At 37.4% G+C, this 259,551-nt stretch overlaps 4 protein-coding genes and 1 long non-coding RNA gene across 17 annotated transcripts; 3 read left to right on the forward strand and 2 right to left on the reverse strand.

Moving 5' to 3' along the window:
• Positions 1-4,076: 4,076 nt before the first annotated feature.
• Positions 4,077-97,339, forward strand: LOC127969870 (RAC-gamma serine/threonine-protein kinase). Of its 2 annotated transcripts, XM_052571998.1 has the most exons (15): positions 4,077-4,282; positions 4,375-4,491; positions 11,912-12,267; positions 69,391-69,516; positions 72,719-72,830; positions 75,402-75,546; positions 76,663-76,794; positions 77,574-77,639; positions 78,110-78,178; positions 82,170-82,292; positions 83,001-83,129; positions 87,903-88,117; positions 88,295-88,382; positions 90,048-90,150; positions 92,982-97,339. In XM_052571998.1, exons 3-15 carry the CDS (start codon positions 12,222-12,224, stop codon positions 93,065-93,067), a joined length of 1,440 nt encoding a protein of 479 aa, XP_052427958.1. In that variant the 5' UTR covers positions 4,077-4,282; positions 4,375-4,491; positions 11,912-12,221; the 3' UTR covers positions 93,068-97,339. The 2 variants fall into 2 exon arrangements, with proteins under 2 accessions (XP_052427958.1, XP_052427959.1); XM_052571999.1 differs by lacking the exons at positions 4,077-4,282; positions 4,375-4,491; positions 11,912-12,267 and adding an exon at positions 65,127-65,346.
• Positions 97,340-97,750: 411 nt separating this feature from the next.
• Positions 97,751-144,942, reverse strand: LOC127969869 (serologically defined colon cancer antigen 8 homolog). 3 transcript variants are annotated; one of them, XM_052571995.1, is made up of 18 exons: positions 144,736-144,941; positions 144,263-144,409; positions 143,995-144,083; positions 140,715-140,831; positions 140,387-140,512; positions 140,190-140,279; positions 140,033-140,097; positions 139,457-139,648; positions 138,234-138,372; positions 137,978-138,130; positions 137,043-137,177; positions 136,492-136,608; positions 136,103-136,245; positions 118,456-118,583; positions 117,095-117,203; positions 113,869-114,000; positions 100,552-100,678; positions 97,751-98,045 (listed from the first exon to the last, which is right to left on the reverse strand). In XM_052571995.1, exons 1-18 carry the CDS (start codon positions 144,797-144,799, stop codon positions 98,007-98,009), a joined length of 2,112 nt encoding a protein of 703 aa, XP_052427955.1. In that variant the 5' UTR covers positions 144,800-144,941; the 3' UTR covers positions 97,751-98,006. The 3 variants fall into 3 exon arrangements, with proteins under 3 accessions (XP_052427955.1, XP_052427956.1, XP_052427957.1); XM_052571996.1 differs by lacking the exon at positions 97,751-98,045 and adding an exon at positions 98,054-98,604; XM_052571997.1 differs by lacking the exons at positions 97,751-98,045; positions 100,552-100,678 and adding an exon at positions 100,692-102,038 and having other exon boundaries at positions 144,736-144,942.
• On the forward strand, positions 113,996-117,071 carry LOC127969872 (uncharacterized). Its single transcript, XR_008156381.1, has 2 exons — positions 113,996-114,652; positions 116,230-117,071. It is a non-coding gene; the product is annotated as an uncharacterized LOC127969872 (long non-coding RNA).
• A 275-nt stretch (positions 144,943-145,217) lies between the features above and the next one.
• Positions 145,218-181,752, forward strand: LOC127970285 (centrosomal protein of 170 kDa). 10 transcript variants are annotated; one of them, XM_052572756.1, is made up of 21 exons: positions 145,218-145,379; positions 152,190-152,331; positions 155,488-155,577; positions 157,272-157,350; positions 157,622-157,680; positions 157,849-158,020; positions 159,563-159,700; positions 162,025-162,483; positions 166,773-166,912; positions 166,991-167,314; positions 169,764-169,865; positions 170,683-170,818; positions 172,423-173,916; positions 175,296-175,343; positions 176,443-176,683; positions 178,200-178,380; positions 178,482-178,658; positions 178,916-179,004; positions 179,641-179,734; positions 179,818-179,869; positions 180,060-181,752. In XM_052572756.1, exons 2-21 carry the CDS (start codon positions 152,227-152,229, stop codon positions 180,305-180,307), a joined length of 4,428 nt encoding a protein of 1,475 aa, XP_052428716.1. In that variant the 5' UTR covers positions 145,218-145,379; positions 152,190-152,226; the 3' UTR covers positions 180,308-181,752. The 10 variants fall into 10 exon arrangements, with proteins under 10 accessions (XP_052428716.1, XP_052428709.1, XP_052428710.1 ...); XM_052572749.1 differs by having other exon boundaries at positions 166,773-167,314; XM_052572750.1 differs by having other exon boundaries at positions 166,773-167,314; positions 178,482-178,649.
• A 10,932-nt stretch (positions 181,753-192,684) lies between these two features.
• On the reverse strand, positions 192,685-239,642 carry LOC127970174 (leucine-rich PPR motif-containing protein, mitochondrial). The gene is made up of 38 exons (XM_052572484.1): positions 239,409-239,642; positions 236,892-237,115; positions 236,676-236,798; positions 236,472-236,593; positions 236,120-236,178; positions 235,920-236,006; positions 235,713-235,839; positions 235,372-235,516; positions 234,914-235,071; positions 234,413-234,518; positions 233,942-234,049; positions 230,513-230,631; positions 230,337-230,430; positions 229,639-229,708; positions 227,188-227,215; positions 227,042-227,099; positions 225,426-225,532; positions 224,964-225,041; positions 224,539-224,601; positions 224,340-224,453; positions 223,868-223,998; positions 222,999-223,084; positions 216,802-217,009; positions 210,863-210,987; positions 209,962-210,068; positions 204,610-204,678; positions 204,430-204,520; positions 204,200-204,342; positions 203,790-203,967; positions 203,379-203,505; positions 201,887-201,975; positions 201,579-201,780; positions 199,176-199,306; positions 198,595-198,710; positions 196,436-196,510; positions 196,246-196,330; positions 195,662-195,804; positions 192,685-193,176 (listed from the first exon to the last, which is right to left on the reverse strand). The coding sequence occupies exons 1-38, from the start codon at positions 239,582-239,584 to the stop codon at positions 193,105-193,107; spliced, it is 4,344 nt and encodes a 1,447-aa protein (XP_052428444.1). The 5' UTR covers positions 239,585-239,642; the 3' UTR covers positions 192,685-193,104.
• Between the last annotated feature and the right edge of the window lie 19,909 nt (positions 239,643-259,551).

Below are 259,551 nucleotides of genomic sequence, written 5' to 3' on the forward strand. Positions count from 1 at the left end.
ATTCTACTGCTTATTGCACTTCCGGTTAGATGCTAACTGCATTTCGTTGCCTTGTACCTTACATGTGCAATGACAATAAAATTGAATCTAATCTAATCTAATCATGAACCGGCATGCAAATAGCTCTTGGGCCTAAAAAAACAGGTCTGACTTAATACAAATAAAATAAAATGATTAAACAAATAAAGGGAAAGTAAGCATTTTGTTCACATTAACATTTTAACTGTGCTATCCTGCTGACTTTTCAAATCAGAGTCATAATCACTTTGACTTTCTGAACAAATTTAAATCATGCTGTTTGTTCCATTAGCTCATATAAGAATAAATAGCACACTGAAATATAGCACTAATAAGTGTATAAAATGTGTATTGTTAATACTCTTTTCCCTAATCACAATTACATTATAATAATTTCCCCAAATTTAAACAAGCTGTAGTTAAAGTTTTTTTCTTAAACCTTATTTGTTGATAACCGGGAGCTCAGAAATGATTTAAAATTATGAATAGAATATTAGTTCTATTAATAGTAACAGAATTAGTTTGAAGTACTGGAATTTATCGTAGTCACAATCCATCAATAGCTACAATAAAAACAACCAGACAAGTCACATAAAATATATGACACTAATTAAAATCCACTATTTAAAAATAATTTGCTATTTATTTTTTTATACAGTATTTATATAATGTTTCTATTTTAGCTTGCTTTAATTTCAGTTGTTACGGTTTGTATTTCTCATGAAAATACTTTAGCATGTAAAGGTTGGGAGAATTGACTGTAAGGTCAGTGGTCCTCTCACAGCTAACTGCCTAGATACTTTTAGATAAAGATGGTATGTTTTTGCCAGATAATATTTACCAGATCACTTGACCTGACTGACACTGAGATTCAAAGGATTCCTTCTTTTCAAAGTTTTTTTTTTCTTCAGAAATCAGGCTCGCTCACACAGTGTTACCTTCTGCTGTCTCTCAAAGACCCCTTAGGACAGAGCAGCTATTTAAGGGTTAAGACTATGCTAAGAATCAATCATTCTTTATATTTTACAAGGATAACAGTTAAGAACATATTCAAATATACAGAACTTTTCAAATCTATTGAAGCTGTGCCATTGTACAATCATCTGTCAAGCTCACACACATAAAAACACACATGTCCCATATGGCTCCATCTGACCAGGGGAAGGTAATGGGGATCTCATTCGAAATCCTCTTTTCTCACATACACAGATACACATTTGCATTCCCCCTGTTCCAGACGGACAGCACAGACGCACAACCCTTCCCCCATCCTTAGGGATAAGACTGAGGTAGAAGACCTCCAACAGCACTTTTACCTTACCTAATCGCTCCCCCTTCCCAGACCCTCTCAGTCCCACCTCACACTGACCTTCCCAATAGACGAGAGGGCACTTTGCCAGCTGAACCCTGAGAAGGTTTTAGGACGCAACAGAAGCTCAGGAGAGTTGTCCATGGACGCTTTCATGTGTGTCCACGTCAGTGGTCGCCGGAGCTCCTCGTATGGGGCCCTGGATGGAGAGAGGGACAGCTGTAGGCAGAGAGGACACACGAGAGCAGGCAGAGCAGCTGTAGCCACAGTCAAAGGTGTGCAGGACAGCTTTATCTGTTTCAGATGGGGAAACATACGGCCAGAAATGCCCATTCTGGCTCACCTAACAGCATTCAAGTGGCTAATGTGGTCCCAGACTGATAGATGACAAGAAAAGCAGGATCCACCTAGATTAGTGTTGACCTACATCGGTTGTCCATCCATCCATCCAATCTATATCTATTGATCAATCAATCAATCAATCAATCAATCAATCAATCAATCAATCAATCAATCAATCAATCTATCTATCTATCTATCTATCTATATGTTACAATGTAAAATAATAGTAATTTAATTCACTCAATAATTAAATGTCACACGAGTAAAGGAATATTTATCTGCCCATTTTCAGGTATGCTGACACAAAATATACTATTATTAAATATCGCGGTCACTACACAAGTTTTTCAGCTAGTTTCTTGTTGTAGCAGAGTTTTTTCGAGCAAACCCATGTGTATGCAGTGTCCCAAGTGCAGCGTGGAAACTGTGGTCTCTCTCTGTAGGCATGGACAGCTGATAGAAGGACAAGGGGGCGTCTGCCAGGCCTGCTTTCCTGTGGGTTTAAACAGGCCATTCCCCACCTGTGTCACAGCACAGGACTGTGGCCTTACCTCTGCTGTACCTCCCTTCGCCATCTGGAACAGTCTGTGTGGACAGGGGGCCGAACTGAGGCCACAGCTTAGGATCAACGACTCCGAAAAAAAGCTTTATACAGAAATGCTGTGCACTTTGTCCAGTGGGATCAAGAAATAGCCCATTTCAGTGACACTCAGGTGATACCTGGCCTAACACTGAGGTCCACAGCAGCTGTGGTTAACATGCTATGCTTTGAAAAGCTCAGAGGTCTGATGTGAGAATTACCCCGGGCCCTTATGTACTTAATGAAGAGAAAGGGAAATGGGACAGAAAAATAACCTGAATATAAATAAAAACTTTTTTAAATGATCAAAATCTATATTTTTTAATGATTTAAAATACACAAGACTGTACTTTTCCTGTATGGCATCTATTAATTCCAACAGTACAATGGTACACATTACTATATGTGTGATATTGATTGGAAAGGATTCACATTTATGCTTTCACTTTTGGTCTCTCAAAAAAGTGCTGTAAACATAATTGTGCTACATAAAAATAAATATACAAGACTATTTCACAGCACAAAGGGAAAAAAATACAAAATTAGAAAAGTAAATGTGGGGCAAATAGGGTAAACCCACTTAGGCAGACCTGTTCATGCAGCACTGTTTGGGGAATTATAGTGTATCCTTTTTACACCTCCTGATTTCCCATTAGGCCACAGATTCACATCCATAGCTTCCTCTGCAGTGCATTGCAAAAATAATTGACAGAAACTTTATCAATTCAGGACACATTTACATGGAAAGTAGAAATGTATGGAAAATAATATGAGTTAGTCACTGTTTATGACAACTTATTGAACCATTTTGCATTTTGATGTTGTGCTATCATTTAGTGCTATTACAGATTGTCACTTTAATATCGCAAAAAGCTTTATTTTACAAACATATAAGGAGAATAAAAAAATGTAATGAATAAATACATAAAATAAATGCAAAAATAGAAACTTGCCCTTATAGCAATTTTTTTTCTCTCTACAACTGCTCTGTTAAAATATTGCAATTGACCACTCAAATATTTGGCGCTGTTTCCCCAAGACAACAGTGGGAATTATTTTGTTGAAAAGAGACATTTGTTGCAAGATGTTCAGACACATTCAGCTGTGATTTAATCAGATTTTAGCTCTGCATATTTCAGCATAACAATAAAAGTCAGTTAAGAGTTATTAAATAGTTATTGAAATGACAATCATAATTTTCCTTGGTATCAGATTTCTGGCTCCCCATAATTTTTACACACAACTAAAAAACAAGCACAACATACAACAACATACATATTCATACCAAGCAGGCCACGTGCACGTGGGTTAATGTAACAAAGCACCTTCAAAATCATTGTTGCATTATATATGTATAATTCAGGATGATTTCTTAATTTCTTAACAGGCTAAAATAAATCATCGATCACATTTACTTATGAATAATTGTTCTGATTTAGGCCCATCAGTGCTGTGTTGTTATTATTAATAGTATTTATTAATACTAATACTACTTATTAATTAATACTATTTTTATATTCTTATTTTTTATATCATATATAGCAAAATAAATGTTTTATAATTTATAATTTATGCAACCAGGATAATCCGCATTATCTCTACCTTTCCCAAAGCTCCGTATCTACCCTATTACATACTTTACAAATTAGAGCATAACTAGAAATGTATAGGCCTACACAAAAACATTCCATTGTTTCATTATCTGATTGATTGTTTTACTTTCCACGACCTTTTCAGTTAAATTCCTGCTATTTCTAGGTTTCCCCTGACCGTGGGAATCCTGCTAATTCCAAGAGAATTCCCCTCCACGCAGAGAGCCACAGAAGAGGCGCATCTCTTGTAAACACAGCGGCTCTCGCGAGAGTTCCTCGCGCCGCGCAGCACACGCAGGAGCGAGCGTCTATGGAGCAGTGAAGCAGGCGGGAGACCGAGCAACCGACCCCGGCGCGGACTGGAGCAGGAGACGCGGGGTGAGAGAGGGTAACCTGCCTGTGACGTCGCTGCTGTGGTGTGTCTGAGCAGCGGCTTCCGTGGTAAGGAACTACCGCAGCCTTCCCATCATACAACCCCTCCTTTCGCGACAACACTCTAGTAGTGACCACTTGAGTCTGTGCTCTCTCTGTAGGCGTGCTTCTCCGATTATCCCGTCCATCCATGCTTCATTAGAGCCTGTAAGGAGGACGCGCACATACTCAGGGAGGCGAGGGAAGCCCATTGGTCTCCCAACCGACGCCAGCGCCAGGTAAAAAAACCGCTACATTACTGTTATAGCAATTGTCCCATTTGACGGAGCGCTTGGCTGGCTGTGACGCAGCTTCGGTTCATTTCAGCCTGCGATCATTCAGCGCATATAAACTGTTGATGCTGTGAAGCAGGGGAATGAGCTCTTCTTATGGCCTGGTCTGTTTTTTTTTTTTTTTTTTTTGCATAATTCCCACTTTTGGCTATCGAGACAGCTCCACCTAATATATGCAGATTAATTTTAGTCATGCAAAAGCTTCGAAAAAACAGAATCTCTGTTTAAATAACTGTAAGTCACGATTGGGGGCGGAAGACGTACTCTCATTCTCTTTAGACAGCTTGTTCATTGCATTTGAGGTAACAGATTCGCAGCTGACAGATCAAGACAGTTGGCCAGAAGGTCGCTGGTGTTACACGAACTTCCACGAAATGGAAATCCAATTTCCCGCATTGGCTTTTAATGCTGATGTTTGTAGGTGTCACGCCCTCTTGTTTACATTATATTGACACCTCCCTCAGACTCTTGCAAGTCTGTGAAGTACCATCTGCATCTGGGACTGTGAGGATGCTTAACATCAGAGTCAATGACAAGTAAGGATGTCTGGAATGTAGTAAGGAGAAAGGTCTTTGTAAGGAGAAAGGTCTTTGTAAAGTCGATTTAGAAATTTCCCCGTCTGTTTTATCAATGCACGTTATTGATCGTATTGAAAACAATTAATCCATCTATGTTCAGTGTTAAATTTTTCTCACAGTTTTTTTTTCTCTCTTTGTAATGATTAATCAGAATGTCTTAACTGGATTTTCCTTTGAAGCATCAGACTTTCTCTGGTGAGGTCTGCAGGAAATCTCCACACTTTTAGTTCAGTTAAACCTGGTAATGTTCATCTGTCTGTCTCCACTTTTGAGTCCACCACCCACATCTATAAATCCGGTAAACATCTAAAGGATAGAACCAAGATCTTTCCTTAAAGTACATATCTATCGCTACTTCTGTTTTATCATTACATTAAGAAAGCTTTTTAAAGAACAATTGGCCATTTTTTTGGAAATTTAAGCTTTTCATTCATGTTGATTACAATTTTTTTTTCAACAAACAGTTTGTTTTAATGATTAAAATTGCCAAGTGGTTTACTAATACTTTCATTGCGCCTTAAATAGACGTGAATGAGCATTCATTACTTTCTAACATATTTACAAGGTAAATAATATTTTTACTATAATCTACTACTTGTATCATACTTTTTGAGTTTGTAAATACCAATAATGTTGAGGATACTCAGTTTTGAACAAAACATGCCTTTTCATAAAAAGGTCAAAATATGTGACATTTGTTATAAGACCTTGACACACAGTGATGCCACAAGTTTGAATGTTTTATAATGTTTTTGCAAGTAAGTAAAAAAAATAAGTAATACATGATAAAACTAGAATTTTCAAGTTAAGTTTAAAAAATGTCAGACTTTTAATATTTTTTTTCTCCCAGATTCCCCAGTTACACAGCCTTGACCGGTTTAAACTTCATAGAGATATCAAAATACAGAAATTAAAATCCATCATAGAAGAGATGTTTTAAAAGCCATTTTCTGTAAGACAACCATTCTGCATGTAGTTTTAAATAGTTTAGTTCTGGATCATACACCGTAGTCTTATGTCTTTGACCCATGAACATAATGCTCTTTATGCGTGTATATATCAGTGCTCTATTTCAAAGCTGTTGTAAATTGCACTACAAACATACACCTTTGTTTACTTCTCTGTGTTGCTTGTCATCCGCTTTGTTTGAACCACAACTGTTTCTGAGGAACTACATGGTTTGGTAGAAGAACATGTTTTTATTCATATCATTACACTTTATTTACTTTGTTTTATTTTGTGAAACCTTCCTACGTATATGGAATAACTGATTTATAAAAGCAATAATCCCTGTTAAGCCATGGTTTACAGTGAATTTATAGCAGCTAAGGGGTGCTGTAAGGCATGATGCAAAGCTTATTATTGCTAAGCTTATTGCTTTATTTTGTGCCTAAACAGTCTGTTTCAGTTAAAGCTATGTGGTTACAGCTTTTTGCCACATCAATAGTGTCAGTTGGCCTTACTGATCTTATTATTTGGCTGTAAACTGATGCATCAGCTATAGATTTAAAACTTCAGCAGGAAATGGTGCAACAGATGAAATCTATTTAGGTGCACATTGAGAAAAAAATGACTGGTTACAAACAAAGCTTGGCAGCAGTGCTTCCGGATTCTTCAGACACCCTGAAAAGAGCTGTTTTAGATTAGCCCTTCACTCAAATTGAGTTAAATATAAAGAAATGTGCCGTTTTAACACTGGTGCATATCACACATCTGCCAGTTGTTATTTTTCACTTTATATGACACATTTCTCTTGATGTGGAAGTGTTGTGTTGTATACATTCTTGACAAATTCAAATGTTGAATAAAGTTAAAACTGATCTTGGCATTTTTTCACAAAGAAACAAATTCATATTTCATAATTATAACTATATAAGTCACTGTAGAATTTAATTCTGAACATATAATTTGGTCCAAAGTTTGCTTTGCATAAAAAACCCAAAAGTGTTTCTTGTTGTCACACAGCATCTTCATCTACTGTACAGTCCTGCTTGACTGAATATTTGGAACATCCCGCCAGTATTATTAATAGGAAGAATTATTTTTTAAGAAAGTCTTTAAGTAGACTATATAAAACAATGGCAAAAGACATTTTTTAATTGACCTCACATGAAGTGCTCTCCAGCTCTGTGGAGAGAAAGAGTAAGAGCACTCCTGAATAATGACTGCAGCAGATTAGCAAAGGGCCTCCGAGTCCTCAGACATCCACATCCGCCAGTATTCATTCACAAATTTCTCATTTCCTCTTCTTAGGTTTTAGATAGACCACAGCATCTTCTCAGTTTCTGTTACAGTGTTTGCGGCTGCCTGCAGAGAAATCTTTCATTATTCACGGCTCTTTCATATTACATACAAACAAATCCTCATGGAGATGCTGAAGCTCTGTTAAAGCAAATGTGTCTTGTCTGTTGAATCCTTGAATTGGGTGGAGGCATGCTCCATATCATTTAAAGTTATTAAATTCAAAAACATTTTTAGATTAGGATATTGATGTCTTGTTTTGAATATAACAGTGTAGTACACTGCTTTACATGTGAGCATGTGCTTAATTATTCTTGTGGTGCATTACAGTCTTTGCATGCTAAAGTGCTGACAGGGCAAACCAGAGCCACATTAAGAATTTGCTCTTTGCTGCCAAAAGAAGATTCATGAAAAACAATACTGGAAGGGCTTTGTAAACAGCTTATTCTGAATGAGTCTTGTTGTAGGGGACTTGTGATGGGAGCTCATGGATTTCCTGTGCTTCAGGGTAACATTAGCAGCGATTAGAGAAATGGAAAGTGTTGCTGGGAAAGGGCTGGTTTTCACCTTCAGCGATTCTTCTCTGATTACTTGAAGAGAAAAAATCCATCAGTTGAAAACTCTTTCAGGGGACGTAAGAAACTTTTGATGGTGTCAGTTTGTATTCGCAGTAGATATCTGTCTTATCACAGGAATAATTTAAAGATGCAGTGCCTGGAGTTCTTGTGACTTTTCATGAGTTGCAGTTTGAGGTTTATAAGAGATTTTTCTTATGCTGCCCAAGGCTGCATTTCTTTGATTAAAAAATACAGTAAAAACAGTATTGTGAAATATTATTATTTTAACTAACACTTTTTATTTAAGTATATTTAAAAATCGGATGCCAAAGCTGAATTTTCAGCATTATTACTTTTTCTGTGTCACAATTTCCTTCAGAAATCATTGTTATGCTAAATTTGGTGCTCAAGAAACATTTCCTATTATTATCAATAATTTTTTTAATTCTTTGATCAATAGAAAGTTAAAAGTTAAGAGCTGCATTTATATAAAATAGAACTATTTTGTAAAATTATAAATGCATTTGTTGTCACTAATAGTCAATTTAATGCATCCTTGGTGAATAAAAAAATAAATCAATAAAAATTCATGCTGACACCATTTTTAAATGGGGTGCTGTGATTTTCATCTCTATTACCATACGCAGAATGATACTACCATGAAAATGTGGGCTTGTTTGCATCACCCAGTTTTTGTTCATTAAGCTAATCAAAACATTTGAGAATAGTTCAATGTAAATATTATATGTACATTCTGCATTGAAGGCTTGTGGGGGATGTTTAGACGTTGCTCTGTGGCACGCTGAGAATGATTGATGCTGCGTGTCTGTGTTTGTCTGGGCTCACCAGGAGAGCCCCTCCTTCCCAGGCCAGCTCAGGAATTAAATGATTATCTCAAGGGTGCTCCCCTCATTTGTATGGAAAAATTGTATTTGGTGTGGCAGCTTCAGGACATCCCCAGATAGTGCTGCAGCGATAGGCTTACAGATGCTTGACTGCGACAGTGACGCAGTGGAATTGTGTCTCCTGTCACTCAAAGGGAGCGAGAGGAACAGAGAGCCTGTACTGCTGCCAGAATATAGATGATGTTGGGGCTTGGTTGGTATAGTAGAATAGCTTAATAACCTTATTGATAAAAACCATTTAATGGGGCTGAAACACAATGTTCCTCTTCTTCAGTGTCTTGTGTCTTTTGATTTATCGAAACTTCTGAGGCAGCTTGGTCCAACTCAGACTTGTGGGTTCTCGGTTCCTATACATACATATATACATACATAGTTTTTTTTTTAAGATTTCTCAGTTTTTCATTGTGGAATTTCAGGTTAATGTGCATCTTTCTTTAAATACTATATATCAGACTTTAGCTTTATATTTGATATGTTTGCATGAAATATTTATCACCCCCATAGAGGCCAAACAATATACATTTCCTTTGGCCCAATCAATCAGAGACTTTCTATTCTTTACCAAAAATACTTTTAATTTCTTTAAGTTAAAAAAGACTCTGGGAACCATAATAAATCCAATAGAGAGCAACAATTTTTTCAGCAGCCTTGGTCTGTCTTGAAGTATTTTTCCTCTTCATTTTTGAATCAGAACCAAAATTTTACATTGAGGCGATTTTTGTTTTATGATTCAATGATCTCATCTAACTAGGCATTATATTATGTTGCATGCAATATTACACACACACACACATATATATATATGTATAATATTATTCTAAACATGCAGATTACACGTAGTTTGTAAATAGAGATTTGGGCAGCTGGCTGTACTTTAGCAGTCAGCATGTCAAAAACCTGTCTGAGAGATGTAGTCTTTTAATTCACTTTATTTACAGCTTCAAAACAGTGCTTGTGTACAAATATTTACAAATAGATTTATTGGTAAGGTTTTAAAGTGAGGTTAAAGCACAGTGTTATCTGAAGTCTGTTGTTGATCAGACAGATGACTGCTTCAAGGAATTGTAGAAAAAGATCCCAAATGCTGGATTCAGTGAGCTAAGTGTTTTTATTAAACACAGTGACTTATGGTCATTACGTAACCTCCTCAGAATTTAAGGTAGGTCTGTCTTGAAAGGTTTATTCATTAACGTTAAAAATCGATTTCTCTATGGATAAAATGAAGGGGATTCTTTCTTGCTTTAGTGACAAGCAGGGTCTTCCAAGGTTGTGAGTCATGTTCAGGGCTTCATGCTTGCGTTAAATGATTAAGGGCTTTACTGATATCTCTTTGGACCTTGAATCACACATGTACTTTCCTTACCATGAAAACAGCAGATTAAGGTTGCAGCTAAATGCACACAACCAGAAATGATCAGTTTCTACTGTGTATTCTCTGGCCTCAAGAGGCCCTTCATTTGCCGTTACAGAATGACTGAAGGATGCTAAATATTCCTTGTCTGACACACAAGTGATTTGCTGTAAAAAAAAAAAAGAAAAGAAAAAATGTCATTTTCTTTACTATGATATTGAGGGAGCTGCATTGGTTTTTGTATCTGTACGAGCTGCAGTCTACTCAGTAGCTGTCATGTTTTCTGTCACAATCTCCAAAAGTCTGCAACAAACATCATTTGTTAATTATCTCGGAAGGGAAAAAAGGAGCCTTTCAGTCATTTGTCTTTCTGTTATAGAGGACGCAACACTGCATCGCCATTGTGCATTCAAATTTCTGTTTATCATGATTCATTCTTCACTGGTAACAAATATATTTTGTGATTTCTTAATTTATGGTTGAGCATGGTTGTTGAGTTCAGGTAAATACTCATGGTTTCACTCTTTCATTCCGTTTAGCAGGATTTATTTACCCTGTTTGTGATCGTAACATGCTGACTTCCCTTTTCTCTGCTCACACACATTTGAATGCTTGGATTTGACACGACTGCTTCTGCAAAAACAAAACATTCTGATTAACATCCTTTCAAATGTCCTTTAGCATTTTAAAGGTTAAGAAATGCAGGCAAATATCTCCTCAAACATCTCACATTTCTGACAGTATATTTATTTTATTGCTTGACTTCTCTGTCAGAGGGATATATTTTGCTTTGTGTTATAATGCTTCAGATTTATGTACATGCTGTGCTATCTGCCATTTTTGAGACTGCTTTAAGACTTTTTAGGACTCATTAGTAGTATTCACATGATAGTTATCTTAGTCTTACTCTTGGATGATAATAAGTGTTGGCATTCTGCCACATTTATGAGTAAGTCCTTTTCCTCATTCTAAAAATCATTCAGCTTTCACAGTTTTTTTCAGTCTGATATCTTATTACTCATTAACAACTTCTTAAAATTATAGTCCACTCAAGAATGAAAGATTTGCCATCATACCATGTTGTTCTAACCTTGTATTGATTTTAAAAAGAATTGTATGAAAGGTGATTTAGCTCTAAAAAGCACAATATTACGTCATCCTAAGTCAAAAAAGTTTTGTGTGAGGAACCTAATTTGTAATTGTGAACACCAGAATTTCAGCCATTATTTACTGATAGTATTGCCCTTCACCTCAAATCTCATTTGTTCAATTGCATAAGTCTTATTTTACTCATGCAATTCCATATGTAAAGTTATTTTGTAAGTTATGTTAGCATTACATATGTGTTAGCATGCGATATGCTTATCTATATTTCTTTATCCGAGTACAGACACAATATATTTTGTTGAGATTTTTTATTTAATCAATGAATGAAATGCTCTACTTCAGACACCATTGCATTAACCATGAGACTACACATTTGCTTACTTATTGTCACAGTCGTCCTCATCAGACTTTGTTGCAAGTGTCTGTGTTGCTGGTAAGTGTTAAACAGTTGTGCATGTTGAGAGTGAGAATGAGAGAAAAACAGACAGATAGGGAAATCAGAGAGGCGACGGGGCTTGTACGTCTGCTTTTACAATGGCTGTCTGTCAGATCGTGTAAGAAGAAGGGGGAGTAAAGAAGAAGAGAAGAGTGAAAAATCCACACACTCCTTTTTTATGTTTCTTTCAGGCTGAGTCACTGTCGAGGAGTGGGAAGATCTAAAGAGAGAGGGAGACAACATCACGGAGAAAGCGCGCGAGAGAAAAGCAGCGGAAGGAGGGGAAAACTGCTACACAACGCCTTTGAGAGCGAAGCAAGAGAGAGAGAGAGGCAGCCAGCGAGAACTACAGAAAGAGAGAGACGGAGCGCAGCAGTGAGGGAGGGAGAGAGACGCTGAGGCTGGGAGAGCTGACCCCCTCCCCTCTCCTCTCCCCCCCCCCCACTCACTCCTTCAGGAGCTGGTGTGTAGGAGCGGCGAGTGCAGTGTGACTGAGGCAACATGAGCGATGTCACCATCGTTAAGGAAGGCTGGGTCCAGAAGAGAGGTGAGTAGCTTGTATCTGCCTGCGTGTGGGTCAGCTCGGCGGGTCGTGTGTCTCTAGAGACAGCTTTCTCCGTCATGGGCGGGCCATGGCGTGGCTTCGGTCTGTGTCTGTGGATGCCGGCATGTGGGTGTGCCTCTTAACACGCGTGTTCATGAGCCGTGTTGGATGCTGCACGTTGATTTCACAGAACGTGCGTCTGCTGGAGAAGCAGCTGCATTCAGAGTGGTATCTCACTGCACTGCTGTGACGTGCCGGACTGCTACGTTTGATGGGGTTTTCTGCACATGCTTGCACCCATCCTGATGCGTAATGCTCTGTTTGAGTAGATTATGGGGATGTTTTTATTTATTCGATCAGTACATTTGAAAAGCATGTTGTTTTTTCGCTTTTTTGTGGACTGCAAGTGCTTCTGTGTACAAATAAACACTCACTCAACTCAAGTTAAAGTTAATGTGACATCCATGTGAGAAGCTGCTCTAGGTGTTCTTTATAGGATCTGGGGTACTTCAATCAGGTTGTCCTGCTTTCTTTCAGTTTCGCTTTTACTTTCAGTCTTGTTGTTGTTTGCTAAGGCATACGAGTGAGTGCCTTTATGGTTTCCCAATATATGTATCCATAAGTATCCATGCTGACAGAGACGTGAAGCAGCCAAAAGTCACTCGTTTGTAATGAAAGTTGGTGATTTGGTGGTTCAAGCAACAGTGGCTGTTGGTGATACGATTGTTTAGTAAAGTTTGACTTTATTCAAAATGAGCAGCACTATTTTGGTGACTAGCAACGCAAGGGCAGACATGATAATTTATAATATGTATTTTAAAAGTTTTATTTCAATCAGACTAAAGCAATAATTTGTCACCTTACAATGCCATTTAAATGTTTTTTTTAGTCTAATGGAGCTTGGATGCGTTCATCATGGATATGCTTTAATTGAACTACAATTGGCCTGGGAGATGTACTTAGACTGAAATAAAGATGAGACGTCCAACGTGTCTAAGCCTTCAAATATTTAATTTATTTATTCGTTATGCCATGCATAAACTTAGACAAACTGGTGAGTTCTGTGGCAAAATCCCACTCAAACATAACTGCGCAAGTAAATGTGAAGTTCATGGGGTCTGACATCTGGTACAGCAGTCACGCAGATCTAGTACAAGGACTAGTTCAGTTTGCATGGCCTTAACTCTGAATGTTTATGCTACATTGGGCTTCGATTGGATGAGCAGCCGTTGGTCTTACTTGCTTGAGCTTACAGTATTTAGATGTGTCCAACAGATGTTTATAAAAAAAAAATAGCATTCACCAGTTCATTTCAGGACTCACATAGTCATAAAAACCTTAGAAAGAAAAGTCAGATCTTTGAAAGTCATGGAAAAGCATCTGTAAGAAAGTTTTTTTTTTGCTCTGAAATACTGCATTGGTTGGATATAGTGTAATACTTGCCCCCAAACCATTGTCATATAACATGGATCTGTTTGTCGGGGGTCTTGTTTCTGACATTTGTAAGCTAACAAATGTAATTGTTTGAAGCGCACTTAATACTCTTGTATTTATGTTGTTCTGGTTAATATGAATGAACATGGTGTGTATAGAAATAACCTGTTTACATTTATTTTTATGCCTTTGTCATTTTCATTTAGTTTATATTTTTTTGAATGTTTCTGTTTAGCTTTAATTGATTCATTTCAGCTTTAGTAATTTTAGCATTTCAACTTCTGGTTGTGGAAAATAAATGAACAATTAACGGAAATTATTTTTAATAGTTAACAATAATAACACTGTGTAATACAAAAGTTTTTTTGTCTTGCATACAATTGTAGAGCAGCTTCTTTTTTCCTCCTATATATATCAGCAAACATAAACAACTTCAAAGGTCATTGGTCAAAGGTAAATCGGTCAAAAACTTCTGGAACTCTTTTAACTGATGGTGAGTGTTGTGCTTGTGAGCTCGTGTGTGCAGCATCCATGTTGAGTCAGATTTGAAATTCCCTCCAGTGTGTGCAGTCTGGGCTGGGCTTGAGGATGGAGAGGTTAGTGTTTGGGATTGTGTGTGTGTGTGTGTGTAGTGGGAGAGTTTGGTGTAGCCCTGGGCTGGGAAACTGGCTTCATTCTGTTTGCTTTGGCTGCCGACCAGGACGACCCCAATCACCCTCTTCTTTTTCCACTTTGTCTCCGCCACTTTCTGTTTCCATGATAGCTTTTACTGTCTCTCTGTCTCTGTCTGTGTCCTGTTGTACTTTTACTTTTCCATTTTGCTGCTGTCTTTAATTTGATGCCTTTTTGTTTTCCAGATCGCTGGTCCGTGGTAAATTAGCACTGATTGCAAGCAGACCTGTGATGAAAATGCTTTTGATGTCTGCGCTGTGTGTGTGTGTGTGTGTGTGTGGAGGTTAGCTGTCAGGCTCCATAGCCGAAGAGCAGCGCAGAGCAGTCACATGGTACGCTGCTCTCTCCCGCAGGACCACTGGAACACTCTGTTCTGAGGAAAGGATACAGGCACATGAATGAAGCTAGCTCGCTCGCTCTCACCCGCACGATCACATGACCAGCGATGCGCTCATTCATTCATTGCTCGTACAGTACTAGCATATGGATTACATAGACACACACACACCGAACTCTGACCTTGATGACTGTCATATCCTTCACTTCCTGTTCCTTTTCTCATACCCAGCCATCTCTTGTCTCAGATGACCACTGCGGCCATCTCCTCATTATCTCCATCCTGCCCCCCCCCCCCCCCACCACCCCTCTCTCCCCAGTATGTAAAGCTCGGACTGCAGTGGAAGTACAGATACAGGAGCATCCTCACGCAGGTCAACACAAACAAACAGAGACTCTTTCTTGTGGGATGTATCTGCTGTTGGTTAATCTAGATATATCTCAGTCCAGTCAAGCTGTGTCCTGACAACCATGACCCAAACAAGTGTCAGGACATTTTGATGGTCGTTTGTTTTGTTTTGCAACATTACTCTGATATACCTGCCCACAATGATTTTTGAATAGAATATCCCTCTCCTTAAAAACCCTATGTTAAACATTAGATATATTCTGCTTGTAATTTTGTTTCATTACACAGCATTTTGGATTGGACATGATGAGGCCACAACTATGAGTAAATTAACATGATTAATTATTATGTTTATTATTATGATTATTATTATAATTATTATGTAATTATTAATTAATATGATCATGCAGATATGCATGATATGCATGATAACCCTGAATCAACAAACAGAACTAACAAATATTGCTGCAAGTGTGACTGCATCATATAATAATTATTCATTATTAATAATATTAATAATGTTCATCGTCTGGGTGACTACGTCTTGTATTAAGTTTTCTACAAATCCTGTCATATGCGCACAAACTGACAGTCACCACTTATAAGCTATTACTAAATATTGTAGAATCATAATTTTCTGTAAAGTTGCTTTGTAACTATTTGTATTGTAAAAAGCGCTATACAAATAAACTTGAATTGAATTGAATTAATAATAAACAAATATAAGGAGACGTGTCAAGCTGTATACGCTTACATTTTGTATCGTATAGGAGTTTCGTCCACATGGATCTGGCATTTTGGGAGAGTGAAACCGGTACACAGAGTGGATAAATCTGAAAACGCCGCCATTGCATTTTCGTTTAGACAGCGATTCCATATATTTTCTCATTTTATCATCCCTCGTTTCGCCGCTAGTCAGACACCGCTGCGTCACGTAACGGCAACTAAAACAAAAACAAACACTGAATGATTGTGTTTTTATTAACTAACATTAACACCGATTAATAAATGTATTGTTTCACTATTTGTATACCGCACGCAAGGTTTATACGCATAGTCCAAGTCTTCTTCTCCATTATTAGTGTATCTCTGTGGCAGAATTACAGCGCCACATACTGGTCTGGCATGCATACTACATAGTTTTGTGTCAGATATTTCTTGAGACAAGGTAAAAAAAAAAGATTGGATAGGGAAAGCTCTGGCTTCGTGTGGACGTAGCCTAAGATTCAACCAAGAGAATGTGTCATTCATCAATTAGGATCCAACCAATTATGAAGCACAACAGGGAACAGGTCAATCAGTGTTGCACCCATTAAAAAGTCGTGATGGATCCAAAAAGACAACAGAAAAAATCATTCAATTACAATTTTGTAATAATAAAAAAAAAAAAAACTCATGCAAAAATAAAAATGTAGTAGAATAACAAAGAAACTATTTCATGAAGGATATTTTGACTTTACAAGAAAACGTTGGATGTTATTTACTCTGTAAATAATTCAGCTTTAAAATGGCTATTTACTTGTGTATACAGTCTAGTAGCAGAGTTGAGGGTAATTTTTATGAAATGTGCCTCGCTTCAAGCTTTGTATTCAAACGAGAGCCAAATAGAGAATGAGAGCTGTGGAGGCTCACGAGCCGCTCCTGTATCATCCCGATGCTTTTAATTTCACATCAGCTTTTCACAGTCATCCGTCTTAAGTCCTCCCACTTCCCTCTCAGTAGTGAGGGGAAAAGCCTCCACAGATCTGCTGTCTCCTTTAAAGGAGGCGCACCTGCACAGTCTCTAACACACGCTCTCCTGCCAGTGTGCCTTTCAGATTAGCGTCAGCACGTATGAAGAAAATACTGCGGCCCCCTTAGTCACGACTCAGTGGCTTTTGTGTGTGCTTGTTTTTCTGGTTATTGTACAAATGTGTGTGTGTGTGTTTGAGAACAAGGGCAAGATGACGTGCTCAGATAGGGGATGATGGCTCTGGGGGTCAGGCAGTGTTGTAGCAGCAGGTTCACTGCGTGCCTCCAACTGACTGACTGACTGCAGAGTTAGTCATCTCTCTGAATCGTGCAGAGACCCAGCCCAGAGAGAAAGAACGAGACCTTGAGGAAAGGAAAGGCAGATAGAGAACAAAAACAGAGAAAATGATAAAGTACTTAAAGTTAGACACAGTTTTAAAGAGATGGTTGGTTTACCCAAAATAAAAATTAAATACTTTTTGCATTTACTCACCTTGATTTCGTTTTTTTTTTTTTTTTTTTTGAAGCAGCTCCTTTCTGTACAGTGAAAATAAATCTATTCAAAAATTAATGTTTAAATATTAATTATTTTTTCAAAAAAAGAAAAAAAAAATATTTAAATTTGTATATAAATTATATACATGCAAATATTATACACTACCTTTAAAGGTTTGGGGTCAGTAAATTCTAATATTTTTCCTAAATAAGTCTCTTAGTCTTTGTTGATAAAAAAAATTAAATAAAAATACAGTACAGTGAAATATATTTATGATTTAACTGAGCATTTAGCTTCAGAATAACTGTTTTCTATTTTTAAAATTTCTAAATATGTGATGGCAAAGTAGAATTTTAAGTGACACATGATAGCAGTGTACTGTAATATTCTGATTTGGTGCTCAATATTTCTTGTTAATATCAATGTTGTAAACTAAATATTTTTGTGGATATATTTTCATGATTCTTAGATGAATAAATAGCTTAAAATAATGGCATTTATTTAAAATAATAATCTTGTAACGATGTAAATGTCTTTGCTGTCCCTTTTTTCAATCATCAGTTTTACTGCATTCTTGCTGAATAATACAAAAAAAAAAAATATATATATATATATATATATATATTTTTATATATATAGAACATATTGACTCCAAACTTTTAATGGTAGTGAGATTTAGTCACTGAAAATATTCATTTTTGCTGAAGAACTTAAATCTTGTACACTTTCATATAAAATACTATGGCATGTAAAGATGTGTTACATTAGTATATATTATGTTTGTTTATTATATATATTAGGTTTGACATCTCATAACAAAATGTGATTGTCCCAATTGAATACGTTTTACAGTTTCAGCAGAGGGCAAGATTTTCAGTGAATAATGACCGATTCTTTCTCTCATATTGTCTGACTTTAGGAGATATGGAGTTGATCACAAACTGTATGGAAACTTTGATTGTGCTTTTGTAATTTTTGGAGTCTCACACCCTCTGATTCATTCAATTACAATCAATGGAAAAGAGCAGCACAGACATCCTGCTTTCAGTTGGTCACTTCTCCCTTTGTGCTCCACTGAAGAATGCAAGTCATTCAGGTTTCTGTCATTCTGGAACGACACGATGACAGATTTGTCTTTTTTAGGTAAAGTCTTTCTTTAGCGCATAACTAAGGATACTAGAGGACTATATTTGTAGTCCTGATAGGGTTCCTCTAAAGCAGAGATAAAATTGCGAACTGTGTTTGTTAACGTTTTCCAAGCCCTGCGGTGATCTATCTGACTGTCTTACATCTCGCATGTTTTAGTGATGAGGCAGCGATACGCGGGGCGTGTGAATGTGTGCTTGCCTCTGAGAATTTAAGAGTGCCTGCGGAATATGTGTATGTTTAGGCAGGAGCTATCTGGACCAACCACTGATCAGAATTCCAGCAGAACATCTGCATTCCAAGAATGTATGATGGATGGAGATGAAGCTCATTACCAGGCTGTGTCTCCAACAAACCTTGGATCCAAGCATTGTTGTGTCATAATGGAGATCAGCTGGATTGAGATTTAGACATGGTCTATCTCCATTATGTGCCAAATATGGGAGTGATCCTCCATCTCCTCCTTTTTTGTTCAAAAGGACAATGAACAAATTGTGTTCCTATTGCAGTGTACAGTGAATGTGCTGTGTTCAGTTGGATAACTGCACATTTAGTTATTTATTGCAAGTTTATGTCAAAATCAAGGCCCAGAAAGGTAGTAAAGACATCATTATAATAGTCCATTTTCATGAGAGTACATTAAATTAGATGTATCTTTAAAACTGATTTACATCAGATGCACAACTGCTAAAAATATTAAGTAAGACTTTAATATATTTATCTTGAATTAAGTTTATTACCCTTTTAAACATTTGCAAATTGTTGTTTTTCTTTTTTTATGCATAAATGTTAAAGAATTGTGAGATGATGCATAAAATAAGTAAAAAAAAGTTTTAAGAGTGTTTAGGTTTTTCTTTTATTGGAAAACAAGACGAAAACACAGATTAAGAAAATGAAATTTTGTATAGCATAATGTCCTGTCATCTCTGTACTCTCCTCTCAAGAAAAATGTCAGAAGAAGGAAGACAAGCAGATGCAAGACTATAGGCATCACATATACATTGAATGTTGGGTGCTTTGGCATCTGTCTGAAGACTGATGCAACAAATATTTGTAAAGGCATCAGTAAATATGTGTTTGTGTGCTGTGCTCACATAAGTGGGTGTTTGTCTTAAATTTCTTCTGTCCACTTGTATGGGGCTTTCTCCTTTGCTGTTAATCGGAGGGTAGTGTTTCTCATAACTCTGTAATGAGCCCAAGCCCATTAGGAAAATTGGGAAAGCATGACAGAGCTGCTCATTGGTGATGCCAGTCGCATACTCTCACACACATGCCCTTTGGCTGCAAGCGATCATCTTACCCCCTGCAACGGATCCCTAGCCAGTCGACCAGTCACCCCAGTGTTGACAAGTGGCTGTACTGAACTCTGGAGCATCTTCCTGGCTTCCCTTCTCTGTATTTAGGGTTTGATCAATATTTTATGTGAAATTGTACACAGACTCAGGATGCATGTGGAGGGTTGTCCAGATCATATTTGGAATTTACTTGACTTTCATGTGGCAGGTTTCAGCATGGATCAGCATGAATTGTGAATTTAACCACTAGAAAGCACACAGTCTAGGGTGGTTAAACTTGGGTAATGTCATGTTGCAGGCAATACTTCTGACTTTGCTCTTTAAAAAATTAAAAAAAAAAAAAATGCATTTCCCATGGATGTCGCCTTGTCCCATAGGCTTACTGTAAATGCAATTTTTGAATTGAAAATTTCTGGGCTAATTAGCAACATGCAGATGTCTAGTTTAGAACACAGAATATTTTTTAAAACCTTTTAGACTCTGTGTTGGCGTATATGTGTATGGACATTATGTTGTTGTCTGGTGCTGATACATTAGATGGCCATTTCGGATGGATGACGTAGGGCGTATGCGTAGCTCATGTGACGGAGGTTAGTAACAAACACAGAAGCACAGAGGAGAGACAGCAAAACAAAATGCCGGTCACAAATTAGTAGCACAAAATGACGATTTGAAAAGAAAATTGTCAGAGAAGGTAGATATAAGCCAAAAGGAGAATTTTTTAGATCCGACATCATCTGCCAGTACGGTTTCCACGTGAGACAGTTAGCGGAAGTGAGAGAAAAGTGTTTATAATGTTTTAAATATGTAGATTTTTCTTACATAAACGCATGAATTCACTACAGGCCTTTATTCATCCCCCGGAGCCATGAGAGTCATGTTTTATTATGGATAGATATGCTTCATTTTCGGGCTGTTGAAAAAAAATAAACACCCACCAAGTGCCATTATAAAGTTTGGAAGAGCAAGGACAATTTTTAATATAACGCCGATTGTATTCGTCTGAAAGAGGAAAGTCATATACACCTATGATGCCTTGAGGGTGAGTAAAACATGGTCTAATTTTCATGTTTGGGTGAACTAACTCTTAATCAGAGACTTCAGAAGAAATACAATCGCTAAATAGATTTCATGATCAATGCTCATACATAGAGCTCACCAAATATGGTGCATTGGAGCCCAAGTGTTCTTGTTTGATAAGAACCAGTGAGGTTCTCCCCAATCAAGAAGGTACTTTTGAGATTCTGTACAAACCAGTGAGGATGGATTGTTCTCATGCATTAAGCAAGTACAGTTAAGCTTTTGTGTTTACTATATTTGATGAGCGTTATCTATGTGTGTTGATTAATGTTTATGAGATTGTAATCAAAGAAAAAGTGTATACCTAATGCTTTTAAGTAAATGCATAGGTCATATAAAAAAATAAAATAAAATAAAAAATTACATTCAAAATTGACATTTTCTGTTTTGAGGACCATTTAGAGTTTTTCTGTTGTGGCAATATTTTCATGTCCATCAAGCACTTTTTCTCCCAAAATTTTGCATTGTAAACAAAGCACTGCCTGTAATTCATGCTCATTAAAATGGATGAAATTGTTGCATATTTTAAAACCAGTACATTTGGCAATTTGTTTTTGCTTCTGGACATATTATATCATCATGATTTCATATTTTGGGGTAAAAAATAAATAAAAAAAAAGACAGGTTCTTGACAGGTATTGTGACATTAAGCCTTTTCATGAGATCTACAGTAGCTGTCTCATAAGAGTACTTGACATCAGTCATCCATCGTATTTTCACAGAATTCATAAAAACATGAAACGTTTTTTTTTGGCGAGCATTTCTAAGATTGCCTCAGTATAAACAAACAAAACCCCGAAAGCTGGAGGATGGGACTTTATTGCGCATAATTACACGTATCAGTGGTTGCTTGTGAATGCTGCTGTGTGTGTGAGTGCAGGCATCCATTGACTCCGGTCTGGGCCGCAGAGAGTTCAGTGGGTTTAGTTGTGCTGCTGTCGGAGTCAGCGCCGGCGCCGATCAGGTGTCCGTGCTAGAGCACTGCGATATCAATCACCCCTCCACTGTTTCTCTGTCACCCTCTCCTCTCTTCTCAGCAGCATCACCTGTCAAAACACCTCTCCTTTCTTCTGTTCTCTTTGCACTTATTCTTTTATGCATTCTCATTTCTGCTCTTCTTCATCTATGTCTGGTAGCTTGCAATCACACAGAAACATGAAGTGCAGCTTGTACATAGGCTGAGACATGTGAGCCCACCGCACACACACAGCCTGTGCCAAGGCTGCAGACACTGGGGGTTTTGTAGTCAACAGCACACACACATAGCATCGCTATACACACTCACATCCGGAGGAAAGGATTCAGTGCAGTGTTTTACTAACTACAGCCATTGTTGAAAGGGTGACTCATTTTCAACTGTGGAGACAGTCACCACTTGTTCAGTACTTTTCTATTCTTTCTTTAGTGAATGATCAGAGGCCGTTCAGTCAAAAGCATGGCATAAAGATTACAGCTGGTCACCTTTACATTTAAAAGAACTTGATTTAACTGTTTGGATGCTGATCTGTGCTCAGTCATATAGGTTATCAGGTAGAGACATTTAGTTGGGTCTGCTTGGCGGATCGGATCCAGTGTGTTGTGAAATAAATGCCTTTAAAAATGTCTTTAAACAGAGATAAAACTGTTCTGAGCAGCTACGCTCTCAAATTCTGATTTAATATGCAAAGCAAATGATATGAAGCATCAGTACAGCCTTTAAAGGGGGGGTGAAATGGTCGTTTTCACTCAATATCCTGTTAATCTTGAGTACCTATAGAGTAGTACTGCATCCTTCATAACTCCAAAAAGTCTTTAGTTTTATTATATTCATAAGAGAAAGATAGTCTGTACCGATTTTTCCCGGAAAAACATGACCGGCTGGAGGCGTGACGTGTGGGCGGAGCTAAAGAATCACGAGCGCGAATAGGCTTTTGCGTTGAGAGCATGTGGAAGCTGTGACATTACCGTGAGGGAAAAACCATCATCCAAAACAAACCATGGCTAACAGTCAGATTCAGCCGTTTATTTATGATCCAGAATCAGATCCAGAGGCTGAAACTGAACGAGAGCAGCAGCAGCAACGACTCGCTCCGAGCGGGGCTCGAACCCGGGTCTCTGGCATGGGAGGGGACGCACTAACAAGGAGGCAGAGATATTTGAAGCAGTTTTACTCACCGCCTGCGTTTCCAACACACGATCGTGACCCTTTTTTCTTGGGATTGCATCATCCTTAAGAAATAAACGATACGCAAATCCGTCGTCAAACTGTATGGAAGCATATGGGTAGCATTATTCAATTTGGGATGTAATATGCAAAATGACAATGCAATATGTAAAATGGCAATGCATTTCTGTATTTACATTTACATTTTCCAATACATTTGTGCAACGTTTGGTGCAAAATGAAAATGAAAATTAAATTACATAATTTTCATTTGCCCTTTACTACACCAGTTTTAAAATGTAAAATGAATATTAATTTTAAAGCTTTATAAGTTGCAAAATTAAAATGAAAATGTATTACAGAAATGATTAGATATGTCTAACATGTTAAAGCAAAAACTGTGGCAAAATGATCATTTAAATGCTATTTTTCTTAATTGCATTAACACTCACAGTCAAGACACTTACGATTGCATTTTCATTCGGTGTCCCGCAATGAATGTAGCAAAATTCAATGTGCACATTGAAAATGCATTCCGAGCCGATCACGTGTCCCCGCCCTCGCGCCACGTCAATCATTGTGTGAACAAGGCGGGGCTTACAGAAGGTCAGAGACTCAAGTCTCAAGAAGAGGATTCAATCAAGTGAGACAACATGGACAAGACAGTTGGTCCGTGTATGTTTTGATCATTTCGGTTTATGGCTTCAATATTTCATTCGGATTTGTGGGCGGAGCGGAAACGCTGCTTTCATCTGATTGGTCGAATCGGATCGGTTTTCATCTGACAGCCTTCAGCTGAAATGTCTGAAACTACGCTCACTGTTAATTAGCATAATATTTGAATCAGATGTATCTGGGCACATAATTCGTGCTGCTGAGACCTGCAAATTATTTCTAGGTTGTAGTATTGTATGAATATTGTCCCACTGATAAAAACAGTGCAAATAGTTCTGTCCCTTTGGATAACAGTAAAGTGGAAATAAATATAGTTAAATTTATGAAATAAAATTAAATAGGATTTTTTGGGAAGGTAAGTCTGGCCAGTTATACAAGCAACACTAGTCAGACGAGTCTGAAGATCTGAGCTGAATTGGGTGAAACATTAAAGTTCTAGTCTGTGTCAATTACTCTCATAATAAATAATAATAATAATGTTAACTGTATTTTTCGGTATAAGTTGTATCAGTCCAAAAATACGTCATGACGAGGAAAAAAACATATATAAGTCGCACTGGACTATATGTCACATTTATTCAAGACCAAGAGAAAACATTACCGTCTACAGCCGCGAGAGGGCGCTCTGGGGTAGGCTACAGGAGCACTGAGCAGCATAGAGCTAATTTTACTATTTTTATTTAGAAATGTAACTATATTCATTTTTACAATTATTTATTAATGTCACACACACACATACCTAGTGCATTATGACATAAAAGATGAGAGTGGTAAATGTTACAGACATGGAACTGTTCAGTCTATTATTGATTTTAATTTCCACTTCACTGTTATCCAAAGGGACAGAACTATTTGCACTGTTTTTATCAGTGGGACAATATTCATATAATACTACAACCTAGAAATAATTTGCAGGTCTCAGCAGCACGAATTATGTTCCCAGCTACATCTGATTCAAATATTATGCTAATTAACAGTGAGCGTAGTTTCAGACATTTCAGTGCTTCACTCGCACTGACTCTTATTTTGCCTGAAAGAATGACAAGACCGAGCTGAAGGCTGTCAAATGAAAACCGATCCGATTCGACCAATCAGATGAAAGCAGCGTTTCCGCTCCGCCCACAAATCCGAATGAAATATTGAAGCCATAAACCGAAATGATCAAAACATACACGGACCAACTGTCTTGTCCATGTTGTCTCACTTGATTGAATCCTCTTCTTGAGACTTGAGTCTCTGACCTTCTGTAAGCCCCGCCTTGTTCACACAATGATTGACGTGGCGCGAGGGCGGGGACACGTGATCGGCTCGGAATGCATTTTCAATGTGCACATTGAATTTTGCTACATTCATTGCGGGACACCGAATGAAAATGCAATCGTAAGTGTCTTGACTGTGAGTGTTAATGCAATTAAGAAAAATAGCATTTAAATGATCATTTTGCCACAGTTTTTGCTTTAACATGTTAAACATATCTAATCATTTCTGTAATACATTTTCATTTTAATTTTGCAACTTATAAAGCTTTAAAATTAATATTCATTTTACATTTTAAAACTGGTGTAGTAAATGGCAAATGAAAATTATGTAATTTAATTTTCATTTTCATTTTGCACCAAACGTTGCACAAATGGTATTGGAAAATGTAAATGTAAATACAGAAATGCATTGCCATTTTACATATTGCATTGTCATTTTGCATATTACATCCCAAATTGAATAATGCTACCCATATGCTTCCATAAAACTGGGCCTTGTGAACAAGCATCTTCGAAATGCAGGGAACAAACAAAAACACTTGCACAACTCCGTTAATGCTCTGTAAAAATAAACTCCGTCCACTGGTCCCTTAATGCTGTTTTTTTTTTGGTAATCTGTGCAGGGTTGTCTTGCCCTGGCAACCAAAAACACACTTCTTTTGTGACTTTTCGCAACGCTCTCGCTCTGATCAGTGAAATGTCTGTGCTCTCAGTGCTCTGCTATACTGGAGCGCGTGCTCTTCCGGCAGAAGTGCCCTTAGGACCCATATAAGGAAATTCCGCTCCATCTAACGTCGCACAGAGCCATACTCGAAAAAAACTTTCCGAAACTTGTGACAAACCGGAAGGAGTATTTTGGGACCAAAAATACTCCTTCAACCGTACAACTTAATTTTTGAAACTTTGTCCATGTTTAGCATGGGAACCCAACTCTTTAACATTGTAAAAAACTCAGTATGCATAAAATAGCATTTCACCCCCCCTTTAACTTTATAATAGTCATGAGAAAGTGTATAATTTTTTTTAAAATTTAAATTTCATTTAAAAAAAATGTATTAATTAAAAACATATAATAAAATCAATTTTAATTGCATATAATATGATCATAATATATAATAGAATAATTCCTGCATAGATTTTTGTGGGATATACACATTCAAAATTTTGGGATTGGTAATATTTTATAATATTTTACAATATAATGCTTTTTGCATTGTGGTCATGCTATTAAAATGGCAAGTGTTGTAGATATATGTATTGACCACACAGTCTGAATAGATCTGATTTCTTGCACAATGACAGGGTGGACTGTCAGTCCTAAAGGTCAGATTAAAAAAAGTGAATTGCAGTTAGATGTAGTGTAAACACCGCTCAGCCTTCTCAGCATGTGCTTTCCATCTTGAAGCATTCACTGCCAGCACTGGCTCTTCAGCAGCAGCATGCAAGCTTCTTAGTCTGATCTCTTTGTTTTTTACACACCTCTCTGGGTCAGCCCTCTGTCAAGGGTTTGTGCTTCGTTTGAAGTATATCTGTGTCCTGCAAGGGAAGGAATCCCTCATTACCATTAAAGACTGCAGAGGTCTCAGAGAGCAAAAGGCTAATAGTGTTAGGAGCTCACAACTAGTAAGCAGATGACAGATTCCCAGAATTCTTGACCACTGTTTGTCCTGCTGAATACTTTAGTCTTCATAGGCTCATGACGGTTCATGTGCGTGGAGATGAATGCTGTCTCTCCTTGTTTTGGGCTACCATTGCTCACAATTTATGACATTTATGATTGAGTTTGAATATATGACTGTGCTCTTCAGATAGATGAATGAGAGTACCTGTCACATGTAAAGACTAGATGCAGAGGGGTTATCTGGCCTCTAAATAGGAAACTCTGACTGTAATCAAGCAGTTTTGTTTTGCATTGACTTCTATTGTATGGGTAATAAAAAAAGATAAATTTCTCAAAATATTTTTACAATAATAACATTTTTTATGTTCTACAGGATAAGACTGACAGGTTTGGAACAACACGAGGGGAAGAAATGATGACGGAATTTTAATTTTGTAATTTTTGTGTGACTGTCAATTTAATCATTGGCAAAGGGGAAATTTATTCATCAAAGGTTTTGTAAGTTAATCATGTTTAGCTGAACTCTCCTTAAATTTTGTGACAAAGACATCACTTACTTATTATTATTATTTAGTGCTGGGCAACGACACATTTTTTAAAATCGTGATTAAAAACATTGTTACGCACAAAACTGATAATGAAAAAAAAAAAGTGTAGCCTGAATGCACTTTAAGTCACTTTGGATAGAAGCATCTGCTAAATGTAAATGAAGTGTATTGTGCCCTTTTATAAAATGTAAAATAGGCCTACTGCTATATGAACAAAAGTGTAATAACATTTGGTTTACAAACACTTTAAACAAATAAGGTGCTTTTTACAGCAGTGTTCATTTTACATAGTAGCAGTTCAAATATTTATTGTAGCCTAAATCTCAACTTATATCAATAATGTAATTAAATGAAATATAAAACAAGCTACGTGTCACTACCAGGACGTTAACGTTTTTACAGAAAATATTTTATAGTTTGTTGTAGAAAAACAGTAATGCTCAGGATTCCAGAGCCTCGATCATAACATTATAACAGGCACCTTCCTATTAGAGACCTGCACGATCACGGGATCACGGGACCCATCGCAGCAGAGAGGCAACACTTAATGTGTGGGTAGAGACTCGTGTGTGCGCGATGCGAGAGAATAATTAGGGTGTGCTCACACTAGGCAATCCTTGCCGGAGCGCGTTTGACCCCCAAAGCCTGTTCCTTTGACTCGTGTGATCGTTCTGTTTAGCAGTCCCTGGCTCATTTGGAAGAAGTGGAAGAGCCCGGATTCAGTTATAGATCAGTGAGTGTGAGCGCTTACCACACTGGGTATTCAGAGCCAGGGAGCAGCGGACTTTCATAATAATAAAAAAACTGTGTTAACGTGCAATAAAATAATTGTTGCCTTTAATTAATTAATGCGTTTACGTGATAACGTGTTAACTTGCCCATACCTGTTGTTGTTATTATTTTTTGTTACAAACAATAATCACAATATTTCCTAAAAATAAAGCACAATGATTTTTCAACCAGATGTTACAGACCTAGTGTGTGTTTGTCTTTTCAGCTTGTCCTTTGTCTGACATCTTGTGCTCACACACACTCACACAAATAAATAAACATCATCTCAGCCACAGCCTTCAGTCGCCTGGGTGGCTGCTGTGACCATCACCATTAACCTCACATTAAATCACCTTCATCTCTTCTCACCCACAGTGCAATTTCTATTCCAGTCCTGGCCAGCAAACAGAATTTAGATAGCACAAGAAGAGCTGAAAGCATCTGGTATAAAATATGTTGGATCTGATCACCATCACTCCTCACTTCTCCGGATCTCACTTTAAATTGCAATCGCCAGAGCACTAAAAGTTTACTAGCCTAGTACTGTGGTGGGCATGCGGGGACTGTCCGGACCTCATATCAGCATGCAGACGGCAAGGGCCTCATCGATCGATAGGGTTGCTGCTGCTATCCGGAAGGACGGAATCAGCTGCCGGTGTTGCTGTTGGTGTGTGTGTGTGTTTCAGCAGGGCATGGGTGTCCAGCATGGCCCACTGGCCATGCCTGTCAGCTTGTTTACGCACCAGCTGAAGTGATGACTAGAGGTACAAGGACAGGCCCTGCTAGCAGGCTTTAGCCACTGCAGGCAGCCCGACTCAAAACAAGAGCTCAGGCCGCACACACATCCATCACGACGCTGGCCTGGTGGCTGCTGTTTGGGAGCACTCATACAGGGTCATTAGAGATTGAGGGACCTGTCAAATTTATGACCCTTGCTGTTCTGCAGATTCATGTTACAAGTTGATAACCTTAGCACCAATCTAGAGGGACGTGTTTGGACAGGTGGCCAGGTTTCTCTCTGTCTCTGGTAGGTTGGTGCGCTTTACAACTGGTTTGATTGGTCTTTGTAAGATGATGCAGTTTGAGGAAAAAATTTTGTAATTTTTTTATTTTATTTCTGTCCTTTTTGCATTTTAAGGATGGAAGTGGAGTAAGATGATAGGGGAACGAGGAGGAAGTGGGATCATGAAATTTATGTGAAATGTCACAGCACACACATTACCCATCGGACCAAGTCTCTGCTAACATTATTATTTTCTTTTTTTTATTAATAGTGACCAATTACTTTTACTGCAACTTGAACTTCAGGTCAGTTGTTTTGGCCTGAGTTTAAACATGAACATTTGAACACAGTTTCACATTTTCAGTCATTTGCTTAATTTGAGTGAATTTTCGGAACTTGCTTTTCGCAGCTTTAGAAACATTTCCACAGTGAAAGATGGATTGTACGTAAAGAATATAGTGGAGAATATAAAGATTTATAGTGGCCATGTGAAAATCCTCGGATTAAAATGGAAGAAGTTCAAGTCATAGATATGTACAGTCAGATGGCACGTTTAACAGTGCCAGACATGCCAACGGATCCGCCATCTTGGAAAAGTCAACATTCCGGCATTCACAGGAAAAATTATGTTTTTAACCAAGGTAACTTTTGATGTCGTGTTAGCTAACACCTGCTGATCTTAATACATGCGTTACTCAACATCATCCATCAATGGTGGACAGGTTATGTATAACAGCTGCTGTATTCCAGGGGGAAGAGTGTGGCATCTATGTATACAGTATATATGTCTGGGGTTCAAGCCACACAGCTTTGTGATACCGTTTGTGAATGTTTGTTGGAACTGGAGTTTTATAAAAATGCTGATTCATTGAACTATGTTGTTACTGAACCATTGTTGTTACTATATGGCTTACTATATTTATGGGAGATCCTTGTATGGCAAAAAAAACAACAACAACAACACTTGAAACTCAATGATACTCTTATTACTCAACACTTTAGTGTCATTTCGCCAAACTTTGCATAAGCAAGAAATTGACATGTTTCTTTAAATAAAGAAAGGTCCAATTTGATCAAATAGTGTCCCCTTACTGCCTAATATTACTGTAATAAATCTTTGAAGCTTAATGTAAGTGTTGGGTTAGTCTTGCTTTGAATAATGAAAATAGTTGATTGATTAGGCAAAACAGCTTTTAAATGTGAGTGTGTGTGTGGGAAGCCTTATGGGGTTTATCATCAGATCTCTTGCTGAGATTACTCAGTACAGTGGGTCAGCAAGCTCTATTTTTCATATACATCTCTCTCCCATGCCTACTGCACATATACATACATAAATATGCTTGGATGTCTTTAAAAAAAACGAAGTGTGGCGTATTCTTCAGCTTTGCATTGAACTGGGGGGACGCTCCAGCTGTGATGTCTCAGGTTAATGAGCGCTGCAGTTCTGTAGTTTCTAGTCTTACACAAACACTCAACAACATGCTATTGTCTTCACACTGCAGTCACTGAAAGGTCCCGTGGACTCCGGCTAATGCTGAATTCCCTGTGCCCCTCCATTTGCGTCAGTAGCTGTCCTGCTCTGATTTAGAGGGCAGCGAATGTTCAGCCTGTTCCTTATTGACCCCTGGCAACCGTGGCACCACACGCTCAATATAGAGCACCGGGACTCTGAACAGCTCCTCTTACTGAGCCAAATACATTTTTATCATGTAGTCACTTTAATGCCTTACTGCAAGAATGCATAAATATTAGAAGCCAAACACTTTAGGGTTTCACTTTAACCATTTAAAAGATTTTAAAACAAAGTTATGTGATAGAAATTTAATTTGTCAGCTATTGTAGAATTCTCTGCAAATGAGGCATACACGTATTACTGTTTGCTCAACAATAGGATTAATTGTGCTGGTAATTTTTTTTTTACATTTTGGTTTTTTGGTATTATAATCAACATAAAACCTTACATGCATAAGACCACGTTTCTGTCTTGTATGGCAGCTGGAAAACTCTGGGCACAGTTCACGTTGGAGTCCCTTCCATGGACATACCCTCATGTGAGGATGAGGCATGTGATGGAGAAGTGTTGACCCCGGTCAACCTGCAGCTCAGGATCTGTTTACTTACTCTGCTCACCTTACCTGCTTGAGCTCTTGAGTGCTTTCCAATGTGAACTCACAACTATCATCTCCCAGCTTCATTTGTGCATCTCTGAGTCTTCAGTATCATGATTGTCTATCATGTAAAGCTTACTTATTGGCAGTTACATGTGATACAGCAGCATAACATTACAGAGGGACAACAAAAAAAGTTCGACCTGTTGATTCTGGTTCTATTCATAAAAATCTTAAAATTTGGTTCCGAGTCCTGTAAGTTTCAAGGAGACACTTAGAATGTAACGTGGTTGTCTTTTTATAACGAAATTGTGTATTATCAACCATATTCTGCCGCTGTATGAATGCAGCATCAGCATGCTTTTGAACATCTGAAATTATGAGCCACATGCATTGTGTTCATCTTAAAATGAGGTTCCTGAACGTTAATATTTAAACACTTCATTTGAAGTTAGGAACATCTCAGGTCTTTGTTCACACCGATTATTTGCATTTAGCAAGATTAAAACTGCTGACAGGTGCAAGACGACTCATGTCCTTTCTTCACCTTCTCACTGCTCCAGCAGATGCAGTCTCTCTTGGAAAGCTTTCTTGGGAAATCCCTCTTTCCAGAAATGTGGAGTCATTTGAGGTAAGGCAGAAGTAAGAGAGTCCATTAAGCTGTGAATCCTCAGTATCCCATGGGGCAATGCTTGAGGGAGCCACGCCTCCTCCTTAACTGATCTAATTAGCTTGGCAGGAAGGAAAATGCACAAGAGAGAGTGAGATTATGAAGAGAGAAAAAAGGCCAGAGGAAATGCACTTATCATGAAAGCCATCAGGAAGCTGTATTTTTTTGCTTTTTTTTTTACGGAGCTGGGTAATGTAGGAAGCACACAGATTAGGAATGTGTGATATTGCTTATTTTCTTGTCAATCTGACAGCGAATGTTTGCAAAACCTCGCAATGATCCTATAGACTGAGCGACCATATTGGCTTGCGCAAAAAACTTTAAAGTTCTTAAAAAACTTTTTGTCTTGGCTTGGGGTACCTTTTTAGATATCTGAAGAACCTTTTTCAGTATAAAAAAATACAATTCTTTCCAGCTGATGAACGATAAAAATATTGACAGCCAATCAGAATCAATCTTCCTATCACAAGCTCGAGAATTTCAAGTGGTAAACGAGTATGACACTGATAATGTTATCTTTATATTTATCATTCTTCATGTGAACAGCTTAAGCATAGTTTAAATTTATTAACATATTTACCGACATATCTCTCAAGACATACTGATATAAATTTTATAATTTATTTGGAGTAGTACTTGTGCACAATGCACATTTCTTAACATTAATTAAGCCTATTATGTGTTTTAATTTCCCTATATTGATGAGGATTGCATGTAAGATATTTAGGTATTTTTGAAAGATATTTAAAGTGTACCTGAAGTACAGTTTACTTGCAATAGTTCTACTTTAGCACAATCCAATATACTTCAGTATATCTTTAGCTGGACTTCAGCAAAATGCATTAAGTATGAAATGAGTTGTTCCAATTTAGCAGACTTAAAATAAAAAAAATTGTAGTATGCTAAAAGAATAATTGCAGGGTCTTTTGATTATGTACATAAATTTGTAAATGTATTTGTTGTATACTTAGCAAGAAATAAATATATTTCAAAAACATTTTGGTACTTTTATTTTTCACTGGGTTGATGGATAATGTGTAAAATATTTTCCCTTTATTACTGCTGCGTGAGTTTAATAACTTAATAACATTATAGTAAGATATAATCATTAAGATGCCATTTTGATTAATGAGCAGATTGTAGCAGTAAAATTCTACTTTCCTGACTGCATCTCAGTGTCTTCCCATAGGATTGAAGTGTTAGCTACAGGACTTTCAGGTCACTTGACCCTGCAACATGTGTCCATCCCAGCATGCTGCAGCGGCTGTGCGCGGTGATGTGTCACTCCTCTCACAGTCACAGCGTGGTATGATCCACTGTCACTTTCTATCACGCGTCTCGTGCCGCTGAAGGTTATTCACCAGATGTGCCTTTATTCTGACTCATGTTCATTACTTCCCTGCTAGCATCAGGTTGTCATCAAGGTTAATATTGTTATTTAAACCTAAAACTAAATATATAAAATGAAAACTGAATAGTTCTAGTTATAGGTCATGTCACACATTACTGTTTGACTCCTTTTTTTTTAAAGCATACTATATGAGGCCTGATCCCTGTCGTTTCCAGTGGCCTGGAGGCTTTCTAAATACTTAAGGCTCTACTGTAAAAGTCTAGAGTGCTCTGAGAAAGCCTGCCAGATGTGTGTATCTGAAACACATCACAGTACATCGGAACATCGAGCTCAGCATTCTTAGACATCAGGTAGTATTTTGAGGAGCACTCATGAAATATTAACCAATATATGCCGCTGATGTTCTCCTAGAAGGACTTGAATGGCAAAATAAAGTTACAGCATATCTCTTCTGAAAAAGTTTTTTATTTTTTTATTTTAATTAATTCACACTTGTGTTAAGGTTAAAGTCATGATGAAATTGAAGTGGTGACAGATCTTTTCTTCTATATTGTGACATATGTCTGCGTGAAACAGATTATTGAAAAATAAAAAAAATGTGGCGGGGACTTGCTTCAAATTATTGTTTGTTGATTGGATAGAATATAGATGTGCAAAATTGAAATCAATTGTAATAAAGGATTAAATGATTGGAGAAGTCCTGCATAGAGAAGTTTTGTGTTTCATTGAAGGGTTGAGATATGGGATTTTGATTAAACATTAAACATTACAAGGTCATAAAAACAAAAACAAAAAAACTAAAAAAGTACAGGGATGAACTGATGACAATAAGATCAGCATCAGAATTTTCATAAAATGCAGATGTTATGAAAATTAAGAATAATCAAACCTCTCCACAGCAGTACAATGAAATGAAAAAAATTATGTACAATATAGAAAAATATGTCGTATTGGCCTTAATTTTATTTATTTTCTATAATATTTGAAGGAACTTTGCATTAGTGTGTTTAAGATATATATATATATATTTTTTTTTTTATCAGTGGCCTTTGTGCATTGTTATGCAAGTTCAATGACAGGAACTCAACTTGAAAGTGAAAAGTGAAGTTAGCATGCATTTGTGGGGCTTTTCTGCATTGTAGTACACCAATTTTCAGCCTGCACTAGGTCACCATTCCAACTTGATGCTGCTTTCGAAGAAATCAGATTACGTACAGCATGAAATCACACTTGCTCTTATTTTTCTATTTTTTTTTTTTTTTTTAGTAGAGTAGAGTAGCAAAGGATTTTGACACGGTGTTTTCATCAAGCGCACTAAGCTAGCTCTTTTGATATGAGCTGCTGACTGTGGGGGGGCTATTTTAGCCAGGATTATTATTGCTGTATACTGTGCTGGAGTGCTCACTCCACACTGGAAGATTGAAGTCTACATTTATGGAGTCCCAGGAAAAGCATACAATATGCCGAATGTTTTTGTCTACTTTGGAGTCATTTTGTTCCTCTTAAAATTCTTCCTAGGTCGCTCTGCTACAATACCATATTAATTTCTTGCCATGCAAATCAGACTCTGGCCGCTCTGATCAGAAATCCCCATTAACTGCACAGGATATTCAGTTTAACCCTGCTGTTCTATTCAGGAGTGCCGACTTCATTTACATCAACTGTTCCTGTCATAAGGATAAACAGGCACAGGCTCTAACACCCAATACCCCATGAGGAGCACCCTGCTTCTAATGGCTGACCCAGCTGCATCATTTAGGCAGGTTGGGCCCCCCTGTCATGTCACCTTGTCCCGGTCCCGGCTTTGGAGCAGTGTGGCAGCTGCCGGGCTGTTGTGGCCTCACGACGGACGGAGTCTGGAGAGGGTGGGTAAGCCCCCAGAGAGACGAGATGGGACAGCTCCCCTTAGCGCCGAAAGGGCCGACCTGCTTCTTGCATGCGGACCCCTTTTGTATAACAGCTCCTCAAGGAACAAAGCGGGCAGCCGGATGTATAAAGCCCACAGATGGCACTAAGCGAAAGGGCCATATCAATAATAATGGACAGCAGACAAAAAGCTGGGCCTCTGTACGGATTAAGCACACTTGGGCCTCCTTCACTCCTGTACAGTGTGTCTGGGATGGGGTTAACCCCTTTCGAAGGGCGCCGCGGCGCATCTGCTCTCAGCCAAATCTTGTGCCAAAAGTGTGCGTTAAGTGCCCGGAATTCTGCTGCATTATGCACCGCATGACGTTGCCAAGGAGATGCTTAGTCTTCTAGAGTTCGCCTCTATTGTTCCCATCAAGTGTCTGAATGCACAACACAAACAGTTTCACTTCTGCATTGTCTGGGGTTGCTAGACGTCCCATGTTTCCATCGTTCTGTGTTGACGTTGATGTCTAAATATTCCTTCGTTGTTGTAAATACAGATTCTTCAGGTTCATTTTTATTTATTTTTGTTCACTCCATCAAGTCCTCTAAAGGTCCCGCAGGCTTTAAATCACTGGAGCTATTAGCTAAAGTGAATGGTGCCGCTGAAAAACAGATGCATTGAAATGAACAGTCTTTGTGGTTTCCTAGTGTCCCTTGTAAGGGTGCCAGACGCCGCTTTCGCCAGCACACTACAGAGGAAAGCACAAAAGCAGTTTTGAGGAAAGAATGCTGGCCAGGTGGCAGCTGAGCATCTCTGGTGAAATGGAGATGGTCTGGTGATCTGTAGTAGTTTTATGAACTTTATTTCAACTTGTTTTTATCCATAATAATTTTTACTGGGACCGTTAGAGGTGTTTTGTTTGTAATGTAAAGAGTGAGCATGTTTATGGTACCGTTTGTTTTTATAACTGTTAATGACCCCTAGAATAGTATGTTTCCTGGAAGATGCAATTCCCTCTACAGTCCAGGCGGTTAAAGATTAGCACCTGCGACGCACATGCTGTCACTTTACCTATTGTTTCCAGACATTGCCAAGGAAACATCATGTTGTTTGAGGTACTGTTGCTTCCACTGATTAACCTGTAAGTCACAAGTGACCTGCTGTCAAGGGGATGGCTGCTTTAGTAGATCTATGTTTGGACTACAAAGGTGTTTGTTAGGTTCTTGAAAACCTCAGGTCGGTCAACACATGGCATGTTTAAATCCATTGTGTAAAAGTTGCTTCATAAAAACACTCTTCACCACTTTGTTTGTCACTTCCTGCTAGTCGGGCTGCTCTGTTTTGGACTAGCTGTTGTCCTACTCTCAGAAACTGTCACTGTCTCAATGACAGGAAGTGTAACTGCCGTTAGAAGCTTTCAAGGTCTCTATGAAGGAAGTGTGGCCAACAATAATAACAAGTAACAACAATAAAGCCACCAGCCTTGTCTTTTCAGCATGATGTGCCTAATTCAGAAATCATTTCTATATGCTGATTTGGTGAACGAATTTGGAAAACCAAAATTTTTTTTGGAAAAGGTGACACTGTTTTGTCAGGATCCTTTACTGCCAATTTTAATCAATTTATTGCTTTCTTGTTTTAAAAAAATATTACTAAGAAAAATTACATTTTAAATAGTAGCAATAGTAGTATTCTTTTTAGAAAGTGTTTCATCATGCCTCTGTACAGTTCAGTACATTCAGATATATTGGGACTGAAGGGCTACACTATACATTTTGTGTTTCGTGTAATTCATTTCAGGTAAAGAAATCTGTTTTCAGATATATGATAATAATGTAATCTAAATATAGACTGCACCTGCACTGACAAGATTCTCCAAAGTCTCTACCTATACTAAACTGTCCTGTATGGAAAGTTGCATAAGCTACACCTGGGAGTGCAATGGCATATAATAATGATCTACTGACTAAGATAAGGTATTATTTAGCAAGAAACAGACTCAACTAGCAAAAATACAATATGAGTTGTTCATTTCTCTTGACAGGACATATTTTATGATGTGCAAAGCGGGGTACCACTTGTGGTTATGCTGATTATTCTGAATGACAAGCAGCGAGCATCAAAGAGGAAACAGACATTTCGCTGCTGAAACAACTGAATGAGAAGTGGTTATTTTGGCCTTACTCAGTTTTGGGCTCAACCCAGGTGTTCAATGGTTGGGGCAGACTTGACAAAGAGTTAGATTTTTAGTTCAAAAACAGAAGTGTTTCTTGTATGACACCCCAACCTACCATTTTCAAAATATACCATTAAACTCCACCCCTTTCAAAAAACACAACTTACTCTGTGGTCACAAGAGGGTTTTTTTCATTGCAATGCAAATGAGGAAGTCTGTGGTGCCAGTCTAACTCAACAAAACAAACGTTTCTTTTATACGCCTCTATCACAATTTCCTGTTTTCAATGGGAATCCACTATTAGGCGACTGACTATAAGGAAGGGGACAACAGAAAAACATCATGAACAATAACCCAGTGTTTCATTGTTACGGTCACAGGGCACTCCACATTTTATATGCCTTGGTTCAATACGGCTTCCAAAAGCAGGCTAAACGAGCTCCTTGGCTAGTGAAGAGATCCCTCTTATCAGCAGCTCGTGTTACAAGAGTGAGGATTTACGTGTGTAAGTTGCTCAAACAGAAGGTTCTTGTTTGCTCGTGACCTTCAGTGAGCACCAACGTCAAACCTCAGTCTCAAACTCAAAGCCCTTGAGGACTCTGTAATTTGCTAGTATGGAAAGTTATGAAATCAGCAGACATTGAGCAGCAAAGCAACAAAAAGGTCATAATTTATTCAGACACAAATCGTATTACATGTATTTATTTTGCAGAATTTATCACATTATTTATTACTTCATCATATTATTTTTTGAAAGCATCTTTTATCCTCCAAAGATAAAAAAATAAAGTCACACAAATGTGAAATGAGTAAAGAAGTAAAGAAGGATGAGTAAAGAAGATATAGAAAAGTGCTAGAAAGGACTTTTCATGAAATACTACTCAACATTAACATTATCATAAGTGCAAGTAACCCTTTATTACTCAGTTATTTGATGGCATGATAGTATTTTTCTGTGTGCAAAGTCCACACTTCAGTGCATGACCTCTGCATGACCTCACATCCACAACTAAAAGGAGGTAGACTCATTATAGCCAACACGGTGAGAGTAATGCATGGCGCCACCATCAGCCCAGGAAGGAAAAAAGCTGCCTACTTTGATTTTGCAAGAATAACTCTAGCAATATGGGTTGTACATAAGTGGTGATTAATAAGACAAGCAGCATTATAACTGTTGCTCACTTAAATCCAATAGGGTTTAAATAGAGTTCAACTCAGATATGAGTGTCTTGTTCCACATTATATGACTTTTTCAACTGAAGTGTCATTGTTTACTCATTGTCATGTTGTTTTGGAACTTAGTTTAGTGAATTCAGTAATAATGCAGGAGAGCAATGGTAGCTGCCACAATTTTACAGTAAAATTTCTTAAATATATATATATTTTTTTACCAAAACTAATAGGATACTTTTATTAGCCCCTTCCAAACATGCAATTTTTACTGGTAAATTACCATTAGGAGATGATGTATTAACAATACTGATAAATTTGTTCTGCCAGTTTAACAGTATGAGAAGCTGTAACATTACCAGTAAATTTCTGGTAATGTGCTCTGTGTGAACGCAGAATGAGATTACCGGTATGAACATGTACAAGCTCAGAACACACTGATGCAAGACGTCTACTCTGGACCAGTCTTAACATTCTGATGCAGATGATGCATTTACTTTGCGCTGTTTGCAGATGTAAAAGAAATATCTGAAGTCATCTAATGCATGTTTCTGGGCCAAAAGCAGCTGTATGAATGTGAACATTTGACACAAAAATGAAAGCATCAACAAAAACACTGACCGCATAAATCCCTCCATGTTTACAATCATAAAACTGGGAGGCGCAGCTGATTATAGGTCTTTTCCAATTAGTGATCTCAAACAATTTATTGGTATTTTAAAAGTGATGTGTGAATTGTGCTTTAAAGATAAAATGATGGAATGCCATTGCCTGTGTGAACAAAGCATTTTTGTATATACCTGTAAAGTCGTTCTTGAAATTTTACAGCAATTTACTGGTATTGCTGTGTGAAAGGGGCTATTTAGTAGGGATGATACCATGCATCCTGAGCTGGTTGAAAATCTATAAAATTCTGTGATGATTCAAGTCGGTTGAGATGTTAAATGAATCGCGATACAATTGTAGGTGGGTTGTTATATGGATGTATTTCTAAGGGGAGCTGTCTTCAGGAATTTTAAATGGTATTTTCTTCTCATATTGCCTGTGTATAATGCATATTAAAGTACTATTTATAAGCACAGCACTGCATTGTTTACAGCTGTAACCAAGGAAATGCTACATTGCCACTTTTCCATAAGCGCCACCTACTGTCAGAGAGTGAAATAAGAGTCTCATTCAGCCCGTCTGCAGTTTTTTGTTTTTTGCAGATGTTTAATGTAGTGTAATTTCACAAAGCTAAAGTCAGACCATTCTTTTTTTTTTTTTGCTTTAAATGCATTTTCTGCTGTAAAATGTGGACATGGAGATATTTCTTTAAAAAATTTATATTTCTATTAATTGTACAATTTATTTATTTATTGAATTTGTTTTTTAAATCAATTTAATTGTCAATTTATTTATTTACATATATTTTAATTTCACACAAAAAATGTGCAAAAATTTGTCTGAGAAATAACAAAATCGTAAATTGTTAATGTCAAAATCGCTGAATTGTATTGGATTTACCAAACTGGATATTCATTAAATATTTAATTATCTTCTTTTGTGCTTGACCTTCAGAATATTAATTAAGAATGTTTGCAACAGGGAGGAAATGATAATAGAATTTAAAAAATATATATCATAGACATAAATATGTGATAGTACTTGAGCTACATCTAGAGACTAGAATTTGGACCACTCAGATACACAACTATTTGTTATATTTAACAAATTATCCCTAACACCCCCTCACCCAAACACCAAGCCAACTATGAGGGTCTATGGATGCTTCCCCCGAACCAATCCAGTTACATATGCGAATTACCATGTTTGGAGACAAAGAGTCGTAAACTTTTACTCCAAAAGTTCGTTACCAGTGGCTCTTTGACCCTCGAGAAGTATGAACTCCACAGAACTTAAAAGGCTTCACTTCAGTGGCCCGCCTGGCTTTTTAGTCTCTTCACTCGTCTCTCATCACCTTTCCATCTTCTGGTTGCTAAGTCTGAGAGCCGGCGCTACTGCGCCTGGCAGGCCTTGAGCTCAGTCTAAGGTTCTTTAGATTCTGAGAAGATGAGGATGCTTAGCTAGAAGTTTTCTTCTGGACCCCAAAGTTTTGTGCCAGGCTGCGGCCACGTCTTTTCATTCACCAAAAATCCTTGGATTCCAGCTCTCCAGCTCTGTGCTCTTCTCTTATCACCTTCATCTAGGAGAAAACCCTCTCAATCACCACAGAGTCAGAATAACATCTTTCGGATGTTCATCTCCCTTCAAACCCCTGAAGAATGTGAAGAACTCCAACACCACCAAACCTTTAAACAATGAAAACTTTTATCCAAGACTGCATCCGGACACTCATTCAACAAACAAGGCAATACAAGTATCATACATTTAACTAAACGAAACAGAGGTTTAGTACAGTGCCTCCCACTAATATTGGCACCCTTGGTCAATATGTGCAAAGGCGGCTGTGAAAATAAATACCGTATCTTTCGGACTATAAGTCGCACCTGAGTATAAGTCGCGTCAGTCCAAAAATAGGCCATGATGAGGAAAAAAACATAAATAAGTCGCACTGGACTATAAGTCACATTTATTTATACCCAAGAACCAAGAGAAAACATTACCGTCTACAGCCGCAAGAGGGCGCTCTATGCTGCTCAGTGTAGACTACAGGAGCAATGAGCAGCTTGGTTCATTTCTCTTGGTTCATGTCAAATAAATTTTGATAAATAAGTCGCACCTGACTATAAGTCGCAGGACCAGCAAAACTATGAACAAAAGTATGATTTATAGTCCGGAAAATACGGTATGCATCATTTTATCTTTTTGTTCTTTCATTCCAAAAATTCACAAAATTCTAAACTTTCGTTGAAATAAAATAATTGAAAGTGGGGGAAACTCACATTATGAAATAAATGTTTTTCTCAGATCTGTGTTGGCTACCATTATTCGCACCCCTAGAAATTCTCATGAGTAAAATATCTCTGAAGTGTATTCCTATTCATATTTACATTTTCTAGAACACCAGGGTGATTATGAACATGAAGTTGTCCAGCCATGACTTCCTGTTCCACAGGATTATAAATATGAGGAACACAATAACCAAACTCCCTTAATCATCCACCACAAGGAGTAAATCCAAAGAATATAGTTCTGATTTACAAAACAAGATTGTTGACCTTCACAAAATAGAAGGTGTCTGTAAGAAAATAGCTTAAAGATTGAAAATCACCATTTCCACCATCCGAGCAATAATTAAGAAGTTCCAATCAACTAAAGATGTTATAAATCTGCCTGGAAGAGGACATGTGTCTACAGTATATTGTCCTAATGCACACTGAGGAGGAGAGTTTGAGTGGCCAAAGACTCTCCAAGGATCACAGCTGGAGAATTGCAGAGATCAGCTGAATCTTGGGGTCAGAAAGACAAAACAAAAACAAAAAAAAAACAGCCCATTACAGCCCCTTCATAACCACATGGGTCTCAAGAACAAAACTCCTGGCTCATCCAATAACATATTCAGTTGTCAGACATGACTGGAACTTCAAATTGGACTGGCTTCTATGGTCAGATGAAACATAAAAAATAGCTTTTTTGCAGCAAATCGACCAGATGGGTTTGGTACAAACGGATAAAAAGTACCCCATGCCCACGGCTAAATATACTGCTTGTTGTGGGCCTGTTTTTCTGCTGGAGGTCCTGGATGTCTTGTTCAGATGCATGGCATCATGGATTCTATCAAATACCAACAGATAAAAGATCTAAACCTGACTGAATTACATGAGTTTCTGTTTCTGTCACTGCTTGTGAATAATGTCCCTTTACGATTCTGATCCAGCTACTTCCTCCAATGCATTAATACTGTAGGAAACATATCATCTGTGGCCACGAAAATATCCTTTCTTAGAGTTGATATGAACTTACACTGAATGTTCGCTGGACGAACAGATTAGTTGATGGCAATTTAATTCTGCTACAGTTACTACTGGCAGCTGATATAGATAATTATAATTAATCATAATGAATTGTAATTATTTATATTCCTTCCCCTTTTGAGCTAATTTGCTACAAGACTAAAGGCTTATTGGTGGCCTTTATTTGACCTGGGCCAGTTTGCAATTGCAACCACCCAGAACACCCTTGAAACCACCTAACAACATGGTGAAAATGGTTTAGAACACATTAGCAACCACATCTACAAACCCCTCAGCACTGTGACTTTTCAGCAGATGAAACTTCTTAAATTGTTTATATATTGTGTAGATTATTCATTTCAATCAGAGAAAGAATGGGTACAATACTGGACATATGTAACATAACTGTGCCAAAGTGCTAGTCACATAGATGAGCATTTCCAAAGAATTAATGTCAAATATTGGAAGCACTTCTTGTATTAGTCAGGAAAAAGTTTTCGGTTTGATTTACAACATGGTCTGTTTGACAGCATGTGGAGGAATGAGAGGCCTTTTCATTGAGCGTGTAAGAGAGGGGATGTGGTGACGTGGGTAAACACACCCGTCCTGACTTCAACCCTGGCCCACGCCTGCTTGGGCAGCCATTGATGCTGCACGCGTTCCTCCGTCCACACACAGGGGTCAATGTGCTTTTAATGACGGTTAAGTGTGCACAGACAAGCAGGCTTTTGCAGAGGGGGGTGAAACAACAGCCCTCTTTTATCACCCCTGCTTTGTCCAAGCTGTTGAAAGGACTGAAGGGGACACACTGCGTTTTGCTTTATGACTGACAGTCAAGTGTGCAAGCTTGTCAGATGCTTGGAGAAATTTCTTTTCAGTTGTTTATATAGTACACATACCCTGTCATAATTCTGTGCAAAAAAATTTAAGAAGTATGCGAAATATAATTTCACGTTCTGTAAATTGTCAGGTGTGACAAAATAATATATTTTTTTAACCCTGGATGTAATTATATAACAACTATTCTAGTCATTTTAACCAAAACCACTTTTTATGCACATATTCCTCTCTTGCCATCCTGGGAAATGTCAAATATCCTGCAGGACGTTGAGATCTGTACATTGATGGGTGATGCTGTATCTAATGGCCCTTTAAGCTCTGGACTTCATTCATTGGTACAGTGTTTATAGGCCTGCTGATTCATGTCATGCTGTATAGAACTGGCTGTACTGTTTAACAGCGTTTAAAATGATGAGGTACAAAAGCTGGAACAGAAGGTACTGTTCCTGCAAAGCTATTGCCCAGACAAGGTGACCACGAAAAGTTTGACATAATGAGAAAGAATTCAGCCATTTTCTTCACATATGGTTACTGTCCATCCCATGTTACCCTCACTTACATTTATAGGTGTACAGTAGCAGGACTGTTGGACTGTTATTTTTGCTCTTTGCATATCTGTATCTGGGTCTTTGACAGCAGTTTGAAAATGAGGTAATATTCAAGTTAAAGGACATATTAGAGTTTTTCTTAATACAACTTAAATGTAAGTTGAATAATTGAAATAATATATATATTCAGATATCAAATATCTTATTTATTTATTTATTTGTTTTATTTTTTAGATTGATTATTAATTCATAAATATCTAATTTTTGTTTGGTCACATGACATGACTTGTGATTTGGCAGATTTGGCATATATATATAAAGCAATGAAGTAGTTTTTTTTTATCATAAGTAATATTACAGGTAATATTTCTATACCTGTTAACATAATAATGCAATATTATATATTTTATAATAATAAATTAAATCATGAGCTAAAATACATATTTAAATAAATTATTAAAAATGCAGTTTCATGGTTAGGTAGGTAAATGTACTGTATGCCCTGTAGCGGCCAAAGTGTCAAAACTAATTTTAATTTAGAAAAAAACTAATCAGCCCTGAAAGTAATCTAAATGGCTTTTATTGTTAATTTTCTGTAAATTTGCCACATTAATTTGCTAACTTGCTTTGAAACCATAGGAATTCAAATTTAAATTATTTAAATGTATGCATTTAGCAGACGCTTTTATCCAAAGTGATCTACAGTGCATTCAGGCTTACAGTTTTTACCTAACATGTGTTCCCTGGGAATCGAACCCACAACCTTGCGTTGCTAACGCAATGCTCTACCACTTCAGCCACATGGAACACTAAAAAAAAAAAAAGGTTGCAAAGAGGTTGACAAGTAACAATGCCTATTAAATGTTTTATAGTTTACCTCTAAGTGTTATTGCTATTTTGGGAAGAGCTGTATCATAAAACATTCAGACTCATTTAAACTTAGAGTGTGACATTGTTTATGAATTGCATGCAAGATACACATTATTCACAGTCTAAATTGGTTTTAGTGGGAAATAAAAGTCAGTACAGGTATTTTAATGAACTTTTTTCATCCTGGTGCTCATAAAGTTGTGTTGGGTATGTTCACTTTGTTTCCCAGACTGCTGTTCTTCCTTTCACGAGCTATCAATAATTCACTTCCCGTTTTTCTTGAAATCTTTTAACCCAACTTTTACACAAAGACTCCAGCAGCCACTGCTCTCTTGGTAGTTAATGCAGCAGCTGCTTATGGAGTGGCCTCCCTAACAGCTTTCTCTATGGGTTGTGAGTGTGTGTGTGTGTGTGTGTGAAATGGAACACCTGTTTGTTGTGGGGTCTCCAGATGACTGTTGTTGTCAAAGCCCACAGATGGGGGAAAGCGAGAGGACTCGGCTCCCACCCCTTCACTATTCTAGCGCAGGTTCCCTGCTGATCCGTCTCGCGACCGCTCGGAGAGAAGAATGAGACGGTCAGCTGGCTAACCCCAGAAATACCGCAGCAGACTCTGCTTTTCTCGACTTTTCCCTCCTCCCTCACTTTTTTCTGGCTGCGTCCCATACTGTAAATCCAAAAGACAATGATTGTACCCGTGAGATTATGCTAACACATTTTGCTTATTCTTTTTGCAATTTTGCCATGTTTTGATGGGGAATGGTAGGGGAAAGCAGGTTGAACTGAATCAGGAAAAGATGTTAGAATGAGTTACCCACATGAGCGCCACTGACTGGATTGTCAAAAGCAAACTAGTAAACTGTCAAAGCTCTGTCTGTACAGGAGGTTGCATTTCTAATAATCATCATCCGTCACTTTGACAGACTTAGTTGTACATTTTCTGCTATATTCTATTCTTATCCGTCAGTGAATATTGTACCACTTGTTATTTTTAATGTGACAATTATACTTCAGGAGCCTCCGGACAAGGACCAGCAGACTCAGGAACAGCTTTTTCTGAATTCTGCCCTCTGACAATCCCATACCCCCCCACCACACACACCAAACACACACACTTCTGGATAGGGCTGTAGCTATTGAATATTTTAGTAATCAAGTATTCTTCCAAAAATTCCATCAATTAATCGATTAATCTGATAAAATGTGTTTTTGCTTAATTAAAGTGCAATATTAATTATGCAAGAGAAAATAAGACTCCTGGGTCTCTTAAATTTAACAACTAAGCTTCCTTTTTTTTATTATTAGAATGCAATGCATACATAAAAAAACATTTAATTATTACCCATTGTTTCTCTTGTCTGTAATTGTACTGTGAACAATGACAATAAAGTTGACAGATAAATTGAGTGCATTTAAGTGCCATTCAGTTGGGGTTTTAAATAAAGCATTTTCTGAGATGCACATTAAACACATAAAACATCTAATTTATCTTTTAATTATTGAAAATTTACTTAACTTTTTTGGTAAACAAAGGGTATTTTACTATAAAAAAATAAAACATGGAAGAAATGTTGTGTGATTAAAAATTTAAAAGAAAAATTTAGATTTTTTTTTTAGTAGTAGGCTATGTACATTCTGCTGAACAACTGTCTTTAACCGGACTTTTATTTTGACTGGTTGGCGTACCTTTCGTTGGCGTACAGTTCTGTGTATGTGATGTGACGCTAGTTTTACTCAAATCAAACGGTCAAATGCTCATGAAGTGTCTGTCAGAGCAGTTCTGGAGATGTTTTTCATGTGTTCACGTCCTTATTTAGTGAGACAGCAGACGCTGAAATCACCGCGAGCATCATGCGTGCTTCAGTGTGGTAATAAAGGAAGACTGCTCCATTCATTAACAGAGACACACAGAACATGCAGGATTCATATTTAAATAGACTGTTCCAGCTTAATATTTACAGATATTAGTCCATATCGTGATTTGATGTAAGTGCAATGACCTATTTTTGATGAATTCATTCAAAATTTGGCAAATTCCTTGCCATTCCGCGTTAAACTGTAAATTCCGTTTTTTGACTGGATTCCGCGATTCCCTCCGTGTTTTCTGCATCGCGGAAATCATAGGGCCCTAGTTGTGGTATGCCAGCTTTATCTTGCAATGGACACACACCACAGCGTTCTCTTTGAGTGAGATCGGCATCTCTCTGTAGTTTCAGCTTGTCAAGAAGCTCTCTCTATCTTGGAAATGCAACTCCAATATTTACCTGTGTCTTGATGCTTCTCTTGTCCCAAAACCATCTCGGGTCATTTATTTCACCCGTACGTTTGTGCTTCACAGAAAGTGTAGGCAAAGCATAATCATGATCCATAACTAAGATATTGATTGAGGTTTAAATACGAATATAAACAATATAAATATAAAATATAATAGTCTCGATCAAGGCTAGCTACTACTTTTTCCTCTTTGTCTCGTCCTTGCTTCTGTTCATCTTTGTATTTGGCGGTTCCGCAGGAAATTAGGTAAACTAGACGGGTCAAAGTTTATATGACGCCATAGATGGGCGACAAAACGGAAATAAAGAAACATGCCGTGTCTTCTAATTAAACTATAATTTTCTCCAGATTTGAAAGTTCGTGGAAACTGTCAGGATGATGTAAGTACACAACAGAAAAATATATATAACATAGATATAGCGATTTCTGCTATTTTTAAAGCAGAAAAATTACATATTGCGCCTTTAAAAACTTTAACTTTTAACGTCCTATAATAGAGGAATGTCTCTAAAGCAGGGGAACACGAATCATATTTCTTTCTAGTTCAGAGGGGTCACTGTGAGAAAGGCTGCCCTTTTTTTAGGGAGGCTTGTAAATATTCCTGAAGATGGTTATGCATTCATCTATGCATGCTATTTTGTTATGCTATAGAACATACTATATACTGTAAAACATTCATTTTTGGAAATATATGGGTTAAATTGATCACATATGACATTTCATACTGACTTTAAATTGACTAAGGGCAAAGTATGCAATTTTTAGCACCTTTCAATTTAAAGTTTTTTTTTTTTTTTGGTTGGTAAGACTTTTTCATAAGAAGTATCTTATGCTCAACAAGGCTAAATTTATTTGATCAAAAATGAAAAATTTATACTATTTAAATGTTTTAATTAATGTTTTTTATTATTATTATTTTGTTTTCCTGTCAATGTCAGACATGTTTGTTGACAAAGCTGAATTTTCAGCTTTACTCCATTCTTTAGTGTCAAATGATAATTCAGAAATCATTCTAATATGCTTATTTGCTGCTCAAGAAACATTTCTTCTTATTATCAGTTGAAACACTATTGTGCTGCTTAATATTTTTTGATGAAACTATGAAGCTTTTTTCAGGATTCTTTTTAAAAAATAGAACGCTTGAAAGAACAGTGTTTATTTAAAATAGAAATGAACAAATTTATATTCTGTCAAACATCAATTTTAAATTTCCTTGCTGAATACAAAGTGTTAATTTCTATTTTTATTATTGTTAATAAGTGAATAAATACTAAACCTGGTTCACATTCACATTTAAAGGACATATTTCACATCGTTTGATCTGACAATGCAGCTGGATTGATTCCTTGTCTATATTGCAGTTCTCAAACCCTGCTTTACACTACTTTTTTTATTTTGTTTGTACTTTTGCATGTTTTTCTGTCCCTCTTCCTCACTAGGTTGAAGTCTTCAATGAGCAGCACTGTATAGCACGACTGAAGAGGAAAAGCTTGACTAATCCTGGGATTAAAAGGCTACAGTTTGTGTGGGCTAGATTAAGAGAGTGGAATCTGTTTTTAACCTTCTAAAAAGTGGCCACTGCAAAGACTACAGAGAGTTTAGTAATCCAGGATGTTTGAGCAGGCTAATTTCAGCGGCAGAATAAAGGGCAGCGGCCAATCCTGCCTTCTGCGGGGTGGGCAGGTTTGTGGGTGGGCGCTGGGATTAGTATCAAGCAGGGGCTTCAGAGAAGCTTTACTCTAGTGTGTGCTATACAGTCTGCACGTTCACCTCAGGCTTAATGCCGTCCGGCTGCTCCATGTTGGATGCAAAGCATGTTTAGAGGTGGAGGAGGATGATGGAAATTTCTCATCAGTACTAAATCCAGTTTTCAGTTTGCTGGCTGTGGGTGCATATGTAATTACATTTAACATACACCCCCTCAGTGCAACACAGCAGAGCATTAGTGATAGATTAGCACTGCCCAGTCCTGACATAAATTAATTTAATTAATTCTGTCATAGCAAAATTTGACCCTGTCACTCATGTGTGTTGATGTTAATTTGATTTGAGGTGTGGTGGTCCATGTGGGTCCAGACTAAGGTGCAAGTAATTAGGCCAAAGGTAAGGGGACTTAGTAGCTGATAACCAGATAAAATATGGTTAAGCATAGTGTACAGTATGTCTAATTTTTTACTTGCATAGTGAAGCATTGTAGTATTTAAAGTGATAGTTCACCCAAATCTAATTCTGTCATCATTTACTCACCCTTATATATTTTGAGAAATGTATTTTTTTCTCAATGCAAAACTGTTTGGTTACCAATATTCTTGGTTGTTTCGAAGTCAGTCCCATGGGTTTGGATAAAGTACTGTAATAACGACAGAAGCGAACCCTTTAAAAGTTTACTGTTTTGACTATAAGGGCCCTGTTTTAACGATCTAAACGCAAAGTGTAAAGTGCACGGCCCAGGTGCACTCAGGGTGTGTACAAATCCACTTTTTCTATTTTAATGACGGAAAAACGGTTGGCGCGCAGGGGCGCATTTCTGGAATGCTCCTTAAAATAGCAATGCCCCAGCAATGTGCCTGAACACACCTCTTTTTTAGACCAGCATGCCCATTGGCTGAAGAAATGGGTGCAAATGCATTTGCTAATTAAACGACGTGGTGCTGGACGGGGAAATGCGAACAGCGCCAGACTTAAATTAGAAAACACTTTCGTTGCATTGCGCCGGGTGTATGATAGGGTCCTAAGTGTGCACAGATATTTGTAATATATACACACTGCAGCTTCCTTGTGATGTTGCACAGAAGTTCTATAATATCTTGTCTAAAAGAATAAGAATAAAAAAAAACTAAACTAAAATCACTCTTTTTAAATGCTTAAAGTGAGTTTATGCAACAAAGCATTAAGTTGAGGTCACAAAAAAAGACTATTATTAGTGTAGTGATGTATTGAAGCAGAGCTCTCACACAGGGCACTTTTTAAAACCAAACACTACTGTATGTGACCGATGCGAAATCTGGGAAATGAAGTGACAAAAATTCCCAGCCTTGTGGATTTAACATGATAATTTGCTGAACACAATAAATGCGACCACATCTTTATCATCCGATTGGCTGAAGATGACTTTCAACAGTTTTATTAAATCATTGCTTTTAAAGATTACATTTAGGTGAGCATTAGATGATGGCAAAGTTAATCTAAATGTAAAAACAGGAGAAGTGGGCCATGACCGAATGAAATGTTCAGTATCAATGTGAATTTCTCTTAATAGCATTTGAACATGTTGACCCACACCAACCAGATTTTTCAGATCTTTTGCTTTGGCCCAGCTGTCTCTCTTCTTCTGTCTTCAGTCTTTCACTACCTGTCATTCACCGAATACCTTTCTTTTCTTGTCAGGTCACTCTGATCTGTCCAACACAGTAGTGGTGGTCACTGTGACACTTTCACATAGTAACATTTATTACCTAACCCTGCACACAATCTCTGCCTTTTTATTTCCCTTCCTTTCTACCATTTCATTTCTGCTGTGAAGTGTCTTTTTGGTGGGTCTCGGTGACTGTGCTCTTTTCAGTGACAGAATTGCTCTGCCAGAGGCTATTCCGATGGAATATTCATGAGCAGAACCTTCTTCCTAGACTTTTATTGCATTTACCAAGTCTAAGTTTGTACATTACAAGATAACACTGTCCAAATTGATTGTCTAATGTTAAAAGTGCTCTGCTTTACTCGTTTACTTGCTTACTGAGGCAGCAAATTACTCTTGTATGAGAGGAATTCACTCACCCTTTACTGATGCCCAGCTAGAAATGATTGTAACTCAAATTGTACAGTTCAGGTTTACAAGCAGACAAACAGAGAATGAAAAACTCTTAGATTCTCACTTTCTGGCTTAGTTTGTATGTTTGCATTTAGAGATGGTTGTAGGTTGGACAAAGTGAGTGTTGTGTGCCGTATATTGTAGCAACTTACATTACTGTAAATACTTTGCATAAGAGGCGTTGCGCTCCACTTACACTCACCTAGAGGATTATTAGGATCACCTGTTCAATTTCTCATTAATGCAATTATCTAATCAACCAATCACATGGCAGTTGCTTCAATGCATTTAGGGGTGTGGTCCTGGTCAAAACAATCTCCTGAACTCCAAACTGAATGTCAGAATGGGAAAGAAAGGTGGTTTTAAGCGATTTTGAGCGTGGCATGGTTGTTGGTTCCAGACGGGCCGGTCTGAGTATTTCACAATCTGCTCAGTTACAGGGATTTTCACGCACAACCATTTCTAGGGTTTACAAAGAATGGTGTGAAAAGGGAAAAACACCCAGTATGCGGCAGTCCTGTGGGCGAAAATGCCTTGTTGATGCTAGAGGTCAGAGGAGAATGAGCCGACTGATTCAAGCTGATAGAAGAGCAACTTTGACTGAAATAACCACTCGTTACAGCCGAGGTATGAAGCAAAGCATTTGTGAAGCCACAACACGCACAACCTTGAGGCGGATGGGCTACAACAGCAGAAGACCCCACCGGGTACCACTCATCTCCACTACAAATAAGAAAAAGAGGCTACAATTTGCACAAGCTCACCAAAATTGGACAGTTGAAGAATGGAAAAATGTTGCCTGGTCTGATGAGTCTCGATTTCTGTTGAGACATTCGGATGGTAGAGTCAGAATTTGGCGTGAACAGAATGAGAACATGGATCCATCATGCCTTGCTACCACTGTGCAGGCTGGTGGTGGTGGTGTAATTGTGTGGGGGATGTTTTCTTGGCACACTTTAGGCCCCTTAGTGCCAATTGGGCATTGTTTAAAATGCCACGGCCTACCTGAATATTGTTTCTGACCATGTCCATCCCTTTATGACCACCATGTACCCGTCCTCTGATGGCTTCTTCCAGAAGGATAATGCACCATGTCACAAAGCTCGAATCATTTCAAACTGGTTTCTTGAACATGACAATGAGTTCACTGTACTAAAATGGCCCCCACAGTCACCAGATCTCAGCCCAATAGAGCATCTTTGGGATGTGGTGGAACGGGAGCTTCATGGCCTGGATGTGCATCCCACAAATCTTCATCAACTGCAAGATGCTATCCTATCAATATGGGCCAACATTTCTAAAGAATGCCTTCAGCACCTTGTTGAATCAATGCCACATAGAATTAAGGCAGTTCTGAAGGCGAAAGGGGGTCAAACACTGTATTAGTACGGTGTTCCTAATAATCCTTTAGGTGAATGGAACAAATTCTCAATGCATCGTAACATTATTGACAGTTTGGCTTCATTTGATTGGATTTTCTTATTTCACATTTTAAAGATCATGACATTACCATAATTTTTGGTCAGGAAATCACAGTGAAAGAAGTACATTTTTTGCCTACTTTTGAATGTGACTTTGCAGTCTGAATTTGGTGCAATGAAAGATAATGGCAAGAAAATGTCTTAACGAAAAATGTTTTTTAATGATTCTTTTTTAAATGAATCATTTGAAGAAAAAAAATTGTAATAATAATCTCATGAATAGGGTTGGGTATCATTTGTTTTTTATTCGATACTGATGCCATTTCGATACTTTTAAAATGTTACATACTTATAAAATACTTTTATAAAAATAAATAAATAAATAAAAACCTAAAAAGGATAACATTAAAGAACATTAAAAAGATTTAAAATAAATCCATAGCTTTCACAGGCTCCTTAGATGCTCTCATTTCCCAAGCTTCCCTTACTCTAAGGCTATTAAATGTATTTCACGATCTGGGTCATTATTTACTTTGGATGGGTTAAATGTAGGGCACAAATTCAGAGTATGGGTGATCATACTTGGATGAATGTTACGTCACTGTATTTTTTTTAATGCACACTTTCATGGGAGAACTAATGTTATAAAGAGTAGTGTAATAAGGAATACAGAATTCCCTTAACAATTCTCTCCTTGAATTACGTGCCAATTAAGTAGTTAATAGTTTGGCTACTAGTTATGAGTAGAGATGGGAAAGAGGAATAGTTGAATTCTCTGTAACCATGTAAATGACGGTTAGCATGGCTTTCAGGAGGGATAAATGCTTGCCATATGGTCTGCTGGCCGTGTCCAAGTTTTCAAATTAGTGGCTCTCATCCCCCTCATTACTGCTGTTCCTAATGGAGGGGGGTCGTCCGCTGCATGGGTGAGGTGGAGGCTGACGTTCCCTCGTCCAATGACTAGTCTGTTCCCTCCGAGTATGAACGATAAACACGCAACCATAAATTAGCAGATAAGCTGTGCTGGCACTGTCTGGCAGACAGCTTCTGGCTACCCTGGGTTATAACTTAAGGTTAGGTGGAAATGGAACCTTTTTTGTTAAAGATTTTAAAATATTGACCACATATGTAACCTGCAGGACTCCTAAAGGTGACACTGAGTGGCCTTAAGTCAATTTTACTTTCCTTCTCGAAGACACAGGCTGGCAATTTTTTCTGATGAGTAAACATATTTTAACACCGCATAAATGTCAAACTTCACCAGTAGATAATTTCTTAAATTTGAAATATAACGCGAAAATATTTTCTTTTCATTATTTAATTTTAAGTAATTATTTTTATTTGCAATAATTATTTATTTATTGTCTTATTTAATATACTATTATTGTTTATCGATCCACCATAAATTATAAATTATAGTTATAGTTTGCAGTACTAATGTAAAATATAATATATATTTACTACATTTTTATATATTATACATGTTATAATTGTTTGCAAATTTAAAATTACATTATTTCATTGTTGTTATTATTTGTTTAGATGTTTATTGTAAATGATGCCTTATAGTTTTTATGCTTATATTATTATGGAATAGTGATTGTTAATATTTGTTCTTTTTCTTTTTATATTTTTTATATTTTATTGCAGTTAAATTATTATTATTATTATTTAAATAATATTTATTTTCTATAATAGTGATCTTAAAAAAAAGTGTGAATGTGAAATGTTATTTGTTTACTATATTTCCTTTCTATATTTATATATTATACATTATATGCTATGTTATATATCATTTATTATTATTTATTTACGTAAAAAATATTATTTTTTTATAAGTGCTATCAAGAAATATTGATATAGTTAATGTAAATGTTTCTAAATTCTGTCTGAACAGGAAATTTTAATTTCTCTTGTAGTTACAGCTGTACATCGGAAAATAAATTATTGAATGTATAGTCAGACAGAGGAAACAGTTTTGAAAAAAAAAAAAATAATTTATCCATTAGCCTGGCTTGTGACCTCTACCACATACAGTTTGTGAACAAAATCCCCTGCCATCCATGGATCCCTCCATACAGACTGCAAAACATCCAGATTACATCAGATTATTTGTGGAAAGAGGATTTCAAAAGAAAAAAATCTTTAAATCAGATTGTTGGCTATTCTCCTAAAAGTAATAAATAAATAAAACCAGCATTAATGATACATAGTAAAGAAGATCAGTCTCATTTATATGTACAGTAAATATCACAATATGATGATTGGATTATGAGCACGATTTTGAATCCGCGAGTGTCATTTCACAGTCTTGCGTGACTTCCCTCAGAATCCATTTGTGACGCTGCATCATCATCAGCATCGTGATGCAGGCTGCAGTCTGTCCAGCAGGGAACAGCGGGGTCATCTGAGACGAGGCCCGTACTGCAGCGGGGTGGACGCAGGGTTCTGTGCAATGCAGCTGTGTTTCAGTGAACTCAGCCTTGGGGTCAAACTCCTCCACTCCTCAACCTCCTGCCACATCCATCAAGGTCTCAGCATGCCCCCTGCACGGCATGCTGGGAACGCGCCGCTCCTGCACCCGGACGAAAGAGAATCAGAGAGTGTGACACTGTAAAGGACTAGGGATTCACTTTTTGAATTAGCTTCCAAAGTTGTTACAGACTCACCTGATCTCCTCCAGTTCGGGTTGTTTCAGTTGCGTTAACACCATCTCCCACGAGCGCTTTCTAGCATTGTGGGTGCGTCTCCTTCTTTCACACTTATTAATAGCCTCTCTTTCACACCCAGACCCTCTCGGTGAATCTCTGCCCAGCTGTGCAACGATCCCGGGCTCTGCAACACACACCAGAGCTGACAGAAGGTGTGTGTGTGTGTGAGAGAGGACGTTTAGGGCACATGTGTTTCAGCAGAGGGGCTCTTGCGCAGCTGTATTGTGGGAGACAAACAAAGAGTTATTATTGTGTCTGTGGTGAGATGGTGTTATGAGGGGTGAGACGGGGGCTTTATGTGTGTGTGTTGAGGACGCTTCTGATTGGGTGATGAGCCACCGCTGCTGTTGGAACTGATTGTTGACTTGCCATCTGCCGTCAAGAAAAGTGCTTGTATGCATGCGCTCCCTGTAGCCGGTTATTGAGTAGTCAGCGTCGCGGAGAGACGAGGTGGGAGGGAAGGAGTGAATGAGAAAGAGAGAGAGACGCATAAACATGCAGATGTCGCACGGCATAAAGACTGGAACTCCAGACTCAATCTCGGGCCGCTGTTTGCATGACTAGTGTGGGAGGAGACTGGGAGATTTGGTGTGTGTGATACTAGAGTCGTGTTTGCACGGCACACATTACCTCAGCACATTTGAAAATTATATGGATGCTTGTTATTATGTAGATGTTTTGTTTGTTGTGATTGAAACATTTGCATCAGAAGTGTCTTTTGGAAAACCCCAGCTGAAACCGGGATTTTGTTGTTTTTGGCATTGTAGTGGGGGAGAGTGGGATTAAGCTGTGTCTTTCTTTTAATTTAGCAAATCATGGAGAATTTTATTTAATCAAATGATTGATATGATTTTGAAAAGCCCATCATATGCAGCTATCTCTGATAGAGAGATACTAAAATTTTAAAGCTAGAAAAGTCCAAGTAAATGTTCGTTGTCAAGTAAAATAATGTAATTACTTGTCTGTTCATTTATTTATTTGTATTTATTTATTTATTTACTTTATATATTTTTATACGGTGTGTATATATATATATATATATATATATATATATATATATATATATATATATATATATATATATATATAATTATTATTATTATTATTATTATTAGCTAAATATTAATTAATTTAAATTAACTTTTGCCATAATTAAACATGTCTGTTTGTTTGTTTTTTGTTGTTTAAATGTTTAGTTAAGTTTTTTTGTTTGGGGGGTTTGGTTTGGTTTTGTTTTGTTTTGTTTTGCTGGGCTATCCATAGATTTGTAAATGAAGCATTATTCCATAACAGTAGATGTTGGGTCAAGTGTGTCAGAAGCTTTGGGGTAAGTTGTGCAAGAGGCTCAACTAATGGTGCTATTAAGCTGTGCTTCCAAATGCTATTGTAGGTTACTGTGATTATTAATAATTTAAATAAATAATAATAATATTATTAGAAAAGGTTGAAAATCATTTTACAGCTTTAATATATTCTTGGCTCATAAAATGCAAAAAATGTTTTACAAAAGACTTTACAGTTGTATCGTGCATTAGTAAATAGTAGTTTTTTCTCTCATCTGTGTTCATGTTTTAATTGAAACGTGCATCATTCACATATTCCTCAATGATTCTGCACAATAGTCACTAGACTATTTTTAAGAAGTCATTTGTTATAGATGTTTCTAATTTTAGTTGATTTCAAACAATCCTTAAATATAATTATGAGAAATAGTTTGACGACTGTCTCATTTCTGCACAGCTGTTTCCCCACACCCCCTGCGCCATCTACAGCGGTCCTTTCAGACGAACACACACACACTTACACACTCTTTTCTTCACATCGTGGGCTCAGGCTCAGGCGAGGGGTCTCACGCTGGGGTGTTCTTCCCAAACTGTGCTTCTAAAGGTCAGGCGAAGATACACCAACAGCTCGAGGCTGTAATAACTTATTTATAAACGGCTGTAAGATTGATCACAGGATTCGTAATTGATGACTCAGGGTTTTTTTTTATTTTTATTGAATTTGTCTGCACATTCAATTTCCTCCCTAATACTCATTACAGCTGACAGAATGAACATAAAAGAGACATCTGTAACTTTACATTTTCATTATGCGCCAGCCAGCTGAATGGTTAAACATGTATTTTTTGTAGCATTATTCATAATTGTTTGTGTGCTAAAACTGGATTGTTTTGACGGCGTTGATCACATTATTCAGTACTGATGTTTTTCCCAGCTTTAGTCGACCAGCTTGCCAGCTGCAATTAAGTGAAAGGCATTGACGTTGGAGTCTATGCCAAAATGATTTATGCAGCTACTATTGTACAGGTCATTGTATTTCATATTACCATTTCAGTGACATTTTCGAGACCAAAAAAGCAATATTGAGTTTCATTTTTTCACCCTGTTCAATATATGTAAATGAAATCCTTTTCATAAAAGTTGATTTGGTGATTGACTTTACTTCAAGAGTATATATATAATTTTGTTTCATGACAAAGTAAGATTATTTCAGGTTGCAAACTGTGTGACTCCCTAAATACAAAATAGTGATGTGACTCTCCAAAAACTTCACATTTATGAATTATTCTTAATATTATTATTACAATTCTTCATAAAATAAATTTATGATAATAATAATAATAATAATAATAATCACACACACACACACACACGCATGTGTGTGTATTGGATAAATAGAAAGAAGAGCATTTATTTGAATTTAAATTGTAATACTATAAATGTATTTATATTCACTTCTGATCAAATACAAGTTAATAAAAGCAATAATTTATTTTTTAAAAAGTTAACCCCAGTAGTGTATATTTAAGGAAAACGGAGGCGACTTCATTAAAAGGGTCTCTGTTAGAGGGGAACAAAAGGTCCTAACACAGGGGCCACACACAAGCAGACGGGAACAACAGCTCAGCTCTCAGAGGCAGCAGCGAGTCGCACCATCAGGCCAGCGGTGAACAGGTGCAAAGGCACTCCCCGGCCCCGGCCTCTGATGGCTATTACAGCCGAGTTGCAGGGGTTTCTGCTATTATTTATTCAGCAGCGCATCCACCAGAACAGGCCGCTGCACTGGGAGACAGCTGGCAATGGGGGACAATACTAGAACCCCTCAGCCCTATTGTCTGACCAGCCCGTCCCAGCCTCTGCTTCCACACACACACACACACACACACACATCTTTGTGAAGCATCCCAGAGCCTCTATTCTTCCAGTTACCAACATCGCCTCCCATCTCCCCCAGAGACACGCACCACAGCTAAAGTAAACAACTATTGCCGTGTAATTCTGCCTGAACTCGACCATCCCACCCTCAGCCCACCAGACGCTGCCAAACACATCCCAATACTTCAGTCTAGAAAGAACACAACCAGCAGCTTTCATTCAGAACAGACCCATTAAGACGCTCAATGGAGGCTGGACAGATATGACACTTGAGTTCACAAACTGCTGTCTTCCTCTGAGCTGCTGTTCTTGATGTGTTTGACTTTCCTTCAGCTGTAAGTGCTGAATGAAGTACATTTAGTACCAGTAACTATAGACTGAAGAATAATTGGCTAATAACAGAGAATTTGGAGATTACAAGTAACACCTAACCATTAGGCCAATAAAAAATAGATAAATAAATGATTCAATTCAAATGATTAAATGATTCAAATGAAGTAAATAATTATTTCATATTATTTAAAATTAATAAATAATGATATAACATCTATGTATATAAAAGGTTTTATTAATATTAAATGGATTTAATATAATACAAAAATTGTAATTGAAAAAATATATAAAATATATTACTAATTAATATTAAATTAATATTTAAAATTCACACATATATTCCTTATATCTTGAATACAAGAGAGTGTACACATGATTGTTTTCAGATTGTTTTCAGATACATTATTTAATAATACTTTTTGTTTTACATAATGTTATGTTTGTGTCATTTATTATTTTTATAAAATAATACAAAATGTATTATAAAAAGCTTACTATAGAAAGCGTATTAAACCCCAACAATTTTCAGAAACTTCAAAAACTTTTTCAAAACATTGCATACATCAAAAAATTAATAATACTATAATAATAAAGGATTATGGTGAATACCCCAAATTAATGTTAATAAATAATAATAATAATGATAATGCTAATAACAATAATAGTGTGTGTGTGTGTGTGTGTGAGCTTGTTTATGTGGTTAACGAGGACACAAATTTGTATAATGACATAGGTATGACACAGGTATTACAATGAGGAGGTGATTTATGAGGACACTTTTAGTGTCCCCTTAATTCAAAACGGTTCTAAATCATACAGAATTAGTTATTTTGAAAATCCAAAAATGCACAAAGTTTCCTGTGAGGGTTAGGTTTAGGTGTAGGGTTGGGGTAGGGCAATAGAAAATACAGTTTGTACAGAATAAAACCCATTACGCCTATGGAGAGTCCCCATAAACCACATATACCAACATGTGTGTGTGTGTGTGTATATCACTTCTCAGAAAAATATTAGGCAACAATGTTTCTTAACCACAGAATCTGAATTTCCTTTTCTTTTCTTTTCAAGTGCACAGGGAAATGATTGTATGTTGCCCTATAGATTTCTGTTTTAAGCCACTATGAAAGGCACTACTTTTAGTTTAGTTTAGTTTAGTTTAGTTTAGTTTAGTTCAGTTCAGTTTAGTTTAGTTGAAATGATCAGGGCAATGAATATATGTTTCCCATTGGACTTCTATTTTAAGTGCATAACTGTCAACAAATTTGTGTTGATTTCTTTACTGAGAAACTATTATTTTCCATAGTAACTGACAGCATGCCACAGTCGATAGAGATGAGCTTGTATTTAACCCAGACTTCATTATCAGTCTTATTGTAGTTCATTCTATAAGGACAAAACTAGCTGACAGTTCTGATTTATGATGCTCCGAATGTTGACTGTGTGTTTTGAATATGAACTACATTTCAAATGCTCCCCGAGTTTCAGATGTTTGGACCCTGTATGCATTATTCATGCTCCAGAGGCTTCGGTAACATGTGTAAGTCACCCTGTGAGACCGTCCCGACTCCATGAATTAATTATGCCTATGATGACAGTCCCATCAGGGCGTGTGTGCGTTTTTAAGGACACTTGTTGATATTCAGTGTGGGCCGTTTCATGAATGGAATCGACCAGTAAAATGGGCAAGAAAGCTCTTCATGCCTTTGATCTTGTATCGGCTTCAAAGGGTTGACAGAGAGCAATGTTACTCTCACTGGAGAGTCCTGTAATCCACACACACACACACACACACACACACGCACGGACAGACGTATTGTCAGTGCGTCCCCTCACAATGGCACAGTGTAAAATAATCCCGTCTGCTCCCGGGGGACACGCCTCTCACTAAAGACCGTTCCCTTACCTCTGGCTGCTATGGAAACAGTTGGGAAGTTCTTCATTGTTGCGCTCGTCTCTTATTCTCAATGATTCATGGGTCAGGCTTTTCACAGCAAACCTCTGTTTGGTGTGACCGGCTATGCTTACCTCCACTCACACATTACACCGTGTCTAATTGGCGTGAAATGCGCATTAAATTTAATTATAACTCTTAATGTGCCGTGAAGAACTTTTCATATGTGTATTTGCTTTATGACATATGAAGGTACGCCTGTGTCTCCCGTTATTTTAAGTTGAGTTGAGCTTTCCTGTGCTCCACCGAGCATGACTGCAGGACTGCACATCACACAGCAAACGCTGAAGCACATTTAACCTGAACCACAGGCAAATTAGATTGAGAAACTGATGGCTTGATTGGGCTCAATTACTGATATTTGATTAACCGATCAAATTTGCTGCCAGTTCTTCCAATAATCTCATTAATTAGCTGTGTTTTATGCAGGACACACAATCAGAGGTTGAAGGGCAAGTACATTCAATTCATCTCAATAGTAACCCTGACACAATAGCATTATCCTTGACGTTGTGATTTGATGTGCTGTTAAGATAAAAAAAATTTTTTTTAAAGAAGCATCTTGAACTCAAAAAGAACATTTATTGGATCAAAAATACAGTAAAATAGTAGTACAGTGAAATATTATTGCATTTTATAATATTGTATTTTAAAAAAATCAAATGTTTTAAAGCAGAATTAATACTCCAGTGTTTAATGTCACATGATCCTTCAGATTTTTTGCCTCTTGAGAAACATTTCTAATATAATAAGTGTTGAAAACAACTGTGCTTTGTTATATATCTTTTTTTTATGATTCTTTGATGAAGAGAACTTTCTAAAGAACAGCATTTATTTGAGCTCAATCTTTAGTGACACTATAAATGCCACTTTTGAGCAAGTTCGTGTGCCTTGTTTGAAGAAGTGTTCATTTCAAATCTTGAAACATGAGCAATACCATGGTATTCTTTTATTGTTTTCTAAGTGAACATACGAAAGAGTAGAATATATTAGAATATGTATATGTGTGTGTGTGTGTATGTGTGCTCTTGTTTTTGTGACATCTCAGGACTCAACTCTGTATAATGACATGGGTATAACACAGGTATTACAAGGAGAGGGTGACTTATGAGGACATAACCCAAGTCCCCATTTTCCAAAACGCTTATAAATCATACAGAATGAGTTTTTTTGAGAAAGTAAAAAAGCAGTTTCCTGTGAGGTTAGGGTTAGGTGTAGGGTTGGGGTAGGGCCATAGAATGTATAGTTTGTACAATTTTAAAAAACATTATGCCTATGGGATGTCCCCACTTTTCACATAAACAAACGTGTGTGTGTATATAAGAGATGGGAGAGTGTTTGAAACTTGTGTGGAAATATTACAATATTCTTTATTTTTGCGGTTACTGCTAGTAGTGGAGAAATTGCCCACTTTCACTTTTTAGAAATACATTTAGTTGTTCAAGTTAATTTTTAGTCACTGTTCCGCAGATACTTTAGCATTTCTTTTGCTCTCTCTCTCTCTCTCTCTCTCTCTCTCTCACACACTCATACTCATGCATCTGTATCTGTAGTTCAGTGCCATCTAGTGGTTGAAGGTGTTAACAGTGACTTCAGCATATGCCCAGACTTTGGTTTGTTTCCTTCTAATGAGTATTAGATATCTGTTTACCTTTTAGAAACAGATTTTTTTAAAAATAATTATTGTAATTTTCTTTTATTAGTAGTTTATTTTATTAATATATTTACATAATTATGATACTGAAAAAAGTAAATGATCATATCTCCATAATATATGTACAATAATATTGCAATGTTGTAAATGTTGTATTTTAGTAAAGCAGATCGAGTGTACTGTGAACAGTCTGTCTGTGTGTTTAATAGACAGGGATTTAAACCTTTGACGCAGCACCATGTGTTTGCAGTGCTGTCACATATAGATTGCTGATGCTCAAGCTATCCTGTTACACATTCGAGTGTGTGTGTGTGAGATTTTCATGTGTGTGTTGGCGGGATGGCCTCTCCGTACGGGCCCAGCGCAGCAGCTCTCTGCACCAGCTGGGGGGCTGGAGGAGCACCAGGAGGGCAAGCTGTGTGCAGCTGGCTGACTGAAATCTGTGCAGGCCTCATGGGAGCTCGGGCTCCCTGGGCACCCTCGTCTCTCTCACCCCCCCAAGCCGGCCTGACATCTCTCTGCTCCGTTGCCGCCCATTGTCTGATGCCTCCATCAAGCAAGAGTCTGCTGCAGGCATCTGCACTCACTTAAACAGACAAAACGGCCTTGAGGAAGTTTGGCTGAGGTACATCCCGTTTCATCCCCCGTCTCTGTTTTGCATAATAACTAAAAAGGTGATTGGTGTCCTAGTTGCTGGTCTCCACTGTAAGTGTGTTGTATAGGATTTCCAGCCGGTCATCTTCCACTCTCACACTATCTTTAGTTAATCAGACTATAAACCCCAGGTGTTCACAGCCATGCATATAGATACACACGTACTCTTAGAGGTACAGTATCATGCAGCAGGGGTTTGTCAGCGTTATTCCATGTGCACATACACATACAGTAGGCACTCTTTCCTGCTACGGTCTAATGACACTAATTCAGGTTAAGTGGATTGGCTTGAATCAGCCCTGGATTGCATCTAAGTTGTCTGACAGCCTCGTGTCCAGTCCACGGCTGCAGTGCCACTGGTTCACACTGTTGCCCTCCCCGAGGACACACAGAGGACACACTCACTAATACCTGCAGTGGAAAACATTCTTAAACATGGCTTCAGGCGTTGTCTTTTATTGGAAAATGTCATTTTAATTTATTACCTGATATTCCATTTTAATTGCATACCATTAAAGGTGTATTTATTGTGTATTAACAGACGTTACCTGCTGATAAGCCTTTAAATAAGATGATAAAGATCATATAATGTAATGTATTTTATTTATACTAGTTGTTGTTTTTAGCATGTTATAGTCTCAGAAAAAAGGTACAAAGCTGCCACTGTTGTGGTATCATCAGGTACAAAAACTAAAAGGTAAATCTTTGTACTTTATTTACCCCTAAATGGTAAATGTTGGTAGCTAAAAAGTACATGTTAGGAGTGCTGCCCATTTTTGGAGAGTATACATCATGGTAAAGTCGATATGGTAAACATCTGCTAATCCGCAGTAAATTCCACTCTCTTTATCAGCATTTACATTGTTTTACATTAATTGAAGTATGTTACTCTATAAGAAGTGAATTTTCATGTCAAGTCAATATATTGAAATATTCACGGTTGGTGGATGTTGGTTGTCTTATGCGTCTTGCCTCTTCTTTGGTGTCCCCTTGTTTACACTTTCTCTTGGTCGGTGTGATGGTGGTGAATCAGGCACCAATCTGTCTTGTTGTGTCTAGCTGTCTTAACAGGTGATATGACCTTCGTCTCTGTAAGGGGATCAGTGTTTAAGTCTTTGACTGGAATTCTGGCCAAAAAATCAGCAAATCCCCAGAGCGTCGCTAAGTATTGTCGCTTTTACTCCACTCCTCCCCGCCTTGACTAAGCCCTGAAATTGCATTTGACAACTTCACAGCTGCATCGCCTTCCAGTGGAGCTGATTAGCATGTCTGAGTCTGTCCTGGTGTTGGTCACGTTCGACCAAGTACAGTTACATAAAGGAACGGCTGAGTCATTTGAAAGTCAGTGAGATTGTCCAGATTGGTCTTTGTAAAAGTCTCTCACTTTACTCTGGTCATTACTGTTCTGTCTCACCCACAGACTGGTGCTGAGGCCGGTTGAGGTGCAGTTTACTCTTGGTTTTGCATAGAAAATGGCTGTTCAGCTGTGGGAGTATGTCCCAGAATATGCTTTTATTTCAAAGAAAACTGTTGTTGTTTTTTTTTACATGAAGGTCACTTTACAGCTGTAAAGCTGTATCTGTTGTCTTTGATACTTTTTAAATGCTTTTTGTGGTTAAAATTGGGTTCCCATTTTTAATTTCTTAGTTATTAAAGTGTAAATTTACACAAATAATTAATTAACTTTACTTACTGTTGGGCTATGGTCTGGTTTAGGGTTGTTTTTTTGTTATTATGCATATTTTATGTTAATCTAAAAAAATACTTGCTATATAAAAAGTACATGTTTGATATTTATTATATATTTTAATTATGTTCTTAAAATATTTTATTATTTATTGGATTACATTTTTAAAACTATGTCATTCTTGCGAAATAATCATCCGCCATTTTAATATTTATCCTGTAAAAATGATACACCTTTTAATGCAAATTGTGACATCTATTCTGCTGCAACCAACAAATAAAAATTCAGTGTACTTGGTTACCAAGGAAACAAAGACCGTTCTTAATATGTGAGATGTGTTAAGAAAAGAAGAGAAAAAATCAAGGTAAGTTAATTGAGTTGTATATTTTGACTGTCCAACACAATACATCATTTGAGAATTGACGAAAATGTTTATGACATTTAAGAAAAATTATTCTTCTGTGCTGTGTGGGTCTGCTGTTGGAAATTGTTAGTGGACAAATGAAACTACTGAGTGCAAAAAGGATATTTATTTCTTTACAAAAGTAGCCGTAGTTGAGTCATCAGTCGACTGAATTACTCACCGAAGTCATCATAGCGGTTATTGAATGAACATCTGCAGCCTAACAGTGCTGCAGTGCTACCCACTAAACCACGGGTCAAACAAGAAGCAATACTTCTGACAATAGTTTCTCCGAGCAACTGTTTGCTGCGAGCGCGTGTGTGTGAATGAGTCAGAGTGTGAGTGTGTCCATGCTGCGTCCGTCTCTGCCAAACTGACAAAGTGACTCCAGCCGCTCTCGTTCGGCAAGCTGCTGCGGTACATGGTGAACAAAACACACCAATCTCCACGAGCGGCCAGCTCTCCCTCCCGCGCATTCTCCATCCGTACCGCACCACCTAAGGCTGCCCACGTCTCGGACCACGTGCCGGTGCCCAGGCTGTGCTGTAGCGGCTGTGGGCGCTCGTGCCCAGGCGAGCTGGTGCCGCTTGGAGTGCCCGGCGTGTGCTGGAACGCGACAGCCCGCTGGTCCCAGGGCACCCATCACATGCCCATCTTTAAGCCATCTGCAAAGTAGAGCAGTTCCCGCCAAAGCATTAAATTAAATCCTTGTTTGGGCTGATTAACAAATGGCCTTGTTTTTTTGTGTTCCGTAGGCTTGTTTTTTCCTCCTGTCCTGCTGAAGCTCGTCACGTCGGAGAGAGCGTGGCAGAGGCAGCAAGTCTTCGGGAAGTCTCAGGAGTGGCTGGGATGTTTTGGGGGGAAGTTTGCTCAGGATCGCGTCTGTCTCGAAAGCGGCCCGTCCAATTCTCCGTCCCACAGCCATCAGGCTGTCACAGACCACAGACAAATGAACAATTAATCTGGGCTTGTAATTGAATGGCACCCGGTATGATATTTTAATTGTTCAATTGGAGCTGTTTGGATCTCAGAACTTAATTGGAATGGGGCGGCAGGGACTTTGGATGTCCTGTTGCATATTTGCCGGCGATCGCTCAGGTATTACCTGCAAGCCTGTTAGTCAGAGAATGTTAGTCAGAGAATCGCCGTGCAGTTTCTTAGTTAAAGTCTAAAATCGTTAAAGAATCAAACGTATTGAGCAGTCGCTAATCTGTACTTCACATCTGAAGGTGTTCACGACCCTGGTGCTTGGTAATAATGCTAACCAATAGGACTGCTCACTTTGACCAAACGCTCTGGAAACTCGATGGTTGAAGCATCACCGGCGCCTGCCAGACCAACTGTCAGCCTACTGTTTTGGATCTAAAGAAACAAATTTCACGATTGAGAAGCCAGTAAAAATGGTTTGATGAAACAGCACTGGCTGGGCTTCGAGTGACATTTGCTTTTAGTCATGCAGCCCCTTCTGTTCAACCCCTGGCTCTGTCAGCGCTACAGTGAATGTACTCTGCGCTGGTTAACAAGACACCATGGCTGATCCAGGATCAGATCGTTGATTAAACTCTTTGCTTTGCTCTTGTCCATAGCTGATCCACCAATAACAAGAATAATGTTGCGTGTGACGGCTTGTGTTCACTTTAGAGAAGAAAAAAGTGGGTAGCACTTTATTTTACAGTCCTGTTCCTCGTGTACATACTATGTACTTATTATAGTATTACAATAACTATGTAATAACTAGGTACTAACCCTGAACCTACCCTTAAACCTAACCCTGCCCCATGTAGTTACCTTGTATTACCAGAACTTTCTTAGATAAATACACTGCAAGTAAACTATAAGTACATGTTAGTACACACCTGTAAAATAAAGTGCAACCAAATAGTGTCTATTCTATTCTATCCTATTCTATTTTATTCTATTCTATACTATTCTATTCTTTGTTATGTAGTTATATAGCTAGAAGTTTACAGCATTTAGCAGTATTCCACCATAATAACAGCTTGAGGGTTTGAATCTGTATGAACCTGAGGGATTTAACATAAATATTAGCATTGTAACCTGTAATATGAAATAAAATAATTATAATAATTAACAGGTTTTTATTTTATTTTACAGGACAATTGCAATTTGCAACAGTAATATATTTACAGTATATATTTTATTATTAAAGTTAGTATAAGTTGGTATACAAGTATAGTAGTAATATATATTACTAATATAATTGATCTATTTACCTGCATGTCCTGTGAAGTTTAACTAACATCAGAGAACCATGAACTTGCAAAATGTGTCATTAAATTATTAAGATATTAACTTAAAATCTCAGGGATTACTTTCAGAACTATGTTATTATTACATTGTTATTATTATTTTAATATTATGTTATTACTTTTTGTATTCATATTTTGGAGAAAATTAGAGTCTAATGAGAAGGGTAATTGAGGAATGCCGCAGGCTGGATTCGAGCCTACGTTTGCCATTTGTGCACCACAACATGCCTGGCCGGTTTTTATAAGTCATGGAAATGAAGCTGAATGCCGTCTTTGAAAAATCAACAAGCTCTTACTAAAGTTTTATCTCTAGAGAAAACGCCTTGGTCAGTGATAGAAGGTTGTCATAGCAATCATGCATACATCTCTCTATTTGTCGACTCACATCCCACTTTTATCCTTCGTCCCTCTTTTATTGTACCTTTTGATTGGAAGGCGGATGCCTCTGTTCAGCTGTTCCCTCCCACCCAGCGATTCCTCTTCCTCTTTGAGGCATACCGGCGAAGACCTCCGTCTCCTCAAATTAACATGAGCAGGTGTTTTTCTCTGATGTGTTAATTAGGAGAAGCTGGTGTCATTATGCTTTAAGTGGATGTTACAAATAGAACATGTTGTTTATTTTCTCTTCTGCTGAAAAAAAGTGATCAGAGCTGTCACGAGGCTCATGTGTCACTTAGAGAAGATCGTGGCTAATTACCAGGAGTTCAGAACCAGAAACTACATGTCTGTGGATTCTCCTGCGTCTGCGCTTGAACGAATACCAGATTGTCTATCTTAATAAATATGATCAGCAAGAACAGATTTGAACAGTTGAGTCCTGAGGTTAGATTGCATCGTGTGATGGCTTAAACAATGACAAAAATAGGATACATTTGTGTTTTCTGTTTTGATATCCACGAGTATGTCTTTTAAGCTTTAAAAAGATTTTTTAATTCGATTCGATTTTTTTTTCATTTACTGTCTTTTTTTCCCCACAAAGTTATTGTACGGCTTCAGAAGGCTTGTAATATAGCATAAGGACTGTATTAATTCCAAATTGCATGACAAAAAAGGTAGTTAATAATGTAATCCATTACATTACACATTTTAGATAATATAATCAGACTACTTTTTTAATGAATTTTAAATTACTCGTTTTTAACACATTGATTTAAATAACATAATCTTGTATCATATTAACATAAAAAAGGAAATAAGAAAATATATTCCATTCATTGTTATTAACAACATGAAGTGTACATGGCTTTTTTACATGGCTTTGTGAAGGAACTGCTGAAGATTCAAAATAATTTAATTAAATCATAAAAATGTAAAATTAAAACAAATCTTTTAAAAATCACATGAATCTAAAAAAAGCACTTGCTAAAAAAATTAAATATTTTGTTTGTTTACCTGCACATGTAACCATTAACCAAAAAAACATGCAAATGTGTTATGTTATTTATTTATAAAAATATTGATTTAAAATCTTCAGGGAGACTTGAAGTAAATATAATAGTCTAAGGAGGTTCAGATGACAAAAACTTTTATATGAAATATGTAAATTAAAAATAATGTGAATTTTAATGTGTTTGAAAGAAACACACACACAAAAAAAAGACATGGAAATACATTAAATAACCAACAGAGTGATAATTCATATAAAATTAATATGTTCATCAGTAGTTGATGAAATGTTGAAAAAACATTTCTTAATATTTTAATGATTTTTTTTTAAATCCAGCGCTCAAAGGCTGTATGGCCTGTCAAATTTCTGTGTAATTATAGCCACCTGACTAATGACTGGTTTTTGTGTGAATGTCAACAAAACTGAAAGACTTTTTGAGTGTATAATCTAATTACAAGTGCTTAATTTTTGGAATCTGATTACTTAATCCAGATTACATGGAATCTGTTACTACCCAGCTCTGACTATAGTGTATGTTATGAAATTTCCTTGTTTTCCTTGTGTTTACCACATGGTTTGATTGCCCAGCAACAGATAAACTGCATTCGTATTCTGAGAAACAAACTTTTCATTGTTCACTGTACGCAATTGCAAATTTCGAAGTGTGTTTAGTTTGCGCATCCAGCATGCATCACTCAGCAGGCAGATGTTGTGTGCATTATCACTCTTGGAGCCTGTTATTGGACTGTGTGTGCGTGCGGCTTTGCCCCCTGCGTGGTGATGCTGACACCCTTGTAATCCTGCTGTTTATTATTAGATAGCACAGGCTGTTGCACCAGAAGTTTTGCATGATAATATGGCGTGACCAGCTGCTCAGCAGATGTTGTTTTTTGCGGCTTTAGCATAGAAAGGTTAAAGGTGTCTCTGCTGCCCCCTGTGAGGATTCTGTGACCCCGTCCGTGGTGCGTTTCCGAATGCGTTTCACTGTAAGCTGACCTGGTGCCACCAGCCCCGGTTTGGGTTGTTCTAACACCTGCCCTTGGATTTAGGCAGATGATGCTGTAGCTGACAGCTGGACTAGCAGTGGTAAACATGTTAACATTTTAATCCTGTGTTTAGTCATTTGCAGTCAAAATGAAGTCAATTCAGTGGATAGGCACCATCTAATCGTGTTCATTCTGTGTATGTGGGATATTAATCTTGTGACATTAATTTGTGCAGTTTGTCACTACCCGAAACAATGCGGGTTTTAAATGAAATTGTGTTTTCCCTCAGAAAGTGTGAAGTTTTTAGTGTGCATGTATTAGCTTAAGCCATTTGAGAGGTCATGTGTTTTGTTATTTGTCATTTAAATTATATTTTATTTTTTCCTTAGGAGAATATATCAAGAATTGGAGACCTCGCTACTTCCTGCTAAAAACTGATGGGTCCTTCATCGGATACAAGGAGAAGCCACAGGATGCAGATCTTCCCTACCCTCTCAATAACTTCTCTGTTGCAAGTAAGTGATGCTTTTTCTACATTCTTCTGTGAAGCTCCGTCTGCTTGAATTAACTAAAAAGTGGATTCACTGTTCTGTATGAAATCCAAAATTACGTTCATATACTAATTTGACTGCAAAAAATTGCTAGCACAGATCAGCACAATGTGGTTTTGAATGGTCTTTTGGCTAATTTCTCTATCATTTTAAATTCCTCTCTAACCATTAGAATAAAACAAGCAGTAAATGCTAATGTACTTTTACAAACATGTAAAATGACCTTTACGATTCAAAGTTTGTGGTACATTTTTAAAGGCTCACAAAACACATACAGTAATGTGCCACTCAAGCTTTCAAGGCAAATCTGAAATGATCAAGGATCACTGAAAATAAACTTCAACCTCTCTTTTCTAATACTGTGATACATCCAGGTGTGCAAAGATGTTAAGGATTTTGCCATAATGCATTGCAGTCTTTCACAGTTCTGTCTCACCTCGAAACACTTTTAAATTATTTTAGGGAATGTATATTTTAATGGAATAAAATCATGGAAACAGTGACTTCTTTCCTCTGGAACAAATCAAGCTCAAGTGTGTGGCTTTCAGCGCTGGTTTCTGGACACGTGCTGCGATCCGTCAAAAGGCCCAGCCAGGTTTTAATCTAAAGGCTGGAGGAGCGAGGGGTGGCCATACATCCGGCCTGGGCCGCTTGGCAGTGGGAGAGGATTGCCACATCTGTTGCAGAAAGCTGGGAGGCCAGGTGGTGCTGGGAGGCTGATAGCCTAATGCACTCTCTGAAATGGCATCGCTCTCACCCCCTGTGCAGCGAGCTGACACCAGACTGCCTTGCTCCGGACCGCTCTCACAGAGTCCTGTGTACAGCCTGACCAGCCCTGCATCTGCTCCATAGTACGCCACAGTCCATATTGACCAATTTGTCTTTTTTAACAATGATTGCAGCATATGACAAATCGCTTTGCACGGTGAGATCCACCAATTTGTTCTGTTTAGAGCTTCGACAAGCAAAGATGGAAATGCTGCCTTGTTTAAGTTTTTTTGACACAGGACATTCTGACAGATAAGTGTATGTATATTTATATAAATATTTCGATTTTCAATCAATTCTGTGTTTTTTTTTTTTTTTTTTTTTTTTACTTTCTATTCATCGACAAATCCTGAATAATTTCTTAAGATGCAAATTAGTAGGACTCTGTAAATATCCTTGATGCACAAAACAGACGTAATTCTGGAATCCAGTCCTAAATGGAATTTACTGTTTAACGCAGAATGTCACAGAATTTGTCAAATTTCGGATGAATAAATCAAAAGTAGGTCATCACATTTAAATTTAATGGTGGTATGGACTAGTGTTTGTGAATATTAAACTGCAAAAAGACTTTAAATATGAATCATAGATTTTCCAGCGTGAATGAATAGCTCAGACACATGGTTTAGTTTCTTTAATATATATTTTTCTTTAATAAACTTTTTCTGCATATGGTTTTCACAGAAACCCATAACAATAAAAGTTTGGTTTTACTCTAAGAAATTTTGACAGAAATATATTACTCACTGTAGATGTACTACTTCTACTATAATTATATATATATTTTTTCAATTAAATATATATATATATTTTTTTTTTCCTTCCATTTATTATTTGGAAGAGTTTGTTTAGTTTTAATTTGCTTAAAAGGTAAATTAATGTTTTATGCCTTCGTTAATACACAATACATGAAATACACAACACAGTATTTCTGAAAGAAAGAAAATCACAGGGCCTTATTAGTGTAAACAAACAAACAAATAAATAAAATTAAGTTGATTTTATAAAGTCAATTAATTAGAGATTAATTTTAATATTACAGTTCAATTAAGCCATTAAAATTGAACCCAGAAATATTCAAATGGGAAAACAGAATTTGGGGGAAAGAATTAAATGAAAATTGGGACCTAAAATTGTAATTAGTTGTAATTCATTTCTTTTAAGTTGTATAAGTAAATGCTTTTTGAACTGCATTTGTGGGCAATAAATAAAATGGATTTCGTAGGGCCATATGTGAGTGATTTCTGAAGGATCATGTGACCCTGAAGACTGGAGGAATGATGCAGAAAATTCAAAAACCTTTTAAGCTATGAAAGTTTTTGAAAACCAACCTGAATACAAAGAGTACATTTCTAAGCACTTGATATGTTTAAGATACAAGATTTGGAAACTCTTGTTTTTTTTTTTAACCCTCTAGCCTCTTTCTTCAAAGCTAGTTCTCGCTAACCTTTACAGGGCTGAATGCCATTTTATGTCTTCTGATGTTTTTGTGCATTGGCACCCTCTCAACCTTATTTTGGACTTGAGAAAACCTTTAAGAGATGTTGCATGTTGCGAGCAGCGGAAGTCGCAGCTTCTGGGCTGTTTAATTGGCATGCTAGCTTTCCTTAGCGTCTCTTGCTTGAAGCGATGCTCGTCATCTGTGATCTAATGTGGCAAAGCAAACAATTCTGTCAGCTCTGCCTCCTCTCCTCCTGAGGTGTCACATTCTGGCTGCTGTGACCTTGTTTTTCTGCACTCAGCGTGGGACTCGATTTTCCTCCTGCTGCCCAGGTAGATGTTCTGTACAGCGCTTGGCTTCGTGACCTTAGCGGTGTCGTCATTAACCTTCCTGTCTAAATTTAGGCCCTGCCGTCATTCAGAGGTGGCTGAAATTGGCCAGCTTAGGGCCCTCATTATGGGACTGGCAGCCCAGGCTGCTGTTGCGTTTCACCTGTCGTCTGGGCATTGTACCCAGAATCTACAGCGGCGATGAGCCCAGTCTGAACGCCACTTCTGTCCCCTGCTACTTTCATAAAGTAGCCGAGATGTGCATTACTTCCCTCCGACTGGGCAGTGGCTGATGTGGCAGAGCTAAGCGCTGTATATGAAATGTTGCGCCACATTCTAGCAAATGTACCTCTCCTCGTTCATCTTACCACGGCACTCTCCTGCCTCCTCTCTGCTAATGGCCATTTGTTTTACATTGGACTCACTACTCCCCTCTGTTTATCAAATAAAACACTCTGACAATGGCAAACACTCGCAGCTGGAGAGTTAGGAAGTGGGCTGGGTTTACTTTAGAATACAGGTCAGATTTCTCCCTGCCTATGATTGATGTGTATATTTATATAGTGTGTATGTTTTTTTTTTCTTTGTGCACATGAAATTTACAATTAATTTTTGTCTGTCGTTCCAGAATGCCAGCTGATGAAAACTGAACGACCAAAGCCGAACACTTTTATTATTAGATGTCTACAATGGACCACAGTCATAGAGAGGACCTTCCATGTGGACACTCTAGAAGAGAGGTGAGAACGGTCTTTAATATAGAAACACAACTATTAAGAGAATCATTATAAGTCCATTCCAACATTAATGTACAATTGGTGACCATTTTTCAGGTTATATAGTTGCTACAAATAAACACAACTGTTGAGTCATCACCACTTCATACAAAATATTATTATTTTCATTGCTAACTATTAACTACTGCTACTAACTCTCCTATGCTCCTTACTCATTTAATCCAAAACATTAATAATGATCATGGTAGAAAACATGATATTCCCCTACCTTAGTAATTGCAGGGCTGATAATTTAGTGATTACCATTTATACATATAGCAGATGCTTTAAGCAGTCAATCACAGATTCAGAAATATCCACAGTGTACAGTGCCAGGTTTATTAGAAAGCTAGATTAAGAAACAAGTTAGAGCAGAGGTGAAATGCAAAAAAGAAGACTTTTTTTATGATGATCAGTGATGATCGGTCATTTATTGACAGTGTGCAGTCCAGTCCTCTTATAGCTTCTTTTTACAAATATGCTTTTTGTTTCTTAATTTGAAACACACAATTTATTTTAGTAGATTTAGAATTGTCTTTGAATGATGTTAGAAGCTGAGAAATATTTGCCTATTATTGTTGTCAGTGTCTTTTTTGGGTCACAGAATAATGATTAAGCAGACAGCTTTGAAAAAGACAGAGAGATCATATAATCAAACAAAAGATATAAGAACAGACACTGAGCCATTTATACTCGCACTCCTAACTTGCTTGTCTATCTATCACAGGGCATTGCAGTCCAATGTGCACTTTGTTTACCCCCCCCCCCCCCCCACACACACACACAGCTCTGAACAGGAGTGGGACACGGCGTACTGGCAGAGGCCCAGAAACTGCAGGCCTACATGTGAGGAGGAGAGATGTGGCGACAGCTGGCATCACGCCAGACTGTATTCAAAGCCTTTATCTCTCATTAGCAAAAACCGCTCATTATACACCAAACCACTCCACACCCATTCATCCGCACGACCTTGCGAGGGTGCGCAGGGCCCTTCGTGTATGTTACTGTTTTAACCCAGTGGATCTTGAATTTGCCTTGAGATTTCAAATGCACCACCATGGGGTTTGTAGCATCCACTGAAAAAAGAGCCAGATTGGATATCCATACATAATGTTGGAGATAATAAATATTTCCATCTCTTATTCTTTTTGACGATTCCCCACTAACAAATGGCACTGCACAAGAGTGCATGTTTTGATACTCTGCCTGGTAGGGTTGGATCAATACCAAAATTTTTGCTGTGGTACGATACCAGCCTCTGGTTCCTCTGTATTAATACTAAATCTGTACCTTATGCAACAATTGAACAACCTTGGCTAATGGAGGAAAAGAAACTCTGGCTGTCAACTGATGCAATAATTCAGTGTAAAGAAAATTACATATACAGTATAAATGATTTAAGTATTAATATCTAAAGTAGTTTTTTTTTTAAAAACATTCAGTTCATTTTGGATGGTGATCTATACTGTAAAAAGAAGTTGCAACAGAAATAATATTTGTTATTAATAATACCATTCAGCACATTATGACTTTATTTATTCCACTTAGTAACATACATTGCTGTTCAAAAGTTTTGGGTTGGTAAAATATGTTAATGATTTTTAACTAGTTTCTTTTGTTTACCAAGGCAATATTTAAATGAACACAAATAACACAATCGGCAGATTACCCCAGTCTTCAGTGTCATATGATCTTTCAGAAATCATTCTAAAATGCAGATTGGCTGCTCACGAAATATTTATCATGCATTCTTGCTGAATAAAAAGTATTATTATAAGTATTAATAAGTATAAGAATTATTTCTTTAAAACTTTACTGATCAACTTTTGAACAGTGATGTATGTGCGTATATACTGTACTGTATGTGTTTCATACAAAATTCCTCTAAAACATCTCTAAAACCATTCAAATAGACTGGCAGAGGTAGACTGAGCAGGCTACGAGACCAGACAACCAACTTTTTTAAATTGTATTTATTTTTTATCAGCATGGTGAACTTCCAAAATGTGCTAAAATGTGCTGACACATTGTTTAAAATGGGTACTAAAATGATCTAAATTATGATATTATATACCACTGTAAACATGTAGTACTGTGCTGTACCACATAGCCCTACTGTCTAGTTCAGTCTGCTGCTGTGAAACAGTGAGAAACTGCTAGCTTCGCTCAGATGAATCCATCATTATTAAACTAACACATGCTCAAAAACATGAATGCACCACTGATTCTACACAACAGATGTTGTGCTGCACAACAAATGAAAACTCAATGGAGGGAGACACTGTTCTCAGAGAGGGGCGGCTTCCCCACTTATGTTAGATTATACTGTCACCTAGTGAGAATGGCCTTGTGAATTACTCAGATGGTCCGGTCTGATGTCTTCAATAAAGTAAAAAGGTCACATTCACGTTTCAGTTCACATTTCCAACTGAACCATGTGTTCGTTTAGTTTGTCTCAAATGTAGTAAGCAGCGTTTTTTTTTGTATTAATAAATTGCTTTTTTAGAAACATGGGCTTTGTGTGTGTTTCCAAAGGGATGAGTGGGCAGAGGCAATCCAGATGGTGGCAGATAAACTCCAAAGACAGGAAGAGGAACGTATCCAGTGTAGTCCCACCTCACAGATAGACAACATGGGAGAGGAGGAGATGGACACATCTATCAGCCATCACAAACGCAAGGTGCCTACAAATACAGATTTTGATGTTTGCTGCAGACATCATAAGCCTGGGACATTGGGGAGCTGAATGAGAGAAACCAGCATAAAGTTATAGAGAATTATTATAAAGAAAATAATTCACCTAGAAGTGACATCTGGCTAAAAAGGGCCATCCAAGATGTAGAGTTTGTTTGCTTATTGATTTGGAGAAATGTGGCATTACGACACTTGGATGGATCCTCTGCAGTGAATGGGTGCCGTCAGAATGACAGTCCAAACAAGCTGATAAAACCATCAAAATAATCCACAAGTAATCAGACTCCAGTCCGTCAATTAAACAGTGTGTTTTTAATGAACACATCCATCAGGGCGATTTAACTTTAGCTTCAACCAGTGACTTTTCAGTCAATTTTCTGCAGATTTTCATTTTTGGGTGCCTGCTGGTAGACTTTGGATGCTGAACCAACATCACGTTATGAACCAAGGAGCAAGGCCAACGTAAATGCACAATAAACCTGTTTCTTAACATTTCAGTTTTTTTTTTTTTTTTTTTGCTATAGAATCAATATAAAGTTGTGAAACAAACTCTCAGGCATTGTTTGATTCCAGATTATTTAAGCAGATTATAGCTGATCTTTGGGGTTTGGGTTCTAAATGTGATACCCTACTCATGTAAACTGGATCTCATGATAATCAAGTTTTGTTCTGGCACACTCCCAAATAAGCATTTTCTAGTTTATTCAAGAAATACCCAGAAATCACTCGATTTCGACTCGCACTCAAAGCGCTGTCAGTGTGAAAGCTCAGTGCACGCCTACAGCTGCAGATTTAGGATATATGAAACAGACCTTACGACTCAATTGCACAAAATTAGGAAACTCTCTCGATAATGTCTTTTAAGGCTGTGTATTTCTGGGAGTTTCATCATTTTTAAACAACAAGCTAATGTACAAACATGTCAGTGTGTTGGTGGCAGTAAAGTCTCTAAGCAGCAGGATTACATCCCCACAGCAGATATGCGAGATGTGTACGTATTCTGATTGAGTTACATTAACAAAATAGAAATGTAGACCCCAATTATATGCATTGCATTTCAGTAAGTCTGACAATTTATTGCTTTTTATTCTTATTTTTGCAGACAATGAATGACTTTGACTACTTAAAATTATTGGGAAAAGGCACTTTTGGAAAAGTCATTCTCGTACGGGAGAAGGCCAGCGGGAAATATTATGCAATGAAAATTTTAAAGAAGGAGGTTATTATAGCCAAGGTAAGAATAAGGAGGAATATTTATTGAATAAATCTTAATTATGTTTTTTTTTTTCTAGTGCTGTCAAACGATGAACTGCATTCAAAATAAAAGTATTTGTTTACATAATATATGTGTGTATACTGTGCATATTTATTATGTATATATAAATACAAACACATACATGTATATATTTAAGAAACACGCAGCAAGTGTTTTTTTAAATCATGTAACTAAAAAATTTAAAAATGTATAAGAAGCAATTGTTAGTTTTTTTTTTTTTTAGAAAACAAGCAGTTAGTAATATAATAGAGTGAAAGCCTAAAATGAACCATTTTTTTTCATATAAAGAAAATAATTAGAATAGAGAGTACCAGAGTTAGAGAGTCAAATAAAGAAGGAAGAGATGTGTTTTTAGCTGATTCTTGAAGAATGCTAAGAACATGTAAATGTTTTTAAAATATATCCTGTATGTGTGTGTATTTATATATACATAATAAATATACAAAGTACACATATATTATGTAAACAATAACTTGTATTTTGGATGCCATTCATTGCGATTAACTGTTTGTCAGCCCTCATTTTTTCATTCTGTATGCTATTTATCTATGTTCAGATCTCAAACTTGTAGGCAATGACATTTTAACGCAGTTATACGTGTAATTTTAATCCCATGCTTTTTTGAGAAGCTTTGTAATAAAATCTTGATTAAACCTACTGTGCACATGTACGGTAAGCAAACCTGCTTTATCTTGAGAAAACACAATTCATGATCCACCTTCTCTTTCTTCCCGTAGGACGAAGTGGCCCACACGCTTACAGAAAGCAGAGTACTAAAAAACACGAGACATCCTTTTTTAACCGTGAGTGCACATTTTATAATGAACTATCATTCAGAGTGGATTTACAGAGAACCTTTTGTACTGTATATATGATTGGCTTTTCCCTGGAGTCTCATTATAATGTAGAGAATAAACTGTAATAAATTAGCAGCCTAAATGTAGCTGTGCATCTGTTGAGAAGTCGCCAGTGAGAGGTAATTTTCTGACACTCCAGATGCTGTTGTATGGCACAAAACATACACAGCAGGTTTAGCAAAACAATTTACCATTGTCAGTCAAGCTGGTGTTCCCTCGTAAACTTCACCTTCCCTCAAAGTTAGCATCAAGGCCTGCGAGAAAGAGCAAAGCTTTTCAAAACGCTCCTTTCATTTCCTCTCGAGACAAAAGCTTTCTTCACCACATACATTTTGATGAGCGTCTTTCACGTTGCGTTTGTTTTAGTCTTTTTGGTTTTGTTTTTCCTCTAATGGTGTATCCACCTGCTGTTTCAGTCTTTGAAGTACTCATTCCAAACAAAAGACCGCCTATGCTTCGTGATGGAGTATGTCAATGGAGGAGAGGTACGTGTGTGTCTGCATTTGTGTATTGTGTGTCTGTCTTTTCGTCTGTGTCGGCAGATAGTCTATTTTTGTAGTAATGCGTCACTAATATCTACTTACTCACTGTGAGGCTGGGCGGGGCTAGAAATGTTAATCTGTTATCATGGAAAAGTTAAAGGTGCTGTATGTATGAATAACACCGAGTGGTTGAACTAGGTATTGCAGTCCAAATTCAAAATATTGGAGAGGGTTATTTTCACCAGTCCCCTCCTCGTCAGACTTGAGGCACTTGAGGTTGCCAGATTGACGATACAAACAGGAAAGATCACACTTGATGAATGAAATGACATCCACCATCTGGCAACCCGGGGGGCCGAAATACAACTGGGTAAACTGGCGGTGGGCAGGTTTCACAAACCAAAACAAAGACTGACATTCCTGCCCGGAACACACATTTTCAAAGGAGAATAACTGACTGTAGCATTGTTTTTCAGATAAATAAGTATGTTAAATTAGCATGTTTCTTAAATATCTGCAAACATATTATGGTATTTTTATGTTTCAGTAAAGTCACAATCTTACATACAGCACCTATAAAGCAAAACGCTACCGTTTTTCCATATTCCACTATGTTCTTCCCTCAACTTAGGTGAGTTAATATGTACCTCTCCTATCTCAGTGCGTGCACTCAATAGCTGTAATGCGTGGCGACACTATGTTAGCAGTTAGCTTAGCACCATTCATTCCTTAGGATCCTAACAAGGATGAATTTAAAAGCTACCAAACACTTCCATGTTTTCCCTATTTAAAAACGGTTACATGAGTAGTTACAAGAGTAAGTATGGTGACACAAAAAAATTAAAATGATGACTATAATGTATGGCGGAAGAGCAATTTGCAGAACTTTGACCTCGGCGCAGTAATATCATCACTCCTGAAAACTACCTCCCTCTAACTTCCATCAATACAACCGACGTGAGGAGTTTTCAGGAGTGATGATATTACTGCGCCGAGGTCGAAGTGCTGCAAAGTGTTAGGTAAACGTCAGCATAGTGGCACCGCGCTACAGCAATTGAATGGACATACTGAGACGGGAGAGGTATGTATTAACTCATCTCATCTCATCATGTACTAACTCAAGTTGAGGGAAGAACATAGTGGAAAAGTGTTGTCACGGGACCAAAATTTCAGTATTCGGTACCAATACCAGTGAAAATCCACGGTTCTTAGTACCAATTTTGGTACCAAAGCAAAACACAAAAACACGATTTAAAAAAAAATGACTTGCACTCTATTTGTGATGGCATATATGCAAATTCATTCTCTGCCAGCAGGTGGCGCTTTTATAGCGGGTGAGAGAGGTCTGGTAACGGCTGTTATCAACTAAGCACTGAACCAGTGTTCACAAACGCTGCTCAGGCATTATAGGCAAGATGAAATAAAAAAGACATCCATAATTTTCTGAAGACAGCCAGTTTCCATCAGAAATACAGTGATATAAAAACACCCGCACCGGGTTTCGACTTTGACACACGCAGTGCTCATGTCTATTCAACGAAGTCAAAGCCTTTCGGAAAATCTATTTGTGGAAGTCAGTTTTGATATTGTGGCAGAACGCTACAAATGAATCAATGTATGGGAAACACAATGAAACTTACCTGCTTGAACTCTTTCATTTGATCTGGGTGTCTGTCTATAAAGAGTTTTGGTAGTTTGGGGTGTTTCCTGTTATTAATGTCGCCATCTCTCAGTGCTTTTTTGAAGACAGCGCATCTGCGCACCTTTCGGATAGCGCATCAAGAACCGGGTTGACTGTGTACTCGGTACCACCGGTACTTAAAAAAACCTGGTACCATTACATTTTCATCTGTTTAGTACTGACTTGGTACCAAAGTTCCGGGTCTTTTGACAACACTATAGTGGAATATGGAAAAACGGTGGCGTTTTCCTTTAAGTGCAAGATCATATCTTGTGATGCATTTACAGTCTGAAGAGACTTTCTTCTGTCCTTTGATAAATGATCAAAATTATCATCAAATATTTTTGACAGCCGATAACTATATTTTAGTGTCTGAACACTGATATGCGGAAACAATGTTTTTAAGTATGCTTTTAAATAATAATAATTGTTGTTATTGTTTTATGCTGATTTGTTTTGCTACCTTACTGAATAAAACACAAAATGAATGTCTAACAACAGCAACGATATCAACAATAATAATTGCTCTTATTATTACTGTTTCTTACATCATTTTATGCATCTATGCATCTAAATTATTAGAAATGTATTATTTTATGCACATTTGGTTTGCAGCCTAAATGGATAAAAACTAAATTGATATTAAATCAATAGCTACATGTATTTTTATTTATTTGTTTTATTTATTATATTATTTTATGCATTGTTTTTTTGCAATTAAAATGTTTAGATGTATTATTATTATTTATGCACATGTTTTGCAACCTAAATGGATAAAAACTAAATTAATATTAAATCATTAGCAACGTATTTACTTTTATTTATGACGATATTTTAGGCCTTACTTTAAATTATTGCTTTGCGATCTAAAAGGTTAACATGATTTGTTATTATTATTATTTTGTGCACATTTGTTTTGGAACCTAAATGGACAAAACATGTAAAATGACTATTTAAACAATAGCAACAAATATTATTATTTTATGTTTATTTCATTATTTCATGCAATGTTATTTTGTTATCTACATGGTTGAAATGTATTATTTTATTATTGTCATTAGCATTTACATTTATTCATTTAGCAGATGCTTTTGGTCAAAGTGACTTACAAATGTGGGCAATAGAAGCAATCAAAACAACAATATAGCTGCAATATTTAATATCCTTGTAACAAGTCCTGGTTAGTCTAATGCAGTTTTGTAATTGTAATTGTAGTGGACTGGGTGTTACTTACATTTCACTTGAAAATGAATGGTTGTGGCATAAACAGTTGTGTAATTACGCAAACAAGGGATACAATTTTTACCTGTGAACACAGTTCGTTCTTAATTGTAATAGTGCTTACCAAATATTAAATAACCAATTGCTTGCAGAAAAATGTGAATATTGTTTAACAAATGTCAGTCAAACTGCTAGAACTAGTAGCAGTTTGAAACGTTTAGTGTTGTAAGTTTAGTTATATACTTGTAGATGTGCAGGATGCACTTGGTTGAAGTTTGACAGCATCACTCTGTTGATATGGCAGAGCACAGGATTCCATCTTGAGGGGCTCAAGTTTTGATAAATGAAATTCCACCACCAACGGTGCTGTTTAATCAGAGAGGCGGCAATCTCACTCTCATTCCCTCAGCCTGCAATGTCACCTGCTCCCCCTGCCTGGTCCAGCCAGAGCCTCTAACCTCCACCCGCTGCTCAGAGCCCATCAGTCTCTCCTCTTTCAGCCTCGCCACATTCACAGCTGCCAGTGCTCTGATGAAGGCACACCTGTCCTGGGCCACCCCGGTCCCGCTCACCCCCTCCTCCGGCTGATCAGCGGAGCCGTTAGCTCTCCCTGGACAGCCATATTCAAACATCCCACAGCAATTAATAGACAAACTCTCTTCGTCACGCTTCTGGGTAATTTCTATAAGCCGGGTTCAAGTGGAGCCGAGGGCCAGACAGTTGACAGAAACCCTTGACATCTGACTCAGGAGGAGAGAGGGAGCACGGGGCACTCCATAAAAGTTACAGCGGAGATGATTGCCGGGGACGGGGTGCTCCTGCCACTTTAATGGAGCGTATGCCCATGAGCATGCAGCGCTGCCTTTAACAAGATTGGTGTATTGATTAAAATGCTGATTTAACAGGCCGCGCCGGCCTGTCTCTGGAAAGCCAGGGATGATGTGCCAGCTGCTGTCTGGGTTCGCTGGGCGTCCTCCGAGGGCCTCGCCATCTATCATCTCAATATGGCGATGTGAGGCAGTTTGTGTTGTGTTAATTTCCTCCAATAAATCAGTAATTATTGCAATCCTGTCCCTGCTGTTTACCCTGCAGCTGTTTTTCCATTTGTCGAGAGAACGGGTGTTCTCCGAGGACCGCACGCGCTTCTACGGCGCCGAGATCGTTTCCGCCCTCGACTACCTGCACTCTGCCAAGATTGTGTACCGGGATCTCAAGGTAAACAGAAAAAGGGGGAAAAAATTCATATATTTAGAGAGAAGGTTTTGTTCTGTCGCGATGCCTTTATACGAGTGTATGTCATGGGATGCGGAAAATGTAATTAAAAGCTCTAGAGTTTGGGGCTTTTTTCTTTGGTTTTTGGAAACATCAAACTCTGGCGGCTGTGGATGATGACACAGTGTTTCGCTCGCAGCCTTGGACCAAGCCAGTTGTGGAAGTGCCAAGAAACTTGGACAAACAGCTTAGCCATTAAAATGAAAAGGTTAAATTAATGTGGCTTGAAGTTTCTTTCCACTTCCAGTAAATAAATATGTTATACCATCTCTACTTTTTTTAGACACTTTTTTTTAAAGACATTATTAACATCATGAATTAAAAATACTAGTACACTTTAGGTACAAGTACTAACACAAGTAGGTTAGTATATTTATTTTTGATTTTCAGTTATTAATCATGACTTAAATATGTGTAAAAGCTATACAGTTTTATTTTCGTTGAATTGAGATGCTTTGACAAAAAAAGGAAGGGAAAACACTTTAAGTTTGTCATATAGTAATTCAATCATTTTATAAATTATTAAATCCAATCAATTCAAACTGAGTTCAAACTTGAAGCCGATTCAAAAAGAACTTTGTGTTAATGACTAAGTTCTGTGTTTATTGTTTCAAAAAGTCCACACTCCACACTCTTTTCTTTTCTGCCCAGCTGGAGAACTTAATGCTTGATAAAGACGGTCACATCAAAATCACAGACTTTGGCCTCTGCAAGGAAGGAATCACTGATGCTGCTACCATGAAGACCTTCTGTGGGACGCCAGAGTATCTGGCACCAGAGGTAAAGAAAACCCTGATCATTAACAAAACCTGCAACTATCCCAAAAACTGTCAGAGGTAATCAATGGAGCATAAGCAGGAGACCATGAACATGCCCATTGGTTTTTAAATGACAAATTTATGATTTCAGATCGTATCATGAAAGTCTAGTTATGGCTTGAATGATTAAATGGTTCCATTCAAATATTTAGTTACAGCTGTCATTAAATGGAGTGCCTTGCATGCAAGTTTTAAGTAATATTTTACAATACAAGTTTAACCTCTTGCTCTCTATGTGATTTAGAGCAGATAACACACTGCAATAATAATAATCAAGCTCTTAAACAACAGTGATATGGAATTGAGATGTGTCATGCACAGCTTGTTTAATTATAGATACAGTAATAATCAGGAGCTTCCTTCAGTCCAGTATAGAGAAGCCTATATAAAATACATTATTCAAATGTTCCTAATGCATTCATAACACAGGTTATACATTCTGGTACATGTTCTTAAGAATAATTGTATTAAACCGTGATTACAAATAATTGCAATCACTGTTTAATATAAGGCAATACTTGTCATATAAGTCTGGTTACAATTATTTAATCGATTGAACTGGTTATGTATTACAAATAAATAAACAAAGGATAAAAATGCAAATGTAAATAAAATATTATGAATACATATAAACACATCTGTTATGCTCACCAAGGCTGCATTTATTTGATGAAAAATGACTTTTTTACAGAACTTTTAAATAACTTGTTATATTTTGATATAAAAATACATTCTATATCAAAATATAACCAGTTATTTATTTTTGTGGATACCATGATACAGTTTATATATATATATACATATACACACACACACACACACACACACATATATATATATATATATTTCTGTGTGTGTAAATATGTATCATGATGGAAAAAAATATATTGTGGTTTCCATGGTTTTTTAATTTTTGTGGAAATATTAAAATAGATTACATTTTCTTTTCTAATCTCTCCCTCTCTCTCTATATGGGTGATCAATTTAATGCACCCTTGCTGAATAAATGTATTTATTTCATTCCTCCTGACCCTAAATGTTTGAATGGCAGTGTATTAATACCATTGTTATCCATTATATGTATAGGCTTCATAGAAAGTGTTGTAAATGTTAGATATTAATATCAGTAATATAAATGCAGCCTGTTAGACCAGAGCACAGATCATGTCATTTAAATAGCAAAAGTAATTATCACTTTTATTTCCTTTGAACAGTAGTTTGCTGTTCAACCTTCTGTCCAACCAGAGGTGTGCATGGTGCCCAGATTGCAGTGACTAAATCCATATTTATAGACAGGAGGGGGGAACGGGCAGGGAGCGGCAGCGGGAGTGAAGGGGGGATATAGATTCCACTTGAAAAAGTACGGAAGACAATTTGGCGCAACATTTTGTTTTGCTCAGCCTGGCCGCTGTGCCAGGAGATGATTTGAGTGTTGGTTATTTTTCACAAGAGTATGTGATTGCACAAAAAAGTACATGCTAAACAGAGGCAGATGGTGGCAGATGGGGAAGGTTGGAAGAAGGTGGCTGGGAAACCTGGAAATCTATACTGCCGTACTGGTGTAAAAATAACAGAGCACTGCCTGAGCCAAGTTCTGGAGATGCAAAGTAGAGGGGGATTAGAGAGAGAGAGGGAAAAAGAAGAAAGAGAGATAGAGAGAGAGAGAGAGAGAGAGTGTGAAAGATATTTCAAGGAAAAAAATTACTTTTAGGGTTACAGAAGTGAAATTGGAATAGTTTCGCTTAAATTTGGCCCTCATCAAATGTTTTAAGTGCTAATGAGAATGGATGAAGATACATTTACAGAAATACTTCTCTTACTGTATAACAGTTTGCTTTCACAAGCTGTATGTCATCTGTCTTTGAGTTCTCATCTGTCACATCTTTAGCATTTTGTAATTGCAGTATTTCAACAGCATGTTTGCAACCAATAAAACACATTATTGCTAGTTTCCAGGTGTGATTCCGAGCACATTAGCTTTTTGTAAATGAGCCTAGGACATGCGTTTGTCAGCATGCAGGTGTGGCTAGCGTTCATCTTCTTGAAGGATGCGTACAGGTGCTTAGCAGCAGGTAAGCATGCATACAGCGATCCGTATGTGTTTACAGTATGTGCTCATATGTTTGTATGCACTTTGCATGCACTCTATCTGTGTGCATGTGCGTAAGCGTCCTCGTGTAGCCTGGCCAAAGTGGGATAAGCTCATGGAGGCTGTCTGTTCCACTGCCCTGCTGGGGAACTGGGCTGGTGGAGCCACAGGCTCTCTGTCCCATCCCTCCCCGGCTGGCCTTGCCAAGGGCCCAGTCCTGGGAGCAGCAGCCCTGCCACATGGCTGTCCGAGCAGGGGCCTGTTCCTCCCCTGCGGCCGCTCCTCCTCGCCTGTGGCTCTGGAACAGGGAGACCCCAACTGGCTCTGTGTGCATTAATCGCATCCCCGCCTGCAGCCGAGCTGCTCACGTACACTCCCAGAACAAACAGCACAATCCACCCATACGTGCCGTGCACACACATGTCCTCGTCCTCGCTTATGCTCCTGTTTGCTTCCAGAACACACTGTCCTGTCCAGTCCTGGACTTGAGACGTGCAAAAACACACATTCTGTTTGTGTAATTTGAACACCCTTTCACCTTCTTATTATTTAGTGGTGGTAAAATCACTATAATGCACATTTACATCTGCACTGGAAATGATAAAAGATACATAAAGGATACACATTTCTTTTTAAGAAAAAAATGTGTTTAGCTATTTGTTTTGAATGATACTTAAAGCATGTGGACTTCATTGTATGTAACAGCTGCAATGGAAATATGCTAAAAGATAGCCATGATCTGTAAATGATGCAATAAATTAATAGTTATGATTACAATAAATAATAAGTAATATAGTTAAAATCAACAATGCAAAAAGTACCGTTTAACAGATTTGATATGACATTTATTTTTTCTGTCAAATAACACAGCAACCATTTAAAGGTTTGGTGCTGATAAGTTCATGTTTTTAAAAGAAGTCTCTTTAGCTCAGCAAGGCTGCATTTATTAGGTTAGGTCATTTATTTTATTAGGTCACACTTTATTTTAAGGTCCAATACTTGCTATTAACAAACCATTAACTACCACGTTTGCCTTGACAAACTCCTAATTTGCTGCTTATTAGTTAGTAAGGCAGTTGTTAAGTTTTGGTATTGGGTAGGATTAGGCATGTAGAATATAGTCATGCAGAATTTGTGTTTTATATGTACTAATAAAAAGCAAATGTTAATAATAGCCATGCTAATAAGCAACTAGTTAATAATGAGAATTAGTCCCTATACTAAAGTGTTACCAAACAGTAATAGACAAACTTTTGAATGTTAAGTGTAGTTCAAAGCACACAATGCGCCATTCAGAAGATATGCTCAGACATTTATAAGTGGAGTAGTCATATACACTCATATCACTGTATCACATTGTGCTCCCTAATCAGACCGAGTAATGAATGCTGCTGTTGACTTGTGCAGGTCTGCCTGTTTTTAAAGATCAGAGAGGAGACATCATTATAACATCACTCTGAGCATATGCTTAACTGGCTCTGTGCCAGCCAGCCTTGTCATTAGTCAGATGAATTAATCACGACTCTCCGCTCTGAAGAGCTCCTCTACATTGCACGCTAACTCTAGCCACCTTGTTTCTCCCACATAGACACATAAGAGCTACCGGTAAGGTGTGTATGAGCATCCTCGGTAATTGGGGCCCGGGATGTTTGCCCAAAAGCATAGCTTTGATCCAGCGATATCAGGCTTTTAGAATTGTGCTTCCAGGTTCCAGCTGTATCATGTGCTGGATCTTTGACCTGATGCGCCGAATGTTTAGATGCTTTTATCAGTCTAGCACTGATGGACAGGAGAGATGGAGCTGGCTCACGCTGACATGGGTTTGGTGATGGGAAGCTCTACAGTAAGAGTGTGTGAAGTGCTGCCATTATTAGCCACTGATATTCATATATTAACTGATGTTCCTGACTGCCATTTATTCAGGAACTCTTAGCTGTGTTGACTCTAGTGGAGATGAAATTGATTTAGTGTTATGTTACACATGAGCAACTTATTCTGTTATACATTTGCCAAGCTCTTCATAGGATTGCACATTATTCAGAATTGAATTGAGATCGGCTTATAAACTTCAATTCAGTTCCTGAATTTGTAGTGAGGTAGCAAATTGTTTTCATTTTATTTATTTAAATTTAATTGAAGTAACTTGTAGGATTGTCATTTTAACTAGAAAAAAGGTATTTCCCAAGAAGTCGGACTATAAGTTTTGGGGAGAAAGCTTTTTAAAGGTTTATAGGCTTTATGAATGGATAGACAGTTGGATGGATGGATATATAGAAGGTTAGATTGATGGATGTATGTATGGTAAATGGATAGATTAACCTGTGTTCAATATAGTAAAATTGCAAGTCATTAAATACCTCTTTCTTTCATCAAACTTCCAATTCAGCTTCCAGTGGGTTTCATCCAATTCAATTCAAATTTTTGAAATTGAGCCAGTTCTTCAATTCTGAATCTTGCACAACACTGGTGCTGAGACATCCACATTTTTGAGTGTTTATGCAAAAATTATTTCATGTAAAACAGGTTAACACTAACATATATTTTTTTTTAATTCTGTGCAGTGTCCCTGTGCATGTACATGTTTTGATTTTGTTGATCATGAATGCTTTCCTGCAGGAATGTTTGGATGTGTGTGTGTGTTCTCAGGTGCTGGAGGACAATGATTACGGCCGTGCGGTGGACTGGTGGGGTCTTGGTGTGGTCATGTATGAGATGATGTGTGGCCGACTGCCTTTCTACAATCAGGACCATGAGAAGCTTTTTGAGCTCATCCTAATGGAGGACATCAAGTTCCCCAGGACGCTCTCTGCTGATGCCAAGTCCTTACTGTCAGGCCTGCTCATCAAAGATCCCAATAAAAGGTCAGTAAAAACACTGATCTGTAGTGTCTATGCTATTAATACATTTCTTTTGGTCTTTATTTATTTCACATCAGTTACAGCACTTACTGTATTTAGATAGGAACAAACTGTTATAAGATCATAAGTTGTCTTGTGTCTACAGTAAATGCATGTCACTTCCGTTTGTTTTCTGGTCAGACTTGGTGGAGGTCCGGATGATGCTAAAGAAATTATGAGGCATAGTTTCTTTGCTGGAGTTGACTGGCAGGATGTCTATGATAAAAAGGTAATTCTGTCCTTTCTTTCACCACTACATATGAAGATCCACTCATATATTTTTATATGCTGAACTGGGCTGTTTCCCAAAAGCATAATAAGCCTAAGTAGATTGTAGATCCATTGTCACCAAAGGTCTCTGTGATCAACTTAGCTTACAATGCTTTTGAGAATCACACCCCAACAGAGTTTTTTTTCCTAGGCTTGATTGTGTTCATGGGGTGCAGTCTTACATTTGTTAATGCTTTGTTAAAAAACCCCAACATAATTTAACTTTATTCCACAATGCTCTGTCCCTTCTATGAGAAACGTGCTGTTCATTTCCTGCTTTTATGAAGCCCCTCCCTCGTAAATAGGCGATGGAATCTGATTGGTTAGCTGGCCCAGTGTGTTGTGATTGGTTAAACCGCCTCTAGCGCCTGTCTAAATGTCCTATGTTTTTTGTTTGTTGTTGTCTCATACTTTTAGATACACTATTATTTGTAAATGCTACTGCTTACGTTAGCTTTTTATATACGGTTTTATCCTGATTAAAGCTTTAATATAGTATGGCTAACTGCACGCGCATCCTTGTTTACCGCTTCTCAAAGCTATGTGAAAATAAGTGTATAATTGTAACAGTTCATTTTTGGATCTGAGCTGAATGAGAGATAGAGAGAGAGAGAGCAAGAGAGAGAGAGATAGAGAGATGCAGAACGTGTGCAGAGCAGGGAGACATGAGGAATAGTATTAAGAAGCGCTGCTTTTGAACACTGATTTTGAAACTTGTGAATCCTTTAGAATCATTAGAAGACATAATCGTGATTCATATATGAATAGATTTTTACATGCACCCCTAGTTTTCTCTTCCTCTTCTCTAAAGCAGCGCAGCATGGCCCCACCCCTTCTTTTCCAAGGGCAGGGTTTGTGATGTCACAAACCCGGGAGGTAACTTGTTGTAGTCCCTACCAGCTATTTTTTGTAGGCATTAAACTGCCAGAATTGTAAAAGACGATATCTCCGTTTGCATTGAACTTTCAGCTTCGTAACTTTGCAGATATTGTTTATGCTCAAATAGCAACATTACAAACTAAGTAATGTTAAAAATTGGAAATCACCATGAACCACCCCTTTAAAACAGAATATCTTTAAAAACTCTGACTTTTTCTTGTAATTACGACAGTTTTTTGTAATTGTGACTTAATGTTTCACAACTTCATCTTTATGTCATCATTTGATTTTCCAGGTCAGAAACAGGCTTTCATAGATAATAAAAGTGGCATGTAACTCTATTTCAACCTCTTTATGTGTGGATGAAGCATCATTGAAAAGCCAAAGTTTATTAGTCACCGATGCCATTGTAGAAAAGTCAAACATAAGTTTTCACCAGAAGTGCCATTCACTTCTGTTTTTGTAAAACTTTTTACTGAGGCAAAACAACTTTAATTAAAATTTGAGTAAGACTTTAAAATTGCAGACACCCAAAATACTTTTAATGGTACATGTTAAGACAGAGGTTGTGTGTGACTCGATGCACTAATAGGTCACTGTCACAAATATAGCACAATGGTTGGCAGAGGAGGCGCGGTTCAGAGGCGTTAGATTGAGCCCTCCAGCTCGCCATACGATATGCAGTGTCAGATCTGCACAAACAGGTGTTCCGTGTTTTTTTTCATCCCCCCTCTTCCTTCCTCAGCTGATACCTCCCTTCAAGCCTCAGGTGTCGTCAGAGACAGATACCAGATATTTCGACGAAGAGTTCACAGCTCAGACGATTACAATAACCCCTCCTGAAAAATGTGAGTTTGTCTGTTGTTTATCTCTGCATACATTGACAATTCTGTAATGACACAAAAGTGTATTCAAGAAAACATGCATGATGTTGTGCTGACTTAATTATCTTCTCAGTCATAAGGCATATGCTGTATACTAGATCATTTTTTTGGCACAAATCTCAATCTCCTGAAAACTATAGGTGATACTTTTTTGATTACACACAGTTGTTAAGAAGGTTTGTGAAAAGGTTGCCCAGTTATATCCATGAATTATTCTTGAAGTGTCATCTGATTTTCATCTCACATAAATAGACCCAGACAGAATCTTTAGACTAATATATAAGGATGTTAAAATGTTTCAAACAGAGTTACTGCAATCTAAAGCATTTTCATAGTAACCAAAAGCATTTTTAAAGTCATACAATTTTATCACTGTCTGAGATTTCTGCAATCTTTTATAGTTCCATATATATCACATATCACAGTTCCACAAAAATATTAAGCAGCAGTTATTTCAACATTAATGATAAAAGGAATAGGGCTGGACGATTAATCGAAAAGTAATCTAAACCGGAATTCAGAACCTCTAACAACGTAATTTTCCCATGTCGGTTATTTCGTTTTTTAATCCTGTTCAACACGCAGTGATGGTGTGCGAGCGGTGAGCCTTGAGTCTTCACTAAACTTTGTCAGTTGTATTTGGTTTATGGTTTGGACATTCAAGCGATTAGATGATCGGATGTGTATTATTATATCGAGCTACCATGTTCGCGTAGCTGCATTGTGGCACAAACACTCATAAAAACAGGAGCTATGAAGATCGCGCGTACACAGGAACGCAGAAACTAGTTGTCAGCGATGTCCTGTGATTTATCACTAAAGTAGCTTAGAATCTCAAAACTTATCATAGCATATTTTTCTACTTTTGAAGGAACTAGGCTATTTACAATTAAAAACGATTAAGTGCAGGAACGGAAAGAATTTGCACCCTGTTTGTGTGCAGCGCGCATGAAGAGCAAACGCGTGCACAGAGAGCAGCGGTCGGCGGTCGTGCTGCAGGTTCCCAGTCTGTGTCCGTTCTCAGACTATTCCGTGTATTTCTACTGTAGAATAGGTTGTTGTGAGACGAAACTGACTTCTTTCATAATTGTCGAGCAATATACAGAAAACTACAGTGTTTTTAAACTTTTACCGTTTCTGTACCTGAAATTTTGTTTAGTTGTATTTATTTATGATATTGCTAATTGATTTGTTTGTTCCTATCTTATTACTGACTGTTTACTTGTCTTTAACACTTTAATATTTGAATTTTATATTAATCTAGTTGTTTTTGCTATGGTATTTTTTTTTATGCAGGCAAAATTCCTCTTGCAGTGTTTTGTACGTTGCTGATTTTTGCTCATGTTATTCAGCTGCAACAGAATGCTTTGCAAAAAGACAGAATACATGTTTGACATATAAATGTTTTTTATATATATATATATATATATATATATATTGGATTTTTTATCTTATTGGAATCGAAACTAGGAATCGATAAGAATCGGAATCGATAAGCAGAATCGGAATTGATAAAATTCAAACGATACCCAACCCTAGTAAGATATGTTACGAACCTAGATAAAATAACTGCTGATAGTGAGATATGATGTCAGATCGCTCTTTCAAATGGAAAAAAAATATCTCACCTTTAATACTCAATCATATTTACAGTACATACCTTGTCAGTGAACTATGAGGGAAATAAAACAAAACAGAAACAAAATAATCGTTCATTAATCGTAATCCAGGTAAAATGTTCAATTAATCGAGGTTTTGATTTTAGGCCATAATCGTCCAGCCCTAATAAGGAATGTTTCTTGAGCAGAAAAATCATCATTAGAATTTCTGAAGGATCGCGTGACACTAAAGACTGTAGTTATGATGCTGAAAACTCAGCTTTGCTTCACAGGAATAAATTTAATTTGAACAGACAATAAAGTAGAAAACAGTCATTTTAAATTGTAATTTTTTTTACATTATTACTTATTTTCCTGTATTTGTAATCAAATAAATGAGACTTTCAGATTACATAAATAATCTTACCGACCCCAGACATATTAACGGTAGTATATACTTGACCTAATTATACGTAAACAAAGCCATATAAAACCAACATGAATAATAAATACATTTCTGCATATTTGTTACATGTTTTTTCCAGTCCCTACCTAGAAGATTAGCAACAGTGTTGAATTTCTCACATTTGTACACTACATGACTGTGGACTAAACACTCAAATCTTAAAAAAAATAAAATAATAATCTGAACCCTGTCATTTTCTGTAAAATATAAATTTTTTTTACTGACTAAATGTCATTGTAATAGAGGTAAACTTATTTTTCCATAAGCGACCTTGACTGTGCACAAATGTATTAAATGATATGCTAATGTAAAATATCTGAATGCTACATTAAACCGGTTTGGTGAGTGTGAGGTGAAAAAAGGCAGTAATATTTTCAATATCAATGCCAGAGCTCATAGAAGGTCTTGTCGATATTTGAAGTGTGGGACCAATTAAATCTGGTCTTCATAGCCCTTTTAATAAAAATAACAACCTTGACTTGCCTGCAAACTGTTAAGTCTTCCGCAGACTCCATTTTCAACAGCTTGTTTCCTGTAAGTGTGTGGGTGCCAGTTTTTTGGCATATTGCAAGCTTTTTTGTGACCTGATGGGAAGTGTAAAAGTGCCTCAGATAAAGTTTTCTTCATGGCTAACTGCAGAAAACATTTTCTCTGCATGAGCCTGGTTGAAACTGACTGGTAATGTCAGTCTAGCTGCCCCTGACCGATTGCTCCTGTGCTCCTCTCCTCAGTCGATGAAGATGGGATGGATTGCATGGACAACGAGCGACGGCCACACTTCCCCCAGTTCTCCTACTCCGCCAGCGGGAGAGAGTGACACTGCCTCATCCTCATCAAGGTTACCACTGGAACAAATTAGGTCTTCAGCTTCTAACAGCCCCGGCCCATTTGACCCTTCATCGTCCATCTTGGTTCTTTCATTTGTTTAGCTAGACCAAGGGAAACTTCTGATTTAGGGTGATGGGAATTTGCACGTTGGGTCGGATCGAGGTCCAGCCCACTCAAACCTCTTCACAGCTCCAGCCCAAAGGTTGGGTCAGGATGGGAGAACTTTTACTGTTCGTCTTCATTGTGTTTCTCTCTTTGATTTGAGATGTTGCTCCACATTCCTTATTCAGTGGGAACTAGTATCAAGGACAATGATAAATACACATAACTGCATGGCTAGTGATTCACATGGGTTTTGCGATTCTGGGTTCAGGTAGTAGAACTACTCAAAACCGCCCCAGTGTCAGCTGCTTCGGTTGTTACTGTTTTTAAGGTTCACCTTCTGTCAAAACTGCCATAAACGGTTTACTAAGGCTTCACAGAGGACGTCTGTGTTCAGGACTAGCTTTACCCCTCAGCGATCCACAACTCAGTATTCCTCCGTGCAAAGCCCTGTGAACCTGACCTATGCAGCGCTAAACTCTCACTAAAACTAGCCAGTAGAAATACTCACTCAATTCACCGAAGGCTTTATTTCTTACATATCGTTCCCTGGGAAAAATGGCGCGTTTGACTGATGTGGAGTGTTTTATGCAGTGATACACAACTGTGATGTACAGTTGATGATCAGTTTAAATTCCCCCAAAGCCCAAACTGTTTTTGAACAGTTGTGAGAAAGCCTTTCCACTCAACGCTCAATAGTGCAATCATAGTGTAACAACAACAACAACAACAAAAAAGCCAGCATTAATTGAACGAATGACGGGAAGCACTTTTTTATTTGATTCGAAAATGTGATTGAGAAAATGTATTTAAGCGAATTTATTTTCTTTTTGTTTGTTTGTCCTTGCGTTTATTAAGAGTGCTTTCTGAGTCTCTCTTTTTTTATTGAATAAATGCACCTAAAAAGGCTTACGAATGTATGATGGGTCCCTGCAAAGGCCTTAATTTGTTTTTATTTATTTTCTTTTTACTGTATGTCACTGTAGTGTTGTTCTCGTTTTTTTTCTTCCTCAATATTGTGAGCAGTCTGAGTGCTGCTGAAATGTGTTGCTTGTCTTTCCACCAATGAAAGGGCTGTAAAAGACCGTACTGATTCGTTCAGACGGGTCACTGTATGTTAAGAGAGCAGGACACTGTGCTTTGCTTGACCTTTTAATGAGCATTTAAATAAGACAGCAGATTCTCGTTGTCGTTTCGAGGCATTAAATCATTTTGCTTGAGAAGTAAAATGCTATTTTCAAACACTTTTGAGTGCTATTGTGCTTCGCTACATCGAATATCATGTTCACGTTCCTTCCTAAAATACGCCAATCAGATATTAGCATAAAAATCCTTTGATAAACATTGACATACTAGGATGTCTTTATGAATCATGAGCAAAAAAATGTTTCTTGTGGTTACAGACTGAGGGTTTACTTGGATGAAGTTTGATGGGATAGTTGAGAAAACCTGGTGAGTTGAACTGGACTGTGTTTTTTAAATGGGATCAAAGAGAAATATCTGAATAATTGAGTAATAATTTGACATATGCAGTACATTTCCTGATAGTGTTTGGCAATAAAACCTGCTGTTTGTCTGTGGTGTCTGCTTTGAGTGTAAAGATGGCTCTTGTGCATGCTTTTGTTGTCCATTTAATATGAGCAGGAAAGGCAAAATCTTTCATTTGTATTTGACTTGGCACTTTTTTAAGAAATTTGGCCCGAGGTTTGAGGTTGGGATGAGAATATGGGACATTAGTGGAGAGGGAAGTGATATAAGAGGAAGGAGCGAGTCTGGATGGTGTGTATTTGTGACCCTGGACCACAAAATCAGCCTTAAGTGTCGAAATTGAGATTTATACAGCATCTGGAAGCTGAATAAATAAGCTTTCCATTGATGTATGGTTTATTAGGATTTGACAATATTTGGTTGTGATGCAACTATTTGAAAATCTGGAATCGGAGGGTGCAAAAAAATCATCTTTGAATTTGTCCAAATGAATTTGTCCAAATGAATTCTTAGAAATGCATATTACTAATCAAAAATTAAGTTTGGATATATTTACAGTAGGAAATTTACTAAATATATTAATGGAACATGATCTTTACTTAATATCCTAATGATTTTTGGCATAAAAGAAAAATCGATCATTTTGACCCATACAATGTTTTTTTTTAGCTATTGCTAAAAATATACCCCATCGACTTAAGACTGGTTTTGTGGTCCAGGGTCACATATGAAATGTGACGCAGAACAAGGTCTGTTAGAGTGGGACGTCTGAACTGGGATTTCTTGCATGTTTGTTAAAGACTGACATGGATTTGATGACGGCTGGTTAAGGATGATTCAGAAAGTTTTCTGTCCACCTCCCTCATGCCAAACTGAGCTTTCTGCCGAAATGCCTGCGTTGATTGTGAGCATTGTGAAGTGTCCAATGGTGTAATGTGAGATGCTGTAGCATGGTACTGTTGCTCTGTTGCCAGATTTGATTTCAGTCGAGCTTGAGGATCTTCTCGCATTCAAACTATGTCCAACCCAATCATGTTTTCTGACAGCACAGCCGTGGTACTGCGGGAAGATTCGCTGTTTGTGTCATTCTCTGTCTTCCAACTTGCACGTTTTCTTTTAGATCTTTCCTCGTCTTTTTTCCCCATTCCTTTTTCTTGTTTTATTTATTTATTGCTTTTGAGAGAAAGCGAGACAAAAGTTCAAGAATAACCTGATTTAATTTAATGGGCTTACACTGCTGACTCTTCTGTTTTTTCGGTGTTCGATTTTGTGTGTTTTATTACTTTTTTATTTATCAGTAAAAATTTGAATATTTTACAATTATTTGTGTCTTGTTTTACATTTTCTGGTTAGGTAACATTTACAAGTTCAATTTATATTGACTAGGGAGATGGGAGCACTTGTTTTGTATTGTTTTTTTGCTGCTTTGTTTTTGCTTTTTAACTTCAGATTTGTGATTATACGTAGGATTATTCAATCATACTGTGATGCTGTTCATCCATTTCATTAATTTTAATATGCACTTGTGAGGGACCAAAGTGTTTTCCTCAAGACGTGGAGAGGCAGAGAACGGTGATGTTCATTGGGGCAGTACCTTACATGTGATGATAGTTTATTTAAACAGCAGAAGGGCCTTTGGCTTTGGCCAAATCAATCATACACCTTTGTAACTCCATATTTTAACACTTGGCTTTGTATCTACCTGTAGTAGCACTTACATACCCATTTCTTTTTTTTTTTATGTAGCGCAGACGGGTCCCTTCTTAAGGAGAAAAAAAAGAATAAAGGAAAATAAAACAAGGAAAAATAAAAAACTTGAAAGCACACATTTGGCCCTCATGGACCTCATGCTACTTTACTTTCCTGACTGATTGTGCTCTGTAGTATGTAACAGTGTGGATGCGGATAGACCTGAAATGCTGCCAGGAAACACAAGCTTTGCCTGGTGACACAGACAGACTAACATTTCCCAAGATCCCCCTAATGCTCCAGTGTTGTAGAAAAGTCAAGCTGTACTGTTGTCACCACTTCAGAGTTTCAGAGGACAATAAAAACACACGTAAGCCCAACCTAAAGTCATTATTCCCTGAATACTGAACTAGTGTGAGGAAGGGACCCACGGGCTCCATCCCTCCTAAGCGCACATCTGTGTGCACACTGCTGCTACTGTTTGTACGGTCTACAACAGACTTTCTCTATATCGCGCTCCTGGTAGTGTATTATGAATGAGCATGAATTGTAAAGTATTTATTTAAAAAAAAAAAAAAAAAAAAAAGACAAATCTTAAAAAAATAAAATAAAAAAAAAAACCTTTTATGTCCATGTAGCTTTAGAGTTTGTGACATTTCTTGACCTTGCTAGCTCTGTCATTAGATCCATGTTAAGAACTAGTCATGAGGTTAAGATTTTTACATGGAAGGGATTAACAGAAAAAATAAAAAATAAATAAATAACTGTATTACCATTCAGCATATTAAAAAACAACAACAAAAACAAAGTTTATTTCCTTGAATACAGTATAGGGGCCCACGCGGATGCGGAAAGCTCGTCTGCAAGAAACTGTTTTTGTACACTGTACATCCTAGTATTTTTACACATAAATGTATATGATAGGGATGCACATTATTTTCCTTCTTACAGACAGCTTAAATAAAGCACTATGTCAATCTGCTTTGGCTTGAGTTGTGTCTCTGACTTCTTTGCTTCAGACAAAACATTCCTGATTAATCATAACACCTCAGAAACTGCTGATGGATTTACAACCTGTATAGAAATCAAACATTCAGAGCTTAGGAAATCATTTACAGATTTTAAGTAAAGGTTGCAGAAAGTAAAAATACACTTCTATTAAATCTATCCCCATCACACAAGATTTTTTTTTTTTAATGCCAGGGACAGATTTAATTAAGTGTGTTATATAATGTCATATCATTATTGTGTTATTATAATTTAGTGTGTGTGTGTGTGTGTATATGCATATATAATTATTTAATATTTTATAGAATTTAACAATTTTATTTTTGGTGTTTTTTTATGACGGGATATCTATAGAGAAAGAAAAAAAACAGAGTTTATTAAAACAGTGTTTTATTTTTTTTATTTTATTTTTTTTATCTTTGATAAAATAAATACAAACAGATATATAACTTATTAAAAAAACAAGACAAAGGAATTTTCATCCACAGCCATTCAATCATGCCCAGTTATGAAGCCACATTTCCTCGTATGCTTTTTATTGACGATTTCTTTAAAATAAGGAAACTTTGACTTTAGACTCCTCTCATTGCATTTCATTGAGTGGTTATATGGAATATCACAGTGATGGGTATCACATGACCTCACATGGCCAGCGGGTCCGTTCTCTTCTCAACATGCACCTGAGGAGAAAGTGACACACACAGGACAACCATAATGGAGCCTCAGAAAGAAAACCAACACCGCCATGTTGACAAGTACTGCAAACTACTCTAATCATCTCGACAGAAGAGGAATGAACCACACTTCTGTCTTCTGTCTCATACAACGCTTTCATTTATTTCAAACAGCCTAGTATAATTCCTAATTGGCCTTGTATAATGAGCTGTGAGCGCGAGCAGGACGCAGTCTGAGCGGTCAGCATGTGGGTGTTCTTACACAAATGCTCAGAGGGAGAGTCTGAATTACTAACTCGCTCTAATAACAAAACAACAGCATGGTAGTATTAACAGAGCCGAAAGCGGCCGCGCTTTGCGGAGCATCACTCCATTTGCAATAATCTCCAACGAATGTCAGCATTCGGCGATTCGCTGTCTGTTGCTGACGTGCCTCTAGCAGCAATCTGGATGAGCATCTGTGGGTGCCTAGTCTAGCGTGATGTGCAGCCATGGCTACCAGCTGCTGTGCTGCTTGTGTGCTCTACTATCTCTCTCTCTCTCTGTGGATGCAGGTCACATTTTACTACAAAATGGAAAGATTCAGAAGTAATTATATTAAGCATAAATAAAATAGAACCCATTTTATCATCACTATATCTTTTAGGGATTTTTTTAATGACAATTTAAGCACATTTTACCCCAAAATTCTTATCACAAAAATGCACCCAGATGTTTTACTTTCTCATTATTCTGAATGGGGATTATGATTAGACTGTCACTCTATATATAAGAGATCAGAGAAAAATAATTTAATGCATTATAATTCTCTCTTCAATGCATCCGAAGCTTTGTTTTGAAGCTGAAATTGACATATAATTGTTTTGATTTATCATTGATTTATAATTATTTTATAAAATAGCTTATGAATATACAAGTAATTTTCAAATAAATTTGATATTCAAAGTGAGTTAACTCATGAATTAATAAGAAAGAAAAAATGTAGATCCAGAATGTTTTATTGGAATCTGAACTGGATTGTGATTCCCAGAATTGGATTGGATCGAGAGGTGCCTATATATATATATATATATATATATATATATTTTGTATATTATATTTGTTATATAATAATTTTTTTTTTTTAATTCTAGCTTTCATGCCATTTTCTCAGCTTTAGAACCGAAAGTGGATGTTCAAGTCATAAAACCTCTGTCACATGAGCTCAGCATGTCAGAAATGTATGGGCTGGCTCTGGCCCTCAATTAAAATGAATTAAAGGGGGCTGAAATGCTCGTTTTCACTCAATATCCTGTTAATCTTGAGTACCTATAGAGTAGTATTGCATCCTTCATAACTCCAAAAAGTCTTTTTTTTAATTATATTTATAAGAGAAAGATAGTCTGTACCAATTTTTCCCGGAAAAACACGAGCGCCTAGAGGCGTGACGTGTGGGCGGAGCTAAAGAATCACGAGCGCAAGTAGGCTTCTGCGTTGAGAGCGTTTGGAAGCTGTGACACAGATCCAGAGGCTGAAATTTAACAAGAGCAGCATCAGTAAAGGCGTCTCTATGTGGTATGTACTGAAACTGTATATATTTGCTTAGCGGTTTTGGAAAATGACTAAGTTCCACTTTATGTCGTCTTTTTTTTTTTTTTTTTTTTTTTTTAAGCTGTACATGTGGAAAGTGCAGTTTGATGACAACATCGCATGTTGTTTACTTGATGTGCTCACACGCCGATAGCTAAGTTAACAACACGGCAGCAGTTTTACTCACCGCCTGCGGTTCCAACACACGATCGTGACCCTTTTACGTTGGGATTGCATTATCCTTAAGAAATAAACGATGTGCAAATCCGGCGTCAAACTGGGCCTTGTTTGTAAAACAAGCATCTTCGAAATGCAGGGAACAAACAAAAACACTTGCACAACTCCGTTGATGCTCTGTAAAAATAAACTCCATCCACTGGTCCCTTAATGCTGTTTCTCTTTTGGTAATCTGTGCAGGGTTGTCTTGCCCTGGCAACCAAAAACACACTTCTTTTGTGACTTTTCCCGACGCTCTCGCTCTGATCAGGCTGTGCTCAGCCTCTCTCTGCTGCTATACAGGAGCGCGCGCTCTTCCGGCAGAAGTGCCTCAGGACCCATATAAGGAAATTCCGCTCCATCTAACGTCACACAGAGCCATACTCGAAAAAAACTTTCCGAAACTTGTGACAAACCGGAAGAGGTTTTTTTGGAACATAAAATACTCCTTCAAACGTACAACTTAATTTTTGAAACTTTGTCCATGTTTAGCATGGGAATCCAACTCTTTAACAGTGTAAAAAACTCAGTATGCATGAAATAGCATTTCACCCCCCCCCCCACAGAGTAATAAACTTTTTTATTTTCATTACACTAATAAGATGTTAAAACTTCCATCTTTGAAGTAGGTAAACCACTTGAAAGTTTCATGTTCCTTCAGGCGATCATGAGGTTTGATGATAAAGAGCAGGCTGAGGTCTGAGTTCAGTGTGTAACAGAGACTGACCTGGGCTTGCAGGTGGTGCACGTCGTGAGCGAGCTGCTGGCGCTCCTGCATGAGCTGCTTCTGTCGGCTGAGGAGCTGAAGCACTTGCTGGGAACTGGCCTGACAGTGCTGGTCCAGCTGCTGCAGTCTGACCACACACACACACACACACAGATGAAAGGCACAGCAGACAGCTGAAAGAAACTTCACTGTACCAGACTGAGGTTTGACTGAGTTTCATAAATACTCTCTTGGCCTTTTTGTTTTTCAGCAGTATGTTCAGAATTTTGGAATGTTTGTCGAAATGACAGAATTACTCAGAAATGTTGTGTATTAAGAGCTCATTTTCTCAAAGTGAACATTTAACAGATTATCATTATCCTGACTATTTCCTTAAAATAAGGAAACTTTTACTTTAGACTCTCCTTGCATTTCATTGTGTGGTTATATGGAATATCACAGTGATGGGTTTTCTCTTCATGACTGATCACATGACCTCACATGGCCAGAGTGTCCGTGTCCGATAAATAGGTACTGAAGCCATTAATCTCCTTAAAAGACCATAAAAGTAAACTCTGCCCCATCTGCCATTGGCTGGAGAAACAGATAGTCCCGCCCACTCTCAAACCATTGTCCGAATCACTGTTTCTGTGTCAAGCTTTCAAACAGTAATGTTCTGACAACAGTCTTTAAAATGACATGCCCTGTATAAAAGTCCAAGATATTGTTATTTTCACAATTCACAACTTTAACTGAGTTATAGAGTCAATAGAAAGTCTTTTGAAAAAATATATTTTTTGTCAGCTAAGGAATAATTCAGTTGTTAAACCACAGAACAATTTATATTGTCATTAGTGTTGGAAATTAAATATGGTGCTACCCTCACAAATGTCTATTATAATATAAAAATACATCTAATTTACTATCTGTCTTAATATGTTGAATATATATAAAAAAAGTGACATTTTCAGAAAGTCAAAGCACTTCTGTACAGGATTCTAATAGGAATGAATGCTTCTCCTGTTGACTGGAGCCAGAGGCATTTTCAAGCCTTTCTTTTCTCTCTGTCTGGTGTGACAGTAGATGCGTCTCTTCATCATTAACCTCTGATTCCTTAAATCCTATATTATTTGGGAGTGTGAGCAGAACAGTTTGTGTGACTGCTTGTTCCTGTCCTCAGGCCTCAGTCAAGCGCTGTTGTTCTTTTGTCTCCCACGCCCTCTTCCTCATTTCTTTTCTTTTCTCTGCTGGCCTTCCTGGTGTGAGCTGGACAGGGCTGATCACAGGGCTGTGGTGGGCATCCTGTCCCATGCCCGGGTCCTGCTGTGAATGGAGCTGGCGCCACTGCTGCCGCCCACCTCCAGAGTCTGGCAGCGCTTTGACACTGGCCCTAACCTCCTCCACACACTGCTTAGCTCCAAATCTTCTTCTGTATTAGTGCACCCATCCAAACCTTTATCTACCACTTCTGCTGTTCGTCAGGTCTTTCACAAAGTATCATTCATCTGCTGTTGTTTACCAAATAGAAAGAAATGGAAGAATCAGAGAAACTTCCGAAGTGAGAGCTGCAAGAACATGTCCATCATTTAGGTGCCATCTGCTTTTTAGACACGGTTTATTTTTCTTCTCGAAATACATGAGGTTTATTGTTTGAGACTGATTCAATATTAGTAAAAAAAACTATCATTACTATGCTGAAATACAGACTCTAATCACTCAAAGTAAATATGTATAAACTGTGTGCAGACACGTATGACTTATGAGTTACTGTATATGAAATGAGTTGTACGCTGTATGTGTCTGCTAATAAAGGGAGATTATAGATCCAAATACATGTATTTACAGCCCTCTCACCAAAAAAGTTAATGATTAAAAACCATTTTAAAAATGACAAATGAACAAATGCATGGAAAAAAAATTGCTATTATTAGTTGCTGTATTATTATCGATTGTTAACTTTGTACAATCATCATAATAGCAACAGTGGTAATAATAATACTTCATTTTTACTTAATTTATTAATTAATTATTAATACCAAGTACAAAATAATTACATTCATAGTCTATGAAACCTTTTTTTGATCAAAAGGTTGTTTTTGAAAAACATGAACACTTTTATTAATACATTAAATTGATCAAAATGTAAAGACATTTATAATGTTAGTTTTATTTCCATTTTAAATGCTTTTTTTTTTGCAAAATGTACACATTCATCTAGAGTTATTAATAATTGTTCGAATAATTATTATTGTTAATTTTGTACAATCATAATAGTACAATTATATATAGATAAAATTGTACAATTATAATAGCAACAGCAGTAATAATAATTCATTAAAAAAATATAAATATTATGTACAAAATGATCACATACACAGGCTATGAAACAACTGTTTACAAGACGATCAAAATAAGGTTGGATTTTTTAAAAACCTTTATCAATTTTATTTATGCATTAAATTGATCAAAAGTGAAAGTAAAAATATTTGTAATGTTACAAAAGAATTCTATTTTAAATAAATGCTGTTCTTTTGAACTTTCTATTTTTCAAAGAATCCTTAAACTATCACAGTTTACATAAAGATATTAAACACACCTGTTTTCAATACTGATAATAAAAGAAATGTTTTTTAACGTCCAGTTCAGAATATTAGAATGATTTCTGAAGGATTTCTTTGACTGGAATAACATTTGCTTTGCCATCACAGAAATACATTCGATTTTAAAATACATTAAAATAAACAAGCATTTATTTTTGAGTGTCAGTATGTTGCATGAGTAGAATCGGCTCTGTGGCTTCAGTATAATGTCAGGCATCCTGAAGCAGTTAAAGCAGGTTGTGTAATTCCCTCACCTCACACACAAGCCATCTGCAGCACCTCTGCACCTCTGGAGACACACGCTGCATTAACCTATTATACAATCACACCGCCCTTAATCAGCAATATGTCAAACAGCTCTCAATCTCCCCTTATTTATCTACTCTACAGCCATTCAGGGACAAGTCTCAAATCCTTCCAATGTGCATGACCTGTGCACTTGTTCAGGGCAGTGTTAGTTTGTCTTTGACTCCCACAAACTGTCCCAAAGAAGGAAAAAAAAAAAGGAGAGAAAACTCCCGTAGTCATCCTGAAGCTGGACTCACAACGGGAGTCTGATTAAATTAGAAGGCTGTCCAGCAGCTAAGGCTGCAAATCCAATAACCTCCCTCCATTTACTGGCACGCAACTTAATTAGGTTTTTAATACAGCTTAGTGCATGGAGCTGGGCTGAGCTGGCCCGGCCTGGACACTGCTGCCTCTGCCCGCTACTGAGAGAGCTGGAGAGGGCTTTTAAGGCAGAGTAGAGCTTCCCCGCTGACCCTGGTGAAAGGACACCATCTGCTGGCTCCCAGGCTAACTGAAGCCAGCGCAACACACAGCTGAAGAGAGAACGGAGGACTCAGGTAACTGTACTGCTCATTTACATCTTTAGAAAACACACAAAATGACAATTAGAGAATACTGGGCTTTACTTTTTTAAAGCAATTATTGGTAACACTTCAGTACAGTGACCAATTCTCACTACTTACTAGTTGCTTATTAACATAACTGTTATTATCATATTGGCTGTTTAGTAATACTCATAAAGCACCTTATCTGCATGACCATATTTCACATTCCTGGTCTAATAACTAAACTCAGCAAATACCTTACTAACTAATAGTAAGCAGCAAATCAGTTTATTGAGACAAAAGAAGATGGTTTATTAATAGCGAGAATTGGACCTTAAAATAATCTGATTCACTGGGGGAAAGAAATTACAAACAGTACGCAAGTAACACTTAGAACCAGTCCAGCAATTAAAACAAATATGAATGTGCTTTTCAATTTTTAAAATAAATTCCTAAATATCACGAGGTTCTCAAACTGAGGGCCACTGGTGGTCCATGGAGGATTTCGAGTGGTCTGTAAGCTAACTTGGTTAAATAAAAAAGGACTTCAATTTGATCATTTGATCATCATTCAAAAGTCTTCATTTATTTGATCAACAATAGAGTATAAAAACAGCAATTCAAATAATATAAAAATGTATAAATGAAATAAAATTTGACTTCAATATGTCCTTGCTGAATAAAAGTATTACAAAATCATTTGAGTGAGGGCACTTTTAACTGTGTTATCATTATTTTATTATGAAATGCGTTTGTGTCTGTCTCACTTCAGCAACATAAAACAGTTATGTGTAAGTCTCACTGGCTATAAGAAGCAATCCAGTTCATTCCAATGAAATAACAAAGACTAAAACAACAGTCTAGTTATGGATTGGCATCTCAAGACAAGACTTTGCTTCAACTTAGCTCTACATGGGAATCCAAATTCATCGCTGGATATTTGTGAGTAAAAATAAATAAATAATAAAAATACATATTTGTATGGATTCCAAACTTTTGTGTGTGTGTGGATTATCTGCAGGTGATGCGCTGCTCTGTGAGGTCGTATAATAAACAGTGCGAGAGCGCGAGTGGCCTGCAGTGCTGCCACCTGTACAGCGAGTCTGGATGCTGATGGACTGAAGTTCCTCACTCATGTGGCCTGCTGTGGCCTCAGGGTATGTGATTTATATGAGCGATGTTCAGTGCTTAGCATCTGTTTAGCATTGGCCAAATGAATTGGCAAGAAGCAGAGAATACACTCTCAGCTCTTGTGAATACACAAAACAACCCCCCCGCCCCCAAAAATCAGCTGACATGCAGACTGAAAAATGTGGTGTAGCAATCAAAACAAAAAATGTACATTAAATGAACGTAACAAATCATTTTAGCCTAAATGATTTACATTTCACGTGTGAAATAAAAATGAAATTCTACACAAAACTATATTCTAATGACAACAGGGCTCACAAAAACCGCAACAATAGCAGTTGCTCAGTACAGCATATCAGAACAAATGAGGCAGGTTTAGTTCCTTCAATGCACAAACAAACCAATAGAAAAAGATCTCAACAAATGGAATGACAAATCACTAAATCCGGTGAATTTACAGGGCTCCCGTCGGCAGCATGCTGTGGATAGTGGCGGGAGCGGGTACGCGATGCTCGGAGGAAGGATAAGCGGTATAGTATAGATGCAGTCTGTCTTGGCTTGCCTAGTTAAAACAGGCCTGCCAGCGGCAGCGAGGATGCAGTCCCTCACTCCTCTGCCAGGACCAGACACAGCTCGACTGACCGCAGGCCTTAACCTGTTAGACGAGCCAATCTCTATTGTTGCACATGATCTCTGCTTCATCTATGGTTGATTTTTACTTGGAGAACTGAGTTTGGACCATGTGTAGATATGACTTTTTCCGTACAAACATCACACAATGTTATTGACGTCAGTAAAAAGTTTTGATCTACTAGACTACAACTACAATCTGCTCTTAAGTGATGCACACATTTACATTAGGCTATACAACATATGCGATGTCAGGTCTCTATAAAGTTTGTTACCAGCATCAGCTTTAACTGCAAACAGAGTCTGTGAAAGGAGCTAAGCGAGCACTATTTGATGTTATAAATGAGGTTTTGGTGCTGGATAGGGAGCGCTTGGATGCACCACGTAGCGTTTTACAGTTTGCATGCCTTGGGATGTGCCCAGCACCCGTGTAAGCAGGAGCAGTAGAGCCACCGCACCACAAGGCTCTGTCAGCAGGCCACGGAGCTGTTGCCCCCGGCAGTGTGGGCCAGCTGGCCCACGAAGGGTAGAGGAAAGAGGCAAATTAGGGTGGAGAGGCTCCCTGCTGCCCCCTAGCTGTATAACGAAGAGTGAGAGTGTGCGTGATGTTTCTGCGTGATTTTTAATGTTAAGAGCCACTCGGCATTCTCATCAATTCTTGACTAAGCAAACACTAACTGATTATCAAGGAATCCATAATCACTGAGCCCAGAAAGTTATGTATACTTCTGAAAATACTTCATTTTTTTTTTGTATTGAATTTTCTGTTGTGTTACCTGTATTTTGAAATATGCTTAGTGCATAATTTATAATGTATAGTGGTGTGTTTTAGGATTTTCTTTCTAATATTTTTTCACACTAGGATTAGTTTTAAGTTATTACTGTACATTATCAATCAAAAGTTTGGAGGCAGTAAGATATTTTTATTATTTTTTTTAAATAATACTTTTATCCAGCAATCAGCAGTCCACAGTAAAGACATTTATAATGTTAAAAAAAAAATCTATTTCAAATAAATGCTGTTCCTTTTAACTTTTAATCATAGATTCCTAAACAAAATAATCAGCAAAATATTAAGGAGCACACGACTGTATTCAATAGTTTATAATAAGAACTGTTTCTTGCGTATCAAATTTACATTTTAAAAATGATAGATAACAAGATAAAAAGTAAAAATAAGCTTTGCCATCACAGGAACAAATACAACTGATATATTTGACATAATATATTGGAATAAATATTCAAATAGAAACCAGTTCTTTTACAAAGCAATAATATTTCACAACATGATGAAAACCATGAGGAAAATGTTACAGACTTAACATTTTCAGTGGTAGTGTATGATGATGGTGATTAGCAAGAAAAAAGAGAAATTAAATAATATCCTGATATACTTAATGCATTTGATCCCAAACACCAATATCTGACACTTATTAAATAACAAAGGTTAACTACATTTTTATATTATCTGAAGTAAATGTACGTGGTGATTAACATTGTAATTTTAGCAAACATACATTTAAAAAAAAAAAAAATACTTCTGTGAGACTTCTCTTCAGCTGCTTTGAAATCTTTCTCTCTTCTGACTGCTGTAATCCATCTCTCTCAAAAGATAAAGCAAAAATAATGTTTGCTATCGTACCATCAAGTTTCAAAACACACAAGCGTGAACAGGAGCCATGGCACAGCTCTCCTCAAGCAGCACCACTTGAGACATCATTTGTGTCTTTAGCATTGAGTTATGCATTACATGCTGAAAGTTTAAAACAAAGTCCACATAAAGTATAGCGATCATTGGCCTATTGTCTGCCAGCAAAGTTCAGATTTAATCATTGTATTAAGCACAATTATTATAAGACTCTCGTTTGATGTGAAAAAAGAGAAGTCCAAATAACTCTGACCTCTTTTCAAAAGCTTTTGTTCCAAGCGAGGTGATAGAATAAACTCTAAAAGGTACATCTGACCCGGAAAAGACAGCGATCAGCATGCAGATGCCAAAGAAACAGTGACAAGCATCATCCACATCACGCATGCCATCTTCTTCACTCCTTGCCAACTTCAAACTTTCCTTGCCAAAAGTTTACTAAGCTTTCTTGCTTTCGGGAAAAGTGGAATAGTTTTTCTTTCCTCTCCCTCTCTCTCTTACACACACACAGCACTAAATGCACGTTTGTGTGTGTAAGTGAAGGATGGGGTGTGTAGCGGGGGTGGGTGGCAGGGAACCAGATGAAGCAGCCCTCGCCCGAGGCCCAGCCGTCTCCCCGGCAGCAGCGCGGCTGTTCTCGGCCCCGGCGCAGGCGGACATTTGTTCCATTGCACCATCTCCTCCAGCCTTTTCAGCAGTGCTCCAGCTACCACTACACATGGCTCTCCATCCACGCTCCCCTCCGCGCACATCCACACGCTGCTACCATCTTTCTTTATGCTGCCATATGGCTGACAGAAGCCTGTAGATTTAGGCACACATCTGCGTATGCGCTACAACACTCCTTTAAGGAACAGGAGCGTGTTTGCTTCTGTGTGTGTTGGTGAGAGGGAGTGATAATTGGTAAAGACGCTCATTGGCAGATGTGTGTTTGTGGGGCTGAGCGGAGAGGAGAGAACCTTTGAGGAGCTTGTGTGAGCGGGGACTCGGAGCAGGTGAAATTTGGGACAAATTATCAGATATCAAGCTGGGTTTTGTTTCTAGCAGTCTAAAATGATTCTCTATCAGTGTAGCTGACAAACCTTTTTATTCAACATTGAGACTTTGATTTTAATGTACAAGTGGATATTTTAGATGCCTTCAATTAACTATCTTCACTCATTCCCATATGTGGTTCTGCAGTGACATACATTTTAAAAAGCACAAAAGCATGTCTCTTAAGTAATACAAGGGCGTAAAAGCAGCATGCATAATAATTATAAAAGAATTAGCAAAATGCTCATTTGGATGGAGTATAGCTTGCCACACCGCAGGACATGTCATTTTCCTAACAAGCATTTCATTTTAATTCCTTATTAATGCTTTCTGAAATTCATTTTGACAGGTTGTGCATTATTTTATGCTTTTTCTATTCAGTGAAATTCACAAGACATTTCTATGAATCTTCCAAAAGCTTTCCAGTAATATGTGAACAAAGGATAAAGATAAAAAAAAAACTATTGACTAATTCAGTAATGAATCGTTCCGACTGATTTGTGAACCGGTCTGATCGATTCACAGAAAGAATCAAAATATTGAAATATTCAGTAACATACTGGACATCATTATGCCTGTTTTACTCTATAAGAGCATATTCAGGCTTGTGTTTTTTGTCTCAGCATAACTACAAAGATGCATAGAAATATTCATTATTTCCATGTTCAGAAATCAATAAAAAAAAAATCAATCCAACTATTTATAAGTTTTCCCATTTAAAGGGGAAAGCTGCATATTTTGTCACCCCCAAATGCATGTTTTCAAAGAACAAACAGACACAAAGTAATGTACTAAGAAAATACAATACTAAGAAATCATAATACATGTTACAGTCTATATGAATAACAATAGACTATATTTAATACCCAAGACATACCAGAGTCTAGTTCAAATAGCTTATTAAGTGCATTCAATAAACTGAACTGAGTTATAAAGTAAAATTAAGATAAAAGTACATTGAATGTCTGGTGCTAATAGTACAACAATTCTATCCTCATTTCAAATGTAATTCATTTCTGTATTAGAAATTACAAGGACAGCATTCATTATTTACAAAATCTCAGATTATTTTTGTTACTTGACCTAAAATAGATTGTTTGCCCTTTTAACTGTACATTAATGAGACAATATGAAATCAGTCAGGAATATAAAATAACAAACAAACAAACACTCTGATTACTACATCCCAAAGTGGCTTTTACCACGCTAATGTCAATCATCTTACACAGCAGTAAAACGATGCCCAGAATGCATTTCCGAAATAAAAATAGGATTGATATGCATATGTATTACTGATGCTCTCTATAAAGCCGAGGCTATTACGCACAATCATTTGCCAACACTCCGAGCCTTTCATATATCACTGGCCCTAATCTCTAGGCAGAAAATATGTGAATACCACGTGGAAAAATAAATAAATAACTCGCAGGAGTGAAACATTGTGTGCCGAAAACCCCTGTGTTGCTTGGCGTTGGCTTGAATGTAAAAATAAATCAAGCTGATTTTCCAAATGTTTCATGCGTGCCACGCTGTTGCAGCTCTTCGCAGCACAGATTGCGCGCCCGATCAAGAATATCTGAGGTGGGGCCCCGGCTATTTGCATGTACGCCGGAGCCATTTGCACCAACTTATTAACACGTACACCTTAACCCACGGGCGGTGGGGTGAAGTGCCCTACAGAGCAGAGACACCCGGGGCACTGAAGACGCGGGAGGGACCAGACCTCTCAGTCGCTTACTCAGAGCCGAGGGCTGAAGTTTGGCTCCGACACCTTCTGTCTTACATACCAACAGCAGGAGAAATGTGTGTCTCAGCGTCGCAATAAACAAAGCATGTAGACAGTGAGAGAGAGGAACGGTGCGATGCGGTAAACTCTCACAAATTGATTTTCCTATGTTTTGGCCAGCACACAAATTCTAACTTTCGCTTTGTATTGAATTATTCTATCAAGATTAGCTAGAACATATTAGATCCATTATGAAGAGTTCATAAAAAGCACAACGAAAAAGATTTCATCGCGAAAATCCTCTCTAGCGTGTTCATAATTCAAATGAAAACGTTTCTCCTATGTTAGACGCAACTATAAATATTTCACACGTATAGATTCTCTCTAATCGCTCCATCTCACCTCTGAGCTCGGTCTGTGAGCTCTTGTGAGAAATGTTGCGTAATTGCAAAGGTGACGAACCATTTTAACAGCTCCAGTTATGTGAGGAAAGCTCACTTACATGCCCACTCTAAAAACAACATCCTTTTCATTACGGGGCGGCAGTGGAAACGTAACTTTTCTTTGTATCTGTTTCTCTCTGGTTCGAGGAGGTGGATATTCGCTTATATGTAAAGTTGTAGAGGAAACAGAAGGATGTTGTGCTCCCAGCAGAAGCTCGGTTCAGGCTGGAGGTACTGTGGATACACCCACACTCACTCACTCGCCCACATGCTGGCTCGGGCGGTGTGCCAGACGCCCCTCAACCCTACACTCAGTGGCCACATGTGCCCCTGCTTGAAACACACACACACTCTGAAGTGGTACGCGCACAATGCCCACACGTATCAGATATTAAAAACCACTATCTGATTCCAAATAATATTGTAGACATATTGAGAGGTTAATCAACATTATCAATGGCTTATTGAATTGAGAAGCATTTTAGTCTGACTAAATGTATTTCCTGAAGAACAAAATATACTGTCGTTCAAAAGTTTTAGGTCATTAAGGTTTTTTTTTTTTGTTGAAACCTAATAATACTTTTATTCAAGGAGGATGCCATAAATTGATCAAATGTTACAAATTATAAAATATCAAATGTTTAGCAAACCTGAAAATAACTGATAATAGTAAGAGATGTTTCTTGAGCAGCAAATCAGTATATAAAAGTTTGTGTTCTGCTAGTGAACATCTTTTTATTATGGCATCCCAAAGAGGTACAAAATCACTTTTAGAGACTTTTAAATTAAACGTTTCCTCCTGGTGGAATGACCTGCTCAACTCAATCCGAGCAGATTCTTAAGAATCGGCTAAAAACACATATGTTCCATCTTAAGTCTCTTTTAGTCTTGCACTGTATTCATTTACTAACTGCTTGTTTTCTTACAAAAAAACAACAACCTAGCACTAGCTTTTCAAATCTTTTTGTATTCTTTCTATTTGTTTTAGTTTTTTATTTTTCATACAACTAACAAAAGCAAAAATGGTTTCTAACATAAAATAAAAGTGTACTGTGTTAAGCTAACTGAGACTTGTGATAGCACTTGTGTATCATTGCTCTTTATTTTGATTGCTTCCATTGTTCCATTATTGCTTGCTTTATTCAAACTGATTTTCTTTTTCATAAAATACGGACCTGAAGAATGAAAGCTGTATCATACACTTTGAAAATTATGAGCTACTGTATATCACTGCTTATCAACACCAGGGGTGTGATGATACACTTAGCTCACCAGATGAAACAAAATACATTCACTAGAACCTGACAATATTTTAACACTATTTTTAAGAAATTTTCTGACAAAATATTTGTTTTTTAATTACAAAAAGTAAAACAATGCAGTTGTATTTAGAAATATTTTAACTAATCTAGGGCTGTAACTAATGACTATTCTGGTAATCAAGTAATCTGCTGATTATTTTGACAATTGAGTAATCTGATATTTGTTTAGTAACACAAACAGACCTAGGTTAAAAACCAAGCTTTACTATGACTATTTATACATAAACTAACGATGAGGCAATAATAATTGACTCAAATAAAATATTAAAACCAAGAAATTCCATGACATTACAATTACATAAAATACATAATGTAATATGCCTCAAAAGAAGATATTTTAAAGATTGCTGGTAATCAAACAGTTGGTGGATCCCATTAGCTCTGTTTCCACTGTTAGGACAAAAGCAGGCATGTTAGTTCATGACATTGTTCCTGAGAGGCTATTAATGAACTTTAATGAAGCGTAGTGTAGCTTCTGGTCCGAGGGTCGAAACGCAGCGCTATTTTGGCCTCGGTGCTACAGGTCCAAGACTATTAGTAATTAGATATACTATGGAAGTCAATGGGAACTACCAACTGTTATATTACCAGCAATCTTCAAAATATCTTATTTTATGTTCAACATAATGAAGCAACTCATGTAGGTTTGGAACGACATGAAGGTGAGTAAATGATGAACTTAAATTTTTGGGTGCCCTTTAAGTACATTAAGTATTAAAACAAATGCATGCGGAGGGCGCCAACGGCCTGGTGAAGTTTCACTTTGCAGCGTTATTAAATGCTGTTTAAATCCATTACATTTTAATATTTAGCCACATTTTTAGCCAACTTTTATTTTGAAATCGTGTTGGACAGTACATGACATATTTAGACACAGGTTGATTTTTAATGATTTATGTTACAAATGAGATGAGATACACTGGTTTCCAAGATGAATGTTTTTTTTTTTTTACGCAATCCAAATTCACGGCATATCCGCAAGAAGAGTTTAGCATATTTCATACATACAGTCTTTACTGGTAAATTTCCATTAAGTTACCATTAACTGATCATGTGTGAACTGGAACATTTCCAAAATCCTGGTATGTTCTGCAATCATATCGTTTTTATGGAGATGACATGATTACTCTGAGTAATCATGTCATCAAAGTGCCGCTTCTTTATAATTGGTTTTTCTACCTAAATATGCACTAGATGGACATCTTTAACCATTGCTCCTAGCAGCTTTTTGTCACATTTCTCCAATCCATCATGGCTGACTCTGCAACTTGATACTATTATGTGTCTTGTGTTTATAAGAGCAAAACATTATGATTGGCTAGTAATGTTAGTTTGGGTGAGAGTGAAAGCTGCTCCTCTCATACCATTGGTAGGCGAACTCATGAAAAAGTGCTAATCAACAAGAGTTTTTTTTTTTTAATGTAGCTGTTTTTTTTTTTTTTTTTTTTTTTTTTTTTTGCAGCCAATCGCTGCATGCCAGAGATCCGGCAAGGTGCCAGAGAACTTTAAGCCCTGTTGTTATTTTTTTTTTTTTACACTTGTTCATTGACCTTGATCTAGTTTGACATTCTTTTTCATGACTGAATCTTTTCAAAATTCATTAATGAAGCAAAAACCTGATACTTTAAAAAAAATGAAATCTCATATTTACAAACCTAAAAAAAAAACGCATTACATTTCACCCCATGTGAAACTTCCAATCCAAATTAGATTTGTGTGCAGGATGAACAAAACTTGAATTCTACAATGCACACTTCTAAATCGATTTCTTAATTGAAAATCTGTGAATATTATGTGAAATTGACTCACTGTCACCCCAAAGATTCACACCCCAAATGATTGTTGGTTTTAGCTTTAGTCCATCAGTGTGCAAATGGTGATGATGTCATGGTGTGATACTCTAAACAAGCTCCTACAGGGAGTGTCTGTACATGTGATGCAGGGCTTGAGGTCCGAGCTGCAGGTGTGTGTACCTCTGCTTCATGCGCTGGTGCATCCTCCCGTGTTGCACACACTGCTCTTCCATCTCTTCACAACGACCTCGAAGTTTCTCAGCGCTCTCCTGCAGGTGCTCTTTCTCCAGAGACAACTCCTCGATCTCCGCTCTACACACACACACACACACACACACACACACACACACACACACACACACACACACACACACACACACACACACACACACACACACACACACACACACACACACACACACACACACACACACATATATATATATATGCTTAAGTTTTAGAATCCACCTTTCGATAGTGTTAAATAAAGACACTTTAACTATAATAATGACTCTAATTACTCTAATAAGTAGCTTGGTCTGATAATAAATCATTAAGACCTACCAAAGCAACCTACATACAATAGCATAAACAAAACAGCATATTTTACTAAAACGGATGTTAATACACAATATGTAAGTACTGGCAGTTATGATCTTACCTAATATATTTTAATATGATAAACTGATTATTTCCTCCTAAATGTAAATGCAGCATGTGTGAAGTCCTATCAGGAAGCAGAATTCACCTTTGTTTGTTTGTTTTTTCACTTTTGTCTCTCGACAGAGAGTAGAGAGAAAGATGGTTGGGATCACTGGATGAGTCACAGCCAGATTTGAACTTGCTTTAACCACTATGCCATGGCTCCAGCGACAGTTGTTTAGGCAGAGACGAATGTGTGGCTCTTTCTTTAATGAGACTACACTCTCATTGCAGCAGAAACACCTGAGCACTCTGCCATCAGGTAAAGCCCTGCCAAGTCTACTCCATTAGCACTGTAAACACCCTTCTCTCCAAAAGTTAAAGAGCCTACACGAAAGACATCAGCTCCAAAAAAACGGATCTTTGATTTGATGTGTAAACTTGTTTATTGTGCTCATATAAGCCAACAGACATCGTAATAGGTTGTGTTTGATCAAACTGTTAAAGATACAAGTAATTCAATCCACCACCACAACTTGCTTGTACTGTATGTTCTGGATCAGACACAAGAGCAAGGTTCATCCGAGTCTTATGGAGAATGAACCTTGTCGCCAGCGTGCTGCGTGCTCATCTGCCTACATGTTTAAAACACAACACCAAACAGAAGGCCACACTGTCACCGGATATAAAACAACAGGACAGGGAGATCAGTAGAGGGAAATAAATCACGTGTGTGAGTGTATATACACAGTCCATCCACCATTCCTGTTCAGGATGTTCACATGACTCTGTTTCTTGAAAATCTGTTCCAGGGGAGTTATTTTTACCAAAAACAAAAATATATTCATTAATGGAAAAAAATCTCAAACAAATATCAACATTTCAAAAATAATAACAATTTATATTTAACATTGAAAGAATTTACATTTAACTAAAAATAATGTATCACTCTAAACTTTTAAGCTCTTAAACTAAAATAATTTGACTTTATTGCAAATAAATGCACAGACACGATTTAAACTGAACAGAGATGACATCCCTGAATTCAAAGATGAACTGCCTTTAACTATCATTTTGCATTATTGACACGCTGTTTTCCTAATGAATGTTGTTCAGTTGACGCAATGTATTTTGTTTAAAGTGCTATATAAATAAAGGTACATGACTTGTTATTAGATGTGGTTTACTTAAAAAAAAAAAAAAAAAAGTTTTGACTTTCACAAATCTGCCTACATTAAAAAATGTTAATGCTACTAGATAGCAATAATACTAGAATGTCAATAGTTAACAATTAACATGCACCTGAACTTGTTTATTATTTTTTTGCATCAACATTTACTATAAATATATAAGGGAAAGTACATATTTTGGTCACTATATCTTTTTCTTCATTTTAAAATCTTATGGTCTTTATAAATAATTAAGATAATAAAATACATTTTTATTGCATCAATATTTCATGAAAATGTATTTATAATTTTTTTGGCAAGTAGCCCTGTAAAAAATGCAATGTATATTTAGAAAATATTATCACAAAATAAAACCTGACAGGAGGCAATGTGAACATTATACCTAGTACCCCAACATTGTTCATTTTAAGCTTTTATCATAGATTTCATTCCACTGTTATGCAAATACAGCTTTCTTCATCTTTTGTGTTTCACTTAAATAGTACTGTGGCATGACATACATTTTTAAAGATGCAAATATTCCATCCCAGCCAATATAAGGTCAAAAAAACTGCATGTGAGAAATTATAAAGTAAAGCATGTCAGACTGCCTGGCACTGTGAAAGATCCATGTGTGTGGTTTTATCTGTCCACGGCAAAACTAAAAACGCAGAACATACAGTACGGTCACTAATATATGGAGATGACTCACTGCATCCATCTTCCTCAGAGGTCTTCTTGAGTTCAGCGTGCGGGCGGAAGGGGGAGGGCGAGCAGCAGTGGCCTGTACCTTCCCAAGCTGGGCTGACTGACCATGGCAGATTGCAAGCTGCGATGTGAGTAATGCGCTTTACACTGTTTTAACAGCTGACTACCCCAGAGGCCTGAGGTGAGAGGCACATGTGATGGGCAGAGAGCAAAGTCTGCGCAGAGGACAGGCTGGCATGTGCCAGGGTACAGTGACAGCTCCCTTACTGGGGCACAGACTAGAGCAGTATGGCACGGAAAGGATGCCACGCTCTGGATAACACACCGCGAGTGGCTCCACACTGAATGTCGGACTCCGCAACGATACACAATTCACAAAGCATCAACAAGAGCAAACAGTTGAGAAGACGATGTCAAGCAATCTGCATTTCAAAGATGGAAACTCACTTTCACTGATCTCACTGCAAGGAATAGCACAGTTACAATGTGCACTATGTTTAGTTCAGCTGTAGATATGCTAGACATCAGAGTCATGTGCAAAGAAGCTCTGATATTTGAAACCGCTCATACTGGTCTCAAGACAGCCAGGGTTCCCACCATCTTTTGACCAATGAATGTCCAGTTATTTGTGCTGACTACTTCATTTGTTAGTGAACTTTGTCAGGCATGATTCACAAATAGCAATTTAAAGTCAATTAAATATTTCACAGCTAAAACAATAAGACTAACAATTTTAAACCTTGCAAATTTGCCATTTCCAGGTTTTCCATTGCCATATAAACCTTGATTGCAAATGTAAATGTAGGTCCTGAACTTGCTTTTTTTTTGTGTGTTTGTAATGAATAAAAAAATAAATGCGCCATACATGATCTGAAAGTGCTTCGTACCTGCTGCTCTGGGCCAGTTCCTCCAGCTTTGCCCCGAGCGTCTGACACTCTTCCTTCAGTTTCCCGATCAGGCTGTTCTGAGCACTCAGAAGAGCATCTGTTTCTCTGACTGTGAACAGATAAAGCTTTGACTCATTAACACTGCAAACACACAGATGTGCTAAAATACAGAAGACAGGTAGAGCAACACAAAGCAACAAACAAAAAAATAAATGTTCTTCCTGGGAGCAAAAGTGTCAAAATGTCAAATAGACATTTGAGTTGATTCAAAGAGGTGATCTTTTGTTTTAATAGAGGAACATCGGACCGTGAGTAAAAAGAGTTGATATGGCCACTGTCACACATTTTCTTATTGATTTAAAATATAATAGTGCAGAACCAGACATTTATTATTGATTTTACATCATAATATTTATTTGTTTGAAGTTTTAAAAACTGATTGGGTCAGGGATCCCACTTTTTTGTGTATATAGGCTATTCGTTAAACTGGTCTGTAAAACAAAAGAGCAAAGGAGAAGCAGACAGAATGCAGGAATGTAGTGGCAATGTGTGTTGTAGTATTAATTAAATTTAGTTTTCATAAAGTTCGAAAAGTTCAGAAGTTGTTGAAAAAAATTAGAAAAAGAATCCCACTGCGTCGCTGCGCTTTGAAACTAGATGGCCATGTGCAGGCCACAGAGAAAACACCACACACATACCAGGATAAAAGAAACAAACTGGACTCTAAACAAACGGGCCAGAGTTAAAAACAAAAGTGGTATCATCTAGAGGCGATTCCATCTTAAATACTAAAATCAATCCATTTAGAGTTAGAGACAGGGACGGGGGAAGCAGGACAAAAATAATGAGCTATCGAGAGTGGCCATTATATGCTTAGAAAGGGAAGTGGACTGCAGTATTAAAAGACTAATTCCATAAGCCCAGAGAGCTTCCTGCTGAGCCTCTGATGCCATTTCTCTTTAGACAACATGTGTGCCGTGCAGCCGCGCCAGAAAGAAGCCCTTTGTTTTCTCCGCGCTTTGTTCTGGCAATCAGCATGCCTCAAGTTTCTGGAAACACAGGTAAATAAACTAAACTCGCCCATCCAGATGGTGCAACAGATGTGAGAGCAGCACTCTGAAATCAGGAGACAGTGGGCAGCGCTGCTCGCCTCCCCCCCATTTTTAAACGCTAACTAATACGTAGCGCCGAAGCTCTGGAGCGCTGAGCATCTGCTCCCTTCGGCCAGCCAAAGGTTACAGGTGTTCCTGATGCCGTCCCGCACAGTGTGGCTCACGCCTGGAGCTTGTGGGGGTGAGGCAGGCGGAAGGGCGGGTGAGGCGGTTGTTCTGGCAAGGGGCAGTGCACCGGCGAACACCCACCACTCCTCTCGTGCTGCGCCTCCATTTGCTGGATCGTCTGTGTCAGCTCACGTTCGCGCCGCTGTGCCTGGAAGGTCAGAGCGGCCATGTCCTCTCCACAGCAGCGCTCTACCGCCTCCTTCTCCTGCCTGCAGAGTGAGAGAGAGCAAAAAATGAGAGCGATACACATGTAGATCAGCGATACACATGAAGATCTGGCAAGATTCAACAGTAACGTGTGTGATTTCTGTGCCACTAGCGTCACTGTTCGGAACTGCAAAATGAATGTTTTCGAACAGGTTTCCTGATCACTCCCTCTGTCATTGGTCAGGCAATCAAATTTACGGCACTGTTTGAGAGAGCGCTGCTGTGCCGTGATGGATTTGGTTGCTCATACAAACAGAAAAATGCTTGATTGTGAAAGGTTAGTTGGACCAAACATTTAAATTCTGTTATTAATTATTCATATTCATATCGTTCCAAACCCGTAAGAACTTCATTCGTCATCGGAACACAAATTAAGATATTTCTGATGAAATCCTAGAGCTTTCTGAGTATATTGAACCATGAATTTATGAAGCTACAAGAATACTTTTTGTGTGCAAAGGAAAGGAAAAATCAACGACTTTATTCAACAACTCTGAAATAAAGTCTTATTTGTTTTCTTAGCACACAAAAAGTATTCTCGTAGCTTTGTAAAATTACGGTTGAACCACTGATGGCACATGAACAATTTTAATGGTATACTTGGTACGAAAGCTTTCGGATTTCATCAAAAATATCGTAAAGTGTTTTGAACATCAAAAGTCTTAAGGGTTTGGAATGACATGTGGTTGAGTAATTAATGACAGAATTTCATTACATTTTTCATTACATTCAAACATTTTTGGATAAACTATACCTTTAAGCTGCAATAGGAGTAATGTAACATGATCACAGATCACATGTGAGCGATCACATGTGAGCGATTTAAGGTACATGAAGTTGTGTTATATAGAACAATGTGTAAAAACCAGCACACTAAGAACACAAAATGTAACTAAATTATTAAGCAGTTTACACAAAAATGAAAATTCTGTCATCATTTACTTACCTTCGTGTTTTTTCAAGAATTAGTTTCTTCTGTAGAATATAAAAGAAGATATTCTGAAGAATGTTTTCTCAACAACAATATTTAAAATATCTTCTTTTGTGTTCTGCAGAAGAATGAATGCATAAAAGTTTGGAATGGCATGAGACTGAGTAAATGATGACAGAATATTCATTTTGGGATGATTTATGTCTTTTGTGTCATAGTTACACTGACAAATCAAAAAAACAGGACCAGAACTAACTTACTAGGGTCCAAAAGGAACACTCGCCGAGCACCAAATGAGAGTAAAAGTTGGCGAGTAAATAAAATGTTAGCCTACTGGCCATTTGGCTGGTGACTTTATTAGGAATTGCAACATAATGCATGGAAAGATAATTTGAGCCTCACTGGTATTTTATCTGTCTAATAATGATGAACGTGTTTGTGTTAATATACACAGAGTCTCTCTTCTCTGATCTTTCCAAATGTAGAGCTTCTGTCTGCTAGTAATTAGGTAAGGCTGTTAAGTGACATTCCCAAAGAAAATCGTATATGGTTGGATTTTTTTCTCCAGTACTCCATTTGGCAACACATTTAAAGAATATTCCTCATTTTAAGCCATCAACATGCGTGTTTTTATGAGAAGTAGTATATGTTGCTAGTGTCAAAAATAACTTCTTTGTTGGCCACAAATATGTACTGTAAGTGAACAAAAAGCTATACTATAGCCATGGTAGCAAAAAATATTTTTTTAAATGAAATATTATGTACGTTTGTACAGTCGGTAAGAAACATTTAAAGCTGATAAATTCACTCAGTTCGCCCGGTATTGACAGGTGTGACAACATGGTTATTTTGAATCTAACATATAGAATATGCATTATACATCAACACATCTCTTGTCGCTCTAACATATTCACACCCCATGTATCACTTCATTTATGGCACACTCCTTTATTTTACTGTTGATTTTACTTACCTGTGCTAGTGAAAGTGAAAGAGAAATGTGCAACATACTACACAATGATTTCTGAGATGCAACATCAATCAGTAGATCAACGTTAAAGCACCTCAAAGGTGGAAACAAAGGCACACACTCTTTACTCAGCCGCCAAGTTAAAGAGCATTACGTTAATGATCAGCACAAATAAAATAATTAGTCTACACTACAAAAGAGCAGACATAATGCAGGCCAAAGAAAGCAAGACAAGAAGAAGAAGAAAAAAAAACACCCACAAAACTCAAGTCAAAGTGTGTTAATTAACAGTGAAGCCTGAAAACTTTTCTCGCACACTGGGTTTGGAATGTAGCTGGAGAAGTGACCGTCTCTGCAGGCCTGCTGTCGTCTGGAGTGTGAAGGCGCTCCGCCTGCGAGAGCTGTGCGAGAGAGAGCGAGCAGGGGGAGAGCGCTCGGCCCCCGCTGTGCTTGAACAGCGGCCTAAAACACCATCCACACCAGCGCTCAGCAGGGGCTCACAAAGGCCTCACAGCCAGCCATTTGTTACTGTGGCTTTCCAGGGGGCCCAGCCACTCGCTGGGGTGCGGGGGTGTGGATGGAGTGGGGGGGGGGGGTCGGGTGTTTGTCGACCAATTAGCATGAGAGAGACCGCCAGAAAGTTACCGAGAGCACTTTAGGGAAAAAGTTGGCTAAGCGAGAGGCCTTCGAGCGAGATACTGTGGACACCAACAAACCAAAACTTTGTGTATCTAAAGGAAAAGAATATTTAATGTAGTCCAGCTAGCAGAAAAACAGAGGTGTTATCTTACATTGATTGGGAAGTATACACATAATACAATTCAATGTTTTCGTAGACTGATTCTTATATACTCAGGTTTTATTAATAAAATTAATGCCCAATATGGAATATCAATAACATGTCATTTGTACTGTACTGCAGATTAACCAGAAATCACGTGTGTATATATAGCAAACTATAAAATAGTTATATTGCTCAATGTATTCATTTAGGAGCCAGTGGCAGCGATTAAGTTATATTTTACCAAAAGCTGACTGAAGTTAATGTGATGAGACGTATATTACCACAAAATCACAAACATCGTGAGTAGTGCAGTAAAACTGACGAACCAGTGACTCTTGTGTTCTGGTTTCTTTAATGAACCACTCAAAAAGACTCGAGTCATGAGCGAGTTTTCGTTTTTTTTTATCAGTTTGTTGAAACATTCACTGAATCAATCAATCATGGACCACTTAGTGAGTCACAAGTCATTCCTGTCAATCATGTATGACTCAAAATGCAGCAAGAACCATTAGGAGTACTTCAAAGGATATTTAAACCGAAATGAAAATTCTGTCATCATTTAATTACTTTCATGTTGCTCCAAACATGTATGACTTTTGTACCTCTCAAGATATTTGGAAGAATGTTGTTAACAAAGCAGTTCCAGTTACCACTAAAGAAAAAACAAACAACAACATTGAGACATTTTTCTAAATATCTTCTTCTGTGTTCCACTGAAGAAAGAAAATCATACATGCTAGGAAAGACAAGAGGGTTATTAAACTATGACAGTCTCAATTTTGGATGAATTATCCATTTAAGGTTTTTTGAAAATTATGAAAAAAAAAAGAAAAAAAAAAGGAGTCGGTAAGATAATGTTGAAAATCACCTGGTTTTTTTTATGTTTTTGAAAGAAGTCTCTTGTGCTCACCAAGGTTACATTTATTTGATCGAAAATACAGTGACAACAGTGATATTGTAAAATATTATTACAATTAAAAACAACTTGTGTTTATTTTAAATATAGTTAAACTTAATGTTATTTATTTCTGTGATGGAAAAGCAGATTTATTTAGCAGCCAGTGTTCAGGAACACATGATCCTTGAGAAATCATTTAAATATACTAAGTAAATGCATCTTTGTTAAATAAATTTAAACAAGTAAGGATACTAAAAAAATATCTCACTGACCCCAAACTTTTGATCGGTAGCGTACCCCACCCCACACACACACACAAATATATACTGTATATATACTGTATGAGACATATTTTACATTTATGTATAAATAACACTTCTTGATGCATTTTGAACTTATTTAATTTGTGTTAACCAAAATCTGAAATGTCATGAGTTTTGAGAGGTTGCACTGGCATGAACGGTTGTGAAGCCAGGTCAGACAGCTTTGACTCGCCTCACACCCTCTCCAGCCACTCCACAATGGCAGGTCAGTGTGTGTTTGCTCACTTCTGGTAATGATGTGAGCGAGGCCTAATATCCTCCGGTCAAGAGCCATAGCCGGGTTGGTCGGTCTGCCTGGTAGGGAGCAGCGTTGAGCCGCAGAAAGCAGTTTTCGTAGCTGGGTGCTGGTGAAGCGCGAGGGCCGAAGGCTGCCTAAGTGGGTACTATTCAAGCTGTTGCCTATTTGATTTGGACTACCACAGACCGCTCGAGCGCAAAGTTTGCAGCACCCTGTGGTGCTCCGTGATCCCACGCCAAAAATGACCAAATGCTACCGTTCCTAAAATGTGCGCAAATTGGAGTCAGCCGTTTGGCTTCATGAGCACTCAACAGTACACAAGGACACTTGCCACCGTTTTGCATGTTAATATATGTGCGAGAGAAATTTTCCAAAGTTAAAAAAAGTACAGGTTGCTCTGCGGGGAAAGAAGGGAAATGGACAGAAGGTGCTAATCTGGCGTTCTAACATTCATCCTGGTTTTGTGATACAGTTTGATGGACTTTAGGATGATATTCTCATCTTTCAAGCAGTACAGAGAGCACAATTCCATTTAAAAGCATGTAAAGTTATGGACAAACACCTAGAATATTTTGCTATCAAGATATTGAAGAAAACTTGACATGCTAACACAGGAAGCATGGCAGAGTGTTCACACTCTCAAACCTCAGATGTTTTAGAGCATTTATTCAGCTGCACTCAGTCCGTGTCAATCTCACTCCTATTTCCTGTCTCCCACTGACACGCTCGCCCAAATCCCTTCAGGAGCGAATGAAATGGCCCAACCTGGGCCACCCGACTCTCGTGTCTGCAAAACCTACACACCCTATATTTACTCGACATCCAAATATCTATTAGCGTGCACGTAAGCCTCTCCGCAGCTCGCCCCGTATCACCCCCCCCCCCCAACCCTTCGTTTATACTCATCCCCCCTTCGCTGCTCCCTCCCACCCTTTTTCCTTTAACTAAACTGGCTCTGGCTCCCTCCATCTGGTCCCCTTTCCTTCAGCAGCCCCGCACCTGTTCACACCTCCTCTCCTGTTGGACCGCATTGAACATTTCCTCGGATGCCAGGGCTATTCTGGCACTCGCAACCTCTCTGTCATTCAATCCATCTGTCAGAAGTGAACTTTGTTTACCGCCAGCTTCTGCTTTCTTCTTCAAGAAGCACAAAACCCCCTCAAGGTCAGTGGCAAAACGAATTGCAGACGCCACCAATTTACAAACAACCCCCTCCCATTCTATAAGACACCCCTATCAACAAACCAACTAATCACGATAATCATTTTTTTCTTATGTATCTGTAGAGAATCTGTTGTGATATGAAAACGCACACAGAGGAAGCCGAGATGTGTTCACATATGCTGAATAAATATCCACATTTTCAGATTAGGTCAAGAAATTGCTGATTTTTTATTAGTGTTTATGGTAAAGGCCAGGATTTTCATTTAAACAGAAATGCAGGAAAAAAAAAAAATTGTTACATAGCTTTTGTGAAAATAATATTATATATATGACCAAACATAGCTCATTCAAAAATATAAAAATATTGTCATCATAAATTCACCCTCATGTCATTTCAAACCTGTCTGACTTTCTCATCTAATTCTTTCTCACATGGAACTCAAACAGAGAAGTTTAGCAGAATGTCCAAGCTATTCTTTTTCATACAATGAAAGTGAATGGTGACCAAAGCTACCCAAGAAAGATCAGTGAAAGTGAAGAACAGTGAAGAACATTAACAATTGATGACAACGATGAGTAGATGATGAGACATTTCATTTTTGAGAGAACTATTCCTAGTATGAACTAAACCTCAGTGTAAAAATATTTAAGAGGGTTCTTTGATGTGCATTCTGGGACAAAATGCAGAAACTGGACAGAAATGAAACGCAAAGATGAGAAGGAGGAAGAGAGGAAGACAGAGCGCTATCCCTGGGTGAAACAGGCTGTGACAGTGCTGTTGAGGCTCGCGCTCTAAGCGCGTGACGCATTTCCACAGCTCGGGTTGACCTGGAGGGGCTTGTGCCAGACCCCCCACTCGTGTCACCTCACACAGGAGGCCCAACTAAACCATGCTGCCTTCATCATCCCTCCATCAGATACCAAATATGCTCTCCAAAAGCCCAACATGCCCATACTTAGAAATTAAACCCGCCACAAAAAGCACATGGCCGGCGCGGAGCATAACAAACAGTGCTTTTAACCCAACAGGGTGTCGGGCTGCCGGGTCTTAGGGTTGTGTCCATCTCTTCCGCTCCTGTTTCATGGCAGGTTTTTGTGGGAGGATGCCCTCTTTGTGATGGACTCCTTATGCCATTTGGAGAGTGGAATAGATGAGGAGAGAGAAAAGAGGGGAGCAGCTTTTTTTGGGGGGACCTAACAAATGGCTACGCAAAAACAATTAATGCATTCTGGCTAAACAGAGCAAAGACACTTGATTAAACCTACTCCAAAACTGAGAAGAAATTCATATACAGCTGAGCCAGTGAGAAAAGCACACTAAAATACACCTCTAGAAACATGTGGGCACCATTAATCAGAAATCAGAACTCTTGCCCCAGCTACTGCTAATATGGAACCTATTGGAATAATAATAGATGGAAGTCTATTATTGAAATTGCACTAGTAGTGACCAAGAAAAAAAGTGTCATGGAGACTTCGAAAAAGGAGGAGGAGGAGGAGAAGGAGAACAACCCAGCTTCCAGAAACAGTAAGTAGGGCACTTTCTCTGGGCAGAGTTGGCCCAAGTGAGAACAGTTGCACCCGACAGATTTGCTCCCACTTTGCCTGGGGACTGGCAACATTCTGTCCTGTACCATCATGACACAGAGCTGGGTCACGGCACTGGAGCAGTTCTTTTAGTAGGACTGGGAGTTTAAAGTTCAACAATGAGATCTTATCTTGAGATCTTGAACATGATGAAGGGTTGAAACTGAAGCTTCACTGGGATAAATAATTGCTCTGATAACAGGTTGATTATAAGTCTCTTATATAATATAACTCCTAATATAGTTAATTTTAATATATCTTAAATTGTAATTTATCCCTGTGATGGCAAAGCTGAATTTTCAGCAGCAATTACTCAAGGCTTCAGTATCACATGATCCTTCAGAAACCATTCTAATATGCTGATTTATTGCTCTTCTTATTATTAATTGTGAAAATAGCTAAGTTGCTTAATAATTTTATTGGAATGGTGTAATGTCTTTTTGCAGGATTCTTAAAAATAGAAAGTAAATGACAGCATTTGTTTGAAATAGAAATCTTGTATAACATTATAAATGTCTTTACTATCACCTTTGATCAAACAGCAATGACCCGCTGAACAAAAGAGTTACTTAAAAATAAATAAGATTAAAACACTGGACACTTTTCCACACTGGAGTAAATAAATTGAATAACTCAAATCGGATTAATGGTACACAATTCATATTCATAAGAAACTGGACTGTTATGATAAAAAAGTTAATGTTCCCGAGATAAAATGCATTCTTTTTATCTGTATATTAGGTATTAATACAGTAATGATAATTGATACTTAAATTCTGGAATTAAATAGAATTTTAATCACATGAAATATTAATCATCAAGTAGATATAGTAAAGACATGCCATAGCTGCCCAACATTTCCATATAATATGAAGATTTCATCAATTAAGAAATGTCAGTATAATAATCATTTTAACTGTCAGTTCTCATCATTAAAAGAAAAGTATGTGCCATGTTTGGAGATATTTTCCCCTCTGTGCAAATTGCATGCAATGTTTCAAACATATGCATTCTTTTGGCAAACGCTGCTAGCTGTAGCGGCAGTATTCAGAACGAGGGTTTGTGTTCTCTTGTGTACACTACATTGTCCTCTTAGGGGCCTGTAAATAAATGACACATATGTAATTGCCTTGAACTTGGTTACACTGTTAAATAATGGAGCAAACTGCTGGCAATGAGTTGAGGGCTTGCTTGGTTGAGAGGCATTGCCTCTGGCATTGCATCTGGTCTTATAGGCCAGTGGAGAAACATAATGCATGGACAAGAGGGGGGGGGTCACTGCTGATCGATGCAAACATTAAACAAACACACAGAGTTTGATATTAATATTCTACATACTGTTCAATAACAGGTTCTACAATACTTGATACCTCTATTCTAGAGTGAATCTTTACAATTTAGCTTAATGGCTGGGGCAGTAAAATATAATATGACAATCACTGACAGATTCATTAATTTGTTTATAAAATAATAATGTTTATAAAAATAGAAAGTAAGTCTGTAAGAAAACAGGGTTTTGAGAATACAGGACAAAGATTTCAACTTGGTATCACTTGATATCGAATGAACTAACTTCTTCTGGCCCAGTTCAGCTTGTTACATCGCTATACCACGTGACCCTGGTTCACAAAGTCTGCAATGTCGTCTCTAAGATGTTGATGTTGAGAACAACATAAGACAAAAGCCCTCTTCTTGCCCTCTGCAGTGTGAAGTGGAGGAGGAACTGGAGGCCAGCAGCCCTGCCGGCGAGGCGTGAAGACGTGGCAAGGTCTCATCCCAGGCCAACGGGCACACCACTGTCAACATCATGACACTCACTGGGCGGCTCGCCGGCACTCTCCCGCCTGGCCGGCAGCGGTCCCAGCTGCCCCATCCGTTACTGTCTGATTAGTTCTGCTAAGCAGCCCCTCCCCTTCATGCCCCATCGCCATCTGCTCCCCCAACAAAATGGCTGCCGCCCAGCACCGTGCACACCGCCCCACTACCTGCCAGTGCCCATGCCCGCACTCACCCCAAAGCGCTAACACGGCTACTCGTGGCTGGCGGCGACCCCCGTTTCGTTCGCTACTACTTCTGACAAGGGGCGGAGGGCTACACTCTTTTATTTGCTGACGGATGGTACATGCGCTTCCCGCAGACTTGGTTTGCAGCAGTTTGGTGGCACGGCAGACTTTGCTCACCGCGGCAGCCTCCCTCTGGCGTGGGTCTGCATCTGCTCGCTCTTTTATTCATTTTCCGATTCTCTACCTTTCAGGGGATTGTCATCCTCCACGCGTTCTCGTGCGGCTGAGGGAAAGCAGAGAAGCGTGTAAAGTTTAATGGAATTCTGGGGTGGGATGAACAACTTTTTAATGCCAACGCTGCAGTTGGTCTCGCAGTTCTTGTCGGCCAGTCACAAGAACTTACAAGAACTTAGGGAGAGGACAAGTCAATGACATGACGATGACATACAAAATTACCCAAAGTTCACAAAATCTACTTTAAATCATATGTTTCATGTTCTTAGTAATGTTCTCACTGTATCCATGTTGGTTGCATGTGGTTTAAAAAAAAAAAACTTTATTCCATTTTAAAGAATAGTTTCAATTTAATGATTTAATAATAAATAAATATTAATACATTTAATAAAAATGTAACCTGTTATGCCATCAAGTAAAACACAAGTTATGTTATTGAATTAACATCCCAAGATTACAAATCTTAAGAGTGTATACAAATCTTAATCATTATTTTAAAAAGTTTAATATATATATATACATTATTTATTATACTAAATTATTATTACATCATGATAAATTATATTTATATCCTGAAGTAAACTTGCCCTAAGAAGGTCAAATTATCTGACACTTTTTGGGTCAGGAATTAAATTTTTTAATAAGTTTTTTTTTTCCTCGTTATGATATCACCTTCACATTTGTAACTTTTAACAAAATTTATTTTAATTACATTAAAATATACTTATAATAGGACCGATATATTCAAGTCTTATCAATACAATATTCATCCAAAACAATAATCATTTGTTTTTTTATTAATTGCATTTTAAAGTTTTTGAATTAATTAATAGACAGAAAAAAGCATCACCTAATTACAAAATCCTATAAGGTCAAACTATAGAAAGATACTCAGCCATAAATAAAAAAAGTCCAGTCTTCATCTGCGCTAACATGTTTAATGTGTTCAGCAACAGCACAGATGTCAATTTAAGCCAGATTCTCTCACAGCTCACAATGAAGCCTTACTTATGTGGACCAGTGTTGGGCAAGTTACTCTGAAAATGTAATTGATTACTGATAACTCCTTTTAAAAGCAATCGCGTTACTGTTCTGATTATTTATTTAAAAAGTAATTAGATACATTACGTTTTTTCTCCATTACATTTTTATTATATCCCAGCACACATGCTCCTGATAAATGTTTTTTTTATTAAACCATCAACATTCACAGAACACTGTTATTTTTAACTAAAGCAAGCGGGTGCTGCGTGCATTGTTTGGCATGGAAGAATGAGCGTTGCATTTAAAATCTCTTAAAGACATCTCAGTTCATCACAATCTCACAATAAATATATGCATTATGAATCTTCCATAATGTCTACAATTCATTTGTTATAATGAGAGAATTCATGAGCACGCAAATTTCAGCACTGCATTGCTCAACAGTTCAAACACATGTATATATAAAAAAAAAACCTCTGCATATGCTTGCACCTGTTAATCGTTTATATATTATATTAGTTCATGTTGCTTTTGTGCAATAGATGAATAACAATTTATTTGTTTTAGATATTTTATGTTTTTTCGATATTTCTATTTTGTGGGAGTCCTGTGAATCATTTTATTCTCCCGCATACACACGAGTGTTTGCCTGCATCAGCGCTCGCCCATCTTGTCCCGCGCCGCGCTCTGTTGCATCGGGGCTTGCGGGAGCAGGTCTCTAATCCACTGCCACTTGACTCGACAGTGTGTGAGCTACATCCTTTTAATAATCTCTAGATTATAAAACACTGCATTCTGTCAGCAAAGTAACGCGGCAGTAACTTAGAGAGACCTCTTAGAGACCTAACTATATTCTAATTACTATTTAGAAAATTATGACACGTTAGATTACTCCGTTACTAAAAAAGTAATCAAATTACAGTAACGCGTTGTGCCCAACACTGATGTGGACAATCAAGCACCATCAAGCCTCTCGTGAATGAGAGACTTTTTCTGCAATAATTCCACTTCAAATACAAAAATAACCCAAATTGAGATGAGGCTGATCATTTAATATCCCCAAAAACTTCTAGCAGGCATTTTTCCTGTAATTCTCTATCCCAACAACAGCACTATTTACCAGTCGGTAGCCAATATGGTGGATGAAGCGCAGAGTATGGAGGTTTACTGTGCTCAGAGGGCCAGGTTCTCCGCTAAGCTCTCGACAGAGAAGTTGTGAATATTTCCTACTTTCATATCCATACTTATGCCTGAAGGTTCTTCTTTACAAACTGCAACATGCTTCTTGTTGGATCAAAACTTCAAGCCTCGCTGCCAGCATCACCGCTTGCTTGCAAAATTTCATGTTGCTGAAGAAGAGAGGGAATTTGGAACAAAGCGAGCCCCTGTGTCCCGTTCCAAACCACAGTGAACTCCAGCAAACACAGAAAGGCAAAGGGGAAAAGCTGTTGCGGCTGGTAAAGTGGCACAGCAAAACTTTTTTTTTATTTTTTATTTGTCGCACATTTTTCTCTCTTTGTTTTCACACTCTATGGGGTCTGCCGAATGTTGGGAGAGGTGGGAGGGTGGGTGCAAGAGAAGGAAGGAGTGGGGGAGGGATGACAAAAAGGCACGAGCGCACAAAAGCAAACAAACAAACCGAATAAAGCCTGGGCTCAAAGCCGTCAGAAGGCAGAGAACAGAGCGGCAGGATTATGATAGATCCTCTGCTGCCCAGCGCACAGCTGGCTGATGATCCAATACTGGAGCCGCCGGCCCACCCCAGCATGTGCACGGGGGGCCTGGGGGCCAGAGCGAGAGAGAGATAGAGAGAGAGAAAAAAAAACACCAAAAAAGACAACTGCTTTGCCCATCCGTTTGGTGGGAGCTGTGATCATCCAAGCTGTGAGACTAGAACGGAAAGAGTCAAAGTCTGGCTTCAGAAGGCCTGACTTGAATGAGCACCCAGCAAAGGGGACGTGACACAGAGAGGGTCCCCACATGACCACCCCCTGGGCCGCTCATTCACAGGGGCCCCCGCAGGTCGGTATGCATCCGTTTATTAACGTGTAAGTAGAGAAAAGACAACAGAGAGATGGGAAAGAGACGGATTAGCCTCAAGAAAGAGAGACAGAATGCACAGATGTCTGCTGCATCTGTGCACTACGGCTGGCCCAAAGAACCTGCCCCGGCAGCCCACGTCCACACCATGCATACAGCGGCTAAAAGACTCTCTGCTGCCAAAAGCAGGGCCTGTCAGTGGCTTAACCACTCTGATCTTCAGCAGGCCATTTTGTTGCCACATCTAGAAGAAGCAGAGAGCATTTAAAGGCCAGCATCCTGCCCAAGCTTTTTAATGCTAATTCAGCCTCATTTAATCACTGCAAAATTTCTTACGTTTCTATAATGCCCTGATCAAAAAACTGAATTACCGACTGCTTGAAAGTGAACATCTGTAATATACTCACCGAATTTTCTTCAATAATTTAACAGAAAAAAAAATTGTCAAACAGGGTTTCTGCAGGTTTCACAAAGTCAAATTTAAGACTTTTTAAGACCTTTTTAAGACCATTATGAATGAAATTTAAGACCTATATCACGACATAAAAAAACGTACAAAGGAAACGCTCTCTCAAAATTACTTGCAAACTAAATTAATTTATTCAAACTGAACATAGTACTGAAGACAGCTGTTGCATGCCCCATGAACTGGGATCCCAGGTATCTTGACTGCACCTGCCCGCCCTCCCAAAAACGTAGGTGCAGGTCCAGCTGTTTCGTTTTGGTGGTGCGATTCAGACTTTCGTCGAACATCAGCACGAACGGTCCCGTGATTTTGGAAATTAGTTCTCTTTTTATAAAATCCGCTATTCCAAACCGCGTAATGTATGACGTTTTATCTTTCCCGCACCTGAAGGATTTAGCGATCTCAGAGTCCGGAAACATCGTTTGAAACAATTCCCCGATTTCCTCATTCGCACTGTAGGACTGGTGTCTAGTCACCGTGTGGAGAACCCAGAGCACCTCCGCTTTTAGTGTTGGCTCTGACCAAAAGCGACATGGAGGTCGATTGCGGGAGTTGCGGAGCTACTGTGTGGGCCTCGCCTAGGCAGTGTAGAAGTATTGCTGGAGCCGTCAGATACTTGCAAGAACTGGCTGATGGCTGTCGTTAGCTGGAGACCCTTCACAGCAGTTAGATGTTTATAACTTTTTGCATGAGACTCCAGCGCCCGTACACCCAACGTTCCCAATTTAATTGCTTTCTTGCATAAGATGCAGTAGGCTTCAAATACATTGTTTGCAACTGACTTTAACCAAGCACTAAATTCAGGTTTCTCAAGCCAAGTATCGCTAAACTTACACTTCCCCATAGCTGAATAAAAAATCCGTTTTACATCTGTCTGTGGTATCCAAGAGACTCGCGCCAATAACATGAAAGCTCAAAGCTGATTGGTGGTTGCATATTGGTCTATTTTGTAGTCGTAATACAGCCAATTATATTTGGACTAGCGAAATAAGGAACTACAACACCACGGATTAAATAAATAAAAAAACATTCCAAAGCGCTGCGGGAGCGTTTCAATGAGATTTACATGGACGTAGGAAAATTAAGACCTGTTTAAAATGATTTAAGACCTAGAACACAATACTCCAGCAAATTTAAGACTTTTTAAGGCCTTAAATTGTGATTTGGAAATTTTAGACTTTTTTAGACTTTTTAAGACCCCGCGGAAACCCTGGTCAAAAGACAATTAGATTCCGATCAACACCAGAAATAAACTGTATAAACAGATACATCACATGGCCATTACAAAGAAAATGGAAACTCATCTGCTCATCTCTGACAGCCTCCAGAATACATTCAATAAGTCCAAAATGATTTTTTTTTAATTCACAATGCATATGCTAAGTACTTAGAAATGGGTTTCATATTTTCATAAATTCAAGTTGTATACATGCATTTGAGTTCAACTTTAAATGTGTTAAAATCTATTTATACACATTGCATACTGCTTTCTTGAAATGTATTCAAGTTTTCTTGAGAATGTCATAAAGGTCATATGTGGTATTGGGTCTACAGAAGTCCTATGTAATTTCCCATTTTGTGAATTTCTTGTCAAATGAAAGCCACAATGTTCTGCTTGTTGATAACACACAAAGAGATCTATTTAAGGTTATACTCAACTGACTTATTTAGTGAACAAAATTTGGTGAAAGTTTTTTAAACACTGCATTAATATTCCAAAATAATGCAATTAATTCAATATTAAACAAATATATTAATGTTATTAATTTTATATTTATAATGCAAACTGCAACTACTTTATTATTTTTATATATATTTACATTTAATATAAATATATAATTAAAAACTTTAGTGGCAGTTGAGGTGTACAGTATATGCCTGAATGAACTGCTGCTTGTTTTTTATCTTTTCTGAATGAATTAATAGATCCAGACATACACATAAAAAACTGCATCACATCAGTAACTCAAACAGAGGTGTAGACCAACTAATGCAAAGTCTACAGGATAGTAAATGTACATTAAAAAAGCAGGTGTACTAAACTAACAGTGCAGGGCTACATTCTTCTGCTGCATAATAACGTCAAATACAAGAGTTTGTCTAGACCTGCTGTTGCAAACAATCTATACTCCACAAAAACCATCTGGATCATTTTCATGCACAGTGGTACTTTTCCAAATGTAAACAAATGACTCAAATTATTCACTAATATTTCTGCAACAGCATGCATCTTTATGGTAATTTATAAACAATACATGACCGAGTCTTAAAACTTAAGTACTGAATTCCCTTGCGAACAGATGCTGTCCCTCCTCTGCAGCTGTGCAGCGCTGTGGCAGATGCTGTAAAATCTCCACTTCCTCCAGAGGAATGGAGACCCCAGTGCCATTCAAACCCACTGAGGCTTCAGCACTGCCTACGCTTACCGCTGGGGTAGGACACATCCACCGAGACATAGAAATGGATGGCTTCATTGTGGGCAATCATTCAGTGGGCACAGAAATGCCATAAAGCCCAAACAGGAAATCTAGAGCAGGGATTCCAAATCAGAGGTGCATATACAGCACATTTCAGGGGTTACATGAGACCCCCTTTTTTTTCTTTACACTTTATTCAGTATTGTGGATGTGTCAGCATTGTCAGTTTAAGTGGATGAGAATATACAATACAGTTTTAATAAAAGTTGAAGGTTGGTAAGATTGAAAGATGTCTCACATTAATTTGATTAAAAATAAAATGAAACATTGATAACATTTCAATGACATATTACAATACTAAAATGTCATTTATTCCTGTGATAGCAAAGCAGCCATTAGTTCAGTCTTCAGTTTCACATGATCCTTCAGAAATCATTCTAAAATGCTGATTTGCTGCTCAAGTTACATTTCCCATTATTTCATATACAGCTTAATATTTTTGTGGAAACTGTGATGCATTTTCTTCAGGGTTCTTTGATCAACAGAAAGTTCAAAAGAGCAGCATTTATTTGTAACATAAATGTCTTTAGTGTCACTTTTGATTAATTTAATGCATCCTTGCAGAACAAAAGTATTAATTTCTTTAAAAAAAATAATAATAATAATTACTGCCATCAATCTTTTGAATAGTGGTGTGTATATATCAATATTAAAATTATTTGGGTCGAGCACTATCTGGTCTCCAGATGAAATGTATGGTTATTTTCAGCATAGTTTTAATTATTGTAAAATAGGTGCCAGTTAAAGTAATTTAACCTGGTTACTACAGACCATTCCTCAGGACAGTGTGACATACCAACCGCAACCTGACAGCACCACAGCAATCACCAGCACAAAAACGGCACAAGGAAGAGACTTCACGAGTGGAGGATGTCAATTATATCACGTCAGCACGCAAACACCACAGACAAAATGAGATATGAAAATACGGAAAAAATAATGTTGCAGTGCATACTTTTAAAATATTACATAAATTCCTCACATGGTTTAAATGACTTCAAATACTACAAACAAGTAAATGACCGCATAATTTTATTGAATGCAGTGGCCCCACAAAGTATTTGGACACTTAAGTGATAATTTAAATTCCTGTACTGTATATTATATTTGAAACTATATGACAATTAGAGAGCACAAGAGTTTTTTAGATATACTGTTCAAAATGAAAACAGAAAAACACTTGTTTCTTATGAAGCTGTCATATTGTCACGACTCATAGTTAATGTGATGAACTACAACTGTGGTTACTCTAATTGGACAGCTGTGTGAATTTGAGAGGAACAGACTTCAGAAATCCACCAAAAATAGTTTTAAACACCAGTTGATTAAAAAGTAACGGCAAAAAAATGTCTAACAAACTTAGTTCTGAGAGAAGCATCTGGCATCATTTGCAGATTACACCTGGTTTAATATTTTGGAACATATGCAATGACATTCACAAATTTTGTGACTTCAGTGTCGGCATACTTTTTGGGGCCACTATATTTTTAGCAGTACAAATGAAAAGATACAGAATGTTCCTTTGGGCTTTGCTGGCAGTACGTCTAATTTATAGTAATGAATTGTAAACTGTTAAATTGCACTTAACGGCCATGTAAGTGTCTTACTGTGCCAAAAACATTCTCTCTCATATATAATAATAAGGGTGGGAGGTGTTAAATCTGATCTATTCTTCCTAATCTGGAGCTATAATCTATTTGCTTTCTAATAAGACGGGATCAGTTGAACAAATGTTGCTGAAAAACACTGTTTATTCGCTTATCACCTATTCTGATCCGATTTCCATCAGAGTTTGGGGAGATTTTTGCAAGACACGTAGGAAATTCAAAATCCAAAGCTTGAACGCATACATACAGACAAGCCTTCAACACAAAAGGTGCCACTGATTCATAAGACAACATCTTTGCTGTAATTTCTTCCGATAAAATAAAATAAACAGTGATAGCTCTATGTAGGTCTGCTTTTGATTTAATTAAATGGTGTGAATTTAATTTAACAACCAAAATATATTTATGTTTAACACCAGCTCATTATAATGGCTACGAATACGGGTGAAATGTGCACATATGTGGAAAATGTATAAATGTATGAGAAACCAAATATGCACTACTCACTCCGTACTGATTTGCACAAATAATGTGAATGAGATTAATAATAAAATTCGAAAGACGAGAGCCTGTCAGAAGTATTAACTGCTTTCAACTTTACTCGCCGCTAAACTAAGTGACGTTATGGAGAGAGACAGCATGTGCCCCTCTCTCCGGCCCTGTTCTCCTGGTGCGTGGTGGACTGTGGCGGTGGCAGCCGGTGGCTAGTGGCGATTTAATAAAGTGCGGGTGCCCTCCTGCCGGTGTGCTGGCACTGCACTGGGGCCAGTGGACGGGCGCAGTGTTGTGGTATGTAATAGGATTAAGGGGGTTACCTGGTGAGGTGCAGTTGGCGTTGGGCGCGGCTTAGCCCCTCAGCCAGGCCGGCTGCCTCCGCCCGAGCTCGGCCCTCTGCCCTCTGGGCCTCCTCCAAACGCTGCCGGCAACCGTTCAGCTCCACACCCAACTTCTGTACTTCCTGAACCCCGTGAGAGGGGAGAGAAAGAGACCAAGCGAGATTTCATTTTTGCATTAAAACATTTCCTCACTGTTCGCTGAAACATTTCAAAATGGCCTTTTTATTTTTTGGCACAAACAAACCAAACGCCAATTTGTAACAGTAACACTGTAAATAGCAAAACTGGTTGACATGCTGTAGTTATTGATAAAAATAAATACAAATTCAATCATATTCTCTCCGTATGGTCTATTAGGTTTCTCTTACCTGCTCTGCCAGTTCTAGCTGACGTCCCAGTTTGGAGCTGATGTCTCTCACCCCTCTCTCTGACTCCTCTTTCTTCAGCTGGGCCTGGCTCAACAGAAAACGCAGCTCCGCACACACCTGACACAAGCATACATGAGAGCTTAAAGCAAAGTCCAAAGTAAGTTTCAATACTTCTGTCCGCTGAAAACTGTTAATTCACATAATAGAAACGTTCTATCTGCTCCATAAACTTCTACTAGAGCTGTTGCGGCATCAGCTTTGCTAATAATATAGTTCTACTGCCATCTAGTGATGAAACATTCTCCATACAAAGAGGACTGCACCAATGAACCTACAATATAAAGAAAGATCAAATTTGGCACCCAACTAAAGTTGAGGTTTATTTGATTGGCTCTATTGATTTAAGAAAACCTGGGGGGTCAAATATGAGACCGACACAAAATGATTTGAAATTCATCTACAGATAAATAGCGGGTTCATCATATTGTCAGAAGAGCATTAGGAAAAGGGCAAATTTGTCTGTTGTGGGGAAGGCTTTCATTGGGTTGTACCTTGCTGCTTTCCGTTTCCTGTGCTGTGAGCTTCTTATAAGCTTCCTCCAGCTGGCCATTGAGTGAGTTCCGGTCTCTCTCTCCCCTCTCCAGCAGACCCTCCAATTCAGCCACTCTCTGAGAGAGACTGGACACCTTACAGTGGAGAAAACACTATATTAGATGTATTAGTAATATGAATTAATATCATCTCATTTTAATATCTTTTAAGTGTGACTTGAGTATTCAAATACTTCTTTGGGATCACTGTATAGGACTATTTATACTCTTTAAAACAAGGCCCAAGAAATTACATGAATATACCGAAAAGAAGCTGAAAGTGTTAAGAATGTGAAAAAAAACGAGTTGCATAGTAGCACAAATAAGAAATATTTCAGATTCTGCACTATTTCTAGGTGACTAATCAAATTAGTAAATTAAATAATTAAAGCAAGACTTAAGACATTCTGAGATCTGATTTTGAATTAAACTGTTGCAATTTGTAATGCAATGTTTTAAATTAGAAAAAAAAGAAATCTGGCTTGTTGTAATCATTATTTGTATGTCACTTTGGATAAAACCATATAAAAGGTAAATGAAGAAACAAAAACTAGACATGAAATAAACCATTTTTTGAACACTTCAGGTTTTCTTCTTTTTAGTTTGGTTAAAACTTGAAGCTTTTCTTCAGTTTTGATATTTAGTTAAAATTTTATTAAGTTAAGTTATTTTTTATTTTAAGATTTTAATTAACAAACAGTGCATAGTCTGATTTGGCTTGTTTGTGTGTGTGTGTGTTATAATTAAAAGGACACTAGAGGGCAGCATATACTACCTTTGTCGAAACATTCCAATCCTTTTGAACAAGGACAGCCCTAATGTATACAGTTCAATAAAATATATGAGCCTGCATGCAAATAAAAAAAAAACATTTCTTATTATGGTAAGCAACTAACAGTCTGGACGAGCTCTTCTTTCTCTTTCTTGCTCTCTAAACGCGCTGCCTCCCTGGCCTGGGAGATCTTCTCCTGTTCAGATGCCAGCTCTCTCTCCAGCCTCTCCCTCTGTCTAGTCAGCTCATTGTGGAAGTGCTCACACTGCACCAGCGCCTGCACCGGAGGTCAAGATCAATGAGTATACCTATCTCATATACCATTTAATATCATGCAAAACAGTCAAATTCATATTCAAATCAGTGGAGTTGGCACATACTCTTGTCTTCTCCAGGTTTGCCTCTTCTGCCATCTCCACCGCCTGTTTGACCTGCTGATAGGCGGCCCACTCTCTCTGCTGGGTCTCAGTCTGACTGGCTCTCAGAGAGCAGAGAACGGTCATCAGCTCATCCCGCTCTCTAAACACAAGCATCTCATCAGGTCACTGAAAGCAGGCATTGATCTGACACATAATCAGGACAGCAGCTGATTAGCTTCATGACCAGTCAAGACTCCTTTCAACCTTGCTGTGAGGAACAATAATTGACTGAATACACACAGAGATCAATTCAAGTGGTCAAAGGAGCCTATCAGTCTTAATTAACCCAAAGGTTTGGCTCCAAGGTTGTTACAACATCAATATCTCTCAAGTGAAGTTAAGTATATGTTAAAAAATATTTATAAAGTAAATCAGTCTTACAAGAATAGTGGGCTGAAACTAACATATATCTGGATAATTAATCTGTAAGTTATTACTATTTTTGATAGAAAGATATCAAAAATATTGATACAAAAAAATGCCAGTAAAGACATTTATAAGGTATTAAAACGTGTGTGTGTGTGTGTGTGTGTGTGTCTATATATATATATATATATATATATATGTATGTGTGTGTGTGTGTGTGTGTGTGTGTGTGTATGTATTAGTGCTGTCAAACAATTAGTCACAATTAATCGTACTCAAACAAAAGTATGCTCTGTATATTTATTGTGTGTATATAAATACATATACATGTATATATTTCAGAATTTTTTTTTAATATTTTAAATATATTTACTCATAAATTATAGGAATATAAGTATAGACATGTAAATATTTTCTAAATATATACTGTATGTGTGTGAATTTATATATACATAAATATATTAAATAAATTAAATAAATAACAAAGAAGACGCATGTAATATGCAAACAAAAACTTTTGATGCGATTAATCCCAATTAATCGTTTGACAGCACATAAAAGAGTGTATAACAGTTTCCACCAAAATATGAAGCAGCGCAATCATAATAAGAAATGTTTCCTAAGCACCAATTTAGCATATTAGAATTATTTCTGAAGGATCATGTTTTTACATTAAACCTCAAACTGCCACAAAAAAAAAATGAAACAAAAATGCCCACGTATTCGATTATTCAAAGTATTTATTTAAGAACATAATTATTTTAGGCATTAGACTCATAGTTACAGTGAAAATTAAAACACAAAGAACACACACTTACTTAGTAAGTCTTTCAATGCTCTGTACATGAACATTAGAGTGTGTCTCTGCCAGGACTGCTTCATGCTGGGCACACTTCAGACACAGACCACCCACACGCTGACCACTGCCCGCCGCCACAGCCATTGCTTCTTTGTGACTCAGTCGTTCTTTCGTTTCCTCATATTCCTTCTGAATGCTCACCAAGTCTTTCCTACACAGACACGAGCAGTAAGACGGCACACTGTTACAATATGCATATATGATGACCGGCTGATTCTATTGGTGGACAGAATCACAGTGCAAATATTGCAGATGCACAATCAGTATGACTGTTCTAAAGAGCACTATAAAATCACAAACACCAACTCTGGCAATCCACATTTTCAGCAGAAGGCCTTTATAATCAGGGAGCTCCTCTAACACCATAAGCATGCAGTATGCATAATAAAAATGAGATTTTTAGCAAAGCAAATGAATAAAATTTGTAATTCAATCAGAACACCCATTCTGATTCTAATAGTGTATTTTAGTAGGATCGGATTCAGTAAGATAAAAAAAATGCTTTAGGCTTGGCCACTGATTGAAGCCCACTTACTTCAGGGAGACCACTTGAGCCTCCAGGGTCTCAGTTTGTGCTTGATAAAGACACTTCAGCTGCTCCTTAGACAAAAAAATATATATAATTTTATTGCACATTTTGTCCATTTACTCATGTAATATTTTCAGCTACATTAATGTTTAAACACAAATACCATTTCTTTCTTCCATTTGAGGTCCTCAATTTGATTAATGGAGTCAAGTCTTTGCTTTGAAGTTGTGTCTGGTGTGCGCTCCACGTTTAACTGCAAATGATCAATAAAATTACTCATATTTTTATCAATTATATCATTATAGTCCCACATTTGCCATTTGTGTCAGCACCATAACTAAATGCCTCATGGATACATACTGTGCTGTCTACAAATGTGTATTCTTTAAGAGTTTCTTCAACCGCCTTTGCTTTCAGCTCCTCGTGTAGTTTCTCATTCTCCACAATCACCACTCTCACTCTCTGTTTCATTCCGAGGAGTTCATCCTTTGGAGAGGAAACAACACAATCAGTACAAACACACAAACAATTACAACTACAGTCAAACTGCAACACAATTGCCAACACGTGACCAGTTGAATACCTCCTGCTTTATCTGGGGAAACCCCCATTACCATAGCTCATAGAAATCCTCAGACAATAAATTGACTGATAATATCTTTTGTTAATTAACAGGACTGAGACTGACCTTGCAGAACTTGACCTCAGCCTCCAGGTGTTGAATGTACTCAGACTGATTGTGGATGATGGGAACCAAGTCGTGAACACCAGGCAAACTGCTATTACTCTCATCTGGGGCTCTTTGCTAGACAGCATAATTATATAGCTTCAATTAATACTGTGTAAACTTTTATGTAATAAGAGCAACAAACCTGTTGAGCAAAAGTTCTCACTACATATTATAACCACTATATATTAGGGCTGAGTTTTGACACAAATTTCAGGATTCGATTCTCATTAACAAGCTTGTGATTCGATTCGATATTGATTATTTTAGATATATATCAGGTACACATGCCAAATTTTCTCAAGGAAAAAAATGCTTAACTAATGAAGTGACATTCAGCCAAGTATGGTGACCCATACTCAGAATTTGTGCTCTGCATTTAACCCATCCGAAATGCACACACACAGAGCAGTGAACACACACACACACACTGTGAGCACACACCCGGAGCAGTGGGCAGCCATTTATGCTGCGGCGCCCGGGGAGCAGTTGGGGGTTCGATGCCTTGCTCAAGGGCACCTAAGTCGTGGTATTGAAGGTGGAGAGAGAACTGTACATGCACTCCCCCCACCCACAATTCCGTCCAGCCCGAAACTAGAACCCACAACCCTTCGATTGGGAGTCCAACCCTCTAACCATTAGGCCACGACTTCCCCACGACTAATGCTGTAATATATAAATGAGTCAGTTGGTATGCTACTGCATTACTATAATATTGAAGGTTAAAACTGGCAAATATAATGAAAATTTTAATGAATATATTACATGGTGCATAAATTTAGCAAAATGCCCCTCTCAATGTTCATACTGTTTCGTAATAATGAGAATCGATTAAAATAATTAAATTAAAGAGAATAATTAAAATCGAGATATCAATATTTTTTACCCAGCCCTATATATTACCATAAATTAATATTATAAAGTATTGTGCAATAAAAATGTTCAGTAAAAATAAGAGTGATTTTTAGAGAGTTTACATTTAAACTCATTAGTAGTTAATTATCTTTGATGTTAAATATTTTTAATTATTTCATATTTTAAAGGGGTCTTATGACGTTGCTAAAAAGAACATTATTTTGTGTATTTGGTGTAATGAAATGTTTTTATGTGGTTTAAGGTTTAAAAAACACACAATTTTCCACATACTGTACATTATTGTTGCTCCTCTATGCCCTGCCTTTCAATAAGAGACATAATTTACGTTATATTAAGCCATACATGTCTTAATACCCAGGGATCCCTTTAATATAATTTAAACAGATGAATTATAAAAAAATTTACCCCACTCACAGTTGACATGAAGGGCAAATGTATCTATATAGACCAAAATATTTTTTTGTACCAGGCTGTAAACTTGTTTTTTTCTGCTGTAAAGTTGGGCATTTTAACACGGGAGTCTATGGGATTGACTCCCTTTTGGAGCCAGGCTCCAGCGGCCAGTCGATGAATTGCAGTTTTAGTCACTTCCGTGTTGGTTTCAAGAGAGGGAGCGGAAGGTTGCTGCTTGGTTAAAACGAGGTGTTTCAGGAGGTATATATATATATATATTAGTGCTGTCAAAATTAACGCGTTAACGCATTCGATTAATTTGAAATATTTAACGCGTTAAAAAAAAATAACGCAATTAACGCGGTTGCAGTTTTTTTTATTTCCAGTTGTGGCCTATGTGTGTTCAACGTGCAAAGAAATAAGGTTAAGACCAAGGAAGGACTTTTAGACGGAAAGTTTCAGTATAAAACTCTGCCGGATTACTCTTCAGTCTGCCACAAGAAACATTACTCTTCATTTAGTCTGCCACAAGAAACAGCAACATTAAAATCATGAACTCAAATGTCATTGTTTAAAAAAAAAAAAAAAAAACAATGACTGTAACACTGCGTAAATCAGACCTTTCTGTAACGCTAACGTTAATAAGCTTAAACGAAAATAACGAAATAATTGTGTAGCGGAGTATTTTTTGTACACAGTGCCGCAAACTGTCAATCACTCCTGTACGCGTGCATCACTGTCCTCCTCAGCTGCAGCAACTTGCACTCTCTCTCTTCATCAAGCTTTAAAACAAAAAGGGGACAAAAAGATCATATTGTCTTTGTGCATAGGCTATAGATTAATTAGATAAATGAATATCTAAATTTGTGCCTTGCCGTCTATGGTATTTTTTTAGAACTTAGAAAAAAGATGCTGCAGCCAATGAGCAGCCAGCGGGGGCTGCAGGACGACTCAACCTCCGCAGACAGTTTTTAATGTTTATCAGACAATAAATACTCAAGATTTTGCTTTAGTATAACTCACAACAAGTTTCACACACCTTCTCCGGCCACGTTGAGTTGTTGACACTTAACAGTGGGAAAAGCGACACATGCGCTATTCACTTGTATAACTTAAGGGTGAATGGGTAATGTAGTTTCTGCTCTGGGTGGGATGAATTAGGAAGCTTGCATTGTGAAGGGCGCTCTGAAAATCGGCAGTGCAGGTAAAAGATTAAAACCTCTATTAAAACAGATGTCCAAATGAGCGTACCGGTACGCTACAAGCACGTTCTGGGCGCACGGAGAGGTGGCGGTACGTTCAAGAGCTATATTTGGAAGTGGCGGTACTGAGTACTGGTGCGTACCGGCCCACTTAAAGCACTGGCAATGACTATACTTTGGAATTTTTTTGCAGTCCACTTAGAATTCAACATGGAAATCATTATTGTTTTTTATTGGCATTGATTGTTTTGAAATTCAAATGGTACTTACATGCCTGTGTTTTTATTTCTGTAATAAATATGGCTTTCAAGCCAACAGTTAATTTGGAGGATATTGATGGTTTATTGCAGGTATGTTGTTTACATGAGAAAATCTGTGTTACAAGTTAAACAAAAATTCCAATAAACAATCATATTTTGAATTTAAATAGTTTCTTTGTCTTGAGTTTACATTAATTATTTACATTTTACATTTACATATCCAAAAAGTTTCAGTCTTTTAATTGCGATTAATCGCGATTAATTTTAAAAAATTGTGCGATTAATTCGTTAATTTTTTTTAATCGATTGACAGCACTAATATATATATATATATATATATATATATATATATATATATATATATATATATATATATATATATATATATATATATATATATGTATATTTACAATTATTTGTTTTAAGTTACATTTTAATGATTACAATAAAAACAAGCTTTTCATCAAATTGCAACCTCTACTTTGGGAAGCCCTGATTTAAGTGCAGTACCTTTCCAGTTAATTTCCTCTTGGAAGGAGAAGGGGATGCAACATTTGCATCTTTGGACTGCTTTTGAAGTAAGGAACGCAGCTGATTGACTGAAAAAAAAAAAACATAAATAAATAAACAACCAAAAAAATAATTTGCACAAATAAGGCTACTCATCCAGAAGATGTCTGCATGTACTACATTTTAATACGCAACAATTATCAGGATGCAACTCAATCCTACATGATTAAGATTTGTCAGAATAACATGCTTCCTGCATGATCTGTACCTGCTTCGCTCTGTTGAACTGGTATAGGAGGGTTTAGCAGCAGAGGGCTGAGCTTCTCCTGCTGCTGCTTTGCTTCTGAACACTCAGAATCAGAGCTGTGGCTGGCCAACATGCTGGAGAGGTGCTGGATACTGCGGTTAGCTCGCTCTGAAACATGTACATCATACAAATACATTGATTTTAATACATAACATTAATATTACATGCCCTGCCTTGAGTATTGTATAGTTTATCACACATGTACGTTACTGTTAACAAGTTTAAATATTTACTAAGTGTGTTGATTTCTGTGATTTAGCAGAATGTTTCATAAAAAAACATGATCTTGTTGCAAGTGTTTACAGTGAGCAATACTCTATAATAGGGTTAACTTTAAGTTTTAATAAACTCTTTAATACTTTAGGTTTCTGTAATATTATTGTCATGACAGTAACACTGGGCTGAATCATCTTTTCGATGTTTAAAAACATCACCTCTCAGAGTCTTCTGCAATGCTCCTAATTCCTCCTCCTCGTCAGAGTCCAAGGACGGTTTCATTATTGCTTCAAACACGTAACTTAAACAAAAAGGTTTGTAAATATAGCGCAAAATTTCTCTGGCTCACTGTTTCTGATAGTGTTGTAGCGCCTTATCAATGAACGACGTCCAAAAAGACGTCAACGGTTGCATGGCAGAAGTACACTTCCGTAAACCGCGCAAAGGCAACCGGAAATTGTAGTTTTTACAGTATCAAATTGCTAGGGCAGAGTGAGTTAAAAAACTACAAGAGGGGCATTCCGATATTCGTTGTTGGACTAAACGTTTACTGTTTAAAAACACAGATTATTGTAAACATAGTATTTGTGCCCTATTTTCATTCTAAAATGTCAATAAAAGAAAAATCTATAAAATTTGTGAAGTACCAGTCATGTACGAGGACACGCCCACCGGACTGTGCTGGAAGTGCAAACGCTGTCCTACTTGCCTGATTTCAGGCTGCCGTATGTCGCCGCTATTTGCTGCTGAGCAACTGAGGCAAATAGGAGACGTGGGGATACACACTGGGCTGGGCTACGAAAACCGTTTAGCTGCTGCATTGAAGCCAGATATAAAAGTGACAGCAAAAAGAAGCGCAAGGGTGAGTGTACATTCGTTTAAAGAATATTTTTTATATTTAGTGCACGTAACAATAAGCCATTTATAATAACGCTCGCGTATTAATGCATTTGCTCGTGTTAAACGTATTTTCCTATAAGGATGTGGTGTAATGATCTGATCGGCTCGTGTGGTCAGGATAACAAATGTAACAGCAGGACACAGCCAGTTCGATCATATTGAATGAATGCACACTAGCAAGAACACGCCTGTATTCACGTGTGGTTTTCCTATTAACGCTGTACGTCCTAACGCTAGCGATACTTCAACGATATTCGAATTAAATCTTGGTTTATTTATTAAATGTAAGAGTGTGTTTGACTATATGCACAAAGAGGACATTAAGCTGTGGTCACTGGTCTGCCCGAACGCATGATATCTTGCCCAGTATCGTAAAATTTGCTCTCAATCGCAGCGAATCATTAAAAACAACAATAATTCATAAGTCGGATGTGTAGGAGATGTGCTTGATTTGCCGGCTTCTGGTGCACACTATGAAGGGCACTGCGCAGAATCCTTTGTTTTGACAAAGGCTCTTGTTTTGTCCTGCTACACATGGCCTACATGTATTTTGATTGCAGTGTTCATTACACTTTTCAACAATGCTAAATGTGTATACTTTGTTATTAAATGTTTGTTAGCTAAAAAAAAAAGTGTAGTGTCAAAATTGCAGATCTCCTTGACAGTTAATTGTCCTGTGTAATACGGTTTTTTATTCAATTGATTTTTTTTAGTTGAAAAGGGGGGTTCTCACTGATCTATATATATATATATATATATATATATATATATATATATATATATATATTACAGATCAGTGGGGGTTCTGTATTATCTATTACTTCTTCAGAGTTTATTTTAAGCCGTTATTTGAATATGAACCTAAAACAGCATATAGAGTCTATGCCTCAAAACCTAGTAAGTTCAGCTGCCTACCTATACAGCATTTTTGGGTATCATGTTGAGATAAAGTGTCTATAAATGTGAGCATGTCGGCAATTTGAACTCCTCTGGAGAGCAGGTTAAACTAATGGCTGTTTTCTTTGCAGTCTCCAGCTCTTTCTGCAGGACCGAAGTTGAATGGCTTCAGTTTGACCCTGATTTTTTTTTCTTTTTTTATATCACAATAAATGATTAATTTATTTGGCACATGTTCGTTTTTCTAAACTGCTGTAAGTTATAGATTTTTTTTTTTTTTATAATTCAGACACCCATACTTAATTTCGATATCAAAAAATTTAGTCTCAAACAATGACATCCTAAATTATGCAAAAAACAGAGTTTATTTTTACCCTTGTCATCCTTTTTGGGTGTAACTGTTATTGCTTTGCTCGTTTCTTGTAGTGTATTTTGATTGACTAATCTGTACTTTTCTCTCAGTATTTCAATCTAGGTTATGAATCGGCTGTTTGTTCATACATGTTGTGTCCAGACCCTTTTTAATGCGTCTTTTTGGGTTCCAAAATGCAAAATTATCACTGAATTGTCACAGTATATGGCAGGTCTTTGCCTTTTTTTTTTTTGTTGTTGTTTTTTTTAAATGGCCTTTTCATTATTTCTTCTCTCATTATTTCATCTCAACAAAGAGAAAACAGATAATTGAATGGAATGAATGTAATACTATTCTGGTATCTTTTATGGCTTATGAGACATCATGTGTTGTCTGGTCCCGAGTTTAAATCTTCTAGAAGAGAAAATGCAAAAACTATTCTAGACCCAGACCAAAACATACCCTAAACTGAGTCTGGGGCTCTCACAAGAAAATGTCTCTTTTGTGAACTCTGGGCCCCAAATCATCAATTATTCATAAGTTAGCATCACTTCCTCAGTTGGATCATGTTGACTGACCAATCCAGTTAGCTTCCTGTTGTTAAACGGAAGTACCAAGTGAATGTGGATTCACAAAGAAGCCACAAAGAGTCACATGCACACAGGTCATTAGTTACAAAACAAGTCTGAGTATTACTATACAAGCAAAAATTTGCCAGCATAAGCCCTAGGAAAATATGCATGTGTATTGACGAAGCTTAATAATATATATGTTTTTTTTTTCTTGGCTCTTCTCCTGTCAGCATTGTATTGCAAATGCATATAAATGGCAGTCTGTGTTTGATGATCAAACCATTGGGTTATTTCAGGCCAGTCTGGATTCTGTATGCCCACTGGCTAGCTTAATCCTGCTCTTTAGTTCTGACCTATATTTGTGATCCATTATTTGTCTCCCGTTTATATCTGGTCTGCTGATTGTAACTGGTAGTCGAAGTGCATGCAATAGATGCCTAAAGGTGTATGATGGCAGTCAGAGTAAACGCTTATTGATGACTTGCTGAACCACACACGGTTCTCTCCATTCATGTTTATAACAAAGATTTTCATTTTTATTTTTAAAGATTTCAAACATTTGAACTTGGTTTTATTAAAGAACCCTGAAACATTAAATAAATAAAAAATTAAGCATCACAACTGATTTCAGCATTGACAAGAAATGTTTCTTGAGCAGCAAATCAGCATATTATGTGACACTGGACTGAAAATGTAGCCTTGCTATCGTAATAATTTAATATTTTAATAAAAAAATTAAAATAAATATTTATAATTATATATTAAATTAATATTTTAAATTATATGAAATTATGATTATTATTTTTTTTAACAAAATTAAAAAAATTAGTTAAGACTTATTAAATATCTTACTGACCTCAAAGTTGTCAGTGGTACGGTTTAATTCAAATGATTAATAGCTCATTTTTGTTTGGAAATGATGTTATATCTGAACATGTAGCAGAAATTCCCTTTGGTCAGAAACATTTACTGGCTATTGAATTTGCATAAGTAGGTCTGTTGGGTCAAGTATGTCATTATGCATGTTTATTAGCACCCAACAGACACATTTTGTTGTGTCTGATAAGGTCTAGTAGGCACAAGTGTATCAGGTTTGGATGAATGATGGATCTTTCTTCCTGCTGCCACTGCTGATGTAAATGAGATGTCTGCTTCTCATGGCCATATGGTGCTTTACAGCATCCCAAAATTTGCTCTCTCAGCGTGTTTTATTGCATTGGTCTCCTTTTATGTGCAGAGATAAGGGCGTAGATATGAAATAAAGTAAATTTATTTACATTTCATGATTTATTCTTAAAGAGACTGAACTCTTCTCATCGTCTGTATGATTTATATGTAATAGTTTATAGTTTGTGGATTTGTAAGAACAATATAGTAGCATGTAAATAATGCCATTGTGGAGTATCCCGATAGTACAACACCTATACTTTTTTTTATATGTTTATTTTTTAGTTTTAGTATATTAAGCAGTGTTATTTTGATTACTGAGTTGACAGTATGCTGCTTTAGCTGTCCAGTTGAGATTTCATTCACATGTACTGTTGTTCTGCTATATATTACCTATTTCATTCCAGTGCAGTTATTCAACTTGAATTATCTGAATGAAAGTCTAGCCATTGTTCATTCATGTCAAGCCCACTCACTGTATTCTTCTCAAGCACTGCGATGGTCTGTGGATCGATTTCTTTCCCAGCATTAACATAAATATGCGCTATACTTTCTGGTGACTAGTTGAAGTGTAGTCAGATGCCTTTGTTTGAGACAGAAGGCTCAGATGCCCTCAGGCTTGTTGTTGCAGAATCTGTTTCTGGAATTAAGAATCCATTTTTTGATAATGCAAACAAAGTGCTTTGTGAAAGAAACAGAATAATGGATGTAATTTCTACCGATGAGTTAGATAAAAGCAATGAACTGAGACTAAATATTTAACAGTTAGTGATGCGTCAGTGATTTTACCTTTCTTAGGAGATACTGATGATAGCAGTGAGGACATTGACTTTATTACACACCCACCAGTGTTCATTGGCCTCACAACATCATGTTACCTTCAGTGACCTTCACCTGGCATTCATAGACCTGAAGACTTCGCCGTATTAACGACGTATTTTCTCAAAGTGCACCAACGTATATGTTACACTGCATCTGCTGTACCTAATCCATGTCTTTCATGATGTTAATTTAAAAGGGATAGATCACAGCAAAATTCAAATTTGGTGCCATGATTTACTCACCCTCACGTAGTTCCAAATCTGTATTACTTTCTTTATATCGTGGAACAATGGTACAAAATATGAATATGCACACATCTATCTTGATAAAAGTGAAAAGTGGGGATGTGTGCTGTCAGGCTCCAAAAATTCCATAAATCTTTTCCAGTCAACTTTTGCCTTATATTTCAAGTTTTATAAAGCCATTATTTCGTTTTTTGAACAGTATTAAGTAAAATGTACTTATATTTAGCTATATGCTGTTAAACCTGCTACGGCACATCTGTATTTATTACAGTAAAGATTTTTAGCTAATAAAGTCTTTAATTTCAGAAGTCAGATATTTGAAATTGCATGACGTTTAATAAATAGAAATTTGAAATTGACTGTCCCTTTAGGAGTGTTTGTTTCCTGGCTGGAGATGGATCAGGCTAGTACTCCTGGGTCATGATGTGAGGTCATGTGGGTTAGGGAGGACACTTACAGGGTTGTGTCATCATCTGGCTGGAGATCTCATTAGATGAGTGTAGACTTCATGCAGAAAGTCAAGCAAGAGCTTCACGTATGAGAAACACCAGGACCATTCTGAAATGAACAGGTTTCACTATTATGCGTAGTACAGAAAAACATCCCAATCTGACCCAGTTAAGTTGTTCCAGTTGTTCCTATTGGAACATAGCTTCAAGATTGAAGCTGATCAAAAATGGGGTTTTCCCCTTTTACTGCTTAACTATTCCAGAGTGAATCAGTTCCTTATTCCTCCCAGAGATGAGTAAGATGACAGAGATTCAGAAATGAGTTGGGGGAAGCAGGAAGAAGTGTTTGCCACACTTCCTGTCCCTTGCAAAAACACTGTCAACCCAAAACCATCAGACAGAGGCAGGGGATGCACTCACAGCCAACATAGTGAAATCACCCTTTCACCGACTAAAAACAGCATATTTTACTCTGTTTAGAAGAAGAGGGAGAGCTTTGGGGGCCATAAAACTGCTTTAGTAGAAAATGATGTGTCTATTCATGATATCTTAAGCATGGTTGTGCTTCTCAGAAGGTAAAGCTCTCTCCAAAAGTAAAGTCGGAGGATTTGCCGTCTCGCTTTAAGCTTTTAAATAAAGTCTTGAAGTATTTCATCATTTCTCAAGATTGGCTTGAAGATTGAGGTCTGTCAGAAACGCATGTGTTCATTAGAAGGTACTGACGACCAACATTCTCCAGCTTCCAAAGCTCTTTCACGTCTTCTTAAAAGAGAGGTTTACATCGCACCACATCAGGGCGCCTCTGCCACGTGGTGCTTATTCCTGAATTCTGTGGGTAGCTGACGGGTAAAAAGGTTTTCCTGTGGTTGCTCGACTAAAGCCTGTGTTCCAGAAAAGAGAAAACCCAGCTGCTAGTATTCAGCTTTTCCTTGCAAGCTGCTCCCAAGATATCATCTATCTAGGTTGAGAAAGACTTCTCTGAATTTATTGTCAGACACATTGTCCCAAACCTACAGCCAATATCATACCTCTGTTGGCAAATAAAAGATTTCACGGGAAGACATTTTAGAACTTGAAGTATGTAGTACTTGTTGTTATTATTATACAATATTAAATACTACCCAAAGAAGCCCTAGACAGTTCTTTTTGCTAGTATTATTATTATTATTTAGATTTCCTTAGAAAGTGTGTTAAATTATGTAAATTAATGGTATCATATTGCCATTCAAAATAAATAAATGCATTTCATGCTTCTTTGTTTCTGAATCTACTTTACATCCATAAGTGGACCTTTAGAATTTGTAAGTAGAGCTTGGCTATATTGTATTTCATATTGAGTGCATATTGTGTTCCAGCTCCTCAAGGCAAGCAGCATAATCATAGTGCACTCTTTTAGCAAATATGGGGCCAATATATCAAAACGGCACCCATTATTGGTCAAGATATTCTCATGGCAATGTGCTAATAAAAAGGGTTTTCACGATATCCAATGTGAAGTAGCCCTAGCTGCTTGTGAGTGCAAGTCATGAGGGTCTTCATCAGAAAGAGTCATGCTCTCTACAATAACTACAGTTGTTATTGTAGGTCAGATGTATTTATTTTTTTTTTTATCCATCTGTATCCGTTTGAGGTTGCACATTGCTGTAAATAATTTACAGCCTACACACAGCCAACAACATTAATTTTTTTATCATATACCATTGAAATTCCATGTTTTTGGACACATACCTTGTGCCTTGGAGTAAAAAAATAAGAGTTTGAGGAGTTGCACTGGGTCACCTAGAAGAGGGATGCAGTTTGTATGTCAGGAGGATACATTAAATTCCTCTTCCCAGACCATTTGCAGCTGTAGCTCAGAGCAGCTGAATGTGACCTCCTTTTCATAAAAAGGGAAAAAAAATCCCACAGCCCAGTAGGTTGTGCAGCCAAGTTGCCTACATCACTTCCTGCAGCATCTGGCAATGATCATAGGCTGAGAGGGAGGAGGGAAGTGTCCCAGGCCTCTGTAGTCAGCATGCAGCAGATTTCAGCGCAGTCTAACGGATCTCCCTCTCGGTTTCTCTCCACCCACATTCCACCGTCGGTTCAAATTTAAACATCTTCGTGGGATGAACATGATCTCTTTATAAAAGTCAACTTTTCATTTATTTATTTTATTAAAACATATGTGTTGTAAAAGTTGAATAAAAGTTAATGTTGAGTGAGAAATGGAATGTCACTGAAAGAAAGTTTTTCAGAAATGTCTCTGTGTCTTTATCTGTTCATCAGGATGACGTAGGGACTGAGGCTGGAGGAGAGTGCAGAGATGAGCCTCACGTCCTGGTTCCTCGTGAGCAGCGGGGGTACACGGCACCGGCTGCCCCGTGAGATGATCTTTGTGGGTCGTGATGATTGTGAGCTTATGCTACAGGTCAGGAAGGCTGTCTCCCAGTTTCAAAACTGAAAAATCTTCTACGTTTGATTAGATATAAAGCAGAAATAATAAAGTATAAGTATAAAAATTTGATGAAAAACTTAAACCAAAAAAAACTTGAAGTGATGCCATGATGTTTATCTTCTTACCCCCAGGGCATCCAAGATGTGGTTGACTTTGTTTCTTAAGTAGAACACAAACCAGGATTTTTAACTGAAACCGTTGCAGTCTATCACTCTTGTAATGTAAGTGGATGGGAATCATGGCTTAAACATAAAATAAAAATAAAAAAACATACACAAACAAAATCAAATTAAACCTTGTGGCTCGTGACGATACATTGATGTGTAAAGACACAAAACGATTGGTCTGTGCAAGATCCTGAGCAGTATTTGTAGTTTTTTACCTCTGAATCACGCAATGTCCGAACTGTTAGAACTGAGTGCGTTATCAACAGCAGGCATGAAAGGAGTCTTCTTCTTCTTCTTCTTCTTGCTTTACAGCAGATTGCATACTTATAAGTGCATTACTGCCAACTGGACCATTGACACTCTATCTACAATCTCAATTAAGAGTGTCAATGGTCCATTTGAGAGATAGTTGGCATTAATGCACTTATAAGTATGTGATCCGCCATAAAGCAAGAAGAAGAAGAAGATGCCTCACACAGTCAGGAGGATGCGCTCGGGAGAGTTCTATCTGTTCAGACATTGCGTGAATCAGAGGTAAAAAAAAAAAAAAAAAACACAATGATACTGTTCAGTTTCTTGCACAGATCAATCGTTTTGTGTCTTTACACATCAGTGTATCGTCACGAGCCGAAGGGTTTAATTTGGTTTAGTTTGCATGTTTTTTTTGTATATTTTAGTCGTGATTCCCATCCACTTACATTACAAGAGTGATAGACTGCAATGGTTTGAGTTAAAAATCTTGGTTTGTCTTCTACTGAAGAAACAGTCACCTACATCTCGGATGCCTTGGGGGTAAGCTGATAAACATCACATTTTCATTTTTGGGTGAACTATCCCTTAGAGTACAAAGATTACTAAAACTGAAATAAAAATAAATTATAGATAAACAGAAATATAAAAAAAACCTAATAAAAATTATTAAATGAAAATTGAAAGTAACAATAAAAGCTCATTTGAAATATTAATATATATTACAATACCACCCTGACGCTTTTATTAACATGTTGTTAAATAAAAAGTATTAGGTCAAGTGTGTATTTTTGTACTATTAGAATCACTCAGTGAAATGGCTAAAGGATAACTGTTTTCAAACTTAAAATATTTATCATGATTTGCACAAAAATATTAAGCAGCACCAGTGTTTTCAACATTGATAAAACTAATAAATGTTTCTTGAGCAGCAAATTAGCGTATTAGAATGATTTCTGAAGGATCATGTGACACTGAAGACTGGAGTGATGGTGCTGAAAATTCAGCTTTGCATCACAGGAATAAATTATAATTAAAGACAGTTATTTTAAATTCTAAACATATTCAACATTTCTGATTTTAGTATATTTTTTATTTTAAAAAAAATTAATTCAGCCTGAAGCATAAAATACTTCTTTTAAAAACTTTAAAAAAAAATGATCAACCCCAAACTTAATGCTAGTTTTCTGTAATGATGATAGGAAGGATGGAGAAAGATTAATCCATGCCCAGGAGGAAAGTTGAGTTTCAGCTAAGTGGCATGACTGTTACTATCTACCACAGCATCAACACACACACGTGTTAGTCATGCAACTTTATTAATAGAAAGTGGGACGAACAGCTTGAACTACAAGAGCAGAGACTGTAATGCCAAACATTACAGGGGAGAGAGTGCCAGTCACGTCATTAGAGAGCTGAGCAACTCAGTCCAACCCCAAAACAAACTTGACATATCACAACACAAACGCAGATGTAATATCAGCCGTTTGAGGGAAAGCAGTGTACTGTGTATCTCATAGAATCATTAGCAACAGACTAGCAACCACATAACAACAAACCTCTCACAACACCCAAGTCAAATGGCCTTCTGAAGTCTGACGGAACTCTTAGGTCAGAAGTCTTTAATTGCAATGAATTCTTTGCATCTCAAAGCAATAAATGCCTTTTCTCTAATCCAAGTTACCGGTACTTCTATGATCATAGAGCCTTTAAAATGGTGAGTATATGGAACTCTAGAGAACAAATTAACTTTGGAGTTTCAAGTGTTCCAACACTAGTGTCTGGCAGACATAAACATAAGCTTTGTTTAGTTAGGAAACCCCCGTTTCCCTCTTGACCCTTCCATGTTGGGGTCAAGGATAAATCAAGCTCATTCTGGTCATGTGATTGCGTTACAATATGTTTCATGGTCACATGGTTTGTCTCAAAATAAACTGGTAATGTATTAGAACTGAACTGAGGATAAATTCACTTTTAAAATCGAGCCACTTTGCTCATATACATTCATTTTAGGTGCTTTATCATCAGCACATGCGTGTGTTATTCTAAAAAAATGCTACATTTGCATTAATTTGCTCATTTTAATGTTGATTTATGTCATTACAATATCTGCAAACAATGTCTTTTGGAGGTTGGCCTTTTCTCTGCCATCATCAGATGAAGATACTGTAGCTGAAAATTGATTTGAACATTTAGCATTAAATATTTACCATTGTTTGTTGAATTTGCATGAGCAAAATCCAGTAATTCCAACAGGAATCCACACAGTCAGGAATTCTGCATGAGGGCAAAAGATTTCCCTATAATAAATGATCTTTAATTTGGCCACTCAGATTCACCGCGTTGTCCAACAGAAAGCTGTTTGGTTTTATAGTTACTTCTGTTTGAGCTGTGCTTCGTACATCTATGCTTTTGACGGTAGACAATGGACTTTTTTGTTCACAAAATTTCACTAATGTGATTTTTCAACTTGAGCTCCCAGCCAATCTTCAGTACTTGCATGAGAGGCTGTTTCTTATCAGATGTCTGTCAGTTTTGGTATGTTGCACTTGTAAGATATGTCACCTTCAAATTCTGTCATTGCTACGAGGTAAAATACTTCTGTGACTGCATATAAACCATCATCCAAAAGTAACAAATCCATGATGTGATAATGCTCTGCAAAAACTCTTTCTGGTTCATAACTCTTGCTGTCATCTGTGTGTGATTGCAGTCTCGCAGTGTAGACAAGCAGCACGCTGTCATCAACTATGAGTCCAGTAGTGATCAACATAAAGTGAAGGATCTGGGAAGCCTGAATGGGGTGAGTAAGAGGGAAGATAATGGAGTGGTACATTTCATACCTTTCATTTCTGTTTAATATATATTCAGACTCCTATTGAATCTTGATGCAGATTTGTGTGCCCCTTACTCAAATGCAACTTCCCTTTCTTTAACTATGTGGTAGATCTAAACCTTAGTAATGTATTACGGTGCAGTCTGCTTTTCCTGAGTCCGTGCTCTGTTTGTGTTAAATTATATCCTTTTGTTTGTGGTCTGTAGAAACTCTATGACTAAATGAGAACTCATGGGGCCACTCACACAAATTACAACCTCTTCCTGTTGAGTAATGCTTAAGAATTCCTCTTCCTGTCCTGCTTTGGCAGGAAATTGCTATTATAGCATGTGAAGCATACACCTTTTATTTTTTTTAGCAGTTTCAGTACCGTTTACACTTCTCATGTTGACCAGGAATCAGTTTTCAACAAAACCCCCTTACAACAAGTCCAGACATTGTATGAAACTACCATACTCTTCTAGTTAAAGTTGGCACATGTTGAAAACTTAACTGAATAAAGGGAAATAACTTGCAGTCAGCCTGCACAAATTTCCCAGCTGTGACCCCTCATTCCAGCAAAATATCTTAGGCTGTCTGGATGTTGCAGGAAGGACAGAGGAGGATATAGATTCAGCTTTTCAAGGGAAATTTTAAACTTGAATGCTTTAGAAAGTGCTTTGTCAGTATGATTTGCTCCCCTTCTTTGTTGGGCTTTGCAGGAAGTGGCTGATATTTGAGACCGAGCTGACCTCAAAGCACAATATTATCACCCTGAATGTTTTCAGACTTTGTGAGGCGACTCACTGTTGTAGGGATCTGTAAACCATTTGTGCAATGAACTTTTGAAGTTGAACTCATTAAATACGCAGATGTCTTGCTGCCTTAATGAATGGAGTGTAGTGTGTGTATGGTGCTCCTCAGCTATAGCTACAATCTAATGGAGATTTTGATCAGCTCAAGGAGATTTATTTATTAATTATTTCTTCTTTTAAGGGGAATGAGCATTTTTGATATGTCCTGTCAAACCTTTTGCTCAATAGGAAATATGTCAAAAAGTAAAAAGGTTTCTTCAATTTATAGGGTCTCTGAAAATTCTATATGTAAAATTGTATATTACAAAACCATTCCACAAAAAACTTGCGTCCAGATTTACTAAACAGGGCAAATTAGCGTGAAAGCACAAAACCAAAACCGCACTGATGGGCGTAAAAAATTATGCGGGTGATTTACTGAAATAAAAGAAAACAGACGCAACATCTCATTTACATATTGACAGACACAATATACCAAGTGCAAATTAGCGTAGTCGCTAATAAGCAAAGCTGATGCTCATCATGTGCAGGTGATCTGCTTACGACACACTAAAATAGTTTTAGATGTGTTTTTTAGGGGGGTGGTTAGTTTGACGCACGCAAATATTAGTAAATCGCGTATGTGATTCATTTTAATAATCTCCTCCCCTTCATTTTCCATCTGAAAGGGAAACTAATACAAACGCTTATTCAATGAGATCAGGTGCAAAAAAAAAAAAACCTCAAACCTTCCCAGTGCTAATTTTTCACTGCATGTCTTTAGTGAATCCTGACAGTACTATTTTAATGCCATAATACTGGACCGGTATAAATTGAGCCCAGAAATGTGAATTGAATTTGACTTTTTTTATTTATTTTTTCTCTCAGACATTTGTGAATGATGTCAGAATCCAGGAACAGATGTACATCACTTTAAAGATTGATGACAAACTGCGGTTTGGATATGATATCCTTCAGTGCACTCAATAACATTTTCTTCTTAAAGATTTAGTGTTATTTTAGTATTTCAAAGTCTTTATTTGTATCTGTATGTGATTGAATTTGTTTATACATTCATAATTTGAAAGGTTTATGTGTATGTGCATGACAAAGAAAAGAAGTAGAGCTCGAGTTATATGGTTCTACAGTATCTATATTTTCAGCTCTGTGTGTGAATGTGTATGGATATTTAGTATGTTTTGGCTATTCATGAACCTGTCTTTCTTAACCCGACTCACATACCAACTTGTTCACTGTGGTGCGAGGAGAGCTGCATGTGCCAGAGGAGGCTCTGAAGGTAAAACAACCACTACATCTAATATCAGTTAATATACTTAACAATATTCTGATATCAGTATATGAGAATTGCACATGCTGATCTTAGGTAGTTTTTTTTATCTTCTGAAGTAATGTCTGATGACAGATTTCTGGTGATTACGGTGTTCTTCTCTCTCAATTCTGTCAGCATGAGAAGTTCACCAGCCAACTTCAGCTGGGCAAGAAGCCCACCTGTGCAGAGCCCTCAAAACCCCCCAAGTCTTCCCCAGATAAAGCCAAAGTAAGCAAATCCGCAGAGCCCATTGCTGAACCAGCAGCCAAACCTGCAGATACAAACAAAGGAGATGACAAGATGCCAGGTAAACATCACCTTGATGATGCTAGGGTATAAGTTATGGATAATTGTATTTGATTTTGAAGTTTTCAAACCACGTTATAGGTAATGTAAAACAATGTGTCATCTTTGAATAATGTGAGCAGTACTGGACTAGACTCTGCTGTGCCCCATCTGATGAATCCATTGCCCATTTTCAGCAGAGCAAGGTGACATAAATGATCATGGTCTATTTTTATTGAGGCATTGACTAGTGACAGGTATAAGTGACCTTCTGTCATCTCATCTGATGTAAAGCAACCATTAACACTCCTCACACTGTAACAATGTGTTACACAAACAGTTGTGAAAGAGAAAAAAAGCCCTCTGGCTAAAGTGGCATCTGATTTTTTTTCTGTAATGGAAAAAGGAAAATACTTGTCACAAAATGGAAAGCTAAGGATGGCATTGTCAACTCGTAATGACTAGTACAGTTCCATTGCTTTCACATTTATTGGAAATTCTATGAACAATGAATGATACCTCACATCAGAGAAGTGTTCTGTTCATTTTAATAACATAAACCAATACTGAAAGCATCATTTCTAGGTTTAGAATATGAAAGAATATAATTGGGATGGGCTCTTTTGATTTAGACACCTAGCAACATGCTAAAAACCAATAAAAACCTGTTTTCAAGCCATTGTAAAATACTCTTTAAACATACATGTGACCTCTTTACAATCTGCTAAACATTGCTGAAGAACTACATTGCTTCGGTGGAATAATTAGTGTTTGTTATCAATGAATGATTACATTTTTGTTGCTGTGTGTTTGTTTTATCAAACCTGGCCAGGTATATGGTGTAATATGTAATGCCTTGCCTAACGACGCCCCTTATTAGGTGTTCTAAAATCACTGTAAACCACAGCTTCATGGGGCTTACTGCTTTATTTGAGACTTGAAGGCATCGAAACACATGCATTTATGTGTTACTCTATGTATTTAGAACCATGGTTCAGCCCTGTCGTGAAGTGCTGGGTATTTAATAATAGAGAAGGGAACAGCCCTACGCCCATGCCTCTGTTTTCCAGCCATCAGCGTGTCAAGGGCGGGTAGTGTTTAACATTCATGCTTATCTCACTGCCACCTGGTTATTTCATCCTGCTAATTGTCAGGCTTGTCCAGTAATCCCCTGGCCCCCGGCTGGTAAATCTGTATGATGCAGCTGAAGAAAACATGAAGAAACTACTGATTTCTGTAGTGAATCAAATCCACTGCAGCAATGGGATCTCTGAATCAGTTTTATGAACATCAGTATTCCCCTACAATTTACTTGAATTTGGATTCTACAAATGGAAAAGATTTCAAAAAAAGAAACCGGCTTAGCTGGCATTCAGTGTGCCCTGTTAGTTTGTATTTTTTGTGAAATTAAAGTTTAGCTGCAATCCTGCGACACGTACCTATTTTCTTTCAATATAAACGGAATTTTGATTGATATACACACTGGCCTTTCATAACAGGCATGGTTATTAAACTACAGAAGTTAAAAAAGTCTTTTTTAAATTTGTTTCTATTTCTATAACAGGTGATATAGCTGCGGTGCACAGGGGAACCCCGTTGTATGGACAGCCCTCCTGGTGGGGCGATGGGGATGCAGATGATGAGAACTCCTTTAAACAAGAGAACAAAACATCTGGAAAGAAGCAGGAGAACAGTGGGGCAGGTAAGATATCCCAGGATCCTTTTAAACACTGCTTACACGAAGTTCTAAAATTGTAAAAAAAAAAGTTACACTTAGGCTTAGTTAGAAGGAGATTCTCTTACTACCACATTTTGAGCAGATCTACACCAAACTGAGTAAAGTTGTGAAGAGAATAAAGAGTTTGAATTGCTTGCTGTTTAATCCAGAAAAAAAAAACGGTGTGAAACATTTGTTTCTGATTGAAGCTGGCGTGTTTTGATCTAGTGGTCTGGAATCCCATTAACTTGCTCCGTATAGGAGTAATGGGATTGTAGATTACAGAGGCTTTACCACAGCAGGACATCACACATTTGCTACAGACACTAAACCAGACAAGTGTACTCAAAATAGTCTTTTGATGCAGAAATAACATTTATTTTATTTAGATTTTTGTCATCTACCCACTGTAGCTTGATTACATCTGCACATGTAAACGTACTGAATAAATACTGCATTCCTAGATTATGTACAGGTACTCTATATGTTTATAATGACAGTGATTAGACCAAAATAGCAATAAACATGAGTTATTTTGGTTTCTTTTTTAATTATGTGGGCCACTTTTATCGTTTGACCCCAGAATACATCATCAAAGCCCAGAGATCTTACTCGTGTCCTTGAGCCCTCTAAATTTAATTCACTCAAAACAGCACCATCTCTGTTCAGAAATGCAAAATCTGCTCCCAGAAGAAGCCTTGTTTCATTCCGAGGGAATGTTGGGTAAATATATCTCAAAGGGGTAGTGCTGGCTCACTGAGTGGCATTGTTTAACAAAACCTTACAGTGTTAAACAGACAAAGCGTACAGGCTCAGAAGACGGCGAAGTTGGCAGAAGCTTGAAATGAATCAGCATTATTTGTTTAATGCTTGCTAAACCTCAGTGCTGCCACAGAGAGAGAAAATCATTCATGCAACAGTCCACCACATCAAAGTGCCAACACCTCCCAGAGCTATTTTAGGCAGCAGTCAAGGCTGGTTTTCCGAAGGCAGAGACTTACAGGCCAGCGTAGGAGAAAAAAAAAGAGGAAGAGAATGTAAAGGGAACCGTCTCCCTTAACAAGTGAATAGGTTGATTTGTAGACAGGCCCAGCCCCCTCCATCCCCACTGTCACAGAGGCGTGTTTGCTTTCTCTTCTGTGACACCAGTGCCGCTCATCACAGAGGCAGCCGCACATGCTAGATTTGTAAGTATTTTCAGTATTAAAAATCAGTATCGTTTATCTTATGTTAACTTGTTAGTAAAGAAGCAAATTTACATACAAGATTGTGTGCCTCAACTTACTGCAATGTATTGTCCAAGTTCTGCTAAACAGATGTGATATCAACAAAAAAGGAGTAAAGTGGAATTCTAGAAATAGTTAGTTGTGTTTTCTGTTGTATTTTGTTGCTAAAGGTTAATAGAATCGTTGTTGCATGTCTTATAAGTATCTCTTAATGTAGTTACTTAAAAGAGGAAGTGCGAAAGGTTTTTTTTTTAAATAGGAAGTCTCAGCTGCGCTCTGATAGGCTGTGCCGTGCAGAGGATTAACTAGACATCACTTTCAGTACATTAGATTTAGTGAAGTAATTGTGGAAAATTAAGTAGAACTTAGTCTGATTCAAATGCAGTCCTAATGATGTCATGATGACATCATATTGGGAAAGTGTCACTGTTTCTGTAAAATGCATGTGCACCTGTTGCTAACAATAGAGTAGAATAGCAATTTTAATTATAATATTTATAGTTATTTTTAAAAGCTTAATTTTATATGTATGTTTGTACTGTATATATATAGCACCTCTCGATCCTGTCCAATTCTGGGAATCACAATCCATTTCAGATTCCAATAAAACATTCTGGATCTACATTTTTTCTTTCTTATTAATATATACATATTTATATTTATATAAATTCTATATTATTATATACATTATATATATAAATTTCATATTAATTTTTATCTCTGGCAGTCCTAGGGTTGAGAGCCTCTGTATATTAGACATAGTGTGATTTCTGCTTATTCAAACTTATAGAATGAAAATTGGTAATTTGGCAGAGCATTAGTCAAACAGTTCATCATTTCCAAAATTTAGCCCCATGCCTAGGGTTTCAGAGCATGTGTCCTCAGCCTATTAAGTTGTTAAGGTGCCATTAGCCGTCCCATTAATTCTTGTTATGTGACAGAAATTAGACTGAGGCTTTGTCCAGAAAAAGATTCAAGTCCAGCCTTGATTTATAGCAAGCTGATCTGACAATTTGAGGCCATGACCCTTAAACTTGTAGAAGGTGATCCTTATTTTTTCTTCTTTTTTTTGTGGCCCCACAGAGAGCAAAGAGACCAAGCGAGGTGATAAATCAAAAGAAAATGGTCTGGGCCCTGTAGGCGCTGAGCCCAGCTACTTTGAGCTTCCCAGCAAGGAGGGACAAATGGCACAGAACAGCATCCATGAAATCCCAACAAAGGACACTGAGGGCACTGGGGCTGCAAAATCAGCCACAGCCAACGCCTCCGCACAGGCCAACACCTCATTCACCATTGAGTTTGACGATACTTCCCCAGGGAAGGTCACCATTAAAGATCATGTGTCTCGTCTACGACCAAAAAAATCTCCTCATGTTGGCGGTAAAGACCTTAGCACCTTGCAGGCAGCCATCATGGCCTCTGAAAGCAAGGTGGCTGACTGGCTTGCCCAGAATGACCCTCCTCTAGTGAGGCGTGAGTCCACAGAAGAGGAAAGTAAGAGCATCAAGAGTGATGTGCCTGTTCACCTCAAGAGGCTTAAAGGTACGCCATTACACGTACATATATTCATTTTGCAGGTGCTTTTATGAAAGCAGCTTATTAAATGAGAATAATATAAGGAGAAGCAACAAACTCAATGTAGAATGCAATATGTGTAGTGCTACAATAGCAAATGTTATAGCAAATTCAGCTAGAGCTGAAGTGTAAGTGCAAAAAAGTTATTCCTTGTTTAAAGGAACACTGCTCCTAAAAATGTCAAACCCATATTTCTATGTGGAACACGAAAGTATTTGCCATCCCTGCAAGCTTGTTAAAAAAATTCTTCCAAAATGTTTATTTTTGTATTCTTCAGAAAATATAATGGCGAGAGGTTCAGACCAACATTAGTGTGGGTAAACAATGAACATTTTTGTGTGGAGGAACTTTTTTAAATAAGCGTAGTCATAGCAGTTAGTCATGTGATTTTAGAAATAATATTTTTTTGATGATTGCATTGTTCAAATCAGAGATGGGCACTCGAGTTAGTGACTCGGACTCGAGTCGTACTTGAGTTGCATTTTTATACACTTCAGACTTGACCTGAAATAAATCCAGACTTGACACGATTCTAGGAAAAGGACTCATGAATAATATAAAAGCAACTCGATTCTTAATTTTTATATAACTGATATTCAAAAGGCGGACCTCATCCTTATCCCTATCATCCATCCCGCCCGCGAGCCGTAACAACGGCACAATTTTGTGAGCAGCGCGTCAGGACAGCAGAGCGGATCACAAAACAAGCGCTTGGGGCCGTTTAAGGGAAATATCTTTCAGCGCTATATCCTCCAGTGTTGTTTATCTAAAGCCAAACGTGCTTTATTCAAGCCCTTTCAGCTCTGTGCGCTTTCTCTTTCTCCCGACGTGTGTCGGTGCAGATGACGCGGTTATCTTATCAACACCAGAAACACGGAGAGCAGCAAAATTATAGATTACTTTCACTAAAACACAGCAGAAAAAAACAATGCTGCAAGTATAGTTCTTTTTCTTAATATCTATTTATCTATCAATAACCTGATCAAAGCAGATGTGGCAAGACGTTTCTGATCTACATTTAGCATTATTAATCTGTAGGCTAAGAACATTTCAAAAGAATCTTGTAATTATAATTGAGTAATTGTTGTAAGATGGCTAGGATAGAACTTAAACTGCTGGTTATCTTTCGTCTCTGCTCAAGATGAGAACGTTTTGATTATTGTAGACATTTTTAGTAGATAATGCTTTTAAGTAAAATATTAAGGAGGAAAAGCCTGAACTGAAACTGGAATTTTTTTTTTTTTTTGACACATGACCTCACATGCAACTACAAATCATGTACGTTTTTTCTTTTGTTTTTGTCTGGACCTCTGCTTGGAAGAGAAAACTGTATTGAACATGGTAATGGATTAAAACATATAAGTAACCTACAGGAAATAAGTTACCACAGGAAATTCCCATGTGAATTTGATCTCTCAAAGCCACAAGGGAGTTTTTAATGGTCAGTTCAAATGAAGTTGGTCTTGCGTGTTAAAATCATTTAAAATGATGCCTAGGGAGTACACTAATGTTTTACCCTTTCAGATTGATTATATGCATTTAGAAGAGAGGAGCAAATGACAAAAGCATTACTTATTGTAGGAGCCTTAAAGGGCAATTGAAGGAGAATGCCATTGACTTTTCTGTCAGCTCAAAGCTTCAGTGTCTCTATTCTTCACCTCCACCATCCTTGCAGTTATTCAAATGTAAATGAGCAGTGCTGTGGAGTATAAAGACCTTTTCCCACCAAGGATGATAACTACTAAGATAAAGATATAGTTCTAAAATCGTTCTCAGTATTAAAGAATAGCAGAGTCCATACCACAGATATAAAACGATAAAGGCACATAGAAATGATATCGGTTGAATTTCCAGCCGATGAACGATACTAACACTGATGCCCAATCAGAGTCCATCCTGCTATAACAAGCTTGAGAATTTAAAGAGACAGACGCGTGTATAAATAAACAGACAATATTGTCCGCTGGTGTGGACGCTAATATTGTTATCTTTATACTGTAGTTATCATCTGGGGTGTGAACGGGGATTAACAGTAATTTATTTCTTGAACATTTAACACAATTAAATGGACAGAATCATAGACTAACCAAAGATGCCCATCACATCATGAGACATGACCTTTACAACACTCTTTCATTCCACGTAAGATTTTTCTGAATTTCTCACAGCCGTTAAAGGGATTCAATAATGATGACATCGATTTTTACTGAACTCTGCAACCAGCCAGTAGACGGGTTGTATAGCGTCAGCTGAATTTCCCTTTCCAGAGGATTAGCTGCCACCTAGCACTTTTAAAACCTTTTTTCCTTGCACCCACTGACAGAGCTTATAGCAAAGAATGCAGTTAACGCTCCATTTTCTCCTTACGCTCTTCTTAAGAAGCCATTTCTCTAACCGTAGCAGAACTGCCCTGATTTCTGTGCTTTTGATTTAGTCTATGTATTGGTTTAGCTAGACTTTGAGCTCTATTTTGTACAAAACCTGATTTCTTAAACAAAAACCTTCTCCTTCTGTGGATCACCTGGGATGCGTCCCTCTGGTAGGACTATTCATTGTAAAAACTGCCGCATGCCTGCTTTGGGAAAGGAAAGCCCACTCTGCTCGCCCTCGCGTGATTCTGTAATGAAATGTGTGCTAATTTATGAGGAGCGGGTGCTTTGCAGCCAAAGAGCGCTGACAGCAAATCCACGTGTGAGCTCTAAGCAGGGCTGATAATTGGTGAAGGCTGGTAGACTATGCGGTCTATCCAGTCTCAGGCGTGGTTCTTTTTTAGTGCTTGTGTTTGCGGTTGTCTTTTGGAAGCTGCATTGGTGCTGTTTGTTTTGTTGGGCGAGATCTAAGAACTGGTGAGTTGGATTGTTGTTTCGATTGTCCACTGGTGAGTTGATTTCTGTTTTGATCATTTGAGGGCTTGTTTCTCGACTGAGGTGGAAAACTATAGTGTATTTGGAGAGCTTGAAAGAGAAACTGAGACCTAAAAAGTGGTCTGATTGGTTTTTATAGTCTTTCTTTCAGTATTTTTGCGTTAAATTTTAGTTGTTTTTTTCTTTTTCATTTTTGAAATGGTTATATTTTATTATATAATTTATTTTATCTGCAGGAGTTCAGGGCCGCGGAAAATCGTGCTATAAAGCGATTTAGAAATTGCGAACGTTCAAATCGTGACTTTTATTATGATTTCGATTAATCGCACAGCCCTACTAAACATTTCTATTATTGTGGTGTAATTAATTTCAGATTTGCATGCCCTTAAACGTCACTTACAAAAAGCTATTGTTGTGTTGGATATTGATCAGATGACCCTTTTGGTCTTATTAATTACACAGTCTGAAGTCAGAACTGATAAGTTAATTAAATCAGACCATCCTGTTTTGTTGAAACTCTGAAAAATTTGTATTTTGTCTTGTTCTATTTCAATATAAAATGTAATTTTATTCCAGTGATGGCTAAGCTGAATTTTCAGCAGTCATTACTTCAGACTTCAGTGTCATGTGATCCTCCAGAATATGTGCTTTATAAGTACTAATAATGAACAGCCAGTATGATCATTATAGGCATGCTAATAAGCAACAAGTTAATAGTGAGAACTGGTCCCTAAACTATACTAGGCCAATAGGGCCAATACCCTAAACTACTTTGTTACCAAAGTGTGAATTTATTAAAAAAAAAAATCCTACTGGCCCCAAACTTTTTGAATTGTGAATGGTAGGTATAACATTATACAGAGCATGATCTAGACACAGCGTAATACTACATGTTAATTCCTGTATTTGATAATTGAATATGCATGTTTGCTTGGAGTTATTGGACTAGTTAAAGTAAATGCAGTCTGACTCATAGAGGGCTGGTGGGGTCAGCTCTCCTCATTCAAAGAACATGCTGTGAGACACAGAAGAGCTGCTTTGTTTCACGGTTTGTGCGTGAAAGGCCACTGTCAGAGTGGTCTCCCAGTATCCCAGAGCAGAGGCTGTCACTTCTGACTGCATGCTGCTTCCTCAGCCGACCAAGCTGAAGAAAAGACGACCCCCTCCTCCACCTCTTTAGTTCCTCGCCTTTTCTCGCTGAGCTACTCTTAGTTAGCGTCCAGAGACTTAACCGGTTTTGTAGTCCACTGTAATGCCTCAGGGTGTATTGCATGAGGGATTTTGTGTTAGCTCTAGTTAGGTTTGCGTCTGAAGTTGCACACTGGATTGAAAGCACTGGCCTGCTCTGTGTTAAAATCTGCCGTAACCCATCCAAACGATCTTCTGTTACAGGCAGTAAACACGAGGATGGCACGCAGAGCGATTCTGAGAACGGCCTAGGATTGCGATTTGGCAGCAAACGCCACGCCGCACTGGAGGAGCGCCTGAGAGCCGCAGGAGTGGGCCGGGTCAAAACAGACGGGTCGTCTTCTGTGAGCCGCACAGCCTTCATGATTGAGTTCTATGACGAGGATAACCCTCGCAAACGGCGCTCTTACTCGTTTTCGCAGACTGCACCTTTGCTCGGAGGCGTGGCAGGTGAGGGATTTTGCCCTGCACCGCCCTCACGTCCTAAGGTCGTTGCGACGGCAGCGGACGGCAGCAAGGGCATGTCATCATCCCTAGCGGCAGTCGCCCCCACGGCTGCTCGACTCCTGCTCAAACAGAGATCTGAGGAGCCAAAGGTGGTGCAGAGCCCTGCCCCTACTGGTCAGCCCAGTCCCACAGATGAGGCTCAGAAAGCAGACGACGACCAGAGCGACAAGGGAACTTACACCATTGAACTGGATAAAAGCAATGCTGAGGAAGAAGAGGCACGGCGAATGATCGATAAGGTATGAAAACTAATCATAACCCTGCTTGGTTTGCAATCCTGAATTAAAATCAAACACTTTGTTTTGATAATCTTACCAGGCAGGAGATGGGAATGATTAGTGTCTCTGAGGGATAGTTCACCTAAAAATGAAAATGCACACATTGAGTCTCATAGTATGTTTTTCCATACGGAAGTCAATGGGGATCGGCAACTGTTTGGCTACAAGCATTCTTTAAAGTATCATCATTTGTGTTCAGCAAAACAAAGAAATTCATGCAGGTTTGGAACAACTTGAGAGTGAGTAAATAATTTTTTTCATTTTGGGGTGAACTGTCCCTTTAATTGGCAGTCTTGCAGCAGTGTTTAAAGGGATAGTTCACCCAAAAATCTTAGTTCACCTTCCTTCATCTTCGGAATACAAATTGAGATATTTTTGATGAAATTCAAGAGCTTTCTGACTCTGCTTGTTCAAGTCCCAGAAAGTTATTGAGAACATCATTAAAATAGCTGCTTCAGCAGCATCACACGCATACATTTTGGACTTACATGGAAGAGAAGAAATTGTTGAATAAAGTCGTTATTTTAGTTTTCTTTGTGCACAAAAAAGTATTCTTGTAACTTCATAAAATTACAGTTGAAGTACTGATGTCACATGGACTATTTTAATATTTGAATTTTAATAGAATGACATGATGGTGAGATATTATAACAGAATTTTCATTTTTGGGTGAAGTATCCCTTTAAGATATTGTCTTCCAGATAAGTATATGGACATGTTTCCTTGTGTTAAACACTCACCCAGCTGGCTTGGTTTGTGGAGGATGGTAGTTCACTGTCATCAAACCTCATCACTCATCACAAGACTCGCAGATTAACATGGGAGTCACTTCCCCTTGTGAGAAGTGGAAGAAAAAATAAATATAGATAGCACTAAGCCTGAAATTGTGTGCAAACAATGTTTGAATTGAGTCCGGTTATGCAGGCGTTTAATACTCAGGGTTATAAATTAGAGGTCAGAAGGAATGTCAGTACAGCCTTACACGCACCGTGATGATCCTCAACATGCTCTCTTGACTGCATTGTGAATGTTGTGTTTATCCTGGAAATGTGTTTCTGAACATCAAGCAGTTTGATTGCGTCTTGCTGTGAAGCGCTCTGTCTAATGGGTTTATAATGGCTCTCATGTGGCAAACCAGTCAACTCCTCCTTTATTCGTTTCATCTTCAGGGAGATTTTAAGTGTTGCCTTTTAATTCACGTCTGCTTGCTATTACTTATAAAGTGTTTATGAATGTTCATGCATTTGTTTTTTAAATACAATGAAAAACGGAAAATACTGCACATTTGGTTGATTTCAGCTACATAAAAAATTTAAGATAAAAGATAAAAAATTCTTGACATTTTCAGCCATCTAGTGATTTTCAATAGACATCTCGATATATACTGTACACTACTGTTCAAAAGTTTGGGGTTGGTAGGGTTTTAAAATGTTTTTATGCTCACCGAGGCTGCATTTATTTGGTCAAATATATAGCAAAACTATAATATTCTGAAGTATTTTTACAAGTTAAAATAACTTTATTCTATTGAATATTATGTATTCTTAAATGTAATTCATTACTTTGATGTCAAAGCCCAGACCTGACTACAGACCTCAGTGTCACATGATCCTTCAGAAATCATAATATGCTAATTGGCTTCTCTAGAGTCTTTTATTATTGTTGTATCAGTGTTGTGCTGCTTAATATTTTTGTGGAAAATGTGATATTTGATCATTGGATTCTTTAACATTATAAGTGTCTTTCTTTACTGTTACTTTTGATGAATGAAGTGGGTTCTTGTTAAATAATACTATTAATTCCTTTACTAAAAACTATTTTAAAAAATCTTACTTTTGGACAATTAAGTCTTGAGGAAACTTTACAGTTCTATTAAAAACCAAATTAAATGCATATTAAATTAATTCCAAAATAATTAATAACAATACGTGACCCTGGAACACAAAAGGTCAAATTTTTTTAAATTGAGATTTGTACATCATCTGATAAATAAGCTTTCCATTGATGTATGGTTTGTTATGATAGGACCATATTTTGCTGAATATTGAGAAAAAAATATTGAGAAAATCACCTTTAAAGTTGTCCAAATGAAGTTTGATATATTTACAGTATGAAATCCCAGCCCTGATGGATGGATGAGTTAATAGTCAGGTGGATAGACAGAATTATTTGTTTTATACAGACTCGCTGTCAATCAAGCTGACGTAAGTTTGCTTTTTAACATCCTGTGTTGTGTAGGTGTTTCTGTTGAACTGACATTAATACTTCCTGTTAGTTTTTCTTGAGATGTTGATGTTGTTCTGGCTCTGTTACTATGGAGTCTGCTGTAAAACCTTTTTGCCACGTAGGTGCCTGCATTGTGTCCCAGCTCTTGATTCTCCTGCGTGTGTTTTGTGTTTGTCATGTGTAGGTGTTTGGGGTGGAGGACTCTCAGAATCCTGGTTGCCCTGAAAAACGAGAAGCCAGTGGAAAAGTGAAGGACAGCAAGAAGCTCAGCTCCACTGCGTCTGAGGTAAAGACTGAAGTGCCTTTATAACACACGTCTGCATCATGTTGTCATTTGCAGAGTCGTTTAGATTAATGCTCTCGCATGAATTATTCTGCATGATAAATTACCATTTATTTGATCCTTCATTATATTATTATGACAGGCAGCTGTCTTTTATCCAAACAGCAGGTTTTCATCATTTGCAGCATAGTGTTTGTTGATTTCATCAGCAGATTTACATGTAACAGAAACCAGGTTGTTTCTGATGTGTGATTTCTAATCTGGTGTATTGGTCTGTGACTACACCAGTTGAAACTGCATTCGACATTCTAGTTTGACTGATTGGGTTTAATGTTACGTGGATAGGAGTTTCAGGAATACTGACACAGTGATTTGTCAGTCACTCCCTCCACTGACCACTTCCTTGTTAGGCTGAGAACTGGCCACTTCCTCGCTGACCCAGTTTGCGAATGAGAAGTAGTAGTCTTCTGCCTCAAGGCAATATCTACACACACACACATAGAGGAAAAAAGCTACAAAAGAGTACTTGTTTTGAATCCTTGTTGTGGATCCATGCCATGTTTACACTGAGTCTTCACACTAGCATGAGCAGAGAGAGTTTTCTGATTCAAATTTTTTTTATATATTTTAAGTGGCGCTTACTAAAGCTAACATATTCAAAATAAGTCTAGTTTGTTTGGAAAAGACATTAAAGATATAATGCAGACTCCACATCATGTAGCAGAAAGCCAGTGTATCCCATCAGCTCTGTGCTGAACTGGACCACAGACAACTATTGTAGGGGTAATTTAAGTGATTAACGTCTTCGGTTCATTTCTAGAGAACTGTGGCGGATTCGGTTGCAGTCGGCAGTTCTCGCTGGGTTTCACAGTGGGCCAGTTTAGCTGCTAATCAAACGAGAACAGACCCAGAGGGCTCTGGGGCAGAGCCACCAGCTTTTGTCCATCAAGAGCGAGGTAATTTACAGAATTGTATGAACGTTTCGCCAAATAACTTGTACTGCACCATTGAATGGTACAATAATTTAATAGATTATATCTTAGAATTTTATTTTATTTAGCATTGTCATTATATTACAATCTGGTGAACCAACCTGCTGTTTTATTCATTATTTTTGATGTATATGTACAATTGTCAAATATTACTACCATTATAAAAACTGTTTTCTATTTTAATATATTTTAAAATATAATTTATTATTACTAGCGGTCGACCAATATTGGGGTTTTTTGACAGCCGATGCCAATATCTTGGAAAGCAGGGGGGCAGATGTAAAGCAGATATATATTTTTTTACATTTTAATTTATATTTAAGAAATTTGAAATCAATTGACTAGATTAAAAAATATAAATGTGTAAAATAAACATACTTATACTTTAGATTACAGTATTTTTCACAAATAAATAAATATTTAATAAAAATATATTTAAAAAGGATGTACCAACAAGGGCACTCAATACTCTGGGAAGTTTGTGTGCATTAGAAATTATATATTTCAAATAAAGCCAGTAACACTCATTTTACATACAGCACACAGTGAAAATGACATGAATATGACAGTGGGCAAATGCAATAACGCGCAGCATAATTTGAAATCACGCGTTTTAAAGCTTAAAGCATTTAATTCACAAAGACCGACCATCACACAGAGAACATGCGATCATGCCAGATATCATGCAAGATAAAAATGCACACTTCACAAGATCTCACAACTGGAGTTTCCAAGGTTTGTGAAATTAAATATTCATTAGTCATTCAAAGATTTGTTGTAATGGCAAACAAGAAAGTATTATAATGTTTGCCTTTCTATTACTAATAATATAAAAGCAATCGTTGTAATACTTTTTGTATACATTTTAATTCCGTTGTTTAACCGTTCTATCTTATTATTAGACAGACTTCCATCCGTATTAGACAGAACTGTCAACAACAACAGTGAACTAGAGGGAGAATTTGAGCACTGTGTGTCCAGACACTGCTGTTTTTAGTGCAGTCAAAATAAAAGTCCTGCCTCAGACACATCGGCCGAGTAGAAAAACTTTTCAGTCATGTAAAATAAAAAGCCGATATATCGGCCTTGGCGATATATAGGTCGACCGCTAATAATTTACCACTGCCTTCAGTGTCATAGAATTTTTTGTCACACTTTATTTTAAAGTCCAATTCTTGTTATTAACAAACCATTAACTTCAACTTTTGTCTCAATGAATTCCTAATTTGCTGCTTATTAATAGTTAGTAAGGTAGTTGTTAAGTTTAGATATTATGTAGGATTAGGGATGTAGAATATAGTCATCCAGAATGTGTGCTTTATAAGTACTAATAAATATCCAATATGTTAATAACTGGCATGCTAATAAGCAACAAGTTAATAGTAAGAATCGATCCCTATAATAAAGTGTTAATGATTGTTTTTTGTAGCATTATAAATTAATTACTTTTGTTCTATTTATGACATCCTTGCTGAATGAAAGTATTAATTACTTATTGAGCCCAAACTTTTGAACAGTACTCTATATATATGGTTGCATTTAATATATATTTTCTTTTCTAACTTCAGATGGTGATGCATTTGAGGCTGGCATATCTATCAAGAGCACTGGCTCCACTACTTCCAGCCAAGCTGAGCGCAAAAGAAGGACTCTGCCACAGCTTCCCATAGAGGAGAAGATCAAGCGCTCTGAGATCGGTGAGAAGCAGGACACAGAACCCCAAGAAAAAGAAAGCCACAATGAACATAAAGGTGATGGCGAGTGCATCGGCACTCCGGACAACAAGGACGTTGTGTCTAGCCAACCCAAGAGCATCCAGCAGGATGGGAAGGCAGGAAAACAGTCATCGGTGCGCCCCCATGGAAGTGGAGAGAGGAGAGCATCAGAGGAGAGTCGCAGGAGGCGTTTGGAGGATAAGAGTAAAGGAAGTGACGGGGAGAGGTCTGGGAAGCCACTGGTGAGGCAGGGGAGTTTTACAATTGAGAAGCCCAGTGGTAATGTCCCCATAGAACTGATTCCTCGCATCAACCGTCAGAATGGAGGAAGGGAGCGAAGCGACTCGGTGGGCAGCATGGACACGGCGACTCTTCTCAAGGACACTGAAGCTGTCATGGCTTTCCTTGAGGCTAAACTCCGCGATGAGAAAAAGTTGGACCCGGTAACACCCCCAGCCTGCCCTTTATCCCCCGAATCAGATATCGACACGGCCAGCACGGTCAGCCAGGCAGCAGCCGAGGGTGATCGAAAGGCTGTTCAGAAACGTAGATCCCTCAGCAGCCTGTATAGAGAGAAAAGCAATGCAAGCACCACATCGAAAACCACAACCAGTGCAAGGGAGCGTCTAGAGAGGAAAACAAAGACCAAGACCACAGAAAGCCGCTCAGATGCACGTCGTTCAGTACAGACAGCCTCCCGTGGCCGCCAACCGTCCCAAGATCTCACTGATGACGATCAGACTTCCTCGTTTGCCATCTCAGACATCCTGTCCTCGGACCAGGAGACATATTCCAGTCGCTCGCACACCAAAGGTCACTTCACCTCCACCGATGACCTTTTACAGTCCAAGCTTGATACCAGCAAATCCACGAGGTCTGCAAAACCCAGCAAGACGCTGCAAACTAGCACCGCGGCCCTGGCGAAACAGGCTGGTCTTCCACAGCCCCGTCCCACGAGGGCATCCATGTTGCGCAGGGCTCGGCTTGGAGACACCTCAGACACGGACCTAGCGGATGCGGACAGGGTCTCGGTGGCTTCTGAGGTGTCCACCACCAGTTCCACTTCCAAACCACCATCGGGGAGGAAGGCGCAGTCACGCATCGACATGCTAGCGCAGCCTCGCCGCACCAGACTCGGCTCATTTTCAGCACGGAGCGATTCGGAGGCCATAATCAGTAGGAACACGGCAACACGTGTGTCTGCAGAGACAGCGCTTCGTCTGGGGCTGAGAAGCACAAATCAGCAAGCACCGGATGGCAGGCTCACTGCACGCATGAGGGCTAATAGTGTCTCCAAACTATCGGACCCCAAGTTGAAGACAGCACCTGTCAACAGCACCGCATCAGGTGAGGAGGAATGTCACAGTAATATTAATATACTCGTGTAGCTGCTGCATGTTTGGAAATGTTACTTAGCAGGTGCTGAAAGCAAAAGTGAGGTGATCTGCCAAATTGAGATAAAGAAACAGTTCAGTACTGTTTATGTAGTCAGGTCAACAAGTTTATATCTAGATGTCTCACTTAGCTTAATGCAGTACATGTAGTAAAATTATTATTATTTTTTTTTAAATGATATAATAGTTAGGCTGTGATGATAGTTTATCCAAAAATGAAAATTCTGCCCACATACATCACATCAAACCTGTATGAGTTTCTTCGTTCTGTTTAACACAAAAGAAGACAATAGAAGATTTTTGGTAACCAAAAAGTTGATGGAAGCCATTGATTTCATAGTATGGAAAAAATACTAGGGAAGTCGATGGCTACCGTCAACTGTGTTATGACCCGTGTTATGATATTCTGGTTCAAAATTCCAAATAAAAAAAAAAACAAAGTAAAAATGAGTATTTTTTTAAATGCTCACATCAACCGTTAACACTAAAGGCTAATTTATACTTCTGTGTTGGACCTACACCGTAGCTTTGACGCTGTAGGCTACGCGTCAGTTTTCATTTATACTTCTGCATTATTGTCTGCGTTGACGTGCAGTACACACTCAAGCCACTAGTCTGCAGTGTCCACGGTCATGATGCTGGTGTAACCTGCAGTACCACGACAAAAGCCGAAGATGGAAGTTATTCCATACAGGAATAAGCTCACACCAAGCGCAAAACAAAATAAATATCAAATCATTAAATTATTATTTAAACCTACAAAACGAGACAACAGGGGACCAGGAGATATCAGCATTCTTTCAATCTCCACAAGGATTTGTACCATGGCAGATCAACATTGTTTTTCCTGGAAAACTACTGTATAATGCTGTGTAGTATGATAAATAAGACACTTGTTTTTTGCTTTTGATTTATTCTATATAAGGTGTAACATTAATATATAATTTAAAGTGCACATAAACACACAAAACTCAAGTACATACAGAGCAATAACTGCATAGAATCGACACACGTTCGATTTTTTTGGAGAGGTGCACGTCAGGCTACGATGTAAGGGAGTGCGTCTATGCATAGGCTACAATGTAGGTCTGACGCATAGGGTGCGTTTTCATTCCAATTCATTAAAATAACTATTTTCAATAAAATAAAAACGACACAGTTGTCTAGTTGTTTTAACAAAGTTCATAATGAGACATTTAGCATTCAGCAGATTATAGCAGTGCATTTTTCTTGATGTTCCATTTGGACTGGATCACTGCCATTAGTCTTGTTTTTCTGTAATTGTCTGTCTCTGCATGCTTGTGATATTTATAAAGATCCCATTTTACACAGAAACTCAACTTGAGCCTGAAAGCATTCTCGCAGTGGAGGAGCCCATGGGTACTGTAAAATATCTGGGCGGTGTGTGTGTGTAGAAACTAAAACATGGCATGCTTTTAAATGTTACTGCAATCTGTATTATTTAATTTATTTTTATTTATGCCTTTAAAAAAAACTTGTGATGAAAAGGATCTCAGTTTGTTTGCTTTCACATTGGCCTACTAATGTTAAGTAAGTACTTAAGAGTGAAGAATTTAATAATATTTGCAGATTTCAGTGCTCTGAGGGAAGCATGAGTAATGGGTAATTATGTTAATATTGAAATGATGACTTCTTAGATGCTTGTCCTTTAATGCCACACAGTCAAAATCAGAGCAAAGTTGTGTCTTCCATGCTGATGCAAGCTCTGAGCAATAAGAAATGAGGGTCAGTGTATGTTAAACACTTTCCCCCTGGTGGCATAAAGTTAAAACAACATGACAGCAAACAGCTTTACAGGCGCACCGAAAACATTCATTTCAAACACAAACATCCTAGAGTTTATGAAGGACACTTATTGTGAATAAAAACCACATCCTTTACAATGTCAATCCAGATCTTGACCAAATCCATCATCCCAAATGTCCTTTTCATCACTTGCAACTGTCATATTTTAGAGATAGTTGCTCAGAAGAGCTTTGCTGTTTGATTTCTGCAGGGTAACTGCAATATTCAGCTTCTTTTGTGCTGAGTGGTTTATTTTGAACTCTTTATACATCATTTTAACTGCAGTTCATAACTACTCCATCCCCATTTGAACAAGGTTTTTATGAGAACTCTGTACAGTGATATAGTGTAAAGTATTCAAACTTGAAGCATCAGGAAGATTGTTGTACTTGAATTTTGAATACAATAATAGATATCTTCCATGTTTATAAACCTTGAGCCAGTGGGGAAGAAGATTTCTGCATCATGTAACATCGATGCAAGGCGTTTGAAGACTGTGTTTGTGTGTGTATGTGTGTAATACTGACAAAAGTACTCATGCATTAACCGCTCTTAAAGGCCTTCTTGAAATATGCATACCTGTAACCACATCCTCAATTCATATGAAGCTTTATTGTTCATTTTTAATTGTTTTTCTGTAAACATTTCAGTCAAACCTCTCTCTTTTTTTCAGCCACTAACCGGTGGAGACGGCTGCCTCCTGAGTATGCTTCTACCTCTGAGGATGAGTTTGGATCTAACCGGAACTCTCCCAAACATGTTCACCTGCGGCCGGGCACCACCCTTCGCACCAGTAGACTGGGCTGTCCCGCTCCGGTCACGACCAGCCCAGGGGGTCTCCTCCTCAAGAACAGGATGAGAGAACAGGAGGAGTACATACGAGATTGGACAGCCCACAGCGAGGAGATCGCCAGGTACTCATCAACTCTGTGTCCTTCTTATACATTAGCATATTGTTAAAGTGCCCCACAGTTACTAAATTGACACAAAAACCATATGATGTAGTTATTTTTATCTTGACTGTTCTTTCAGTGTTCCTTAGATATTTAGTAAATTTGACGTAAACATTTTTTGTAAATCTGACTCATCTCAGAACCGGTTGAGGTGCTTCAAGGTTTAGAACTCTTTTATGAAATATCTTCCGAAATCCCTGTGGAAAAAATGAATAGGTAAAATACATTGAGAAACAAGGCCACTTGAAAAGTGGGCACTTAGTGCATGTTACATGCAGACATATAGTCAGTTATCTCAGGAGATGTCCTCATGTTGCATTAGTTACAGCTGAAACAGCAACAAGAGACTGTCTTCAGATCCACTGCTGCAGGGCAAACACTAATGCAAGCTGATCACAAGCTCGCTCGCTCACTCTCTCACTCTTATTTTTTGAACTTTTTATTTAGTCTTAATCTTTCATTAACCCCTGATTTCCTGTTCTCATTGAACTATTTAAATTTCAGTTAGCAAAAAGCTAGTTTTTAGGTACTAGTGAACTTAGAAATACAGTGTTTGTGGATAGCTGTGGTTAATTTACTCTGTAAACGACTGTGTCCAGTAACTGTGGGGTGACCAAAGTAGTTTAATACAGCTCCTCATGTGATCTCCATGTAAAATCTGATTTTATTAGTCTACTTTTGTGACTTGTGTCTTTATCTTAATGTGAGTGAATATGATGTTAAAAGCACTATTCATATAGCATGTGTGTAATATAAGTTTGTATGTGTTTTAAGGCAGAATAAAAATACTGTGTGAATTCTTCCACACAAGAGCCACACATTGCATCTTTAGCAACGTTTATGCAATAGATTTGTTTGTTCATGTAGAAATACTGACACCTTGTGGTTATTCTTAAACCATTTCAATATTCCAACACCATAATAATTAACATCAGTCAAAACCATGTGTAAAGAACCATTCTTGATGTATTTTCTATGTTATAATATTATACAAATTAATGATAAGTTTAGGTTCAGTAAGATTTATATTTTTATTTTTTCAATATTTTATGCTGACAAAATCTGCATTTATTGGATAGAAACAATAGAACTGTAAAATATTATCTTTATATTATATTATAATATTTATTAACTATTTTCTATTTTAAATTATGATTTAAGTTATTCAGAAAAAAAAAAACATTTGCTGTCACTTTTGATAAATTTAATGCATCCTTTCTGCTTAAAACTAAAAAACAAAAAAGTACTGACCCCAAAATGTTACGATAGTGTATGTTTTGATGTTATAGTAATTCTATGTAATAAATAATGCATGTGATGCATGTCATCCATACAATATGTTAATTTGCTATCGGATTGCATGTATATGCATGTGCATGAGTAGAGTAGGGACTACCTAATGTGAGTCTGTGATGTCATTTGCATGATGTGTGTATTTGTGTGCCCCTAGTCTAGACACCCATCTGAATGTTTACAGGTTATTTCCCTGTGTGCGCAGAATCAGTCAGGACCTGGCCAAGGACCTGGCCATCCTGGCACGTGAGATCCACGACGTGGCGGGCGAGATCGACTCGGTCAGTTCCTCCGGCACGGCGCCCAGCACCACGGTCAGCACGGCCGCGACCACACCGGGCTCCGCCATCGACACCAGAGAGGAGGTACATCTCACTGCCTTTCACTAAACACCTTAATCACCTTCAAGATGTTACGTAGTTTGAATGGTGCTTCTTCTCAATGCCTTTCTTGTTCATTTCTGCAGCTGGTTGAGAGAGTTTTTGACGAAAGTCTAAACTTCAGGAAGATTCCCCCTGTAGTTCACACCAAAGCCTCAGAGGTCAATGGCAGACCAGTGGAGCTTCGTCCCCGGGCCCCGGACAGCCTGGACCCTCAGGCGGCCCTGCGCAGACGTACCTGGAACCGGGATGAGGTGAGACCGGTATGAACCACTTAACTTCATGACATGTTCCCAATCTTTCATGTCTTTATGAATTTGTGGTAGGTGAATAATTCAGCAGACTTCAAGTGTGTTGTTTTTTTTAAGTGTGTGTTTGTGCAGTGTCGCCAGGTGCTTGTGGTGATGTGAAAACTGATATTATGTGATTTAAGTTTAATTACCTCAGTGCTTTATTGACCGGAGGTTGTTTGTTAGGTAAATTATTGCGTGACACAGTCCTGATGGTTGTTCTTTTGCAGGCGGTGCTGGACAGTTTATTGCTGACTTCGGTTTCCCAACTGTCTTCCAAAATCCGACAGTCTGTAGATAAAACCACTGGCAAAATCAGGTCAGTCACAGAGTCATAGATGTGTACTGTGTTCCTCATTAAACCAAATTACATAAACAGTCATTTTATAATTGCTGGAGATTGTTTTTACAGAAATCAAACCGTCTTACATTAAACCTACTATGTAATATTTGAATGCGTACTATAATATATTTGTTTTATTTATTTGTTTTTAATTATTCACACTGAATAATTGTTAAATAAATGATTAAATAAATAAATATGTCATTGGTGTCACACCGACTGTAATTTAAATTAATGGATCCCAATAACTTTTTTTACTTCCTACATTGTCAAAGGTACAATATTTTATTATATTTCAGACTATAGTTAATGGAGTAGTAACATTCAATATTTTCATGTGCTAAGATGGTAAAATGATATGTGTCTGTGTGGCTATATACAGTATATTGAATTGTATTTTATTTCTTGAAGTTTGAGAAGCACTGTTTTAAAACATTGTCAATAGGAATTTACTACTTGTATTACAGGTCTGCATTTTCACATGTAAACTGCCAATAGATAAATATGAAGGATAAATATTATCTTCTCTCAGTCTGTGTTTTTTTCTTTTTTTAACTATTTGAAATTTAAAAAACTATTTAGTAATATAGTTACTCATTGATATTTTTAAAGGATATTGTTCAAGGACAAAGACAGGAACTGGGATGATATTGAGAGTAAACTCTGTTTGGACAATGAAGTTGCTCTTCCCAAAACTACAAACAAGGTAAGTTCCATAATGCAGAATGATTTACAGTAATAGACATTGATCTGGACTTCTGCTAATTATTCTTTCATCTATGCATCTAGGAAATTTCATCTATACTAACAGAGCTGAAGAGGGTAGAAAAACAGCTTCAAGGTAAGACTTGCACCATGCTAATGCAACAGCAGCACAGTGTAGCTGAATTTTGCTCGCCTTAATAATCTCACATGTCTATTTTCGATATGAGGTACAGCATTGAATTATTTAATATATATTTAGATTCAATTTGGTCTAATTTAATATAATACAAATACACCCTTTCTGATGCTTTTCTCCATCCCTGCAGTTATCAACATGATGGTGGACCCCGATGGAACCCTTGATGCTCTGACCAGCCTCGGCCTGACCAGTCCAACCACCCCCAAACCCAGAAGCAGTCCTGGGTCTCAGAGCGTGTGGGGGTCTCTGCCCAGTAACGGAGCCCCTCAGCCGCCGCCAACAACGATCAGCCCTGGCCCAGAGAAACCCAATGTAGGACGCAACTTCAGCCGCACACACCCCACGGGAGAGGAGAGTGCCATCGCTAGCAAATAAAAGACTTTCTTTTAGTAAACTGGACTAATAAAACCACATACTGTAACTTGTTCCTGAATGGATCTTATACGTGTATGTATTATGTACTATGTGCCCTTCTATAGGATTCTGTAAGAGGTCTTTTTATTGTTTTACCCTGTAGTGTAACCTTTAGGATCACACCTGTGTATCTGGACTGACCGCTTGGCTCGGCTAAGCAAGACCCCAACCAACCACACACAGCTGCATGTGACAGGAAGCAAGCCCAGTGAACTGCCAGACAGATCGCTCGTGAACGGACAGAAATAACTCCAGTGCCTGTCTGCTCTGCTCTGAGCTCACCTTTCTTTGAGAACACGTTCTGCTCAGTTTGCCAAACTGAGTGCAGCAAACTATGCGCAAACTCTGCAACTGTATTTAGAAATGTGTTTATTTAGATAACTGTCATTTTTGGGAAATGTTTTAGATGTTACTTTTTTTTGTGCATTCAAGCTATTCTAAATTAGCTTAATAAGGGTCTTTTTCTTTTTTTGGAATGCAATGAAGAATTTGTATCATTGAAAATTGAAATATCCATTGATTTTTGTAGCTTTCAAATACAAAACCATAAAGAGAGGGAACTTGCAGACATAAATGCATGGCATGCACTAAAGGACTGGTAAACTGCATCGATTTTCTGCTCCCTCGATCAGCACAGCTGAATCAGCCTTATGATTATTAGCCTGTGTGAACTAACATTCTGCATAGACGGAAATCTGTGTCTTTATGACGCTCTGATACCTACTAGCCTTCTCCTCATGAAAATGTTCCACCTATATGTTGTGCGTTTACTGTCACCCGTTTCTTTCCCTCTACTGCTTGTCTGTATTGTTAGGAGGATGTTGGCATAAACCACTTACTAGGCCTGTCTTTAGGAGCCCAGTAGGAAGAGTATTTCTAGCATATAGTGTAGTCTTAGACGATGGTTAGTACCTGGTACCTGACAGAATACATCCAGTGGGCTTTTTGTGTTTTCTACATGTATGATGTCACTAAGTGCCCAGGATCTTCAGCTTTCAGTCTTTGAGGATAACAAGACTTGATTCTTTGTGATACGGTTTCATTTTGCACATCAAAGGCGTAATGTGAAATGAAGTCGTTTATTCAAGACACTAAAAATATTAGGTCACCACTAAATCCCGCTGTACACACTACAAGATGCCTTTCCGGTGGGACGCTCCTCTGACAAAACAACCTGTGTGTCAGTCTGCCAGCGTATGAGCGGCAGATAAAGTGCTTGGTACATCCATTTCCCCTGTGGTTTACACATTGTGTTTCATATCAGTGTTTTTTATTTGTTTGTTTTTTTTAAATGTATGTTTTATTTATTTTTGTTTCAATTCATTTAATTGTTAAGGCACTTGTTTTCTTTTTTTTTTTACATATTTTTGCATATTCTCAATAAAGGGGGGAACAGCATATTAAAAGCAGTTTTTGTTTAATTTCGAAGTGGATCTGTGTGTTGTATCCAGCTGAAATAATTTGATATTTATCAAGGGATGCTTTGATATGGCAATATACAAAATTGTGCATTTAATATTTTATTTTCATTTTATACATTCTCCAAATTGTGTTTAACACCAAAGAAACAATACAAGCTAAAAAGGATATACACAGACAGCCATACTACTATTAACACATATAGCAATATTTGTACATAAAGACATTTCACTCTGTATGGTACGTATTGGAAAGTGAATGAAGTCCAGTATGATACATTAATACTGATGTAATCTTCTAAAGGGTTTTGAGTGAAATCTGGGGATCCAGAGCCAAAGTTTTCCATGACTTTGCTTGCTCCAGCTCCTGAGAGAGAGGAAAAAAACAAGGAATAAAAGTTACTAATACTGTACATTAAATACCTTTGTGTGGCTGATATTTTAACCAAAGTGCATTAGATCTAATCTGGATCTTTTAGTTAGATAATAGATTTGGCTTACTTTCTAAAAACTACAAACATGCTGTAAACTTGTGATTCAAAGTTGGTCACGGTGTAGAAAATCATTCAGTTATGAAATTATATTATTTTTAAATCTTACATAAATCGCATAACTGAACATATTATCTTCTAGAATTTGAATGTAGAGAAACTGCAGTCTGAGCAGTGAAAAGTGAAACTGTGTAATAGTAATACTTAATAGTCACAGAATGGCTGATTATTGCAATCACCAAGCACTCAGCAATAATAGCCTAAATCAAAGTAGGTGAGAAGCTACTGAAAGACAGTGAGTGTTGCTAAAAGGTGATTTTACAGTGACATTAAACATGTTTTTTTTTTTTTTTTTTTTTACTGTGCCTGCTCTTTCTGGGCTCTGAGAGTCTACAAGGGGCTTACTGTACTGAGAGTCATTAGCAGGATTTTTACATTCCCTTATTAAACTATTACTACTCTTTAAAGAAGAAACCATACCTCAGGTGGGAAAACCCTTTCAAAAACCTAGTTCCAAAGGTCTAAGGGGTTTTTGGCATGAAGAGTCCCGATATCAGCATCAGAGGTTGCAGGTGGACCTTGAAAATATTTTGTATACCTCAAAATTAATGTAAAAATAATTCATAGTGTATTGTAACTGGGCTTATACTTGTGTTTAGTTGTGCATTTTTTATGCACAGTTTCAGTAACCCTTTTTAATATTGAGGTAAAACAATGTATAACAATATATCTAATAACAACTCAATTTTACTAACTGAAGTAACTAATTAACTGAAGTACAATAAATATCATCCTGATCTGACTGAGGGAGTCGAAGAGATGTTAAATGGGTGTTACTGTTTTATCTTGTTTTATTATTTTTTTAAACGCAGGCAAAAGACAGATAAAGACATGCTTTTATTATAATTATAACTATTTTCCTGGTTTATTTTTGTTACTTTTTATTTTTATTTATTTTTTTGCTTTTAGTTTGCTTCTTGTTTTTATGCTCATTTATTTAAAAGAGGCCAAAAGCCAGGTGTTTGAGCTTTTGAGTGAAGTATTTTTAAAGTCTCTTAAATAAAAGGCTCTTGTAAATAAAATGTTTTGTTATTGTGTTGTTTTTCCTATTTAATGTACGCTTTTAGCACCACGTGAAAAACTAAAACTAAATATAATATAATACTTATTAGTGCTGTCAAATGGTTAACTATGATTAATCACATCCAAAATAAAAGTTGTGTACTGTGTGTGTGTGTGTATATATATATATATATATATATATATATACATACATACAGTATATATGTATTTAAATATTTAAATGTATTTACATGTAAATATTTATATAATATTCCATATAAATATGTAATATATAAATATTATATATATATATATATATATATATATATATATATATATATATATATATATATATATATATTTAAAATATATTTTTCTTAAATGCATATAATAATATTCTTATGCAAATAAATACCTTTATTTTGGATGGGATTAATCACAATTAATCATTTAACAGTACAAATATATATATATTTATATGTAATCATTTAACAGTATAAATATATATATATGATTAGCCATCATGCTGTCCAGTCCTGTGGTCGGCTCATCCAGGAGAATCACCTCTGCCGTGACGTAACAGAGAAGAAATAAAACAAATGAGAAACTTTCTGCAAAGTCCACTTTCTGCCCTTTGAGAGACAACTTTGAGTGTCTTCTTAATTCAAGTAATTAAAGCAATTAATAGATTTCCCTTTGTCTAAAGTTAGAGCCAAATTAATTGGCTGATGAATTCATTTACTGCTTGATTGGAGAAGGCCGCAGATGAAAGCCACTTATAATTGCTGGTTTGTGTTCAGTTTGGAGTGGCCTCGACTAATCCATAGTCCACGGTCCCAGGAGACCCAGATAAAGGATCCAAAGGCACCCTCATAGACCTTGGCTTAATATTAAAAATGTGATAACCCTGTCTGCCACTTTTAATATTCTACTTCAGTCCCTTTCACATTTGTCCATTCCTCAATAATCCTTTGAGGGGCTTTGGGTCGCTGTGCTGGTCGCTCTGCATTTAAATAACATTTGGTCTCTTTTATGTGCAAGCGAGGAATGATCACACTACACTGTGTTTGTACTCCAACCATAAACAATCATTATGCTATTATGGGTTATTAAAAAGATGTCTCAGGCAGGTCAGAGGGCAGCTCACTTGGGTCCTGAAGCAGCTGGCTGGCAATGGAGACCCTCCTTCCCTCTCCACAAGAAATGCCTGTGAAAATGGGCCTCCAATCACGCTGTAAGCCACATGTCCCAAACTCAGCTCTGCCATGACTGCAGCTACCTATGACAGATCAAACAGGGATCAGATTATTAAAGTATCTGTAGGTATTTGAGATTTCTGTATGTATTTCATTTTAATTGATTTTCATGACCATATGTGTCAAATATCAAAGGATGCTCACACCAAATGCTGATTACATTTATTTAATAGAAGTTAATTGATCAAGAAAATCTGTTTAACACATGATTTTGACAGCATCCTCATTTTACAGCATTTTTACTCAAGTGCCTAAAAACTTTTAAAATTACTTTAGCTTTTGCAGGTAGGTTTCATGAAGCATCATCTTGGAGACGCAGTCGGAGACTAAATCCAGAAGAGATGTTGCTTCTGGATTGAGTCTGTCTCAGTTTTTCTGTTTCTTCAAGCTATTCCAGACAGACCGGATGATGATCAGATCAGATCTCTGTGTGGAGCACTATCAGACTCAAATCTGAAATCTCACTAGATTAGTACAATTAATGCCATTAGGGCTGACCCATGTTGTTATGTGAGGTGTGTGTGTAACAGTGGCTAGAGGACCTGTGCTTTAAGCTATGGTGCACATTATCGACACTTACAACACTTCATAATTCATAAACTTTGCTCTTTTAATTTGAAATTCTTATCTGTGCATTCAGTTTAGGTCTTATGTTTATGAAGTTAGAAGGTTGTGAAGGTCTGTTTACATCTGTAATTTGTCTACTGAAACTGGACTAGAAGCAACCTCTACTATTGGGGAAAAAAATAAAAAATAACTGGAAAGTATGCTCCTCTTAACTTCACATACCTTTAGCTCATGAGACACATTTAATTACTGGATTAGATTTATAGCTTCATTGCATCTAAATTTGATCTGTAGAAATGACCGTTTAGCCATCTCACCATGCTTATTACATTTTCTGGAAGATACAAATGAAAAGCTCAGAGGAATAATCTAATGAACTCATGTGTAATGGCTAATGTCAGAGTTAGCTCTACAAATGAACTTTTCTGCAAACTTTACTGTGTTTGTTGAAGATACTATATGGTTCAGTTTTTCTTTGCACATTTGAATCATCAGTAATGCAAACTAGTGTTTTACTATACTGAAGTGTCATGTATTGATAGAGGTACTGTATAATATGTTTTGATTATTCAGTGCTTGCTTATATGTAAACCAACACAATTTAAAAGTCTGTATTAATCTTTATTTGTCAGTATTATTTCAGATCCATATTTTTAACCAAAAAAAAAAAAAAAAAAAAAACTCAGCTGGAGCACATAAGAGAAACAGTCTTGGAATTGCTCTGCTTTTAGCTTTCTTCCATTCACAAAAACGTCTCCAAGGAGTTTAGCAGAATTCCTGATTCATCCTGCTACAGCGTCTAATAGAGTGGTTTTTCCAGAACCTTGAGTGAGAGACATCAACTCATTAACCTTTTGATATATTATCATATGACACTGACATTTAAAGAAATGACAGCTTCTGCCTTACGTAATTTAAGTTATACGTAATGTTTTAAATAGTGGTACAGTATAATTAGTTTTGGTAATACATTTCTGCACTAATCTTTCTTATTGACTAGTGTTGATTAGAATAATAATAAACATGTTTGGTTTAAGTGATTCAAGCACATTAAAAACTAAGTACTTTTGCTCAATTAAAACTGTTGAAAGTGACCTTTGTACAAAAAGAATAAACAGAGTAGTCATTTCTGAATCTTGAAAGACACATCACCTTTGGATAATATTACCCTGACATTTAAAGAAATTTAAATTTCAGCCTTGCATAATTTCTTTTTTTAGATAATACATTTCCTTATTAATTTTTATCAGTTTTTGTTTTTATATTTTATTTTTACTCAGTTTTAATAATGTTGATGGTGCTTCTGTCATTGTTTATAGATTTTAGTCTGTTTTTTTATTTTTTTATTTTATTTCTAGTTTTAGTTAAGTACTCAAAGTTAAATTACATTCAAATGAAAAGTTTTAAGAAGTGTTGAGAGAAGATGTTGAAATTAAATGTTTTTCTTTTAATCCTTAGTATGTTGCCTTGTTTATCCTAATTCTTACTGTTCATTCATTTCTGCCTTTATAATGCATGTGCAGTGAACAAAGATCTGTGATAATATGATTTATAATGTTTTTATTGTGTTCTGCTTCTTTTAGCAGTCATGCTCTCAAACGCTCAAAGTAAATAAACTGAAAACAACATTCATTAATTATCTTGCCATTCACCATATAACAATATAATTGTGAAATACACAAATGAACTCATACTGTAGTTCAATATTTAGACTCACAACAGCATGCTGTGGGCTCTGATATTGAATAAGTTAAATCTCTTTCGAGTCACTTACCCGAATTCCCCAGAAGTCCCATTACCTGCCCCCTGTCCACATGAAATGACACTTGATTCAGTATCTGCCTTGTCCATTTTTTCCTGGAAGATGAAAGGTCCCACCAGGGTCCTACATGTTCACTATAACACACGTTAGAAAACAATGTTATGAAATGGCCACAAGAAGTGGTTTCCGTTTGTCACTATTTTGTTTGAAGCTTCAATGAAATAAAAGACTTAATAAAAATTAATACCCTAGCAATTGTATAATTGTTGCCAAAGATCAAGTCTTTATATAGTAATTTAATAATGTCTGATTGCTTATGGCATTTCATTTTTTCCCACTTTTATTCACTGATCATTTTATGTTTTTTGCATGATTAAACATTATAATATGCTGATAACGTTGATAAATCTTGCCTTTGATTTGCTGGATTATTATAATAAGTAATTCTACAGAATAATTTAGCATAGTCTAGAAATGCAAAACTGTTGAAACTTAGTAATCTGCCAATATTTCAGCACATAAAAACATCTTTTTAATTTACTATAGCATGATTTTCACACTGTTCTGATTAATAAATACATTTTTATACAAACTGTTTTGATCTTTTCATTGAAGTTTCAGGCTTGGCTGGAAGGCTTTGGAAAAATCAAGCCTTTTAGGAAAATTCTAAAATACTGAGATATACAGTGCATGTATCAGGTACAGTAGTCTGTTAGCAGCTACACTCAACACCAGAAGCTCCTGGACACATTCAGTAAGTGCTGGAAAGAAAAACATGTGTTTGAAGAGTGTCAGTTTATTAAGACCATAATAGAAGGTCTACCATTGCTAAATTTGCTCAATTTCCATTACTCTCACTGACTGTGAACTGACACCCATTTCATTGCTTTCATGTCATGTCAATATTGTATTCTCACCTCACAGTGTGGGACACATTTTTGATGCTCAGACAACACGATGACTCAACGTAGTCCAAATTTGGTTGGGTCGTTCCCACCTGGAAAAATCCATTTAACATCCTGCATTGAATATAACTGCCTCATTGTCTCTCATCGATGGTCAAACAAATGTCAATATTCTCAATGTGTCAGATCCACATCTTCAGCTGTCTATTAGGGTCTTAATGAAAATTTGTAACAGAATATTAAATACTCTATTTCACGTAGAAGTAGATTATGAGGCAAAACGGGCTGCAAAAACCACTTCACCACTTCATTTTTAATTTAGTTTAACTTGATTTGGTAAATTAAATAAAACTGAAATAAAAATAAAAGAAACTATAGGCTATATATTTAAAATAATAATAATACAAAAACACAGTAAAAATGATTCAATTACTTAAAATGAAAAAGCAGAAAACATACAAATAAAAAACTCATTTTAAAAATACTATAATATACAGTACTATAATAATATCTCATCATAATAAAATAGAATTTGTCAAAGCTTTTGCTTATGTTTGGTTTTTGTATGTTTTTTCAGGTATCCTCATCCTAGATGAGCCTACTTCAGGTCTAGACAGCTTCACATCCCATAATTTTGTCATTACATTGTACTACTATCAGTCCATCAGCCTGGTTCAGATATCTTTGAGCTCTTTGACCTGGTAGTGCTCTTGTCTTCTGTTAGCTGCCCAGTTTGTAGAAAAGGTGAAGAACACAGAGGATTTTCATCTGGAAACCAGAAGATTGCGGTTCTTTCACACCGAGGCCTTTTCTTACATCTTTTATAATAATCTCTCATACTGTATCAATGGAAATGAAAAAACACAAGAGCTGATGATACCGTTTCTACACAAGCAGTGTTCCTCCCGAATCTGTGGTCACAGTTTCCAAACAGAAGGATCGCCTGCCGGGAAAACTGCAACAGTTGACAATCCTAACCAAGTAAATAAAGTGGAAAACACTTTTTTTAATTGCAAAATTTGGACCTCTGGATGCTGTTTCCATTACACCCCTGTTATTTTTAAATAACAGACGGCAGGTATTTAATAACTATCGAGATCTGGTGACCTTGATGGTTCATGGTCTGGAAGCCTTGTTGCAGGGTCTTTCTGTCCAAGACGAGGTGGCTTTGCTCTACATAGGAGCTCTGACACCCTTTGCTGTGGTGCTGGATATCATTGCAAAGTGTGAGTAAACTACAGAACATTTCTTTCTTTATTTTGGTGTCCAGTGGCATAATATGATGTTTTTCCACAGGTCATTCAGAGAGAGCCATGCTTTATCATGAACTGGAAGATGACATGTAATCAGTCCCCTCTTACTATTTTGGAAGGTAAATAAACTGCATTAAGTACTTCAGGAATGATAGTGGTGTTGATGTGTAAAATGCATTACATTAGATGCATGATTGAAAAATGTGCAATGTTATATACAACATTAAATATGGGTTCTTGGATTTGATTGGCTGTGCAGTGCTAACAGTTTGTTTCATTCCACTTGTCCTTGTTTTACATGTTCCAGACAGACTGTCAGTTTGTGTTTCAGGAGTGTGGATTGTTCAGTTACTCACTCTTTGAGTTGCATCATTATGCCAGTAGGTTGCGATAAGTGGATATCTTTCCAAGCGAGTCATTTGAATCATTCACGCAACCATTTTGTTCAAACGCACCAATTAATTCAGGGACTAAACAGCAGGGTAGTTAATTCAATTGATTAAATCTTAAACTATTAAAAATAGTTTTTGGTATGCGAGATAAAGCTGAAGAAAAAACAAATAGATGAAAAACTTTTAAGATTAGATTTAAACTTACAAACTGCCTTCTAACAAAAATGCTAAATGTTTCCTGGACAACTAACTGAAATAAGCTGAAATAATAAAATGACTAAAACCACAATTGAAATAAAATAAAATGTAAATAATATTACATTCATTGAAAATAAATGAAAAATGTAACAAACACATAAGAAAGTTAAAATGAAAGCAAAAAATATATTAATAAATACTATAATATAAGTGACACTAGCAATATTGGAAACCTCACTGTAGAATTCGATGGTAGTTAGGTTGAGGAACGCTGACATATAAAATTGCAACTCTATATGGTTTCTATTCATGGATGCCATTAACTTTCAGGTTTTGGAGATGATGAAAATGAAACAATACCCACTGTATTCCTGCTTCTTGGTGCTTATTGCGTTTTTTTTTTTTTTTGTGCTCTATTATCTGTCTCTCAAATTCATAAAACAGAAGTCCAGTCGGGATTGGTGATGAGGACACACATACAGTATGTGGTTTATGGGGACTCTCCATAGGCGTAATGGTTTTTATTCTGTACAGACTGTATTTTCTATTGCCCTACACCAACCCTACACCTAAACCTAACCCTCACAGGAAAAGATACGCATTTTTGGATTTTCAAAAAAGTCATTCTGAATGATTTATAAGCCTTTTGAATTACGGGGCCACTGAAAATGTCCTCATAAATCACCTCCTCATTGTAATACCTGTGTCATACCCATGTCATTATACACATTTGTGTCCTCATTAACCACATAAACAAGCTCACACATATATGTAACATTTGACTACCACTAACTGCCGCTGGATGGCAGTAATGCACTATGTTTCCACAATCTTTTAAGTCTACTTAGTTGTTTTTTGGTTCTGGTTCACTACCAGAACTCATGTTTGGTAGATTTGGTAGATACTTTTGACAAATGTCACAATGTAGCTTTAGTTTATGTATTTACTTTTATTTTCTTTTGTAAATCAGAAATGTTTTTTTATGTGTATAATATTATTAATGAACAGTGTACTGCACTACAGGAGATTTGAAAGCTTTGTTAAAGATTAAGAGGAAACACTAATGCTCGTCAAAAAAAAAAAAAAGTTAAATTAACATTTTGATGAACAAGCTAGGATGTACAGTATTTGTTTGATTCCACATGTCCATCCATTGTCTTATTTTTAATGCAGCTTAAACAAATTTGATTCTTAGAGAGAGAAAGAGAGAGAAAGAGAGAGACAATAACCAGAAGAAAAATTTAAAGTACTGATCTGATGTTTCAAAAATTACTTGTATTGAGCAATTAAATAAATAATACATGGTCAAAGTTATACTGAAAATATATTCCAGTCTTACACAAGAGATGTCTCTTAAAATAGATTTATTAATGTTTCAGTCACATGACATATCCACCAAATTTATGTACGGAAGTCCAAATCTGCCACATAGGAGAAATGCATTGGTAAATCATAAGACATAACACAAAATACCGATGACATAAGTTGAAAGAAGGTCATAATTATGATACAAAATGATAAGATAAAAAAATCTAAATTATAAGATGAAAGTAAAAAAAAACAACAAAAAAAAACAAGATTGACAAAAGTCACAACAATGACATACTAAGTCATGACATGAAGTATCAAAACTAGAGGAGTGATGATTATGATTACATAAACTGAAATTATGAGACAAAAAGTCATTTACAACAAAAGATGAAAGAAAAAACAAGAATTACAAGTCGCAAAAAATGACATACTATGTCATAATAGACAAGTCGAAATCATGAGATAAGTTGTGAATCAAGTCAAAATTATGACATAAAAAGTCGTCAATTTAGACTGTCATAATTTTTTTACTTCTCATAATTGACTTGTGTCAAAACAATTGAGATTTGTATTTTTTATTTCATTATGGCTTATCCATAATCCAGTAATTTTACTGTTTACCACACTGTTATTCTTCTAGCTATTTACCTAAAGTTGCTAATTAACCAGAGGTCTTGCACAATCGCACGAAAAAATTTAATTTCTGTGGAAAAAGATGATGAATTGTGGATTAAGTCTATAAATGTAGAGATGTGAGATTTGTTAGATCTGAGCTAACGCAAGGTCCATAAAAATGTTATGCATGACGAGGCATGGCTCAAATCTGGTGATCAGCTTTTTTTCATCTTATACAATGTTCATGTGTTCCTATATTCATCATCACCACCACTACTTTGCCCCTCTGATGGTCATAAATATAGTGGACGGGTAGTCTTAAAATATCTGACAGGGAAAAGAATAAACACCAATGCTTGTTAAAATGAAGGACATAATTACTTTACTCTAAGTTTCTGCAAAGACAAACATGGCAGATCCATTTGAAGTACATTTCAAACTGTTTTGATATCATTTATATATCATTTTAAAATGTAATGATGCTACGGAGCATGCTAAGAGCTCTTGAAAGATAATGTCATCCCCTCGATAGCATCTCATCTGCTTTTACCATGCCGTCTGCATTTGGCTTGCACAGATCCTCTCAGAATGAGTCTCCCGAGCTTCCTGACAGAGCCGTCCACCTCCATTTGAGACAGCCACGTTACATAACGTTATAGAATAATCAATGCTGCTCTTTTGAGCTTTCTATATTTAAAGCATCCTTTAGATATTTTCATTAAACAATACTGTAATGAGAGAGGTCAGGGGTCAAACCCATGCTAGTAAAGACAGCAGAAAAGAAGAGCTGGTGCTCCAAAGGTGATTCGGTGATCTCTTTAGACTTCAGCTGATATCCACTGGATGGCAGCAATGTTCTGTTCGTTTCCTTCCACACTTTTGTACAGTTTGGCAAGAGATGATAGCTCTGCTTTGGTAAGTATCCATAAACAGCTTCTCTTTGTTGCAGTCTAAATGTTTACTAATTTAAACGTGTAGAAGATTAGACAGCTTAAGAAAGTTTTTGCCAATGTGCCAATTTCAAAAATCAAAAAAAAAAAAAAAAAAAAGCTAGATAATGTGTTTTTGCACTTTTGTTGAATCCAGAAAAAACAGGATGCATGACAGCTTCCATGATTGCTCCAAGGAGATGTTTATTATATAGTATGTATTATTACATAACTGAGCATAAACTGATGAGCACATCGCAAATCACGCATGTGTAACATAACGTTATCTTCTCTGAACATATCTGCATTTTCAGAAGTCAAAACCTGGATCTTGATAAAACATCTCTTGTGTGACAATCGCTTCAGGAACAAACTAAAGAAAAGATTAAAAGGAAACTTACAAAAAAAAGCCACCAAAGTTTTGGGTTTACATTTATTTGCATAAATATCTATGTACACATTTACCACATCAGGACATCATTATGAAGGGCCAAAAAAAAAAAAAAAAAAAAAAAACAATCACAGTATAACACACAAGCTGTGCACATATGATGGATGTAAAAAAAGAAAAGGAATCAAGAATAAATGACGAGCTGTTTTTAGTTGTCGGCTGGCTCCATGGACTCGGAGCGCTGTTTCTTCAGTTTGTCTGCGTAGAAACGAAAAGACTCCTGCGGAAACAAAATACAAAAAGCTTTTTTTAGATAGTTTATCAGTAAAAGCAAAACTAGACCAAATTCTCCAATTTAATTGTACTTTGAGTGCGTGTTGAGGTGTTTTCAGTGGGTGCTGTGTGTAGTTGTGCGTTTTCTGCCCTCTGGGGCAAACTAATAACAACCACACGGTCCAAACAAATCCCACGCTCTCGTTTCATCTTACAAACCGTATTAATTCACAAAGAACATATTTACTCGTTCCCCCTTCCCGTAATTAAGCACAGGAGCCTGTAAACAACACTTGCTCTCTATTTTTGGAAGGCGAGTGCTTTTAGAAGATTACCATTTGTCCAACAATGTATATTCCCTTATTAATGGGGTAATTAAAGTTGATAAATAACAGTTGCTGAGGCCAGATGTGAACGGCACCTCAAATCTCTCCTTATCGCCTCTCTCCGGAGACTCTTTGTACTGTGGTATTAGTGGGACTGGAGGAAGAGACGGAGTTGAATGGAGCGGGATGGAGTGCTACCTGAGATTGCTTTGTGAGAACTTAAATGGTGTGCTGAGAGCTTAGCTGTGCATGGGGGGGGGGGGGGGGGGGTGTTTGTAGACGGCTGGCTGGTGAAAAACACAGGAGCACGGTTCTGACAGATAGTAAATAATACACCAGAGCGTGTAAAAGCAGAGGTGTTTCAGGTGAAACTGCACTCTAATCAGCTAGTGCTTAACCAACTTCAAAAATGTTTCCTACACTTTCCAGACTTTCTTTTGTGTCTCTTCAGAGTATGAAAATGTTAAGACAGATGTTTTTAATGCATTCTGGAATATATAAAGCTGAGACAAAATTGGCATTCAAGTTCAAGTTCAGTGAGTCGGATCAAACGGTCCACTGAACTGAATCGATTCAAATCTCTAACTGAACAATTTGCCTGCATGATCATTCAAAAATGTTCAACAAAACCTCTGTGGCAATTCCAAGCAAAAACATTTATGTAAATGCTGTGCTCAATTACATCGAATAAATAATTTCATATTTTTATTACATTTATATTTATTATTACTATATACAATCTTGTACTCATTCAATAGAAAACTAAATTTGAACTTTTTTTTTTATATTTGACTACACAATTTGTAAAACATTTCAATCTACATTGCAACATCTTCTTTAGTTTAAATGATTCCTCTTAAGAAAAAAAGTTAATATTCAATATGCATTAAAAGCTAATGAACAGAGGGAGACAGTAGTAAAGTATTTTTACTCTGCTCTAAAAGTCCTTTTCAAGTGTCAGCACTTTTTTTTTTTTTTTTTTTTAGAAAACTGTAATTCCCAACATTCCAAAGCATAATATTGTATTTTATACTGCACTACGTTTCATATTGAATATCATTTAATACTTAATTACATTAGAAATCTACTACTTTACGTTTACTCAAGAAAAAGAAATTCAAAGATTTACTTTAGTACAAGAAAGTATTATGTTGTGTTCACACCAAACGCGAATTGAGCGTCAAATTAGCGTCTAGTTTCCCACTTGAACATTTTGAATGCATTCGCGCGTCTAGAGCGAAATAGACGTGCGTAGAAAGCAAAAGTTTGAAGCGAAATTGACGCGCGTCTGAGGCGAAATCCGCTTCTTGTGGGAGGGGCAAGTGCTAGTGGCCGGTTGTCTCTTTGCAAAATGGCTGATGTTGATCGAGCACTCGGGTCTTTTCCACTTTTTTCCTGCACACGTCCTCTGAACAAATGCATTATCTTGTTAGGGAAAAGTAGCTGTAGGCTATATTAGGGGGAAAATAGTTGTAAAAAAACAGCGGGAAGGCCGTGGGTCGATAAACGTGTACGTGACTCAAAAGTTAAATGTGTATTTACAACACACTCTTCTAAGATAGGTCCTTTTTATTCCTTAAATATGAACTTGTGTGTGATACTTGTGTCATAAAGCTCCGGTTGACTGCTCACTGACAACATCAGTATTCCTCCATGTTGAATGAGTGACTCCTGAGCAGGCTCCTGATTGGCTAATGCGGCGCAAATTGACGACAAAGTTCAAATTTTTAAACTTGGGCGGCAGACGCGAATTCGCGTCAAACACATAAATGCACAAAAGCACAATTCGCACGTAATGCACCTATTGAGCCACACACTCAATTTGCGTCATTCGCCTGAACTAGACGCGCGAATGAGGCGAATTCGCGTCTTCCGCGCCTCATTCGCGCCACGAGACCTCCAGACGTGCGTAAATGTGCCTTTGCATTGACTTTACATTGAAATCATTCGCGCCAGACGCTCTTTTCGCGTTTGGTGTGAACACAGCATTACATTTTAAAAAAGGGTAAAATAACAAACTGAAATGTAGTGCAGTAAAATGTATGACATTATGCTTTGGAACGTAGTGAAGTAAAGTTATCCCAAACAGATCCTTTTTAAATTTACTTGAGTAAAATAAGAACACTTCTCTACAATCCACCTCTGCTAATGAGTACTGATGATTACCGGCGGCTCGTCGAAGGGAACAGCTTCTCCAGCTTCCTTGTATAGTAGCGCCAGTCTCTTGAGGGTCAACTCATCAGCCTTCACCCCCTCAGCCTGCATGCGCTCATACAGAGCCTTCGCTGAACTGAAGTCCTTATCTAAACCTGTGGAGAGAGAGAGAGGGAGAAAACATGCAACATTTCATTCTTCACACATCAGGTCTCATGAAATAATAATGCAGTAGAGGTCTCGAAAGTACTGAAACGTGTTAAAGTTCTCACGGAACGCTGGCTAAAGTAGCCCCTCATTAGGAAACACGTGTTTGTATTAACAAACATGCCTCCTGTGAGTCAGCCAGTGCGCTCTGCTTGGTGCATTTTTAATTGACAAGCTATTAACGGAGTAGTTTTGCTAGGCGAGTATTAATGCCACTGTCCACCAGATGAATCAAGTAGCTTTTAACAATGATTTTGCTACAATGGAACGCATTCAGTATGCTTATTTGCTGCTCAACAAACATTTCTTAGTATAATCAATGTTGAAACATGCATACTTCCATGCAGGAAAAAAATCATACTGAACCCAAACTTTTTAAATGGTCTTACCATAGCATTTGACCAAATGTGAATAGATATTCTCCTTCTCTGTGAAGTCAGGAATCAGCTCCGACAGAGCCTTGATTTTGGCAGCCTGTACAGAAATGCAAATACAGTGTCTTTATTCACATGCTGTGTGACTAAATACACTTAATGAAAGTTCAGAGCATGAATTCTAGAACAATCTGGGTTTGTTTACCTGGCCCGGCTGCTGAGCGGTTCGCAACATGTATGTGAACATTGTGTCCTTCTGCTCGCTGACAGCCGCACAGCGCTAAAGCAAACAAGCACAAGAGACCTTAAAACTCTAAACACAAACATTTACCGTGCATCACAACGTGTGTGTGTGTGTGTGTGTGTGTTCACATGCACGCACGGCATCTGCCCTTGAGCAAAACATAACCCCTTGCTATAAAAACAATTACTTGTATTTCCTGTATCCACACAGCAGGCAGTTAAAAGAAGGCAAAGGGGAGCGCATGAAGGTGTGTGTGTAACAGCATGATGGAAGCATGTGTTTTTGAATGTATCCATCTTCCATTACATCCTTTAGCACTCAGTGCAGAGCTCTATAGTTGAGGGTTAATTATACAGCTAATAAGGGAGTCAGGCAAATAACCACTTATTTCTTTATGAAAATTAAAATGTACAGTGTCCGCCCAATTTAAAGTACAATTATCTACACTTAGCCGTATAAAGGCTTTGAATTGCATCGGCGTGCTCCTGAGCTTTCAAGCGCCGGTGTGCAATTTTCACACTCTTTAATCAGGACGATATGACACAAGTTAAATGAAGGCACAGTGAATTCTGGAGGGGTAAACTGTGCCATACAGAAACTGTAGGTCTTGTGAAGATTCAACAACCTTATGCAGCTTTGTCAAAAAGATGATTTTGGCAGGTATGAAGAAATCAGGCTTTTATATGAATATTTTGGGGAACTTTAACGCAAGCATGGACTAAACTTTCTCATTGCAATGCAATTTACATAGAAAGCATTTGTGGCATAATTTACTTTTTTTTCCTTTTTTTTTTTTTTTTTAGAAATCATGTTACAGTAAAATGCTTAGAATGCAAGTTAACAGAATCACGAGCTTTAAAAGCTTCAAGTCAGTATTGTCTGCTAAAAACATTTCATTGCAATACAGAAATTTCCATTATTTATCATTTCAATGTTATTTTCCAGGTTTTTTGTGGTTAGGCATTTCTGACCATTTCTGTGTTAAGCCTTTTCTCTGAATAAAATGAACATAAAAAAACATCTTTATATTAATATGGCAGGGACTAAAAATGGGATTACACTAGTTTCATGTTTACACAAAGTTTTAAGATATAGTTCACTCAAACCCTTAGGACTTTGAAATACAAATACAGATATGTTTAATTAAGGCTTGAGATCATGAGACACTTCTGTCTCTCCTTTGCAAGTCAATGTAACCAAATCATTTAAGCCTCAAAAAGTTCATAAAGACATTGTAAGAGTAATTCTTATTTAAAATACTGTATACAGCAGCTTAACTGAACTTTCTTGTCGTGAAAGCTTTGGTTACATGGTCTTGTATATTTTCATGTCTTAATCTTTCAAACATTCCCGTTTACGATTTCCATTGCAGGTGCCTTACTCTAACAAAATCTTAATTTGTAATTAACCTGGAAAATGCTGCTGTAAAAAAAATAAGTCTGACTCTCTCCTGAAGGAAAACCTCATCCTGTTTTGTGTGAGTTGAAATCGCTGGACTGCCCTGTGCTTTCTCTGGGTTCAGCGCCAATGAGGTCACATTACAAGCCAGTGGTGAAAGCTGTGTTTTTCTCTTGCATCTGCTGATTTAAAAGCTGAGGGGTCTGGGAGGCTTTTAACAGGCTGCTATGTGAAAAAAAACAGAGGTTGAGGTGCCTTCACGACAATCAGAGCACTTAAAACCGCAGCCCAGCAGCTTCACTCTTGAGAGATACTCTGCGATGCGATTCACGACACCCACAACACAACACAGCGAACAAGACCAAACCCAATATACTGATCTGAGTGAGACCTTCTGTAAAACCATCTTATGGTATTTAGCATTCCATCTCAGGGACGCTGAGAAGCAAAGCTTCCTGTTATTTCCACATCTCAAAGGATTTTACTCACTCCTGGGTTTAGTTGTTAACTCGCTAAAGTGCTTTTTGGAAGAGGGAGAGGAAAGATCTTATTAAAACAAGAGTATCTAAGCATGCAAAAACGACTGAATGATTCAAATATGAGATGGGGAGAGGTCAGATCACTTGAGAAGAGCAAAGATCACTTGAGATGGCATTGTATTTAGTGACGGGTAGCAAGTTCACGGAGTCCTCATGCATAACTTGGTTTGTGAGAGACGGTACCTGCAGGAGGAACTTGGCCTCTTCTGTCCTGCCCGTGTCCAAGTAAATCAGGAAGAGGTCTGTAGCGGCTCTGTAGGAGGCAAAGTGATTGCAGAGCCTTTCCGCCATGGCACTCACTGGACGTGGAGAGAGATTTGAATCAATCACATGCTTCGACGGTGATTACTATGTTACAACACATCAGTGGGTGCCGTAATGTTTCTTCAAACTAGGAACTCACAGATAAGGGCAAGAAGTCAGATCCTAAAGAACTCAAAGAACACAGTTGTGTATCAGTGGATATCAACCTATTCAAAACCTATTCAAATCGGAAGACTCCTCTGCCTGTCAGAAAATACATTTAAAAAGGCAAAAATCTGACCTTTTGGGATAGAACAGCTACTGGTGGAAAGGGGGAGCAAGTTTGTATTGACCCCTAATAAAGTGTATTTATAGACTACTACGATGAACTTTCCTGTGGGGTAAATAAAATACAAAACTGCCCCAGTCTTGATGTCCCACTAAAAACACAATTATTGCAGGCTTTTTTTTGGGGGTTGAGAACCACTGATACTGATGAAGAGGTGGTGTGAGGGTCTTACATTTATCCAGTACAGCATCGTTGTTAGCATCCAGAACTTTGCGGAAGACAAAAGAAATACTGGATTTCTGATTCTCTGTGTTCTGGATGTAGAAGGACTCCAACAGCTCCACCGCACTGTCTATGTCCTCACTGCAGAGGGAGAAAAGAGTTCATACTTGGTGTTAGTGACTTCAACAAACCCCTTTATAGAGCCAGGAACACTCCACTAACTTCGGGATACAATATAAAAAGAAGACATTATGAAAACCCATGCCTTAACCTCAAGTATTCCATCGTACAACACATTTGTGCTATGGACATGAAATTCCCATGGCTGGTGTGAAAATTTCCCAAGCATCAGAAAAGCTTTGGGTTAAAAAAAAAACAAAAAAACAACTGCATTTGCTTAGACTTTTACTGAAGGACGGATCAAAGCCATATTTAGAGACCAAAATATAGATTTATAGGCGGCCCTTTTTTGCATCCAAAAAATATAACTTCAGTTCAAAGAATAAAACTAAAGAAAGGCAGGTGGGGAAAAAAGCAAGCCATGTGAAAATTTCCATTCCATTTCCTTCAATTACAGAACAGTGAGTGCATAAAACTTTCATCATCCACATTAATATTCCCGCCCTAGCCATAGATTGTCATCCCTCGCCATTAAGACAGTGTCTTAAGACAGTGTAGGACAGCGGAAGAGCAAAGCGTTCTTCACGGCTGATTGGGCAGCTTCCCGTTTGCACTGCTTTGTCCTGTCGGGGTGAACTCTGACCCCGGGCGGGCCTAAGCAACAGTGACACGTGTGCTGTGTGCGGCTGAGCCAAACTGACTGGTTAAGAGGCGAGACGGGGCTCCGGAAACCGGGCACCACATTAGTGCGGACCCGTTGTGAATTATTCAGACTGCATAGTCCTAGCCATCACAGCAGATTTGAGCCTTTAATAATAATGGGTGGAGAGGGGTGAAGGGGATGGAGGAAAGGTAAGATGAAAGAACCGAAGATGAAATTGAGGTGTGAGAAAAGGCCACATGAGCAGACGATCCATTGTAGCAACAACAAACCTGCGATGACACCTATTTTTAGTCAGGGTCAAACCACAGAGAGGGCACATTTCATGTTATTTACAGAAACAAGGGTGCTTCATTGTTCTTTTCATGAATTTGTTTCCACCAAAATAACCAAGAAAAGTTTGTGCGGGTGGAATCTGATCTCTGCTGGTGCTTCCTTTAGAAACACTGAGCGTGTGGTTCAGAGTTTCTGAGATAATAATAGATCTATAATCAAGTCTTTGTCCTAGTCAATCACAATCTTAACCTCAGTGTCATCTGCTTTCCTTCAGCTGCCAGGTATGTGGTGCCAATCTTAGCTGCATTTAATTGAACTGTGCATCCACTTTAAATACTTCTGAATGACTGCTCATCTCGAGTACTGTGAGCAGCTTTAGTAGCGGAGTCCATGAGATCTCTCGACTCTTGTAGCTACACACTAGATTGTGGTGCATTGATGCCATAATGTTAGGGTGTTGTGAGAGGTTGCTTCCACAGGTGTCTACTGATATTCTGGTTATTACATATGATTCATGTCCCAATTGATGTCGTTTCTGCGCCTTTTGACCAAAGAGCTGCCGTGGTTTTTCAGCGGACTTTTTCAATTGATCATAATTACAGGATTACAAAGTATTTTTTAACTGAAAACTATTTTTTTTAATAGATTGTTGTGAAATTATTAATATTATTATGAATATAATTTAAATCAGAAATTTAAGATTACATATTTAGATTTTTTTTTTTTTTGCATGATTAAAAGTTTCCAAAAGAAAATCTGCCTAAAAATCAGTTAAAAAGAATTCTGGCTTTTCTACTCCTGCATAATACACTACCGTTCATACCGTTTTTTTCTTTTGAAATTAAAAAATGTCAAACTTAAAAAAAAAAAAAAAAAAAAAAAAAGAAATAATAATGCTGTTATCTTAAACTTTCTATTTATAGAGAACCATAGAGTTTGTGCAAAAATATTACATAACATAACTGTTTTTAACATTGATAATATAAGATATTTCTTGAGCATCAAATCTGCATATCAGAATAAATACTGAAGGATCATCATGTGACACTGGTTGAATGGCTGCTAAAAATTCAACTTTGCCATCAGTTGAAGTACATTTTAAAAAATATTCAAATAGAACAACATTATTTTGAAATGTGATATTTCACAGTATTACCGTTTTAAATCAAATAAATGCGGCACGAGAAACTACAAAAAAAACAACAACCTTAAAACAATCTCACCAACCCCAAACATCTGACCAGTAGTGTAAGTCTATTAGATCTGCAGTTTTGCTTAGTAAGCAGTTCATAAGCAATAACAGCAAATCTTGTCTTAACAAAAAAACTTACTTTTTAATATGACTGCAATACTTACTTTTTAATATGAGCAAGAGCAGTATTGTTGACGAATATCATGCTGGACAGCTTGATGGAGCCTAAATTCTTGACCAAGGCCTCCACTTCCTGGATGTCCTGTGTGTTTCCTTCACTTGCGAGACTCTGGACCAGTCTAGTGATGGCCAGCTGAGTGGGCACCTGGTCAGCCTGTAACATGCCCTTAAGAGTCCCCATGGCATCTGTGAGAGAGATCATACGTCAGGTTTAATAAAACAAAGCCTTGGAAGAATCTACGGCGTTCCCCAATACTCTACAGTAACAGAACAAATCCACTTTTGTACTCACCTTTCATCTGGCATTTCTTCACCTGAGAGATGATGAGAAGGTTGTTGGCATTGTCACTTAAACTGAATCCAGGAATATAATCAGTGGCACTGAGAAGACAAAAGCAAGATTGAAAAGTTATTAGTTGAACACATCTGTAGTTTGTGTTGTAGGATTAGATGTATTTATGAATAATACATGATGCTGTGTATGTGTGTTGATGCTGAGAGCGCTTTTTCACTTTGCAAAATTGTGCGCATACATGTGTGAGAAACTGGACAAATCCAACAAATCTGGATCCACTCTCCACGTCCGTTTGCCCCTCATTCGTCACTTAAACCTCAATCAAAGTCTTCTTTTTTTATTACCCTCTCTGGCTAGATTAATCCTGCCGCCCAATTGAGCATCAGCCGCCGCTCCTTATCTCAACGGCGACCGGCCAACATCCGCTCACACGGCAGATTGGCCCAGAGACCAGAGTCAGACTTACTCTTATCAACCCCAAGAAAATCCTTGTGTCCTTTTTCCTTACTCTCGTCTAGCCCTTTAAGTGCTGGACAATCCCATCCTTTGCTTCCTCTTCCATTCCCAATCCCCTTAATCTGTCTTTAAAGCACCCCGCTGGCGTCCTGCCAAACATCTGCATGAAGTCCACCACACACACACACACACACCTTATATACAAGGTTTTCAATATACTGGCTATCATCATTAACAGTAAAGGACAGTACTGTTGTTTTCTTTACTTCCATTCAGTGCCCCAGTTTGGGAAACCTTTATGTAATGTAATGTTTAATACACTTTATGATGTCACTAACAACAAATGTAATACATTTCCTTTCTCTTTGCATTTTTATATCAATATGGTACAATATTATCCTATTTTAATAATGATATTATAATTAAAGTAGTCTGAACATATTACCTAAAATGTGTAATGTAATGGATTATGTTATTTACTACAATTTTTGTCATGTAATTTGAAATCAGTAACAGACTACAATTTTCACGTAATCTACCCAGCTCTTTATATATAAATATATATATATATATATATATTGCGTGATTGCCTGGTATGTAGACATTTCTGAAAGCTTTCATGAAAGCATGTACAAGATTATAGTGGCGATGGCTTTCTTTCATAAGGATATATAATCAGACATATAATACGAGCCAGTGAAACATCTGGGCTTTATGGATAGATCAAAGATCAGCACAAACACAAAGATCTATTACTAATCGACAAAGAACTGTCATTTTTGCATCTTGCCAAGCTCTTCTGAGAACTGAGAGATTATCTAGTAACTCTGAAAGGGCTAAAACCATAAGACATGTGTATGTGTGTGTGTGTGTTCAGCTAGAAGGAGCTTATCAGCATTCATCCGTTTCAATTCAAGAAGATTTTCTGCTGCTGCAAAATCGGGTACAAAGGCCATGACCTTAAAACCTGTAATTTAGCAACCTGCAATACAAAATTAGACATAGATGGTGAGACCCCCGCAGACAGACTCACATGTTTTTGACAGCCATGGCATCCTCAATGTTGCCTGTGGCCAGGAGGGCTTTGATTAGGGTGTCATATGCAGCAGGGCCGAGGACCATGCCCATGCCATTCGCTTTCTTCAGGATGTCATAGGCCTCTGAGAATCAGAAACAACAGGGGTAAGAACTATACATAATCTACTTAGACCACAACAGATACAAATGCATATGACTTGAAAATGAATCTTGAGACCAGTCACACTAACTTTTACTATAAAGCTACTATGAAGCAATTTTAAAGTGATCATAATTAACTATATAAATAAACCTGACTTCACAGAATAGCACAAGTACGCCATTTCCTGGGAAATCCGTCCTGACAACTCTATGTTTTACCATAGTGATTTAAAGGAAATTAAACAGAGTTAAATGGAGAACTAACCTTGAGCTTTGCCCTTCTTGCAAAGAGACAGGACTTTAAGTTTGTAGTCATCAATGGTGGCCTCTTTAGGGGGTGAAGCTGCAACCCTTTTACGAGGGCCAGCCTGAACCACGGGGCTAGATTTGATCTCGTGCTCCGAAAACATCTCAGGCTGACCTCTGACCTCCTCAAACCACACCTACACATAAAACAGCCACATCATTACACCATAATGCTATCTTAAACTTGAATTAACATCCAGAATTTAATTAATTCATGGTTCCCACCTGCTACAGAGATTATAAGAAACACGACTAAATGTATCGGACTAAAGAAAAAATTCCAAATGCTGAAAGGCACTGGTTTTCAAATGCCTTTGTTTTAGGATTTTGTAACAGATTTAATATTGGTCACTGAATAGGTTCTTTTACCTCAGGCACCTCGAAAGGCACCTCCTTGTCATTGTTTTTAAGGATATCAGCAAGCAAACGCAGAGTCCTCTCTCTTGGAGCCAAATTTTCCTCTTGCATTTTCATCCAGGTTGCCTCAGCCTTCTGCCACTCATTGGTCTCCTCTGACAAGAAAAAAAAAAAAAATGTCAGTGCAATGTAGTTACGCTCATCCACTGTTTGCCGTCTGAGCTCCAACACATGAGACTTACTGCAGAGGCGTAACAAATAGTGATACATGTCATCTCTGTCACACTCGAACAGCTTGACACTCGTGTCCACCATGTTCTCAAGGGGCTCCATCTGGAGAAAGAGAGATTCAAACAGTGATACACCCTCTATTGATCTACAGCAAATCACTTCTTCAGACAAAACGGCAGAGAAGCACTGACCTGTTGGGCTGCAATGCATTTCTCTGCGAACCACTGCAGACGGGTTGGTCGAGCCCTTAGACCAGGAGTCTGCACATGGGTAAAAAAAAGAAGAAATAAATGAGATCTCAACAACTTAAATAGGTGCAAATCACCTTACACTGCACTAATATGATCAGACGGCCCAGGGGGAATGAACAATCATGAGAAAGGGCATATCAAACGCAAAGTATAAAATTCACTAACTGGTCAAGTTATGCCCAGGTCATCTCAAAACCAAACTAAAACACCAAACAAAACAATCAAACAAAACAAAACACCAAACAAAACAAAATCAAACAAAACGAAAAACAAAAGCTAAACTAAAATAAAGTGAAACTTAACAAAAAACAAAGACTAAAATAAAGTGAAACTTAAAAAACAAAAGCAAAAGAAAAAAACTAAAGAAAAATGAACAAAAAACAATTTTGTGAGTGGTACAGACAGAATATAGATGTAGTTGTACAACATGATTACTTCTCATATAAAGCACGGAATCATGATGCTTTGGTGCACCTACAGTAAATGAGAATCTTCTGATACAGAGATGCACACATACACACACACACAGATTTCTAAATTCACTTTGTCTCTCCTCTTAAGAAGATATTGCTCCAGCAGCATCCAAACAGAATTACTCTGCAGCAAATCCGCCTCCAGGCCAAGTTCAAAATCACTCCAGCCTTCCTCAAACCTAATCTGCTTAGCAAATAAGACCAAAATTGAACCGCTACCCAGTCCTGGTCTTTTTGTGTTGCTATAAATGCAGGAGCAGCCCCTGGGCCTGATGCACAAAGCCCTGTGGGGCAAATCTTCCCTTAAGTAAATCCAGGATGAAGAGCACCCCCACTCCTCCAATCTTCCTATATAGAAGAGCAAATCAACACACACACAAATTCATTTGACCCAAACAAACAAACAAACACACACACACACACACACACACACACAGCCAATGCCACAAAAGAACATCTAGGTCAGATGATTAAGAGTCTGTAAGGACAAATATATGACAGATTTTTTTTTTTAACACAACACAAGGACCCTAAATAATTAATTTATAAATTCTTTCTTTATTAGGATTTTAGCCTTATATAGTCAATAATAATGATAGAAAATATAAACTAATGCCCTGCTTGTGTTATTTTCAGAAGTTTCTATGAAGAGAGCAGGAGTTAGCTCAAAGAATAAGTCCTGAAAATGAAAAAAAAAAAAAAAAAAAGTTTGCTTTATAAACTTATAGCAAAGACAAAATAAATAATTAAATTGTCAGATACAGTACAGAAGAAACTACTTGAGACACTTTCATGCTAGCCTAATTTTTTAAAATGTTGGATTGTTTAAAAAAGATTTAATCGTGCTCACAAAAAAAAACTAAAAAAACTTTGGGTTTGTGAATCTAATGCGTCACAAAAAAGGAATCCAAAATGTTCAATTTTCATGACCTTCACGAAGTTACAGTAAACAAAATCTCCCTATTCATTCAGACCTTTGATCAAAAACACCCATCATCACGCTGAAGATGCCATCATTCTCTCAAACACAGGTCACACACTCTGAAACACTCACACACAATGTGACAACCATTTTAATTACACAAGCATTTCACTTAATTACCACCATTATTAATAATCTGACAATTATAGACAGTACAATCACCTGACCACTGACCAGCACTCCATCACTGCACTTAAAGTTTCTATTAGAGAGTGAAGTAGAGCTCTGTGTCTGCTAATGCTACTTCGATATCAGTGTTTTTAATTATCCAGCTCTGGATGGAGGAGAGGATGTGTGGAAAACGCTCCAGGAAACGAGTGGGGCTTTTGACCGGTCAAGCACAAGGGTGCTCGACAAGCCACCATTAAACATCAACTTGAAGAGAGTTTATAGTGGACGGAATTCATTTATCTATAAAACTATTGTGAAAGATACGACAGAGCTTTGTTTTCAATGACTAATAGTAACTCTCACAAGTACACCTCCCAATCAAGCCCTCAGGACAATATAGGATAAATTCAAAAGGCTTACAATATCAACTCAAAATTAATAAAAAAAACAGAACTTATTTTAAAATGGACACGGTGAGCGAATATTGTGTACAACTACAGATCAACCAAAAATTCAATACATTTCCAGCAGTGCTTAATCATTTTCCAGTAAAAAAGACGTTGCATACTAGTAGCCAATCAGAGAAAATATTTGGTTTAATATAGTTGTATGAGGCTGGCATTCAGGAGTAAAAATTAAGCTGCAGTCAAGCAATGAGATACAAGTCATCTAATCACTGCTGCATGGAAGAGATGCCAAGCCATGATGTTTTAGAATTTATTTCAATGTCAAAATGACCAAATACCAGTGTTGTTATTAGTGGTCGACCGATATATCGCCAAGGCCGATGTATCGGCCGATACTGGCAATTTTTTGAAATATTGGCATCAGCCGATAAGTGCTTCTGCTTGGCCGATGTGTTAGAGACTTTTATTTTGACTTTTATTTTGCATATATTACTTGTAATAGAAAGACAAACATTATAATAATTTGTCATTTGCCGTCAGCATTAAGCACATTTCTTAAATATGAATACTAATAAAATAAAAAAAATATTATATCGGCTATCGCCTCCCTGCTTTCCAAAATATCGGTATCAGCGGTCAAAAAAATTAAAATAAATAATAATAATTATCGGTCGACCACTAGTTGTTATTGTAAACTAAAATGAATAATTATTGTTTTTGATTAATGAAATAAAGCAGCAAAAATATATACAAATACAAAATGAAAAACTTGATAATGAGAAATGTTGCCTTAGCAACTTAAAAAAATAATTTTGTTGAAATGCCAAAATGACTGAAAATAAAATTGAAAAAGCTACGTAAAAATATACCTAACCCCAAAAATGAATAAAAGCACAAAACTTAAACAACAAAACTGAAGATATAAAATTACAGCTAATTCAAACTACAGTGCTACTGTACATAAATACTACCAAAATAGCAGCTAATGTGTAACCTGGACAAAACAATGGTTTATTAATTCTATCAATCAATAAAGTTAACAACAACTGCACTGTGTATTAGTCATGCATCATGAATGATTTTAAACTCGTATGACACTGGAGGTTGTCCTAAGATGGTTTAAGAGTAGTAGTGGATTGATAAGTTTTAGAAAAATCAAGTAAATTCTTTAAGAGGGATTTTAACTTGCATCCCAAATTAACCTCTCAAAACAATGAAAGTCAAAGCTGCTTGAGACTGCGGTATCCTGAGGTGACCATTGATAGCTTATCGGCTAAAGCGCTGTCAAAGAGGAATTTCTATGATCTGGTGTATATATGAAAAATGGAGCCAAATGGCATGCTCTAGGATCTGCGGACACTGGATGTTTCCTTGGTTAAAAGCCCCTGGACTGATGGATCTGTAATATCCAAGCTTAGGCTTATTTTTCATCCATACTGACAACGATACAACAGAATATCAAAGATTAGGGGTTTGTGGAGGATAGATGCAGAGAGACAAGAAAAAAAAAGGGAATGCTTCAGAAGGTTGGAAAAATAAAACTGCACAGAAAGGTGAAACAACCTCAGACAAAGACTATGCCTGATAAACCGGCAAGAAGTGGCTTGACTGTGGCTGACATTTTCCCGTCCTCCCACGCGGCAGCACTGAGGGAGTTGAGTGGTGTCGTATTAGAGCGCTTGGCTAATTGAACATCTAAATGGTTTTGTCAGAGCTGTTTCATGGTGGAAGTGTAGACTCGTGAGATGCTGTCTTCTAAAAGAACAAGACAGAATACAGCCTGAAGATATCCCCGAAAGACCCATTCTGGACGAAGCGCTCAAAACATGTTACGTCCCGGACAGAGCGCTCGCAGAAGGGCCTGATGAGTGAACAGAGACATCCTCAGTCTTCTCCAGACAATAAAAGACATCTACACATGCACTGAAAATGTGTCTGAAAACTTCACAGTCCTGAGACGGGATGAGAAGTTCTGCTGCCGGTTCGACGTTAAGGAGATGCTATTCTCATTCAATAAAGATGGTCCTCTGGCCCGAGGACAGTGATGAGAGCGATATAATTTGTACATGGATTTCACATCTCAAAAGTATTTCTTTTTTTACCCTGTAAGCAGGGTAAAAACTGTCTGGAATAGAGAAGAATTTGTCTATTTGACTGCAAGAATTATTGTGATAGTCTTCGTAACATCAGAAAGAACTTGTTGAAAATTGCAAAGCAATTAGTATTGCTTCTGCCTTACATTACATAATATTCCAGGTATTAATGCAAAATTAGAAATTTGAAATAACATTTATTGAAAATATATGCATATGTATATACTTGCAGCCAAAAACGCTTTAGGCATTGTATTTTTTTTATGTATCCCCTCCCAAATGATTTCATAATTTACATTAAAATCTGGAAATCTGGAAAGTTTTACGGATTTTACTAGTTGGCCTTTTTTTGCCAAACTGAAATGAATTGTTTAACTTTTCTTTTAAGCTTTTTTGTTATTCAGATATGTTTTTTATTCACATTTCTATTTGTTAACCAAAGGTGGTTACATCTTTTATAAAACTGTTTAAGTATTACAGTTGTTTTAAAGCTAAAAGGCTAAACTATTCTGTTTGACTCAAACAAAGAACAGAGTTTATTTTTTTATTAAGGTTTATAGGGATTTTTAGATGTGGCCTGATTAGCGATTTGAATAAGTTACTTACAGAGTAACTGTTACTTTTCAGAAAGAGTAATTAGTAAAGTACTTTAAATACAATATTGGTGACATAAGTAATAGTAATTAATTATCTTTTGAAAGTAACTTATCTAACACTGAATGTATGGCATGTGTAAAATAATGTTTCTTGAACCTTAAACCTTTACCAATTAGACTACACATTTAAAAATAGAAACAAAAAATTATAAACTAATTAACTCAACTTAATTCATGAAAAAAAAAAAATATATAATAATAATAATAATAATAATAATATGGACTTGGCACTCAGTTCTTTCTTTGCGGTTAACTTTTGTCATCATTTTTTGTTTCAAATGAAAACATCTTTATCAAAGCCTTGTAATGACATTTTACAAAAAAAGCAATTGACTGAGTGCATTGATTCAATATAGTGACAAACAACATCACAATACTTCAGTTTGTAGTGGTTTTTTTAGTCGTGGTTTTCTCCTTCACTCTCAACCTTTGAAAAATCACTACTGTCTTGCTTGAATGGCATTAGTGTGGCTTTGGAACAAATCTAATTTAAAAGTGGAAATATCAGTGTGGCGGTAATTAAAGCTGTTAAATAGCTGTGTGGTTTGAACACAATCTCAGCAGTCCCACCTCGATGATTTTGCGTGCCTCCTTGTAGCGGCCCGTTTGCAGGAACGCAAAGTAAAGGTCGTAGAGCATCATCATCTCGCCTCGCTCCTGACTCAAAAACTCCATGACTGTGAAATGAAAGACAGAGACAGGAAGATGAAGAAACGGTCACATTTGTGTACTCTGTGTACATGCTCTCTTTTCTATCAACCTTAAGCAGAGTAATTGTCTTTCAGCAGCCCAGAATATCACTAAAAACAACTGTATATTAAAAATAGAGGCTATATGTATGAATGTCTGGTGATATTTTAGAAAACATTATTTTTAGATGTAATCTCTGGTTTATATTGCCACCAATAAGATCTTTACTTGACAGCGTTACTTAAATGCTATCAGAGTTAACAGAGTCCCTTCATTGTCACTCAATAAAGTCATTCAAAGGCAAGCAGATCTGGACTCTTTGCTTGCCGCTTCAGAACAGTCCAGAGAAGCCACAGCAACACAAAGAGACTGAACTCTTGCAGGTATATGTCTGTTTACGTCCATCAATGGGTTTTGCTGTGGCACATTGAGAGTGCTGGGTCATTAGGGCTCTAAAGTGGCCCTCCATCGTAGAGGTCTCACTGCCTTAACACTTCAAATCCACTCACCCCCAACACACAGCGCACTTAACCCCTCCACTAACCCTGACAAACACAGAGACTATTGAAACCACCATCATCTAGGTTGTCCAACCTGCCCTTTAGTGGGTGGCACTCTTGAAAACACAGAACACACACTTTCTACATACGACCATCTCAACAGTCAGCAAACCAGAACACACACACACACACGTAGAGAAGTAGACAAACTACTTGTGACTAACAAGTTACACACAGAAATGTAATTATTGTGCTGTGTGTGTTGAGTTGGTGTTACACACCTTTCTGTAACAGCTCAGCATCTCCTTTTTCCACCAGGCCACAGATGAGGTCGTGAATTTTGGGCAACTGGTTGTATTGTTTTTGGACCTCCACAGTAGCATCGAATGCAGCCGCATAGTTCCCACTGTAGAAAAACAAGACGTATTACACCAAAACAGCACTACACATTGTGCCAGTATCAGTTCTTCATGTTGTGATTATTGCTGAAGCTTTTATAGGAGTAGTATCATCTCAGTATTACAAAACAGGCCGAAATTCTTTAACTTTGAAAGTTTAAAATTACTTTTTACAGCACCATACACACACACACACACATTTAAATAAACATTTGATGGCTATGTGCAACAAAGGTCTTTAGCTTCTTTCTCGCCTTCCTCTACAGCCCCCTGTGCCCTCACCCCCAACCGTGCCGCTTGGTAGAATATGGCAACAAAATGAGATCTGCTCTCTCCCCTCTCTCACATCTTCTTCCCCATCTTCCTCCCTCTCTCTACCCCTTCCTAACAAAGAGCTCAGTGCCGGGGCTGACAGATGCCTGACAGAGGAATAAAGCAAAGGAACAGACGAGAAAAACACCACTCCAATCACTCTATTGTGACTGCAGTGGCAGCCATCGAGTGATTGGGTAATTACCACGCCAATCACGCAGAGGTCAAAGCAGATAGGGCACCGGCAGGAGGGGCGGGTGTGGAGGGAAAGTGAACCTGCGGGGTTTTAACAGGTGTAATTTCAGTAGTGTTTTCAACCCCGGAGATTATACAGTCAGAGAAGGGATATGTGCTTTAGAGAGAGGTGACCTTGGAAGGTGGGTTGAATGGGAGGAGGGAGATGGACAAAAAACAGGGCAGTGATTGAGCCGGAACGTGACGCCAGCTCTTAGGCAATCGCACTTAATTGGAATGAAGAGCGACAATATTATTCATCAAGCGGGAGTCAAGAGCCAATTCGAACACACGCCGGATGATTGCGCAATGCACTTGAGCGAGAGTGAGAGAGAATTTGGACAGGGTCTCATTTGATTAAGGCCCATATAAAAAAAAAAGCAAAGGGAGCGAGACAGAGCCATCCAACAGTCAACTCTATAATTTCAAATTTGTTTTGCAGTTTTTGTCACAAATTACTGATTGTGAATCACAGGCCTGTTAGTTATGACATTTCTTATTCAATAAACACAGGCTCAAAAAAAATAACACTTAAAATATATGAATTACACTGTATGAGAAGAGACATCTGTAAACAAATTATACTAGAGGATTCCTCAGAACTGTTTTGAATCAAAACTGACAATATCTACACTGTTTAACAATCTGGAAAGAAAATTAACTTTGTGAAATGTTTTGCTTTTAAAGTGTGTTTGTGGTTTAAAAATAAATGACTCGTTTCATATTTTGTCATAAAATAGAATGCAATCATAGTGTTGCATTTTGGTGCCAATGAATATTTAGGGATAATGTTTGTCCTAATGGTAAAATAAATATTGGCATAAAGCTGGTGTCTTTTTCCATACTGATTAGCTAACTGTACATTATCTTATCTATTTATAAAATAAATAAAAATACATAAAATACAATTTAAAAAGTAAGAAACAACATGGCAAGAAATTAGAAAGATGTGTAGTAATTCTGTTACTTTGAAAAAAAGTTGATGATCTAGTACAGTTTTGCAAATATTATACAAATAGGGTTGACCACAGAAAAAAAAAGTTTCATCAATGCCTAATTTAAGAGTAATTCGTGAAATAAAACAACTAAAATAAATAAAATGAAAAAAAAAAACAACAACAAAAAACATTTAAAATATTCACTTAGAAATGTCCCAGCATCTACCTGTAAATCCAGAGAATACTTGATGTATTATATAAATATTATTACAATTTAAAAAGAACAGTTTTATATTTTAATACATTTCAAAATGTATTTGTGTGATGGCAAAGTTGAGTTTTCAGTAGACAATACAAACATTTCTTATTATTATCAAATTTGAAAACTGTTGTGCCGCTAAATATTTGAGTGTAAACCAGGATTGAAAGGAATATTTTGGTTTCACTGTAACATATGATCTATATAATGCATCCTTGCTGAGGAAAGTATTAATTTCTTTATTTCTTGCTGACACAGGTAGTTAAACTCAAAAAGGTAAGAAATATTTGTCCTAACCTTCACCTGACATTGGAATATTCTCAGACTATAACAAAAGCAGCCAGCACTGAAAACAGACCCTCAACACACCAGAAGTTCTAAAGTGTTGGGTTTACTGACAAGGAGAAAGCAGAAATTCCATGAACTTCATATATTCAGAACCCCACATGAATATGATGTGACACCGATGTTACGTCTCCCAGCCCCCAAAGCATAAGCAGCATAAAACTAGAAGACTTCTTCACAATTCCCATCAATATGAGATGAGTCGTCCACAACGGCAATTACCCCACCTCCTCCTTCAAAACCCAGCCCCCCCTTCTCCACCCTCGTCTAACTAAACCCCCCAAAAAAAGAATTAACCATGTTGAAGGCTTCATAATTTCCCCGGATACAATTTAGCTGTCAGTGGCGCTCAGGCTTACTGCAACATGTTCCTCTTAATGTCACTAACTTTGCATGTCAAGCACTTTCCAGCCAATTAAGTTGAAGGAGAATATAAAAAAAAAAGCAAATGCGAGTGCTCTGCGCGAGGAACCTAAAGGATTAGACAAGAAAGCTAATTTCATCCACCCCTCTTCTGAACCTCCTCTTCTTGTGACACTCTCCCAACATCCCTGACTCCCATTTCTTTTGTTACTGAGATTGGCACCCATGTTATCACCCTTTCCACTTTTAAAGAGAACGACTGCTTTTTTCACTTCTTTTTTTCCCCTTTAAACGGAAGTGTGTGCACGTGTGTTGGTAGTTAGAGAGGGTTAATGCTTAATGATCGGACTAAGAATCTAAAACATCTATCAAACACAAAACTACACAACACAGCAAGGGTTTTTAAATGTAAACAGTTGCGCTTTAAACTTTCCCGAAACTGTCGTTCCTCACTATATATGCACGTGTCTCCATTTAAAACAAACATCTGTCAGACTTCAACATCCCCTCCCTCTTTTTTAAAGTTCCTGTCTTTCAAAAATATCCCTTCCATGAAAAAAAAAAAAGTTCTGGCAATTCCCTTTGTTAGGCTCATCAGAGACGGAGAATACGGCTCGGGAGCGGCGGCTGCTGTGGTCGTGGAGACGGGCTGACGGCTGTCAGAGTTAATCCCATTGAGAAGTGTTCATTAAGTCATTACAGTTGACATGCTGACGAGACACTGACACACACCGCTTTGTCCTCTTTAGCGCAGCCCAGACCAAAGAGGAGACAGAGACGAGAGGAGAGAGAGAGAGAGAGAGAGAGAGATGAGGGCAGAATGGAGAGAATGCTGGATAAAATAAAAAAAATCTGTCGATAGCAAGGGTGCCAAACACATTTTAGGTGGAAGGCCGGATTGGACAAAGCATCACTTCATGCGGGTTGATTTTTTTATCTATCGATGGTATGTGTATGTATAACAAATGTGCATCACAAGTTCTGATTCAACTTCATGCTGCTTTGGTTAAAACCAAAGGAATTTAGTAGTAATATCATTTACCAAAATCTTTTCTAAATACAGTTACTGACAAAAAACAAACAAAACAAAAACATACAACAACAGAGTATTTATATTACATCACCTAAAAATTTATATCTAAAAAATACATTATTTTGATTAAAATTTAGCTTCCCAGTCAAACTAAATTAATATTACTGTATATCTAATGTTTATCTGCCAAGAGTTATACAGTAAATATAATGAATACAATCAGGTAATGTTAATGTTAAAAGTAAAAGCTCACACTAAAACAATAAAAATCACACTATAAATCTGAAATAAAAGATCAGAAAACAACTTAAAAATAAATAAAATTTGAAATGTTCCCTTGCCTAACTGAACTAAAGTTTAAGTAAACTAAAATTAAAACGGAATTAACATATTAAACTTGAACATAAATATTTTTAAACAATCAAATCAATAAAATAGACAAGTTATTGACAGAAGCACAAACAATTATTAAAACTAAAATGAAAAGGCAATTTACAAATAATTAAGAATAAATTAAATGCGTGTTAACTGTATATTTTAGCTAATTTCACTTTCACCAAACTGACATCCATTCTGTAGAATTCAATCACTTCATGCTTCACAAGCATGAATAAATGTGAATTTTTTGCATAATCCTTTCTGTCTTTGAACAATATTTTAGTCCTTATATACTGTAAAGATACTCGGACTATCTTTTATTTAAATATGACTGCAGTATATTATAGACAAATCAGACAGTTAGTACAGAGTTGCTAGCGGAGGCTGTATCCATGCAGCCTGGCTGCTGTGAGCTCTGAGACGGCTCTCCCCCACTGGAATGTGTGGCTGCCAGTCACTGCGCGCGCGTGTGTGTGTGTGTGTGCGCGTGTGATGTTAACGTTCACAGTTTATCAGAGTCTCTGCTGAGAGTCACTCTGATCTCTCCGTATCTGCTCCTTAATGAACCTGAGCTAAATTGGAAACCTTATCGCACACAAGGCAGCAATTAAAGCGTGCACGTGCCAGTGTGGTTGTGGCACTCGTGTGACAGAAAAACAAACAGTCTCGGTGGGGCACCTCGAACGCCTGTATGCCTATGTGTGTGTTGACTCTAGCGCTATCAGTGAAGGTGTATTGCCAACCTCAATATCCCACAGCAGGGAGGGGGAAAGGCACTTACGCAGTGCACCGCATGGCCCAGGCAAATCCAGTAATTAGCACAGGGTGCATAATTAACATGCAAATTAGTTGATCTGCTTAAAAGCTGCTCTTACAAATAGACCTGAACGGATGGGGGGCTGGAAAGAGGGGCCAAACTTGTGGAAGTTAATTCCTTTTCCCACCATGCTGCATTTTGCTACAAGGTAATGACAGATTATATGAAATGAACAGTGAAACGACAAGCTTAGGGAGGAGTGGAGCTCTGCCCTTTACAATCGGACATTGTTATTAATGTTTGTTTTCAGATTATATTCATGTTGTTTCCAAACTTGTTTGGGGTCAACCAATTCTTTTTTTGGCTGATATCCTTTTTTAATGCTAGTCAAGGTTTCTTGCACCAAAATTGTGTAATTAGGTTCTGTTATGACACATCTCAATGCATGTGACAATGTTAATGTATTTGGTCTTGGCAGAATAGATCTAAATTGCTGCTGCTGTTGTAGAGTATTGCTGCCAATACATACAATAGTTTATTTCCTTTAGAAGGCAAAACACCTTCACCTACTGTTGACTTGATTGCACAGATACTATTTAAACTGAACTGAGCCAGATAATGACATCACTGAATACAATGATGATCTGCCTTTAACTGAAAATTGCATTATTGACACACTATTTTCCTATTAAATACTGTAAAGTGCTTTGATACAATCTGTATTGTTAAAAGCACTACATAAATAAATGTGACTTGACATACACTAATACGGTGCTGTGAGTATGCTGCTGCTGCACAAATAGAATACAAAATATCCCGTAGCAGATCCATACAGGTGGAGCTGGGGAGCTGGAGGACTTCAGTAGATTCAAAATCTGCATATAAATTTAACCTTCCCAAGTCCGTTTTGAGCTGAAGGAATGGTTTGAATGTTTTCTAAATTTGTGTTATTACGACACGAGTTATGTTAAATAAATTATAGTCTTGTCACATTAATGTTTTTTTCTATACTAAAACATTACAAACTGGGGATTTTTCTTTCCTTAAACACTATTTTAAGTTGCCCTTGAGTGCTCCGAGTAGTTGCCTTTTAATTATGCATAACTAAATTTTATTACTATTATTTTTATTTATTATGTAGGTGCTACACACAGACAAGAACAGCGCAAAGTCTGGCAAGTTACCAAAGTTTTACCAACTCACCTCTCCAGATAGCAAGAGATGAGGGGTGAGCAGAGATTATTGGATGGTTTGGCCAGGCCCAAAGTGAAGATCGTCTCTTGGAGGCGTCGAATCGTGTTGGCATCTCCTTTCATCGCAGCCGTGTTCATCGTGAGAGTGAGCAAGCTGATTGTGCTGTCCCTTAACTGCACATCTTTCTCCTTCATCTCCTTCAGCATGTCTATCGCCTCTGTATGACATCACCAGAGATTGAGAAAAAGAGAGAAAGATAGATTAGACAAAATATCAGTGATGGCCTATCAGTGGTCATATATTTTGACCAGTTATCCAACAATGACGTGACATTCAGCCAAGTATGGTGACCCATACTCAGAATTCGTGCTCTGCATTTGACCCATCCAAAGTGGGCAGCCATTTATGCTGCGGCGCCCGGGGAGCAGTTTGGGGTTCGGAGCCTTGCTCAAAGGCAAGAGACTCGAACCCACAACCCTAGGGTTAGGAGTCAAACTCTCTAACCACTTGACTCCAATGACTCACTACTTCAAATCAAGTCAACTCGATTATGTCGATTTTGTTATTTTTTTAATTCAACAAGTTTTAGTGGGTTGCCAATTACAATATAATTACATTTTACTAATTAATGAATCCTTTACATGCAACTAGTTAAATGGTACACAACACGTGTGTATAGTGGTTACTTGGTACTCAGGGCGCAGTTTCATAAATCACAAGTGCAAACAAAGGTTTAACCGTCTCATTGACTGTTCCACAGACTTGTGGAGATTTAGTGTATATCTGTGTGCTTAGCCGTCCCCCGATGGGCCGGCGCCAGACGAGAGTGCGCAAGAGAGCGAGTGAGAGAGGGGAAGAGGTGATAAAAGCCCCCTTAGATAATTTCATGTGGGGAAAACAAACCGCTATTAAAACAACATTTTACACCCAGCGGGGATGCAAATGCTGCCGTATAATGCCAATTCGCCGCTAATTACTACTTGCATTTCTAAACGAGACTAGAATTATGGAGGCCCCCACAATAGTAGGCTTTTTTTTTTTTCACGGTTCCTTGCGAAAGCATGCCGGGAAATTATAGGTGTGCGGCGAGTGCCCGGCGTGAACTCGGCAGGCTCTGGTCGTGGATACGCTGCAGCTTCGCTACCGTAATGGAGGCTTTTTACTGGGCGATGCTCCCATCTGGCAGAGGGGAGAGGGTCCACCTCCACAGCTGCTCTGTCACCAAGCCAGATAATTAAGATGTGTTTACGCGCTGTTTAGAGGCTAGCTAATGGGCTGATACCGATAGGGCCTGTTTGCACTGGCGATACTAATCATCTAGAACCGAGAGAGAGCGACAGAGAATGAGGATACCATCATCACAGCTGTGTGCATGTGGGAGTCAGCTCTGGCCACAGGCAGTCAGGCAAACTCCCAAATTCCCATGACTCACAGCAGTACTGCTGCTCATAGTACTTAACGTAGATAACGTGCTAGTTTTCATGCCATTAGCAAACACTTGCCATTGGTTGATAAACAGTCCCACCCAAAAACTGAATGGTTGAGCAATTGTTGCGGTGTCGGTAAACTTAACACAACAGTATTTATTCTTTCCCTGGAAAGCATGAATTATATTAATTTGAACACAAATGGTATACAAATGGCACTAAAATATCACTGAAGTGAAAAGCTAATAAAAAAGTTAATAAAAATCAATAAAACAAGCAATAATATAATTAATATAAAGCATGTGAACTAACCCTTTAATATGCGGAACATATTTTAAAAGAAAAAAAATATTTAAAACACATCACTTTTGAAGTTGAAATATATCATTTCCATCCTACTAGCGTCACCGAACAGCTGCAATTATATTGACTAATTCATGCAAAGTTCTTAAACACTTTCCAGTGCAATATATTTTTTTAAAATAAATTAATACTTTTATTCAGTAAGGATGCATTAAATTGATTAAAAGTGACAGTAAAGACACTTATAATATTACAAAATATATTTCAATAATAAATGCTGTTTTCCTACATTAAACTCAAGACATCCTATTAATCTTTACACAACATTAAGCAGCACAACTGTTTTCAACACCACTAATAATAAGAAATGTTTCTTAAGCACCAAATCTTCATATTAAAATGATTTCTAAAGGATCGTGTGACACTGAAGACTGGAGTACTGACCGCTGAAACTTCAGTTTTGCATTACAGGAATAACTTCTTTTAGAAACATCTATTTTAAGTGGTAATTTTATTGTATTTTTGAACTATTAAATGCAGCCTTGGCAACAAATCGTACGAACCCACAGAGACTGCACAGATGGAAATCAATCTACAAATGCCCACTTACAGTTGCATCAAACTGTGAATTTCAGCAGAAAAAAAAATCCCTCACTTTTCCCAACAAGTATTCCTTCAGTGTTTTGACAATAACTAGGACCTCAAGTATGGAGAGTAACGGTATGCATATGGAAATATACAATGCACGCCGACCTACATTAACACAGTTCAGTTCAGTCTCCACACACACGTGCACATACACTCAAACAGAGACAGCCAGCTTGTTTTAGCCCACAAATTCCAATCTGTCACTTCATCACCCTGCAATTTTTCTCCTGTTGTTATGCAAATCCAGTGCAGAGCTCCATACTGTCAGGAAAAGTGATGAGCCAAAAGGAACAGTGAAGCGGGGAACAGGCGGTTCAGCAGGGTCATGCTGAGTTTTTAAGAGGCTGCTTTTGTATGATAAAGCTCTGTTCACTTATCTACTCAGTCACGCTGTTATTCGGGCACAGATCTCATCCTTTACTTCTTTTTTTAATTTTTGAGGATTGTTTTATCAAGATCCCAGCAGTCAGCCCATTTAAATAAAGGCTTGTCATTTAAGAAGCGCTCTTGTCTAAAAAGTGCCACATGTTATGTGTTAACAGCTGGATATGAATTGAAGCAATGGAGGTTAAGTGGATCGCCGAAGGGCGTCGTGACAGCGATACCCACGAGGGGATTAGAACTAACAACCTCTTGATTCTTGGGCCGTCGCTCTAAGCACTCAACCATGTACTTTTCTAACAGCCCAGGGCTTTGCAAGCATTGTGTACAGAGCACACTGATATAGTACAACATTTCAGCCATATAAAAGGAGGTTATGTCATGTGCTAAAGCTGGATGAAAGTCAGAAAGGGACACATTTGCTTTAAAGTACTTTTAAGTATTCTACTCAAGTACTCAAGCCAATAAAAAAAAAAAAATTATTGAATTTTTTCTATAAAGAAATCAACCCTTGCATTCAAAAGAAAATTTCCTAGACAGAACTACCATAAACATGTATGAGTTAGGGCTGCACAATTAATCAAATTGTGATTAGGAAGAATTGCCATGCTGCGATTGCCATGCATATCTTTAACACAATACGAAACCATACGTTTTTATAAGAAATATTTCAAACATAATACACTTTTCTCTCACTTCTCGTTTTGGCGGATGATGCAACCCGTATGCGCAGCGAGTGTGCCACTGAGATATGCTAGTCTCGCAAGTTTTAGCATAGGAAAACCAGTCTCATCTTGATTTTGAAATCCTCCTACATTTTTCTTTGCAAATCCTCGGTTTGTACTACTTGTTCATGAACGTCATTTTTGTTATGTTCTTTCTCCGTGTTCGTCACTAATCACGCAATGCCAACATGCTACGTCTTACACCGGCACGGCTACCCCGTATGACAGAAACCGGAAGTGAGAGAAAAATGTTTGTTAAGATTTAAAATATTGATACTTTCCTTACAAAAATGCATGGATTCACTAAAGGATGCCTTTATTCACCCCTCGGAACCGTGTGGGACGCGTTTTATTGTGGACTGTTCAACTGCAATGATAGAGCTTGGAATAGCCAGGACAATTTTTTATATAACTCAGACTGGATTTCATCTTAAAGAAGAAAGTCATATACACCTAGAATGCATTGAGGGTGAGTAAAACACAAGCTAATTTAAATTTTAGGGTGAACTAGACCATTAAAATGACTTAAAATGCATATTTAATAGCAAAAATACAATATTAATTGGTTCACATAAATTATCAAAATTATCAAAATATGGTTTTATTAAACAAATGGTTCAATTACATAATGTAATAACTTAACTTATGTACATTATGCATTATATCTAATGGTTTGATGGATTTTTTTTTTTTTTACACTTCACAGTGCAATCTAAACCTTGTTGGCTAAACATTTAATTCAAATGTCTTGAGCAGGGGGACCTAGCAGGTACTGCAGGATTTCAATCGTGTATTACCAATGTATTTGCTTGGTGACTGTGGTCCCAACTGCCTTAAGATCCTTAACAAGCTCCTCCCGTGTAGTTTGGGGCCGATCCCTCACCTTCCTCGTGATCAAATCAAAATCATCTGTGATCATCCTTACCCCATAAGGCAAGATCTTGCACGGAGCTCCAGACCGAGGCTGATTGATGGTCGTTTTGTGTTTCTTCCATTTCTGAAAAATCGCAATGATAACAATTGTCTCCTCCTCACCAAGCTTTTTGCTGATTGTCTTGTAGCCTTCAAGCCTCTAGCTCATTCCATTCAATCCTTTTGTAGATCTACAATCTTGTCTCTGACATCCTTTGACAGCTCTTTGGGTCTTGCCCATGGTTTTGAGAGAGGTTAAAATGGAAGATACAGATTGTGTGGACAGGTGTCTTATACACCTAACAAGCTGATGTTAGGATGTATGTGCATGACATATTCTAGTTTCACGCATTTGTTTACAGGAGCAAAGAAAGCAAAGTTTAAACTAACCCCTCAAGGTTTCATAGCTCAATGTGTCACAATGGCCACAAAGTGTATAAACTTCTGCACAATACTAGGACTTCCTGATGAGTGTGTCCTGAGCTTATGGATGAGTGAGCAAGACAAACTTCTGAGTCCCAAATTAAGCCCCTCAGACCACTCACTGGTCATACAGAGCACAGTTCACACATCGCTGGACCACAAACAGCAACTGAGCTGAACTTCAGCCATATGAGAAAGCTCTGTGACGGCAATTCTTCTCTTCTGACAGAACCACTAATCACACCCAATCAGCTGCTGGTGGGAAATGGGCCCGAAAGGACAGCTAGCAGCGAAGCATCCCGGCCCACTGTCTGATATCACACACACACACTGAGGTAAACAAATATCACACAGCCCATTAGTCCTCTAGCTCATTCCACGGCCTTCAGCCAGCCCGTGAACCGGCAATGGCGTTTTACGAAGTCTGTATCAAATGCAAGGAAACAAGAGAAAAAAAACATAGGAGGAAAGAACAAGAGGCGTGGAAAGGGATTCATACAAAAACAAGGCCATTAAAAGCCAGGCCAGCCAGTGCGCTAAGGTGCCACGAGTCATGATCTTCAAGCAGATCAGGTTGTGGCGGAGATGCAGGCAGGCTGGGGCGCTGAGGTGTGTTAAAGTGAATGACAAGCTCCAAGCGCACACCGGCGGACTAATGGCCACCGGCTCGCTCTGATGGACACACATATAGATACACACACACTTCCCTCATCACACACTTTCGCCTGAATTCACATGCAAATGTGCGTGTGTGTGTGAAATATTCAAGCACTTTCCCTGCCATGATATGCCATTAGTATCAGGACGGATTTCGGTAATTCTGTTAAAGTGCAGCCGGTCCTGTAATTTTCCCTCGCTTGGTGACAGGATGAGTCCGAGCGAGAGGGAGGGGGCAGCTAAAGAATGACACGCATCGTGAAAAGAGAGACGGAGCGTGTATTTTCACCATCACTGTGTGCACAAAGCAAAGAGGAAACACTTTTATTGTAATTGCGTCTTACATGAGCATGGAGAAATCCACCGTGGAATTCAGATAATGGCTGATTAATGTCCCCATGAGGATAGACAGGTGTCTCGGACCTCACTTTTGCACATAGATGCACTCTCACGGCCGCAAACGCTGAACGCCGCATTTAAGAAACTAATTAAGCAAGTAGCAAGCTTTTGCTAGTGCCGTGATAAGTAATGCAAAATGCTCATTGGTACCTTGATGTCCTAGGTGTTTTAAAAAGTAAGGCAAGGCACACCTATTGTGACAGCTCAGAATTTTTTGTGACAAACTAAACTAAATTATTTCATTAATCCGGGATGATGAAAATAAGAGGGCGTCTGTAAATATTCCAACAGGGCCTGACGCTTTCACACGGGCACAGACGTGACTACTAACCTTCCAGCTTGCCATGTTTGGATAGCACTCGGACCAAGGCCACATATTTCTGAGCATCCAGCGCTGCCTCCGAGTCCTTGCGTGCCCTGAAATGCCATAGAAGAGTAAACACAGGTTGACAAATGATTTTTAAAGTCACATTCTTTGTGCTGTGGATGTTTCAAATTCAAAGGGATACTTCACGTGAGACTTAAACTGTCATTATTTGCTCACCCTCTTTGTTTTTTTGACGCAATTGATGAAATATTTGGGTTTTTTTTTACAATTATCGAAGCCACTTTAAATTAAATTAATAATAAACACAAAAAAAGTGATTGAAATGACTCATATAGGACTGTGATTGTCTGACTGAAAGCAAAAAATTGAAAATTATTATTCACTGATCATTTTAACATTCACTCTAATTTGTATGTTAATGAGCACGCATGAGAGAAATATAGATGCGAAAGAATCATTCAATGAAGCCAGATATGAATGACTTGGCTGATTTAGTTCTCAAAACTGGTCTAAATCATTTGTTTAGAACAATATCAACTCACTGGTTGAAGTTTGCATGAAACAGAAATCAATACAATCTTTATCTTTTAATATTACACACATCATCAGAGAAGATATGAACTTGGTCGTATGGACTACATCTATGCTGCTTTTGCATCCTTTATGAAGCTTGAATGCTCCATATCTGTTCATTGTAAAGAAGCAACCAGAATGCTCTTCAAAAATACCCTTGTGCTTTATGGAAAGGTGTTACAATTGTGGAATGATATGACTTATGATATTTTAATTACTCTGTGAACGGTTCATGGAACTGTTCACAAAGCAAAACAAGAATGTTTGTATGACGGTGATAATGTGTACGACTAACTTACAATTCCATCTTTAGCTTGAGGGCTTCCTCAGCATTGTCATGGCGGCAGCACAAGTTGATGAGCATGGCATATGTGGCAGGAGTCATATCCGTTTCATACTGAGTTTTTAGCTCAAGAGCTCGCTCCAGTTTCTAATGAAAAATATAGTTACAGAAAAAATGAACTGCAAACATTTATACAAAAATACTGACAAATGGTATTGAATGGTAAATAGTGACAGACCAATGTCCACCATATTCTATCATGTGCAACCAAGCTATTTTCTGTGAATGTGCAGGACTTCATAAGCCACTAGCAGAAGTCGTCTTGCACATTCAAGTTAACAAAGTCCCAATCCACACATGCATTCAAAATAAGGTGCATAATAGCTTCAATCAAATCAGCTGACCACTACAAATGTCTCGAAAAACAGAAATCAGTGTCCATAACACTAAATATACTGATGGCTATTTATGAGAACAATAGACCTCACCTCCTCAGAACACAGGACAGTGATGACTTTTTTGAGAGTGGAGCTGGCAGGCTTGCCCTCAGCCTTCAGCTCTGCCAGGGTCTTCTCCAGGAATGAAAGTTTTCCCTCCAATCCCTAACAAAAACATGACTTTATCTGACTGACACAGCTCATCGATTGAGCACTTTTTGTTACAGAATATATACATACAAATACTTACTCTAAGCAGTGTTGCATCAGTCTCCAACCCATTGTCCTTTTTATCCACAAGAGCAAGAACATCCTGAAAGAAAAAAAAAAATAAGACCTGCTCTATTAAATGTACCATTACAGATCTCAAAATCTTTCTTCAAAAACAGATTTGTAACGTTTTTGAAGAAAATATTTAGTGGCTTTGCCATGCAAGAATCTCTGTGATGCCAGGGTGTTGCTATGCAATTATTTAATTAGTTAATGCTAATTAATGCACAATGTGTTTTTGGCCATTTTATTGTCTGCCAGGTTAAAAGAAAAATACTGGCACACCTCTAATGTTGAATTTTAGTATAATTCTTTGCTGAAAGCTGTGGAAATGGTGTCAGATTAAAATCTACAAGTATAAAACACTATACTTTGTCTTTGCAAGCAACACCATTTATAAAATACCTTGACAAGTTCTGGAACTTGGTAGGACTCCAGAATGTTCCTGATTCCTCGGAAGATGTTGAGCGAGATGCTGATATTCTGAAAGAAGAGAAATCATTAACATCGAGTAACCTCTGATCTAACAAAGTAACAAATGATCTTTAGCTAGCTTCAAGTGCTTCTGTACGCATGTTATTCTATTCACTAATGTATTTGGAATAATGTTACATTTAATAGCAAACAATCAAAACTGTAAATGCAGAATTAAACATTTATTTGTGTTAAATAGCTTTTATAACTTAAGTTTTGACTTTTAATGCATACGTGCTGAGGCAACTCATTGATCCCACATTGTGAAAGACAGTGTACATACTGTAATTTTTTATCTGATCATAAGGCATTGTGCTGGGGTCCTAGACGGATTCACTTTAACAGGCCTACCAAGTGGTTCACGACACTATGCTCGAGTGTTTGCCTACGTACCATGTTCTTAAGCAGGCCGAAGTACTCCCTAATCTGCTCTTCTTTAGAGTGCACCTCGGTCTCGTTCATGGAATCAATCAGGTTGTAAAGGAAGTAGGCCACATTTTCTGTAAAAAGGAGAGAAGAACCAATTTGTCACTTTCTGTAAATATACTAATAGAGTCATATATACACAAAGGGAGCTTCTGTAGGACCAGTACAACAAAAATACTGCAATCCAGCAAATAAGCTCTTAAACAGTGTGTGTGTGTGTGTTATGCTGACACAAGCAGTTTTCTGCAGACTTGACTGAAGTCTGTTTTAACAAGTGGCTGGCAGCTGACAGCCTCACGCACACATTTGCATTGTGCATGGTGATGGGATGAGACAGAGAGAGCATCTCCATCGCTCCCACCTGCTCGGCCACCAGCGCAGAGGACAGCTCCAGTGCAGCGAGACGATAAACACTCGTGGAAGCTCTGTTAACTCAGCACAGAGTCAGCAAGCAGACAGCACACACATAAACATGCACACGGCTACTATTCAGACTGCATCAGACACACACACTTAATGCAAAGTACGGCTGTCAGGATACACTCCATCACTACCAGTGGGCCAACAGAGCTCAGTGCACACACACACACATGATACTGTCAGTAAAACCAGCTCAGAAGACATATCGGCATTGAAATTTACTAGTAAAAATCAACCAGCACAAGAGCTGATATTATTCTGGCTATCAGCTAAGATTGTCATGGACATTATGTAAATAAAACGAGAATAAAAAAAGTTATAAAGCAGCATAAAAAAATAGTTTAGTATGGCATGCTGCAGTTTATTAAAACCTATTTTTAACAAAATATTTATGGCATTAACTGAAAGACTGAAATATCGCACTTTGAATGAATTTGTCATTGTGCAGGAGCATTTAAAGGGATAGTTCACCCAAAAATGAAATTTGATGATTATCTGCTTACCCCCAGGGCATCCAAGATGTAGGTGACTTTATTTCTTCAGCAGAACACAAGATTTTAACTCAAACCGTTGCAGTGTGTCAGTCATATAAGTGAATGGGAATCAAGGCTTTGAGATTCAAATAAAATATACACAAACAAAACCAAATTAAACCCTGCGACTCGTGATGATACATTGATGTGTAAATACACAAAACGTTGGGTCTGTGCAAGAAACTGAACAGCATTTACATCATTTTTTTACCTCCGATTCACCACAACGTCACATTGAGTCGTCTTCTTCTTGCTTTAAAGCAGATTGCAGACTTATAAGTGCATTACTGTCACCTATATCTCAAATGTGTACGTTTTATTGTTTTACTCTCAAAGCAATGATTCCCATCCACTTACATTATACTGTAAGACAGACAGACTGCCACCATTTGAGTTAAAAATCTTTGTTTGTTTTCTACTGAAGAAACAAAGTCCCCTACATCTTGGATGCCCCGGAGGTAAGCAGATAAAATTTACATTTCGGGGTGAACTATACCTTTAAATCAACTAAAAAGTTAAAAAGAAAAAGAAAATTCTCCCTTTACTAACGATTTTCATTTTAAATAAATTTTAAATACAGAAATATGAACAAGCAAATAGAGAATGTTAAGTGCTAAACAAATAACTTACCTGAAGTTTCAGGGTCAGCACTATTGAACCGAGGGTCTTTATAGAGAAGCTCTGTAATCTGTAACAGCAGATGAAAGGGTCGCTTTAACAAAAGTTATTTTCATTTGTTTTTTACAGTCTTTCTTAAAATCATTTGGTTTCAATACCTTTGCCATAAGCTCCACGTTGTTAAACCTGTAGGGGGCAATAGAGGATCAGAGATGATACAGACAGACAAAAACATTTCTAGTGCAACTTTCAAACATAACAAGTACATAATATGCGTGACATATAACAAGCTCCTCACACTTTTCTGACCAATGGATCCTTGTGATTTATTTCCATGATTTTTCCAGTCACCCATGATAAAACTTTTTTTCCTTTTTTTTATAATTACATAGACACTGCGATCAAAAATTGAATGAAAAACTTGCTTTGAGAAAATAATATATGTAATAATATATTTAAAACATGTTATGATGCATACCAAGCCTGCATATGAATGCTTTGAAACCATCTAAATAAATGTGAACTGAAAGCTGAGTTTTCAGCATCATCACTCCAGTCTCCATTGTTACATGATCCTTTAGAAATCATTCTAATATGCTAATTTGGTGAATAAGCAACATTTCTTATTATCATCAATGTTAAAAACAGTACTGCTGCAAATTCCAAAACTGGAATACATTTTCTACAGGATTCTCTGATTTTTCGGTATAGAAAGTTCAAATGAACAATATTTATTTGAAATAAAAATATTTTGTAACATTATAATATTCTTTACCGTCACTTTTGATCAATTTAATACATCCTTGCTAAATAATAATAATAAAAAAATAAAAAAAAATATATATATATATATATATATATATATATATATATATATATATATATTTTTTTTTTTTTTTTTTAACTCGCTGACCTAAAACTTTAGTGTGCATTACTATATATTGTATGATTATATGTTTTAAGTAATAATAATATAGCCATCATATAATATCATTAATATATTTATAATATATCTTTAAAAAATGAGCTTTCAAGAGCCTCAGTGGTCACATATATACACAAATGCACATTTACATACAGTCCGACAACACGCTGAGATGCAATCAAGATGCAGTAGTGGTAGGGAGTGTTGACGGCAGACAACAGGGATTCAACATTGTTTAATGATTAAATTATCTCCTGACCTTCATTATTACAAGAGCAAGTCGCTAAGGAGACAGGGCCCTGACAACAGCCTCTACCCTTTTGACAACCCCAATTACAAACCTGACATCCATCGCTGCCGGCAACCTCCGTGCTCAGCTTTCACATCTAAATGCTTTGCTAAATACAGAGGACAGCAGCATCTGCTGCCCTACGGCCTGTGCGCTCAAATCAGAGTTAAAAACAGAACTGGTCCTCAACTATTGTGCATGATGGGATTGATTTTAGATGTAAGCTGAGTGAGTGCACTAAGTGATACCATAAGAAAATAATGTGATAAATGAAATACCATGACAGGTTTATGAGTATGTTTGAGGAATGAGGCGATCATCGGGGGGGTAAAAAAAACACTGACAGCCATGCTGATGGATAAAATGCCCATGTGAGTCTTTGCATCTCACCATCAGCGGCAGTCTGGATAGTTAGTAATCTTTCAGCATCTGATAGAGGGGCATCAGAAGCAAAGCAACAAAGAGGACAAACTCTATTTGCATTCCTCCAGTGTTGTAAACTGGGCTAGAGATAACTACGTCCATATGCATGAGGTGACGGGTGAGTGGCTGTCTAGCCAAAAGGCAAGCCAATTCTACTAGCTAACACACACACACAGGGCCCTATAATACACCCAGCACAATGCGACGCAAGGTGTAGCGCAAGTGTGTTTGCTAGGTTGCGCACCAGCACCATGTCGTTTAATTAGCAAATGCATTCGCCCATGGGCGTGCTGGTCTAAAAATGAGGTGTGTTCAGGCGCATTGCTATTTTAAGGAGCTGAAAAAAGACTGCGCTATAGACCAACTCAAGCCTGGTCTAAAATCAGGCACAATGTTTTTCTTTGTCATTTAAAATGCGTGTAAGTATAGGCGGGTCCAAAATGCTTGTACACACTGCTTATTAAACAAAGGGACACACAGCAGCACACAAACATGACAAATGTTGAATCTATATATATATATATATATATATATATATATATATATATATATATAAATGCCTACGCAGCTTAATGGATAGTCATCGCAAGTATCAGAATTAGGCTATCTATTTGCTTGCACATGAGCAGCTACGTTTCATTTCGGAGACGCGTTCTGTCTTTGCGCCGTGTGAATAGCAAATCCGTCATGGCACAAGCACAACTGGCTCTTAAAGGGAATGGAAGATGAGACTCTGATTGGTTTATTGCAAGTTCCGCCCAAAAAACACCCATTACTCATTAAGAGAATAGGGACAACCCGTTTAGACCATGCGCCCAGGTGCGGCAAATGTTTTTCCGTCGTTAAAATAGCAAAAGTGGATTTGGACACGCCCTGAGTGCACCTGCGCTTTACACTTTGCATTTAGATCGTTAAAATAGGGCCCACACATACACACACAAACAAACAAACAAAGTTTGTTTCGTTACTTACCCTCTGAATCCAGAGATCAGACTGGCTCTGAAAGCACTGAGGTCAATGTTTGGAAGAGCAGGTGAAGACACTGCAAGAGCGTGAATGTGATGAATGTCACGACAACAGAAACATCTCAAACATATAACACAGTTAACATTGTGACTAAAACTCATTTTCTTAGTGAGCTGTATGTTGACTTATTATGGATTTAGACCTTCAGGCAAACTTTTGGGGTTAAAAAAAATTAAAATACTAAAACTCCTTTTGAATTTAAATGAAACCAATAGGAATTAAGTCAAAAAAAGAACAGTAGGGGGCACAACAGTGAAGGGGAAAAGTACCATCCATAATTCAACACCATCTGTCCCCATTCACCTTGGTCAGACAGGGAGCTTCACTCCATTGCTTAATTTTGCATATGTGTGTGTGTGTGTGTATAGACACACACACACACACACACACACACACAATATATGTTTAGAATTTTTTCACTCTTTAATAACTTAAATGGGCATGTAGCTGCTTGATAGAGTGGATGTTTGAGTGGCTATGTATGTGAAGTCCTGATGGACAGCAATTAGTCTCCAAGTGATGAGTACTATCATACAGAGAAGGTACATCTAAAAAAATCTCTCCACAGAGTACGTGATATACAGACAGGTAGAGAGTGGTTGAAAAAGGAAAAGAGGTACATTTTCATGAAAGCTAATGCTTACTCAGAGAGAACAGCTCTGCAAGGTTTCCACGTGACCCTTCTGTTCGTAATTCTGCCGCAGTCAAAATATTGCTGTCCACGTCAATACATGCCTCCTGCAATTATCAACTCAAGTTAGAGAGTATTTCAAACCGGTCACATGAACCAACAAGCCACAGACATATCCAGCACAATAACCTTAAGAGAAGTGCGGGCACTGTCCACTGATGGGAAAGATGGTAGGATATAGATACTAAAAGTATCAACGTCTGATGTGACGCCCAGTTCTTGCATGCCTCTCAGAGCTTGCAGAGTACCTGACAGGAAACAAAAAGTGATTTATTCAAACATGTGTACCTTAAAATGTAATTCGTGACATAGAAAAGTTGCATCTGCACCAAAGCTGGAAGTCTATGGAGCAAAATAGGGCCCTCTAGTTCTTATGAAGCCTTAAACAGCAAATAGCACACTCTATGGTCTTAATACAGGTGACAAGCAAAGCACAAAAAAAGAAAAACCTGCTTTTTACCTGTAAAGCTTCTCTTTCGCTCCTTGAATTTATGCAATTAAAGTGGGTCATATATCATAGGTTCGAAAATATAGATTCAAGATTATTTTCTATTATGTGGGAAAGAAATACTAAGACTAATTCTATACCTCTTCTGAGATTATTTTTTAAAACCAGCAACATGACTTAAAGCCCAAGGCTGTTTACAATTCACTGAACCAGGTCTTCAGTTGAAAGCATTAATAAACAAATGAAATAAAATACTCGGATAATTCAAATGATCACATCAGTCTTCCAGTGGCATGGCCTGGAGGATTCAGGCCTGTGCCCGGCTCTCCAGCAGGGCCCTTCACTCCTGCCTAAAGCACCACATGCATATGGAACAGTCTCTAGACCTACTCGGGCAAACGTTTGTGTGTGTGGGGACATGTGAACTAGAGATTTGTGTTCTGTTTACTCTTCACCTTGGTCCTAAGCACTCTGTATCGCAATGCTCAGGGGACACCTACACACCTGAATAAAAGATAAGAGCTGCTTTTATCTGCCATTAAAACCTGCATCTAGCACCAGGAGCGGCCGGCAACCGGTGTGTGAGAGCATTAGCCAGGTAAAGCACCTGGAGGCTCCATCCATCCCATCTCTCCATTTCATTCTCATCTGTGCGTCTTTCTCCATTCATCCTTTCTTGCAACTCAGAAGCTCTTTGCTTTCAAGCAAACGAAAACAGTCGTCCAGACACTCTCTTCTCAATGGAGCCTGAGGGCCATCTGTCTATTCATTCTTTCATTTTTATGAGAGAAGCACACCTGTTTTGCTGTTAAATAATCCATTGATCCATTTGTCAGCCATAAAAGTGGGCCCAGACAGCGCTGGCTGATAGTTAGCGTGTGAATGGGGATAGAAAATGGATATCCAGTCACATCACCCGCCGATTCAAGACTTCTCTCAATTCAGAAAGTGTGCGAGAGGGCTTTTATGGAACAAATCTGGTTCAATGAATTCTCGGGCGACCTCCAAGTTTCTGTTTGCAACATCACTGGGTTTGATGATTGACCTTTAAGTGCGGGAAGTAACCAAGACTGCGGTCTATCTTACTAGAGAAGCACTAAAAGGGAGAGGTCAGAGTTCAAACTGCCAACAAGCTCAATTTTTAAGTGAAATGGATTTTAAAATTTTAAAAAGCCAAAAGTATATCTTGTAGTCTGCTTGGGTCAGTTATGCGGTTATAGCATATATACTGTTTTTTTTTTTAAGTGCTATTACTACACATTATCTGACAACAGAATGTGTAAGAACAAGACAAATCCAGATTTAGTCTCCCTGTTTTATGTAATCCAGAAAGAGTTCAAGAAAGCTCCAGACAAAAGATGATATGAAGAAATAGAGAGGAACTAAATGGCAAGATCACTTCCCACCTCTAGTCCTCGAGATGATTCCCATCATTAAAGATGATGGAAGGCCTAAAGTGGCTCTCTGCAGTTACTGTGATTTACAAGAACCCCACATCCAGTGATTGTGGATGTTAAAACGTGGATTTTCAAAATGTGACTAGTGCAAAGAGTGTTCAAGATGCAGATGTAAAAGCCTGTTGTGTGCTATGTGAGGAACTAAGGCATTCTTCTCGCACCATGTCACAAGCAATGAGCTGCACTGCTTCTTGAATCTGACAAGCACCGCTCGCTCGCGGCTGCTGAGACAAAGCTAGCATATGCTTTTTCAAACTCGCCTGCCCAAATCCACACCTCATCAAAATGCAAACTTTTCCCCCTCTCCGCACTCGTGAACGGGTGGACGGAAAACCGGTGGGTGGAAAGGGGGATGGGTGTCTGCCCGCTGGTGACACCTGTGGACTGAATGTGACATGGCGCTAAATATTTCATGGCCGTGCACAGCGGCGCACGTAATTGAATGTGAATTCCCTCAGAGCGCTCGCATTTACATGAGACCCAGTCACTACAAATTCTGTCATGTAACCTTCACGTAGTGCAGACTTCAACACGGAGCAAAAAAATATATAAAAACCTGTAGAGGAACAGAAAGGTGAGAGTGATCCTGCATGTTTCATGAAGGCTATTGGTTAAAAATGAAATGTTTTTATACTAGCTGTTGCCATTTCAGCAGGATTTATCTGGACATGCTCTTTTGTCAGAACATTATTTGTAAGTCTGGAACAGAGAAATTGAAAGAAATAATATTCACCATTTATGTGCCAATAAGAGTGTCAAATTTTTCTAAAGTAAATAAATAGACTACTCTAATGGTGTGTTCAAACCAAACACGAAGCGAATATGCCCACTAGGGCTGTCACTTTTTATTCGATATTCCGTTATATACGTAATCGAACTATAAATAAAATATCAGGTTTTTAAAATGCTATGTGTAGCGCATTTTTTACAGTCTTAGACCGTTTGTTTTTTATTTTATTCTTTGCCATCTTATCCAGTAGAGGGCACTCTAGACGTATTGTAGCGTAGGCCCTTGACCAAATCAAGCGAATAAGAGCTAGTAGCCAGTAGTTACTTCTCCACCACGGGGAACATTGTAAATAAAACGTTTTTTTTTATTTTATTTTTTTATTTAGCCTAATGTTGTGAGATATGCATAGTAGCACTTCACATAAGTTAATATTTGAATACTTTGCATGATAGTCGATATCCATTTGAATTAGATTTTTCTCAAAAGTGACAGTCGTAATGCCCATCGTGTCCCTCGCTGTAGTCTAATCGTGGGATGTTTTTTTTTTTTTTTTTCACATCAGGTGAATTTTCCACTCGAGTTGAAATATTTGAACTTGCGCGAAAGAATATCTCACATTCATGGCAAAGTGTTGCACATTTTGCGTTGCCTGGTGCAAATTCTCTTCTATTGGTGGCTTTGCATTGACTTTGTGTGTAATCTACTCAGGCGAATAATTAAAAGTGCATTTGGTGTGAATACACCATAACGTTTCACAATCCAATTCAATCCAGATGGATAACTCCAAATCCTGGAAAATTCTTCCTTTTTGAATATCAATAGGAAATACATTATATTATGGAAGTAGATGTGGCCTCAATGTGCACAATAAAGACGGTACAGATCATTGTGTTTAAGAAGAAGGCTGGAAGCTCAGGACTCACCGGGAATGTTCTTGTCTTTCTGGTAATGAGTGAACAGGGGCCAGAAGTAGTGAGGTCTGAGAGGCAAGCCCTCCTCCTTCATGCTTCTCATGAGCTCAACAGCCATACCTTAAAATGAAGCAGCACATTTCACTAATCGAGCTGTGAGATTATCAGATACACTAAAAATAAAGAGAAAGAACAGGGCCCAGACAGTTTAACACAGGATCATTTTAATCCAGTTAAAATAATCCTTCTGTGTATTAATATTTAAAAACTTCAAACACCTTGTTATCTTTCTTATTAGGTTAATATCTTTGAATTATGCATTTATATTGTAATAACAGCATCGGTGGCTATTTTCACGACAATAACAAAACATTTTAAAAACTAAAATGGACAAATAAACTTGAATTAAAAGCCTGGGGTTTGAAAAGACTATAACTAACGATTAAGATTTGTTTTTCAACTTTAAATCATCATTGCCCTCACCGGTATTTTTAGCTTCCAGGGCGCACTGAAGGGTGAACTGCAGCGGCGATGAGTGCAGACCTGAATCTTTTAGATCTTTGCAAAACCCAACTATGTTTCCCACAGGCTGTAAGGCATAAACATACAAATGAACACAGCATTAATCATATTAAGCAGTCTCAGAACAACTTAAAGGAATAGTTCACCCCCAAATTTTTATTTGGTCATCATTTACAAACCTGTCTAAGTTTCTTTCTCGTGTTGAACATAAAAGAAAATATTTTGAAGAACGCTGGTAATCAAACAGTTAATGACGGTCCCCATTGACTTCCATTGTATTTTGTAGTTACTATGGAAGTCAATGGGTCCCAAAAACTGTTTCAATAAAGAAACTCATACTGGTTTGGACCGACATAAGGGTAAGTAAATGACAAAATGTTTCTTTTTGTGGTGAACTATTCCTATAAATTACATGTACACTTAATATGCACTTGTAAAAATGTTTAGGTTGGTTCTCATCACCTTTTCCATATTGACACAGTGGCGAAGAAAGAAGTTTCCCAAGTCTGGGGAATCACTGGTCTGTGACTCTACCAGCAGACCGGTGAAGCTTTTTAGCACAGAAAACGCAGTCTCTTCATGTCCGTGGGTAATCAGACTCAAGCAGAGGTTCATAGCATCTGAGGAAATAGAAACAAATGGACGGGTCAGTATCAAAATAAAAATCTCTCATCAATTATTGAGAACTTTCCCAAAACCCCATAACAACCTCTCACTGCATCAATATTTTATACATCCCATTTCTCTAATTGGCTTGGGTTCATATTTAAAACACTTAAATAGAATACCGCTTTGAATACATATGGGACCATTATGGCTCAGTGTGGACCTCTATGGTAAGCGCTTAGGGCAAAATTCCAAGCGAATGGTTTCATATCCCTTCCTCTTCCATGACATGACACTGCAGTCAGCAGACACACCTGGCACATATCCTCTCTCGTGACGCATGCGCTCCACAATCTCAGGAACATACTGCTGATGGCTGGCCTTAGTCAGACTGAAAACCACCTGCATCAAATCTCTGTCCATCAGAAGGATATCCGCATTCTCCACCGTCTCTAGAGTCTAGAGGAGACAAAATATGATATATAACTATCATTATTACCTAAAAACAAATAAACAAGAAAATCAATTCATGCATTTTGACTTTTGGTAATGCTACGGCTCTTAAAAATACAAATAATGACATTTATACACATAAATGAAACATTATACACCGCATTCTCTTGATGAGTCCATTTCATCACCCATAATAACAGACCTGTTTAATCTTTGCAATATCTCCTTTCTCTGCATACACGTTGAGGAGAGACAGGTACGTGTCTGGGCCCGGCTCAATCCCTGCACCTTTCATGACCGATAGGATGCCTTCCGCGCTGTCCATGTCCCTGTACGAACACATGTCAGTCAACACAAAGGCACCAAACACAGAGAAGCACCAAATCAACAGCACTGTGCACTCACTCACCCTGCGCGGGCATGACCTGTCACCAGCGAGTTGAACACAGCTTCTGTGATGGGCAGGTCTTTGCTCTTCATAAAGCCCAGGATTGTACTGCAAGAAGTCGTGAAATAAACACTGTTACTTCAATTTTGTATTACATAGAATTTTACAGAATTCACACAAGGGTAAACCAATTGGAAGAAAATCAAAAAATCCCAACTCACCTTGCACCTTCAATGTCGCCAACTTCACAATAGGCTGCAATGAGTCTCTGATAGGTCACCTAGCCAGTCACAATATAATATAAATGTCAAGAAACGTGGTTTCCAATCAAATTTCCTAGCTATCATCAGTGATAAGACAATATATCTATATAGCATCATTGTTTGTTGCACCTTGTGTCAGTCTTATAGTCTAAAGCTGTATCAATAGATATTTGTAGTGAATGTTGCATTTCGGCATTTTTTTTTCTGTCATTGAAGCTGTGATGTAGCAACATATAAATAAACAAACACATATATACTGTATTTACATATATTTATATAGTTTATTACCTTTTATTAAAATTCCACTCACCCTGTTCGGCTGAACATTAGCAGATTCCATTTTAGCAAGGAAGTCGGTTGGAGAGAATCTGAACTCATTCTGCAGGTACGTCTTAAGCAGGGCGTTGTAATGGCTTACATCATAGGTGGCACCTGTAGTGAACAGCAATATGAGAGTTTAAAACACAGATTCAGAAGCACAACGAGGAACATGTTCAATTGTCTCAGCACATACCCAGCTCTTGAAGCTTGTCCCAGATCCGTTGTGACAGCTCTACGCGCTCGGTCAAGGGAACCTCAGGAAGCAGAGAGCCACAGCTTCTCAGCAACAACAGGGCTTGATTTCCACTTGGATATCCTATTAAAAGTGATTTCAGAAATGAGATGACATGCATGAGATCTATTTATGGAAGGGGATGCAAGAAAGATCCTTAAACAAACAGACAAGTACCTGTTCTGCAAATATCATGGAAGATACGCAGCAGCAGTGTTTTGGTGACCCTGCCTGTCCTTCGGACAGAGCTGTCTAGTTTGGCCAAAGCCCAGTCAAACTGTTGAGCCTGCTTGGAACGGACCGCCACATTGGACTCATCCCTCACCAGCCCCCTCTGCTCCGGGACAACACCATACTGACGACAGCTCACACAGGACAGGGTCGATCTGTACGAGGACAAACTGCAAAAACAAAAGTGTATACAATCAAGCCACATGCATGTTGCTACAAGAAATTAAGGTGGTCACAACAAAACCAATTACAAAGTTAAACTTAGGGCTGTCCAAAAAAATCGAATGCGATCTCATGCGCATCTCATCAGTAAAGACGCTCCTGTAATTAGAAGTATATCTCCAGCACGTGCGTTCAGATCAGGGTTGCCAGATTTTCACAACAAATCCTGCCCAGTTGCTTTTTAAAATAGTCCAAAACTAGAACAATCGCCCAATTACGGAACAATTATTATTAGAACAATTACGGCTCGGTGTAGTAAATGCCAACCGGTGTTGCCAAGTCTGTGGTTGTTTTTCATGTCCGCGGGTCAAAGCGACCCCAATACAAATAACGTGATATTTAGCCCCTAAAATGCACATTTTACCAAGGCAACCCTGCTAAAAAAACTTATATTTTAACCCCGGGAAGCATTTTTTTTTTTTCGGGGAACCTTCTGGATGCGCGATTGTTCTAGTTTTGGACTAGTTTTGAGAAGCAACTGGGCAGGATTTGTTGTGAAAACCTGGCAACCCTGATCTGAACACACGTGCTGGAGATATACTTCTAATTACAGGAGCGCCTTTACTGAGGAGATGTGCATGAAAATTGCATTCGATTTTTTGCACAGCCCTAATTAAACTGATAAAATCAAAGATTAAATCGTGCCCGCGTTTCATGCATAAGTATGGGTTATTGCATATATATTGTTGGTCACACTTTAGGGACCAGCTCTCACTATTAAATTCAACTTTTGCCTCAAACACGGAATTGTTTGCTTATTAATACGAAGTAGGACTAAGGGATCTAAAATACGGTCATGCATAATAAGGTATTAATATATGCTTTATAAGTACCAAATAACAGCCAATATGCTAGTAATTTGCATGCTAATAACCAACTAGTTAATAGTGAGAACTGGTCCTTAAAATAAAATGTTAGTTTCATCTAAGATAATATGATAATTGTTTTAATAATGTGCGAGATGCCATTAACAAGCGTGTCTCTCACAGCCAAACAAAAACACACCCTGAGAGGTTCCTCTAGCACATTATTAAAGCAATTATATTATCTTTACCATTTAGCATGCAGTTAAAATGCCCCCCCCCACCCCAAAAAAATTGCTAAACAAGCCTCAGAAGAACTATTAAGCATCATATCGAAAGACGCTTCTTAAAGACTGTCACTTGCTTTGTTTAAACAAATAACTTGAATGAATGATTCAATTACTTTGTTGTCATTTTAAAAAAAGTTTAATTTTTTCTATATTCAACATTTTATTTTTAAACAATCTCAATCACATAGTATTATTTTACAAAACTGTAATTACAGTGTGAATACATTTATGTTACCTCTGAGCTGCATTAAATAGTCTATTTAAATGGGCATTTAAAAGCCACTTCAAATACAGGTTCTGTGTTTCATTTGATTTGTAACAGACAGTCCTACGGTGTTTTCTTACAGTAAAATATATTGATTAAATATAATAATTTGAAATTAAGCAAAAAAAAAAAACAAAGAAAAAAAAAGTAAATAGTAAAAATGCCTCTGGTTATTAATTTAAGAGGGGCAAGTATCACCACTTCATGAAAAAGCACATTTCTGTACCTGTTGTGAACTAACCACCACATAGAATATGAAGAATATGAGGAAAACATCAAGTTACCAACAAGCAAGAAACAGACTAAACGTTGGCCAATATGATGTGCAGTATTTTGAGATGGCTCAAAACGACCTTGGCATGTTGACCTTTGACTTTTGGCACATGTTAGCATACAGCTTACTGAAAGACTAGTATTAGCCTCAAACAACTATACACAACAAAACACTATATTGTATTATATGCCCATTTATTATCATCATAGGCTTTTTCAATTTTAAATGGTTTAATTAATTGATTAATGGTCATGAATTTTTATTAAGGCTTTAATACTACTAAAAAAAATAATCTGACTGAAAAATGTTATAAGCATTACAAAGAAGCTGAAAGAAAAGGTGTAAAGGTTACATTCCGATATTCTGCAGTGATGTTCATGGGTCACACATAACTGCAGGTTATGAGCTAATACAAGAAAGCCACGTCTCTTATATAACGCCATAATATGATTTAGATTTAGGCCTGTTCGTTCAAATTTGGTTAAATAACCTACATACAGCACATGATCAACGTGTTACAACCGCACAGTATTGTTATAGGCGCGATCACCTTTCAATGACAACTGCATGATCTAGACACGCATGGCACAGAGTCATGCTGCGTTATACCTGTTAACAATTAAGCGTCCCGGGACTCTCTGGACACATAACCCTACACGAGTAGCCCCGACCGCTCCGCTGTAAAGACGACCAGCTGCCGGTGCATGTCTGCTGTTTCCAAAGACCTGAAGCAATGCAGCCGGTGAACATTTAAGGATCCGGGCTGATCTTAAGAGCGCAGCCATGTTTAGCCTGCAGAGAGAGGAAAGGCGAAGGACATCCGCACCACGTGACAGGCCAAAGAGCAATGGACGAGACCAATGTATTCATAGGGGGGGATTCACACTCCTCAAGTCAATGATTGTTCAAATGATTGTTCAATTTGTTCCGTTAGTTTATTAAGTTACAGAATTTACGCAAAAATATACAGCGGTAGGCTATAATCAAAGTATTAAAAATTGGTATTACGAATATGTCCCTAAAAAACAAATAAATAAATACAATAGAGATATGCTTGAAAATATCTAAAAATATCATCAGTTTACCTTCTAGTGAAAAAATCAGAATAATAATAATTTGTAAAAAGTATAATACATTTTGTGTATGCGCAATAATAAGCAAAATGGAAAAATTACCATGTAGAAACGTTATGCATAACATATAATTTTTTTTTCTTTTTAGTTTAAGTTCAGTAGTTTTGTTATGTGATTTTGTCATTTGCATTTGTTGTTTATATATATATATATATATATATATATATATATATATATATATATATGTATATATATATATATATATATATAAATATATATAAAAAATATATAAATATATTTCTATATCGCTCTATATATTCTTTTATTACAGTTTTAGTAATTGTATTACCTCATTGCAAAATTTTTATTTTAACTTATAACTTCCAGTTTTATTTTTTATGTTTCAGTTTTTCATCTAGTATTTTTTTATTATTTGATTTTATTTCAGCTCAAATACTGAAGATGATTTTCATCAGTTTTAGTTTAAAAAAACAAACCTGCTTAAACAATGTAGACGTAAACATGAAAATAATTTCCGATCTGTGACTTTTTACAAACTAACATGTCATATAAAAACACTATAGTCATCTTTACCTAATTTGACTTCCTTCCTAAAATCCTTATTGTATTGCCCTCATGAGAAATAAAAATTAATTTCAAGGACAGAAATGTATGTGTTGAATTAATCTTGCCGTGTGTTTTTAGCTTGATGAGAGACACATTGTTTACCAGCTTACTGGAGCTGGAAGCTGATTGGTGTCAGCTTGGGGTCAGTTTTGGAAAAGGTCAGCTAGGTGGGGTGTTGTCAAGCACAGACTAATGCCCACTGGGCCACTCTGTCTCGTGCCAGGCATCAGGGGCCAGGGGGCCCCAATTTGTCAGACGTGTGGCATGCCAAAATCATTTCCATGGCTGACACACACTGCAAGCCACCCGCACAGCAGTACACACTACACAGCTGACAGGTGACAGTGAACAGGCATTGCCTGCCAGGCATGTTGTTTCACCCGCTTGAGAGTCCATCCCTGTCTGCCGAGTCCCCCACAGTGGGATGATGTTGGGGTTGCGAGGGTGCTGAGCAGCTTTGACAAGACACGGTGAGCAGCAAGAATAGCAGTAATGCGTATTAAAAACTAAAGAGCAGAGCTTGCTTATTAAATAAATGGATAATGAAAATGGTTTAAATGTGTAATGTAGACAAGCAGCAGGAATGTATCTGTTAGAGCAAATCTGAACCTCCCCATACTTTTCAGTGTGCTTTTCAGCACACACACACACACACACAAACATTTCCACTATACCTTGATTCTCTCAAAACTGAATAGTGTATCATATATTGTGTGAGACTGTTATAAATCTAATATGCATTTGACAGCGCTGGGACATTTTGTATCACTCCACTTCTGTGATTGCACATTCAAGACGGTCAGTCTGTGTGTTAGTGGATTCTACATTAATACACCTGGCTATATGAATCGATCAATATATGAGTCAACTGATTCATTCTGAAAAAACAGATTCATTCAAGAACAAAACAAGTGACTAATGAGTGAGTCAATGAATTATTCACTCAACTGAAGTGTTATAGGACACTAATTCATTCAGGAATTAAACAAGTGTCTTATCAGTGAGGCCACCGAATCATTCACACATAACAGAAAAGTCAGTAACCCACTGAATTATTCACTCAACCAATTCATTCAAAAAAGCTGCCTTCAGAGGATGCATTAGGCATCAAGATATGCCTGAATCCAACATTACTTAATAGATTTACTGTCTCCTCCTGAGATACATTCATCTGGTAAATTTTTGAATGCAGCATGAAAGTATCCTTCACTTTGATACCCCACAATCCTGTGCATTCCATTCCGTTATGGTTACAAATAACAAATAAATATGGCATCTGAAAGTTTCAGTTGGTAGTCAATCTGTGTGAATATATATTTTTGATATATATAAATATTTTAAATAAAACTTTTTTTTCAATTTTAGTGGTATTTTTAACCAGAAATGACTATTGCAATAATTAAATAATCACTTGCTTATCAAATAAACTCATTCTGTTTTGTTGTAAATCATGCTGCCCCAGAAATCTGTCCAAAAATAATTTTTTTGAGGTTCCTTAATGCACTTATGATGTCTGAAAAGTCATTGCCTGAAAAGGCAGTGAGGCAACAAGTCAGCAACCCAAGATTTATGACACAGCCAATAATTCACTCAGGAACAAAACAATTAATTTATGTTGAGTGAGTCATTGTCATTCAGTCGACCTACCCCCCCCCCCAACCCCCCCCCCCCCCCCCCCCCCCTTCAGTATTGTGGCTAAATAGTAAGCTACTAAAATGAACTTCTTCATTGAACTGGTAAGCACAACATAAAGACGTATCTCAAAGTTTGTTTGTGTAACTTAGCTGTTACAGAATTAATCGCCGCCCCTCACCTGCAATGTCAGCGAGCATGTGCCACTCCCAGAGACTTGTACCGTCAGTTTACTTCTTAGTCCGAAGGGAGCCCTTGCTTTTGGTTGGCATGAGAGCTAAAAGTGGGGAGCTCAAGGGAAGAAATCTCTCAAGGTGACTGAATTATAGACGAGGGGAGATGGGGTGAGCTGAGAGGAAAGGCCTGCTCCTTTCCCCCCTTTTCTGTTTGCTGAATGAACTCAAGAAGGGTCTGTTCTGTTTTTCTGCAGCATGAATGCATCTGTGTTAGTGGTTTATTATTCATCAAAACTATCAATTATTAACAGATTATTTTTCCTCTTTTACAAAAGATTTTTACTGATCTTTCTTCCTCCTACCTATAATTGAAAACAATGACCCATATCTTTTTAATTTTCATTTTCAAAATCCTTCTAGATCCATCTAGAAAAGTTTCTAACATGTAAAACAGAATACTCCATTAATTTATGACTTAATAATATCCGCCAGGCCGGCCAACACAGCAGAGCACCAGCATCTTGTCACCTATGGTTATGTCCAGAGGCCTCTGCCATTCCTTATTTCTCAACATATCCCAGGAAGATTTGTTGAGGCAACTTCACATTGCCTGACTTACCTATTAACCAGCACAAGATTATGACCCAACCGGCTCATTCTTTACCCAGAATACATGGATGCCGTCTTTAGACTGTATGTTTTTATTTATGACAGAATATATTCATGTGCCTTTGGAATATTTCCTGTTACTGTGGACACTACCTAAGAATATGTTATTTTGGGAAGCCATTGAATCTAAATAATGTAAATAATTAGCAAATCGAAGCCTCAGAGACTCGACTGTGCTACTGTGCTGAGCTATAGAGAACAGAGAGAGAAAGAGAGAGCTGAAGTGTTGAGGAAAGAGAGAAAACAAGCCGTCCCTGAGGATTTGTCCGTTGCTGTGTGGATCAGAGAGTGTGAATGTGATGGCAGTTGCAGGGCTCTCTAGTGTGAAGAGTGTTGTTTCTCTGAGATCCTTGTGAACTTGAATGTCACACATGAGGATAGAAGGCAGAACCGTGGGCAGGAAACGACACCGGCGCAAACACACGGACATCTGAAGGAGCTGAGTGACGTACAAGCAGCCGAACATGAGCACACAGCCTCACAGATCCAAACTGATGTTTTCTCACATTGAAAGCGCTGACCCAAAATCTCAGCCATGGCTTTTAGTCATCCAATAAGTCATAACATTCACTTAAATGAGGAAATGTATTAGTATATGTGGTATTCTTATTCCTGACTGTTTACACAGATCTGAAAGTTTTTTATGAGACGTCTCTGTTCATAAGGACTTTGATTATTTGATCACAAATACAGTAAAATGTAATATTGTGAAGAAATATTCCATTTTAAAATGCTATTTTAACATATTTTAAAGTATAACTTATTCCTGAAATGGCAAAGCTGTATTTTTTTGTGTGCAAATGTATGACTGTGTACAAAACAGTGATAGTAATCTGTCTGATAAGACTACATTGTGGCATTTGCCATCATCCATGTATCATTACTTCTATCATTATGTTGTTATTGTCATCCAGGGCCTTTCATGCATCATCACTTCCCTCTCCGCTCCTCATGACTCCAGTCCTGTCCGATTCCATCTCCATTTCAGCATGCGGCGGCCAGCTCCATCCCTCCGCTGACCTGTTCAAGCGTGACAGTAAAGGAGAAATCATATATTTGCACACTCTCACATGAGACTGCCTGGCTGATCTCATGACAGGCCAAGATCCTGTGACTTTGCTGTAGGAGAACTGTGCCTGAGCCAGGCAGGAATGATGTGATACGCTACTGTAATGATGCCTCGGGCTGAAAAATAATTACCTGAGAATTATACATGCCTCTGTGATCAGTGACAGGACGGTTTCTGCTGCACTTCCTGTGTTTGGGCTCTGATTGGGTAGGGGTCTTGACAGCAAGCACATGCATACATGCATATGCACACCTAGTGTTTATCTATGCGATGCAGTGAAGTGGAGACCTTAGGCTGTCTCTCCAAATGAGATGCACGCGGCTTCAAAAAGAAGATTGTAAGATTATAGATGAAGCTTGTTGCTTTATTTATAGTGTTTATATTTTTTCGGCTGTTTTATTTGTCAGCTCTTCTTATGTGTGGCTATTCTAAATAGCCATTCAGATTATTTTTAAATATTTTGATAAAATAAACTAAAATATTATGTAAAATAATTAAAAAAAATTATATTGATTTATTTATTTATTTATTATTATAAATGTTATTTAACTTTAATTATTTACCTTTTTTACTTAAATAATAAACTTTAAATATCATTAAATAAAATTGTGTGCAGTTTTTAAATTTAATTTAATTTGATGTATTAAAATTAATGTATTGAAATAAAACAATTTAATGTGAGAAGCTGACAATTAAATCATTATTCATTGGCATGTTTATAGTTCATGAGAGATGGTGTCTGAATCACTCTTTTTAATTCAGATCTTTTCAGTGATTCAGTTCTTGAGTCTGGCTGATTGAGTCAGTCACATAAACCAGGTTATTGCAATACCGGGATTTCTTTTCAAATTTTGTCAAGGGTTCAATATTTATTGTAGGGTTGTTTAAATGTTTTCAATAAGTTTGTACTGTAGCTTTAACCACAAGCTGGTTCTAAATGTTTGTAATGTAACAAAAAGTATGCGCAATTTTCCTGATCGAGGGAGTAACACAGCTTGCCAAGTGGCACATCCTACCCCACTCTGCCCTAATTTGTATTTATCAGCATCTTATGCAATGTAGAAGCAAATCCCACACAGTTTAACAAACATTCAGCTCCATCACATCCCTCAGCTGTCCTCATAGCATCTCACATTTCACACCCTGAATTAACATAATGCTGTAATGGAGTTGATTACTAAGAAGTAATTATGAGTGAGGCATTGGAGGATGCAAGTGTTCAGTCAAGCATATGCAACAGCGTGTCAACAGCCAGCCAAACCCTGAGAGCGACATGAAGCAGAGAGAAAGAAGACGCCTCCACATAATATGTGGCTGCCCTTTAGCTTATCGTCAACATGCGATTGTCACAATGACATCTCAACCTGCAACACCTCAAGAGGGATTTCAGCAGATGTCCATTATAAAAATGAACTGAACTGAAATGTAAACACTGAATTCAAACATTTTTTAAGAAATGCAACAAACTCTGATGAAAATATGGATTCATAAAGTATTCATAACTGTTTTAACAAATGAATGGCTGATATAAGGACCACTGAGAGTTATGTTTAGGTGTGGACCTACCTTCATGCAAAAATAAATACAATTATATACTTTATATATATATATTATATATATATATATATATATATGTTCCGAAGATGAACGAAGGACATACGGGTTTGGAAAGACATGAGAGTGAGTAATTTAATATATATATACAGTATATGGGGGGGGAACTTTGCCTTTAATTCCGATTCATAATTATTATGAATAACTAATAATAGAATATAATAATTGAAATAATTTAGCAAATATTTTATAATATGTCATGGAACAGTATGGTGAAGTATGAACACCTGATTCACTCTTTTACTCACTGCTGAGATTTGATCAAATATTTACAGAAAAAATGTTTTTTAAAAGGCTAATAAACGCTATATATGCCCCAATGAGGATCCATGTTTTGACCAAGAAATTTTATTAACATGTATAGGACATACATTTCAAGATATTTTTAATTAGAAACACTAATTGCTTTTTGTTGTTTTGGTTGAGGGTTTATGTGCTTCGAACGAATCTGCGCTGAATCCCTCATGTGCCCCGTGGCTTTACCAGACTTAAACACCGGGGACACTGGGTGCTAAAAACTAGACACCAGGTGCTGAAAACTGAGACAGGCGTGCTGACCTTCTTCCTTTGGCTGCGTGGTCTTCCTCACCTTTGCTTCTTTCCTTATCCACCTCATCAAAGCCCGTTCCTGAGAGCTTTAGCCCAACTCTTCTGCCTTTTGACCCAAGCAGCCTTAAACATGACATTTTGGAAATGTCTCATTGTATTTCCTCTCTTTTTTTTGTGCACGGTGTTTAGAGGGGAGTTTAGAAAATTTGTCAGTAATGACGAGACCAGGAGTAGGTGCGGAGACTTCAATCTGACCTGACCTTTTCCTCTCTACTTTACAGCCTGAAGTAACATGTCTTCTGTCCTCAATCATTAAAAATGATGCCCTTTCCAATTCCATCACAATTCTGCAGGTTACACAGAACGGTCATTTTCAATTTACCCAAGTACAAGTAATTTCACACAAACGGATTGGACTGACGAAGGATATTATTGATTTTGTGAATATTCAGCATCTATAAAGCATCTATTCATCTTTGGTGGTAATTATTTAAACATTTACTAATATGTTATTAAAAGCGAAAGATGGATCTGTTCATGTTTTGTAACCTTTGTATCCTTAGGGACAGATTATTTTATTTTTTAACTTCTGTTTTTTTTTTTCAGTGATCATTGCAACCAACATAAATTTGGTCAGATATGTGTATCTTTATTGTCAAGTTTTCAGAATGTTTACTACTACTACTATTTAATTATATATGTATTTATTTATTCCTATTTTCCACCTGAAAGCACCATTTTCAGTTGAGCCTATAGAGCAAACACCCTCCAAATTGAATTTAAGTTATGTGATTATAACTGAATGGGTGTATTGGTGTTTATATTAGAGTGTCGATTATATGTGTGTGTCCTGAGGTATGTGTGCGTGTTTTTTTCTTTATCTGACTGCACAAAAATGATAATGCATCAGTAGTAATGTTGTTGTTAATCACTGACATAGAACTGTAATAATGAAAATTGCTCATTGTCAGTTAATGTTAATGCAATAACAATTTGCCATTTTATGTTTCTTGCCGCTGTCTGCTTAAGGCGAGACACTGCAGGTGAATAGGGAAAAAAAAATATCTAATAGTTATCACCTTACTTACCCAGTTGATTGATTACATTGATTATTGCAAACATTTTTTGTATTACAAGTTTTCAAAAATGTTATGTTTAAATATGCAAATGAGGCATTCTTTAATGAAATATGTGCTAATTTGCATACATTTCTAGTACAAAAATCTGAACACTAGATGAAGTCAGTTTCAAATTTTTTGTTTATTTTTTTTGACATATTAGAGTCAAATGTTTTTACAGAGGGAATTCTGGTTATCTTTTTTTGTCACTCCATAATTCAGAAAATACTTTGAACAGCCAGAAAACAATGTATTTTCACAATTTTGGGGGGAATAAAATGTTGTATATAATCAAGGACAATATATATGAACAAATCCCTCTGTAAAAATCTTCAGAATACAGACAGGAATAAAAATGTCAAGTTTGGTGTGTGTACGTGCTACTGAAGTTGAGATTTATGGCTCAGTGTTGAAGAAAAAACTCATTTTGGGAAAACGGCCTTTAAAAATATGTATTGTAATTGAAATCTATTGACACAAACAGATAAAGTGCTATAAAAGAAACACTTAACAGTGTCTTTTGGATGTTTTCCTTCCACTAGTTTGAAAAAGCACTTTATGAAAAACCAAAAAGCCCAAAATCTCAAAATTGACAGGTGCTTGAAAAAACATTGTTTTTGCCTGCAGTGTCTCACCTTAAGTTGTTGAAACTTTTCCGATATCAGTTTCATAATCCAAACCCAATAATTGATCAGAGGATTCCAGTGCACCCAAAACACTCTCTTGCAGTTAGTTTGAGAGGCTCGCCATCACTGACGTCAGTGTGTAATGTCAGCCGTGTCGTGTCAGATTACAGGGCTGAGCTCTGAGGGCATGCCGGATGGCTTCGCGCTCTGCTGAAGACACCCAGAGTGGAATAGGTTCCCCCTGCTCCCTGGCACTTATCAGTTAGAGTCTGTGTGTCCTGAGGGAGAGAGATTCCTGTCATGATGCTGCTACCTTCCTGCACATCACCAAAACAAGCCCCCAGGCCTTTTGACTGGGTTTTTAGAATTGTGATTTTTATTTCTTTATTTGTAATATTTATTCATGTATTTTAACTTCGAGTGATAATCAGAGAATGACGCTGTGTGTGTTGTTAGGCTCAAATGGGCATGTGTTTTGTTATGTGTGTGTTTCCGACTCATCTTTTCTTTTTTTGTGCTCTGAATCAAAGAGGTCTATTATACCTGGAGAAAGCTATCGTTTCCCATTCATTTCAGTAATATCCTGGCAAGTACTTCGCTATTTCAACTATCATGAACTGTGATTGACAGCAAGAAAACATGAAAAATATAAGTCTTTGTTTTTAAAAGCAATCAATAGTGAAATATTATGATGAAGGAAATGTCTGAATACAGTATGTAAATATTAAAGGGGTCATGAACTACATATTTTATTGTTTTGTACTGTTATCTGGGGTCCCCTTATAATATTATCAAGATCTTTACATAAAGTCATAAATAGATCTTTACGTAAGTCATAAATCATCTCATATACGTATGGTGGACTGGACAGTATACGCTCGACACTACAATATTTCAATTAACACTGACTAAATAACAGAAAGCATAACAGAATATCCTATTGATAACAAAAATAAGAATAAACAAATGGTTTTTATAAAATAGAATATATGTGATTTGCCTGACAGCATCATTGAGAGACTATAATAGTCATTTTATGAGTTTTTATTATTTTCTGTTTCATTTAAAATTTTGTTAACTCTACACAAGACTCTACTGTGAACTCACAGTATGGCTGACAGACTGAAAGCAGAAAGTTTCCTGATTGGCTAAACAAATAACCTTACAGAAGGTGGTCACAAAGATAGGTCTGATATCTCAGAAAGCCCAATTCAGTGATGTCCTTCATCTAACATCACTTAAAGTACATTTAAATAATTTTTTCGCCTATGAATGTTGATCCAGATGATATTGATCATGATGTCAGAACAAATGGATCTGATTTCATCACTTGCAAAATGAATCAGCCCTAAATATTTGAATATCAAATTATTATAGAGTGCAGTGTGAACAAGGTCATGGTCGGCTTCTCCAGATGCTTTCATTTTGGCATCTTGACTCTCTGTCAGAAGTCATGTACTCATCTCCAGTTTCTCATCTCTCATTTCTTGTCCCCTCTCTCTCCCTCAGCCCTTCATTTCCACATCCTCATATCGCTCTCGTGGCAAGAATCACATTAGATTGAGGGCCTGGGCTGGCTTTGTTGATCCAAACTGCCTCGCTCATCTGTCATGGCCTTTCCTCACTCCATCAACCTCTCCTAAGGGAGGTCTCAAACCTTATCAGCCCTCATCTTTTTCATTCCTTCCATCCGTACTCTTATATTTGTCACAAAGATCTCTTGACCCCTGAGTTGAGTGACTTGGCCACGACAGTGGACAGCTGTCTGCTAAGCCACCTGCCCTTTGGTGCTCTGTCTGTCTCTGTATCTGTCTGTGCACTGGCCTCCAGTTCATCCGTCCGCTCATCCATCCATCCGTTGCGGGACTTCTCTGTTTGTGTAGCCCCTGGCTACTTGCATGAGTGGGGCAGGGGTTTATGATGGGCGGTTGTCAGTCAGGGGAGGGAGGGGGTGATGCAGTAGCCGTCATGGGCTTTCAGGATCATATGCTGGGTGTCACCTTCTTGCTGCCCTTGAGCAACGCAAAACCTTCAGTCACATGCTCCCAAATACACAAGTACTCTTTAAAGAGCATCTTCTGCTCTGTTAAAGAGCTAGAGAGATTTTACTCTCATTCCACTCATATACATATGCTTCAAGGTTCCAGCTGAAATCAGAAATGTTTTAAAGACTGAGGCTACCTGAAAGAATTTTCACTCTAGTTCTTTCGAAAACCATTTAGTTATGGCCTTATGGTGATCCAAACCCAAAAATCTCTGATACTTGTGTAACTATGTAAATGTATATATGTGTTATAAAAAATGTAGAATGATGTTATTCTGAAAATAAATAGTATTTTTTCTTATTTAATTGTTATAAAATGTCAAATATTAAACTTGCAATAAAGACAACTCCCTTCACAAACATTTACAGAAGGCATAAATGACTTTTTAAATATACTATTTATATATTTTTCAGTGTCATTCATGCTTTTTAAAATTTTATGTTGAATGACTGAAAAACAAAACAGAATCCCAGGAAAAGATTCATCTTATAGACAAAATTATATTTCATAATCACATTTACATGTTACTTCCCAATATTTAAATAAAAAATATGTCAATATAAAAATATGCGAATTTAAATATTTCATTCAGTCAAATCGTAGTTAGATGTAATGAAAGTAAAGATGTTGGAAATAAAAAACCCAGAATTTTATTTTTTATACTTTTATTTGTATGTGCGCATGTGTGTGTGTATATATATATATATATATATATATATATATATATATATATATATATATATATATATATATATATATATATATATATATATATATATATATATATATATATATATATATATATATATATATATATATATATATATATATATATATATATATATATATATATATATAGTATATGTACATGTATATATACACAGTATGCTGATAATTGTCCAGGAACTATGAATTCTAGGATTTTTATCTAAGAATTTAACTAGGAATATCTAAGAATTTGTACTGTTATGAAATTAAATGACACTCAGAATGCAAGTTTAAAAGGCATCTTACTTTTAACTTTATTCTGCTTTGCTCAATTGCTGCCAAGTCCAATGAGTTTGTTGAAGTGCCTTTTACCTGCTTTGCCTAAAACAACACACAGGCCACACACACACACACACACACACACGCAAAGTGATTGGGTAAAGCATGTCATGCTCACAATACAGACAGTCTGAGGGTCTCAGGGGATGGACAACTTCCTTGCATGAGACATCTGGGGACAGAGGGTCACTGGTGAATATCCATCTCACACACCAGCAATCATGGCATCGATCTCGCTCAACCACCCTTTGACCTTGGCTTCAAAAACACACACTCTACATCCTGCGCCCCCCCCCCCCCCCAAAAAAAAAAAAACCTTCACAGACACTATACAGTTTTGCACTTTATTGTGTGCAGTAAAACACTATTAAAAATGGGCAGTTTCTTACACTTGCAAAGTCTTACAGATCATGTTGTGAAATGTGTGTGTTGGAAGCTGTGAATTCTGGGGTGGAGACCTCCGAGTCTGAGGGGAGATGGAGAGGTCTTCATCAGACACATAGCTGTCCACTCACATTAGTGCTACCGAGCTCCTAACTAGATGAATAAGTCAAAAAGAAGCATATTGGCCTCATGATAAATGTAAAAGTGCTAACAGATTAAGCAACCAGTTCACCAGCATGCCTCTGCTTGAGCCATTTAGGTCTGTGTACACACTGGTAGATGCATATATGAAATAATGCAATATGTTGTATATATGAATAAATTCTATTAAACACTAATGAAAATGCATCAAGTACAAAGACATCCTACACATTTAAATGGACAGAGAAATGTAGGTTGTGTGAAACACTTGCCCGCTTGGGCCTTGCATTATGGTGTGTGTGCTAATTGTTAGCTCAGTGGGACAGAGAACAGTTCTGCTGTATGCGGTCTAGAGTGCTCCCAGACTGAGGACCCTAGAGAGTGCCCTCCAACCTCCCTGTCAGCTACTGTTAGATCACACATCCATGGTCACAGACTGAGACAGCATGCACACACTAACCCAGACTCTCTCTCTCTCTCTCTTTCTCTCACACACACACACACACACACACACACACACACACACACACACACACACACACACACACACACACACAGGTACTGCTACCATTGACCCTTTTCACAGACTGATGTGTTTCCACAATTATTAACACTGAAAAATATAGCAGAGGTTTATATATATATTTTAATATATATATTAAAATCAAGAACAATCACATGAAGCGACAAAAAAGCGCAAAGAGATTCTACAGCCTTTCAAAAAAAAGTGTTGTGCCTGAGATCTGTCGTACTTTTTCATTACAGTAATGTACAGTACATTTATTTTACACTATACTTTTATGTTATAGCGGCCTTTGTATTACTGTAAATTACAAATAAATAAAATCAATAAATTAAATCTTGTTACTCAAAAAGCACAGTAAAACATTAATATTGTGAAATATTGTTACATTTAAATTTATCTCAGTGATGGCAAAACTGAATTTTCCGCATCGTTACTCCAGTCTCGTGATCTTTCAGAAATCATTCTATAGTTTTTTTTTCAACTGCTTACACACATTTTCAAAACTTTGCCTTTTTATTTTTTCAAAACTTTACACACAAATCCAAGAACTGTATATAAATAAATCCAGAATGCCTCCCATCTCTTGCAAAATGTAGCAATGCATTAAAAATAGCACAAATATGTCTTAAAAACACCTTTGAAATAATATTAATTCCTGATCGATTTATGAGAGTTACATAGGGAATTGTGTGTTTTGCAAAAAGTCTTACATGAAATTGAAAACCGAGAATGAATGTGTGATTTTGCAGATTTGTTGTGTTTGTTTCAGCAACTGTGACAAATAAAGATTTTGTGTGCAAGCAGTTAAAAAAAAAAAACTGTAATATGCTTATTTGCCGTTCAAGAAACATTTAATTTTTTTCATCAATGCTTTGTAACATTATGAGTGTTTTTATAGTCACATTTGATCAATTTAATGCATCCTTGGTGCATAAAAGTATTATTTTTCTAAGAAAAAACCCTCACCCCACACTTTTGAATGGTAGTGTGTACGTTTTTATTAATCTGGGCAAACATCCATCACTCCCCTCTATTTTGTAGTTCAGAATATACTCTGCAGAAAATATTGTTTATCATTTTCATCCTCCCGAACTCCTACTTTAATTTTATAATGTAACAGTAAGATAAAATGACACTCTTCTTATGATACTTGGTAACCTCTTTTGTCCTGATACATTTTTAAATGACATCATTAATAATGGACGCTAAATATCAGTGACAGCTCCGCGTGGACAAGAAGGACCATCTTAACTCTGTCCCATGCTACACTGATATAGGCTCACACACACATTTTACAGGTCAGTCTGCGATTTGCATCACTAATTTAAAGACAAGTCTCATTAACCTAGTTTGCCTCATTAGCTAAATGCTTACTGCAGATTTTATGCAAAGAGGCTGGGGATTAGCATGACATTTTTTTCCCTCCAAATAAAGCTAAACTATGATCAACTATCGACATTTACATTTCTTTCTGCTCTAAATAATTGACAGTTAAAATCAGTTCATTTTGTGTTTTATAATCCTGGATTAGGAATGCTCTAATCTTCTTGAACCCAAACTGCAGTTCATGGCCTCTGCTCTGACAAATAAAAATTCAATGTATAATAACTGTATAATTAATAAATGTCAAAAATCAGTCCAGACTCAACACTCCCCAGTGAAATTCCAAATAAAACCGTATTTGTTCAGTAAACAAATCCAGCTTGTTCTCCTGTGGAAATCAATGAGCTTTAAATGACATGCAGAGGCAGAAGAAGCCTGGTGGATGCTCCTGAAAAAGCCAGCATTCAATCATTAAATGATTTCTTCCGGATGAACTGCTTCCGAGGAACACTCTGAGGAATGTGATACAAGGATGAAGGGTTCATGATGTTGTTCTGGGGGTCACCTTGATGGAGTCGCACACACATTCATTTGGAGATTTGAAAGTAGCAGCATATCGTAGCTCACTGTAGTGCACACTGTACTGCGGAACTTTTGTTACCAACCAATCAATCCGCACGTGGAATGTTATTTCTGAAGAATGCTTGTTTAACCTTTCTCTTAGAAAATCTATAAACACAAAACAATATCTCAAGGACATTTGGGTGGCACTTTAGATGCATATGGTTGTATATTAGCTTTTTTGCTTTGTTTGTTTGGGAAAGAATAGAAAAAAAGGAAATATTCTTGCAATAACTTGAAAAGCATGTCTCATATCTATCTATCTATCTATCTATCTATCTATCTATCTATCTATCTATCTATCTATCTATCTATCTATCTATCTATCTATCTATCTATCTTATGAAGAGTTCATTTGCAAAAGCAGATAAGTAAAAAAAAAAAATCAAAAATCACGTTTTTTTGTTTTGTTTTTTATCCTGCATTCCAATTAATATCAACCAAATTGCCATTTGGTTGTTTTTATTAAATAATCATTAAAAAAAAAAAAGAATTAAAAAAGTACAGCTAAATAATACAATAGAACAAAATAAAAACATGATATATGAAAAACAAAATAGTATATAAAATATTAGTATATAAAAGTTATCTGTTCTCTCTATAAATATAATAGAAGATAATTTGTTTATTTATCAAAATGATGTTGCTTTCACAATTGATTTGTTTATTTTCGTTATAAACTCATATATCAACTAAACATTGTTATATTAACTGAACTATGGCATTTTTAAACTAGCTACTTTTGATGTGAGGCAAATTTTTAAGCTAGAAAATGATTAATCTACGTTTAATAATTCTCAGAACAAAAAAATGGTATTTGAGTCAAAGAATAGTGCAGGTATGCCAGTCTCATGTGAGTTGGATTACTAAGAACCACTAGATGGTGCTATAAGCTTCTGATCTGAAATAAAGACAACAGCAACAACCCCACACACCTGACGATGTCTGCACGTCTGCTTCTTCAATCAAGAAATCATTTGGCAGGAGAGAATGGGGTAAGATAAGCCAGTCTGTTTAGCCACTTTCAGTAAGACACTGGGAACTGTTTTTGTGGCTATATATTCAGGAATTGCCCATGTGAAAAGTGGATTTTTTTCTTCTCTAGTTGATTTATGGGTAACTTTCAGATATAAAGTATGCAAATATGAACAATAAGTGCAGTAAAGTCATTTGGAATGTCATAGTTTATTATTAATGTTTTATTTTTAAATAAGATCTCTAAGGTTCTGCAATGTTATATATTATTTCTTGTCATTTGGGTAAATATTCATTAATTTAAATATAGATAACATTATATAAAGAAACAGATGATAAAGATGCGCATGTATTTAGATAAGATTATAAGCCATGCATTGTAATATGCAGAGACTGAAGGGAGTCAGTCTCTCTGCAGCTGGTGTGGTTCCCACTATCTCTCACAGACCTGGCTCTTATCCTGTAGGCTACTGTTTGCCACTGATCAAAATGGTCTTAACATTTCTAAATGACAGTGAGAGAAAAATAAACCTCTAAGAGACAGCTGTTTAATGAGAGTATACAGAGAATTACAGAGAGACAATGTGGCATGTTTTGCATTTGCATATGTTCGAACAGAGAAAAATATGTTCCTTAATTGGTTTTGTGGTCTGTCAATGTTATAGAAATGAATTTCCATGCATGGCCTCATTCCTTTAGGATATAGAAAAAGCAAGCAAGATGTGTTGACCTGAGGCACTAAGGGATGGCATAATTTCAGAATATTATTTCATTAAAACATTTTTTATATACTTTTTCCCCCCACACATATACAGTATATCTAATCCTGATGCAGACGCCAAGACTGCAGATGGTAAGAAGCAACAACAACAACAACAACAAAAATAATCAAACAAGAAACTTTGTAGTTAGGTACATCTGGAGAGGTTGTGACTGTGTTAAACACTGTGTTAAACTTCATTATTTTGTTTCATGCAGCCAGAAAGCCTACCATATATAACCACTTATGGTGTTTTCAATCTTTTCCAGCACTGAGTCCATCTATCTAGACTCTCGGCCACAACCCAAAGGACCGCCTGTCATAAAATGCTTTATTTCATTATAAACTTACATTAACAACATTAAAGGCAAGGCAAGTTTATCTAGATGGTACATTTCAAACAAAATGGCAATTCAAAGTGATTTACATTAAAGGAATTAAAACAAATTAAAAATAAATACAAAAATAAATACAATTATAAATTAAAAATCATAAAATAATCACAACAATAAAAGCAAGGATTTTTTTTTAAGATTTACAAATTGATTAAAATAAATAAAAATAAATAATAAAACATGGAATAATGTGTTTTATATGATTTAAATATGACTACAGGATCCTATGTTTTCTGGAAGCTGGTTCCAACTGTAAGTGGCAAAATAGATAAAGCAGAGTTTCCTTGTTTTAAATGAAGTCTTGGTATTTCTAACTGAAGTTATCCTAATGACCTGAGTGGACTGGCTTATATTCAGTGAGCATATCTACTGAAATATTCACTTTTATGAGTTTGTTTCATCATCAGAACAGATTTGGAGAAATGTACTTGCTTACAACAGATCATTTGCGGTGAATGGGTGCCGTCAGAATGAGAGCTCAAACAGAAGATAAAAACATCACAATAATCCACACAACTCCAGTCCATCAATTAACATCTTGTGAAGCAAAAATATGCATGTTTGTAACAAACAAATCCATCCTTAAGGTGTTTTAATTTTGTTGTATCTTGCGGCCAAAATACAAATTTCTGTATAATCCGTAATACTTCCTTCAGTGAAAACCCCACCCCCTGTTGTTCTCTCACATCAAAATCCACTAAATCCACATCAAAATCCACCAGTCTTATTTTAGAGTTTTGGACTATTTTTGCTTGTAAATGGTGCTTGATCTGTACATATTTCTCTCCTGTTTCAGACGAGATGACTGATTTACTGGAGAAAGCAATATTGTGGATAGATGACTCATCTGCTGGACAATTACCTCTTGTTAAAAACCTTATTTCTTTCATTTTGTGTTGTCTTAAGTGGAACATAATTAAGCTTGTAGTCAGAGGTTAAACAGCACATATATTTTCGTATTTACCATGTATCCAAGTTCTATACAATAATTGTCAGAAAGAGCACTTATCTCTGACATAATTGGCATAGGTGCTCAAGTAACCTGCTGCTTTTGCTTTTTGACCTTTTACTGGCACTCCGTGATAATTTCCAACAATCTACCCCTCTTGATCTTCAGGTCATGAAATTTTTTTCTCTGAAATCTTATAATAGCTTCACAATGATTCTTTAGAAGATTAATCAAATGTGACAATGATATCCTAAAAAACTTCCAAATAATTAAGGTAATGTCTTGAGTTGTTAACCAGAATATGGCATATAGAAAATGCAAATATTCTTATATGCAAACCTTATAAAATGATAGTTTTAAATGATAAATTCGTTTTTATGCACATCATTGTACAAATGTAAACATTTTTCTTCATATTTTACTTTATAATAATGTATTCACCATTGTGTTTTCTTACTTAAATGAAATACCTGTACTAGAATTATAATCTTTTGCACTATTTCTTTATGTTAATAAGCTAATACAGTAACACAGTAAAAGCCATATATGCAGTCAGGCATCCGTACAGTAGGCTACTTGGTCACAATTAAAGACTAACCCAGTAACTTCAGTGGTGGTGGTTTTCCTCAATAGCCACTAGGCTTCAGCTACCATTTATCCTATTTCTGAATAACAAGATTGTAATGTTCAGACAGTCCTAGTCTCCATGGTGATAAAAACCACTCTGCAGTCTCCATAGTGATGCTCCATCAGCACTTACTAGGTGCAGGTTTGGTACTTGGCCTACTGTTTACTGTAGTGAAGTTGATGGGTTAGGCCCATCTGACAACAGTGCCTATCTTTATCCAGCCATAAACTCATGATGAGATCATTTATGTGATCACTGAGGAGTTCATCAGATGGCTCTACAATAATCTAATCAGTCTGCATCCTGCTATGATCTAATCAGTGATGTCATCAAAGAGCAATAAGCATCATGAGGTATTACCCTGCACACAACACATCTTTATAATGACATAACGAAGTCACTTAACTTCAAGCCAACAGAAAGTGTAACAAAAACAGCTTTAGCTACTGTAGCGAAAATCCACAAACTGTTTTTCAAATGTAAAGCTTGTGCTGTGAAGAACTGAGTTGACCATGTTTTTGAGATGAGGTGTTTGCCAAATCTTCATTTTTACAATCTTTACAGGATATTGCATTTCTCAAAATATTAAATTTAAAAAGCTTTAAAGTTTGTTGATTGTTGATGTATCTTAAGATTTGCTTTTTAGATATATAAAGAATGGGTTAACAGAAGCAGAATTTTGACTGAGACATATTCAATGCATTTTATTATATACTAGCTGTTATGCCAATATCTGTGTATGCAATTTTAGCATTTTCATGCACTTCACAAACAGTAGGCTATTTATAACACATTGCACATACGTCATCAGTTTACAATATGACAAATAAATAAATAAGTGTGAAAGACAATAATGATAACTCAGATCTCAAGGATGGTGAATTTGTTAAGAAACTTAAGAGGTAAGAAACTTTTAAAAAAAAATCTCATTGTGGTCTGGAGCCTCAGAAATCTGTGCTGAATGCAAGGAGGGAGCAATATTTTAGATTTCCCAGCAAAACTGAAAGGTGGATTGTTGTGTCAACCGTTGCATATTCTGATTCTTTAGTCTACTCCGAATGGTTTGTGTCTAGGAGACTTCTTGAGATCTCCATTCTCATTGCAACAACTTTAAGAACTTGAGTTGAAATTTCCTTATATTTTCTGACTCTATCCAGCTATGGGCTATTTATTTATTCAATTTGAATCAGAGAAGTTTTAGTGTGATCCTGTACCTGATTAAATGTGTCTAAAATGAATAATGTAAATGCTGATTAACCCATTCTTAAGTTAGAGGTATCCAGCTATCTTCCGGGAAAGATTACCCATGCAAACCAGATTCTGTTACCAGTACTAATCAATAATTGATGAAGATACATGTGAGGTAATTGACAAGCTCACAGAAGAGGTGCAAAGATTATTATTATAGCTAGCTGCAGGATGTAGGTATGTGAAGTAATCCATGGGTCAATAGTTATCTAAAATATAAACTTTAACATAAGTTTTTTAAATCCATAAAGTAACAACATTTTTATCTACCGAATAGTGTAACCATTGACAAGATTATCAGGCTATAAATGCCCCTTAGAATATAACAATTAAAGTCCACAAACACAACACTTAAACACATTTCTCCAAAGACTACAAGTCAATGATTCAAATACAATAATACCCTTGTGAAGAAGTGTGCTCTATTGTATTCAATGTGCACTTCAAATCTTAAAAATACACAAAAATCTGAACGTGCAACTACTGATATTTTAGTGAAAAAAAGTCAATTTAAGTGTCCTTAAAGAAAATACACTTACTATTTTTTTAACAATAAA

This window comes from Carassius gibelio, chromosome B13 (genome assembly GCF_023724105.1).
Source record: "Carassius gibelio isolate Cgi1373 ecotype wild population from Czech Republic chromosome B13, carGib1.2-hapl.c, whole genome shotgun sequence".
Classification (NCBI taxonomy): Eukaryota; Metazoa; Chordata; class Actinopteri; order Cypriniformes; family Cyprinidae; genus Carassius; species Carassius gibelio.

Bases quoted from the DNA above. Each gene is read 5' to 3' on its own strand.
- LOC127970174 (XM_052572484.1), bottom strand. From the start codon at position 239,584: ATGGCTGCGCTCTTAAGATCAGCCCGGATCCTTAAATGTTCACCGGCT. The intron at 237,116-239,408 runs GTATAACGCAGC...TTGTTTTTGCAG, and splicing joins GGACGCTTAATTGTTAACAG to TTTGTCCTCGTACAGATCGA. The intron at 225,533-227,041 runs GTAAGTTATTTG...TCCTTTTTACAG, and splicing joins TGCTGACCCTGAAACTTCAG to AAAATGTGGCCTACTTCCTT.
- LOC127970285 (XM_052572749.1), top strand. From the start codon at position 152,227: ATGAGCCTCACGTCCTGGTTCCTCGTGAGCAGCGGGGGTACACGGCAC. The intron at 176,684-178,199 runs GTACTCATCAAC...GAATGTTTACAG, and splicing joins CACAGCGAGGAGATCGCCAG to GTTATTTCCCTGTGTGCGCA. The intron at 178,659-178,915 runs GTATGAACCACT...GTTCTTTTGCAG, and splicing joins ACCGGGATGAGGTGAGACCG to GCGGTGCTGGACAGTTTATT.
- LOC127969869 (XM_052571995.1), bottom strand. From the start codon at position 144,799: ATGAAACCGTCCTTGGACTCTGACGAGGAGGAGGAATTAGGAGCATTG. The intron at 140,280-140,386 runs GTATGTATCCAT...GATCATTTGCAG, and splicing joins ACACATTTGTAGACAGCACA to TTAAACGTGGAGCGCACACC. The intron at 137,178-137,977 runs GTTAGTTGCTTA...CTCCACTGTAAG, and splicing joins AAGAAGAGCTCGTCCAGACT to GTGTCCAGTCTCTCTCAGAG.
- LOC127969870 (XM_052571998.1), top strand. From the start codon at position 12,222: ATGAGCGATGTCACCATCGTTAAGGAAGGCTGGGTCCAGAAGAGAG. The intron at 72,831-75,401 runs GTGAGAACGGTC...GTGTTTCCAAAG, and splicing joins GTGGACACTCTAGAAGAGAG to GGATGAGTGGGCAGAGGCAA. The intron at 76,795-77,573 runs GTAAGAATAAGG...TTCTTCCCGTAG, and splicing joins AGGAGGTTATTATAGCCAAG to GACGAAGTGGCCCACACGCT.